Genomic DNA, 288,358 nt, shown 5'->3' on the forward strand with positions numbered 1-288,358 from the left:
TAACACCTCATGTATTTCTTTCATGCACAGTACTCCCTGTACTTGAGTATCCTGCGATCATTTGCAACAAACACTACTGATCTGTAATACACTTAGACTGCAGTGGCTTTTGTCCCTTGAAAAACTACAAAATTTTACAATGTAAGCATATTTCAAGTGATTCTGAATATTATAGCCTGTGAGACAGATGTTTCTCATTACTAATAGTAACAGAATAATAATAATGAGCATCATGGAACAGGCAAGATTCTCTTAGTGACTTTATGGTTGTAGCCTGAACAATAATTCTAAGTTTTAATCACTGTCATTTTTAAGTTTCCGATTTATTTGTTTCACTTTATTTGATAGGGACAAAAGGAGACCAAGCCCCTGACTCATTCCCTGAATGTCCAGGAACAGTCGAGGTTAAGCTAGGCTGACACTGGGAGCCAAGAATTCAGGCTGACACCAAAATATGTGAGCCAACAACTGTGGCCTGTTAGGGTATGCCATTGTCACTCTGGTGACAGGATGCTAGCATCCCAAGCAGCATCTTAACCAGTGTAGCAGATGCCTGCCCTTCACCACTACAAGATTTGTCCAACTTACAGATCAGAAAAATAAAATTAAGATGAAGATGGGGGGGGGGGATGGGTGATGAGCCTTGCACAAATAGCTCAGTGGCCTTGCACCAGGATCCCATATGGGCACTGGTTCATGTGCCGGCTGCTCCACTTCTCATCCAGCTCCCTGCTTGTGGACTAGGAAAGCAGTTGAGGATGACCCAAAGTCTTGGGACCTAGAAGAAACTCCTGGCTCTTGGTTTCAGATTAGCTCAGCTCTGGCTGTTGTGGCCAGTTAGGGCATTAACCAGCAGACAGAAGATCTTTTTCTCTCCTTCTCTTTGTAAATCTAACCTGCTTTTCCAATAAAATATGTAAAAAAATGACCACATCTCCCACCAGAGTGTATGGGTTCAATTTTTATAAGATGATGGGGAAGGAGAGGGAGACAGGGCAGTGTGGTTTTCTTCAAACTGCACATAAGGGATGCATGAAAGCTGTTTTCTTTCTGTTAATACAATTTAAAGATGACAAAACCTGGAAAGTCACTGCACTTATAACCAGTGCCTCCCATCTTTAAGAAGGAATTCCTCTTCACGTGGTTACTTCCTGTGCTTCTCAGCCCACTTCTTAGCATCCCTAGCAGAGTTTTAAATGTGTCTTAGAAGACACATCTCGGTGTCTTGAATCCAAACAAAACAAACCAAAACAAGAGAGTTGGAAGCTGGTTCGTGGCTAGGAATTGAGCTGACCTCAATTTCCTTGTATGTAAGAGGGCAGGTTCCTTGAACTGCATAAAAGAAGTCCACTGAAGCATGGTGGGGATGTATAGGGCCCTAATGTCATTGTTGCTGATAAAGGCAGAAAATAAATTGAGATGTAAGGCTGGGCATTTAGTTATTCCAGAAATTTTTTTAAGACGTATTTTTTGGAAAGCAAAATTCAGAGCAAAGGAGATATAGAAACATCTTCCATCCACTAGTTCACTCAAGTGGCTGCAACAGCCAGAGCTGAGGCAATCTTAAGCCAGGAGTTTCTTGTGGGTCTCCCACACAGGCACGGAGTCTCAAAGCTTTGGGACATTTCCTACTGCTTTCCCAGACCATAAGCTGTGAGCTGGGTGGAAAGTGGAGCACCCAGGACACAAGCAAGCACCCATAAGGGATCCCAGCACATGCAAGATAAGGATTTAGCCGCAGAGCCTTCGAACCAGGTCCCAGAAATATTTAGTGAGTCACTAATGTCCTTAAGGCTGATTACATTAGTATTACATCATGTAATGTAGCCTCACTTTGCAGAACTAATTATTGCAACCAGTGACTTCAGGTTTCAAAAGGGAAGACAAGAATAAATGGTAATTTCTTGAGGGAACATGAGAAAATGCAGAGTAGTAGAATATCAAGAGAATTTGTTACACTGAGTTTAAATCCCTTCACTGCCATTTAAGTAGCTGGTGATCTCTTCATCTGTGTATCTGAACTTGTGTCCACATGATGAATAGATGGCATTAGATAACCTGTAACCCCAAAGGCTTCAATAACAGATATCTAATCTCTACCCCTGCCTCCTGAAGTGGCTCTTTTATTCCTTTCCAGAAAGTCACCTTCCATAACTATTGTCAGTTTCTGTTGACTAACCTCATTCAAAAGAATCGGTGACAGAGCAATTCTAGATACCTTGCTACACTCCTTTTAGTTTCCCTGTTGTCTGAAGAGAGACTACTTGTCTCAAAACCATGGACTTTGGTTTTTACTACAACACTGTAAAGCTGTAGGTTTTAACAGAGGACAATAAACTAAGCCACACACTTCTCAGCAGTTATTTGATAGAGAATTTAGACTTAGACTACTCGCAATGAGTCCCCAATCCTGTGTGTACTTAACAGTGTCTTCCTTGTAGTGTCATGAAACGGCCTTCGTCATGTCATTACGTATTTAACAAAATGTGTACTACCCTGGCTGACTCATTAGAGTAATGCTGTGGGCCAAGGTGATGACCAAATCTTCCTGAGCATCGACCTTGTGTTAGAGAACCCCTGGTATCCACCGGCAGGCCTAGGATTCAGCAGTTACTTTTTTCTTCCATAATGAGATTGACTCCAGCCATACACACAAATCATTCAATCCCCAAATTAGCACATTCCAGGGCAGTGATAACTTGCCATTTAGCAATGTTGGAAATGTCTCATCATTAGTATCCAACAGAACAGTGTTCCTGTGCTTAGTCCCAAGGCCACCGGAGCTCAAGGGCACACAGATCTTTCGTTTTACTAATGCCTGTCTTACATGCTGTTCAAATCCAGAAGTGGATTTGGTCACTGACTCACATGAGCTCATGTTAAGGATCATCATCATGCAGAATTTCAATTTTCAGACTTGATGTTTGTGTTAGCTATCTATTGCTGAATAAAAATACTGCAAAACTAAGGTGCCAGCACACGCATGTGGGGTGGGAATTTAGGACAAGGCTGCCATCAGGGTGATACCAGGAAATCATACTCACCTGGCAGCTCAAGTGGGGACAGGCCCCGTTCAAGCTCCTTAATTGGGACAGAATTTTATTTTTTAGAATTTACTACTTTGAAATGTGAGAGACAAAGGTCAAGATAAGTCTCCCATCCACTGGTTTACTTCCCCTAAATGGCTTTGGCAGCCCAGGACTGGGCTAATCCAAAGCCAAGAGCTAGAACTTTATCTACGTCTGCCACCTGGGTGCAAGGCCCCAAGCTCCCAGCCCATCTTCCTCTCTTTCCCAGGTTCATTAGCAGAGAAGCTGGAAGTGGAGCAAGCGAGACTCGAGCCAGTACCCACATGGGATGCCGATACTGCAGACAGAGGTTTAATGCACTATTCCACAATGCCAGACACCTCTCCCTCAACCCAATTCTTTATTTTACGTCGGTAAAACTCAACAATTGCTTTGAAGCCAGTAATTCTGCGATTTTGAAGCTCTGACTTGACGGAAAACCTAGGCTCTCTGACCAGGCCTATGATGCCTAGTCTGGGAAATTCAGTCAACTGAGGAGAGACCACCTGCAAAAATTTCACCTTTGCCAATTTCTGTTGTTTGGATGCAGATCACCAGTCTTGCCCACTTGAGAAAGGAACTACATAGAGGCATAGACATCAGGAGGAAGGAATCCCAGGGTTCCCCTAAATCTGCAATATTTATATGATTGGATTAACTCCATTCCACTACCACTCATCCTGTCTCCCCCATCTCAGGATCATGGGTTAACTGCTTCAGTAGACCTCAATGGTTTTTATTTGCTAATTAAACATTTTAGAGGTGCTAGCGCAGTGGTGTAGCACATTACCCATCAGCCTGCAAGCGCCAACATCCCATGGAGGCATTGGTTCACAGGCCAGCTGCTCCACTGACATGCAGCTGCCTGCTTATTGCCTGAGAGAGCAGCAGAAGACGGCCCAAATTCTTGGGAACCTGCACCCAGGTGGGAGACCAGGAAGGAAGCCAGTTTCCACTTTCGGAGTAAATTAGCTCTGGCCATGGTGGCCATGTTGGGGGAGAATGAACGAGTGCGTGGAAGGCCCCTTCAAGCTCATCTCTCTGAAGAAAAACAATGTGCCTTTCAAGAAATAAATCTTTTAAAAAATGTTCCTGAATCTACTAAACTTTACCTCATCATAACCTCCTAGTTTCATCTGTCCTATATCCAAATCTATGGTTACCTTAAAACACACACACACACACAGACATGCACAATTTAGAGAACTCTAATGCAAACATTCTGCTGTTGTGAATGGTAGGCAGGATGCCTGGTCAGGACTGAAGAACGAATGACAGCAGCAGTCCCAAAACTTCTGTGGCTGCTGGGATGGATGAAATCTGGAGAAGGGGGATGGGACTGGGGGAAGGAACAGCAAACAGAAGAGCCTTGGCATCTTGCTGGGGCTGGGGTTGGGGATGGCATCTGTCGCCAGGTGGGAGGGGCGGGTCCCGTGGGGTGCTCGCTGCCTTCAGAGGAGTCACATGAGGTCCAGGCAGGTATCTTGTCAGGAGACATGGTGCTGAGAGCTTAGCAGTAACCAGGTAAAAGGCAGAGCGTGGAGGACAGCAGCAGGAACAGTGAAGGACCTACCCTGCCCAGGACCATCAGGACCACCAAGAACTACAGACGGGATCAGGATCTCCAGAGGTGAGTCAGGTGCCTAGTACTTGGACTTTTTGTTTGTTCTTTGGTTTGCTGGGGTCACTGGTCTTTGTTTGCTGTATGCTCACTAGGTGAAGATTGCCCTAGAGGTTGGAAATGACACCGGGCTGCACGATGTGACTGCGAACCCATGGCTTGACTGAACAGTTCAGAATTGACTTCCTCACCCATCAAGTAAATCATTTCCCCAGTGTCGTTCGCTGCAGGAAAATACCAAGAATGCTTCTCACTATGAAGGCTCCGGGACCGCTAGAACCCAGCACCAATTATGAAGAACTTGTAGCAAAGGTTGTTCCCTGCCATTTCCACATGGTTGAGACTGTGCACTTTAAAAACAGTAGTTCTGGAGCCCCAACCATGGAGAGAATTGCAGGTTCCATGGTCTGACCATGGAGTGTGTGTGTCAGAGCTGGGCCTCCTCAGTGGCTAGGACAGAGCAGTGGACAGCATATCCGGGTGCACATGAAGGATGTGGCAGTACACTCGAGTCTGCAGAGGACACCTGGTACCACAACAGGACAGAGGACAGAACAAATTGATCAACTACCCCCGCCAGGTGTTGGCAGTAAATAACTGGGCAAACGGAGACTCTAAGGTAAACTATGTCAATCACTGGACTCTGGAGAGATTTAATTGTGTTGGAGTGCCAGTAATTTGAAACTGTTGAACTCTCGAAGCCTCATGAGCAGGACCCTCAGAGCATGCCCCACACTGGGGACCCTGGGGTGGTATCAGGTGGTTGTCCTCCGTCCCAGGGTGCAGAGGCGTTTGGGAGGCTGAGTGTGGCTTCTCTCCGTGTCTCTCCCTTCCCCCAGATACAGGAAGGGAAAAAAAATGGAAATGGTGATCTTACCCACCTTCCTGTAGCCTTTGACCCTAATCACCCTAAACAACTGTGTAAGAATTATCAAATATAAGCATAATCAATAATTTAAAAATAAACAGTTCCATCTTGGCAGTTCCTTGCAGATTAAAAGTGTGTCACTTGTTTCATTTATCTGCAGCAATTCCTAAGTGTACCTCTGCAGTTTCCGTTTCAAGCCTTCAAATCTCCCAAATGATCTTTAGACACATCATCCTAAGAGTCCTCACTCTGTGCTTGTCTGAGAGCCACTTTTCATGAGCACTTTGCCAGTGCTTGAGGTTTCCAACTCTACACTGGGAGGCAGGACAACATTCCAGGTCTCCCATGCAGGTGGCTGTAGTATTGTATGAGCCATCACCACTGCCCTGCAGGGTGCGCATGAGCAGAAAGCTGCAATCAGGAATCAGGGGCCAGGCATTTAACTCGGGCTCCGATGCAGGATGAGGTCTTCTTAATCAACACCTTAGCCACCAAGCCAAAAACTTACCCCAAACATTCTTTTCATAGACATTCCCCAATATCCTGAATCCCTTCATTCTCCTCCTTCTTAGGATAATGGTCACCACCTTGTCCACACCATTGCCCTCTCCACTGCAGCAGTTCACAACACTTCTCACCACTGCTATTCTCTTCCATTTCAAATCAATTTCCATGGTAGCAAATGTGATCTTTAACAATCAGAGTTATCTGTTAGCGTCTAGAAACCCTTCCCACTCCCCACCTCTTGCTTCCTGTTACACTTAAAATCAAAATCTAAATTCCTCTTTGACAAAGATCCGCCATGATCTTGCCCTGCCTTCCTTTCCTGACCACATTTTGTCATACGGCTTCTTCTCCCCACCCTACTTCCGACACTCAAGCCTCACTGGTGTTATCTGGCTCCTGACATGAGCAAACTACTGTGGTTTGAGTAGGATGTGGCTCTTATAGTCACATCCTGCAGTCATAAGGTGATGCTACCATAAGATGGTTCAATGATGGTGTCTGGCAGAGAGGCGTGCTAGTATGTCCTCGGGTCCCTGGGAGCAGGTCCTTGGAAGGTAGCTACATCTTAACTAGTTGTTCTAGGTATGTCACTGCAATCATGGGAAAAGTTGACCAACACACCACTCACTGCCTCAGTGCCTTGGAATAAGGACCTTCGTTCTGCCTAGAGCACTCCTCTTTTTGCTTTCTTTTTTTTTTTTTAAGATTTATTTTTATTATTTATTTATTGGAAAGGTGGATATACAGAAAGGAGAGACAGAGAGGAAGATCTTCCGTCCGATGATTCACTCCCCAAGTGAGCACAACGGCCCATGCTATGCTGATCCGAAGCCAGGAGCCTCTTCCGGGTCTCCCGCGCGGGTGCAGGGTCCCAAAGCTTTGGGCCGTCCTTGACTGCTTTCCCGGACCACAGGCAGGGAGCTGTGTGGGAAGCGGGGCTGCTGGGATTAGAACCGGCGCCCATATGGGATCCTGGGCATGCAAGGCGAGGACCTTAACCACTTGCGCCACCGCGCCGGGCCCCTCTTTTTGCTTTCTTGCCTCTTGGGCCAGAGGGTCCTCCTTTAAAGAGCTGTCCCTGCCCCTCTTCCCCTGATGGATGGTGTAGTTATCTCTGCCAAGGCTCATCTGTGAAGGAAACAGTGATGGCCTTTGTACGTTTACCGCCCTCCATCTGCCCCCTGTACCTCACCATGAAAGGAACTTCTGTACTGTATCCACCAGACAGAGCCTGGCACCTGGAAATGTTTTAAACATTGACTACAAGATTCCCTTGATTTTCATTTTTTTTTTCAGCATTTTAAAATTGGTGACCACCAAAGGCATCAGTTGAACAGGTTTGAAATCTATAATACTTGCTATTTGGGGCTGGCATTGTGGTGCAACAAGTTTAGCTGCTGCTGACAACAGCAACATCCCATATTCAAGCACCAATTTGAATCCCATCTGTTCAACTTTTGATCCAACTCCCTGCTGATGCACTTAAGGAGGCAGCAGAAGTTGTCCACCCACCTGGGAGATCTGAATGTAGTTCCTGGAGCCTGGCTTACTCCCCATCTGTGACAGCCATTCGGGGAATGAACCAACAGTTGAAAAATTCTCTCTCTGTGACTGTACATTTCAACTAACTCAATAACAAAGCTTTAAAAAGTTACTTTGGGGCCCGGCGCGGTGGCGCATTGGTCAAGGTCCTCGCCTTGCACGCCCCGGGTCTCATATGGGCGCCGGTTCTAATCCCAGCAGCCCCGCTTCCCATCCAGCTCCCTGCCTGTGGTCCGGGAAAGCAGTCAAGGACGGCCCAAAGCTTTGGGACCCTGCACCCACGTGGGAGACCCGGAAGAGGCTCCTGGCTTTGGGATCATCATAGCATGGGCCGTTGTGCTCACTTGGGGAGTGAATCATCGGACGGAAGATCTTCCTCTCTGTATATCCGCCTTTCCAATAAAAATAAAATAAATCTTAAAAAAAAAGTTACTTTGAAAATGCCTGACCTCTAGTTTTACAAAACCCTTTCTTTGTGAGGCTTCCTTGTGTGATTTCCATCAATTCCACATGGCTTACAGCCATCATCTGGCAGATGGATGTGGGTGGACAGTGGCAGAAAATAGGCTTTAAGATTCCCAAATGCTATTTTTCTGCTCATCTTTTTATGGAATTAGCCATTGTACTTGAACGTAAGAAAAAGCAGGTTGGCGTGCAGCTGGTTTTGTCACGGGGTCTGTGAGCTGGAGATGCGTCATCCTTGATGGTGGCTGTAGCTATGCGTTGTGCTTGTTGTCAGAGTGTGTTTTTGTCCTGAGTCAATGCATTCATCTGGAATTTAATGGCTTATGAAAGCCTCCCAATTAAGCCATTTCTGAAGGGAGGATGCTTTGCTCACACCAAAATTATACCAGATAATCATACCAGATAATTTGCCAAAAAATGTATATAATATTGGTCCCTGGCTGTTGAGCTAGACTCCATTTCTTTTCCAGATCTGGCCAAGCCAGAGTGGATTTTCCTTCAACAAGCTCAGTAATATCCCGAATGCTTTTAAGGGGTGCTGTTCTCCCCCATTCCATCGCTGCAACTGAAATCTGTTTCCGTGATTACGAATGAGGAATGGTTCTCTTCAGGCTTTTGCCTGTCTCTGTTTTGTCTGCGGGAACAGATGCCATAAGCTTTTCATAACTAAGAAGAACTCTACCAATGAAGTAGAGAGGTGAGCCTACATTACTCATTATTGCTGCTAACTAACATTTAAATGGTTTATGAGACACACTATGTGGGTTAGGAACCGTTCTTGAATGTCGCCTTCATGACGCTAGTATTTTTTTAAGAAAATATAATTACTTATTTTGAGAAACCGAAGTACAGAGCCCTCCCATTTGCCAGTTAATCACCAAATGCCCACAACAACGGAGACTAGGCCAATCCAATGCTGGGAGCTGCAAATTGAATCTAGACACTTGCCACCCCACGCCCTATTGTGCAGAGCAGGAGCCCAATGCCTTGAGCCATCTTCACTGCTTCCCAGGGTTTGTTAGAAATTCCATCCTTGTCTCACGCATGAGTGGTGGGGGCCCAAGGGCTTGAGCCATCTTTTGCTGCCCTCCCAGGTGCTTTAACAAGAAACTGGATTGGAACTAGAGCAGCTGGAACTAGAACCAGCACTGTGATCTGTGATGCTGATGTTTCAAGCTGAGGCTTAGTCAGTTGAACCACAACACCCTCTCCTGAAATTGTTTTAATTTCTTTTATGGATCGTTCTTTGTACAACTGGGTTTTTTTTTTTTTGTATGTTGATCTTGTTTCCTGTAATGTTGCTGAATTTATTAGGTCTAACAGTTATTTTTGTGAATCCTTTGCAGCTTTCCATGTGTGGTCCTATCATTTGTAAAATGACAAAGTTTTTACTTCTGCCTTTCTAATTGAAAGAACTTTTTCTTGCCTGTTTTTTCTAGAATGGTAAAAAATAAAATTTTGTTGCAAAAGTCAGGGTCATGTTCTTGATCTTAGGGAGATAATTCTACTAGTACTGTCCCACCATGCCTTGGGTTCCCTGGTTGTCTACTGCCTGCTAACGATGAGCTCAGCACTGAACTTGCCCATGAACACTGTGTGGAACTGTGTTTGCTGTCTCTAGAGTAGGTCAGGATGTTAAAAGCATACACTAAACAAATGTGACACGAATATGGTTAATAAATCTGCACATTATTATTACGAACTATGTTGGCTTCATGGTGAGCCAGCTATGTTGTTTTTTGTTGTGTTTTTTGTTGGCTTTTTAAGATGCATTTATTTATTTGAAAGGCAGAATGACAGACAGGGAGAGATGGGAAAAAAAGAGAGATCTTCCATTTGTTTGTTCATGCCTCAGTTGCCCACATTAGCTGGGATTGGGCCAGGCTGAGTCTAGGAGTTTTGGGAATTCATCAGGGTCTTCCATGTTGCTGGCAGGGACTTAAATGCAGAAGCCATTCCCTGCTGCCTCCCAATTAGCAGGAAGTTGGATGGGAAGCAGAGCAGGCAGGACGTGAATTGACACTCTGATATGGGATGTAGATGTTTTCAGCAGTGATTTTATCGACTACACCTCCATGCTCTCCCTCCAGGCACTGGCTGGCTCTTTGTACACCAACTACCAACCATCACCACCACACCACACCACCCCGTAAGCTAGAAACACTGGCCTCTGCCCTCGGCCACCTCTTGGTTGCTAACATCTCTTTTCAAGGTAGCTGCATTCTCTTTGCTTGCCTTTCTCAACACTCATGCTTCAGTTCGTTACACAGTGATCTTGTAGGCCTCTAAGCAACTTGAGGGTAGAAAGAAAAAACCTTAGGTGCCTGGCGCACCAGTGCCTGACACAAAGTATAATCTGCTGGACAGAACAAGTGAGACTGCCTTGGCCAAGAGGATGGAGAGTGTTGTTGTCTTTTTTATCTAGATGGTTCCTCTTTCGGCTCTGAAATAGGTTCTCTTTCCCATCCTGAGTCCCTCTGCTGCAAACTGACCCAAGCTAACAGATCCTCTCTGCTCACAGTCCAGTGCTGCCCTCACCCCTACCACAGGCCCTAGGCACCTCACCCTCTGCTGCTCTCTGCCTGGTCACTCCTTCTGCCTTGGAGCCCTGCCTCAGCCCAGCCCAGCCTCAGAGCTTCCATTGGTGAGCCTGGCGACAACTTTGCATCTGTCCTTCATGCAACAGCCTTGCTTCCCCCGCACTCTCTGCCTCCACCTCTGCCTCCATTAGCTGAGAAGCTTTCTCGCACTGACACCGGGCCAGGGTTCCTGAATCCCATGCCAAGAACCCTCTTGTCCTCATTTAGAACTACAAGGGCCAAAAAGTCTAACCTTGAGGATGTCTGTGAGTCATGCACATTTTGCAGCCTGGCAGGCACACTGGAACACGCAGCACAGGGACTAAGCAATGGGAACAGGCACTTAGCTCAGGCGCACTGGGCCAGGAGAAAGCCTCAGGTGCTGCCTGCACTAGGCTGGGCTTTGTCTCCACAGGCAGAGGTCCTCCACAAGCCTTTGAGAAGCATCCAGGATGTACCAGCAACAACATGGCTTCAATGGTCTCATAACCATTGCTGGGTTGTAATAATTAAGCTTCATTTCTCTCATAGAAAATTGTGAGAATACAAATTTGCTTTTCAACTTTGCCAGCTTCATCTGCCCATTCCATCACTCGTGCCAACCCTCAGTAGAAGGAATGTCAGCCTGCACCACAAAGTAAGCATGGACGCTGCTCTGCTTTGTTAGCACTCAAATCTTGCAGTAGATTTTAAAGAACTGCTCCACGGAAAACGTGTTTCCGCAATGATTGATTGAATTCAAAAGGAAGAGAGAGAAAGACAATGCCTAATGCCTACTGGTTCACTCCTCTGATGCCTGAGATCATTGCGGTTGGGTCAGGCCAAAGCCAGAACTAAAATTGAATCCAGGACTCCCAAGTGGGTAGCAGGAAATTTAATTATTTCAGGCACCACTGGCTGGCTCCCCGAGTGCCCTCAAGGAGAGAACTAGGTCAGGTGCAGAACCAGGACGTAGACTCAGAAATTTTTCTTAACTGCAAGGCCAGATACCCACCCTATCATCTCTTTGCTTTATTGTCAGGTTAAGTGCCTATGCCCTGGGCAGGGCCACCAGATACAATTTGCAGGTTGTGGGCAACAGTCAGGAAGGTTAAAATCTACCTGCACTGGGCTGGGCAGGGAGGCACCACATCTATGAGTGGGAAGCTGCTTCCCGAGATGCTCCTCCTCACTGTCCCATTCCCACGTGGCCCTTCGAGAAGTGTGTGTAACCTGGTGCCTTCCACACAGAAAGTAGAGTCTCTTGCTGGGGCTGTTTATTATTGTTTTTGTTGTTTGTTTGTTCATTCTTTTGTCTTTCTAATTAAGATTTTAATTGGAAAGGCAGATCTAAAAAGAGAAGGTGAGGGCCCGGCGTGATGGCCTAGCAGCTGAAGTCCTCATCTTGCATGTGCCAGGATCCCATAGGGGTGCCTGTTCTTTTTTTTTTTTTTTTTTATTGTTGCTTACATTGTATTATGTAGTACAGTTTTATAGGTGCTGGGGATTCCCCCCACCCCTCCTGTTCTAACCCCAGTGGTCCCACTTTCCATCCAGCTCCCTGCTTGCGGACTGGGAAAGCAATCAAGGACGGCCCAACACCTTGGGACTCTGCACCTGTGTGGGAGACCTGGAAGAAGTTCCTGGATCCTAGCTTCGAATTGGCACAGCACCAGCCATTGTGGTCACTTGGGGAGTGAATCAACAGATGGAAGATCTTCCTCTCTGTCTCTCCTCCTCTCTGTGTATCTAACTTTGCAATAAAAAATAAAATAAACCTGTCCACTGGTTCACTTCCCAAGTGGCAGTAATGGCCAGAGTTGAGCCGATCTGAAGCCAGGAGCTTCTTCTGAGTCTTGCACACAGGTGCAGGGTCCCAAGGTTTTGGGCCATCCTCTACTGCTTTCCCAAGCCACCAGCAGGGAGCTGGATAGGAAGTGGAACAGCCAGGACATGAACCAGTACCACACGGATCTTGGCAGATGCAAGGCAAGGATTGGTACCGTGCCAGGCCTGATGTGGCTGTTTTGTAACTGTGCCAGAATATATCTTTCCTCTGCAGGAGGAAGCAAAAGGAAAACAGCCTGGAAGACGTGCTCCTCAGCCTCTCTGCTTCTAGATGAAGTTCCCCCTTGGCGTCATCTAATCGCACTCCTAACCCCACTTACACTAGGGAGGAAGTAATTGAAAATAGCTTGACTCTGACCCTTCTTACCTGTAGTTCAGTACACAACTCAGCTTCTCCTGGAGTGATTCCAGAACTTAGGTACCATCCATGAACCCCAGATCTTAAGGTACGTGATGATTATGTGGAGGGCATGTAGGTCTGGGTTAGGGCCTGTAAATCTATGTGTCTGCTGTGGCCCATTGATACTGACCTGCTGGCCCAGGGACCACACTTTGAGAAGCACCACTCCAGATGCAGTGCTGTAGCCCTAAGCCGCTCTCTGAGGCTCCCCAACCCCCATCTCTATTCCTTGTCCTGCAAAGTAAAGCACCTGAGCTTTCTGGAGAGAGATGCTCTCCCCTGATGTAGGCCATTTTGCTTTTCTTATATTGCTCTGCGAAAGCTTGCTGGCCAAGAAAGGATACCCAGTGTTGTTTTGCACATTCTGTGTGTTTTTGACACTCAGGTGATGATGATTATTTTCAGATCACTGCAGAGGCTTTTATTAAGTTCCTCTTCTCCTCTGCCCTCCACTGAGTGAGGCCAGGGTTCTGATTCCAGAACAAACAAGGCTCTTCTGGCCTTGCAGCTACAAGCTTTAGGTGTTACAGGGAAGAGAATCAAGGAAGGTCTCTCTGCAGAGAAAGCAGCCTCTGCCTGCCTTTCTCCATCCCCACCTGATAGAGATGCTGCTAGCTTTTCAGGAACCCCGACTCAGCTTCAGCCAGTCAGGGTAATGTCTGTGGAAATGGGGAAAGAAAAAAAAAAAAAGACTGCAAGCCCTCCCCCACCCAGTACCAGCATTCCTGGGAGAGCAAGAACGCCTCATTAAACCACAGCGAGTCAAAAATTGCCAGCCAAAGAGGCAATTTGCATGCACCATTGAAACCCCTGTGCAGTCGTCAGCTCCGAGTTGTGACTGCCTGTCTGCAAGGACACCTTGGATGGTTCCCCAGGCTGCTGCCGCCTCCAAAATTGGACCTGGTTGCGTGAGCTGACGTCTGGGTAGGCTGCCTCCTGGGAAGAAGGGGGTGTAGGAGAGAGCAGATTTAGCTGAAAACCCAAAAGCGTCTGGGTACAGTGAGAAGTGCGTCAGTCCGAGGCTTTCTTTGCGCTTTGCCTAGAAGTACTGCCTAGAGCAAGCCTCTGGGATGGCCTGTCCTTTAACTCTTTGGGCACCGGCAGCCAGGGCTCTCAGGGCCATCCATTGCCAGGAGCTGACCCATGAGCACTGCAGTGGGAGGCCCAGAGCACCTTTAGAAACTAACATATGGATCATTACAATCAGCGAAGGATCTTGTTAAAAATACCCCTGCTTCGTCGGGTGACTATGGAGAATGACAATTAATTACATGTTTCAAAGCAATTGGAAGAGAGGATTTTGAGAGCTCCCAGCACAAAGAAACCCCAAACGTTGCAAGAGCTGGCTGTCAGTAAGTCTGATCTGCTCATTACACACTGTGTATCTAGGAGGGCTCTTCAAACAGCTTGTGGAAAATGGAATTAACAGATACATTTAATTTGGTGCACATTTTGAAATCCAGGCACAGGGTTTTTTTTTTTTGTTTTTGTTTTGGAGGGGGATTTGTATACAGATTTTTCATGAACCTTCCTAAGATCCCCATACATGTCAAAATATTACAGTGAACCCAACCAACATGCACAATCATCATGTCCCAACAGCGCATGCGTCTTAAGACATGCTCCCAGACAGGTTAATCAGGATCCCTGAGATGAAGGCCTTGGTATCAGTAATTTGTTATCCCACCTGCCCTCTGGGTAGCTCAAATGTCAGGCCAGTGATGCTAGGAAAGCTGTTTAGCTTCTGTTTCGTCATTGGTTTCTTATGGTGGAGGTTGTTTGCCTCTCAGGACTGTGCTGAGTATCAGGGGAGGCCCGTGAGTATAGAGAGCTTAGGGCTGACCAAGAGCGAATGCTCAATAAATGGTGCATTCTATTTGAGCTTCAGTTAACGATTGACAGAGGACCCCGGAATGTAGATATGGAGAAGGGGCTGGTGCTGTGGCACATAATAGGTAAGATACCACCTATGGTACCAGCACACACATAAGTCTTGGTTTGGGGTTTCAGCTCTCCCACTTCTAAGCCAGTTCCCTGCTAATGTACCCAAGAAAACAATGAAGGATGGTCCAAATCTTTGGGACCCTGCACCCATGTGGGAATAGCTTCTTGTTCCCAGTTCCAGACCAGCCCAGCTCTGGCCATTGTAGTCATTTAGGGAGTGAACCAGAAGATGGAACACTGCTGCCTCTGCTTCTCTCTGTAAACTCTGCCTTTCAAATAAAAATAAATAAATCTTTAAAAGCACTCCTTGGGCCAGCATTGTGATGCAGAGGGTTAGGCTTCCACAGGAATACCAACATCCCCTAAGCGGCTGCGATGATCAAAGCTAAGCTGAATCAAAGCCTCAGGAGCCAGGAGCTTCTTCCTGGTCCCCTCAAGGGTGCAGGGTCCCAAGGACTTGGCATGTCCTTTTCTGTTTTCTGAGTCCACAAGCAGTGAGATAGAGGGGGAAGTGGGGCAGCTAGGACTTGAACTGGCACTCTTATGGGATCCCAGCTCTTGAAGGTGGAGGATTAGCTTGTCGAGTCACAGTGGTAGCCCCAATTTGGGCAGTTTTGTATGGTGTTTAGAACACTTGTAATAATTAAGTTGAACTTCATCAGTGGTAACTCATATTAACAACTTCATAGCCTCAATTTGATGTGAGTTCATCTCTGTGAAGTCAACTTCTCAAAAGTCCACAATCCCACAAAATTAACCATCATAAAGTTTCATGAACTTATTTTGAGAAAATATAGAATCGGTCATCTAAGGGGTCTGAGCCTCAAATTCCAAATTAGAGAAATCATCAAAGTTTCCATGATCTTTTTTCCTCCATAGCAAATCTCTGTATTCTGTAAATTTAATTAAAAGTTTAATAATTAATCAATGAATTTTGAGGCATGAAGAGACAGAGAATTTCCATTTACTGGTTCACTCCCCTACTTGCTTGCAGCACCCAGGACTAGACCCTGCCAAATCTGGGTTGGAACTCTATCCAGGTATCACACTCGGGGGACAGGAACTCAATTACGTGGGCCAGCATCTGCTGCCTCTCAATGTCTTTGACAGTAAGTTGGAGTTATGAGCTAGTGCTGGGACTCAAATGCAAGTACTCAGATATAAAATGCAAGGATTTTAGTTCCTGGGCCAAAACCTCTCCCTTGGCCTGTAATATTAATAAATTCAAGGATTGAAAGAATGATGCAGAGTCAGAAATTTGGTTTTGTCCCACTGAGCTTTAGAGACTGATGATGAAGGGTAGAATGAGGGGAGCCATGTCTTTTTCTGAACTGTTGGTTACACCTCAACATATAACCAGCGTCTGCCATTCCCTCAATACGCCAGAGGGATGTTCCTTCACAGCAAGTGTCTTGGGCTGGGAATGGGATGACCTACTCCTTGCTGGGGCCTGTGGTTTGCAGACTCTGTCTTGAGGCTTTATTTAAAATGACTCATCCGGGCCCTGCACGATAGTGTAGTGGTTAAAGTCCTTGCCTTGCACACACTGGGATCCCGTATGGGTGCCAGTTCTAATCCCGGCAGCTCCACTTCCCATTCAGCTCCCTGCTTGTGGCCTGGGAAATCAGCTGAGGACAGCCCAAAGCCTTGGGACCCTGCACCCATGTGGGAGAGCTGGAAGAAGTTCCTGGATCCTGGCTTCAGATTGGCACAGCACCAGCCGTTGTGGTCACTTAGGGAGTGGATCATCAGATGAAAGATCTTCTTCTCTGTCTCTCCTCTCTGTATATCTGACTGTGCAATAAAAGTAAATAAATCTTTTTAATAAGTTGCTTTTTAAAAAATAAAATGACTCATTCTGGGTCTGGTGCAATGGCTCAATGGCTAAATTCTGTTCTTGCAGGCTCTGGGATCCCATATGGGTGCCAGTTTGTGTCCCAGCTGCTCCTCTTCTCTTGCAGCTCCCTGATTGTAGGTTGTTAAAGCAGTGGAGGATGGCCTAAGAGCTTGGGATCATGTACTGAATGGAAGACCTGGAAGAGACTCCTGACTCCTGGCTTTGGGTTGGCTCAGTTCTGGTCATTGTGGCCACTCAGGGAGTGAGCCATCAATGAAAGATGCTTCTCTCTGTCTCTCTTTAACTCTGTAAATCTGATCTGCCTTTCCAATAAAACTGAGTAAATCCCCCTTCCCACCTTTTTAAAGCCTCATCTTTGGCTGTTCTCATTCATCTCCACTACTTCTTGATCAAATGCCACCATCTTGTACGTGTTCTGAGGACCCAGGCAGTTGGTTTAGCATCTACTGATAACACAAACAATTGTGCTAAGTCTAACAATAGAGACAATGTGACTAAAACAGATATTGTGCATTAACCACATGACTGAGTATAAATGAATGTGTAAGATGGATGTTTTCCTCATCAAACCCACAGTGTGGTCCTAGCTTCACTTTACACAGCAGGAAGTATTTGTGATAGTGTTCATGTCCCCTCCAGTTTCCACAACACATCAACCTGTTCTGTTTGAGTACTTTCACCTGTGCTCAGCGGCTCCCTCTCATCCTTTTGTTTTTTTTAAAGATTTATTTTTTAATTTATTAATTTTTCTTGGAAAGGCACATATAAAGAGAAAAGGAGAGATGGAGAGATACATCTTTCATCCAGTGGTTCACTCTCCAAGTGGCCACAATGGCCAGAACTAAGTCAATCTGAAGCCAGGAGTCAGGAGCATCTTCTGGGACTCCCATATGAGTTTAGGACCCCAAGACTTTGGGCCATCCTCTACTGCTTTCCCAGGCTACAACCAGGAAACTGGATGGAAAATGGAGCATCTGGGACACAAACCAGTGCCCATATGGAAACCTGGTGCATGCAAGGTGAGAATTTAACAATTGAGCCAGCTCCCCACCCCTCATCCTTATTCTGGAACTTTTCTGCTAACATTTACTCCAATTCCCCCCATTTGCTCAAGTATTAACTTGCTCATTCATTCATATAGCCAAAAGGTGACTGGTCTGGTTCTGTCTAAAAATTTTACTTGTACAAACTTCTGATAATGGAAAGCTGTCACGCCTGCCAGAAGGACTCCATGAGAGAGAGCACTTATTCTCCTTGTCAGAGGCACTGTCTTGATTCACTTTACCCATACGTAGGTGTTTTGCCTCCCGTCAGGCACAGACATGTCCAGAGCTATGGTGAACTGGGCATCCAAGCAGCCACCCATCTTCTGGTCCACATTTTATGTATCCAACCACTGAGACTGCTGTGTGAGATTCTCTTTCCTTCCCTCAAACACTGCTTTCATTTGTGTATCATTTACACACATCAGCTGATTGGGCAAGAGGCTGAATGATAAATGAATATTCCCTTTTGTTCACCAAAAAGAGACATCATCTTTTCTAAGATTTATTTTTATCTGAGTGAGAGATCTTCCATCCACCAGTTCCCTCTCCAAATGGTTGAACAGATCAGAAGCCAGGAGCTTCTTCCAGCTCTCCCATGTGGATATAGGAACTCAAGGGCTTGAGCCATCATCCACTGCTGCAAGGCAGGGAGCTGGATCAAAAGTAGAGCAGCCAGGACTTGAATCAGCATCCATATGGGATGCCAGAGCTGTAAGTAAGGATTAGCCTGCTTTGCCAGGGCACTGGCACCAAGAAACAGAATATCTTACATTGTTCATAAGGAGTGAACAGCAGATGAAAGATATTTCTCTTTCTCTGTCTTTCTCTCTGTAAGTCTGCTTTTCAATAAATAAATAATTTTTTTTAAAGAATGAAGTAGCTAAAACTTAAAAACTTCCCAGATCATATGAGGGTCTGCAAAGGCTTCGCAGAGTCGGGGATATAATACAGTGGGTTAAGCCGCTACATGTGACACTTGTATCCCATAGTGAAGTGCCTGGGATTCTGGCTCACCTATGCTTCCAAGACCTTCCTGCCATCCTGGCAGGCGGCAGGTAATGGCTCAAGTAATTAAGCCCTTTGCAACCACATGGGAAACTCCAAAAGAATGTTAGGCTTCTGGCTTTGGTCTAGCCTAGTCCTGCTTGTTGCAAGCATTTGAAGAGTAATCTAAGGCTAAAAGACCTGTCTCTCTCTCTCTCTCTCTCTCTCTCTCTCTCTCTCTCTCTCTCTCTCTTTCTCTCTCTCTCTGTTTTTCAAGGAGATGAACATAAAGAACCATTTTTTAAAGCTCATGGAAAATCTGCACTATTTTTTCAACAGAAATATTCCTTTATTTGAAAGGCAGAATAACAGAGGTGGGTGATGGAGAGACAGAATAATGTTCCATCTTCTGATTCGCTCTCCAAAATGGCTGCAATGGCCAGGGCCTGGATAGACCCAATCCAAGAGCTGGGAACTCCATCCGAGTCTCTCACATGGGTTAGAGTGGCCCAAGTTCTTAGGCCACCATCTCCTTTTCCCAGGCACATTGATAGGGAGCTGAATCAGAAGTGGAGCAGCCAGTTCTCAAGCTCCCCTCCAATGTTGGATGCTGGTGATGCCAGCTTACACTTAACTCAATGCAGTGCAGCACTAGCAAACACCTGCATTATGTTTAAATTCCAATATTTCCATTGCTCTTTTGAAACCCCCTCATGATTCCAGCAGAGAAGCTTAAATATATTTGCCAATAGTGTATAGTGTCTTTCTTTAAAACCACATCGCAAAGATGAACAAGAAACTTTCCACTGAGTATGATGTAGTTACAGATGTTTTGTGGCTTAGCAAAAACAGGTAGGAGGTGTACGCCTTATTCCACACAAATCAAACCCACTATTTCTTTGGGTTTTTTTTAAGATTTATTTTATTTTTATTGCGAAGTCAGATATACAGAGGAGGAAAAAGAGAGAGGAAGATCTTCCTTCCAATGATTCACTCCCCAAGTGACCACAACGGCCGGTGCTGCACTGATCCGAAGTCAGGAGCCAGAACTTCCTCCAGGTCTCCCATGTGAGTGCAGGATCCCAAGGATGGGAAGCAGAGCTGCTGGGATTAGAACCGGCGCCCATATGGGATCCCTGTGCGTTCAAGGTGAGGACTTCAACTGCTAGGTCATCGTGCCGAAGCCCAGCTATTTGTTAACTGTTGTTTTTCCTGATAGGTCAAAAATCCTCCAGGAAGCAATTCTATCTCGCCATCCATAATCTTGTTGCCTCTAAGCACCAAACCTAGGCTTCTTAGAAATCTGCACATGATGGGCGCTCAATGTATACATGTTAAATAACCAAACAGGGGCTTAGCTAATAATCTGGAACACAGGAGGGCCTGTCCCTTGGGCTGTCTTCTCTGGGCTGTCAGGTACATCTCTGCTGGCAGGGGCCTTTTGGATAGAATGGAGAGCAGACTGGAGTAATGTGGAGGCTTTGGTTTTGTCATTCCAGCCAGGACAAGGCTGTGGCACTGTGCTGTAGACTGAGTGTTTCAGGAAGTGAAGCAGTTCTATGCCTGAGATCTCCCAATCTTTTCCATGGAACAGAGGCTAATGTTGCAATTGGGAAAAAATCTCGCAAGAGCAAGCTATTGCTCTGGTAGATTACACCTTGCACAGGAACTGGTCTTTGCCTCTCTGTCTTGGTCTCAGAGGGACCCAATTTGATTCTGGCGCCCTGTGAGGTTATTGATATGCAAGGGGAGACCAACACAGCCCAGCTGTGACAGAGAAGGGCTGTTGGGAGCTGCCTCTTTGCCTTTCAGTCACTTGCTTTCTTTCTCTCCCAAGAGATCTCATTTAGTCCTTTCAACCACTGGATAAGAAAGGCATTTGACTTCCTTTGGGCTTCCTGGAGTGGACAGCCTGCAACAAATGTGTGCTTGGGGTTTTTCTATGGACAGCTGGGCCCAGGCAGCAGAGTGGGGAGCACCAAGACAGAGAAGGAAGGAGAGTCAATCCAGAGAGCGTCATGGAGGGTTCAACTGTAGGCGAGGGAGGCCTGAGCCCCTGGGCAGCCTAAGGCAAACATCAAACAGCTCAGATCTCCCGCCCAAGCTAAGGAGGTCACTATCCCCCACAGCGACCCACAGCTCCCATTCCCTGGTGGACAGAGTTGCCAATGGGCAATCATGTCCCAGCATTTCCTTAGCAGTCGGTCCTCTTTTCTCAGGAGCATCAGGCCTGAGGCTCAGGGGCAGAGGGTCAGCTGGTGTGGGAGCCTAGCTACAACTGTCCAACACTAAAGGCAGGCTGCAGGCTGTGAGCAAGCATGCATAGCCTCCAGGACAGTCAGCAGCAATTCCTAGATGACACACATAAGGCTCAGAGTGATGTGATAATGTGTCCAAGGTTGCCCCGCTAGTCAGGTGTACCACCAAGATCCACCACTCAGGCAGTGTGCTTAAGTCAGACCATATCTGATAGCAATTTCATTCCTCTGCATGCTCTCTGGGCTATACTCGGGAGCAATGTTGTGTCTTGCTCCTCTTGATTGGTTGCATTCCATACCTTCCTCTTGATGAACTTTCTCCTGGTCCTTACTCCTTGTTGTTTGCTTGACATCAGCCCTCTTGCTTCCCAGGTCTACCTTTCCAGTTTCCCATGGAGTCTTCTGAAGATGGTGTCATATGACTGAAGGACCCCTTGTCCGTATTCTGCCTTAGCCAGGCTGTATCATCTCCAGGAAACAATTTCCAATATTCCACCTGGGGTATGCAATTTGCTATTGAGCTTCAAATAAAAAGAGGGGTTGGCAGCTTCCTTTCCCCTAAGTCAGGCTGCACACAAAGCTCCCACAGCCTCCTCTGTCAACAGTCTGGAGACTGGTTCACACTGCCCCTCCCTCCCCTGCCGTCCAAGGAGTCAAATCTCACTAGCCAAGGATGTTGGTCTGATGGCTCTTAGTCAACTGGCCTTTGCTCACCTAACTGTTTTGGGACTCACATCCTTAGAGATTAGAGCCTTTTCTACGCATCCATCAGGAAGGTCATAGGAAGGAATCTTGATGATGGTCCTTGTCCAGGTTGGTCAATGAGTGGACAGAGGTGAAGTCCAGAAGGGCTGTTTTTTTTTAAAGATTTATTTTTTAATTTTTATTAGAAAGGTGGATATACAGAGAGGAGAGACAGAGAGGAAGATCTTCTGTCCGATGATTCACTCCCAAGTGAGCGCAGTGGCCCATGCTATGCCGATCCGAAGCCAGGATCCAGGAACTTCTTCCGGGTCTCCCATGCAGGTTCAGGGTCCCAAAGCTTTGGGGCCATTCTCGACTACCTTCCCAGGCCACAGGCAGGGAGCTGGATGGGAAGTGGGGCTGTGGGGATTAGAACCGGTGCCCATATGGGATCCTAGGCGTGCAAGGCAAGGAACTTAACCACTGCACCATTGCGCTGGGCCCAAGAAGGGCTGTTTTTATGCAACAAAGAATTTGTGGTATGAGATGGACCACTCATAACTATGTCTTGCTTAGTTTTTCAAGACGTGACTATTTAGCAGCTTCAGGTGAATCAGCAAATGTGTGTATGTGTATGTGATGATAGCCTGCATCATGGCCAATGGGCAAAAAGATGAACGGGTATGAATGCTTCTGTCTATTGATCTTGGACAGCTTGGACAGATGGGTGCTTAGGTGGCTAAGCAATATGGAATTGCTGTGAGAAAGTCCAGAAGCTTGGAGAACCAATGTACAGTGGTTCTCATCATTTAGTGTCTCCAGAGGATTGGTTCCAGGCTTTGTCTTGCTTAGAATACCAAAATCCATGGATGCTGGAGTCCTTCACATGAAATGATTCAGTATCTGCCTATAATCTGTACACATCCTCCTTATACCTTGAATCATTTCTAGACTATTTACAATACTAGTACAATGTGTATCCTACATAAGGAGTTGGTATACTATATGGCCTAGGAAATAAAGATAAGTCTGTATACATTGAGGACAAGTGCAACTTTTTCAGACTATTTTCAGCCTGTGATTGGCTGAATCCAGGCATACAGAACCTGTGATTGTGAGTTGACTATACAAAGTTTTATAAGTCCTGGAGGCTGAATTCAGAGTCTGGGACCAAAATGGAGACAACAAAAGACCCCAAGGGTTGCAGCCAGCGTTGAATTCACAATCTGGACCCACCCTAGAGAGAGGCAAGCACAAACAGATGAACAATAGGCTGAACACACCAGGCCTGGGGAAGGGACCCCTTCCCTCCTTTATGGGAGCAGGGAGGACGGTTAGGCTCGTGCCTGCAGCCACAGGTTGAACTTGGGGGACATTCTTGACGCAGCTGAAGGAGAGAGGGCTGGGCATGAGGCTGTTTGGTCTGCCTGGCTCTTTATGCTCAGTCACCTTGGCTTGACCGTTACTCTGTGAGACCTCACGAGGATGGAGCAGCTTCCAGGTGACTCATGGTCTTCTGGCCACAGTTCTCTCTGGGGGAGGGCAAGGCTTTACAGGAAGGCAGCTGGCAGGTGCATGCAGCAGGTGGAAGCCAGGCCCAGGGGGAAGGCAGAGGGTAGTGAGGGCTGGATGCCAAGGCCGACTGTGCTCCAGAGAGTGTTTTTGCTGATGCTTTGCCACTCCGCTGCCCAGCGTCCATTAGCACCCAGAATCAAGGGGCCTTGGCGGCTTCCTCCACAATCATGGTATTGAAGAGATGGGTCAATGCAACAAAGTGAAGTGCTGGCAGACTGTCTACAGCACTCCAGAGAGAGAATTTGGAAAAGCCCAAGAGCTGCCGAAGCAGTTTGAGCCTTGGTAATAAGTTTTAAAGGGAAATGAATCAAAGTGTTATGGCCCCAGGCAAATGTCGACATTTTGTTTTCTGTTTAGCCCTTTGGTTTTATTTAAAGATTTATTTTTAATTTTTGTTGGAAAGTCAGATATACGGAGAGGAGGAGAGACAGAGAGGAAGATCTTCCATCTGTTGATTCACTCCGCAAGTGGCCAGAGAAGCTAGAGCTGACCTGATCAGAAGCCAGGAGCCAGGAGCTTGTTCTAGGTTTCCCACACAGGTACAGAGTCCCAAGGCTTTGGGCTGTCCTTGTCTGCTTTCCCAGGATACAAGCAGGGAGCTGGATGAGAAGTAGAGCCACCAGGATATGAACCGGTACATATATGGGATTCTGACATGTTCAGGGTGAGGATTTTAGCCACTAGGCTACTATGCCAGGCTCTAGCCCTTCAGTTTTAGTTTTATTCATCGGATTTCATGCAAGGGTCCATGGCTTTCAAATGCTAATCCTGGGTTTGAAGTCCTGGGCTGCTACTGCATGATCTTGTACAGGTTCTTTTCACTTCATGGTGTCTTAGTTTCCTTGTCTACTGTCCTTGGTGAGGGATCAATTTGATGAGGTTTGTATAACAGCTGGAGTAGTGTTAACCTGCAGCAACTACTCAGCAACCAACCAGCTCTGCCTGCTCCAACTTACAGAATACTCTCTACACCTACACAATTGCTTTCATAATTTAAAGAGTCTCCATTAAGATCTTGGGTATCCTGGGGAAAGTTACTTTGGCTGGGTACCCAAGCAGAGGTTTTGCATCCTGGGGGCTGCTGTAGATGAGCAGAATCTGCCCTAAGCACCTTTGGATCCAACGTCCCCACTGTAGCAGTGACTGAGGCATGACTGCCACGACACCCATGCAGGATTACAGTTCTCTCCTGCACTGCTGGCCTTCTTCCCCCCGCATTCCCTCCCCCTCCCCCTGGCCTTCTTCTAAAGATCTCATGAGGCAGGAACATCTCATGCAGTGAAGGACCAGGGGCTAAATTGTCAGTTGGCTGGAACACACGCTAGCCTGCCCAGTGTCTTAATGTTGCTCCCACAGACACAGAGGCAGAATGTTGGAGACCTTAGTCATGCAGCCTTGTTTACTCCTGAGTGTATGCTCCAGTTCTCCATAACTCCACTGCTGGATCTCTTCCCTTTGCTACGAGAAATGCACAGCCTTCTTTGCCGTTGTGGTGTCCCTCACAGAGTGTTCTCAAGCATGTCCCTAGCTAGCTGATTCCTGTTTTGCATTTGCCTGTAAGACTCAACAAATCAACAGCCTTGTTCAGTTTGGGAATCAGATCTTAGTTTTTTTTTTCCCCCAAGATTTATTTGATTTCTTTGAAAGGAAGATATATAGAGAGACGAGAGACAGAGAAAATGAGAAAGATGTTTAATCTTATTTCGCTTCCCCAAGTGACTGCAATGGCTAGGGTTGAGCTAGACCAAAGCAGGAGCTGGGAGCTTCCTCCTAGTCTCCAACATAGGTACAGAGGTTGAAACACTTGGGTCATCTTCCACTGCCTCCCCAGGCACATTAACGTGAGAGCTGGTCAGAAGTGGAGCAGCCAAGCATGGCTGGGGGTGGTTTCAATTATTAATGCCACCACACCAGTTCCATCAGATGTGTCTTGCTGCCTCCCTGTCTACTTCTCTAGGACTCTGCAAGAGGAAGCTACCGGGTTGCCCGAGCCTTGGTTTCCATGGGCTGCCCTAGCACAGCACCACCAACTGAATGCCTTCAACACTGCAAGTTGTCTGTCACAGCTCAAGATGAAGGTGTCAACAGACTGCTACTTCTGACAGCAGTTGGGGCAGGAGTCTTCCTTGCCTCTTCCAGATTCAGGCAGGCCCAGCCTACTTTTGGATGGAAGCAGCATATCTGCCTCCCTCTCCACATGGCCAACATGACCAACTTCCATCTATGTCTTATCTGTGTATCCATCTCCGGATGCACTTCCCTCTTCTTACAAGGACGCAAATCAAGTTGGAAGAGAGTTGACTTTTGTGGCCTCCTTTGAATTTGGTCAAAGCTACAAAGAACTGCTTCCAAACACAGTCTGCCTCCCATCTTCCCCCAGCTTTCCTAGAACCGCCTCATTTTCTCCCCATCTTTTTCTAAAACAGGCTTCCTGTGCTTCAAAGATCATCTTGCCAGTCTTGTTATCTTTCAAGCTCTTGGGCTATCTGTGTAGGATGCTGTCACCGCACAATCACAGTGAGCACCATTCACAAGGAACACCCTTGGCATGGGGGAAGTCCCTCTGTGTCCCTCTGTGTCCCTCTGTGTATGCGATCCCTCTGGTCCAGTTTCATATCTGGCCTTCTTTTCTCCACAGTACTTGCCACTACGGGATGCTGTACTGCATCTCTGTGCATCTGTTTGTTGTCTTCTCCCACTAGCTGTGAGGCTCACTGAAGGTGGCTCTCCAGTGGCTATATTCAGAATGCGAATGCATCCAGATGCTCAGAACATGGTGAATGAATTAACAAATACTCCCTCTCACCTGTTCAAATGTCATGTTTTCCTCACCACAGCCGTATTACTATCCCTTGTGATTCACCACCTCTTTCTATTTTAGCCTAGCACCAATTAGCCAAGTAATAAATGACTATAAATGTAGGATGTGTGTGTGTGTGTGTGTGTGTGTGTGTGTGTGTGTGTGCACTTCAATAGATGTTTTCTTGTACTTTCAAAAAGGTGTTTTTTTAAAGCAGTTTTCAATCAAGTTTGTTGACCTTCAAGAATTCTACAAGAGGTCAATTTTTAAATTCTGTGATCATTATTACTTACTCATCTGTTACCTACCCAGAGTTAACGTCTGTCTCCTCCTGTTGATTTTTGTCAGCACTTCAGTCTCTGGACCACTGCAGCAACTCCACCACTCAGATTCCTCTGACTGAAGAACCTTGGACATGAGGTCATATTTTTTAAATTGTATTTATTTGAAAGGCAGAATTACATACATAAAGAGAGAGAGAGAGATGAATTTTCCATCCATTAGGTCACTCCCCAAATTGCCGTTATGGCTTAAATTAAAGATCAAAGTCAGGAGCCAGAAACTTGATCCTGGCAGGGATCCGGGTACATGGGCCATTTTCCAGGTTTTTCCAGGTATATTAGCAGGAGGTCAGATTGAAAGCAGAACAGCTGGATCTTAAACCAGTACTTTGACATAGATTGCTAGCCTACTTTGCAAGTGACAGCTTAACCCACTCTACCATAGAGTTGGCCTCAAAGCCAAGCTCTTCCCTTAAGAGAAATAAATATTTCTCTGTTCTCCTAATAATTTTTCTTCATGCTCTAAAGCACCTCATATACATAGTACCATATTATATTTGGGTTTAAAAACATTTATTAGAAAACCAGAGTGACAAAGAGAGGAAGAGTAATCTTTGGTTTATTCTCCCAATGACCACAGGTATGGGCCATGCCAAAGCCAGGAGCCATGCCATCTGTGCCTCCCACTTGGGCAATAGGGGCATGGGTGCTTGAACAATCTTCTGCTTTCCCAGCCACAGTAGCAAAGAATTTAAGTGGAGCAGCTGGGATATGAAGAGGTGCTGTTATATGGACGCTGTTATTATAGGCAGTGGCTTAGCCTGATGTGCCACAATGCCAGCCCCATATGCTGCCACATATACTGGCCTGGTACAATGGTTCAGCGGCTAACTCCTTGCCTTGCAAGCACTGGGATCTCATACAGGTGCCAGTTCATGTCCCGGCTGCTCCACTTCCCTTCTAGATCCCTGCTTGTGGCCTGGAAAGGATGAAGACGACCCAAAGCCTTGTGACCCTGCACCCACGTGGGAGATCTAGAAAAGCTCCTTGCTCTTAGCTTTGAATCAGCTCAGCTCTAGCCATTGTGGCTACTGGGGGCATGAATCAGTGGATGGAAGATCTTTCTGTCTCTCCTTTTCTCTGTAATTCTCATCTGCCTTTCCAATAAAAACAAATAAATCCTTTAAAAAAGGCAGATATGCTGGCAATACTCTCTTATTATTTGCTTGTCTGGAATTTATTTTGCCTGTGTTTTTGAAAGGAAGTTTTATTCTTGTACAGTCTTCACTGATAGATTTTTCCCCCTCAATATGTTGAAAAATATCATCCCACTGCCATCTGGCCTTCTTGTTTCTGTGGGAGAGCCAAGTTGTTAATTTCACTGGGGTCCTGGGCATGCGAGTTGTTTGTCTCTTGTTGCCCTCAATCTTTTGTCTTTATCTTTGACTTTCTAGACTATTTAAATATCGTGTTTGGATGTGGATCTCCGCGTAGAGTTCTTTGGGCTTATTGGGTGTGTGGATTTGTATTTTCCTGTAACCTTGGAAAGTTTCTTGAGTACTTTATGTGCTTCTGTCTCTTTCTTCTCTTCCTCTGTACTGCGATTATACATATCAGTATGCTTGCAGACGAGGCCTCTGATTTCCCTGAGGCATTCCTCAGTGTTTTCTTCATTGTATGTTCACTTTTTTCTTTGCATTGTGTAATCTCTTTGCATTGCGTAATCAGGTGACTTCAAGTCCACTGATTGTTTCTGCCACAGCTCCAACTTTTCTGCTGTGACCTTTGAAAGAATTTTTGTGTGTGTTGATTGTTGCACAGTGCAACTCCAGGACTTTCACCTTTTAAAAAATAATTTTTGTCTTTCTATTGATGTTCTGTATTATAAGGCAATGTCTTAGAACCTGGCACAAAGGTCTGATTGCTAAATCCTTGCCTTGCATTCACTGGGATCCCATATGGGCACCAGTTGGTGTCCCAGCTACTCTGCTTCTCATCCAGCTCCCCACTTGTGGCCCAGGAAGGCAGTAGAGAATGGCCCAAAGCCTTGGGACCCCGCACCTGTGTGGGAGACCCAGAAGAAGTTCCTGGCTTCAGATCGGCTCAGCTCTGGCTGTTGTGGCCACTTGGGAAATGAACCAATGGATGGAAGATCTTTCTCTCTGCCGCTCCTTTCTGTAAATATAACCTTCCAATAAAAATAAATATATCTTTTTTTTTAAAAATGAAGCTTTTTTGGTATGTGTGACCTTGTATGCTGCTACTTTGTTGAATTAATTTATTGAGTATAAAAGCTCTCATGTAGACTCTTCGGTAGGTTTTAGTGCATTTAAATTCATCTTATCTGTAAATGAAGATAATTTTCCTTTACAATTTTGATGATCTTTGTTTCTTTTTCTTTCCTAATTTTTCTGCAAAGAACTTCCAGTAGCATGTCAAATAGAGGTAACAAAAGTGAACATCATTGCCTTGTTTCTGCTCTTAGAGTAAAATCATTTAGTCCTTCACCGTTAAACATGATCTTTGCTCCTTGACAATGCAGGTGTTTTTTATATGTGGCTTTTATAATGTGATGTAGTTTTCATCTTTCATAATTGCTGGAACTTTCTTTATCCTAAGATCACATTGAATTTTGTCAAATACTTATGCATCATTGGAATGATATGATTTTTGCCCATCATTCTTTTATTATAGTGTACTTCATTGAAGAATTTTCTTATACTAGGTCGATGTTAATCATGTGGTGAGATAAACAACCTCCTGTGACGTCAGTAGCCTAAGTGAGCACCAGTTTGAGTACATGCTGCTCCACTTCCTATGCAGCTCCCTTCTAATGTGCCTAGACAGGCAGCAAAGGCTGGCCCTTGCACTCACATAGGAGATCCAGAATAAGCTCCTGACCTGGCCACACCGCCATCTTTTTGGTTATTTGGGGAGTAAATCAGTAGATGAAAGATTTCTCAGGCCCGGATATACAGAGAGGAGGAAAGACAGAGAGGAAGATCTTCCATCTGCTGATTCACTTCCCAAGTGGCCTCAATGGCTAGAGCTGAGCCGATCTGAAGCCAGGAGCCAGGAATTTCCTCAGGGTCTCCCATGCGGTGCAGGGTCCCAAGGCTTTGGACCGTCCTCTACTATTTTCCCCAGCCACAAGCAGGGAGCTGGCTGCTAGGACGTGAACCAGTGCCCATATGGGATTCCAGCACATTGCAAGGCAAGGACTTTAGCCACTAGGCTACTGTGCCGGCCCCCAAATAATCTTAAACACACACACACACATACACACACTCTCTCTCTCCATTCCCCAGCTTCCTATAACTCTGACTTTCAAATACATAAATACATATATTTTTAACAAATGGCTATTTAATAATGCATTGTTTAGTTTCCACAGATCCAGAAATTTCTAATTTCCTTCTGTTATTTATTTCTAGCTTCACCTTCCTCTTATCAGATATTCTATTTGATACCTTTTAAATCTATGGTGAATAAATTTGAAGCCTAGCATATGGTTAGTTCTGGAAAACATGCCATGTGCCTTCACCACAATGGGCATGCTGCTGGTGGATGGACTGCCCCATGTCTGTCAGACTCAGTTGTTTCATTGTGCCTGTCAAATTTATCATCTGGAGTTAGCTGTTGATGTCTCCAATTATTATTGTCAAACTATCCATTCATCCAAAGCTAGCTAATTTTTTTCCTTGATGATTGGTAATAATAGATACATATTTATATTTGTTATATTTTTATTATGATAAAATGACTCATAACCTTCCTTCTTTAAGCCCTATTCTGTCTGACATTACTATAGCCACTCCTGCTCTGCTTTGGTTATTGGTAGCATGGAAAGTCCTCTTCCATCATTTCCCTTTAAAATAAAAAGATATGGGCCTGGCATAGCAACCTAGTAGCTAAAGTCCTCATGTTGCATGCACCAGGATCCCATGCTGGCACCAGTTCTTGCCCTATTGGCCCCATCCAACTCCCTGCTTGTGGCCTGGGAAAGCAGTTGAGAACAACCCAGAGCCTTGCAACCCTGCAACTATATGGGGGATTTGGAGGAAGCTCTTGGCTCCTAGCTTCAGATCAGCTTGGTTCTGGCAGGTGCAGCCATTTGGGGAGTGAACCAGCAGATGGAGGATCTTTCTCTCTGTCTTTTCTTCTCTCTGTAAATCTAACTTCCCAAATAAATAAATAAATAATCTTAAAAAAATAAAATTATTGGGCCCAGAGGCATGGCCTAGTGACTAAAGTCCTTGCCTTGCACGCCCCGGGATCCCATATGGGCACCGGTTCTAATCCCAGCAGCCACACTTCCCATCCAGCTCCCTGCTTGTAGCCTGGGAAAGCAGTCGAGGACAGCTCAAAGCCTTGGGACCCTGCACCCATGTGGGAAACCTGGAAGAAGTTCCTGGATCCTGGCTTCGGATCAGCACAGCACCAGCTGTTGCAGTCACTTGGGGAGTGAATCATCAGCCGGAAGATCTTCCTCTCTGTCTCTCCTCCACTCTGTATATCTGACTTTCCAATAAATAAATCTTTAAAATATATATTAAAAAATAAAATTATTTACTAATTTATTTGAAGGACAGATTAACAGAGAGAAGAAGAGTCAGAAAGAGAGAGAGAAGGAGAGGGAAAGGGAGGGAGGTATCTTCTATCTTCTGGCTCATTCCCCAAATAGCCACAATGGTTGGAAGTGAACTGATCCAAATTCAGGAGCTTCTTTTAAGTCTTCTCCCATAGGTGTGGGGGTCCAAGAACTTGAGCCATCTTCTATTGCTTTCCCAGGCCATAAGCAGGGAGCTGGATGGGAAGTGGAGCAGCCAGAGGACATGAACTGGTGCCATATGGTTACCGGCACTACAGGTAAAGGATTAGCTTCCTATGCCATCATGCCAGTCCCGTCCCACCTTTTCACATTAAACTTGTATGTGTTTAGGCATTTAGGCATTTGATACAGCGATTAAAATACTATATGATGTACCTGCACTCCATATCCAAGCTCCTTGGTGAAGAGTTGGTTCTTCTGCTTCTGCTCCAGCTTCTTGTGAATGTGTCCCCTGGAAGGCAGTAGCAGGTAAGTCAAGTGCTTGAGTCATGCTACATATTTGGGAAGCAGAATGGTGTGGGAGAGAGAGAGCTCCCATTCTTTTGTTTACACCAAAAATGCCCAAAATGGCTGGGTTCAGGTCAGGGCCAAGCTGGGAAGTCAGGTCCTGTAAGCAGGTAGGCCATCCCCATTGCCTCCCCGGGTCTGCAGCAGTGGGACTCTAGAGTCAGGAACTGGAATTGGGGTTGAAGCTGGAGATTAAATTCGAATACCCCAGGATGGAATGTGGGCATCTTCACTGATCTTTTAACCACTAGGTTAACTATCCACTTGTAAATCATTTTTTTTTAAAATGTAGTGCAGTCTAACATAATGATAATCCTCAAAATAATTACAATAGCATGTACTTATAGTAACAGGTTTTAGCATCTGTGTCTATATCTTTGTTGATATCTTTCTTACAATTAAAGTGTTTTTTAAAATTTACTTTCACTTATTTAATGGACATGGAAAATGAGAAAAAATCTTCTGTTTGCTTGTTTACTCCCCCTAAACACCCAAAACTGTGATGGTTGTGCCAGGCCAAAGCCAAGAGCCCAGAATTCACCCTGGAGCCATCATCACTGACGCCTCTTAGGGTGTCCGCTAGCAGGAAGCTGGCATTTCAAGTGACCCAGACATCTACCCAGGCGCTCTGATACAGGTTGTGTGTGTTCCAAGTGGCATCTTTGTCCCTGTGCCCATGGTCATGCTAAAGTGCACACATAAAAATCTGCTTGAGTGTTTTCTGTGTCACACCTTCCCCTGGACATGCATAACTTAAATGTTTTCCATTTTGTGCAGCTGATTTTGGATGTTCTAATCTTTGCTGTACGGAAAACGAATAAATGCAGTGTGGGAGAAATCACCCTGTACATCTCTTGGAAGTCACTTGGACCAGAGGAAGAGAGACTTACCACCCTGGAGGAAGAAGAAGTTGTGACAAGTAAGGCCACTGCTTCTTGGCATCCCTGGGATCAGTGGCAGTGATCATTTGGACTGCTCCAGATCCTCTGAGCTCCGGGAAAACTTCCAGGAACCGGGATTGAACAGCCTGCCTCAGGGCTGAATGCTGGCTGGGTCTCTCAAAGTGCTAACAGCTGAAATGGACCAAAATCAGCTGCAGTTTCCATTCTAAGCCTTCCTTTGGGAGTTGTAAGCCTTCAGTAGACTCTACACTTCCATACAAAACCTCAGCCAGTTCTATGAATGTGATGTTATCAGGCATGGAGTAAGGTTACGATGCTCCCTACTGTGTCAAGGTGAGTTCTAGAAGCCGTTTTTTATGGTTTGTTTTGACCCAAGAGAATTCTTCAAGCTTCATCCTTTAGTTCTCTCCCGTGAATCAGCTAACCCTATGGTTTGTTGCTTATTGCTCTTACTTAAAATGGAACATTCTATTCTAGAGCATTCTTAGGCTTAATCTACACCATCATGTAACTCAAGTGAGAGCTTTGAAGATTTCTTTTCTTATGGATTCCCTCTTCCCCTGGGTAAATTCTCGGAGCCACAGCTGAGTGGTGGGTGACACAGCCACCTTTATTTCTCTTGGTTTGTCTCTACCGAATCAATGAGCTAGTTCACTGATGGCAGGAGAGGGTTGCTGAGGGACTGGTGTTCCCAGATTGCCATGCCTGGGATAGACCATTCCTCTTGTGGTTTAAGACCAAGGGAGAGGAGAGTTTGGCCTCCTTAGCTTAGAGAAAATGGGAAATGCAGGTAGTCAGACTTTCCCAGGGAGATGGTGTAACTGTTGCTTGGGAGGTAAGGGAGAGGCAGACCTATTTTTTGATCACATCTTATTGGAGCAGAACTTCCTTCCTTCAACTGAAATGGAGAAAGAGGGAAGTGGATTATGGCTCAAATGCCAAATGCTTGGTGTTCTTACCAAGTTTCACAGGTTGCTTGCTTTTTTCTTTCTTTCTTTCTTTCTTTCTTTCTTTCTTTCTTTCTTTCTTTCTTTCTTTCTTTCTTTCTTTCTTTCTTTCTTTCTTTCTTTCTTTCTTTCTTTCTTTCTTCAGATGTTTTTATTTGTTTTGTTGAATAGCCTTCACCAGCTTTGCTTGTTCTGTTGTAGAATGGGACTACAGAGCACCTCATCCTTCCAAACTGAAAGTGGAATTCCTGGCCAATCTTGTTTTCTCCCTTAATGACAAGGTGGCTTTCTTTAGGAGAAGGGCATTTTAATTAATATTATTGCTCAGAAACTATAAGAATTCCTGTGCTAGCGATCCTGCTTTGAGATTTGCCATTCAGTTCAACCCTCCTCTGTAAGCAGTGAATGTCAGTGTCATTGGGAGCTGAAGAACTGCAGGAGCTGGCTGTGCCTATGTGAGCCACTTCTGATTGGAGAGCTCTAAGTGGAAGTGTTTCTGGCATTTTGGAGGGAGGTGGCTTAAATGAAGCTGTTCAGACAGGATTGTGACACTATGCCTTTCTTGTAGCCCACAGTGTGGTTTGATGACTAGCAGTCATCTTAGACCACAAAACAACTTCTTTTTGAGAGATTTATTTATTTTTATTGGAAAGGCAGATTTACAGAGAGAAGGAAAAAGAGAGAAAGATCTTCCATCCACTGATTTACTCACCAACTGGCCTCAACGGTCAAAGCTGAGCTGATCTGAAGCCAGGAATCAGGAGCTTCTTCCAGGTTTCCCACACAGGTATAGCGTCCCAAGGCTCTGGGTCGTCCGTGCCTGCTTTTCCAGGCTACCAGAAGGGAGCTGGATGAGAAGTAGAGCAGACAGGACATGAACCAGCACCTATGTGGGATCCCAGCACATGAAAGGGAAGGATTTAGCCACTGGAGCATCACATGGATCCCAGACCAAGCAACAACTTCCACAGAGTGGAAGTCACCAGTCATCATGCTGAGTGAATAACAGTACAGACATAGCAAGCTTTTTTGCCCCCAGCTGCAGGTAGTTGCCTAGGTCGCCTTGTACCTAAGCAATATTATGCTGCTGCAAGAAAAGCAGCCAATAGCTGGCGGGTATTCAAGGCCTGGTTAATGTCAACTCTGTGTTAACTATACCAGTGTGCCAGTATAGTTAGTTACCTATTCTATTTTTTTTAAGATCTAAGAGAAACAGGACAGAGTACCCACTATGCCACCGTGGGCATATACCAGCTGGGTCCCCCCACCGTCATCGCAGCCACCATGGGCACATGGCAAGTGTGTGAGGCATGCATATCTACAAAGCCTCTTTGTTTTATTACTAGGTCCTATGTAACCTCCTGAAGCTACCACATCAGTTCTGGATTGCCTTCTAAAGAACATAAATCCTTGTTTGCATAAGCCATGATTTCTTCCTCAAATGTCACCTTCACCAGACTGTCTTGCCTCATCCCTTGACAGCTAGAAATGGCTTCTGTTTCCTGTGAATTTTCATAACCCTCACCTTTAACTCCCCCATGCTACTGATTCATAGCATAACATTATCCCTTTTATTAATGCTATTTGGGTTTATGCTGTAAGGAAGCCAGATGGCTGACCTAATAAACAATCTAGCCCAGATGCTCTAACACTGGCTGTGGGGAGGAATCACCAAGTAGGGAGTGCTAGCTGAACCTCAAAGGCTCCGACTCCTGCCCTGAAATTCACTTTCCTTCCGGGGCTGCTCCACTAATTGCTCTTCCACCTGCAGGCTGCCCTCGGGGACCTCTGCTGAGCTTTGGAGGATTCTGCTTCAATATTTAAGGGCATACATTGCTTTGCTTGATTCTACAGTTGAGAACAGCCTAGAAGAATTTTGAAGAGGTTGTCCAATGGAAGCTCAGGGCCACAGAGGGGTCATAAACACAAATTATAGAATAACATTAGGTAATCTGTCCTACGAGGCAGGCATCCTTTGGGGTTTTTGCTGAATATTTTTTTTGTTCCAGATTTCAGGCACTTTCAGACCTTTGTCATCTTTCTATTCCAGTGGAAAACCTGCCCAGATGTACTACATTACGTTGTCTAAAAGTCTTTGGAATATGAAGATAGTGGATGACTGGCATGCCCAAGCTGAAATTTGGGTCCTTGTGTTTCTGCAAGATTTACAGTTAAGAACATAATTTAAAAAAAAAAAAATGCCGGGTCATTTGAAGTCTCTCCTGTAAAGGTTATTCTTTTGGTCCTGATATGACTCTCAGGTGAAAAATCTTAGTTGCACACATACAAGGATTCCCTTCTAAATTAAAATGTTAGAGACCATATTTTTGGAGCAAATCCTTCACAGAATTTAAGCTTGTAAAATGTTTTCCTTGCTGGATGCTGACTTGCCTTCTTGTAGGCCTAGACTGTTTATGGAGAAAAAGCCCTTAACAAGGAGTGGACAGGGCCCGGCAGCATGGCCTAGTGGCTAAGGTCCTTGCCTTGAATGCGCCAGGATCCCAAATGGGCACCGGTTCTAATCCTGGCAGCTGTACTTCCCATCCAGCTCCCTGCGTGTGGCCTGGGAAAGCAATAGAGGATGGCCCAGAGTCTTGGGACCTTGCACCCATGTGGGAGACCCGGAAGAGTTTCCTGGTTCCCAGCTTCGGATCGGCGCAGCACTGGCCATTGCACTCACTTGGGGAGTGAATCATCGGCCAGAAGATCTTCCTCTCTGTCTCTCCTCCTCTCGGTATATCTGACTTTGTAATAAAATAAATCTTAAAAAAAAAAAAAAAACAAGGAGTGGACAATAATGACAGAAGAGCCAGCACAATGCCCAAAACTTGGACCTTCATGAGCTCCTATAGCATTCTAAGGGATCCAAGTTAGGAGGTCATGGGACGGCATTCCTGGAAGAACTTGAGGCTTGGACCTTGAGGCTAAGCCTCAGGGCAGGTGCCAGAGACGGCTGAGAGTCTCTAACATTGTTCTGTCACCTCACTTATCTCGGCAGAGAGAACAATTAGGATCTCCATTTTATTACTGAGGAAAGTGAATCATCAGAGAGGTTAGGTCCCTGGGCTAGGCCTGCTCAGCTGTGCGGTGGAGCTGACTCAAAGAGTCTGCAGTCTAGTTCCCTCCATGGAGCCTTGCCTCTTCTCACTGCCAAGATGAGGAAAATGACCATTCCTCCCCACCTCTGTCCGAGACCCTGAGGGGCTTAGATTGGAACCCTAAGACAAAATATTATCAACCAATTAGCTTATAAACACCAGGCATTTATTTCTCACAGTGCCAGAAGCTGGGTAGTTCAAGATCAAGGTATCATCAAATTTGGTGTCTGGAGAGGGTCCACTTATATGCATAATCTGTCTGTGAACTTTAAAAAAAATTTTATGTATTTTATTTATTTGAAAGACAGAGTACAGAAAGAGAAGGGGACACACACACACACAGAGGGATGGAGAGACATCTTCCGTCTTGTTGCTCACTCCCCAGAAGGCTACAACAGCCAGGACTGGGCCAGACTGATGCTAAGAGCATGCACCTCTCTCAGGGTCTCCCATATGGGTGGCAAGGGACCAAGCACTTGAACCACCTTCTGCTGACTTCCCATGTATTTTAGAAGGGCTTTGGAATGGAAGCAGAAGAGTTGCAATTTAAACTGATGCTCTAACATGGGATGCCAGCATTGCAGGCAGCTGCCTCACGTGTTGCAGCACAATGCCAGCCCCTGTCTACATCCTCACATGGTGAGAGGACAAAAGAGTGCTCTTGGACTTATTCATAAGCACAGGAATTGCATTCATGTCTTAATTACCATCTAATAACTCCATCTCCTGATATAGTCACTTGGGTGGTGAAGCTTTGAATATGCATTTTTTTTATTATTATTATTATTTTTTAAAGATTTATTTTTATTATTTTTTTATTGGAAAGGCGGATATACAGAGAGGAGAGACAGAGAGGAAGATCTTCCGTCCGATGATTCACTCCCCAAGTGAGCGCAACGGGCCGATACTATGCCGATCCGAAGCCAGGAGCCTCTTCTGGGTCTCCCGCGCGGGTGCAGGTTCCCAAAGCTTTGGGCTGTCCTCGACTGCTTTCCCAGGCCACACGCAGGGAGCTGGAAGGGAAGCGGGGCTGCCGGGATTAGAACCGGCGCCCATATGGGATCCCGGGCGTGCAAGGCGAGGACCTTTAACCACTTGCGCCACCGCGCCGGGCCCTGAATATGCATTTTGGGGGGCACGGGCATGCCAACAGTAGTATGAAGGGCTGACAGCTCTTATCAGTGGCCATTCATCTCCCTTGTGCGACTGAGCATTCCTGAAAATCGGAAAAGTGAATGACTGTCATTTATTTTCCATGTGTCACGTTACTGACCTCTCATTAGCTCTATTCTTGTTTTTAGCTAAAGGTCTTATCTTCTCAAATGGTTATGGAGGAAATCATCTTTCCTGCTATTATGTATAATCTTGCTCCTACTCTTTTCTAAAGCTTGCCCTCCCATTTCTGCCAGTTGCCTCCTAATATCAGCTGTAATTTATGGGGTAACAAGAATTAAATTGAGTTGTCAAGTAGTTATTGGAAGGGTAAACTTGAGACCAGAAAGACAAGGGGGCAAAATAAGGCAGTTAAGGAGTTGTGGCAGTAAGATAGGTGTGATGTCATCAAGACTTATCTAGGATGATGGCCAAGGTCATAAAAATGAATGGGAATATGAGCAAAATGTCTCCATTTTTAAATGTAATTTATTTATTTGAAAAGCAGAATTATAGACAGGGAGAGAGAGAGAGGAATTTTCCACCTGCCAGTTCATTCCAAAATGGCTGCAATGACCAAGTCAGGACCAGGCCAAAGCCAGGTGTTCCAAGTAGGTGCAGGGATCCAAGGACTAGGAGCATCATCCACTGCTTTCCCAGGCATATTAGCAGGAAGCTGGAGGGAAAGAGGAGCAGCTGGGACAGGAACCAATGCTCTCATAAAATGCTTGCACTGTAGGCAGTTGCTTTACTCGCTGTGCAATTGTGCCAGCACTTGTGTCTGCTCGGGTCCACCTTCTGGAATGTACGAAGAAAAGTCCCCAATGTACCTCCAATGCATACATTCAGGTATTTCTTTGTTCTTATACTTCATAGGAATGCTGGAACTGCATCCTGCTTATCCTAGTGGGTTCCCATGGTACCAAGAAATAATTTGTTTGTTTTTCTGTTAGATTAGTCTTTAGAGATCCAGGCACAATTTTCTGGGATACATGCATTTTTATCAAGTGAGTGAATGAAAATTTTCTTTTGAATGGGATCTTACAATAACTGAAACTAAAATCTACTAAGGTGTGTTTGCTTATTGGAGTCCATTTAGGTTTGCATTACAGGGCAGGGGGTGGGGCTTACAGATGACCTCACACTCGGTTGAAGAGGCAGGTCTCTTTACAATGTCTCAAGTCTCTTCCTTAGGCTGTCCTGACATTTTGAGATAGGAAGACAGTAGGTTATAATGAGCCTTCTCCAGGCTGACCCAGAGCCTTCCACATGGCTTGGTTTATGCCATGCATGGAAAATCTCCACATCACTTCTATTGGCTTTTAGCCTAAAGTGAGCCAGTCCCAGGCACGTGCTTTCTCCCTCACCCCAGTGTCCTGCTTCTGGCTGCCTCTCGTCACAGATGGAGGCTGCAGGTAAGTCACACAGCACATGGCCTACTTTCAGATAAAACCAGGTGGAATTTACTCATCTCTTTAACTAGTCACCTTTTAAAAATCAATTCAACTCTCCCCTTACCCCAGTCCTTGCTTCTCTCCCTTTCTTCCTTGTTTCCCTCCTCCTTCCCCCATTCCCTTCCTCAGTCCTCTTTCCTTTGTGTGGTGACAGTGACACAAATGCCTCCAGCCATGGGCTTCATGTGTCCACTCCTGTCCCAGGCTGCTCAATTTGCCATAACAAAATGCTTCTGATTCTGTGGGTTTCGACAGCACAAATCTATTTTCTGCCTGTTCTGGAAGCTGCGAGTCCAAGATCAAGGCGTCAGTACAGTTTCTGAGGGGAGCTCTCTTACGTTCATGAATGGCCATCTTCTCATGTAGTGACAGTGGTGGGATATCGTTCATCTTTTCATAAAGTCACAATCCTAGCGAATTAGGGCTTCACCTTATGAATGCATTTAGCCCGAGTTATCTCCAAGAGACTCAATCTCCACATTCACACATAATGAGGATGAGAGCTTCCAGACTGTAAACTGGGGCTGGTTGTTGAGTGGGGGCTAGGCCATCTTCAGAGCTGCACTCAGCCATAGCCAGACTCTCCAGTTCCCACTGACTGCACTCAGCCATACTAGTTTATTTGGTCAGGGTTAGACTCAAGGTGAGCAGAACTGTGAAGGGCATACATACATTTCCACTTGGTCTCTGACCACTGGGCTTGCTCACTCTCGTACCTCTGCTTCACTGTGAGTACGTGCCTGGGCTAGACTCACAGAGTGATGAGGTTACGACATGGGGAGAAGGGCCATGACCAGCCAGAAGTAGTGTGAGCAGTCAACGTCAGCTAGACTTGGCCTCTTAGCAGGACTGCTCAGCTGAGCCATGAACTGGTAAGAAATAATATGTACCAATTGTTTGAGACCACTGAGTTTTAGATTATTTATTATACTCCTAAAATCCTTTCTCCTTTTCTGTTTTCTTTTTATTTATTTATTTATTAGTGTATGTATGTGTATATTTTATCTTAAATTTCTTCTGCCCAAGTTTAAGGACTGAAGCATTCTCTAAATTCGTTTTAATTCTTGATCTCTTGAATAGAACTGGACCCCCTCATCCTTCTCAAACTTTTTAGATTTTTTTTCCTTTTTTTTCATGGCACTTATTGCTGCTTGGCATTTTATGGTATATACATATTTGCTTATTGTTCACCTCTCAAGAGGAATGCAAGCCCCATGAGGGCTTGGATAGACCACATCTGTCTTATTGTGGCATTCCTAGCACCTAGGAGAGTGTCCAGCACCTAGTAGACATTTTATAGACACATACGGAACAAATGAATAATCACCTAAAGGCATTTTTTGAAACTGGAATAATGCTATCTAGTTAATATAATTTCTTTTTTAAAGACTTATTTATTTTTACTGTAAAGTCAGATATACAGAGAGGAGGACAGAGAGGAAGATCTTCTGTCCATTGATTCACTCCCTAAGTGACTACAATGGCCGATGCTGTGCCAATCTGAAGCCAGGAGCCAGGAGCTTCTTCCAGGTCTCCCACGCGGATGCAGAGTCCCAAGACTTTGGGCTGTCCTCAACTGCTTTCCCTGGCCACAAGCAGGGAGCCGGATGGGAACTGTGGCTGCTGGGATTAGAACTGGCTCCCATATGGGATCCCGGTGCATTCAAGGTGAGGACTTTAGCTGCTAGGCCACCTTGCTGGGCACTAATTAATATATTTGCTACATAGCTATGTGTATCCATTTATAATCAGATATATATGTGTATATATATGTATATCTATAGAGAGAAGATCTCTTTCTGTATTTCTCCCTCTCTCTTTTGTGTCTCCCCACCTCCCCCTTATAACTCAGTATTTCAAATAAAAATAAAAAAAGTCTTAAAAAGATCTAAGTGTTTATAGTACAGATTAATGAGAGTAAAGCAGAACCTAGGATTTATGTTTGGAGGCTACTGCTAGCATTCATTTTGTTAAGGTAGCCAAATAAGTGCCAGTAAAAGTAGACAAAGAAACAGCACAACTGTTAGCTTTCATTAATCAGAATTAGGAAGGCAAACGTTGCCAATGTGTGTTTTGTAGGAGTAAGAAGTTCTTCAGATTGGGCTGGGGAATCATTCACCAAATGGGCTCAAGCTGTCACCCTGCCCACAACTATGTGCTTAGGCCAGCAGAGTCTGGAAGCTTCAGTCCTGATGACAGGGTTAGCTTTTTGTAAGTATCAGCCCAAATCTATCTCTTCTGGGTCAGAGTGTCTTATCCAGTTAATGGCATGGTGATTCAATTGTTCTGTCTCCTCCAAAGAAAACAGGCAATATAAGGAAACAACAGAGCCACACTCAGAGTCCTGAGCTGTGCACAGAGTGGCTGGCCTCTGCAGCAGAAGCTTCTGCTGGTGGCAGGCTGGCTGGGTCTGAACATTAAATAATTTGTGTGTGGGGTAGAGGGAGGAGGGGTGGGAAAGTTGGCAGGGTGGAACAGAAAGTGAAGGCACTTGACTCAAAAGGGAACTGAATCTGAAGTAGTGAATATTGCTGTCCTGGCAGTTCCACAGAGGGAAGGATCAGGGCCCCTCAGGGCCTGCACAACTCCCCAAGTTTCACCAAGAGTAGTGCAGTGGTTTTCCCAGGGCTTCCTCCATCCTTTCCTGGGACTTTTCCTGGGACCTGGCCATCCCCTTCCTCATCCACTTAGTTAAGGGGAATACTTTTGACAACTGTGATTGGTGAGCACAATTTCTTACAGACACAGTTTCTGCAAGACAAGGAAACAGAGACAGGCAGGGTACCTGGGTTTGGACTAGGTCAGCCCTGAGATGGACAGGGGTCCCAGTCACATTTGCTTTTTTCTTCTCAGCTCCTCAGCAGGCCTGATGCCATGACTGCCACGGCTTAGTTGCAGGTTTCCCTTGTGCTCCCCCAGCACGCAGAGCCTGGCTTTCCTCTCTCCTTTCCCTTACTGCTTAAGCTTCAGCAGTTCGTTGTTTTCCTCATCCAGAGCTATGAATGATTTTCCTGCAGGTTTTGTTCGGGGTTTTATCTAATCAAATGACTCTCAGTCAATACTAAAGCTGTCCTGGAAGAGAGGGACTTTCTCCTGCTAGCTGCTAATACCACTCTGAAGAGACTTTGCTGCATCCCCACTGCGTTGCTTCCCTGTACATCTTGAACCATGCGACAAATTCTCAAAGACACACAGACGCTCTATGCCATGGCAACCGGTTATTTTTTTTTCCACATCTTTGAAATAATTTCATCTGTTCATTTGGTTTTTAATCTTTACTGGGGTCAGTTTCTCTCTCTCTCTCTCTCTCTCTCTCTCTTTCTTTGTTTCTTTCGTGTGTGTGTGTGTGTGTGTGTGTGTGTGTGTGTGTGCGCGCGCCCATAAGGATGGAGCTGAGCCTGGGCAATCAGGAATGATTAGACCTGCACCAGTAACCTGCAGACCCCAGGATTCGAGTTAAATGGCTACCCCCAGTGACTGCTGAAGAGAGAAGAGATGGGGAGCTGATGTGAAAATTGGAGCAATTACCTAGATCACTCAGGCAGAAGAATTTCTGAGGCTTTTTTCCTTGAACAATCCAGATAATTGCTTCAATTTACACTTCTTACCAGTGGTAGAGACTGAAACCGCTCTCTAGGAGTGGGCTGAATAAAGGGACACAGAGTGCTGGGAAAATGATTCTGATGAAAAAAAATTCCTGGGCTTTGGTCTTGATTTCTACCAGGCTCAAGTAGGTCCAAATGAGACTTGATTGTCACCAGAGTGGGCCCCGCTCTCCTTTTTCAGTTTCATTTCCACAGTGGAGGCCAGAGCCACCTGAGAGTAGCTGGTAGGAGGACCCTGTGACCAGCAACTCCAGTCTGTCACAGGCCGCCACCCAGCACTAGTTGCTGAGGTCCTTGGCATCTAGATCTTCACCAGGGTCGGTGATGAACCACTCTCAATGACCTGCAAGCCCTTGAGGCACAGAGGCCTTGTTGGGTCAGGAAGGAGAGGTGTAGGAAGGCATTGGGAGGCAGAGCAAACGTCAGAATAGAGGGACTTTTTCAATGACATGAAAATCCATGTTCATTGGAAGAAAAGGACGATGAATGCAAGCATGAAAGGCATTTATTGAGGTGTGATGTTGTGCTTGGCATTATAGTAACCATGAAATAATAATGCAACTTGTATGAACAACAGGTCTTTTCTTCTCTGCATAATTTTTGGGGCGATTTCCCTAATCACTGCTCTGCCTCTTCTTGACTTTATTTCCAAAGAAGTTTCTCAAATGTTTCTCTTACATTTCCCATAGATCCAGACCAGATACTGTTTTTGGCCTCATTTCAACAGATGAGGCAAAATAATATTGAGAGAAGTTGAATACACTTCCCAAAGCTGCAGAGTTTGTTAACAGCAGCTCTGGAATGCAAAACAAAGGATCCTAAACCCAGTGTTCTTTCCACCCATGAAGAATGCCAACTTACTCCTTTCAGTTTAAAGCATTCATTAATCTGTCCTTGATAGTGATGGGCATGGATGAAATAGGTCAGAAAATATTTATTAGACACACAAGTGATACATGTTTCTATGACATAGAAAAAGGGACATGACATCCTCAGAAAATATTTAGCATAAAGAAAAATACTGTCAAGTGAGAACTAGAAACTAATAGAAACAACAATATGAACGCTACTTTAAGCTGCACAAGATTTTGTACCAAATTGGAGGGACCTACAACTGGAGAAGGGAGAGAATGCCACGGGGTAGGCTGTTTAGGAAGACTTTTATAAAAACTCTATTTTGCTTTGAGAGGCAGAAAGGCACATACAGAGATAGACAGAGAGCTTCCATTCACTGATGTGTCTGCTTGTAATGGCCAGGACTGCGCCAGGATGAAGCTACGAGCTGGAAACTCAGTCCATGGCTTCCATATGTATAGCAGAGGCCCAAGTACTTGAAGATCACCTGCTGTCTCCTAGGCTTTGCATTAGCAGGGAACAGACTTGGGAGCTAGCGACTGGACTCGAACTTAGGGACTCCCATATGGGACCTGGATAGTTGCTTAACCATTAAGTGAAATGCCTGCTTCTCTACTGTTTTTATAGTGGTAAAATGCACATTAACATAGAGTTTCCTGTTCTAGCCATTTCTATTAATTTTATTTGAAATGCAGAGAGAAGGAGAGAAAGCGAACCCATCATCCACTGATGAATTCCTCAAATGCCTGCAATAACTGCGACCAGCCCGTGTCAAGGTCATAGGCTTAGCACTCCATCCAGTTCTCCCACTTGTGACATCACTTGCCATTTCTTATATCACACAATAGCAGAGGGTTGGAACAGAAAGTGAAACTCAGACTTGAACCCAGGCACTCCCATTAGAGGATGTGAGCATCCCAAGCGGTGTCTTCCCCACCGTGCCAGACACCTGCCCTTCCTAGTGGCCTTTTCATGCAATCTCTAACTTTGCTATGCTCACTTAGATTTCCTTACTGTCCTTGGACATAAAAAATTCATCTGCGACTCCATTCTATGGCTCTTGCTGTCCTGCTTTGTAAATATCCTCTTGCCACAATTAGGACTCCCCAGGTAGAAGGGACAGAAAGTCAGAATAGCTCATTGTTGGCTCCTGGAAAAGAAGCCCAGAAGAAGGCAGGCTTTGAATTTGCTGGATCCCAGGGCTCCATCATGTAAGGCCCCAGGTTTCCAGGCTCTGGGCTTTGTGGCCCTCAGCTTCAAGTTCAGCCTAAAATTTGTATCTCCATCAAAAGTTGACTGTCATCTCTAAGTCAGGGAGGGAGAAGATGGGTGATAATATTTCATTTTATAATTTTTATTTACTTTTTAAAGATCTATCTATTTATTTACTTTAAGAAAAACATTTATTTTTATTGGAAAGGGAGATATACAGAGAGGAGGACAGACAGAGAGGAAGATCTTCCGTCCAATGATTCACTCCCCAAGCAGCTGCAATGGCTGGAACTGCACCAATCCAAAGCCAGGAATCTGGAGCCTCTTCTGGGTCTTTCACACATGTGCAGAGTCCCAAGGATTTGGGCTGTCCTTGACTGCTTTCCCAGGCCACAAGCAGGGAGCTGGATGGAAACTGGGACTGCCGGAATTAGAACCCATGCCCTTATGGGATCCCACTGCATTCAAGGCGAGGACTTTAGCCACTGGGTCACCGTGCAGGCCCAAAAAGCAATTTCTTTTCATTGGAAAGGCATATTTACAGAGAGGAGGAGCAACAGAGAGGACAATCTTCTACTCACAGGCTCACTGTCCTAATGACCTCAACAGCCAGAGCTGAGCTGATCTAAAGCCAGGATCCAGAAGGCCCTGTAGGTCTCCCAAACAGGTACAGGGTCCCAAGGACCCTGGCCATCTTCTACTACTTTCTCAGATCACAAGCAGGAAGCTGGATGGGAAGTGGAGCAGCTGGATGTGAACTGGTCCCCATACAGGTCCGTGGCAACCACTGTTCTACTCCCCATGTCTATGAACTTGAGTACTCTAGGTACCCTGTTGTATTAAACTATTTTGCATATTATAGAGAAAATGTTGAAGCCTGGATAATGTATATAGAAAAGAAGTTAAGCACACAGCTTTGGAGGGTAAAAGCGTATCCTTGGCTCTCATGAGGGCCATGGCCACACCATACTGCAATGGATTCATCAGAGAGGGAGTGAATGCGGTAGGGAGCAGTCACATGGCACAACAGAAATCAGAGGGAGCAGAGGAGTCAGTCTCATCACTTCTTCTGTAACATCCCTCTTTTTATTGGAAAAGCAGATTTACAGAGACAAAAATCTTACATCTTCTGGTTCACTTGCCAAATAGCTACAATGGCCGATGTTGAACCCATCTGAAACTAGGAGTCAGGAGGTTTTTCCATGTCTCCCATGTAGGTTTCAAGGCTTTGGATCATCGTTTGCATCCTTTGCTGTGTTCCCACACCACAAACAGAGAGCTTGATGGGAAGTGGAGCAGCCGGGGTCATGACAGTGCCCTTACATGATGCTGATGCTTACAGGCGGAGGATTGGCCAATTGAGTAATTTTGCTGACCCCTCTTCCCCGCAATCAGCTCTTAACATCATCACACTGAGAACCAAGCTTTCAATGCACGAATTGCTGGGGAACATAATCCATATCCCAACAATGGTATCCATATCAGTGGGAACTCGTGGTGTTTGTCATTTGTTGACTTATTTCACAGTGCATAATGTCCTCAAGCTTGATCCATGTGTTAATATGTCAAAATCACTTTTCTTTTTAAAGCGAAGTAAAACTTCATTGTCTGTACATTGTACTTTTTTTTTAATAGAAAGATTTACTTATTTTCATTGGAAAGATAGATTTACAGAGAGAAGGAGAGACAGAGAGAAAGATTTTCTATCCACTGCTTTCCCAGGCCACAGTCAGGGAGCTGGATGGGGAGTGGAGCAACTGGGGCACAAGCTGCCACTCAAATGGGATCCTGGCACTTGGAGGTGGCAGATTATCCAGTTAGGCCAATGTACCAGGCCCCTACTGTGCATGTGTGTATCAGCTGATGGGCATTTGAGTTACTGCTGTCAACACTGGGTGCAAGTTTGTTTGAGTACCTGACCTTAGTTCTTGGGGGTGTACAACTAGATGTGGAACTGCTAGGTTGTATGGCATTTAAAAAAACATTTTTTTTTAAGAACTCATACATTTTTCCCATGTAGCTACATCACCTTTAAGTTCCCATAAATGGTTCACAATTGTTTCAATTTTTCAAATTCTTTTTCACACTCGTTATCTCATGTATGTTGTCTGTTTATTTTTGCTTTTTTTCTCCTTCATAGTGGCCATCCAATGGTATTTCTCTCTAATTTTGACTCACATTTCCTTAAAGGTTAGGGATTTTGGCAATCTTGTCATGTGCTTATTGGCCATTTTTTGTTTGTTTGTTTGTTTATCTTCTTTGGAAAGACATCTATTCAAATTCTTCACCCATTTTTTAAAAATAAGGTTGCTTTTTTTGGTGGTGTTATGAATTGCAGGAGTTCTTTGTATATTTTCTGTATACCAATGCCTGATGAGAAATATAATTGAGAAATTTTTTCTCCCATTCTTTCTACTTCTTAACAGCATCCTTTAATAAAGAGAAGTTGTACGTCTTTTTTTTTTTTTTAAGATTTTATTTATTTATTGGAAAGTCAAATATACAGAGAGGAGGAGAGACAGAGAGGAAGATCTTCCAGCCGATGATTCACTCCCCAAGTGAGTGCAACGGCCGATGCTATGCTGATCCAAAGCCGGGAACCAGGAACTTCTGGGTATCCCACTCAGGTGCAGGGTCCCAAAAGCTTTGGGCTGTCCTCCACTGCTTTCCCGGGCCACAGGCAGGGAGCTGGATGGGCAGTGGAGCTGGCAGGATTAGAACCGGTGCCCATATGGGATCCCGGGGCGTTCAAGGCAAGGACTTTAGCCACTAGGCCACCATGCCAGGCCCGAAGTTATACATCTTAATGCAGTTAGGTTGATCTGCTTTTTCTTTTGTTGCCTATCTTAGGTGTCCCTTTAAAGCTTTTTTTGAACCCTGAGCACTTACTGTACTCTGGCTTGTTTCTAAGTCATTTGAAAGTAGCAAGTAATTCTGCACATTTGCCTGAATGTAGGGAGGAGGGTATGGTCAGCCTCCAGAAAAAGGTTCACCCAATCTAAATTCGTAGAGTGAGAGCAAATGTCATCTGCTTAGTCAGTGGTTGACGGACAGACGGAACAATGAAGATCATTGATCCATAGGGAGTTCTCTGCACATGGTGATTGTCCATGGCTCTGAACTCTTCAGATACGCTGCTGATGTGTGTGAGGTTCTAGGCCTGTCCTATAGCAGTGACTCCAGGCACTGCGAAGCAGAGGCTGCCCTTGTCCTTTTCAGTATTATGAGAATGATCATGATGGCCAGAGGGAAATAGGTGTATTTAATGTAAAAACAGATATGAAAATGGTACTTTGGCCTCCCTTCCCATGCTTTCCTTGTATCTCAGGAGAGGACATCAAACTGACAATGCTGTCAGTGGCTCACAAAAGTGAATTTTGAAAGGTCTATATTCTCACCTGGGCAGGGAAATTGCATCTCCAGTTATGCCTAGATTTAGGCAACACATATGTTCCTCATATTAACAAAAGTTGTGTATGATCATTTGTTTAGCATTTAGTAATGCTACCTACCACTGAAGAACTTAGGCCATGTATATGCAGAGCATCATGTGTAGTGTTTTCAAAGCATTATTTATTTTGATTGCCTCAAAACCTCTGAAATGAGAGTGTTATTTCAATGACAGAAAAAGGAAAATGGAATCTTAAGGAAATTATAAACCTTGCTACAGATCATGTATTTAGTAAGTGGCAAAACTTGCATTCATCTACAGGTCCAGCTTCTGCCTGGGGTGGAACTCATAGCCAGTCAGTATGCTAGCTAGGATGTATTACATGCTGGCAGCATAAAAGATAGGCATATATCACTGCCCACATGCAGTGACAGAGACAGGCACAGTGCATTCTGGGCACTTCAAGGAGGGCCAGTGGCCTTGGGTGTATAAATGAGTCGGGAGAGCCCGGCATGGTGGCCTAGCAACTAAAGTCCTTGCCTTGAACACGCCAGGATCCCATATGGGTGCCGTTTCTAATCCTGGCAGCCCCACTTCCCATCCAGCACCCTGCTTGTGGCATGGGAAAGCAGCGGAGGACGGCCCAAAACCTTGGGACCCTGCACCCATATGGGAGACCTGGAGGAGGTTCCTGGCTCCTGGCTTCGGATTGGCACAGCACCAGCTGTTGCAGTCACTTGGAGAGTGAATCATTTGGATGGAAGATCTTCTCTGTCTTCCTCTCTGTATATCTTTCTTTCCAATAAAAAATAAATAAATCTTTGAGTTGGGAAAGTCTTCCTGAGGTAGAAGACTTTGGTTAGTTGAACTAAGCCTTCGAGGAAAAGGGGACTCTAACTGCTCTGCCAGCACAGCCCAGTCACCTTCTTTTGGAAATAGCATTCGTTCCTCTTCATTAGGGAATTTTTCCAACAAGGAATGCCTCCTTGGTCCTACAGTCTCTGGGTGTGGGTGATTAGTGTAGGGGTAGACACTAACCTGCCCCAGGCCAACCATGGACTTTCCCTAGGGTTCATCAAACCAACACCTGTGAGCATTTATCCTTATCAGTTGGTAGACATTGGAGAATGGCACCTAGGGGTTGTTGGCAAGCTGGGAGTCTTGATGGGTGGAGGAATGGCCTAGGGAAAAAATGTGGCCAAAATGCAAAGAGGCTTCCAGGGAGAGTGAACGGTGTCTTGGTAGCCAGCCATTTCCCTGGCTCAGTCATTCCATCACTTTTCGAATAAGCAAGATCAATCTGAATTCCCCTCATAGATTCTTTGTCCCAGTGGCTCCCGTTGGCCTTCTATCACTTCTTACTCTAACAGCCCTGATACTTATCTATTAGACAAGGGTGATGGTGAGTCCAGGAGAGCAAATAGGCTCCATGGAGTAGAAAGTGATGGGTCAAGAGGTGGACCAGGGCCCGGCGCAGTAGCCTGTTGCCTAAAATCCTCACCTTGAACGCACCAGGATCCCATATGGACAGCAGTTCTAATCTGGGCAGCCCCGCTTCCTATCTAGCTCCCTGCTTGTGGCATGGGAAAGCAGATGAGGATGGCCCAAAGCCTTGGGATCTTGTACCCACATGGGAGACCTGGAGGAAGCTCCTGGCTCCTGGCTTCGGATTGGCCCAGCTCTGGCCGTTGCAGTCACTTGGGGCATGAGTCATCGGATGGAAGATCTTCCTCTCTGTCTGTCCTCCTCTCTATATATTTTCCTTTACAATAGAAATAAATAAATCTTAAAAAAAAAAAAGAGGTGGACATGGAAGCTACATGTCCCTGCAAGTTGGTATTTCTCAGATTGTAAAGAGGTCCTTGACCCAAAAGATGCTACAAACTGTTACCTATGCATAGGCATTTAATCCTGTGGATTTTACCTTCCCTAACCTTGACTTTCCTCGCAACTCTTACACACTGGGAAAAACACCCAGAATCTATAATAAGATGCAATTCTCCTTTGGGATCAGGAAAACATATCAGGAGATGGTCCAAATCTAGAGATTTGGACCCGAAATACTGGATATGATTTCCATCCTTTTTCGGCTTAGGAACCCCAAGCAGGCTTGTAGGCTGTTGGAAGTTCTTCCCAGTGACCCGAGGAAAGCCAAGTTCCAAGCATCTTGGGTCTTTCCACCTGCAGCTGAAGTGACTACAAGTCCCGGCACGCACTGCCTCCCACCCTGACGTCACGGCCCCGGGGCGGGCCGCGGGGCGGAGAGGAGGGGCGGCCGGGGCGGCGGAGCGCGCTGGTGCTGATGCAGGATGGCTGGGCGCGCAGGAGCCGGGCAGCTCTGAGCCGGGCGAGGCTCGCTCCTCGCGCTTCGCCTCTGTGGCCCGCCGCGTTCGTGGGCAGGTGGGCCGGGGGTGCAGGGCCTGGCAGAGCGCGGTCTGCAGCCGGCGGGGCCGGAGGCCGGGTGGGGGGCTGCCCACCTTCCCGGGCTCGGAGCGGCTGGAGCTGGCCGGCCGGCCGAGTTCGCGATGACCTGCTGAGAGGCGCCGTGCGAGGCTGCAGGAGGCGGCCGAGCTGCGGGCGGTGCGGTCGCGGCCTCCTCCCACCCAGCAGCGCCCAGCCGGCCCCCCACCCATCCCCGTGTCCCCTCCCTGCAGTCGGCCGCGATGGCGGATCCAGCCGAATGCAGCATCAAAGTGATGTGCCGGTTCCGGCCCCTCAACGAGGCAGAGATCCTCCGCGGGGACAAATTCATCCCCAAATTCAAAGGCGACGAGACCGTGGTGATAGGGGTAAGTAGCAGAGCGTCTGGCCCCCCACTCCTGCTTCTCGCTGGCTTGCCTGGCACCCCGACAGTTTGGACAAGGCCGAGGGGTTCAGCCGCCGCTGGGTCCGTCCTCCCGGTGGGCAGGATGGGGACCCCTCACCCCGCGCCCTGGCGTTACCCCTCGGGTGGTGGGGCGGGCCTCGGCCAGCGGGGGTGGAGGTGGGAGCGAGACAGAGCTCGGCGTCGCCATTGTTCGTGGGGTGGGGGCCCAGGTGGGCTTATTGTTTCCTACACTCTCCATGCCGCGTGAATAGGTGTTCAGGGTTCCCCTTCCTTCTCCAAAGCTGTGAGCCCTGCGGAGGCGTTTAGGCTGCAGTACAATTCGTGGGGCACTTGGCCTCTTCTCTCGCCCTCAGGCGAGGGGGAAAAATGCTTCGGAAGATACATCCCTGGTTCGGCCTCTCCCTCCGTGGGTTTCACCTTGCTCCTCACTCATCCGCTGGAGTTGGGGACCGGGGCGGGGGTGGGAGGGTGGCACTGGTGGCTGAGGTGTTCCCTGGAGGAGGCCTGGTACGTCTCCACCTTGCTGTCACCCAGGCTGTCCCGCTTGTGGAGCCGGGATTGGCCCCCCTGACCCCTGGGACATGTCCCCCACCTGGTAACCTCAGACCCTGGGATGTGCTTCACGGGGCTTGGGGAGGAAACTGCGGCCGCATCCATGGGGCACGCGCGGGGGGGGGGGGGGGGGGGCTTCAGATTACGGCCAAGAAGCCCCTCTGTGCGCAGAGCAGAAGTTACTTTTTTGTGGCTTGGGGCTCCCTCCTTCTGGATCCCCCATCCCCACTTTCTCCTCTCCCCTCTCTGCTCCCTCTCAGCTGCAGTGGGTGGGGGAGGGAGCTCCAGTGGGTTTCAGTTCTTAAAGGGCTCTGTCCGTGAAATCGGCCAGCCCTGCCCCCAGTCCGCTGGCGAGTGGGGCTGATGGTGCCCTTTGTATGCAGGCGGCGTAGGGAGGGACCCATTAATGGAAGCCTCCGTCCCGCTGACACGTTCTTGGCAGCCAGCTCTAGGCTGCTCCTGCAGCCTTCCCTCCTCAGCATTGATTAAGTGATGTCATCCCAATCACTGAGCATGCTCCGACCAGCCCCCTTCCCCCCCATTCTCCCAGTGGCTGGTGTATTTAGGTCAAGTGATTGACAGGTGACTTTTCCGAAGGTATCTCCAGGGTCCTCCCAGTGTTTCTCCAATCCAGCTTCAGAAGCCAACGCCCAGCATCTGTGTCAAGGTTGTCCCTGATGCAATCCCTGAGCAGGGTCTTTGGGGAATGGCAGGTGCAAGGGGTAGCCAGTATCTCAGTATAAAGGTAGCTCCCGTTAGGACACATTCTCTGGATTTTCACATTTATCAGGAGACAGTGACCTCCAAAGGCTGGGTTCCTTCTGACAGCCGACCTGTGAAGGTTTTGTTCTGCTCCTGTTGACTTGCGCAGGCGATGTGTGGTACAGTTGTTGATGAGAAGGGAGACCATACAGTCAGAGGCAGCGTGGACTGATGGCATGTCTGTGTGCAGTCCCAGTGTGGCTTGCTTGGGGTCCAGCTCTCTGCCAGGACCTCCCTGCAGCCTTATCTGTTGTTCTTAAGCTAGCCTGTGGGCTAGATAGTGGGAGTTCCTGGGGACAGCTAGTCCCTGCCCCCCTGGCTTGTAACAATTTTCTAACAAATGTCTGTGTAGCACTAGAATAAATTCTGGTGACCCTGTTTTCCCCCCCTAGATGTTTCAAAGCAGAACTTGAAGTTCTTTTTCTACTTCCTCTCCCAAACCCCTTTCCTCTTCTGGTTATTCCTTTTTCCCTTTAGCAACTCTCTCCCCGCACCATCCCCAGGACCAACAAAGTGAAATAATATGTCATCTTTAATCTGTGTACAAAACAGAGATTCTAATTTCTAGTTCTCTTTCTCAAGTGCTGTAGTACTACAAATATGATTTCTCCATCTAAATGTATATGCTATTGATAAAACCAAGACAACATATAAAATACATGCGTTACTCTCCAACTGTGAAGTGGTCTTTCTCATCCCTGCTATGCTGTTTGAATACAACAGGCAGATCTCAGGATTTTTTTAAGGTCAACTTTTCATTGAAATTAAGTATTCATATGGAAGAAAGTTACAAAATATATGGTGTTAGGACTTCCCAAAGTGGCTGCTCCTTGTAACATTTTCAGCACTTCAGAAGTCCCACTAGTGTTCCTTCCGCTCGCTAACCACCTCCCATCAAGGGTAACTATTATTTTGACTTTGCTTGTTTTTTTTGTTTGTTTAACTTTCTATGTATGAACATATACAGCATGCTCTCTTTTGTGTGTTTCTTGTGATGCACAAGCTGTATGTGTGGGGGTCAGCCCCATTGTTGCACCATGTTGCATTATTAGACTGTATTACAATTCATGTGTCTGTTAACTGTTGCTGGATATTTGGAGAGTTTCCAGCTTGGGACTAATAGGAATAGTGTGGCTATGGACATGCTGTTGCGCATCTTTTGGTGAGTGTGTGCACAGAGCAGAAGACTGAGATGTGAAAAGGTAATGGAACTTGGATTGTCAAGTACTAGGGCAAATGCAGAACTGTTGCCTGGTAACCCAGGTCAGGTTTTATTCATGGTTCACAGACTGGAGAAGCTCAGAACTATCCAGAAATGCCAGTCACCTTCACTCACAGCCAAGACCAGTCAAGAATGAATTTCATGGATGTAGTACTACAGTGCAAGGGTTATGCAGGCACTGCATACTGAGTTGCTGATTGGAGTTCAGCTTCTGTGCTTCTGATCCAGCTCCCTGCTGATGCACCTGGGAAAGCAGCAGCAGATGGTCCACGGGCATATGGGGGATCTGGATGGAGTTCCTGATTACTGGCTTTTGCCTGGTCCCAGACCTGGCTGTTGTGGACATTTGGGGAGTGAGCCAGATGGAAGGAAGATCTCTCTTTTCCTCTTTTTCTTTCCCTTTCACTTTGCCTTTCAAATAAATAAATAAATAAGCAAATAGTAATAAGAGTGTATTGCAGTAGAGTTGCTAGTCCAAATTCAGAAATTGTGTGTTTGGAGTGAAGGTCCTATTTTCTTTAAAGTATAGTTTAATTCTTACGAAGTCTAGGTTGAGAGAGATTTTATAGGGAAGCTTCTCTTTTAAAGGAATGTCTGTGAGGCATCATCTTCACCATTCCGGAACTTTTGAAAAGCATGTATTTCTTTGAAAAGCAGGAGTAACTGAGACACAGGGAGAGGCTGAGAGAAAGAGATCTTTCATCCACTATTTCATTCCCCAAATGACCACAACTGCCAGGTCTGAGCCAGGCCAAAGCCAGGAGTCAAGAACTGTGTGATCGTCTGCCTTGTGAATTGCAGAGGCCCGAGAACTCCATCTTCCACTGCTTTAGCAGGATGTTTGATCTGTTGCAGGGTAGCTGGGGCTTGAACGGTGCTTCAGTAGGGCTGCCACTATTACAAATGGCAAATTAACCTGCCGTGCTACTACAAGGACCCCTTCTGGTTTTTTTGTTTGTTTTGTTTTGTTTTTGTTTGTTTTTTTTCCCCTCAGCTCCCATGCCTTCTTTCCCTGACTACCCTAGCAACTGCTTAACATTTGTCCTGTATGTGATCTTGTAATTGTTTGGCCTTACACTGTCATTGGTTTGGGTTTTGTACTTAATGCCATTGCCATCCAGGTATAGAGACAAGGAGCACCCATTGTTTACTCCTTTGTACATTCTAGGACCTTGTCTGTGGAAGGCACTTAGAAAGAACTGATTTGATCTCTTTGTTAATTCGTGACCTTTTTACTTGCCGTATTTAACCTATTACTTGGCTTATGTGGGGGGGGTAGTTAATTTTTTTCTTTTTTTTTTTTTTAGAGAGGAGCACTATTCTTTTGAGAACAGGCCTGGAAATCTATCATGCACTGTGCTTAGCATGGCATAGGAGAATTGGGAAAGATCTGCATTCAGCTGAGCTAACGTTACTGGTGCTGAGCTAGAAGTGAGAGGGGGATGAGCTCGTGAGTCCAAGATGGGCTGCCTCCTGCTGCACATTGGTTCTTCAGAGATAACAACTGGATTTATGACATTTCCTGGAGATTATTCCATTAGCTGCTGGAATCCTGGCGAGTCATCCATTACCGTGGGCCCTGCAGTTGGTGTTGAAGCATCTGTATGGATGGAAACTGCCTGACTTGGCCGGTTCCCAACAAAGTTCTTTGAGGGAAACTTTCACACTTCACTTTCCCTTTGTTGAGCTTTTCTCTGGTTTGCAGTGCTAGGAAGGCAGGTATTGTAAAGACTTGTGCTTCCTGCCAATACAGTGATAGTTCAGACCTGTCAGAGCCAGAGATAAAACTTCAGCCATAGATTCTGAGCATCTCAGGTGCTGGAAAGTATCCTTGGCTTGGATTGTACTAGGGGTCTACAGAAGATGGCAAGGAAGGCAGGGACTGGGATGGAGACCAAATGTAAGTTTGCCTTGATGTTTTTGAGGTTGAGGTCTGAAGAAGTGAGAATGTAGAGCTACATCCTGGAATTTCCTTTTTGTCCCCAGTAGTTACAGCCTTTCAAAGGAAGAACACTTAAAAACTTGTTTAAAATTGATAGACAGTAATCGCATCTTTTTGCTGTGTAGGCCATCGTTTTGGCAAATGTGGAGTTTTCTGACTATGCTTGGTTAGTTTTCTGTTGCTGTCATAACAAATTTCCATGAAGGGTAAGACTTACAAAAGCTCAAATTTGTGATCTCACAGATCCTATAGGCCGGAAAGAAGCCCTGCAGGATGGTTGGTTTTTCTGTTCAAAGGGCCACAAGGCCAAAAATGAGAGTGTTGGTCAGCTTGTGTTCTTTTCTGGAGAGAACTTCATTCTGGAAGCATGGGGAAGTCCATTTTTCTTTTTTTCATTCAGATTGGAGACAGAACTCAGTTCCTGGCACTGAAGTCCTTGTTCTGTGCTGTCATTGGCGATTGTCCTCTAATTTTAAAGGCTGCTCTTGGGTCCCCAACAGCTGGAGCCCTTCATCTTCAAAACCAGCAAGGGTGGCTCAAGGCCCATTCGTGCTTCCAACCTTTCTGCCTGTAACACTTAGAAAGGTATCTGTGGTTCTGCTGAGCCTCCCTGGATAATCTGGAATAGTCTCTCTATATTAAGATGAGCCGATTAGCAACTATTCCATCTGCCAAGTCACTCTTGCATATTCACAGATTCTAGATGTTAGGCTGTGGCCATCTTTTGGGGCCATGCTCTGCCTGACACATAGTTGCTAATCAAGGTACTCCAAGAAATTACCAAAGTTCTCTTGTCACCCCTCTGGCAACCACTTCTCTGTTCTTTCTATTATTTAGCTTTTTTCTCCCAACATTGTCATGAAATAAAATAATCTGTTAAGCACCTTCTTTGAATCCAGGTTCTTTGACTTAATTCTTTCAGATTAAATATGTTGTATATATCCCATAGTGTATTTTTGTTTTGTTTTGTTTTTTGCTTAACAGTATTCCATTGTTTGCATGCCCTAGTTTTTTTTTTTTTTTATTTTGTCTTTTGTCTTTTCCCTTGGTGAAGGACATTTGGGTTGTTTCCTACTTGAGGTTATTATGAATAAGGTTGTCTGAACCTTTGCATGTAGGATTTTGAAAAGTTTTTCTTTCTCTTGAGTAAACCTCCTGAAATAGGTTGGCTGGATTATATAGTAACAATAGGTTTAATTCCAGAAGAAAGTGCCAAATTGTTTTCCAAACTGTAGTTTCAATCCTACATAAAAGCAGTAGCATTTTAAAGATTTATATGCTTTTTTTTGAAAGGCATATTTACAGAGAGAGGAGAGACAGAGAGAGAAACAATCTTCCATTCTGTGGTTTACTCCCCAAATGGCCACAATAGCCAGAACCAAGTCAATTTGAAGCCAGGAGCCAGGAACTTCTTCCAGGTCTTCCAAAGGTTTGAGCTATCCTACACTGCTTTCTCAGGCCGTAAGCAGGGAGCTAGATTGGAAGTGGAGCAGCCAGGACATAACCCAGTGCCCATATAGGATGCTGGTGCTGCAGACAGAGGATTAGCCTGATATGCCATTGTACTGGCTCCCCAGAGCAGCAACGTTTTAAACTTGGGTTTTGAATAGTTCAATTGAGGCCCAGCACAATGGCTCAGTGGCTAAATCCTTGCCTTGCATGCACCTGGATTCCATATGGGCACTGGTTTGTGTCCTGGATTCACTTCCCATCTAGCTCCCTGCTTGTGGCTCGAGAAAGCAGTCAAGGACGGCCCAAAGCCTTGGGACCCTGCACCCGTGTGGGAGACAGGGCCGAAGTTCCTGCCTCTTGGCTTTGGATTGGCTTAGATCTGACCATTGTGGCTAGTTGGGGAATGAACTAACAGATGCAAGATCTTTGTGTCTCTCCTCTCTGTATATCTGCCTTTCCATTAAAAATAAATCTTAAAGAAAGTGTTTATTTTTATTGTAAAGGCAGATTTACAGAGAGACAAAAAGATTGTCAGTCCACTTGTTCATTCCCCAAGTGGCTGCAATGGCTGGAGCTGAGCCAACCCAAAGCCAGGAGCCAGGAGCTTCCTCCAAGTCTCCACATGGGTGCAGAATCCCAAGGCGTTGGGCCGTCCTCAACTGCTTTCCCAGGCCACAAACAGGGAACTGGATGGGAAGTGGAGCAGCTGAGACACAAACTGATGCCCATATGGGATCCTTGTGCATGCAAGGCAAGGATTTAGCCACTTAGACATTGTGCTGGGCCCAAATATATCAATCTTAAGAAAAAAAGTTCAGTTGGTTACTTTGTCTAAGTGCATTCTAATCTAGATATGCTGAGATGCAACAATCTTTCACTCCTGTGTACTCTGAATTCAGAGATGTTTATCCCTGAAATTGGATTAATGGTTTCTCTAAGTACATGTTTTCTTTTTTTCAGATTACATATTTATTTGAAGGGACGGGGAGAGCATGATCTTTTTGCTTGTTCACTTCCCAAATGGTCACAGCAGCCATATGTGGGCCAGACTAAAATCAGCAGCAAGGAACTTCAGCCTGGTCTCCTATATAACTGGCAAGGGCCCTAGCGCTTCGGCCTTTGATGCCTTCCCAGGTAGCAGTAGTAGGAAGCCTGATGGGAAGCAGAGCAGCTGGGGCTTGAGCAACTGCACTCTGATATGGAATGTTGGCATTGCAAGCAGTGGCTTAGCATGCTCCATCACAATGCTGGCACCATACCCATACTGCTTGAAATCCTGGAATGATTGGGAGTAATAGTGTCACTAGTATCTTTGGGGGCCACTGTCTATCCACAGTGAACACACAGTTAGTGCTCAGGGTAGGTGGATGCAGCTGGAAGAGGCAGACCAAACTGATTGTGGTTTTGCTAGGCAGCAGTGAGTGAGCCTCTTTGGGGTGTCTGGACCTCAGTTTGCTCACATTTCAAACTGGCAGTAAGGGTGGACTCATTAGGCTGAAGTGGAATGAAGTGGTTGGATAGTGTCTAGAAGAGAGAAGATGCTCAATGGATGTGAATTATCTCCCGAGGTCGCCTAACCGCCTTACAATGTCCTTCATTTTCAAAACCCTCTACCTTTTCCTGGCTAACCCCCTTGAAACCTTTCCCATTTCTGAGCCATTTGTTTATCCCTTCTCCTGCTGGGAGAAGAAACTCTTTTTACCTGGTGTGTGGCACTGAAGGCAGAGCTGGCCTTCTCTTTAGTTGTAGAGTATGTTAGTTGTTCCTGCTCTGTGGAAGATTGTGTGTGTGTGTTTGTGTGCTCCCCATATAAATGACGGGCTTCTTGGTCGGCTGCCTTTTCTGCTTGTCTCCTTACTGTTGTTGTATGGTTGCTTGCAGTGGTTGAGCATTCCTGTTTCCCCTGCTTGGCATTCAGTCTGTCCCTGAATGCAAAATCTCCTTTCTTTCACAGACTTGAGTTTCACTGTGGATTTCCTCTGCCTCCTTGTGCTGGCCTGGTCCACCTGCCCAGCTTCATGGTGCTGCTTTCCATCCTCAGCTCTTCTCTGTTTAGAGCTGATAATCTGCCCCCACCTCTGGTCACTCTTTGATCCCTTTAGATTTCTTACCTGCATCTACCTATTAAAAAAGCAAACAACAAAACCACCTGTTCCCTAGTGGTTTCTCTTGAGTTAAAATATAGTCCCTAGACAGATCCAATTTCACCCTATTTCTCCCAGATTATTTTTCATTAAACCTTGTTTTTATAGCTGAGAAATCTCCCCTCTCCCTGAAAAGCCACACGTCCTCAAGTTCCTTGTAGTAGGGTTTGAGTTGCTTGAGTTTGTAATGATTTGGAAATATCATAGAGTGTTTAGAAGAAAAGGGTGTTTCAAGACCATCATGGCTTGGCTCCAGCACCAGGTCTCGGTGTGAGTTTCGCAGCCCAAGGTGCACTGCTGGCTCTGCTGCTTGCTAGCTGTGTGAGCCCAGGGCAAGTTGCTGCACGGCGCTCCGTCCCAGACTCCTCACTGGTGAAACTGGGCCAGCACTGCTCTCCACTGCCTAACCTTGTGAGGTTTACCTGGCTAATGCAGGTAATGCAGGTAGAGTGCTGAGCACAGGGGTTGGTTCCCTCCAACTGCCCTCCACCCACCCCACCCCTTCACAAAGTGCACTTGAACATCCACTTGCAGGTGTTGCCCTGCATTGTTGTCTGGAGGACCCCATCACAGGGAAATCCCAGACCCTTCAGAAGTCCCAGTGGCCTCAGGGAGGACCCTGAGTGCTTCAGTCGGGCACTTGGGCCCTCCATCCTCTGCCCTCATTCACCTGCCTCACCAGATCCATTACTCCATGTTACACCTGTATTTCCTTTCCCCAAAAGTGTAAGTTACTCAGTCCACCTCTGCCCCCAACTACCTGCATCTGTTCATGTGCTGGGGTGACCATTCTCAAAGCTCCTCTGCATGACCCATATGGGTTCACCCTAAGGTTTTTCTGACCAGCTCTTCTCTTCCCCTTCTGCCAGCCAGATAGAGTCTGTCTTTTCCCTGTGCTCAGGCTACACTTTGCCCTTCTACTACCCTCCCAGAGTGCTTTCCATTGACTTGGATAAATATGTTCTCCCCTTCCATTAGGCAAAAACCCCTTGAGGGCAGGCAGTTGTGTCCCAGTCATTTCATCTGGAAGGGCTGGAACTGTGTGGGGAACAGAGAACTGTTCAGTACAAGATGTCCCTTGAAAGTAATGAATGAGCTGACCCACCATGGCTGTCTGGGATTATGTGCTTAGAGTGTCACCTCTCTCCAGCTCTGAAACTTGTCTCCTGACTGTGGGCATACTCAGAGTATTGTTGTTGTCTTCTTAAAAGAAAGAACCTCGTTCCGTGCTCCCCTTGCACCCCTCCCTGGGGAGAGTTGCAGGGTATTGTTTGCTACTGAAAGTGGTTCCAGCCAAGCAGAAAATCATTCAAAGAGGGCCAGAACCACTTTTAATTTTACTAAGCAGAAAACACCACAGTTTGTATTTTATTAATGCAGTCCAGCTCATCTTCAGTCTTTTTTCAAAGATTTATTTTATTTTTATTGGAAAGTCAGATATACAGAGAGGAGAACAGACAGAAATATCTCTTAAGATGATTCACTCCCCAAGCAGCCACAATGGCTGAAGGGGCGCCGATCCAAAGCCAGGAGCTTGGAGCCTCCTTTGGGTATCCCATACAAATGCAGAGTCCTAAGGGTTTGGGCCATCCTTGACTGCTTTCCCAGGCCACAAGCAGGGAGCTGGATGGGAAGTGGGGCTGCCGGGATTAGGACCAGAGGCCATATAAGATCCTGGCACATGTAAGGTGAGGACGTTAGCCACTAGGCTACCGTGCTGGACCTTCATTTTCATTTTTGCATCACATGCTTTGCTTTAAAACAAAAATATGATTTTGGGTTCAGTGTAGCAGCTCAATGGCTGACTCCTCACTGTGCAAACACTGGAGTCACATATGAACACCAGTTTGAGTCCTGGCTGCTCCACTTCTCATCTAGCTCCCTACTTGTGGCCTGGGAAAGCACTATCGGGTGGCCCAAGACTTTGGGATCCTGTACCTGCATTGGAGACCCAAAAGAAGTTCTTGGCTTCTGGCTTTGGACTGGCTCCACTGTGACTATTGCAACCATTTGGGGAGTAAACCAGTGAATGGAAGATCCTTCTGTCTCTCTGTCTCTCAGTAAATTTGATCTGCCTTTCCAATAAAAATTGTCAAAATATGGCTGTATAAGATTTGTTTTAAAGTTTGGTGTAAATGGTTCAGTTTTAGCTTGGCGCAATGGCTCAATGGCTTTATCCTTGTCTTCCCTGCACCGGGATCCCATATGGACACCAGTTCCTGCCCCAGATGTTCCAATTTCCATCTAGCTCCTTACTTGTTGCCTGAGAAAGCAGTAAAGGATGACCCAAAGTCTTGGGACCCTGCACCTGCATTGGAGACCCAGAAGAAGCTCTTGGCTCCTGACTTTGAATTGGCTCACCTCTGGTCATTGTAGCTACTTGGGGAGTGAACCAGCAGATGGAAGATCTTTCTGTCTGTTTCTCCTCCTGTCTGCAAATCTGCATTTTCAATAAAAATAAAAGTCCAGAAATTTGAAAAACCCACTGTTTTATTTAAAGTGTATTTCAGGCATCAGCATTTTGAGGTTGTATATGTTTTCACTATATGTCCAATCAGTAGTTTAACTGTTTTCTAGTGATGGACATTTGGTGTTTTGTCTTTTTTTGCTTCAAAAGTTATTTGAGAGAGAGAAGGAAAGAATATGCTCCTGTTTATTGAGTTGCTCCTCAAATCCCTGCCGTGCTTGGTGTTGGGATAGGTTCTGCAGGAAGCTGGATGGCAGAGACCCAACCACTTAAGGCATCAGCTGCTGCCTCCCAGTGTGAGCCTGAGTGGGAAGCTGGACTGGGAGCAAACCTGGGACTTGACCCCATGTCCTCCAGTATGGGATGTGGCACCTTAACTGCTGTGGCAAAGCGCCAACCCCCTGCCGCCTCAGTCCTTTTAGTATAAATGATAAAGGGGTGGCTAGCATCATTGTACATACCTCTTTGGGCACTTAGCTAATTATGTTGTTAGAATACTGAGATCATCCAAACCTGCTAAAATCTTGGCCACAGCTTCAAGTGGGTGGTACAGGGATTGTTCAGCCATTTCTAGCTGTTAAGAAACCAATGGAGAACGTCTTCCCCACAGGTTCCTGCGCAAAGAGTTGGGGAAGCTTTAAATTCCCAAAACCCTTTCTCAACCTTTGGTGTCTCTCCCTCTCTCCTTTCAGAATACACCCCATCTCCCAGCTCTGCCAGGAGGTGCTTTCCCCTTCCTTGTTTCCACATTCACCCGATCACTTCCCAAATATAACTTTTCTGTGTGCAACTGATCCCTTGGATTTTTATTTCTATAACAAGCTGAGGAAAGAACCCACTGAGCTTTGCTGGTAGCAAACACATTCCTAGAATTGGTGCTGAGTAAAAAGATACACAGTGGATATTTTTCAGATGCCTGCAGTTTTGTCTTGTTTTATGCTGTCACTTCTCTGCTTACCCCATGGCATAACTGCTGATTTGTCTTAAAAGGCATCCTTTCATACCTGAGCTAAATTAAATTCTTCCTGAGTTTGCCCTTCGTCATGCACCGTTAACTCCCTGATCCAGAACATGGCAGTGCCTTCAGACTTCTAATGTAAACCGTGGGATTTTGTCGGTTGTCTCTTGTCACTTTCAATATGCTAAAGGATGTTGTTTCTTGGAGGTGATCAGAAACTGAATCTCTCTCTTGAGACTGCAGTTATAGCTGCCAAGATTGCAGTATTAAGGCAAAATAGGACAGTTGCAGCCTCTCTTCTTGGTGTTCAGTGGCCTGTGATGTCTGCCAGGCAGTGGTGAGCTGGGGAGAGATACAACCAATTTCTCAGTGAATTCTTTTTTCTTCCCTATATATAGGGTCCTTCCCTGTATATCTATCTATATATTTACATGTACATGGCTGTATATAATGTCAACATATATGTGCAACTTCAAATATTACAAACTATAAAGAATATACCATTGTATGTTCATCAACCATTTTCTTTTAAAGATTTATCTGAAAGGCAGAGTCAAATATATATACATAGTTTATATCCCAGGTGGCCAAAACAGTCAAGACTGGACCAGGCCAAAGCCAGGAGTCAGAAGCTTCTTTCAGGGTGCATTAGCAGGGAGCTGGGTTGGCAATGGAGCAGCAAGGTCTTGAACCTGAGCTTATATTGGGTGCTGATGTTGCAGGTGCCTAACCCACTAAGTAACAGTGTCAATCCCCATCAACCATGATTTTCTTTTTTTTTTTAAGATTTAGTTTTATTTATTTGAAAGACACAGTTACAGTGAGAGGCTGAGACATGAGAGAGAGAACTTCTATCTCCTGCTTCGCTCACCAGATGGCTGCTACAGCTGGCGTGGGCCAGGCCGAAGCCAGGAGCCAGCAACTAGGGGTCTCCTATGTGGATACAGGGGCTGCAAGCACTTGGGCATCGTCTCCTACTTTTCCAGGAGCATTAATGGAGAGTTGGATTAGGAGTGGGACAACTGGGACGCCAACAGACAGCAGCTTAATCTGATATACCACAGTGCCAGCACCCATCAACCAGTTTTAACCATCATCGTCAAATGGCTATTCTTGATTTCTCTAGACTCTCTTCTTAAATTCTTTCACAAACATTACCAGGTTATTAAACAGCAAAATTTCACATCTTTATTTGATCCCAGAGCTTCAGTATGTGTTTCTAAAGTGCCAAAACTCTCAAGAAAACCATAACATTATTACAACTAAAATATAAGCAGTAATTCTTTCCTGTCAAATGTCTAGATATATTCCACCCATTGCTTGCCAGTTCTAATTAGGTTGGATTGTTCACATCGAGATGCCAGGCACTCCAGTGAGGAGGAACCACTGCACTGCAGTGCCGACCTTGATGCAGGGAGAGGAGGTCCTCGCTGTGAGAGGCTTGCTGTCTCAGAGAGCGGGGTGGCCCTGGAGACATGCACTGAGGAATCAAAGCAAATCCAGGTTCCTGGACCAGCTACCTTACCACTGGTCACATCCTAGTTGCCCTTGCCAATCAGCCAAAGCCAGGCCTGCAAGGCCTGGAAAACTGTTGAAAGGGCTCCTCACTCTTGACTGTCCTAGATACCTCTTTTCCTTGCTTTAATCAACTCTGTGAGTGTCAGAGTAATGGGCACATGGGGAAAATGGAGTTTGAAGATTTGTTTATTTTGAAATGTATGCACCTAAGTGTTTTTCAAAATGCTCATGGAAGATACATGTTATGAAAAAGCTGTGCATGGTTTATGAGGTATTTTTGCACCAAATTGACCTTACCCTTCAAGTCCACTTTTCCATACACGTTTTGGTGTATCTTCATGTCTCATTTGTCTTCCTGCTTTTGTTCCCCACTTCTTAGATGGGTGCCAAATATACTTGGAGTAAATCTGTCAGCCCTATCGAAGTGTGTTTCACATTTTCTTTCCAGTCCTTTAATTCTATGACTCGATTCCCAGAAGGCACATCCACAGAGCCAAAGCGAAAGCCTGTATGTGAGAGGAGAGTTCATTACCACGTAACACTTTAGGGAAAAAATTTGGTGGTTCTCTCTCTCTCATATTCATTTTCTTATTTTAAGAAGAACTTAATTTTTAAAAATTCATTTATGTATTCATTCATTCATATGAGAGAATCCCATTCACCAGTTCACTCCCCACTTGCAGCAGCCAGCTGGGACTGGGCCAAGCCCAAACTGAGAACTGGGGACTCAATTCAGGTCTCCCAGATGAGGAACAGGAACCTGACTAGTTGAACCGTCATCCTTGCTGCATCCCAGGGAGCTAGAGTCAGGAACCAGACCTGGGAATCAAACCCTGGCACAGAGAGGTGGGGTGCAAGTGCATTAACGACCCCTAAGTAACATTTCAAGGGCACATAGCTGGGAAAAAAAATCTCAAAAAGAAAGCAAATCCTAATAATTTTGGCTTCCTTGGTGGCAGGGTATGTTCTTATGAACAGTCGACCAGTGCTATTATTTGAGAGGTGTTTTAATTCAAGGTCTTGGCCACACACTTGTGCCAAATCTCAGGAGCTCTTCCCTCCTCTGCTGTCTCCTGCTGATCACTCCCATTTCCAGCTCTCATTTTGCCTTCTGAGGGAACACAGAGCAGTTGGTTTCTGTCTCTGGGGAGGTGCTGTCGTTGCCCTCCCCTGGATGACCTGTCTGCCACCTGGCTCCTCTGAGCTTACTGATTTGCACCTGGGAGGCTGGGGCAATAACAACGCTGTCTGGCATCAGAAACTTGGGGCAGCCTTGGGTGAGGGGACTTCTGCTCACAAAGGGATGAATGCCAGTGGGATTGGTTAGAATGGTGGTTTGCTGTGGGCAGGGTCCTGGGTGAAGCTACCAGGGCCTTCCTCCTGAAAAATGTGGCTCTGGTCTTGGGCTGGCTCCCAAGAGCTGTGTTTTCTGCCTGTTGTGGAATGGAGAAGCCCAGGCATGCCTGAGCTGGCCTCTCGGCTCTCGGCAGGTTGGGCTGCAGAGTGGTGGTGGGGAGGAGCCTTCTCACCTGACTTTGGCTAGACTGGGCATTGGTGTGATGGGTATCTACTATCCTGGTATGTCACTGTTCCCATGGAGAACTGACCTGTCCATCCAGTTGGAAGAGAAACGACTGACTGCCAGAGGAGGCTTATGACACTCCTGGGTCCCTACTATTAATATCAATCGTGGCAGCAACACCTACTTGTTTCTTTTTTTTTAAAAGATTTATTTATTTTTATTGCAAAGTCAGATATACAGAGAGGAGGAGACACAGTTAGGAAGATCTTCCATCCAATGATCCACTCCCCAAGTGACCACAATGGCTGGAGCTGAGCCTATCCCAAACCAGGAGCTCTTCCAGGTCTCCCACGTGGGTGCAGGGTCTCAAAGCTTTGGGCTGTCCCCCACTGCTTTCCCAGGCCACAGGCAGGGAGCTGGAAGGGAAGCAGAGCCACCGGGATCAGAACCAGTGACCATATGGGATCCTGGCGCATGCAAGGTGAAGACTGTAGCTGCTAGGCCACTGCACCAGGCCTGCAACACTTACTTCTAACTACTAATAGTTTGTTTATATAATGTTTGTGAAAAGTAGACTTTAGAAGGGAAGTGTTTAGCTCTTGAGTAATAATTACTCCATGAAACAACACAGCCTACTAATTATCTGTTCAACCAAGTGGGGAAAAAATACTCCAAGTACACATCCCAGTTACAAAATTTGCTTGTTCAATTTGTTGTTAAGTTTTCCGTAATAAATATGGCTCTTGGTAAAGACTTATTTGAGGATCTGTTTTTTTTTTTTAATGAATTAAAAAACTGTATTTGAAAGGCACAGGGAGAGAGGATGGAGAGGGAGAGAGAGAGGGAGGGAAAAGAGAAGAGACAAAGAGAGGTAGAGAGTAAGATGACAGAGGGCCAGGCTAAAACCAGAGGCCGGAATTCTTGGGGGCTCCCACATAGGTGGCAGGGCCAACACCTGCTGCCTCCTAGGAGCTGTATTAGTAGGAAGCTGGAAGCAGAAGCATATTTGGAACTGCAACCCAGACACTTGGATATAGAATGTCTATATCTGAGTGCCTGAATCTTTTCTTTTCTTCTTCTTTTTTCTTTTGTATAAAGATTTATTCACTGATTTGAAAGAGCTACAGAAGGAAAGGGAGAGATAGATCTTCCATTCATTGGTTCATTCTCCAGATGGCTTTATAGCAAGGCTGAAGTCAGGAGCTACATCCTGGTCTCCCACATGGGTGAGTGGCCCAAACACTTGTGCCACCTTCTGCTGCTCCACTGCTTTCCCAGGCACAGTAGCAAGGAGCTGTATTAAAAGTGGAACAGCTGGGACTTCAACTGGGACCCGTATGGGATGCCAGCATAACACAGCGCAGGTCCACATCTCACGCTTGGACAGTGCTGCTTTAACTTTAGATGTAACATTCTGATTTTTTGTACTGTTTAATTCCCTTCCTCTTTGGTGTATTGAAGGCCTACTGTGTGCTAAGAACTGTGTATTGTGGATTTGCTGTGGTAACACACAACCCCTCCCATTGACCACCATGAGATCTAGCTGGGATGGCAAATTAAAAAAAGAAAAAGAAATCAAATTATCACCCAGTCTCCCAAGAGTACAAACCTTGTTGGGATTAGATACATGAAAGCACTGTGACCAGGTCCGTTTTGAGAGACCTCAGGCATCCCTACCCTGAAGCTTCGGTAGGAATCTGCTTTGTAAATGTGAAATTTGCTTTTTGCCTTCATCCTCTTTGTGGTTCTGTGGAGCTGCTTTCCATATTTCAGTTTGGAATACTGCTAACAAAAGAGTTGATAAAGGACAGCAGCAGTGCCTGGCCTCCTTCCAGCAAGCCGTACCACCCATTGTAGCCTTTGTATGGGCTGGTGGATATTGTGGCCTAGCGGGCCCCATACCCTGTTTGAGGGTACCCTTGTGGATGCTGCAGCCTGGACCTGTCCAGCCTGTTCCCAGCCCCAGTACCCATGAGTGTCGGCTGGTTCCACAGTCATGCCTAGCTCAGTCACCCCAACTCTTAAGCTAACCAGTGGGAATTGTAATTCCACATATTCCCCCCCAAGAATCTACCCCTGGACCTGGTCAACCTAACCTTTTTGTTACCAAGAGTTGTAAGTCAAGCCTAGACTCATTGGCTTAGCATCTGTTGGTAACCTTCTCACTGCAGAATCCCAAAGCAGTGCAAAGCACCGTATGGCAGGAGGACATGTACTGTATATGTCTCTCCTGATAAAGACATTGTGATTGGATCAGGAGTATCCCACCCTAGTAATTCCACTTGACTGAGTCACTCAGATGGATCCCAAACACTGTAAGTGGATGAACTTTTCCCCCTCTTAGTACCATTTATATGAAACTTTGGGGGTCATGCTTTTACCTTGTGAGCTTTGAATGAACATCCAAACTAGTATCCTAACTGTGGGAGAGATAGTGTACTGCAAGCACACACACACACACACACACACACACACACACACACACACACACACACACTGTTTATTGTGTATCCAACTCCTTTAAGCATGAGGCATGCTTTGCAGCATACATTGATTTTTCCAGATAATAAAAAATGTTTTGTATGAAATATCCAAACTCTGCTTTGTTCTATTTAGTGATTCAGCTTGCAGAGCCAAAAAGAAAGAAATTACAGATTTATTATGTTCAGAAAATGATTGCTTTGAAATGATTTTTTCTTCTACCAAAATGTAGAGGCCACACACAAAACACCCTTCTCTTGATTTGCTGCTAACTAGTCTTAAAAAATTATTTTAATTTGAATGGAAAGCTGGCATCATAAAGAAAGGTCTGGGAAGTTCTGGATTGAAGACATTAATATAAATGAACTACACTTAAAATTCTATTGATAGTTCTCAGTCCTGAAAAGGAAATGTCTATAATTCCCCTAAATTGACTTGAGATGAAAAGAAATAAGCAACTTCCTTCTTTGTATGTCTGTTCCCTAGTGTTTTCTTAATAACCGGGCTATAGAGCAATTGAATTAACTCCAAGCTATTATTTTCATTTCAAAAGAGTATGGGCTGATTTCAGCCAAGGCTTACATTTCAAGCTAGGTCGTGTGTAACCTATATAATAAACCAATACTGAGTGATAGAATTGTTGGTTGAAATAATTTTAGTTCAACCAATGCGCTTTTAGAAAAGGGTAGTCAGTTGTTCATCCTAGCTTATTATTCAGAAGATGGAAGTGAGGTTGGGAGCAGGACGATTAAAGAAGGTATGCAAGTAATCGCAGTGTTCAGTAACTTCTCTTAACTTTATTTTTGTTCACTTTTCATTCTAAGCATAAATCTTACCTATATGTTTTGAGATGATTAAAAACATTAAGAATGTAGAATTTTGAAAGTAAAAATGTTACATAACCCCTCCTCATTAGACTAGTATATATGTGTTATTCCTATCCCTTTAATTTTTATAAAATCAATGTTAAAAATATTTAACATATGAGGACCCAGTATGACAACCTAGCAATTAAAGTCCTTGCCTTGCATGTAGCAGGTTCCTATATGGGTGCCAGTTCTAATCCCGGCAGCCCCTCTTCCCATGCAACTCCCTGCTTGTGGCCTGGGAAGGCAGTTGAGAACGGCCCAAAGCCTTGAGACCCTGCACCCATTGGGAGACCTGGAAGAAGCTTCTGGCTCCTGGCTTAGGATTGGCTCAGCCTTGACCATTATGGTCATTTGGGGAGTGAATCAGCAGACTGAAGATCTTTTTCTCTGTCTTTCCTTCTCTCTGTATATCTGATTTTCTAATAAAAATAAATAAATAAAATCTTTTTAAAAAGGAAGACTATTTAACATATGAGATGATATATAATAAAACAGTGTAAGAAGACATTCCAATGAAATTAGCACCTGAGAGGCCACCATCCACTTCGCAGCACTTTATCAGTGTCCGACCTCCTGTCCCAGGAGTTTTATTGTGCCACAAACCAACATTCTTCAGGAGTGTGCTTTCCTTGGATGTCCTATGCAATTTTCCCACAATATCTTTTTAAGCTGTAAGTTATGTATTGCTTAATTTTTCTTAGTCTTGAATCTATAAAACATTTATAAAAGATATTATTATCCTGTGCTCTTTTTAAATTTAGATGTGTTTATTTCTATTAGAAAGACAAATTTACAGGGAGAAAGAGAGACAGAGAGAAAGATCTCTCATCTGCTGGTTGCCTCTCCAAATGGTCAAAATAGCCAGAAGAGCTTCTTCTGGGTCTCCCACGTGGCTGCAGGGTCGTCCTCAACTGCTTTCCAGGCCAAAAGCAGGAGGCTGGATGGGAAGTGGAGCAGCCAGGATATGAGTTGGCACCCATATGGGATCTTAGTGTATGCAAAGATTTAGACAGTAGGCTGTTGCGCCAGGTGCACTCTTCTTTCTTAACATCGAGATTTTAATATAGCTGTTGAAAGTTACTATGAATTCTGATGTCAAAATCATAGCCAACTCCAATCTAGTTCAGTAGATTTGTGTTTCAGTGTGTTTGGGCTGCCAAACCGAAATACCACACATTAGGGAGTCCATACGCCAAAATTACATTTCATTCTAGTTCTAGAAGCTGGAAGCCCAAGGTAAGGGGGCCACAATTCGTTTTTGATGAATCTGGCAGCCAAACGTCCATTCAACTTCTATTTTGTGTAACAGAGAAGGAAATCTCTGGTGTCTCTTCCTCATCTTTAAAAGAACAAGGTTAAAAAAAGGTGAGAGTGAGCGAGCCAGCTGAGACAGGTGAATGCATCATGCTTCACCGATTCAGTCCCTAAATTCAATGTCTGAACCCGTGGCAGGACCACAGCCAGGAACCAGGAACATAATTGCGATCCCCTACGTGGGCAGTCGGAACTCATTTTGTTGTCATTGTAATGGATTCCTTGGGTCTGAATTGGCGAGAAGCTGGAGCCAGGAATCCAAGCTGGGCATCCAACCTAGACACCCTGGCGTGGAATGTAGGCATGTTACAGGTGAGGTGATTCCAGGTCCCTTCTTCTCCAAAGGGCACATACATCCTGTGCAGTTAGGGCCTCACCCTCATTCACATCACCCTCATTGACCAATTACTGTGAAGGCCGTGTCTCCAAATGTAGTCACTCTAGGGGCTTCAGCATAGGAAATTTGGGGGCAGACACAGCTCAGTTCCTAGCAGGTAGTATGACCTAAGGTCCTTATAAGCTGCTATGAGATTTTAACACTCAGACCCTACAGTTTCCAGCTCATCTTGGCTTCCCGACTTATTCCTAACAACAAGACCAAGATTCCCCAGAGAGCAGCTGTCTGTGAGCACAACCCCCTTCCCACCCCTGGGGTGCCTTGTGTGAGTAGTGAAAGCCAGCCCTAGAGCTGAACCTGCCAACCAGGGGGCGAAGGGGCCACATAAGCCACCCTTCAGCCTTCTCCAGTGGGGTGGTTGTCACTGGACTTGGAATCTTGGGGAATGGAAAGATGGGGTAGATGGCTGCCTAAAAAGGACTTGTGGCAGTCAGAGCATTTTTTACAGACTCCCTCCTTTTTTGGAACATGGTGATGCTGACATCTCTCATTTTATTCAGTGACAAAAGAGAATTGCAGATAAATGTTTGGTAAGGGATTCAGAGTGCCCTGGAGGGAGAACAATAGAAAAGCAGTTCTTTCTTTGCATCGTTCTGTAGCTTGCCTTGTGGGAGCTGTCTGGGACAGATGATAATAGCTAAAAATTAGGAGCCACTGGGAGTGAACTGTTGTTAACCATCATCCTAGGAAAGTCTGACCTATACCAGCATTCTGCCATGAAAACATTTTGTTCTTTTGGCTGAAGCAGCATGTTTTAGTCTTTTTGAACATGATGCCATGACCCATTTTACCAGGCCATCCAAGAAATCTGTTTTACACCCCAATTTAGCACACAGACACAAAGGGCATCCATCTGAAATAGTGATTTTATTAAAATCGGGCCCTATTTATGCACAAATTTTAAAGCTCTCAGCTCTGGGCTACACAAAAGCAACATGCATTATCCACATATGTGGCTTGTTTGTTAGGAGCACATAGACTACAGCTGAAAGTTGGCAGTTAATTTTTAAAAATTATTTACTTTGAGCATTTATTTGATGGCATGAGGGACACACAGAGAGAGAATTCTCATCTATTGCCCCTGCTCCCTTGCAAATACCTACAATATTTGGGTTGGTCCAGGGGCTGAATCTGGAAAGCAGGTCTCCTGAGTCCAGGTCTCCTATGGAGGTGCGGAAGCCCAATTTACTTAATCCATTGCTTCTACCCCCTAGGGTCTGCATTAGCAGGAAGCTGGAGTCAGGAGCTGGATCAGACTCAGAGCCATATGCTTGAACTTGGGATGGGGGCACCCAAAACACTAGGCCAAGTGCTTACCCTGCCATGCTGATTTATAAAAAATTATTTATTTGTGAGTTAGAATCAGAGAGAGTGAGCTCCTGTCTGATGATTTTTTCTCCCCAGATGCTCACAATAGCTGAATCTGGGCACTGGGAAGCCAAGCCAGGCCTTCCAGGTGGGAGGCAGTGCTGTTACTTGAGCTTTTACTGCCTCTAGTGTCTGCATTCGTAGGAAGCCAGAATCAGGAAAAGGCCAGGAATTACATCGGGGTATTCTGATGTGGGATGTACAAGCGTCTTAACTGCCAATCAAAAACACATACTCCAAAAATCATCATTTTTTAACTGAAATCTGACATACTTCAAAAGAGTATAGGACCCTCCCTGTCCCTCCCCACCTGTGCCCCAGTACTAGGCATGCAGACTGAGGTGAAGTCCTGTCTGTCTTATAGCTCTGTCTTCCTGCCACATGTCCTGTCCAGTTCACACAGGATTCAAAACCTCCAAGGCATCTAGGATAAGGAAGGTGCTCAACTGAGCAGCTCTTTTCTGGGCTGAAAACACTAAGTTATGCCAGTTCCCCTGTGGTTGAACAGGCAGGTTGACCTTGAACATGTGGCACCAAAGCGTTGAGCAGATGTGTGAGGTCCCAAGTCACTGAATGGAGTATCTGCTGAGATGGTTCTCTTCCCCACCTGGTGCAGGAAGAATAACATCCCCCACAAGTGTCTGCTTCCTAACCCCAGGTCCTGCACATGCTGTGTTACAGGACTAGCAGGAGTTAGGCTGCAGATTGGACTAAGATTGCTAGTTAGTGGACTTCAAGCAAGATGACAGCATCCTGGCTTACTAGGTGGGCCTCATGCAATCTTGGGAATTCTTAAATAGGAAAGGGGAAGGACACTGTGGGAAAGAAGATTCCACTCAGTCACCAGATGAGGACAAAAGGGGCTCTGTGAGCCCAGCTTATGGGTGGCCTCCAGGAGGTGGTGAACATCACCTTGATGTTGGCCCGGTGAGATCCAGGGAGGGCTTCTGACCTGCAGAGCTATATGACCATGTCTTCATGGAATTTAAGCCACTTCATTTGTGCTTTGTTATAGCAACAGTAGGAAACCCATACACCACTCTGCAACTTTGTACAATTATTGGAAAGGCAGAGTTACAACAGAGAAAGGTGATATAGAGAGATCTTCCATCCGCTGGTTTACTCTCCAAATGACCACAATAGCCTGAGCTGGGCTGCTTCAAACCTAAGAGCCAGGAGCCTCTTCCAGGTCTCTCGCATGGGTCCAGGGGCCCTTGCAAACACTTGGGCCCTCTTCTGATGCTTTCAGCCATTATCATGGAGCTGGGTTGGAAGTGATTGGAAGTGGAGCAGCAGGGATTCAAATTAGTGCCTATGTGGGATGCCAGCTCTGCAGGCAAAGGGTTATCCTGTTATGCCAGGGCACTGGCTCAATGTTTAAATTTTTACGAAGTACAGATCTATGTGTCTACCAGAAATGGATGCGAGAAAAACCATCCTGTTTTGAATGGCCTATTTTTCACATTTACAAATATATATCCAACATTCAGAAGGAATCTTTGTTATGATAGGGAGTCATTATACATGTATATAGTCTGTTTTTGAAATAAAAGGAGTGTATCAGATGCTAGTTATGTGAAATATTAATTGGATGGTGTTTTTTAAAATTCAGAATCATTGACCTTTATACTTCTTTTGCTAGGCAAGATCATCTAATCTATTGTTTAAAACGATTCAAAACACAAAGCCATATCCCACTGCTGCTTTTAATTTCATTTGTGTTTCAAGACTAGTTGCTGTTTTATTGTTAAATTCTCTTGGTAATTTCAACTCTAGTATAAAATGGAAACCATGTGCACTGAAACAAATTAAAGGGATGTAGCTTGTTCTCTTCTGTGAGGCCATCCTCAACTTGCATGTGCTTGGCATAAGGAAAGAAGTTGGAGAGTTTATCCTCCCACTTACCTATAGGCTCATTACTCATTAAAATCTGGTCTACCAGGTTTCTTACTAAGTCATGGCACTTCTTCCCCCTGATTTCTGTGAGGCTGGGCCTCTGTTCTCCAGTTCCCTTGGTACTTGGAGCCCTTGCTTTGATGACTGTGGGATGTTCCTGGCTCAGCAAGGTAGCACGATGATCCTGGATCCTATGGAAAACTGTGGAAGTCACAGCCACTCCATCCTATCCTGCTTTAGGTCTAGTCCCAACCGGTATAGAGACAATGATGGCTGGGAGCTGCTCTGGAGCCTTACTGCTCCGTCTGCTTTATTGAACCATTTTTCTCCTTTTCAGGTACAATGTTGCCTCCTTGGAAATCTGTTCTGCTAATTCTGGACCTTTCTCCTCCCACTCCATTTGCTTCCTTTACGGTTCAGATTTCAGTGTTCCCCAAAGATGTTTTGATTTCACCAGTGCCTTCTGCTTCTCAGACCTCAAAGCAGATGGTTTTTCTGATCACTGATTTCCCTTCGTGCTTCATTTTTTAAATCATTATTGTTTGAAAAGTGCCGGGAGATAGGGAGAGGGAGATCTCCCATCTGATATTCGACTTCCCAAACACAACAGCCAAAGTTGGACCAGGCTGAAGCCAGGAACTAGGGACTCGATACAGAGCTTGTGGGTGGATGGCAGGGACCCAAATACTTGGGCCATCATTAATCATCTTCCCGGGCAAGCTAGCAAAGAGCTGGATGGAAGCAGATGAGCTGGAACTTGAACTGTGCTGATACAGTGGGGCTGAATGCTCGATGTGTTGTTCCGCGGTGCCTCCCCACTCTGTGTCTTCTTAACCTCCAAGCCAAATGCCTGTTCGTTTAAACTTTAGTTATTGGAAGGGGAGAGAGATAGCAAGAGAGTGGGAGTCCCCTCATTCTTAAACCCAAATCATGGTAGACGTCTTTGTCACATACCCACCTAGCCTGGCCATCTTCTGTTGAAAGCTTGTAGCCCAGTGGTGTGGTCATACAGGAATAGCCTTATCTCTGACAGCTTCGTATCAGGCCCAAGGATGTCCTCAGTTCCTTGTCTTTCCCTTCTGCCAGCAAAGGCAGACAGCAGACACTACCCACCCTACAAGCTTTTTGTCTCCTCCCTGACAGGTTCATTGTGAAAGGGAAGTTTGCTTTTAGTCACTTCCATAACAATGTGAGACAGGGAATTTACCCCTTTTCTGTTCGATTATAAATTGCCTTTTAAAAAGGGCTTTGCAAATGTGTAGGTGGTGTTTTCTCTGGTACTAGAAATACATGGATAACAAGTGGAGTTTGAGCTTCTAGGCAGGGGGAGATAACACCAGAGGGGCAGGCAGTTTTATTGAGTGTTGGAGGACTGGACAGAAGTAGAGCCACAGGGAGGGTCAGGAAGGGCCACATGTGGATGGAGGGCAGGAGACAGCTGTGGAGAGGGGACACAGCTCATGAATATTTTTTGCTGGTATCTAGTGGGAACAGAATGGCTTGACATCATTATGAAATGCGAAGGACGCACGCTGCAATGCCATGACAGAAAATAGAAACGGCGTTGCTGAGACGGGGCTTTCTGCAAGGAGCACCATACAAATGTGGCTATTTAGGGCCCCGTGCGGTAGCCGAGTGCCTAGATCTCCTTGGAAGTGCTGGGGTGCTATATCAGTGCTGGTTTGTGTGCCAGCTGCTCCACTTCCCTTCCAGCTCCCTGCTTGTGGCCTGGGAAAGTGGCAGAGGACAGCCCCAAAGCCTTGAAACCCTGCACCCATGTGGGAGACCCAAAAGAAGTTCCTGGCTCCTGGCTTCAGGTGGGCTCAGCTCTGGCCGTTGCAGCCGCTTGGGGAGTGTACCAGTGGAAGGAAGATCTGTCCTTCTTTCTGTAAATCTGCCTTTTCAATAAAAAATAAATAAATCTTTTTTTTTTTAACATGGTATTTAGTCTCTCAGGTTCTTGGTGACACGTGAGTCTATGATGGTCACACCATCATTTAAAAAAAGTGGAAAACTTCAGGTCTTTGCATTTATTTGACACAAATGCAAGTGATATAGAAAAGCTTTTGTGGGCACTAACACAGCTGTCTCTGGGTGTGTGTGAGATATGTGCCCCCAGAACAACCCCAAGGACACCCGAATCTGAGGACATTTAAGTCCCTTATAAAAAGTTGTGCCGCACTTGCATGTACATTATGCACACCCCATTGAGGGCCTTAAATCATTTCTCAATGACTTACATTACTCAGTGCAGTGTAATGCTCTGTACATAATTGTTACGCTGCATTGTTTAAGGAACAAAGACAAAAAGGTGTGCTTATATACATGATTCTTCTCGAAATGTATATTTTTTCAGTTTTACTATGTTTTTATTTTGAATTTTGAATTGCGTGGTACAATTTCATATGGGCTGGGATTCCCCCCAAACTCCCACGCCCCATCAGATTATTTCCATTTTGTAACAATAATGTAGTCCTTCATAAGGAATCATAATTCTATCAGTCGCTTATTTAAGTGTACCCCTCAAATATATATATATATTTATTTATTTTAAAGATTTTATTTATTTTTATTACAAAGTCAGATATACAGAGAGAAGGAGGAGAGACAGAGAGGAAGATCTTCCGGCCGATGATTCATTCCCCAAGTGAGCGCAATGGCTGATGCTATGCTGATCTGAAGCCAGGAGCCAGGAACTTCTTCCGGGTCTCCCACACCGGTGCAGGGTCTCAAAGCTTTGGGCCGTCCTCAACTGCTTCCCCAGGCCACAAGCAGGGAGCTGGATAGGAAGTGGAGCTGCTGGGATTAGAACCGGCAGCCCATATGGGCTCCCGGTGTGTTCAAGGCGAAGAATTTAGCTGCTAGGCCATGCCGCCAGGCCCCCTCAAATATATTTTCTTAAAAATCTGTTTTTTATTAGAGAGAACGATTTACAGAGAAGAGAGACAGAGGAAGATCTTCCATCCACTGGTTCACTCCTCAAATGGCTGCAAAGGCCAGAGCTGAACCCATCTGAAGCCAGGAGCCAGGAGCTTCTTCAGGGTCTTCCACATGGGTGCAGGGTCCCAAGGCCTTGGGCTGTCCTCTGCCACTTTCCCAGGCCATAAGCAGGGAGCTGGAAGGGAAGTGGAGCAGCCGGGACACAAATCAGCGCTTGCAAGGTGAGAATTTAGCCACTGAGCCACATGTCAGGCTCTTTTTGAATCTTTTTGAGCCATGGATAGTTGAATCCATAGCAGTACCTCAAAGAATCTTCCAGATACACTATGTCCAAGTGAAGACAGGTGTGTGTAACAGGTCCCCTTGATGACAAGTAGGGGTTGATTGTGAGCCTGTGCGTGACTGCTTTCTGTACAAGTGGAGCCCCCATCCTGCGGCCACACACATGGGAAAGACCAGTGGGGAGTGTGGGCAGCGGATGGTGTGGCAGGTGGCAAGCAGCTGAGGGAAGGGGCATAAGGGAGATTTCTTACTTTCATGCTTTGTATCTTTTTAGCAGTACTTTTTTATTTTTTCATGTTTGAATACTGCAAACCCATTTTTCTTTCAAATAATAATAATTTAAAAAACCCTCCTGAAACAGAACTCTGGCTGTATGCTGACATAGATAGTGGTCTCGGTGGTTGTTTGGGAGTGACTATTTACAGATGGCATGTTTTGAAGCTGCTTCTCTCAGCAGTGCTCCGGCAACCCTGCTGGGTGCCCTCATGGCAGCTGGCATCACTCTGGTGGCCTCCAGCTGCCCAGCCTGCTCTTCGCCTCACTCCTGGAAGCGCCCAGTCAATCTCTGGCGCTGCAGAGAAACCATGATGTGCTGGAGGAATCTGCACGCAGGCCTTTGTATCCACTCAGCTGCAGACCTTTCCTGAATTATTTTAATACCAAAATAGTTCACTTGTTTTCAGTTATCTCACTTATTGTTTTTATTTACCTGAAAGGTGAAGAGAGCCAGAGAGACAGGTTTGCCATGTGTTGATTAACTCCCCAAATGCACACAGAAGTTGGAGTTGGGGCTGCCAGAGCCAGAACTCTGAAACTTCATCCACATCTCCCACTTGAGTGGCGAAGACCCAAAAGCTTAAGCCAGCACCTTCTGCCTCTCAGGTGTACATCAGCAGTAACCTGGATTGGAAGTGGAGCGGCCAGGATTTGCACTGGGCCTTGGAAATGGAATGCAGGTGTCCCAAGGCTTAACGTGCTGCACCACAGTGTGAACCACCTCTACCCCCTAGGAGTTTCTAGAAGCAATGAAGCAAAGAAGTGGGCAGAATATCTGCCAGAATCCAGATTTCCCATGTGGCTAGGAGGAACCCAACTTGCGCCACTACTGTTGTCTGCCAGAGTCTCCATTAGCGGGAAGCTGGAGTCAGAAACTGGAGGCACGAATTGAGCCCAGGCCCATCCGTGGGGGAGGTGGGTGTCTTGGCTGCCAGGCAGAATACTTGCTCCTGGACATAGCCTTTTCTTCTCTCCCCTCCCCTCCCCTGTCCTCCCCTGCCCTCCCCTTCACCTCCTCTCCCCTTCTTTTTCTCTCCTTTTCAAGAGTGATAGAGGGAGGAAAGGTGGGGGTGCAAGAGAGATCTATCTTCCATCTGCAGGCCCCCTCCCCAGATAGCTGAAACACTCTAGGTAAGGTTGAAACCAGGAACCTGGAACTCTGTTTTGATCTCCCCCATGGATGTTAGGGACCATTACTGCTACTTTCCCAGGTGCACTGGCAGGGAAGCAGACCAGAAGTGGTGCCAGTGTTGCGATGCCAGCGTTGCAGGTCACAGACAGCCTGACTCACTGTACCTTGGGACTGCTTTATAGCCTCTTCTTAAAAGATCAGTTAGCTAGCCAGAAGCCAAGCTACCTGAAACACATGAAAGACATCTAAACTTTTAAAACAAGAGTTTAAATTGGTTTAAAATAGAATCTGTTACTTCTGCCTCTCCTGAAGAGGGGTGGGGCATGGACTTCTCTGCTGAGCTCATCAGCGTTTTCTTGCCAGGCCAATAACAGAACTGAAATCCTGCTTTGCTTTAACCTCATTTTAATGCAGTGGCTGAGCAATGCTGTTGGTGTCCTCATCTGCCAGCAATGCCACCAAATACCCTGGACTGTCCTGCTGTTGTGTTTCATTTTTCCAAGTCCTGGGATCCTCCTGAGGGGTCCTGTAGGGGCCTAGGTCAAGAGAGTGTCTGTGCGCCAGAAACACCTGTAATTAATGCTTGCCTTTCCCATTCCTTCACATTTCTTTCACAGGAAGGTGTTGCTGGTTCCTGGGGATCCTGAGGATGTTCTGTTGTGCTGGTGTAGTCTAGAAAGAGCCTTGCACATCTGTTATGTATATTATCCCTCTACCTTTGGACCCTCCCCCTACAACACAGGCAAGATATCCTACGTATTGTATTCTTAGCTGCTTGCAATTCTATTGTCTGAGCCAAAGACCTAGGGGTTAGTTTCATGCCCGCTTCTGCCTTCAGTCCCTAAGTTGTGATACCTGGGGGCTGGCAGTGGCTTCCTGAAGCTTTGAAGTCTGTCCTTGACCTGTCCTTGGGCTCTGTGGGCAGGGGAGCTGTGCCTGATGACTGATGTCTGCCACAGGTTCAAGGGCTCTATTTGCTTACACGGTCCTACCCTACTCTTTTTTATCAGGGCTTTTTGCTAAGTGCATGCTCATTAACTCTCTTGTACCCATGTGGCTTCTTCTGAGTTTGCTCTTCTGCGAGCAGGTTTATCCATATAAAGAAGTGTGACTACTGACACCAGAGGTGTCTCCGGCAAAGTGTGAGGAGCAATGTGAGACACCACTGATTTCCATGCCTTTGTCCCTCCACGAGGGAGCCTCGTGCCATAGTTTTGAGCTCTACACAGTGGATGGATACGGGGGCTGTTCTCCAGCTGCTCCTGGGCAGATCGTGGCACACCCTAGTCATGGTCTTTCACAGCCTCCGTGAGAACCAAAGGCTAACATCCAGGTGTGGCTCACCATTTCATCATCCAGTGGGATTGCTGGCTTGTAGTGATGTCAGATGCCATATACCCAGCTACTAGAACTAGACCAGCTGCTTTATGGGCATCAAGATTTGATCCTTACAGAAGCATGTATGATAGGGTAGTTGTTCTTGTTGTCCTGACATGGTCTCAGAGAGGTTAGGGAACTTGCCCCAAGGTCCTACGACTGCTGAATTGGGGAGGCCAGGTTTTCAGTTGCTGGTAAGTGGAACAGTCTGTGTCTAGTCTACAGGCTGCCCTGAGCACTTGACCAAGAGATAGAACCGTACATGATTTTGAGAAGTTAGCATTCCATCCCCCCCCTCCGCCATTTCCCTAGCTATAAGATGAAGGATTGGGCAGAATGTCTTAATTCTCCCCAAGTCTTAACTTACTTTTTAAAAATTAGTAGCAAAATAAAGTAGTCAGACAAGTTTATCTAGCATTTAATTTGGTGTTTTTAAATGAAAAATTAGGAAAAAACAGAGACATGTCACATTGCTGATTCACTCCCCAAAAAGGCAGCAAAGGCTAGAGCTGGGCCAGGCTGCTGCCAGGAGCCTGGAACTCCATCTGAGTTGTGCATATGGGTGCAGGAACCCAAGCATTTGGGCCCTCTTCTGCTGCTTCCCCAGGCTCGTTAGCAGGGAACTGGATAGGAAATGGAGTAGCTGAGACTTGAGCTGAAACTCGTATCGGATGCCAGCATCTCTGGCAGTGACTTAACCCTTTTCACAACAGCTTAACTCAAAGTTGCAAACTGAAGATACCTTTGGATTCCCCAGCGCTTTCCATGAAATCTGATTCCTAATGTATGTCTGTATTGGAGATGCATAAGTCGAGGTAAAGCCTTGAGCCTTCTCAGCACACACCAGAATTACAGCTTGTCAACAGCAAGAGACTTATTTCCCCCAAACAATTAGAGGACACCAGTAATTATGCTTAATTACATATTGAATGGTTTTCCTGTTGTGTCAAGCCATTGTCTTAATTGTACTTCAGAGCAGCAGGCTATTATTTTGAGGTTTGTGAAATTTAAAATTGCTTTGTAGGCCCGGTGTAGTAGCCTAGTGGCTAAAGTTTTTGCTTTGGATGCACTGGGATCCCGTATGGCTGCCAGGTCGTGTCCTAGCTGCTCCACTTCCCATCCAGCTCCCTGTTTATGGCCTGGAAGACAGTAGAAGATGGCCCAAAGCCTTGGGACCCTGCACCCATTTGGGGGATCTGGAAGAAGCTCCTAGCTCTTGGCTTTGGATGGGTTCAGTGCTGGCTGTTGTAGCCACTTGGGGAGTGAACCAGAGGATGGAAGATCTTTCTCTCTGTATCTCCTTCTCTCTGTAAATCTGACTTCCCAATAAAAAGAAACAATCTTTAAAAAAAAAAAAAATTGCTCTGTGTCCTGGCATTGGGGAAGGCAGAAGTGTTAGGAGCACATGTTCTGGAATCAAGCTGACTTGGCATCTTGGGTATAAATCCTGAATCTGCCCCTGTGAGGACTCCTTGGCCAGCTCCTAGGTTTTTCTCCGGGTTGGTCCGTCACCGTGGGTGTGATAATGGCCTCAGCCCCAGGGGACCCCTGGAAGTCTGAAGGCTCCGTTGGAGGTAACGCTTGGCATGTAGACCTTGCAGGCCTTCATGGTGTTTCTCGTTAATGTTCGTGATGACAGCCGCTGGACCCTTTCAAGGCTGCAGTCCTGCTGTAGAGTCCCTTGGCCTGGGTGCAATGCTGCTCTCCAGTCCTAACTCAGACGCCCAGGGCCTTTACATTCTGTCCTGTTTCTGTTTTCTGTCTATAATCTCATTTTCTGTCAGCATGCACGACAGAGCTAAGACTATGACCAACCGTTGAAGAAGTTACTTGTTTTCTGAAGCCAGCCACAGGGGAATGGAAGCTAGTCCTTCCCATTATTTGACGGGAAATAATCTTGGTAGTGGATCACTTGAGGCAGTACACAGATGTACTTGGGCAACACTGAGTCATATAGTGAAAAAATTGCCTTCTTTTCATTCCTGCCAAAGTCCTTATTCTATCCAAGAGAAAGCTCCAGTTTGATGCTAGTTGTCAATCTCCAATACTTTGGAATTTTCCTCTTAACAAAAGGAAAGAACAGGTCTTAGGCTTAGAGTCCTAGGTGGACAATGGTATCTAGCTAGCATTCATTGCATCCATTTTTTATTGCTGTTTATTTAAAGCACAATGTGGTAATTTTCCATTTGTCATTTTAATATAAACATTGAAAATATATTTAAGAAAAAATACAGTGACGTGGAGAAAAATACTCAATTGAGCAATATATGTCAAACCCAAAACTCCTTTTGGTGCCACACACATTCCTGGGTGACCAAACACTGGCTTAGAAAGAAGAAAAGATGAAAAGACTTAATGCAAGGGAAGGCCAGTGTATAAAGAGAAGAGACATCACAAAAGTTAAAGGAGTGCCTAGAGAATGCAGGGCCACAGGGGAAATCATTGCAGAAGGGGGAGGAGAGGCCACAGGGGCAGATACTCTGGGGAGGATGATAAAACGATGACAGAGGAGAGGCCATTGGGTATGCTGATGGGACAGCTCCAGAGGCCATCACTGGTGCCAGTGTCCCCAAAGCTGCAGCCTCGTGAGGGCTTGGTCAGTGGAAAGGTGCAGAAGTATGTTAGCTTCTTACCAAGAAGCTTGGTATTGAAGAAGGCACAATGTGTCAAGGTAGCATGATGGGAGGTATTCAGCTTTTCTAGGACAGTAATGAGGTGGGCTATTTGCTTTTCACTCCTGGAGAAGGAGACAGCCACAGTGCATGTGGGAGGGGCCAGCTGGAGCAAGGTCAAGGGTGCAGGAGGATGCATTTACTTTGGGTGGAAGGGAGAGGGTGCAAGTCTTCCCTGGGGACAGAGGAGAAGGAAAGCAGAAGGAGGGACGTTGCATCTTCTGCCAGCACATTCTGACATTCTGCGAGTCATTTAGTCAATTCTTTTTTTTAAAGATTTATTTTTTTATTATTTTTTTCATTGGAAAGGCTGATATACAGAGAGGAGAGACAGAGAGGAAGATCTTCCGTCCATTGATTCACTCCCCAAGTGAGCACAACGGGCCGATGCTATGCCAGTCCGAAGCCAGGAGCCTCTTCCGGGTCTCCCACGCGGGTGCAGGTTCCCAAAGCTTTGGGTGATCCTCGACTGCTTTCCCGGGCCACAGGCAGGGAGCTGGAAGGGAAGCGGGGCTGCTGGGATAGAACCGGCGCCCATATGGGATCCCGGGCGTGCAAGGCGAGGACCTTAACCACTTGCGCCACCGCGCTGGACCCGTCAATTCTTTTTTTTAAAGATTTATTTATTTTTATTGAAAGGCAGATATACAGAGAGGAGGAGATACAGAAAAGATTTTCCGTCCGATGGGTCACTCCCCAAGTGACCACAATGGCTGGAGCTGAGCCTATCCAAAGCCAGGAGCCAGGAGCAGGTGCAGGGTCCCAAAGTGTTGGGCCGTCCTTGACTGCTTTCCCAGGCCACAAGCAGGGAGCTGGATGGGAAGCGGGGCTGCCAGAATTAGAACCGGCGCCCATATGGGATCCTGGTGCGTTCAAGGTGAGGACCTTAAGCACTACGCCATCGTGCAGGGCCCCATTCTTGATACTTAAATAATTTAGTGGAAAAGGAGTGTATGGAGCAAGTATGAATGCCTAGAGGGAAACAAATGGCTGTCAGGTTGGAAACTGAGGAATCTAGGCAGAGATGGACTTTCTCAAGGAGAGGGTGCTCGTTGTTGACACACTCAGGTACAACACTACTGGGAAACTGAGAGGAACCCTGGTAGTGGTGGCTGCTTTTCAGACATTCAGTGGGGAGTGGGGCAAAGCCACATTCTGTGGGACTTCAGCTGCTGTCCTGTGTGACTTCTTTTAGGAAATGCAGTGGAGAAAGCTGTTAAGCCCTCCAGAGGGGAGTGGGGTCACCTCCACCTGTGTCACAGAGACCACCCTTTTTTCAAAGACATGGCTGGTGAAAAGCTGCCTGCCATTGCTTCAGCAGAGGCATCCTCCCACTCTGGTGAAGGTCGGGGGCTTTAGACATACCACAACGCAGCCAGGTGTGGAGTTAGCCCAGGGAAAAGGAACCACTCGCTGCATGAGGAACCCTGGGCTTTGTCCATTAATCCAGGAGGTTGAGGTCTTTGCGTGTCTAGCTCGTTGTTCCCACATATTCCTTGTCTCTCTTTATGGGTGAGCTGGGTCATGGAGCACATGGCAGCACAGTTGCTGGGAACTAATCTAATCTGGCAAGCAAAGCAAAGTCATTTTCTATGGATAGCTCTGAACCCAGTGTTTATCAAATTCGTATCCACCAGCAGAAGGGTGAGGAGAAGGTGGTGAGGAGAGAGCTGTCTGGAGGAGTTGGCTCTTGGGGGTCCTGAAGGAGGAAGGTACTTGGGTATTCCCCTACCTCATGTCCTCTGGGGCTCAGGGACAGTCAAAGTGATTAACAGCCCTGAAGGGCACCCTCTGTGGACTGCTCAGCAGTCTGTTCTGAGGCTAAGAGCCACTCCCCATCACTTGCTTGTCTGAAGATCTGTCCTACAGTCTCCTAGCTGGGTATCCCTGTGAAGTCACCTGGCTGTTGCCATGGCAAGTCTTCTCAGGTGTGGTTGTCACCATTTGCATGAAGAGTCTCTGCTAATTGTCTTTTCCTTTATTTCAGTAGCACCCCCAGTTGCAGATGTGGAACTAATGAAAACAAAGCTATTGGAGGAAAATAGGCTTTGCCAAGCTGCTCATACGGTTACTCCCCACCTCCCTTGCAGGATTTATTTATTTGAAAAGCAGGGAGTGAGAGCGAGAAGGGAACCCAACTTCTCCAAATCCATTGGTTCACTCCTCAGTTGGCTGTAACAACTAGGACTGAGCCAGGCTTAAGCCAAGACTCAGGGATTCCATTCTGGGTGGCTGCGGTCAAGTGTAGGGGCTATTTTCTGCTTCCTTCTCGGTGTATTAAGGGACTAGAAGGGAATTAGCTGAAACTTGGATGGTACTCTTATATGGGGTGCTGGTGCCGCAAGCAGTGCTTTAACCTGCTGCATCCCAGTGCTAACCTGATTGCATTTGGGAGCACTGTGCATATGCACGCTCCAAAGAACTGCATCAGAGGCACACCTGGTAGGTCCTGGCTCCTTCCCTCCAGCGAGCTGTCGTTCAGCTGGGGATCAGATATGAGCTCTTGGACAAACAAAAAGAACCATAAAAAGGACTCTGCAGTGGGTGGGCTTTGAAGTTGTCCTTGAAGGAAGCACAGGTTTTTGAGGTTTGACATGCAGAGATGTTGCAGCTCCCATTATGCCTGCAGGGACCCTGCTGTGTGGACATTTCTTCATTTGCCTTCATGTGCAGGCCGAAAGTGAAGGCCTTTTCTCCCACTGTCTGGGACAAAGAAGTGCAGCTGTCTATTTTTTTAAATTAATTGTGAAATGCTTTAATTCTTTTCCAGATGAGCAAAGCCAGGGCCGTTGATCCTGAGTTGTATTTCTGGTCCCTTAGCCATCTTCATGGCCCATCTTGGCCTTAGCAGGAGTAGAAAAGAGGTTAAACACAGGGGCTCTTGTGTCATCCCACATGTGAACTGGATGAGCTTGTACAAGTCCATTAACTATGCCTTGTCTCAGTTTTCCAGCTGTAAAATGGGCTGTTTCATATTACCTACTCCCTGGAGTCACCTGCAGCTCCGGCCCTCCCTGCCTGGTTCCAGCTGCCAGTGTTCTGTGAGATTCGCCTTCCCGCTTTGTGCTGGACTTGGCCCTGACCACTTTGTGAGGCACTGATGAGCACTACTGTCCTTTGGAGTTTTGGTTTAAAATAGGAGTCGGTTTGCATGAGACTTGGCATTTTTGAAGCTGACGGTACTTTCTATTAGACCGTATTCTTACAGAACAATACAGCAGAGTGAACCTGTGAAGTTATCTACATAATGAGGCCACTGTACATAAAAGCAGTGAAGTTACCGAATATGCCAGCCAGACTGTCACCTGAGTGTGTATAAGGCTTTTAAGTACCTTAGAAAGAAAAGCCACCTTCTTTTCTCTCTTTTGGCTCTCCTGTTAGACCCTGGACCCTTGATACTTGGGGACTGTTTCCTCACTGCTGGCTGCCTAGAATCAAACAGGGTGCCTGACCCAGGGAGCCTCAGTACCTATACATTACACAAACAAAGACATTTTTAGTGGTAGAGACTGCACTGCAGTGATGGAAGCCAGGGTGGTTCAGTGAATGTTGTGATCAAGTCAGGGTCATTTTAGCTCTGTGAGCTTAACTCTCCCGACAGTGAAGTCTCTTTACGCTTTGCACATCCTGTGGTTGAAGGAACATGACCGTGGCAGTCTGCAGAGTGCAGCTCCATTGTGGATCTGCTGCCTGCCAGTTGAGTGATATTGGGGAATCCAAGTGTTTTCCTTCTTGTTTGAGGTGATGGCAGTGATTGTGCAGTTGTGTTGTGGGAATGAAAAGTTTTGACGTGAGGCACTTATGGGTTCTCTGTGATGATTCGACGGAGCTTGAGGAGGACAGGCCATCTCTAAAATGTGTTAGGAGAATAAGGATGAACTGGCTCTTCCTGGCCTGGTTGACTTTGTTGGGCTGTCTTTGGTCAATGATGCGTTGCCTGGGGCTCACATTCTCAAGACATTCTTGGACATTTTCTGGGATGATTGTGGGGGCTCTGTTCTTCTGTTTGTGCCAGGAGCCTACTTTTAGTCCCGGATCCCCAGACCTGTTTCAAGTCTCCGTTGCTCCCCTCCGTAATCTGGACTGCTTCATTTCTATCTTGGCTTCTACAGTGGCCTCCTCATTGGTCTCCATGTTTTATCTGCATCACAATCCCCTCAGGAAACACCTGTCTGCACAGCAGCCAGAATCAGGCCATTCCTTGCAAATGGACTGACCAAAGTCTTTCCAGCCCAGGCCTCTGCCAGTTCTGCCATCTTCTTGCACAGTGCTGTCTCTTGTTCTCTAAGCATAATGGTCACTTCTTTCCAATGCACTGAATGCTCAGAGCTATACTTTTCTGGTTGTTCCTCTGGAGAGTTCTGCCCCTCACCTCCTGTGGTCAACAAGTGTCTGGACCGCCGCTATGAGGTCCTAGCGAGCCATCCCCTCTGACTCTTGCATCAAATCATCATGGAAATGGTTGTGATGTGGTTGTATGTTGCCTGTCTCCTCCCACTCCATTAGAACCAAAGGGACCACGAAACTCTCCTGTGTCACCTCTGATGCTTTTCCAGCTCCTAGGACAGTCCGTGGCACAGGGAAGGTTTACAATCAATACTGGTTGAATGAAACAGCATAAAGAGGAACTGCAGCCTATAAGTTTCCCTGCATGTGCAGGAGGCTGCCCGCCTGGTGGTTTGGGAAGCTGCAGTGACATCGAGTGGGGTTTGAGGGGGGCTCTCAGTGCTCTGGCTCAAAGAAGGGAAATACATGTTACCCTGTTCACCAGTGATTATTGCAGTTACCTGTGATGTGAAAATGTTGTGTTGAGATGGGGGCTGGTACATTGTATCATTATAGATGGAAGGGTCTGGAAGGTTGGAGATATGAGCCTCCTGCCTTACTACTTACTTCCGCATGACTATTAAGCATTCTCTGTGAACTCTGACTTCTCCATTTGTAAAATGGGGATTATAGTACCAGCTACGAAACATCACGGTGGAGCCTCCAGATAGTCTATGCCTGGCAAATGGACCTGCTGAACAACTACATTCATGGAGTGATTTTTTTTTTAGAGGTTTTATTGTAAAGACAGATTTACAGAGAGAAGGAGAGACAGACAGAAAGATCTATTTGCTGGTTCACTCCCCAAGTGGCTGTAATGTTTGGAGTCAGGTGTCAGGATCTGGTGCATTAGCCTAGTAGCTAAAGTCCTTGGCTTGCATGCACTGGGATCCCAGATGCGGACTGGTTCATATCTCAGCTGCTGCATTTCCCATCCAGCTCCCTGCTTGTGGCCTGGGAAAGCAGTGGAGGATGGCCCAAAGCCTTGGGACCCTGCACCCATGTGTGTGGCATCCAGGAATGCAGCAAAGCAGCAGTTCAGGAAGCCTAGGCTGGGGCACAATCTCAAATGGCCTCCATTTTAAGGCTATTCCAGAAGCTATCAATGGGGCTCAGAATAGTGGATCAGGAGGCCTTGAAGTCTTTTAAGAAAGCTGCTAAGTGAGAGCGAAAAATTGGAAGGCAGAATGTGAAGCGGAGGCAAGAGAAGGCTGCCTTTCCAGATTGACAATGGAGAAACAGAGTGCGTTGGAGAGAGCACAGAGAAGCAATTAATAGAAAAGAATAAAAAGCACATTTTAGGCTAAAAGAAAAGCACACGGGAAGAGGAAGATACTGAACGAAATGTGAAGGGGAGTACAAGGTTCCTTCCCAAGGGAGAAGATGCCAGGAAGCTGGCCTGGGGCAACTCATCAGGGTGTATGTTAAACAGTTATTACCCTAGGCAGTTGAGCCAAAGCTGCTTGAAAAACATGTGGAACAGTTACGTGCTGGCTCATTCTTGGGCACTTGTGAAGCGGGTGGCATTGCCCTTCAGTGCCATCACCTGAATTGGACCCATTTTCCATGCTTGGCTTTGGACACTCTCCCATCCTTACCTCACTGCTCAGAAATGGACAACTGACCTATCTTGGTTCTGTTAAATAGTGAATCTGATAAACTAGTTGCTGTTCTTAGGTGAAGACTAAATAGCTGTTTTTGAGAAGAGCTTTTTGGAACTTTTTTTTCGAATTTTGTTGTCTAATCCATTAGTGATTCATTTGTTGGAACTTTGAGTTAGGCAGGATGGGGAGCAGCAGGCAGGCAGAGGAAAGTGTTGGGGAGTCTGGTCTTCCAGCTCTACCCAGCCCTTTCAGTACCTTAAAAAGATGGTGTCCGATTCTCCAAGTGAAATTTAAAACATAGTTTATGAGATACAAAGCTTATGTGTCAGTTACTCTTGTTCTGAATTTTCTGAGTATGAAATTGTGAGTCAACTCAGATAGTGACTTGCATATTTTGTCCAGTTGGGTGATCCACCGTTGCCTCTGTAGGTCACATTTCTCTCCCTCTGGGTGAGGACCGAGTCTTACTGGCTTGGACCGCATCATGAGCCACTTGCAGTGCCAGTTCTAGCTCATCCCATTCTAGGAGCAATGAGTAGTTGAAGCTAACTTCCTTTTGAGAGTGGCAGTCAAAGCACTATAATTGAATAGGATTATATGTTAGATACGGATTGAATAGCCACCTGATCTTAATGACTATTGCTAGTTTTGGTTAATGTGATTATTCTCTTCAATGGGATTCTTTTCTGTCATTTATAGGTATCATTTTTTAAAAAAAAGATTTATTTATTTTTTATTCGAAAGGTAAATTTACAGAGCGAAGGGGAGACGGAGATAAAGATCTTCCATTCACTCGTTCACTCCCAGGTAGCTGCAATGGCGAGAGCTCAGCTCTTCCAAAACCAGGAGCCAGGGGCTTCTTTTGGGTCTCCCACATGGGTGTAGGATCCCAGGGCTTTGGGCCATCCTCTACTGCTTTCCCGTGCCATACACTGGGAGCTGGATGGGAAGTGGAACAACTGGGACATGAAGTGGCACCCATATGGGATCCTGGCTCATGCAGGCAAGGATGTTAGCCACTGAGCCATTACATTGGGCCCTATAGGTATCATTTTATTGGTAGCAATAGATGTAAGCTTTATGCTTACAATTATAATATATCATGTCCTAAACATGGCCTGTGGTATTACAATAGGGCTTCATAAAGTTTATGGAAAATTCACATTATCTTTTTGTGCTATTTTCCATGAAATTTTTGAAGCCCCTTCATATTATAGCATGTTAGAGTCAGAAAGACTATCTTTTAATTTATAGAGGAAAAGACCTAGAAAAGATAGGTGTGTTGTTTAGTCAAAGGCATTCAAACGTGGAATTCTTAGAAAATCTGTATGCTAATATTTTCTTGGAGGAGCAAATATGAGATGTGACATGCCATTATAGCAAGAAGGTGTGGCTAGGAGCTAAAAGTCCTGGACCTTAGTCTGGACTCAGATTATTGGCTTCCTCATGGCCATGGAAAAATACTCTCCATTGCCAGACAGGGAAGGTAACACTCGTGTTGGTCCCCTGCCAAACCGTAAGGCAGCAAGGGAGATAAGGAAGCTGAACACAACGTAAAAGCCAAACTTCCATCCAGTACGTAGGGTAGTTACAGTTGCATAAGCTGTTACTGAAAAGTGAATGGCAGTTAATAGACTCTAAGTCTGTCTGCCCTAAATTCTTGAAGGTGTATTTATCAGATGCCTCAGTGTGCACCAGGCCTAGCCAGGTCAAGGTTTGGGCAAACGCTCTCACCGCTTATTTGTCTGCTGAAAAAAAGAGATCGTTGCTTGGGTCACCGTGTGGCTTCCGTGCCAGCAGTGTCATCATGAACTGGCAGCGTTTCTTACATGACAGCTTGACCAGATGACACAGAGCTGCAATGGGGAAGCTGCCACCAGGGCAGCCTGGCCCCTGGAGGAGGCTCTGTGCTGTCCTTGTTATCTTGTCTTTGATAACACAAATTCTCATTCTACCTGCAGCGAAGTTGAGCTTTTCACCTCTTTTCAGTGAGAGAAGACAGATTTTTTTTCCCCCTAGCCTAACCTGGCAGAAAACCAGGTCTGCTGAAATAATCATTTGTATTTCTTTCTGTGAGGTATAGTATCTGGGGCTTCAAGTTTATGGGCTGTCAGCTATCAGTAGTCAAAACAGCAGCTATCTTGTAGGAAAGTCCCAGAATCCCTCTGCTGCTCCTAGCCATTGTGGCATATGAGAGCTGAAGAGAATCTGTCAGCCACTTTACAGAGGGAGCAAGACACCCAGAACATTGCTGAAGGTTCCAGATCCATGAGGTCCTGGGAAGAAAAGCCATCGGTCTGACTTTTCCCACTAAACCCTGTGGGGACTGGGTGATTCAGATGCGGACCAGCCAGGGGCAGGACTCTGTTGTACTGGCAGGAGGAAGGAACTCATTTAATCTTGATGTAAAATGTCAGTTACATCCAAATTAAAACCTGCTTTTTGAGATACAGGTTCCATTGTTCTGTTTCACAGAAGTGATGCTTCTGTCTTTATTATGTCCATTAGCCAGGCAGCGGTTCTGAATTTCTTCATTATCGCCTGGGCATCCTGCCTTACCAGAAGGTTTCTCCAACAGCCGTCTGCAATCTTGACAGTGCCTGTGTATCCACACAGTGGGAATTCTGGCAGAAAGGAAAGAATTCTAGCCTGGTTTCCTGCAGGAAGAAGGCTTGCAAGGCTCAGTTCTTGTGTTTGCTGCTTTTGTTCATTGGCAGTGCACGAAGCAGTTGGCATTGCCTTGGCAACTCCATCAGAAGCTGGTTGCTGCTTTGGGGATGTCTGCCTCAATGCAGACTCTCCAGGGAGCAGCCTTGGCTTTGACCGGAGCTGGCACCAGCCGCCTTCTTTCTTGGGCACAGAGCTAGTGGGGAGGGAGAGGGAAGACCTGGGACTCATTCTGGCTTTGTGTTTAGATCTTCAGTCAGGGCATCGTCCCAGTGTGAAAGGACATGGGCGGTGAGGTACTGGAGTGAGCTGAGCATGGCTTTGGGCCTCCTTGTAGAGCTGCTTTTGCAGATTGCTGGACTTGACAGAGGGTGTGACACTGATGAAAAAGAGCTGATGGCCACAGGCAGGTGTGGGATGGTTTGCATCAACATGCACAGTGCAGATTGTTTTTTCTGCCATGGGACTTGGAAAGTCAGATCTGGATAATGGAAAGAGAGGTGATGGGGTGAAGGCCTGCAGAGACAGAGCGATCCAGGGCTGTTGATGCTGGTCTTGGGGTGAGAATGAGAAGCAGCAAGCCAAGTTTCTCACAGGTGGGGGAGAGACAGTGCATATCTCCCAGCCCTGCATTGTCTGGCCATGCTCTGTTCCCCTGCCTCGCTCCTCCCGGTAGCAGGCTTGAGTCATCATTGTCACCAGCAGCAGCTGGCTGAGCACCTGCCCTGGGCCATTACACACAGGATGCTTGGTGAGCAGTCCTTCATGAGCCTGCAGTGCTTCTTAGTGTAGATTGGGAATTGCTAATCAACTCTGTAGAGAAGACGTAGTGGATCAGACTTTGTCAGTAACCAGCACCCATTTAGGAAGGTAGAGGTATCTCCCTTTTCAGCATAATGTCCCAAGGCCACAGCATGTGAAATTTAAAAAAAAAAAAAAGTATTTATTTTAATTGAAAAAGTCAAGTTTACAGAGAGGAGAGACAGAAAGATCTTCCATCCACTGGCTCACTCCCCAAGTGGCCGTAATGGCCAGAGCTGAGCCAATCTGAAGCCAGGAACCCAGAGCCTCTTCTGGGTCTCTCCCATGCAGTGCAGGGTCCCAAGGCTTTGGGTAATCCTCTACTGCTTTCCCAGGCCACAAGCAAGATGCTGGAAGGGAAGTGGAGAGGCAGGGACACAAACTAGCACTCATATGGGATCCCGGCACATGCAAGGCGAGGACTTTAGTCACTAGGCTACCATGCTTGACCCAGCCTGTGAGGTTGACAAGTGACTGCTAAGGAGTATAGGGTCTCTGTTTGGGATGATGACTGTTCTGGAACTACAGAGTGGTATTGGTAATGGTATATTCTTATTAAAGGATGTATTTTATGATATGTCAGTCATGTTTTTAAAAATATTTTTTATGAAAGATAGAGTTACAGAGCAGGAGGGAAATGAGGCAGCTGGGAATTGGACTTGGGGTCCATATGAGATTCAGGCACTGCAGGTGGCAGCTTACCCTGAAATGCCACTCCTATCAGTTATATTTTAATAAATAAAACTTCTGGTAGGATGTTTGTGTTAATAAAAATGAGTTTTATCAGTCACCTAAGACTTCTGATTTTTAGTGAATGCTTTAGAAATGTTCTTTCAGGCTATTCTGAAAGCCCTGCACTGATGGTGAGTGTGTCACTAATGTAATGCTTTTCTAACCTTGAGCATCTTTAGAGTCCTTCAAGTCTGAATGCATCCCTGCAGCTGTTAGGGAGAGAGTCCTTCTGAAAGCATTTGGGTGGCCAACACAGCGCTTCCAAGATGATGCAAAGCTGCGACCTGGGCAGGACTTCTGCCTTGTCTGCCATGTGCTGTCTTCCTCATATTAAATCCGTATAAGGTCATGACTTGGCAACCATTAGAGCTGGTTGAGTTGCGAGCAGGTTCATGGTACCTGCTGTAGGCTCATAAAGCTGGGTGTTGTGCATTAAGAGGTGATTGAGCGGAATGACTCTCAGGTGCATATTGCCTCTAAGAGGCTGTGGTTTCCACTTTGCTGGTGTGCTGTACAACTCTCAAAGCAGCAGCTTCTTGTTAACTAATTTATTATGCCTGTGGAAATAACTTAGCGAAGATTGGGAAGAAAGCAAGGAAAGAAGAAAGGAGGAAGGGCTCATGCTAACTATTTCCTTGTTGTTTGGAGTCGTTGGGTGTGTTCAGAACAGCATTCCTGCACCAAAAGGAAGGGCGCCAAGGTCCGAAGGCCGGGACACAGCTGCTTCCTCCCTCACTGGCTGCCAGTCAGCTGCCATGTTTTGACTTCACTCTGTGAAACGTGGGTTGGGTAGGAGTGGCATGAAAGGACCTTTGAGCTCTGAGACTTTCTAGAGTTTTTCTTAATAACTTGAACTTTTCACGGCAAGCTTTACATCTGTCTTTTCTTGGTCTCTGAACAGCCTTCGCATGTTTTTGGGCCTTCTGTTGAAAAGAATGCTTGCCATCTGCACCCCTCCATTTGTGTCACCAATACTGCCCTTCTTCCCAGATCCTAAGCCCTTTTTCATTGTCTCCATGCCAGTCCCACCTTCAGGGTTAACACTGTCTTGACTGATACAGACTGTAGTGGGGGTGGGGTATCTCTGTCTGTCTTGACTGGCTCATTGCTTTGTTTTAATCTTCCTTATCTCAGCATTTCACAAGCTGTTTTGTATAACTCCCACTTTTCCAGTAAGTCGCAACTTTTCTGGGAAAATGGCACTGTGTAAAGGAAGAACACTTGAAATCAGGGCCTTCGAGTAGCGTTTCCCAAAGTCAGAGAGCTGCCTATGTGACTCAGCCTTGTTCTCATTTGTGAAATGGAAGGATGATAATGCCCGATGCGAAGAGTGAATGAGAGTGTTTAATGAGATGGAATTGAAAAGGCATGAGTCGTAATGGTTGATGACAGTGTTGGGGAACAGTGCAAGTGGATGGGTAGTTTAGGCTAAAAAAGAACTTGTGTTCTCTGCACTTTCAAGAATGATGTCACAGAAATGCCTGGCAGGGTTAATGGCTGTCATTAGTCATCAGTTGCTCTCCACGAACTTTCTGTGAGTACCACCACCCTCCTCCTCCCCCCATACTCCCTCTGCTACCCCAGCCCCCACCCCCGATAATTCCCCAGAGGGAGTTTACATTTCTCTCTGGAAATCTAGCCCCTCCCTCACCCCATTTCATTTTTAGTAAAGATGGAATAAATATTCCAATCATTGACAAACTGTGATCACAACTCTTGACCTGCCTTGGAGGTCAAGTCAACTCTTGACTGTCTCCCTTTGGGATAATTAATATTCTTTTGCTTAACGTACTCCTAGTGCTCATCCTCTGTTTAGGAGAGTCTCCTGCCTTCCTTCATCTCCAGGGTGCTATCCTTTCAGGTGGGGAACAGCTGTTGGGTACCAGGTCAAATGTATTAATAGGTAGGCCATATGGTTCATAGGCATTTTGCTCTCAACAACTTGATAGGACTTCTGGTGTTATTATTTCTGTTTTTTAAAAACGATTTTTTAAACTACTGAAGTGTAAGAACCATCTGCTATATATTTTTTTTTCGTATGTGGTCCTGTTATTTTAGTGTCACTGCTCCTGTGTAGTGAGCAGTGTTCTGTGTGTGGAGGCTTCATGACAAAGCTGGTGTACCTGTACCTCATCTTCAGGAAGAATACCTATGCAGTATGTGCACACACATACTACTTATAAATTGCAGCAGGTTTGCCTGCATGTAGTTATGTCTTAGGATTTATGCATGGTTTCTGTTACAGTCCATTAGATGGGTTCATTGTACTAGTTATTAGTATGCTGAAAATAGGTCACATGCTAATTGTCATGGAGCGGAGCAAAGAGGGCAGTGTGGCAGAGAGTGATGCCAGGGTGGGGTTGGAGCCCTCGGAGGAGGAGAAATTTGAGTTTAGATCTGAAGGGTGGTAAGAAGAGAGCCGAAAGATCTGAAGTGAGAGACTGCTCAGGGGAAGGAAGGGTTAGGAGCCAAGATTCCAAGCAGGACCATAAACGCTGGTCCTGGAGTAAGTCCAGGGAGCTGAGGGAAAAGACGGTTGAGTCTAAGCGTAACTGGAGGGGTTTAAGTGAGAGATGTTTCCATGTGATGGCCCTTTTAGGAAGCTCAGACTGGCCAGCAAATGCAAACTGTATTATTTCAAGCAAGAATAGACCCAGGTAGAATAGTCAGGAGGCTGTTGTATAGAAAAGGTGGCTGGAGGAATGGTGGATTGAGGTAGTGTGGTGTAGCAGGTAGAAATGCTGGATTTGGGGGCATGTTTTAAATATAGAATATAGGACAATTAGCGAATTCCTCTTGGATGGTTAGTCTGAGCAACTATGTAATTGGAGGCACAGTTATCAGGTTTGGTGGGTTTTTGGTGCTTCCCTTCTGGTCAGCTGATTTTGAGATGGCCTGTAGTCACCCAAGAGGAGCCATCTAGTGAGCTTGTGAATCTGGAGGCCTGGTGAAGATGAAGGCTGGAAATAATCATGTAAATTACCTGGAGCTCAAGAGTGTCAACAGAGAAAAGTTTTGTCTTGAAGCCTGCACACACACACAACACTGCTAAATGCACACATATTCTGAACCCTGAATCAGTGTCATTGAGGCGTCTCAGAGGACACTGGTGGAGTCAGCTAGAGATGTTGGGGCGAACCGTGTGCTGGATGCAGAAAGTATCTCCAGGCGGAGTAAACAATGATCTTGTTGTTCAGTTCCAACTGTTGGTAACTAGCACCCATAGTAAAATGTAATTTGAAAAGTCTACTCCTTAAGCTGTGAACCCAGGGTCACCCAATGGGTGCCTACAGAACCCCTGGGCCACCATGAAACAGGATCTAGGGAAGTGCTTATCTTCTTGGAAACTGCAGGGGAGCTGGGAGAGGGAGTGGTCTTTGTTCAAGTCTCAGCAAGGGCTTGTGAAATTTTCATCCTATTACTAAAGTAGCAAAGAGTGATTTGTATTGATGTTTTGAAAAGTGGCAGTTGTATATTCAGCTGTACCAGCTACATTATGTCAGTTTGAAAATGTTTCATAACTAAATTTTAATCAGACTTTTTCTAAGATGTTAAGCTTCATCTAAAATAAAAGTCTGCAACTAATTCAGTGCATTAAAAGACACGTAAAATATTTACTTTAAACAAACAAACAAGCAAACAAACGATTTACAGGGCTTGGCACGGTAGCCTAGTGGTTAAAGTCTTTGTCTTGTATGCACCGGGATCCCATATGGGTGCTGGTTCTAATCCTGGCAGCCTTACTTCCTATCCAGCACCCTGCTTGTGGCCTGGGAAGGCAGTAGAGGACAGCCCAAGGCCTTGGGACCCTGCACCCGCATGGGAGACCTGGAAGAGGCTCCTGGCTCCTGGCTTTGGATTGGCTCAGCTCTGGCCATTGTGGTTGCTTGGGCAGGGGAGCGGGTGAATCATTGCATGGAAGATCTTCCTCTCTGTCTCTCCTCCTTTCTGTATATACGATTTTCTAATAAAAATAAATATTTTAAAAAAGGATTTACATACTTATTTTGAAATGTAGAGTGATGTAGATTTAGAGAGGTGTGTGTGTGTGTGTGTGTGTGCAGAGAGGAGGGTATGGGGTGGAGAGAGGTCTTTCATCATCTAGTACACTCCCCAAATTCCTCTAACAGTAAAGGCTGAACCAGACCAAAGCCAGGGGGCAGGAATTCCATCCTTGTCCCCTACTTGGGAGGCAGGAACTCCGTTGCTTGGACCATCACCTACTGCATCCTGGGTGCAAGAGCAGGCAGCTGGATTGGAAGCAGTGTCCAGGACCCAGGCTGGCACTCTGATGTAGGCTGAGCGAGTCCAAGTAGTGGGTTAACACCTCTTTCCTCAGTGTCTGCCCAGTTTACATTTTTAACTACTTAATGTGTTTATCCTGCCAAGGCAGCTCTCATAACAAACCATTCTTCCAGTGGGTTTGGGAGTTAACTTGTAGTTAGGAAAGTTATTGTTATTTGTCACTTGATGCAAACAGTATTTTGCTCTATGATTTCTTGCTCTATGCTTTTCTTAAATTGAAGTATAATCTATGCCAATGGACATTGAAGAAGAGCAGTGAGCATTTATTCTGCTAGGTAGGAAGCCACTTGGTACACCTGCCCCCAGAGTCCTGGGTCTGTCTTGGTTCCCCTCTGATTCCACTGCTTGCAGGTGTGTACTCTGAGGCAGCTGGGAGGCTCCAGTAATTGGATTCTGGACAGCCATGTGGGACACCTGGATTGAGTTCCTGGCTCCTGACGTTGGCTCTGCCTGATCCTAGGGAGTGAAGCAGCAGATGAGAGTACTCTGTGTCTCTCTCTGCCTCTCAAAACAAAGCAAAACTTATTTTTAAAAAATTTAAAATAAATTGAAATGCAAAGTTGGAGAATCCAATTATTTGTACCATACATTACAATTTAATAGGTCATTTTTTGTTAAGTATATTTTGCTGATTCTAATTAAGTTTTGAGAGATAGAAATAAAATTAAGCGAAGCTGCATTATCTTTCCAGAAGATTCAAAGGATGCTACACAAACTCTAAAAACATTTGTTCTTATCATTGACAAACTGACATGGAGTTGAATTTTACCAATGGGCAAAGCTAGTAAGAACATAGAGCCAATAGATTGGGATGAAGAATATTCCTTGGTTTGCTAGAGGAGATTTGCTGAGAACAAAACATCAGAAAAATTCTCATAATTTTCTGTAATTTTAGCAAAATGACTCTGGTTTCACTGTTTTTGCATAAAAACAAAATGTCACGGCACAGGAAAATTGTCATATTTTTCTGAGATTAACTGGAAAGTAGCTCATTTACCTAGCTGGCTCAAATGTATTTTCAAAGAGGAGAGCCCAAGTGTGAGGCCTAAAGCACAGGATGCCACCTGCAGTCCGGCTCTGCTCAGGTCACAAGCCAAGAGATGGTTACCCAATGGGACGGATTGCAGGATTTACCCAGCCCTTTCATGGAGTCCTCTGGAGTGGTTATCTTGCGGAGGAGTCAGGCTGTCCTTGAGTGCTTCTTGCGTCCCCAGCCAGCTGCAGGACGTCCAGGGTGGGAGGGAAGTTGTGTCTCTCTTTCCTTTTTGCCTCCTGTCTCACTGTTCACACTGTGAACACAGAAGAACTCAGCAGCTCCTTGTGGAGCACTGAGCAGTTGGGTCCCTGAGATCATGAAATGGGCTGCTACAACATTTCCCCTTTTATTATGCCGGTTGTTTCCTGGAGTCATACATAGCACAGGGCCAAGCCAAATCCCAAGACATGGAATAATGTCCTGATTTCTCCTGCAGGTGGCCCTTTTTGTCCTGAGAGCCTCAACCTAGTTAAGACACTACTTAGGCTAAGAGCAACCACTGAGCTCTGGTTCTGACCCCTTTCCACCAAATAGAATCCAAGCACAGTACTTTGGCAAACAGAGTTTTCCAAGAACTGTCCCTGATTTTCTTGCATTGCTCGCCTTGCACCCCACACCAGTTGCTTGAACTCCAGGCCTTCAGTGAGCTGCTGGACCCTCAGCCTGCAATGTTCTTCCACGACGATCATTGGAATCCTTTAGAGATTCACCTCTTCAGCAAAGCCATTCTTGCTCTCCGTATCATCCTTTCTGTCCCATCTTTTTATGCCTATTGATTTTTCATTAACCAAAAAATGTCTTATTTTTTATTTGAAAAGCAGAGCTACAGAGAGGAGAGACAGAGATTTTCTACCCACTTGTTCAGTCCCCAAATGGCCACGATGGCTAGAGCTGAGCTGATCCAAAGCCAAGAGGCAGGAGCTTCTACCAGGTCTCTCACATGGGTGAAGGATCCCAAAGCTTTGGGCCATCCTCTACTGCTTTCCTAGGCCACAAGCAGGTAGCTGGATGGGAAGCAGGGTTGCCAGGATTAGAACCAGCACCCATATGGGATGCCTGTGCTACAGAAGGAGGTGTATCCTACTATACCATGACATCGGCTCATCATTTTGCATTTTTATATATGTTTAGTTTCTTGCCTATCTACCATCTGTTTCACTCATTTAGGTGATTCCCAAGAACTGTTTTATGATTTGCTCAGTACACAGTTCATGCCTGACTCTGTGTAAGCTCCCAATAAATATTTATTTATTCAGCCTACTTTTCATTTGAAGAGTGTTTCACATTGGCTCACAGACTCTACATACAATGACATTTGCATAATGCATGTGTGATTGACGCTTATAAACCTCCCACCTAGTCTTGGTAAGGAACAACATTAAAGAATAGAGCTGAAGATTCAGTAGCTGTGGTCTAACTACTAATACTGGTGCTTTTGATGCCTAAGCTTCTAATGTGTTTTCCTCACTTTTTTTCTTTCTTTTGTCTGTCTTTTTCAGCAAGGAAAGCCGTATGTCTTTGACAGGGTGCTGCCGCCCAATACGACCCAGGAGCAGGTTTACAATGCTTGTGCGAAGCAAATTGTCAAAGGTAAGTGTTTTTTCTTTCTTTCCTCCTGAGCCTTTCAGAGTAATTGAAAACATTAAGTGATATTTGCAGCCTAGGAACCAGTTGCCCTGACTGTAAGCTGAGGCTCGCTAATTGGAAACACTGAATTACATACAGCTTTGGCTCTGGCCTTGATTTGCTATGTTGTCAGGAGAGGCACTTAGTCTCCTTTTAGCTCCTTTCCAAGGAGAATTCTTTATTTCTTTTACCACCTTTTGTGACAGAGCTATTTTGTCATCTAAAAGCTTAACAGGGAGGAGGTAAGCTTTGGTCATACTGTTTCTGTAATAGTTTTACAAACACAGACTCGCTTCCTTAGAAGAAGAAAATATGTATCCTTACGCTCCCATTGTACATGTTTGGTTGATTAAATGCATGCACCTGTCTGCTTTTTTTTGGCTTCTGTCTCTCAGAAAGAAGCCTTAAATGTGGATCATTGTTGCCATCCAGTCATGTCACATTACCCTTTGAGTTAGTGCTGTTCCTCCTCCGTGCTCCTAAATTATGTTTTTATGTAACCCACTTTGAACCATCCCATCCAGACCGTGACATACCTTCCTCCAAACAGGCAGCCTCAAGCCTGTATTTGTGTCATAGAGATGAGTCTTTTTCTCTGCCACTGGCCTGGGCCCTAGAGGATTCGTGTCAGGATAACAGCAGGGAGATGAAAGCAATTTACACGTTATTCTGCCTTGCCCTTTCAAAGCAGGGGCAGGTTGGAGCTTGGCTCGGCGAGGCTGCCATCTGGGCAGGGCTGGGGGCATCTCCTGCTACTTTGACTTTCATCTTGAAATGCTTGCTTTCACACCCTGGTGCTGTGGCAATTGTGCTCTCTCGTGGCTGGATGCTTGCCACCTGCCTAGGTAGTTCTGGGTTTGAAAAAGCATAAAGTTAAAAACAAAACTAAAAAGATACCTTGTCATTGTAGAGCTGCTTGTTTTCAGAAGCTGAGCTGACTAACCTCACTATTTGAAATTCATGAAAATCAGTCTTGGGTACATTAGATGAATTCTCACCCCGGACACCTGCGTGGGAGGCTCGCCTCAGTATGCAGTGTTTCTTGCGAATATGGTTATTCACATTCTCGCACAGACATCAATTAATTTTGAAGGTCTTCAGAGTGAGGTCATTATAGAAAATTGAAGAGGAAAAAAAATATGCCTGAATTTGAGCTTGTTTTGAGTTAAAATGTGGGCCTTTATGAGGTAGTGATTTTTGTCTTCTCTGCATTTATTTCTGTGCTTCTCTTCTATCTAAATGTGTGTCTCGCTCTTTCTCTCTATTTTGGTTTGTTCCTACTCATCCATGATTCCCTGTATCATTAGCCTATTTGTGTTTTTATTAAAGTGGGATTGATCACATTTGCATTAGCATCTCCTTTTTGCTCCCTTTTCACCATCAGAAGCAAATAGTATTTAACACCTGCTGTGCTAAGCACAAGCTGTCCCACTCTCAAAGCTGGTGCAATTAGAAGTGGATGTAGTCCCTTTAAAGATCCTGCAGTTAACAAATAGCACTAAAAGCCCTTGCACTGTCATTTTTCTAGAGAAGATGGGACATATTTCAATGTTTGAAATTGTTTGGCCATGTGAAGTGTCAATAGGCACTCTCCGAGGAGGGCTTGGCCAGAGATGATCTGACCTAGGACAACTTGAGACCCAGTGTATGGTGAGCCATACAGGAAACCGCATGGACCAAGTCAGGTTCTAAAATGATGAACAGACATCGCCAGGACACTGTAATAAACTATGAGCATATTCACTCGATAGCAGCAAAGAGTGCCTGATCCTCCCTTGATGAGAGATTGTGAGAGGAGTGAGGATAGCCTGATTGACCCTTTGAAAATACCCACTGCTGCTTGAAGGAGGGTGGCTCCTTATTTCTGCAGTGAAGGGGGAACTCCTGGGAATGGATTGCCAAGTCTACGCAAGGGGTCTCTTGCTCTGAGGAGACAGATTGAAATCAGGACCGGGAGGTGCTGTTGGGGGAGTCTTGTCTTCTGTAAAGCAAGGAGTTGAATCAGAAGACTTCTGAAGGTCACCAGTCATGGGGAGACTGCCGTGCTTTCCTTTCAAGTCTGTCTAAACCCTCACTGGTTCGGGGGAGTTGTGTGACACTGACCAGATGTCTTTATTCTTTCTGCTTTGTCATTTCTGACCACTTCATTGGGCTTAAAAAAAAAAAAAAGATTCTCACAGTCTCAGCCTCACCCAAGATCCCATTTTTGTCTGGTGTGTTTGTTCAGAATGTCTAATTCTCCATGTCTTGGAGAAGAGGTGTAGGGCCCATGACTGCCAGTACAGTCAGCAGAAGAAAGGCTCCCATGGGTGTCTAGGAATTGAGAGCCACCATTACTGAGTGCTATTCTTGAAGTACCAGTAACTTTGTTCCAGCTGACAGCAGCCACTTGGGGCCATTGGCTATTTATATTAGCTGTGGATCATTCATCCTTGTCTTTGCATTGTGGCATCTTCAAGTTTCATGCACTGATTTACATAAGAGCTCTTAAGTATTTATCAAGTGATAAGCTGCCCTGGGGAACAGGAGTCACCAAGAGATTTAAGACCATCTGCAGGAAGCTTTGAATATAGGGTGGGTGATAGCCACGTGCTTAATTATTGCACACCTAGGCATCATGTGCTTCAAGTGGGCATGTGTGAGCTGCTGTGGGAACATGGAGGGGTGTCACTTTACTCTGGTGAGTGGGAGAGTGGGGGAATGAAGGCTTCTTGGGAGAATTGGATGCTGAAGACTTTAGAAGACAGCAGAACTGTGCAAGCTGCAGGGATCACAAAAACATGGAGACATAGAATACAGGGTACCTTTGGGCAGCTTGGGATTCAGAATGGGTTGATGGCCATGAGGCTGTAAGTTAGGCTAGGAGCTGGCATATAACATAGCAGGTAAGCTGCTGCCTGTATTGCCAGCATCCTATATGGATGATGGTTCAATTTCTAGTATAGTGTCCTCCTAATGCACTTGGGAAAGCAGTGGAAAATGGCCCAACTTCTTGGGTCCCTGCACCCGTGTGGGAGATCCAGAGGAAGTTGCTGGTTGCTGGTTTTGGATCTGCTCAGCTCCAGCCATTGTGGCTATTTGGGAAATAAACCAAGGAAAGAAGACACCTCTCTCTCTCTTTCTCTCTCTCTCTCTGTCTGTCGTTCCCTGTCCCTGTCTACCTTTTCTCTCTTTGCCATTTCTCCCTTTTTCTCTCTCTGTAGCTCTGCCGTTCAAACATATAAACCTTAAATATAAAAAAATAATTAGGCTGGATCTGAGTGTTTTGTAAATGAATGAACTTTGTTCTGTAGGCAGAATGAGCCCATTCAAGAGTTTTGAGCTCAGGATGATATTATCAGACTGTTCTACTAACGAGCAGCTAGAGGCAGAGGGAGATGAAGTAGCTTGGGCTAGTCAGTTAGGGGCAGTGGTGCTGGGACTTGAGCTGGCACATCTCTGGCTGATCTTGTTTTATGCCAACCCTCTCCACTCTTCTGTAGTCCGATGATGAACATTTAAGGCGTTACAGTTTTTGAGTCGTTCATTTTTCCCTTGTGGCTGTGTGGATTATTCACCAAGTATTATAAAAAAAGAAAAAAAGACAGGGCAAGGAGCAGGTGTGGGAAAAGAGGAGGGGAGAGAGAGTAGAGGTTCCAAAGCATGGTAGAAACCCTAAAGGTCTGCTGTGAGAGTCTAGGCACAGTGAATGCCCTGCAGGCTGGGCAGTTTGATTGTCTCACTGGCCAGCCACAGTCAGTGGCACTGCTTCTACCTTTTATGGTCTTGGCATACTTGAATAGCTTGGCTGGCTGGCAAGAGTCACAGTAGTCAGAGAAGAGGGTGGCCTTTCTGCATCATTGCCAGAAGCCCTGGTGGCTCCGATGACACCAGTTTGTCTAATGGGTTGGTGGCATCACTAATGTGTAGATTTGTGTAGATCAGGTTCTTGCCTGATAACGGAACTAACACTTCTTCTGCAAGACTTGGGTTCAGAACTGAGTAGAAGCAAGGAGGTGGCTTTGGCTTTGGAAGCTGCAGCAGGGCAGCAATGCAAGCTTCCAAGTTGTTCCTCCTCTGCCCTCTTCTCTAGGAAGTTGAGAGGGCACTTGGCACCGTAGTGGAGGCTGTGACTGAGGCTTGCTGGGCTGGGTATGGACCTGTGCTGTGTTTGTGGGGTGGTGCGAGTTGAGATCACATCACGCCAGACCCTATCACAAAGAAAGGTTCTGTCGGGCTGAGTGTGGCTAGCGGGTGGAAGACAATCACCATTTCAGTGTAAAACAGACACATTCCCTGGGCCCAGGAACTGTCACTCAGTGATAAAAGTGGCTGTTGTGAGCCATTATGGTTTGTGAGGGCTGGAGGAGGGTGAAGTAGTTTCCTTATGCTCCTCCCATAGCCAGCTCTGCAGCTCCCACTCCTCTTGCCCATACCCGCACGCCTTTGTGCTAAACTTCCTCTCCCTGCCTCGCCTCCCTGCCGAAAAGAATACATGCACTGAGATAGCACACAAACAGAAAACCTCCCCAAGCTGCCGTTTGGAAGAATAGAAAGAACCGTGGGTTCACAGAGCCTCATCTTTCTTTGTAAACTACCTCCTCCTGGCTTAGCCTTGAGTCTGCAGAGAGCAACCTCAGCTCTGTCTAACCTTGAACTTGGCAGAGGTTCTCCCAAGATTATTTCATGGTTATGTTATTGTAGATACTTTAAAGGCCACATGCAATTTGTGCATGGGGTTTTAGGTATTCTCTTTTTGTTTCAAAGAGAAAGTAGAGAAGACATTGTGCTTAGCGTTGAAGAACCACTGAAAAGCAGCATGCTACAAGTTGATCCTATGTACTTCTCAGTGTCTTTACCCCAAAGTAATGCCATGTGAGCCAGTCCTCAACCTACAGGACACTGATTGCCTTACGTTTTACTTCTTTCTATTACCAGGAAAACATTTCTGGAACTTCTCTGTTTCATTCTCTCATAAAGCTTAATGTAAATTCTTTTAAAAATTCTTCCTAGGGCTGGGCATTCTGTGCAGTAGTTACCTTGCTCCTTGGGGCAGCCACATCCCATATCTGAGTGCATGGGATTAAGTCCCACCTTATGTTGCTGCACACCCTGGGTAGCAGTAGGCAATGGTTCAGTTACTTGGGTCCCTACCACTCATGTGGTAAAGCTGGGTTGAGTTCAGGCTCCCAGTTTTGGCCTTACCCAGCCTCGGCTCTTGGGAACATTTGGAAAATGAAATAGTAGGTGAGGGATCTCTTTTTGTTTGTCTCTGTCTCTTTTGTTCTGCTCCTGTCTTTCAAATAGTTAAAACTTAGGGTAAAAATAAAGAGCCTTTTTTTTTTAAAAGTGCTTATTTACAGGAGAGAGAGAGAGAGAGAGGGAAAAAGAAAAGAGGCTGAAATGTCTGGGGTCGAGCTGGGGACTGGGTGCTAGGGCCTGGCGACTCAATCCAGGTCTCCCATATGGGTGGCAGGAACCAGTCACTTGAGCCAGCACTATTGTGTCTCTGGGTACACATCGGTGGGATCCAGAAGTCAGAGTCAGCTATCCTGGATGAGGAACACAGACGCCCGAACTACCATTGCCCGTAGGCTAAATGCCCGCCTGTGATGCAAATTCTTCAGGGTTAGTAAGATGTTAACAAAACAAAATCTTATCATTAAATTTTTCTTTTTCTTTTTTTAAAGCTTTCTGAAGAAAAACACCACTTTTTTCTCTTATGCTAGTTCTGCGCTCTAGGAACCTTCTATCTGTAAAGTGCATGGTTAAAATTTTGTAAAGAAAATTCAATAAAGCAAAACAGAAACAAAGCAGCATCCTAGAATTCAAGGTCCTGCCCCTTCTACCCCCACTGCAGGGTTTCAGGGCCTGCAAGACACAGAGAGTCCCGCCAGTCTGTTTCTCCAGGCCCTGAAGGGCCTTGGCAGGAGGCCCTCCTCCTTGCCCTGCCGTCCACAGTCCTTGTGCACGGGAAGGCTCCCTGCCCTCACACACTGCAGAAGAGCAGGTCAACGATATTAATTATGCATTGTTCTCCTTCCAGTGATGTTTATGTGGATGAAGGAGGAAGGCAGGAGGGACTATATTTTAATCACCTCTGCTGCCTTGAAAGAATTCCCACAGATAATCTTCAACCTCCTCCATGTCTTCCCCCGTGGGAAATGTAGGTCCATCTGCCTCGGTGGTGGAGGGCTCACATAGTGTGTTTATTGTGTCCTTAAGAGGCCCATGCCACTCCTAGCACAGCCACCGAAAACACAGATGCATTAGAATTCTCAGTCAGGGCCGGGCGAATCTCTGGCTGCTTAGATGGTTACCGTGGGGCTCAGTTTACAAAGCGGAGACCTTGCTCCTGCCCCAGCTGGGGGCTAGTGTGTTCTGGCCTCTGTAGGGGGTCTTCATGAGATACCTCCCCAAGGAGCTGGCTCAGATCAAATCCTCAGGCAAGAATTTCTGTTTGCGACCTCACTGCTGACACTTCAGGTACAGATAATATGTCTGGCCCTCCCTGACCAATCTCAAGAGATCTGCTTAAAGAATAAAACTCAGTTGTCCTTCTGCCAAATCCAAGTTTGCTGCCCATGTCTCCGTCTGAATTTTGAAGTTGTTGGAAGAGAGTCTGCCCCCTCCTTCCACCACACATCCCGTAGAAATGTGAGTCTGTTTTTTATTTGTGGAACAGTGGAAGCCTTCGTTTCTGCTCTTATCTCACAGTTTTATTTAAAAATGCACATGCAGTAAAAATACATCATTTGTCTGAAACATGAGACAGGCCGTTTGGAAAATGTAATTTTCAAACATCTCGCAACCAACTCCAATGTCTAGGGTCGTGAGTTCATTAAACACATATATATATGTATATATATATATATATATTTTCTTGTTCACAGATGTCCTTGAAGGATACAATGGGACAATTTTTGCATATGGGCAGACTTCATCAGGAAAAACCCACACGATGGAGGTAAGACTGCAGCATGCTGCGTCAGTCTCAGGTGACTCCACAAAGCTGGTGTTTCCACTGAAACTGCAGGTGCATGTGATAGTTTTTACAGGGCACCAAAGGTGGTCACGTTTGGTCAGTTAGTTACCTCCTTGAGGAGTTTTAATAATTGCAGTGAGTAATCAAGTCCCAGGAGGTCGATGTTTCTAAACCACTGTTGATGACCCCATCAAGATAGTGATAATAAATTCCATTCCCAATAGCCATCACTAAGCTGAAGAGTGATGGGAGTGTCCTTGTAGATTACAGCCCCAACCTGCTGAGAGACTCTGCTGTGATGGACACCTACCCTGCCAAGGGCCGCTAGGATGGACGCCTTCCTAGGATTAAACAAAACAAAACAAAGAACCTGTGTGAGTGATGTCAAGAACTTGGCTTGTGGACCTGATTCAGCTCACAGACACATTTTCTGTTCAACTTGCACAGCGGTTTTTTTTAGAAGTTGCTGTCAAGTGTTTAAAATGGGATGATTTCACTCAGTTCTAATTTTCCATTTTGGATTGAGCATTCCAGAGATCTGGCAACACTGACTGAAGCTCACCATAATAGGAGGGTACTTTGAAAAGCTTGCAGAAAATGAAATTAAAAAGCAAGCTTATGTTGTAACAACTGCATAGGTTTTTTTTTTAATGATATGCATTATCCATGCACATTTTGAAGACTTTTTCAAAACTTTTTCACACCAAAATAAAACATAACCTTTAATTCTGTTTCCACAAGCTTTCCCAATTCCCCTTGCGAACAAAATGAGATTTTCCAGAGCAGGAACCTTTATTTTTTATTTTCTCATTTGCTTTATTAACATTCTTATGCATGGGATCATGGCTGTCTTGCAGGGTGCTTAGTTAGTGAAACTAAACAAAGTGTTTAGTTTCAATCTTGAAAAATATTTTTTCAAAGGCAGAGAGACAAGGAGAGCTTGCCCAACCCCTGGTTACTTCCCTAGTGCCCAGCAGCCAGCTCTGGACCAGGCTGACATCAGGAGTCAGAGTTTCAGTCACCTATTGCCTTCCAGGTGTGCATTAGCAAGAAGCTGGAATGGGAACAGAGAGAGGAGGGAGGAACGGAATCCCGGTGCTGATAGGGGACGTGGATGTCCCCAAGGGAGGAACTGTATCGCTGCACCAAAGGCCTGCCTCAAGCAGGGGTTCATGTTCAAATGTTACTGGTGTGGTGGCCCACCAGCCTGTGTTTCTGTGGCTAGCTCTCTATGGACCCAGTCCATGCATGGATGTGAACTTGTACTCAGCATCCTTGTTGTCAGGTGGGTCCCTTGAGGCACTGGCAGGTGTGAGCCCAGCTCCCACAGTGGGTAGCAGAGCTGTGTGGCTTTGGGCTGTACTCCTAATCAGGCTACTATGCAGGCAGGTTGGCACCCTTGGTCTTCTCCCCAGGGATCTTCCTGAAGGCTGCTAGGGCTAGCTGCTGCTTCTGAAGGCTCGACCCATCTGATGGGTGAGGGAGAAGGAGAGAGGATGTTGAGAAATGGCCCATGCATATAGGGTCAGAGGACGCCTCCCTCCTGTGGCCCACAGCTCACAAGCATGGGGGTCTCCCTTCTCCAAGTGAGATTTGTTCATTCAGCATCCCTGTGGGGAGCGTCACAGAGCCGCAGCTGTAGAGTCGGGCCAGCTGGTGCATCATGCCTGTGGGAGGGGGGAGATTTCAAAGGCCAGGCGCTTGGTCCTCTGCACATTGAGCACATTGGGGGAGTTTGGGTGGGGATGCTCATTTTGACGTGTTTCCAGAGACAGAGTTGCTTACAGATGGCACAGATGAAGGAAGCGTGGAGTTCCTCTGCCACCTCTTCTTGACACCTGAGAGACCTCCGCCTCTCACACCCCAAGGCAGGACATGAGGAAGGACTTCTCAGAAACACGGGCACTTCTGCCTCCCTCCTCGCTCCTGTCCCGACCCCTCACCTGCGTCTCACCCTGGGCCCCAGGCCCTGGGCTCTTTAGGTGCTAGAAAAGCTGTAGCTGCACATGTCTTGAATCACACCTGCTTCCATCCCAAGGGCCCTAATCTCCTTATAAGTCAGAAAGGCATGGGAGGGCAAGGAGTGTGACGTCTCTTGAGGGAATGATTCAGTTTTTGGGTTTTTGAAAAAGTCTCAGAATATATGCAGGACAAAAGAAAAAAAAACTCCATGTTTAAAATCCTCAGACACTTGGGGAATGCACACAGGGATGACCCTCTAAGCTTAAGGATTAATGTGTCTTCAGGAATTACAAGGTATTTGCTGGTGCCAGCAGTTTAACCTGTGAGACATCAAGACAGTTGCAATTGTCCGAGTCCATTCCTGTTTTGGGGCAGAATAGATGATGACAAAGAATAATGCCAGCGTTTTAGTTTTTTTTTTTTTTAAAAAGATTTCTTTGTGGTTGTATATTTGAAAGATAGAATGGGGTGGGAGGTGGCAGATATCTTGCATCTGCTGGTTCCCTTCCTGAATGACTGCCACAGCTGGGACTGGGCTAGGCTGAAGACAGGAATCAGAAACTTCTGCAGGCTTCCCCTGTGGATGGCGCAGCCCAAGCTCTTGGGTCTTCTGTTGCTACCTTCCAAGGTGCATTAGCAGTTAGCTGGATGCAGAACAGAGTAGTTGGGACTCAAACCATTACTCTAATAAAGGATGCTGGCATCCTAGGCAGCTTAACCTACTGCACCCTAATGCCCAACACAATGCCAGCTCTTTAAAGCTATGTGGAAGGTGTTTGGCTAAATTTGAGGCTCTGTGTCCCATCGTTTGCCCCAGAATACTCATGAAGACCTGCAGGGACCTGGATTCTGTACTGGTCTCATCTTCAGGCTCCTAAATTTTCTCTTGTCTTCATGTCTGCCACTTGATGTGAGGAGTTGCTGTCCTCTGTGGTACATCAGGAGATCGCATGCTGCTGCTCCTGGTTAGGAGGGAAGGGGTTGATGGGAATGGGATTCCTTCCCTACACCCACCACCCTCTGTGCTGCACTTGCTTATTTCTGCTAGTGATTGTAGACTGGAGAGAAGACGGGAGATATTGTAAGAAAACAGCAAGAAAAGGAGGAGTCCCCAGCTACTGCCAGGGAGATTGTAGGAGGCCAAGGAATCCAGGGCACAGGAATGCAATGACATCAGAAAAGCCCCATGGGTGTGCATTGTTTGCAAGAGGATTTGGGGCATGCAGAATGATGCATTTCAGTGGCTGTCAGAAGGGCACAGTAACTCCTCGGTGGACAAGGCTGTCACATTTTAAAGCTGGTTTTCCTTTTAATTCCTCATTTTGGGTCTGACATCGGTGGCAATTGCATAATCTACTCTTAAGAGAAACAAGAGCATTAGGGTGAGGGTAGCTTCTCACAGTGGAGCACTGCAGGTGGCATTGGTGCTCAGCTTGATGGGGACCATGATGCACAGAGCTCTGGGCTTGCAGTCCTTGCCCAGGATTGGTACTGGGGAGAACGATGGGGTTCTGGCTGCAGCCAGGAAGTGGGAGGCCTGTCCCTGCAGTGGGTGTGGCATGCTGAGAAGGACTTCTGTTAGCCCTTGGCCTTGCTTTGTGCGCCCTCTGGACAGACATCGGTGTTTGGAAACCACCTGTGCTTTTCCTTATGCCTGGAGGGACAGTGAGAGGCCATGTGAACACAGCAGGCTTCCTGACATGAGCCTCTCTGCTGAGGGATTTGGAATAAGCTTGTGTGAGTGCAGACACACACATGCTGAGGGCTGCAGTGTTTCTGGAGGCTAGCTTTTATGGGATGGCCAGGATGCAGCTGTGACTGGAACAAAGGGTCTTGCTTCTTCTTTGTACCTGCTCCTAGGTCCTTGCAGTAGGAATAGGTTTTGAAAGGAGCACACAGGATGCAATTGTAAGATATATACTTTCCAGAATACAAGACACTGAGCAACAATTGTAGGATATATACAAGACACTGAGTACATTCCTCAGTTCCATGGGTTCTGCCCATCCTCCATGCATGAGCAGCTCCTCCCCATTTCCTGCGCTCCCTCTGTCCCAGCTCACCTTCTCTGCTCTCAGTTTGGGATTGGGTCACCCTCTCGGAAGCCAACTCTATTTACCCTAGTTGGAAGGGACTTTCCTGCTCTCCAAATTTCTGTAGCTTTTGGCTTCTTTTTCACTTTTCATTCCCTGAGCAGAAGGTGTATTGTCTGTGCATCTAATTTACAAAACAATTGACAGAAGAGTTGTGAAGACCCTTAGGACTCAGGGCTCTCTGTTTGTTTCTCTCAACACACAAATACACATTTCACACAACCCTCGCACACACACACCACACTGTACATACTACATAGACCCACACGTACATGCCACATAGACCCACACATACCACATGCAGACATCATGTGCACAGTAAATACACACCAACATAGCACACACATGCCGCAGACACTCATGCTTCCAGTTGCAGATGATTGTAGCAGGTTCAGGCTACTGGCCATAAAGGCTGCACTTTTCTCAGGTATCTGTGTCAGATCAAGCACCACAGCCCTGCAACCTGTGGTAGATTTGGGTGTCATTTCCATCACCATGGAGATGGCAGTATTATTATGAGAGCATTCCCTACTCTTGTCCTGTGATTTGAGGATGAGGGCTTTAGGGGAATGTAGTAGGGGGTGCCCAGGTTCTTCCATGCTTCTGCCTGGTTTCTGAGCCTGACAGATGCAAACTAGAGGCTGTCAGTGCTTGGAAAAGCCAGGGATTATTTGGATGAGAGGAGCAGATTTGAGTCAATGGAGGAGGAGTTAGGTGTTACCAACCGTTGCTCTGTGACCATGGGCCAGGAGAAGAAGCTAAAGAGTTATGGTTATAGGAGAATGGTTGAAGAGCCCTGCCCTGTTTGGGCATTGTCTGATTGGCTCCATGTTTATGACAGCCTGTGTGTTTTAAAGTTTACTAGGGTTTGATACTATTAGTCCCAGTCACTGAATGCTGTTTTCTGCACTACATACTGATGGTCTGGGGTAGAAATGTATTTCAGGCTCTTCAGGTCCAATAAGCTCCCAACTCTTGCTTAAAGGGGGCCAACCATGGACTGAGGATACAACATTAGCATTTGAGCCCTTCTAAGGTCACTGAACACCTTGTATATTCCATTTGATTTCAAGTTGACAATAATTCTGTGAATGAGTACTGTATTTAAGACTCCTAAGTGGGGAAGAATTACGTAGGTACTGACCACATTGTGTCTGGGGAGTACGCAATCAAACAAAAAAGCAACAGGAACTCACCAAATAGTTCAGAATTCTCCATAGATGACAGGGAGGGCTCCCAGGTAAGAGCTTTGCCAGGGATCAGTTGTGTCTGAATTCACTTTGTCTTTTGCTTTTAGCAGAGTTGGAAGTCCAGATCAGGTATGCACTGGAAGATTTGTAATGCCAGGTGTCTTAAGGCTTGTATGTAGTGCTGAGGTTCAAGGGAGTTCTTGCTTTGCTGACTTAAATGTTAGCTTGCAGGTTACTTACAGAGAGGTACTGTGTGCTGCAGCCACATTGAAAAACAAGCAAAGCTCATCTTCCAGGTGCTGGGCAGACTTGGGACAAGGGTTTGGGACAGGATTGTAGAAGGTTATTGTGTGGTTTTGGAAGGCTAAACAGTTCAGTTTCAATTATTCCTGAAGTTTTATAACATCTTAGAGGTCTAGACAATTCTCTGGGTGTACAGTTGTCACTTGAGACCTGCAGATGTGTGTGCACGAAGGGGTTGTTTAGCACCAGAAGAGAACCCAAGTGTTCATGTAACTGTGAGATTAGAAGGCTCTGGAAGCTCTGGCCTTAGAACCGTGGTAAGGCAGCCATTCTCAATAGACCTAGGGCTTTTCTAAAGGGCCTCTTTTTTGCGGGGGGTGGTCACAGGGACATCTGGTTCTGTCCTTCAAGCTGGGTTTAGTAACAGTTGAATTTAGTCATGCTTTTACTCTTTAGGTAAAAGAAATAGATGTGTACCAAAAGCAGGGGGAAGTAATATGAGCCTAGCTTTTTCCATATTAGAAGCAGTCACAAAATTACCCAGAACATTTCAGATGACAGTGACAGATTTTCAGAAGAAGCAAATATAAAAGATTTTCTTGATTCATCTATGAGATGATGCTGAAGGTGTTCAAAATAAAATTCTTAGAAATTCCTGAGGAGGGATGACATTCATGAAGTTATATCTGTCTGTTTTCAAGGTGATTTCATTAGAGGAGGCAGTTTGTGTGTACTTCCTGCCAATCCATAACTTGCCCCACAAGGTCTCATTTTTAATGCACAACCTCCCGAACACATTGATTTGCTGCTCTGAGAGGCAGTGAGAGGAAGAACTGTGGGACCTCAGAATAAGACAGGACTAGGATTCCCCTTGTGGATAAAATAAAAAAGGCAAGGAGCGTGGTTAGTCTGGCCAACTTGTAGTCTCTTGGCGCCACAGATAGGCCCCCAAGGGAGTTGGCAGCCCATGCCTAAGCATGACCCTGACCTCTTCTCTCTCTCACCCATGGCCCCTGTCTGTGTTTGTATTGTCCACTTACTAGGGAAAGCTGCATGACCCTCAGCTCATGGGAATCATCCCCAGGATTGCGCATGACATCTTCGACCATATCTATTCCATGGATGAGAACCTGGAGTTTCACATCAAGGTAAGTGCCCTTGGCCAAGCCACAAGGGAATGTATTAGACTACCAACCCTAGCCCCCTCCGCCCCCCAACCATATTTCTCAGGCTTATCCTAGTTAAATGATATTCCTGGGCTAGCAGAGTGCTCTTTATAGTTTAGTGACTTGGGCTAGTATTTAGCTATCTGAATAAATTATTGTATCTGTCAAGATAATGAAAATCAAGACCCTCTTTAGGAACCATCTCAATGGTTGCTGGAGTCCTACCCCTTACTCTATGGCTCTCTGATGGCAGTGTGTCTGACTTTGGGCTAGGACAGCAGTCCTCACTGTATGTTCCCTCATACACAGTGTCTTGTAGGTCAACCACCAGAGGAAGGGGTTCTGTGGTCATATGAGCTAGGATAAAGCTTTGTTGAGCTGTGTTGGGTTTCTCACAGGTGTGTGTCTGCTCTGTGTAAGGGACATGCACTGGAGTGCATTTCCCTGGGGATAGAACAGTAAGGAAGAACATTTTCTACAGAACAGTAAGGAAGAACATTTTCCTCTTCATTTTTCTCGACTTGCTTGTTTTGTTTTATGCCAAAACCTCAATGCTGGCTTAAATTTGAAATGAGACATTTTTACTCTTACTGTAGCTATTATATCATAGAATTTGGTACTAGGAGAATATTTCCAAAAATTCCTTGGGAGTGACTGAAAGCCATGGTTGCAGCCGTGGAGGAAGTGTTGTGAGCTGGAGAATCAAGAGGGCAGGTAGAGAGCGAAAAGCCAAGCCCTGCTTTTCTTTTTCTTCTTTAAAACATTTTTTAAATAACAAGCTGAGATGTTATTCACATACCATAAAATTCATCTGTTTAAAATGTACAGTTTGGTGGTTTTTAGTATATTCCCCACATTTCACAGTTACAATCATGAGCTAATTCCAGAATAGTCTCATCACCTGCAAAAGAAGCTCGGTGCTGCCTGCAGGCCCTGCTGCCCTGTCCTCTTGCTTTGCTTCGTCCTCTCTTTTCCCATCTCTCTCTCTCTCTCTTTTAGTCGGGGGATAGATGGACAAAACAGGGGCTCCTGCTCCATGTTCTCTTGTTGCCCATCCCACACTCCGTGTCAAGGAACTCACTGGCACAATTGGTACCCCTGCCCCAGTTAGCTATGTCTGTGTGTGGTCCAGGACCCAGGCACTGTGAAGTTGGAGGGGATTGACAGTATGGGGAAGAAAAGGGGGACAGTTCTGTTGTTGTTTTTTTTAATTTAAAGATTTATTTTAATTTGAAAGGCAGATATACAGAGGATAGAAAGATCATCCATCTGCTGATTCGTTCCCTAAGTAACCTCAATGGCCAGAGCTGAACTGACCTGAAGCCAGAAGCGCCAGGAGTTTCTTCTGGGTCTCCCACATGGGTGCAGAGTCCCAAGGCTTTGGGCCATCCTGACTGCTTTCCCAGGCCACAAGCAGGGAGCTGGATGGGAAATGGAACAGAGGGATATGAACTGGCACTTGCAATGTGAGGATTTAGCCACTAGGCTGTTGCACCAGGCCCATGGGGAGCAGTTCTAAGACTCAGGGTAGAGGTTTAATAAAGTGATTTCCCATCAGTTTTAAAATGAGGAAGATAAAGTTCAAAGACACTGAGTTAGATGATTCAAATTCTGTGCCAGAAGGTTTGCAGACAAACCCTAGTTCTGGCCAGCCCCAGGTCCAGAATCTTTCATTGCATTAAACTTCTTTCCTTATTTATTTCTGCTGTATACCTTTGCCAAATTACAGAAAAAAAGGGGGGAAGGTAATGACTGTTTGCCTCATTATAAATTACATCCTACAAACCACTCTGCCTTTTAGTTCCCTTTGTTAGTGAAAGCCTGCTTCTCCTTCTTGCCGCGGCTTTTTATATCCAAGGATACAGAAGCTTGTTGCTTTGATGGGATCAAGATTTAGCAGCTTAGTGCTTCTTTAAGACTGCTTGCATTGAAATACCTTCAACTACTGCAGGGTTCTTATGTGATAATCCTGGAATAAGATGTTAAACCAATTACTGCCCTCAAAATAAAGTCTTGTGCTAGAATCTTATTAAGTTAAAAACAGCCCTAGCAGGAAGCAGGGGAGGGGGAGGAGCAACACTCTGTAAGTCTCCCAGGCTGAATTTTACCGTCCAGGCTCTGTTTTGCCTTGTAGTTATGCTTACTTGTTTCATAAATAATGTTGAGAGGAAAAGTTAGCAGTTGAGAATTTCATATTTGAACTGAGCGCTGACGGACTGACTCAAGAAAAAAGGTCTGATTAAGGCAGTAGTGAACATCTTCTTAAAATGAGCCCCATGGAGATTTGAAACATTATTTCTGAAAGTTCTCTTGTTTAATGTGAACAGGACTCTAATGGTCAGATTGGCCAGTATGTAGACCCTGACAGCTTTTTAGACATAATTAATTTTCTCTGTAATCTATACAAATAAGACTAGGTATTTAAGAGCTCAGATAACATAAATCTTGAGACAATTCTGAGAGAAATAAAATGGGTTGGGCGCAGTGTTGAGTTGGCCCCAGAAGGGCTGGATCTGAGGTGGTCAGGATGGGACTGTGGCCGCAGGAAGGATGGAGAGGGCTGCAGGCAGTGAGCCTTTTGGATGTCACCAGGATATGTCCATGAGTAACAGGGCTCATGATGGGGAAGTTTGACAGATGTTCAAATAGGCACATGTTATTAGGGTGGCAACCAACCAGATGAAGCTACAAGGACGCCCACTATAGATTCCAGGGTTTAAAACCAAGACCCTAAGTCTTAGGTGGGTCAAGAACAAAGCACATGAAAGGTAATGAACCAGGGCTGAGTCCAGGATAGGCAGTTGTCTTTTTTTTTCCCCCCTAATTGGAGGCAGGACTGATGCAGAGATGGGGTATGGGCTTAGGTTTCACCAGTATAGTCACAGTCCACTCTCACAACTTTATAAGTCATGTATTGCTGAAGTATAGGACATGATCTGAGAGATGCATTTGTAGGTGAATTTTTGTCTTGTGGACTTCAAGGAGTGTCCGTACACCAACTAAGACAGCTTCAATAGCCCTAGGTGTATCAGACTATTGAAGTATATGTGGTCTATCATTGAAATGTCATATAATGTGTGACTTTATTTTGCTTTTGATTCCTTCCCCAGTTTAGATTTTAAAAACACTCATGAACATTAGGGAAGAAAAGTTTATCTGGAAACAGATGGCAGATATAAAGGGAGTACAGAGTCCTATAAGCAATTTTTGACATCATAAAGTCTAATGCTTCCTTTGACATATGGGAAAATTGAGAACTAAGGTTTTGGCTAATGTGTGAATGAAATCCCAAAGACCACTGTGTAGTTAAAGCTGTTCCCAGACATCAGTCAGCATTAAGAGTCATCTGGGGAATTTCAAACTGACCCTGAGGTCCCATTCTCTGAGATTCAGAGGGGCTATCAGGGCACTAACAATTTAAGCCAGTTCTGTAGGTGATGCTGATGAAGCAGGTGCTGGTTCAGAGACTTGATAATAAATCATTGGAAGGTTTCCCCTTCACTCACAGATGAGTTGTCTCTTATTCCCTGACATTTTGTTAAAATCCTCGCTGGACTCCTCCAGCCTCGCCTCCACCACCAGCTGTGTCCTGGCTACCCTTCTGAGCTTGTATGGGTTCAAGCACACTGCCTTTAGTCCTCCCTGCTCCCGTTGGGTGAACATTTGGGCACATGTTTGGATTGTACCTGTCCTTGGGTATGCAGAGGCCATTAGTATCATCCAAGGTCTACTGATTGCAGAGGATGTTTTCTGTTCTGTTGTCATATGTAGAAATTGTCTTGGTGTCCATTTAAAGCAAACCCTGGAATTTTCCTGTAAGTGGCTAGTCTGGCACATGGTGGGAATGGAGTTATGTATGGGGGCTTGGGAAGTGGTTAACACTTGGTGGGAACAGGAAGGGCAAGCAGAGGATTTGGGTAGCAGGAAGGAAATGGAGAGCTGTCTGGAGCCCTGTCCTCAAGACACGCGATCTTCACCTTGTGTCCTTTATTTTCCTCTTCCTAGCCATGCACAACCAAAGCTTCTATAGACTCTAATAATGATATTTTTGAAATTCAGTTGGCATTTCTGTTCTAAATTCAATTTGTTTTTTAACCAGGTTTCCTATTTTGAGATCTACTTGGACAAAATAAGGGACTTACTTGATGGTGAGTGGCCGTAGTGCTTGTCCTTCCTTTGCTCTGTAACTGAAGTCTAGGAAAGTTGAAATGATTCACAGAACTTTTGCTTAAGAAGCTATTCAAAGTCTAGAGAAGTGTTCTCTCACCTCCAGGCTCCCTGCTCATCCTATGCTAAGGCCCAGGCTTGCGTATTACAAAGAGAGTAGGTTTACCAAGCTTCTTAATTTCTGTTTTTCCTCTCCATATAGATAGGATCTTTAACTTTTATCTCTTCATCATCTCTCTAGTGTCTAAGACCAACTTGGCTGTTCATGAAGATAAAAACAGAGTCCCATATGTAAAGGTATGAGAAATATTCGATTGGTTATGTGTCTGGTTTCTCCCTGGTTCAAACTGTTGCAGTAATGATTACACAAGGGGACCAGAAAATTATCTATAAAGGGCATAGAGACTTTACTCATGCTCATTATATTTAATATTCATCTGCTTAAAAATGACAGTCGGATTTCTCCAATGGTATCATTCCTTTATGTAAACTGTTATGATGTAAGTATTATTTGATATATTCACATTGAAAGAAGTGTTGGTATTGAATAAATAGTTGATACGTTGCAGTTAAGGAGTGTCTCAGAGCATTTTGTCTAAAACTTCAGAGTTTCACATCTTGGTGACAAAAATAGCAAAGAAAGATGGAATGCAAAATGAAAGTTCATGTCATTTTCCCATTAATTTTTTTTATGGTCTGTCTCCTTGAAATGTTGTTATTAAGTATGAATCTGTACTCAGGGATCTAAGAAAATTCTGTGTTTATTGTACGGTTTACTTTCAGGAAACAGAACTCAAAACACTAGGCCAGGAGAGAAAGTTGTTGGCTCAACATTAAAGGCCTTTCCAATGATCTACATTTATAGAAAAGATGAGGAAAAATATTGAGCTATTTCAAAAATATTGTTGCTTTACAACTTTCTAATGGTGCCCTGACCTGACTCTTCCAGGGGTGCACTGAGAGGTTTGTGTCAAGTCCTGAGGAAGTCATGGACGTGATAGATGAAGGCAAAGCCAACCGGCACGTGGCTGTAACAAGTAAGCACACTAGGACTGTCTCTTGTCAGGTGTCTTAGGATACCGTGTCTGCCTCCCATCCAGCACTGGTGGATGGTGAGGTAGAAATGAAGCAATACCTGAGGGTGGGTGGTGAGTGGGCATCTACACCTAGACATCAGGGTGCGTACAGTCCCAGTGTGTCCAAGAAGGTTCTATTGGCTGTCCACAGTGCTCTGAGGTTATGGAAATATGGGATGAGACAATGAGACTGTGGACCTTAGTAACAGTATGAGGTTGAACATGGTTATTTTAATCATGTTCTTGTTTAGGTTAAAAGAAATAATTCAAGCCAACAAATTCTACATACCATTCATATAAGAGAAAAGATGCCAGGTTGGATTTCTGCCCTACGTGTCACAGGAAAAGAAAGGAAAGGAGATCAGAAAGTAGAGCTGGGAATTTTGTGATAACATTCCCATGCAGTGTTATCGGTAGTTGCATTCAGATCCACTCACTTGCTGCACAGTTCTTTTTCAGGCATGGGTATCTTAGGGAAGTGGCACATATGGTACTCGAGCTAGGGTATCAGAGGTTCCAGGGAAAGGCTGGGCAGGCTTAGAGAGGTGTGGCCGAATGAAAGTGAGTTTACAGGAGGAAGGGGTTGGAGGAGAAAGGCAAATCTGAGGAGGATGTGTGAGCAATCCATCTTAACACACACTTTGCCTGTGCTGACACTGAGAAAGAGTCTGCTTGCTGTGTTTGGTCTCAGTGGGCAGAATACCAGGATTGCTGTGGCTCTTGGGAAGCATAGCTTCTAAAAAGCAACTAATTAGTTTTATTGATTTATTTGAGAGAGGTACAGTCAGACAGGGACAGGCAAAGAACTCCCATCTTCTGGCTCATTGCATAAATGCTCCTAGTAGCCCAGATTAGACCGTGCTGAAGCTTGACTCAGCTGGACATGCAGTCCAGGTGTGCTGTGTGGGTGACGGGATTCTAGGTACTTGAACCATCACCTGCTTCTTTGGGGTGTGTACATTAGCATGAAGCAATGTCTTAGCCAGTTAGGGAGGCAGATTTTCATTTGTCATAAGAATTCTAGTTCTTATAACTGTACCAAGTGAAGCCTGCTCCTTAAAGTGAATTCCCCGCCCTGTTATAAAAGAGACTCATCTCAGCTCTTTGATTTTTCCACCTGGGGTTCTTTGATTCTGTAATCTAGCCTTTTCTCTACCCAACACCTGATGATATTTGTGTGTGGCAAATGTCATACGTGAGCTTGGGCTTGTGTAACTGTCTTTGGATTAAAACGCATACACAGGAGAGAGCGTAAGACTGATGCTCTTTTTTTTAAAATCTTTATTTTACTTACCAGAAAGGTAGAGAAGTAGACAGGGCACTCTCACATCTTCTAGTTCATTCACTAAATGCCTGCAATAGTCAGGGCTGAGTCAGGCCAGAGTTGGGAGCTGAGAACCCAGTCCAAACTTCCCACAGGAATGGAGGAGACCCAATTACTGAAACCATTACCTGTTGTTTTATGGGTTCGTATCAGCTAGAAGTTGGAATTGGGAGCAGAGTCTGGGACTCCAATGTAGGCACTCAACTAAGGGGTGTGGTTGTCCCAAACCCTGCTAACCATTTGTGCCACATGGCCACCCAAGACTGATATGCTTACAGTGGTAGCATCTCTGTTTTATTAAAGAAGAGGTTCATTCTGTCTCACAAGCTGTTGTTAGTGACAAATTTTTCTTGACTGCTTAGTATTTATAGTGTAACATTTGGTAACTTGGTTTACAACTGCTCCTTCAGAACATTACTGTTATCATTCTAATAAAGTGGTCATTTTCTATTATAGTAAAATATACCTGATAAATGTACCTTATTGACCAATTTGGATGAATAGCCCTGTGGCATTGAGTAATTCTACACTGCGTGTTAACATTGTTTTCATCCATGTAGTGTGAGATCCTTCTCATCTTCCCAACTAAAACTATACTTCTGTTATTTATTTAGTGTCATATCCAAGAAATCATTGACAAATCCAACACATGATTTCCTTAAAGAATCTTCGATTTTCTTTTTTGAATTAATTTTTAAGAGTTTATTTATTTATTTTTAAAGATTTATTTATTTTTATTGGAAAGGTAGATGTACATAGAGATGGATAGACAGAGAGGAACATCTTCCATCTGATGGTTCACTCCCCAAGTGACCACAGTGGCTGGAGCTGAGCCAATCTGAAGCTTGAAGCCTGGAGCCTCTTCCGGGTCTCCCACGTGGGTGCAGGGTCCCAAGGCTTTGGGCTGTCCTCAACTGCTTTCCCAGGCCACAAGCAGGGAGCTGGATGGGAAGTGGGGCTGCTGGGATTAGAGCTGGCGCCCATATGAGATCCCAACGTGTGCAAGGCAAGAACTTTAGCCGCTGCGCTATCATGCCATGCCCAAGATTTTATTTACTTATTTATTTTTAATTGGAAAAGCAGATATACAGAGAAAAGGAGAAGCAGAGAGGAAGATCTTACATCCATTTAGTCACTCCCCAAGCGGCTGCAACAGCCGGAGCTGTGCCAATCTGAAGCCAGGAGCCTGTAGCCTCTTCCAGGTCTACCACATGGGTGCTGAGTCCCAAGTCTTTGGATTGTGCTCAACTGCTTTCCCAGGCCACAAGAAGGGAGCTGGATGGAAAGTGGGACTGCTGGGATTAGAACCGGTATCCATATGGGATCCTGGCTCATACAATGCGAGGACTTTAGCCGCTAGTCTGCCATGCCGAGCCCTGGATTTTTATGTATCACTTAAAACTTTTACATGTTAATATTAAGGTTTTGGTGGAAAGGCCAGTCTTTTCTCTGTTGAACCTTCTTGTTACTCATATCAAAGGTTATTTGGTACCCCAGAGTTTATTGTAGGGCCCTTCATTCTAGCTCATTCCTCTATGTTGGCCTTTTGCCACTGCCACACTGTTCTGACCACTGTTGCTTTGTAGTAGCATTTGAAATCAGTAACTGAAGTTTCTAATGTTGTTCTAACTCTTCAAAAATTCTTTTGGCTGTTCAGGGTCTCCTGAGACCCTGCATTAATCTTAGGATTTTGTTTCTGTGAAAACTGTCAATGAGATTGTGCTAGGATATGCACTGAATCTGTAGGCTATTTGGGGTGGTGGTAACATTTTAAAGCTTTATTTATGTATTTGAAAAGCAGAGTTAGAGAGAGAGGAAAAGACAGAGACAGAGAGTGAGGAAGATCTTCATGGTCTGATTGACCACAACAGCCAGAGCTGGGTCAGGCTCAAGTCAGGAACCAGGTGCTTCTGGGTTTCCCATGAGAGTGGCAGAGGCTCTAATACTTGGGCCACCTTCAGCTGCTTTTCCAGGCATATTTGTAGGGAGCTGGATTGCAAATAGAGCAACTGAAACACAAACTGGAAGTTATATGGAAAGCTGGCCTTGTGACCAGCTGCTAATGTGCTAATGTGCTGTGCCACAATGTGGGCTTTTAGTATTGACATTTTAGCAGGATAGGTCTTCCAGTATGCAAGAAATGGCTTTCCATTTATTTGCTTTTTCTATAAAGATTTATTTATTTTTATTGGAAAGTCAGATATACATAGAGAAGGAGAGACAGAGAGGAAGATCTCTGTCCGTTTATTCACTCCCCAAGCAGCTGCAATGGCTGGAGCTCTGCCAATCCTAAGCCAGGAACCTGGAGCCTCTTCTTGGTTTCCCACGTGGGTGCAGAGTCCCAAGGCTTTGGGCTGTCCTTGACTGCTTTCCCAGGACACAAGCAGGGAGCTGGATGGGAAGCAGGGCTGCCGGGATTAGAACTGGCACCCATCGGAGATCCCCATGCGTGCAAGGTGTACAAGTCTTCTTTGACTTCCCTGGTTAACTTTATTCCAAAAATGTTTCATTCTTTTTGTTCCTATTATCAATGGATTTTTCTTGATTTTCTTTTTGTTATTGTGTAAAACTTGGGTAATTTATATATATTGATTTTGTACAGTGCAACTTTGTTGATTACTCATAGCAATTTATTAAGGGCAATTTCTTTAGGACTCCTTAGGTAAAATGTGGTAAGGTGGTTTTGAGCAGTAAAGGCTGATGAGTGTGGAGTCACGGGTCTCTGTGTCTCCTTGGTTGGCAGACCAGGGTATGCATGAAACTTTATTCCCAGCACTCCATCTTAATGAGGTATATTTCATCTCTGAGACCTTCCATGCACTCGATATGTGTTGTAGAAGAAGTATAGCTCTTAATCTTTCCTTAAGAAAATCTTAATCCTTCCTTAAGGAAATTTGCTATTCCTGATAAGACCAGGCTTTCCTAGATGCCTGTGCTAGAATATATCAGGTATGTTAATCAAAATGAAAACTTTGCAGAGATTTAAGGTGGGGCAGGGGAAACAGCTGTAAGCTCATGGAGAGCCAGGCTGGGGTAGGATATGAGCTTTGGGCAGTGCCTAGAAAATCTCCAAGTGTTGACTAAGATTTTCATATTAATTTCTCTGCTACCTGAAGACCTGTTAAGTTTTTCCTAAGTGTTGTTGTTTTTAAGAAGAACCATTTTTGGTGGAAAAGCATGATTTGGCTGGAAAAGCATGATTTGCTGTGCTTTTTAGATGAATGGTTTGCAATCTAAATTTATGTGCTCTTGGTGAGCAGTAAACTATCCTGCTTTTCAGACATGAATGAACACAGCTCCAGAAGTCACAGTATCTTCCTGATTAATATTAAACAAGAGAATGTAGAGACTGAAAAAAAACTCAGTGGGAAGCTTTATTTGGTTGATTTGGCTGGAAGTGAAAAGGTAATTGGTTCTTTGTTTGTATTATCTATAATTTCCCCCTGTTATTTGCTTCAGTGTGCACTGGTATAATTTTTATGCCTTTCCATTCCCTGATTAAAAAAAAAAAAGCTTTTTAAAAAGTTTCTGAAGTTATGCCAAGGTGTTATTACATTTAGCCTTTGTTTCTGGGCTCTCTTGTTCCTGGTGGTGAAGTGCCCTGTTGGCATCACAGGCAGAATGCTTTGAGTACTGATGGTGACAGCACTGGCCAAGTGTTTGTCTGAACATGTGGGAACAAAGGGAAGACGCCCGTATGTGCAAGGAATGGGCTCTGGCACGGGAAGACAGCAGCCATGCTTCCACAGCTACTGTATTCTGCTGATAACATCTCTGTAACATGGGCCTGCTCCTGGTTTGCCTGGTCCTGGGTGCGGATTGATGCTATCTTCCATGGGTGGCCTTGGTACCTTGGATTCTGAGTTCCACGTTCATTCTTTTAGCTGAAAATCCTGACTGGTCTCTGATTTTGTCAGGACTCTGTTTTCACGTGTCTGCCAAGGGCCACGCCTTCCAAGTTAGGATTTCTAGAATTTCCCACCTGCCCCCCTGCCAGCCTCATTTCTGTCCCCCAGTGGAGGCTCCCAGCACCACACCCTGTCTGGGAAAAGCCTAATCCTTGTTGCCAAGCAACAACCCAGAGCAAGTGCACCTGCTCAGTGCCCCTTCCCTCCTTTGTCACTGCTGTCACACCTGTTTCCTCATCAGAACAAGCCTTGAGTCTTGGTCAGACTCTCTTAACTGTGCCACTGCTGCCCACTTGCTGTGCCACAACACTGCATTCCCATTTTCCCAGTTATGGTCTCTAGTGTTTGCGTAAGTCATGGTTCCCTGAGTTGCCCTCTCCTGTGCATTTGTGGAGCTGGGAGCAGGAAATCTGGCTACTCCTAGTCTGTTGTGCTGGTATGGGCTTATAACTTGGAAATAATGGGGCAGTGGCATTATGTTCCAGACTGACCGACTGACCATTGACAACTGGATAGCTGCTCCTCACTATGCCATCTGGGGGTCTATGTAGAGAGCCTACATGGCATCTCCATTCTTGCCAAGCACAGAGATGAGTACACAGGGTTGAAGCACACCTGAAAACTGCCTCACGCTGGCAGACCGTACCGACCGGTCTGCACAGTGTTTGGTTAGTGCTAATGATATGAACTCAGAAATTCATAGACGAGTGGATGAAAGAGGTTAAGTTTTATTTTCATGTAAAATATATTTTTCCCATGGCATGCATTTTTCTAGGAACTTTCTGTAGACCCTTCTTCATGTGTATGTGGCAGCCCTTATGTGATTTTTTTTTTGCTTATGTCTTGTCCTTTGCCCAGCTGTGTCCACACAGCTGTGCAATCTTGCCATAGAAAACATGGGGTTATGGTCCCACCCCCGCACCAGGGTTTCTTTCTCTAGGGCTGCCAACTTGATGTTGCTACAGCTTTTTTTTTTTCCTTTCCTGTAAATAGAAGATGCTGGATAGGACCTTACAGGGTTAAGATGCTCAACTATGAAAGCTTTTGAAAAAAAAGCTCAATTTGCATGTGATGTTATTATTTGTGACCCATCAGCCGCATGCTGTCTGTCAGTGTGTGGAGGTACACACACACACATTCCCCCTGAGCGAGCTTTCATCTGAACCCTTTCTCCTTTATGTGTCGTTGGAATCCATCTTGGTATAGTTTCCAATTGTTTCTCTCCTGGCTTGCTTTGGAGAGCAGTTGCTCACCTGTGTCATTAGTTCTGTCAGCAGAGACATGAATCCCGCTAAGTTTCTTCCCCCACCCTGCTCCCGGCATCTGTGAACTGCTTTCCAGCTAGAGCTGGTACTATAAACAGGGCATTAGCAGGCATAACATGACAGAAGAACCTTGCACACTCCTCTGGCTTCAGCGGGCAAAGAGACAAATCTGCAGCCTAACATGCACCCCTGTGATTTTTTCCTGCCTCTCAAAGATATTTGCCTCTTTTGGTTGCTCGTGCCACTTTGCTGCAGGGGAGTCGTTATGGAGGGAGAAGAGCTTGGATGAGTGTCCCTAGCAGCTGCCATCCTTTGTCGGAGTCTGAAGCTTGCAATCGACAGGCTCCTTGCCATGTCCATTCGTTATGCCCCGGGACAGGGATTGCTCCAGCCCCCCTCCAGCATGTCTTTGGTGGATTGGTCTGAAGACCTGAGCCTGCCTGTGGTGACAGCACGCCTGGAGCCTTGTTTCGCTGGATGGATGCCCCTCTGGGAAGCATCTGCAGCTCCAGCACTCAAGGCATTTCCGCCATCACACTAAAACCTAATTGAGAGGAAAATGACAAGCAGGAGAAACCAAATCCCCAGCCTGGGGCGTGAGAGATAGTTTCATCAAAGTGGTTCTTATTTACTTTTGCTTTTTGCTCGCTGTCCAGAAGCTGTCCTCCTGTAAATGAATGTGAGTTTTCTCCTTCACACTTTTTACCATGCTGAGCGGCCTCATTGCTTTCTCTTCTCCCCCGTAGGTCAGCAAAACTGGTGCCGAGGGAGCTGTTCTGGATGAAGCTAAAAATATTAACAAATCTTTGTCTGCTCTTGGAAACGTGATCTCTGCCTTGGCAGAAGGGACAGTAAGTGATCCTGCCCCTGTTGATGTACTGGGAGATGGTGCCTTTGGGTACCCCTGAGTCGTCAGTTCCCCTGACTGGAAGGTAACCAGGGAATCCTGGCTGTAACCACCTGCCTGCTGGGGTAATACAGACCATCAGAAAAGTATGAATGCTGACACTTACTTCCTATGCCCCTGGCCTCAGAATCAGCATTCATTCATCATTAAAGATGAGATGCAAGCCAAAGGTACAACAGCAAATTCTGATTTCCCATGGGTTTCTGAGATCCTGCATGACTTGCTTGCCTGTGGGTTTATTTCTTTGAATGGGTCGTCAAAACCATTATTTTTCTTTTCCAACACAGAAGACACATGTGCCGTACCGAGATAGCAAGATGACGCGGATTCTCCAGGACTCACTGGGTGGCAACTGTAGGACCACCATCGTCATTTGTTGTTCTCCTTCTGTCTTCAATGAGGCCGAGACCAAGTCCACGCTGATGTTTGGACAGAGGTGTGTGGGGTCCCCAGAGACTCATACTCTGTGCTGAGCCTCAGGTCTGAGCAGTGAGTTAAGGAGTAACAAAGCTAGGTGGCAAGGAACCAGTCACCACTGCTTCCAGCTAGGGGTCAAGCTCTTGAGACGTAATTTATTCAGGCCAAAGGGGTGGTCTATCAGAGGTCTGATGTTTAAAAAAAAAGAGCTTATACACTGCAGCTTGTTATAGATGGGATTGTTGGTAAGGCAGTGGACCTGTGACTTTTGTGCTTTGTGGAAGTAAAGTCTTAGTTTGTAGGTTATTGTGAGTTCAAGTGTGTGCCTCTTAAGATGGCTAACCACCTTGAACTCCATTATTTGAGCGCCATTGCAGAACTGCTGATAAAACAACTGGGAACTTCAGTGTATGCACCGTCGTGAATCCACAGCAACCCCTTGGGTAGGAGTCACACTATACAGTGAGGAAAGAGGTAGGTGGAAGCTGTCTTTCCACTCATGTCCCAGTGAGACTCCCGAGGTCTAGGGCAGTGGGAGTAGGTGGCAAGACTGACCACTTAATAATCCTAACGTCACTTGGACGTGTGTGGGTTGGTTCATACCTTCCTTTCCTCTCTTGCCTATTTCCTTTTCTTCTTCCTATTGCCCAAGGCCTAGCCACCTGCCATTGTGTTTCTCCCAGACACAACGATGTTGATGTCAGTTCCTGAGTGCTTGGGAGGCTGTGGATTTGTATGATTCCAGTATCTTCAGTGCTCAGTGGGCCAAGCCAAGAGATGTTGGAAGACATGGATTCTGTTGTGGAGAATCCTGTGATTTCCAGACAAGTTCCCTGTTCTCTGTGGGCCTACTAGTAGGTGGAGTCCCACAGTGCTGGGTTGCCTTCTGTTGGATGGTGGTGCTGATGGCACAGTGGGGAGAGATGTCATGTGCACTGTGGTCAGGCCTGAGAAATAGTTTCAGGCATCTGAGTGAAAGGACAGGTGGGGGTGGGCACAGTGTATGGGAGATTATTATGGCTTATTTAAACTGCATTAAAACCTAGTTATTTCCTGAGCCCTTAGCAGAACATAAAATTATGTACTTGTGGCACCTGTGGGATATCTAAATAAATAATAATTACATTGAATTGTAGAAGTAATGTATCTGTTCAACTGGATTTGAAGCCTTTCCTTCCTCACAAATGACTTCCTTGATTAGAGAGACAGGTCAGTGGGATGGTGGTAGGAAAGCTCCGGCTCCAGGGACGTGCTAAGCAGCCTCTGCTTCTGGGAGAGAGAGCCAATATCCTGCCTCCCTCAGCATTGCCCCATCACCTTACACTGAGCTTTAGTGGTTTCATCTGAAGGCATGTTTGAGTAAACCGGCTCCCAAGGCACCGATAACACAACCGTGTCTTTCAAAATGAGTTTCACCTGTAAAGTGAGTTTATTCTGCATCTTGGGAGAGGACGGCTCCCCATCTGCAGGTGGCATTTGTTCCAGGGTGTTTGTGGCTGTCCACAGGGATTGTTTTAGGCATCAGTTATTGGTAACTCTGCTGACCCAAGCCACCATCAGCATCATTTACTTTTTTTGTGTGTGTGTGCCTAACATGTGTCTGTTTTCTCAAAAATCCCCCTAGCAACTCTAACAGGTAGGCATTATCTCACTTTGAATGGAGGAGGAAATTGAAGCTTAGGCTCAAAGCCATCAGGCATCTATTGGAGACCACACTGCCAGGAAATGACTAACCGCTCAGGATGTCTAAGGTTGCAGCCTACACTGTTTGCCTACAGCAGTTCTCAAGGGGCTACTCCATCAGGAACCTGGAGGAGGGTGGCACATGGATTAGCAGGACCCTCTTAGTTAACTCTGTCCCTCTACTGACCCACTTTCTCATTTTCTCCTCTCTGAGCCTTCATCTTTCCACTGTAGGAACTATCATAAGGCCTGCCCATGGGCAAGCCTGGGAAGATTTCCATGATTTATCCCAGTTTTGAGTTAGTACAGGGATGGCATGGTGTAGACTCTCATTGCGAATGCAAACTCCTTCTTTCCACTACTCTGATGGTATTAAGACCTGTCCACCTGATGGTATTAAGACCTATCCACCTGATGGTATTGAGGCCCATGTAGGTCGTGGTCATGGATGGGAAGAATTGCGGGTGAGGGGCCGTATGGGGCAACACCATAATGAAACGGTCACGATTGGATGAAATATAATTGAAATTGCTTTTCTAGACTGAACAAATAAGGAAATACTGCTGATAACTTGGGATTCCAGGAAATAAAAAGTAATATCAGGATGTTTTCAAATGAAACAGGTTGAGCCACATTCTTGTATTAGAGTCCTCAAGCTTCTGAGCTTCATGTCCGCGAGGACTGATTTCTCATAAGGATCAATGTACCATGAAGTACTCAGCAAAAGTAGTGCACAGTAGGTGGGCAGTAAATAAATGCACCTAGGTGAGTGAACAGCTGGACGTAGAGCTTGTGTAGAAGTTCTGGGGACGCCGCTGAACCATGATACCAATTACCACCAGAAGTTTGGTTCTGATTGGCTTTCCAAACTGTAATGAGAAATGGAGGAGGTTTTAATCCTTACCCCTCTATCCTAAGTTACTTAACAGATTCTTCAAGGACAGAGAACTTCTCTATGGGGCCGGTACCTGCTTGATTGTCAAATATGCTCGTTGAACCTAATTATACAGCAGACATAAGTCTGCTCATCGGATTAGACATGCTATCTGATAGCTAATGAGATTAAGCACTTTGAACTCAGGAAAGTCTGCAGGGCACATCCCAAATGCAGTGTAACGAATGTTCATTATGTTCTTGTTGCAGGGGTGACCAAACTGTAGGACAGCATCAGGCTCTTTAATTATTTCCATGTGGTTCTTTCAAGGACGTGAAAAAATTAGGTTTGTTGATAGGCTTGCACGTGCTTTCCCTCCAAGAAGACAACACAATGTGCTTTGAAGCAGTGTAACCTTGAGAGACTAGCTGCCTGAAGGCTCCGGCCCGGAATCCTGCCAGGACCCTTCAGGATTCTGGATTTTAAGAGTCCTGGGTTTTAAGAGTCCTGGAATTTAAGAGTAAGGGGGAAGTTACCAAGTCTGTGCCATGATTTCACTGATAAATGTTGACTCTTTCATTCCTTCAGGCTCTGGCTTTCATGTGCTCTGAGAGCTTTAGTTGAGGAGATGGCACTTGTATTCCCCAGCAGTACAGACTCAAAAAGCTGGAGTCAAATTAGGAGCATGTTTGTTGATTTGTTTTGTAACTCCCAGCATTTTTTAGCTTTAATTAAATTACTTCCATAGTTCTATTTGAAAAAAGATATTTCCAAATTTTAGAAATGTAAGCTCAAATAACCTAGTTATCCTGGAAACTTATTTAATGCACCTTGATGTGCAGAGATAACGAAGGAAGAGGGAGCCTCAAGGGGCTGGACCGGCTTAGGAAGTCCTGAGTCAGCACATCTTTGACATCAAGAGTCTGATTGATCCAGCATGAATAATTCAGAGATTTTATTTATATATTGAATGTGGAAGGAGGATTGATAACTTAGAGAAAGTACTATTTTTTCTTCTTTTCTTTATATGCATTTTTTCTTAAATTATGCCATCATCTAATTGTGCCAGTGGTATCTGGATCAGGTGCTGGAGAGTTCAAACAGTGTCCATATAAAATTCGTGTCACCACAGAGTGAGAACCAATTACCTACATGTTAGAGTGAGCACTTAGAACAAGATAGACAACTGGTTTACACTTTTGACATAGAAGCCAAAAAGACTCGTCCCTACTGGAGGGTTGGGTGGGTGGTGAAAATAGAGTTACTGTTTGCTCTTGGAGGGAGATCTATCTAAGGGTGACATACATTTAACTGGGGGCAAGTCCTCTTTCAAGTTACTTCTGGAATGTTTCTCAAGAGATCTGAGTCCTTCAAAAAATGTCCACACCCCTTCTGTCTCCTAAGCGAGGGAAATGGCCTGCCCAGAAACTGACCAGCTATTATCAGGCAGGGAAGTCTACTGGAGAATGATACAGTGTTTGAGAGGGGAACTAGGATTGAGGGCTGGTTAGAAGTATGATGTCTGGTGCCATGTGTTAGCCTGGCCAGGCTAGGATGCACAGTTACATGATGAAGATGATGCTGTGAAGGTACTTTGTAGATGTTGGTGGCACCTGCAGGCAGTTGACTGTAAGAAAAGCAGATGGTTCTTGGCAATGAAAGAGGGCCTTACCTATAGTTGCAAACCTTAAGTGCAAAAACCAGGGTTTCCCAGAGAGCAAGAGATTCAAGGCTGTGGCAGCAGCTGCTGTCTTGAGTTTCCAGTCCTGACACAATGCTGTGGGGCAAATTCTTCCCCCATCCCCCCAAAACACACATAAATAAATAAACAAACAAACAAACAAATAAAGCAAGCAAGCCTATTTTATGTATATAGTAGGGTCATATATCAATATAGGTATGGATAGCTGAGCAGTAGGTTATCTGTCACTCTGTGTATCTGTTTGTATTGTTCTGTTGATCTGGAGCCCTTGGCTAAGATTGCCCTTGGAGCTGGATTTGACTGTTATTTGTGGAACAGGTGTTTATATCTGAATATACAATACAGGGTCTTGTTAAAACCCTAGGAGTTTTAGAAAAGAAGTCCCAAGACCCTTTTTGCTCCTTGGGAAATGATTAGGTCGCTTTGGATTATCAAAGGAGCACAGTCAGTTTGGCCTTTAAAGATGATAAATGAGCAGGTGGTGGCTAAGAGAGGACCCCTATGGATCACTGGCTTGTTTTCCTATAGCAAGGAACATTATGTTCCAAAGCAGCAGGGCTGCATGGCATTGATGTTAATGTGTATCTTCAGCTTGACAAAATTAGAAAACCTGCCTTTTGAGCATTTATTTTCTGCTCTGTTGTTGATTTTGTATTCTCTCAGAAACTGCCCGAAAGTCTTCTGGAAAACAGGCCAAACAGTAAATGCACACATGTGGGTGTGAGCACAAGCACCCGCATTACCTTCGTGTGCAGCCTTCTGCCCAGGATCCATGTGGATTTGCCATGTTTGACAGTCAGAATATGACGGGGTTTAGTGTGATAACATAGGTGGGAAATACCCACACAAAAAGGCTAAGAGCATGGAAGCTTTTTGATAGGTGGATAGGATGAAGAGCAAAGCAAAACAGCATCCCCTCTAACCATGTAGCCTCTCCTGGAAACAACCACCTGGATATTCACAAAGGAGGAAAGTACATTTAAAAAAAAAAAAGGTTTTAAAGGGCAGAGTTACAGAGAGAGGGAGAGACAGGCAGGAGAAGGAGCTTCCATTTTGATCAGCTCTCAGAATGGCCATAATGGCCAAGGAGGTCAGAAGCCTGGAACTGCATCTGGGTCTGCTAAATGGAGGCACCTAAGCCTCATTTCACTGCTTTCCCAGATGTGTGAGCAGAGAAATGGAGCAGCCAGGACTCGAACCAGTACTCATATGGAATGATGGAGTCTCATGCAATTGCTTAACTTGTTCTGCCATGGTGTGGGCCCTTGTAGCTTTAATTTGGAAATTCTTGTGTCTGACTGAATTGGTTTCTTTCCACATAAATTTGCTTTTCTTATTTTTATTGATTATACCATACGCATAGTGAAATATATAAACTTAGGTCTCCAACCCATAAATTTTGCAAGTGTTTCCACATCTAGAGCCACTGCACACCATCTTGGAAGCCACTCTTAATCAGTACTCTCAAGAATAATTACCATCCTGACTTCTATTAGTGCGGATTAATGTTGCCTATCTGTGAACTTGATATATAAATGAATTCACATAGTACTGTTTGCCATCTGGCTTCTTCTAAAATGTTATCTGTGAAATTCATCAACATTGTAGTAGTTGATTTTTCATAGTCTTGTGGTATTCTATTCTATGACTGTAGCACATACTCAGATCGTTCTAGTACTGACTAATTAGTATTTGGATAGTTTTCATTGTGGTGCAGTGCTCATAAATTACTGTGACAGGTTGTCATGCCGTTGGGTGAACACATGGTCCCATTTCTAGTGGGTGGGAGTAGAATTACTGGGTCATGGGGTTTGAAATACTCAGCTGTGGAGATACTGGCAAGCACTTTTCTGATGTGATAGCAATAATTCATACCTTCTCCAGTCACAATGAAGTATTATAGTCACCCCTTAATCTCACCAACAGTTGCCATTATGAACATTAGAATTCTCTGTGATTCTATGGAATGTGTAAAGCTATCTCAATATGGTCTTAATTTGCAATTCCCTGATGGCTAACGATGTTAAGCATCTATTTTTCCGAAGTGTTTTATTGGCATTAGATCCTTGCCAAGTTTTTTCTTCTTGATTTATAGTAGGAATCATTCTAGGTTAGCACTTTGTCATGGATTTACATTTCCTGTATCTTCCTGTACTTTTATGATTACCTTTTTCATCTCCTAGGGTGCCTTTTAATGAAGAGAGGGTTTTTTTTGTTTGTTTGTTTTTAAAGATTTGTTTGTTTTTACTGCAAAGTCAGATATATAGAGAGGAGGAAAGACAGAGGGAAATATCATCCATCCAATGATTCACTCCCCAAGTGACCGCAATGACCGCTGCTGTGCTGATCCAAAGCCAGGAGCCCAGATCCTCTTCCGGATCTCCCACATAGCTGCAGGGTCCCAAGGTTTAGGGCTGTCTTCAACTGCTTTCCCAGGCCACAAGCAGGGAGCTGGACAGGAAGTGGAGCTTCTGAGATTAGAACTGGCACCCATATGGGATCCCGGCATGTTCAAGGTGAGGACTTTAGCCTTTAGGCCCCGGCGTTGGCCCAAAGAGAGGTTTTTGATTTCAATGAAGCTGAACATTTCTTTCCTTTTATCTTGATGAAATGTTTGCCTACCCAAAGTCTTGAAAACAATGTCTAGTGTTTTCTTCTAGAAAGCTTTGTTGTTTTACTTTTCTCACTTAAGCCTATGATCTAGCAGGAGTAGAATTAGTGATATACTGTGGAGGATCAAGTCCCACTTCACCCCAATGCCATAGGTTGAGAAGACTCTCCTTCCTGCCCCTATTGGGGGAACACCTTTGTCATGAACCAGGTGACTATTTCTGGCCAGCACATTATGTTTCTATTCCAGTCTGGTTCATCAATTTTAATTATGGTTACTTCAGGAGTATTGATATAAGTATTTGGAAAGATCCTTAGGAATGAGGACCAGTGGCAGCAGTGACAACCCTGCTGCTCTGCTCCCATCGTGTGCCTATGGCTAAACCTGCCTCAGTAGAGCATAGAGGCTTGAACCTTCTCTTTCTCACATCGTTTGAGGTCATCCAGGAACTCTTTGTGATCTACGATGAAAGATTAAAAGCCTCAAGGTGTCTCCTGAAATGTCCCATGAGCATATTTGCCAAGAGTTCTTTTTCACGTTTTGCCTTGCTGAGTTGATACCGGATGTCGCACTGCTTGTGCTTGTGTATGAGAAACATCTGTAGTGCCACCTGAGGCTGTTGGAAGGTGAGGTTGGGAGTGTCAGACTGGAGCAGACTTCAAGAAGTAATGAAATTGCCGCTGGTTGGAAAATTAGACTTGAAACACGTGTGGGAACAGCAGCCTCAAGCTACAGCAAATGAGAGAGCTTCATACTAAATCTTTAGCAGTCTCACATTGAAGTCATTTAATTTCTGTCTGGGTAGTTGGGTTATTTTGTTGCATGCTTTAGCAATTAATTTTTGCGATGACATTTGTAGTGCTGGTGAGCTCTACTGCTGAGTTTCTCACAGTGAAATGGAAACCATGTCCAGATTGTCATTTGGTGACAGCAATAATTAACCTGGATCACATGTCGGGTTGTGCCGACAAGCATGGCAGTGTAAGAACTGTTGGTGGTTTAAATAATAAAGTAAATAGCAAATGAAATAAGACAATATACATGGAAAAGCTTCCAAAAGCTTATGGAAAAGTGGAATGAGTAGGTACATTTATTTTGGTGCAAAAATGGTTTTAGAATTCTTGTGTACATTTTTAGTGTACATTTACATCATCTTCTTAAAAAAGATTTTTTAAAAGGCAGAGCAATATATATGTAAATGTAATATATAGCATATGATGTGTATATATAACACACATTCTATGATATATGCATTATATATAACATGTGTTATGCACATTATATAATATATATTTATATATAGATATGTGTATAATGTATATTTCACACACACGTGTGGGGCAGGTAGAGACAGAGATCTTCCGTAATCTGGCTCATTCCCTAAATGGAAACAATGGCTGGGGCTGGGCCAAACTGCAGCTAGGAGCCCCTGATTTCCTAAGGGTCTTCCGTGTGGTTGGCAGAGGCCAAGGCACTTAGGTCATCTTCCGTTGTTCTCCCAGGCACATCAGTAGGGAGCTAGATTGAAAGTGAGGCAGCCAAGACTTGAACTGGCACTCGTCTGGAATGTTGCAGAAGTGACTTCACCTGCTTCATCGCATCACCAGCTCCCCCCCCCCGCCCTATACATGTTTATTGAATTGAAATTATACTGTCCTTAGGATAAAGAATCTGATAGTGGTATATAGGCCATAAACCTCAAGCCAGGGCTGAGAACAGAAACAAGATTGTGACGTAGGGACTAGAGAAAGAAGTGATCATGTAACAATTAGAATAAAAGTCCATTAGATTTGGAGATGAGTGAAACGTGAAGGAGAAAAGGAAAGGAAAAGTTTTGAGCCTCAAGAAATAACGATACCATTAATCCAGCCTGGAGTGTGGACAGCGGATAGACAGGGTCCCTCTTGCTTCCCCAGACCCTCTCTTGGATAGAACATGATCTGAGACTCCTTTATATCAATGCAGCAAATGCTGGCAGCTGCACTCAGAATCTGTGTTTTTAATTGCAGAGCTAAGACCATCAAGAATACAGTCTCTGTGAACTTGGAACTGACAGCAGAAGAATGGAAGAAGAAGTATGAGAAAGAGAAAGAGAAGAATAAGACTTTGAAGAATGTCATCCAACACCTGGAGATGGAGCTCCACAGGTGGCGGAATGGTAAGCAGACTGGAGAGATGGCCGGAGGGTCCATTCGCTGCTTTCTCTCTCCTATGGTGAACAGCCTAGGTGAACAGGTGATGCTTTCTTGTTGCATAGAGTAGTGTCCCACCACTGCGCCATCTTTTGTCTGGCAATGCTGTTGGTGTGAGTGGGCAAGCAGCTGCTTCCCATGAGCTATCCCCTGTCACTGTCGTCCACTTTCTCAGTGCCCGATTTGGGATTTAGAGGGCACTGCTGGGGCCTTTGTGGGTCAGATTGTTTCTGACTGAATTGAAGGATGTCATTCTCCTGCAAGTTGTTGTTGTTGTTGTTGTTTGTTTTCTGCCTGACTAATCACCAGGCTCTGTTTCTTTAGAGCAGAACTAGAGGGTTCCTAAAAGAAACCCAGTCCCAGTGATAAAATGGAGTGTTAAAGGCTCATTTCGTGACCAATTTTCCTCCTTCCCCAAAATATTCTTCTTTAGTTTGTTCTGCGAGGAAAAAATATCTCAGAGAGTTGACGTGCACAGGGTGGGTGGATGGTGGGTGAGGTGAAAAGAGGGGTTTCCAGGCTCAAGCACAGGCAAATTATTCTGGTGATTTTAGCGCTAGAATGGAGGTGGGGAGGGAGAAGTCATGGCTTTGTGTCTATGCAGCTGACGTAACACCAGTTGTGGTGTGTGTAGGGAGCTGACAGCTGGCAGCTGGGCTGCCTGCTCCATGTGGATTTGGGGTGCAGAGCAGTAGGAGTCTGGGGCTGCTGGCACAGTTGGGAAGGCTCCTGCCTGTTTGTAACTGCAGTGTGAGCAGCAGGCTGTCCCGTGGTGACATACTTGCCACCTCTGTTTGCTAGGAAGGGTGGGGTGTCAACACATTTGTGTTTAATTGCAAAACAATTATGTGGCAAATGAAGATTCCAGAGATTCACAAAATGACCCAGTAGCCTAAATAACAGGATTTTGAACAGGATTTCTAGCGGCACATACACGCTGAAAGCTGCTGGAATAATTGAATAATTCAGCACCTCGGGCTGGTGGACAAGTCATTGAGGTTTGCCAGGAATGGGAGAGTGGTGAGGGATGGAAGACAAGGTGCGGAGTGGCCCTGTGAAGTTTTGCTCTTTTTCTGAGCCATTTAGTAAGGCCTTCTGGTGAAGGGACAGAGGACTGGCCTTGAGAACACTGCAGAGCGGACAGGGAGCCTTGCTCTTTTTTGTATTCATTCCCATCTCTTAGCCAAACCTCCAATTATCCACCCTCACCCCCAGATGCTGTCCCCAAGGGAACCACCTCTGGCCATGTTTGCCCAAACTCTGCCCTCTAGCTGGCCTCTTGGGCTGTTTGTTCCATTTCACTCCCCCTTCGAAATCTACTCAGAAGCTGTTTCTGGACCCTCCTGTATGAGCTGCTACATAAGCCATCCAGTTCCATCTTTTGGGAAAAGCAAATCTTGGTTTCTGACACCCCAATAAGTGTAGTTAGTCAAGCAAATGCTGGGGGTGAATGAGCAAGCAGGAAGTGGGGAGGTGGGCTCATGTTACCATTGGAACAGGAGTAATGGCAGTCCGTGCTACACACTAAGAAGGGTAGCTGCCAGGCCCCTTTGGTCACCACAGAAGGGACTCTGGCTGTGACCAAGAAGCCAGTGAGGACTGTATCAGTGAAGCAGCCTGGAGAGTCCAATCTGAGTAGAACAGCAGCTGTCCAGGGAAGTAGAAGGCAGGAGGTGAGGGTTGCAGGTGGAGGGTTGCCTGTGTGATGACCCTGGGAGGCGGAAGATTGGGGAGGACTGCACTGGCCTACATGAGCTGGAAGGGGAGGTGCGGTGGTCCCAGACAGGGCTGTCCTTTTGCAGGATTTTGGTTTGTACCGTGAAAGCAAGGGAATATATAATATGCACTTTTTGTATTAGAACTCTCCAGCAAGACAGAAACAAGAGGCTATGTGAGAAGTGAAATATGAGGGGAATTGGTTTAAGCAATTGTGGAGGCCAGAAAAAGTCCCACAATGGGTTATCCGAAGCCTGAGATATCAGTGGGATGACTCTGCCCAAGTCTGAAAGCCTCAGAATTGATAGTATGTGCCCCAGGTCAAGAACCTGGAGACTGCTGGAGTAAGTCCTGGAGTCCAGAGGCTGAGTGTCTGGAGTTTCATTGTCCCAGGTCAGAAGTTGGAACGCCATCTCAGCAACCAGTACAGGCTGATTCACCTTCTGTGTTTGTTCTCCATGAGCCCCTGCCCATGAGACAGTACTGCTCATGTGGAGGGGGAAGCATCCCATGGAGTCCATTGAGCCCTCTGGTAGTTCTTTAATCCAGGCAACTTGACACTTAAAATAAACCATGGTGCCATGCAAGAGAATTAAGCTGCAGGTCGCACAATGAGAACTCCATTTTTGTGGAGCTGATGGTTGTGTTGGGGAATGTACTGAAAAAGTGGAGGAGGAAGACTAGGATGGGACAGTCTTCTAGGGTTGGGAAGGTGGCAGTGGAATTAAGAGGAATGCTCATGGAGGGGGAGAATTTGATAGGGCTAGGGAGCATTTAGATGATATTAATGGTGTTCACTAAAGAGCTGGCTGTGGGCAGAGGAGAATGCCAAGGAGGGCTCCAGATTTTCTGGAGTTGCTGAGCAGGCTGGAGAGAGGACATCCTCTGAGATCAGAAATGCTGATCCAGAGCCAGGTGCCATGGAGGGGAGGAGAAGGAGGGAGAAAGAAGGGGATGGGAAGGGAGTTGAGGATGCCAGTGGAGCATCCAGGGAAAGATTTCAAAGGAGTTAGTTCTGAATGTGGAGCTCAGAGAAGCAGTCTGAACTAGGGGCAGGGGAATTTGAGGGCCCTCAGTACTCAGGTGGATATAGTTAGGGGTGAGGGTATAGACAAGGTGATGCCCTGTTTGGACTTTGGGGACGGAAGAAGACAAGAGGTTGAGAAGGACAGGAAGACTACTCCTGTCTTTCCTACTCCCCCCGTCCCACAGCTGACATTTGTAGATTAAAGCTGATTTTTTTTTTTCTTCTGGAGGCCTAGTTGTTAAATGTAGAAGACTAATTCAAGTGATGGAAATTGCAGGTGGGAGGAGGGAGGGGTGGAGATGTGAGGAGTCCAGAGCTGTCTCATGGATTAGCCACAAATGCCATCGTGTGTCACGGTGCAGAAAGCTGAGCCAGGCTTTCCATTTCCTCGCCCAAGTTGTGTGTTTCATCCTCAAGTAGCCCTTGTCTACAGGCTAGAAGAGTCCCCGCAAGGGGACCACCACTGGGAGATTTGGGATCTGAGCCAAGGGTGCCTGGCTCCACCATATGTTTTTTTCTTTTTCTGTTGTTTGTATGGCTGGACACGGGGCTGGCACTAGTGATTTGTGTACTGGCAGTTAGGAGGGCATGGGACATACTTCCCTCTGGGGGAAGGGTCTGGAAGCACTGAGAGGGAGTTCTAATTCCCTGAGGTTCAAGGCATGAGGGTATGGCTGGTGGGCATAAGCTATGGAGTTGAGGTTTGGAAAGGGGAGCAGGGATAAGGTGGAGTGGCGGGATATTGCTGGCTTTCTTCTGAAGCTAGACACACACACGGTGAGTGTGTTTGTGTGTGTGCTTGCAAGCGCGCGCGCATTGGTTCTATTCTTGTAGGAAGTGGATTCTTAAGTGCCCTCAGTATTCCCTGATACTGATTTTTCATGCTGTGGTCAGAGTGAATTAGCAAAGCCTTGTTGTTTGTGTACACTGTCCCTGGAGGAAGGAGTTCTGCCTTGCAGTGTGTGCTTATAACATGATCATTTGGCCGTTAGATTGCAGCTGTGGCAGAGCGAGGAAGGGGTGCCCCAGAGAAGTGTCAGTGTGAGTGTGAGTGTGTGTGCTGTTCTATAGAATAGGACTGGGAAGTCACTTGCAAGTCACCTGCTGGCAGATAAAATACGTAAGTGAAGGGGGGGGGAAGCAACAGGACTGATCCAGTTCACAGTGATGGGACTGTGTTGCAGGAGGGGGCATGACTGTCCTAAATCATTCAAAATTAATGAAGTACTGCTTATCACATGCATGGACGCTAGGCCCTCCCTTCCCCACGAAATACACCCCCCCCCCCGCACACACACACACCCTTGGAGGCTCATCCCGCCCCTCCCCACAAGCAGCATGCACACAGATACACACATCCTCCACATGCACCTACTTCAACCCCTTACAGAGTGGATGACTTAATCTCGCAGAGTTCATATGCCAAAGTCTTCCTTGTGTGAAGATGTTTATGGGTCCTTGGGAGGTGATTAGGTCTTGAGCCTGGCGCCTTCAGGATCAGGGATGGGGTCTGTGTGAAGGCTTGTTTCTATTTGCCGTTTGCTCTGCAAAGATGCCCTCTGCAAGGATTCAAGAGAGCCCTCACCACACCCTGGCCATGCTGGCATCCTGCTGTGGGGCTTGCCTGTCTCCAGAGCTATTAGAAATATGACCAAGTGGTCAGCAGTCCACAGTCTTCAGTGCCTAAACTGCAGTGACTAAACAGCGGATCGTTCCCCAGTACATGCCAGGCTGGTGCAATGCAGCCTGCGTCCATTTCTGACACCACCCTTGGGGCAGAATAGCTCTGGGCATGTGCATGGTGTCTGAAGGAGAGGCCACACCTTGTTCTTACAAAGGAAAGGAGAGCCACACACTGTCCTGGTTCAATCTCCCACCCGAGTTGAGACCTGGGAGTGGGGGGCGGTGGGAAGAGAATGGGGGAATGCTGCAGGTTGCAGATGACCGGAGTTGGCCCCAGCCAGCTTCAACAACAACAACAAAAAGATATATGGAAAAGATCCAAGAGATTTACGGATCTGAAGAAGAGCTGGTGACACAGGCTCCCAAGGCCAGTAGCTGGGCTTACCCCAGGACGGATGTGGGCAATTGGAACAAATTGCCTCAGCTCCAAGGATCATACCTTGGAACTCCTCCGCAGCTGGTCTTCCCATCCCTGCCTGGCTTTGTTGGAGATTCAAGGACCCAGGGTAAAACTGGGGGCACAGTGCTTGGTGATATGCCATGGCTGGGGATGAGGGAGGTACCTCCCTACCTGGCCTGAGGAAGACAATACAGTTGAGGAGTGAAATTCCTCAAAAGGAGGGCAAAATGTTGCCATCTGAATGGATGTCAAGTGACTGAACCAACTGTCAACCTTTCTTCTCTCTCATGACAATGTACTCACCTGCTTGGTTAAGGAATAGAGAGGGGCACTTGTCCAAAAATGGCTTTCTGGTTGACCCTGTGTATGTGTGGAAGGGACTAGCACCACCATGGAGATGGATGTAGACAGCTGGGTTGGGAGTGAGTTGTGACGCCCACCTCTCTTGGCCCACCCAGAAAACTCGTGATAGAACAACCGAGAGAGCTGAAGGCTAGGGTCAGAATGTCTGACTCGACAGGAGCTCTACCCAGGTTCTTGGGTTTAGCTTAAGAAAATAATTATTTGTGTATATGTAAATGAGAAAAGAGAAGACCTGGCAATCTGGTGGTACCCATAGAATCTCTTTTCTTCAGTGATTAGACGCAAGATTAAAAGTGGATGTGTATAGACCACATCTGCTAAAGCCATGCAAGGGAAGATCTGGTTCTGCAGATAAAAAGAGCTGCCAGTTCTCTAGCCTCTATGTCATCTGGGGCTTGGTGGCGCGGGGCTTGGAGTGCAATTTGCTTTTTTGGCTTGAAATGTGTCGATGCCAGCCCCCTCTCAGGATCTTGATTATAGTGGACTCTCAGAAATTAGCGCTTTCTTTGGGAAATCTGATTTGCATGGCCATCTTCCATTTTCTCCGAGCACAGCCAAACCATAGCAGAAATACTGACAGCCAGGAGAATGAGGAGGCCTCCTCAGCTGGGCCAGGAGCATACGGCGGAGGCAGGGTCCTGTGTGATGAGCTTATTAGAATATTATTCTCCAAGGGATTAAAGAACTTTTTTTTTTTTTTTTAAAGATTTATTTTTATTATTTTTCATTGGAAAGGCGGATATACAGAGAGGAGAGACAGAGAGGAAGATCTTCCGTCCGATGATTCACTCCCCAAGTGAGCGCAACGGGCCGATACTATGCCGATCCGAAGCCAGGAGCCTCTTCCGGGTCTCCCACGCGGGTGCAGGGTCCCAAAGCTTTGGGCCGTCCTCGACTGCCTTCCCGGGCCACAGGCAGGGAGCTGGAAGGGAAGCAGGGCTGCCGGGATTAGAACCGGCGCCCATATGGGATCCCGGGCGTGCAAGGTGAGGACTTAACCACTTGCGCCACTGCGCCGGGCCCCTAAAGAACTTTTTTTTAAAAGCTGCTTACAGTATTTTTAGGAACTAGGCAAAAGCTGGTATTTGCATGCAAAATAATCTCATAAAAGATTATTTTTGTGACTTTCCATTTATATAATGACATCTTGTAGCCAGCTGCTCTTACCCATCTGGTAATTTAAAGATTTCCTTTTGGTTTCTTTGACAGAGAAATTGACTGCCTTTAGGTCTGCCACCGGGCCTGTTTAATTGGTATTAAGAGCAGGCCCCTCGTTTGGCAGATCGGCTGTGGTTCCTGGTGGATGCTGTGAGTGACCAGCGAGTGTGTGCCCCGCAGCGTCTGGGAGAATGCAATTACCTTTCTGTGTTCTCCCGAGCCTGCGGGGACTCAGCTTAGGAACAGGATAACTAGCTTGTTGCTATTTCATGTGTGAAATTTTAATGAATTACTGGCAGTCTAATGGTTTTCTTTCTTTCTTAAAAAAAAAAAACCAAAAAACTCCTTATTTTAGAATTTTTAACTAATAGACCTAATGAGAATTTTTGATCGTCTGTCATTGCTGTCTGCTGCAGTGGATGGATTTCTGGTTTTGATAGAAATGGCATTTCTGCTCTCTGGGGGGTTTGCCTTTTATAATTACAACGTTCTACAAGGGGCTATGTAGGAGCTGAGTGAATGTGCCCATGTAAACACAAATCTTTTTAGTCCTTAAAGGTAATTACATCTGACAATGGTAAATGCCAGGATGCTTTTTTAAAGAAGGTGGAAGTTGGCTGGCTAGGGGAGAGCCTCCCAGTCTGGAAAATCAATGCTTTGCATGTTACAGGCACTCTCCCTGTTGGCGCAGGTGTGAGCCTCAAGGGCTGAAGGGCTAAGCTAGGAGCAGTCTGCCTTTAAAGCAGAAAGGAATGAAAACAGGTGCAAACTCTCAGCCTGCAGTCCTCCTCCTCCTCCTGTGCGCATGACACTCTCAGGGTGGTCTACAACTGGGGTTCCTTTTTCCGGCTGTCCTCCCTGTCTCCATTTTCCTATCTTCAACTGGTGGAAGCTTCTCCAGGGACCCAGACCACCTCTGTGCCTGAAATATCCCAGGAGGGGAAAGTGGGAAAATTGCCATGGAGACAGATTGTCTGGTGTCAGGTCTTGCACGGTGTTGGGCATTTATAGTCCCCACCTGGCTCTCGGAAGCGGCCGGGGTAGGTCCGAGAGCACTTCTGGAAGTCATTTTCTCTTCCCTTTGAGAGCAGCGGGCTCTCAGCTCCTGCCTGGGCAGCAGCCGCGGGGCTTTGTTCGTGCACGTTCTGCATTGTGGCCCTCCCTCTGAACGGCTGCTGCAGGGAATAGTCTTTACAATACAAACTGGGGAGCTCTTGCTGTGTAGATGTCGCCTAGTGGGGTCCATGTTGGTGCTCCGCTTCAGGGAATTGTTGCAGAAAAATCAGAAAGTCTGCTCTAGGTGGCAAATATTGTTTTAATAATAATAATAAACTGAAAGGGACTTATATAGCTACATTGTGTCATATTATGGGAATTGAGCTCCAACCACAAAGGTTATTTTTTTCAAAAAGATTTATTTTTATTGGAAAATTAGATATACAGAGAGGAGCAGACACAGAGAGGAAGATCTTCTATCTGCTGATTTACTCCTCAAGTGGCCGCAAAGGCTGGAGCTGAGCCGATCCGAAGCCAGGAGCCTGGAGCCTCTTTTGGGTCTGCCACACAGGTGCAGGGTCCCAAGGCTTTGGGCCGTCCTCGACTGCTTTCCCAGGCCACAAGCAGGGAGCTGGATGGGAAGTGGGGCCGCCAGAATTAGAACCGGCGCCCATATGGGATCCTGGCGTGTTCAAAGCAAGGACTTTAGCTGTTATAAGGCTACTGTGCCAGGCCCCACAAAGGTTATTTTAAAACCCTCAAAAATATGACTATCAGAAGTTAAAAAAAATATCTGACCAGCCTAAAAATGTGTGAGTTTTGTCAGGAAAAGTATGGAATAGCTGGTGGACTTTGAAGAATAACACCTCCTGTGCATTTTCCTGCGATGCATGTGTGTTTCTGTCCTGAGTTTTTACACGAGACAGACCAAGAAGGGAGCAGGAAAAGTGCTTGTCTGAAGGAGTCCTGTCACAGAAGGTGGATGTGGCGTTAGCTCTTGCTGAAGCACCGGGGTGCCAGTGAGTCAGCTGAGGGTGCTAGCTGGTTGGACCTCTGGAATCTGGGCCAGCTCCTCTTCTGGGCAATGCTTTCCTCCTGCATGGGGAGAAGGGGACAGCCTAGAGGAGTCAGACCTGTGACTTTGATTGGCACAGCCACTTGCTTGCTAAGGTTATAGGCTCTTGCCTCTGACTCCTCCCACCCAGGTGGATTAAAAACACACACTGGGCAGCCCCTCCCCTCGCCCCAGCCTCATGGCATCCTGGTCTCTCTGGCCATTTGGAATCAAAGAATACAGAGTTTCTTCTACATTTTTTAGTGTCTTCCCTCTTTCATAATGATCGGTGTATATGACAGACATATTCTGGCTGGTTTTTGGTCTGTTCAGTTTAGAATTTCACCTTCGTCGTATGATGGCATTTCACAACATTCATGGAGAAGTAAAATGTAAGTTTAGGGGAAGGTGTTTGGCCTGAAGATTGTGATACCATATGGGACTTGCGCAACTCATGTCAGAGTCCTGGTATTGGGTACTGGCTCCACTTCCTAGGTGACGGCTCAGTACTGGGGTCTCTACTACCTGTGTGGGAGACCTGGGCTGAGTTCTGGACCTGGCCCACTTGGCTGTTGTGGAAATGTGAGGAGTGAGCCAGTGGATGCGTGACGGTCTTTCTCTCTCTCTGGCTGCCTTTCAAGTGCATGTTGATTTTCAAACAAACATTTAATTTTCATGTAAAAATACTGAAGTTGGCTTATAGGGCAATCTTCAAAGACTATGAAAAAGTGGGTATTATGAAAAAAAATGTGTGGGTTTCCATTTGAGGGAGGTACCAACATGAGCTTATGTTTGGATCCCATTTTTCCATGAGTCATGTCACATCAGACTGCCCTGCTCGCAAACACAGGAGCTGGAGTGGGAAGTCAGAGCAGCGGTCATGAGCCCAGGGGAGGGGGGATGCTTACCAAAGCCTCAGTGGACTTCTCTCAGGCGAGAATAGAGTTAGGAGGGAGGGGGGATGTGAAAGTCTCAGGGGAATGATGAAGGTTGGTTGAGTTGAGAGTATGTCCTGAATTATTTGTGTGGTCAGAACATCTCTGTAACTTTCACTCTGTAATCTTTTTATGAGGACAGCAAAAACAGGAGCATGGCACTACCTCCAGAGTGCCTGGATTTAGCAGGCTGCAGAGACCTGGATGAAATCCAGCCCTCACGCTAACATTGTTGATGGATGCTTGAAGCCAGGAGTTGGAACTGAATGAAATATTGATTTGGCTCAGGTTCCGTTCAAAAGCTACTCTGAAATTCTGGTTTTGTTTCAGGTCAGTCGTTTTAGAAAAAGGCCGAGGTGTGATGCGGTCTGGTTAGAGGAGGAGAAAGGGCTACCCAGTTTTGTATTCCACAAAGGAACAGTTCGTTCTAAAGTTTTGCCTCAGGTTGCTGCTTCACACAGAACTGTGATGTAAATGCGAAACCTTTGGGTGTTAACTTTTACATGACATGGAGGCTGGCCATGCCATGTTTTGATTCTTAAGCGAAGAAATGGAGTCAAAAGCGGCAAAGCTAGGCCGTCCCAGAGCGCCAGGTTTGTTATGTAGAGTGCTTACAGGGGTCCTTGAGGTGTGATTTGCATATACCATTGGCTCAGGGTAGCATTCCTGGGAAGCGTTCACAAAGTGCATCTGACAGGCTGAGAACTGAACGTGGCAAGCACTAAGTGCCTAGAGGAAGGAATGTGAAAGTGACAGTAAACATTGTGATGGGGAAGTGTGTTTGGTTTTAGTTTGCTTTCCAAGAAGCTATTTGAGAGACTCAAAAAACTTTTTTTTCAGATTTATTTTCTTTTTATTGGAAAGTCAGATATATAGAGAGAAGATCACTCCCCAAGTGGCTGCAACCGCCAGAGCTGAGCCCATCTGCAGCTGAGAGCCAGGAACCTCTTCTGGGTCTCTCCCATGCAGGTGCAGGGTCCCAAGGCTTTGGGCCATCCTCAACTGCTTTCCCAGGCCACAAGCAGGGAGCTGGATGGGAAGCAGGGCTGCTGGGATTAGCACCAGGAGCCCATATGGGATCCTGGTGCGTGCAAGGCGAGGACTTCAGCCACTAGGCTATCACACCGGGCCCGGGAGACTCAAATATTGAGCCCTACGATTTTTGTGGACTCCTTTCTATGTGCTCTGTTTTTGTAAGGTGGTTTTTGTGTTGGGATAGTGATTGGTCAGCGTGGCTTGGAGTTTGTCCCTGGGTCCTTTATTTACATGGTCATGTTTGGTAGTTCCTCCTTTGGAAACCATAGCAAATTTTTACTGTGTGGACTGAGAACCGGAGTGTCACACGTCGGGATGAAATTCTGGCTTAGCTGCTGCTGCTTTTCCCGGGAACTAGCTGACATCACAGGAAATTATTCTATTTGAACTTCCCAGCAGAGCCAATTAATTCTGACTACCTAGGGGAGAGAGTGGTAGTGCTGTGTGTGTGTGTGTGTGTGTGTGTGTGTGTGTGTGCGCGCGCGCGCGCGCGCAGTGCTAGTCTGTCTCTGGGTCCAGTCCTAGCCTGACTTTTTCTCTCAGATGCAGAACCCCCTGGGCTTCAAGGGTTAGAACTCTAGTGTTTTTATTGTATTTTAAACATTGCTTACCTAGTTTAGAGGGATGAATACAGTGTTGTTCTAAATAATGGTTCGCGTGCCCCTTGACTCAACATCCTAGTGAGGAAACAGTAGCATAATTAATTGGTAATTAGGAAGCTTCAGAGATCAAACACTGGAGAGAAGAAGGTGATTTTAATAACGCCCCAGCACATTCCTCCACAAAAGCCAAGTGTGAGTGCTAAACGGGGGGCCTTGATGCGGGCTGCATTAGTGAGAAGCCGCTGCACTTGGTGGTGGATCGCTAGGGAGGAGGTGATGTAAATTTGGCTAGCACTGATTTATCTGCTGTGGGTCAGTTAACTGCATCCTTCCTTGCCAATGAAAGAACGCCAGCTGCAACTGCAGACAGCAGAGCTCGCTGTGCCCTCTGTGCTTTGCAGCGGGAGTGGCCGTTGTTTAGAAGTCTTTGGGGTCCGGGCCATGTCCCCAGCTCAATTCCTATTTAATCTCCAGACGTCCCTGGGCTGTGTTTTGCAGGCGAAGCTGTGCCTGAGGACGAACAGATCAGTGCTAAGGACCAGAAGAACCTGGAGCCGTGTGACAACACCCCCATCCTGGACAACATCACTCCCGTGGTCGCCGGCATCTCTATGGAAGAGAAGGAGAAATACGACGAGGAGATCTCCAGTCTCTACCGGCAGCTGGACGATAAGGTCCGCAGCCGGAGATGGGGGAGTTCTCACCTTGATCCACAGTCTAATGATGGTTGCAGCCTGGCAGCAGTGGCCACAGCCCCGACTCTGTGCCTGTCTGCCTCCTGAACACCAGCCCTTGCTCTTGATTGTGCAAACTCAGTGGGCTTGAATGCTGCAGATTGGAAACCGTAATGTGAAACTTGGGGGCTAGCCTAGAGAGACAGGCAGGTCTTGTTTGGAATCTTGTTGGAACCAGACTGAGCTGGTTCATGTATGCACCTAGGCATGAGTGAGTGATGGGACCTTCGTGCAACTCTCCCTTCACTGCTTCTCTGGTCTCAGCCTTCTTCACCTCTTAGACCAGCTCTAATAGTTACCCCCAGATGGGGAGCAAGTGTGGCGACTCCCAGCATTCGTGTGTATACAGAAACTCTTTGATGTATGTTGGGGTTCAGTACAGATATTCCCATCATGTGCTGAAAATATTGCAAGTTGGAAATGCATGTAATGTGTGTCACCTCCCAGCAACACCGCCCACTGTGGACTGTCCTCAGTTATGTCCCCTGGTAATCATATGGCTGACTGGGGGCCGAGCTAGCTGCTGTGGCCCAGCATCAGCAGCAAGCATTGCATTGTTTATCACTGGGTCAGGAAAAATCAGAATTCAAAGCATGGTTCCTACAAAACACGAATTGCTATTGCATCATTGTAAAGTCACTGTTTGGTCCGACGATCCTAGGTCAGGGAACATCTGTACTTTAATCATGTAGCTCTAAGAGCCTGACACAAGGAACCATAGAAATGTGGCCTTAAGACTTCCCTTTATCAGTGAAGCTCCATTCAAGGGTAGACCCTCAAGTGCAGTGAAGTGCAACATGCTAATTCACCTGTCCAATTTTATGACTGACTTTGGGACTCCCGTTGTCATGCAAATGCATAAGTTGGACGGAGGAGAAGAGACTTTGGAGAACACGGTGCCATTTATCCCCTCTAAGCTCAGGTTAGGGATCCCAGAGGCAGAGGAAATTTAAATTGCTGTTTCTCGTGATCTTGGCATATTGCCCTTGGAATATTCTAAATCCATTCAGATCATTTCATCAGGGTTGCTGTTATTCTTAGTCCGGTCTGATCCCTTTCGCTGTGGCTCAGCTCGGAGTGCTTAGGATCACCTCTAGGGTGAATGAAATAGCTTGGTGATGCTAACACCGTCTTGTAGGCTTAACTCTTTAGTTAAAGCTCCACCTGCTGTTGCCTTCACCAGCTGTTTCTGATTTTGGGGTAGGATGTGGTATCACTAACACCTTTGAAGATAGATTTAATAAGATCTTTCCTTCCATATCTACCTGAGTATCTTACATTTTATCCTAAACAAATGAAGAATAAAAGCTCATAGCATATGCAATTGTTTGATTGCTCCAAAGAACCATAGTTGTTTAGATAGTAAAGAATGTTACTGTGCAATCTAGCAAAGCACAGAGCATCTCAAGTGTACGTGGAGATCCTGATTCTGTGCTCCATCCCTGTGCACAAAAGCCTGCCATGATCTCCATCTCCAAACCATCTCTAAATGTAGCAATGAGGCTGGAGCTCCAGGAGGGCCTGGCTCTGCAGCCTGTCTCCTGCTCGTCAACCCGGGACACTTTTTCTTCCTTGATTTTCGTATGCCACAGACCTCAGAAACGCCAGGAAGTTGGCAGTTGGCATTTGTGGTCCTTCACAGATGCAGGAAATAAGGTGAAGAGCTGGTGCCCCAAGCCCCAGGCTCAGGAGGCACCAGAGGTGGTGCCTTGTCTCAGTTTAACTCTACCTGTGGGCTGCCTGAGACTTCTTCTCTGCTTTCATTCTTCTGTGTCTTCCTCTTGGGTTCTGGAAAGCATTTGCAGCCTTCTGAGGATGGAGTGGTCTGACACTCGAGAATGCACCCATTGCAGTGACAGGTCTGCATAGGCTATTGAGAGGTAGGATGGTGGGTGTCTGGGTGTGGCTGAGGCATTAGCCCCTGGGGAGGTTTTGTAAATTTATCCACTTGTGGTGATGGAGCTGGAATGAACTCCTGTATCTTTGGAGAGTTTGTCCTGTGCTCATTCTCTTTGTACTTAGCCCTTTAAATCAGGAACTGGTTATCTCCAGTGAATCTGCTTAAGGTGTGATGGGAAGAATACTATAGTTTCCTTCTGCCTGACCCTGTCCCTCGGCGCTGCCTCTGCTGTGATGTACAGACAGGTGGTCGCCCAAGGCAGAGCCAATAGATAGAGAAGCATAAATCCCAGAATCGGAGCTGCAGCTTGATTCTGCCCTGGCCTGCAGAAGGTGCTTAGGAAAGGGCTGTGTGGTCTGGGTAGTGCCTCTCCAACCGTGGTTCATGTCCCATGTGGGGCCAGCCCTGGTTTTTCCTGCGTGCATCCCACCCTTGCATCTTTTGGATCTGAAATGAGCATGGAGTAGTACAACGAACTCACTGCTCTGCTTCTTCTCTCATTTCCTTCACTCAGAGCAGTTGTTTATTTGTCCCAGGGCAGGGTGGCTCCCTGGTGGTCAACACTCGGGTATTTTAGGTTAACTTGTTTAATATGTATGTGACAAAAAGCATAAACACCGAATTGTTCCTGGTAGCTGGCATGCTAAGTAGTCTCCAAGCTACACAAGTGTCACTTTTCGGAAGTTTCATGCTGATGTAGTTTCCCTGATTCTCATGCCAGAAATCTAGTTTGGGAAAGGTGTGTGTGTGTGGGTGTGTGTGTGTGTGTGTGTGTGTGATGAAACACTGGTGACAGAAGGCTGCAGGGCAAGCTCCACGGGAAGCCCTGGCTTGTGACCCTGAGTTAACCTCAATCAAGTGTCTGTATGCATCCTCCAATAGGCTCTTGGGAGTCCTGCCACCCCCATGTATGAGTTAACCCTTTTAAGTCACCCCTTGGGAAGGTAAAAATCAGGCCTGATTTTTGTTCATCTGATGTTTGTGTTTAATGGGCTGCTACTTAAAGGAGAAAGACACACACATACACACACACACACACACACCCCTAGCTAGGACCAGATGCATGACTCAAACTGAATCTCACTTTGGTGTTAGACCCCAGCTGTGTCATCAAATAGGACTTTCTTCCCTTTCCAAGCGACAGGTTAACTTGAGCCTCAGGCTGCCAGATTGTTTAAAAAAGTGTGTTTAAAAAAACGTCTCCCTTGAAAGCAGGATAAGGTTGCAGTGAAAGTTGACGTTCTCCGGCCCCTCAGGCCTTCCTGTCTGCTGCTTCCCCTGCCCTGGGGGTGGCTGCGTCTCCACACAGGCCGCCAGGCTCCCCTTGCTTTTGTGGCAGCGACACCTACAGGCAGAAAAATGCCAGCGAAGCGCTGTTCTTCTGCCTTTCCCTGTTTGACAGCTGATAAATTAGGCTGGGTGTGTAAACCAGAACTGCTGCTGCTCCCTTCCTGCCCAGCTGCCTAGAGGCTTGAAAAAAATCTGATAAGAAAATTAACTTCCAGTTAAGAGGTCTTCCCATGCTAAAGATTAATTCTCTAGTAAATGTTTTCCTAGTCCAAGTAGAAGTGGTGATACTGGTCTTTCCCACCTATTGCTGGGTCACATTCCTGATCACTGATGTGTTTGATATGATTTGAGATGTAAATCTATCATAAGGTACACAGTTACAAACTCAGAAATTTTTTTTTAAATTGTTACCTTCTTTGAATGGAGGCTGGGGTGCGGGGAGGGAGGGAGGGCGGTGGGCAGAGCGGGAAGTGTAGCACCAAGTTTCTTTCAAGTCCTCAAGCCTAAGGACGCCTCGTTACCAGATGAGCAGGAATCGGGCTGAGTGAGCAGGATGCTGTGATTCTCAGAGGGTGATGTTGCACCTGATGTACAAAGTCAATGAAGAGTGACGATAGAACACGAGGCCCCAGCCCATCGTGATTCTCTCTGCTTAACCAGCAGGTGGTGTCTGTATCCTTGAGTCTGACCACCAGTCAGGAGACCAGAGTATCAGAGAAGACACAACTGGCCCCAGATTAAACACGGTGTTTCTTTTCAGGATGATGAGATCAACCAGCAGAGCCAGCTGGCTGAAAAGCTGAAGCAGCAGATGCTGGACCAGGACGAGGTAAAGAATGCCATCTCTCTCTCTGTCTCTCTCTCTCTCTCAATTTTTTAAACCAAGTTCCTTTATTATTCTTTGTTGTTGATGTTTGTTGCAGAAATTTAATTTTTAAAAGTTTTTTTTAGAATCCACCATGGGGGGGTTGGTTTTGGGGAGGGGAGGGGGAATCCCAGTGCCTATAAAACTGTCACATAACGCAATGTAATGAATAAAAAAAAAAAGATTTTTTCATAAATCACTGAATCGTGTGCGTCAATTCCTTGGTAGATTTCCTTAAAGTTATGAATGCTTGTTCAGGATGTAATGTTCACAGAATTTAGAAATGAGGGGTCTGCCTTTTGCGTGAGAACTAGATTGTAATGCTGAGTTCTGGGAGAGCAGCCACCTTGTTCGGGTCCCCTCCATTCCAGGCACTGCTGGGTCCTGCTGCGCCAGTCTGTTTCAGCTTTGCAAATGAGCTGCCTCCTGTCTGGGCTACAGACCATGTCCTCCTGCTGTCCTGCAGGGGAAAAATAACAGAAGTGCTGGGGAGAGGAAAGCAAGGAGGAAAGGGGCCCCCTGCGGCACCAGCAGAGGTTGGAGACACTAAAAAGGAGGCAAAGTGGCCTTGTCTTCTTGGTGGTGTTCAACTCGCCAGTAAATGGCTTTATTGCCTGTTTTGCCAGAGGTTTTACCAACAAGAGTCTAAGCAACGGATAGGCAGGACTCCATCAGACACACATGATGAATAATCCCCTTGCTGAGAAACGTGCACGTATTTTCCTCTATTGTACTTTGAAGTGTTTTCTGCTTCCTTGGTAAAATGCTATGGGTTGTATCCCATGGTGAGGTGACACAGTAGGTAGCTTGGGCTCGTGTCCCCAGCCCCCACAGACACAACTGCCTCAGGAGCCACTTCCTTCCTCTTCCTCTTTGCAGGACCGTGACTTGATCCTCTGCCGCAGTCCTCTCCCCAAATGGAGGTCATCCATGGCTCTGTAATGCAATGAACTGCAGTCGTGTAATTAGCTTCTGCCATTTCTCTAATTGAGGCCTTCCATTTGCTTAGTGTTGCTGGCCCTCCACCCCCTACTCTCTCTCCCAATATTGGTCCAGCTGCCTGGAAGCTACTTTTCCTTTTTGTTAGAATTAAAACTCTCATATTATTTTTCTGTTGCTATGCTACACAGGTGATGCCTAATCATTATAGGAAAGCTAGAAAATGCAATGGGAAGCAAGAGAATGAAACTTACCCATAAGCCTAGGCATCATTTTGAATACTGTTCGCAGTACATCCTTCAATACATTCCCGATGGATGTGCTGAAGAAAATGTGACTAACTGTGCTTGTGTATGACATTTTGGTTGACTCTGCAATCAGCCATTCACAATACATAATCATGATAATATTTTTAAAAAGCGAAGCATTACTACAGTTCTTAGAGTTCCTTGTTCGTTGTTTAAGCATGTGGAATAGCCAGCCAACTACAAAGTGTGATCATTTTTGATGTATAATTTATCCTTTGAATTGAATCTGTCTAGCATAAAAAGAAATAAGAAGCAGATTTCTGAAATAATTACATGTTATATTTTTCTTTAGTGTCTGGACCATACAGGGTTATTTCCTGTCATCCCATGCGTTTCCAGCTTTTAATCTTGTGTCTGGTTTTCAAATGACTTTAGTTTGGATAGCACACCTGGCATTGCACAGTAGATCCACCAGTTCTGTGCCTTCTTTTCTCCCTAGCTTTTGGCTTCCACAAGACGAGACTATGAGAAGATCCAGGAGGAGCTGACACGTCTGCAGATTGAAAATGAGGCAGCCAAAGATGAAGTGAAGGAAGTTCTGCAGGCCCTGGAGGAGCTGGCCGTCAACTACGACCAGAAGTCCCAGGAAGTGGAGGACAAGACCAGGGCGAATGAGCAGCTGACGGATGAGCTGGCCCAGAAAACGGTGGGAGCTTTTATACTTAGGGGGGTGGGACTTCCTTGCCTGCCATGTCATTTGTTGATCCTCACTGCTTACAAAGCACATGGTCGAATGGTTATTTGATATTTCCACTCAGGTGTGCTCCCTGAATTCTTCCAACAATTGAAATAATTTTGTGGAAGTGACATTTGTCCATGCATCTTGGAGCTGGGAGACACACTTTTCTGTCCAGGGAACTGGTAATTTGCAGAACTAGTGAAGACAGGGAAGAGTGGAAGCCAGAAACACCATTGTGAAAAGCTTCACTTCACAACTCTTGGGTTTTAGAAAAGACATTTCAAGCAAAGCATTCATTCCCTTAACTGGAAAATGGCCATAATGATGTATTCCTGGCATGGAATGGGGACTGATTTACATAAAGCACTCAGTGCATACATGATAAGTTGCAACAATGTCAGTCCGTGGATTTCAGAGTCCTTATTAACCAACAAACATGGCAGAGCCCTGGAAGATGTAAACTCTCTCTTCTTGTTTACACCCTGCCTACAGCATCTAAGCCTTCCCCTCGGCTTGCTGTCCAGGCAGTTGCCGTCAGGAGCTCAGGATGATGCTGTCCTTTTTGGTGCCAGTGCTTCAGTCTGCCCATGTTCTTATTTTTAGATTGTTCCAGGTACAGGGAGTGAGCGGCAGCAGAGCCAGCAAACATTTGGCCAGGGAGCTGGTGATGCTGGGCTGTGTCCTTTTCTACTTGGGGCAGGGGAATGAGTTGGTGGAGAAGCTGAGTGGCTGTAATCTGCTGCCCTTGGCACCTCTGCCCAATGGCCTGGTACCAAGGGATTGTGCCCAGTCTGCTTTGTGGAAAACATCCAGTTCTCCCAGGCAAGGAGAGGCAGCAGATGGTGTGGGGAAGCGCTGATCCGCCAACTGTGGAGCTGCTAGAAAATGCTCCTCACTTCATGCATTCAGCTGTATGGAGGACGCTTTCTGTATAATGGCTTCCCAAGACAGGGACTGCTGCTTCTGGGGACGCTAAACACATGATGACATAAGCAGGTGGCAGTGCCAGACGAAACATGGCAAAACAAACCCATCCGGAAGTGCTTAGGACAGGAGACTTAGTTCTTCTCTTCTTAGTGTTTTCTCCAGGGTTTTTTTTAACCAGTCCTTGTTGTTATTGATCTGTTTTTCAAAAATAATGAGATGTTTTCCATAATATGGTAAATGGTTTAGAGGATTTTTTAAAAAAAAGATTGATTTATTTTATGTGGAAAGTCAGGGGGAGAGCGAGAGAGAGAGAGAAAGAGAACAGAATTTTCCATGCACTGGTTCACTCCTCAAAAGGCCAAAATGGGCAGAGATGGGCTGGCCCAAAGCCTGAAGCCAAGAGCTTTTTCTGGGTCTCTGTTGTGGTGCAAGGTCCCAAGACTTTGGACCATTCTCTGTTGCTTTGCCAGTCCTAAGCAGGGAACTGGATTGAGAAGTAGAGCAACTAGGACATGAATTGGCACCTATATGGGGTATCAGCAGCAGCAGATGGAAGATTAGTCTATTACATCACCACACTGGCTCCTAGAGAACTGTTTTTTTAAATGGCTGGGACTGGGCTACACTGAAGCCAGGAGCCTGGCCCTCAGTCTGGGTCTCCTACATGGGATATAGAGGTCCAATCCCTTGAGCCATCAGCTGCTCTCCTCCATGACATGCCTAAGTGGGAAGCTGGATTGGAAGGCAAACCAGGACTCAGACCAAAGGACCTTGGAAAAGGATGTGGGTGTGCCCAGCATCATCTTAACCACTGCACCAAATGCCCACTCCTGGATACAGCTAGCAGATCACTAAAGCAAATGTCAGTGAGTAAGCTGCAAAAAGGATTCTGTAAGATCAAAAGCTTTAGCAGCAAAGGAGCTGTTTCCTTTGTGGGCTGAGTTAGTACCGAGACACTCAAAGGTGATTCATCTATTGATGTTGAGTTAGTTAAGAATGTTTACTTTTGGGTAACATGTATGAAGGATGGGAAAGAGATGAGTTTGCTGCGTTTGGCTGTGCCACAACACCAGCCCTGGATTAGTTTCTTTTCTAAACTCATTAATATTCTCTTGAGCTATGTAATCCATTTCCATTTCCTGTTGGGAAGTTAGGTGGGAGTTTGGAAGTGGCTCAGGGAATAGGTTTGTTGGCAGTGGAGGTCCGGGGAGATGTGTCTGGACCCTGAGCTGAAACTGAGTGCACTGAAGCAAAACATGTGTTAGGTAGAAAGATGTGACTAAGTGTGATGAACCTGCTGGTTCCATCTCTGGCTTGTCTTTTTTTTTTTTTTGCCTTTGCCATGTCTGGCTTGTCTCTGATGGACTCATTTCATGGTCCCGGGCTTGCTATATGATGATAGCGGTGCATATACTAAAGCATAACTTTGCATCAGAATTGTTGTGCTACAACATTTGTCAGAAAAGGACTTTCATGTTGAGATCATGAGGAATGATCAAAGAACTGCATCCTACATGAAACTGTTATTCTTTTATTTCTTTGAGAGGCAGAAAGAGAGAGGGACGGTTTGAGACATAAAGAGGCAGAGAGCTCCTGTCCACTGACTCACCCCTTAACTGTCCACGACAGCCAGGGTTGGGCCAAGCACTTAATTCAGGTGTTCCAGAGGTGTGGCAGGGACCTAGGCACTTTAGCCATCATCTGCTGCCTCTCGGTGCACGTTAGCAGGAAGCTAGACTCTGGGACACCAACCAAGGGACTCTAGGATGGGGTATGGGTAGGCCAAGCGGCAACTTAGCCTCTGCACCCTGTGCCTGTCTTTGGCGCTATGGTTCTTGGTCATGCTATGTGTGAGAAATGGACGGGCAACCCTTATAATGTGTTGGTGAAATTTGTTTTTCAGACTACATTAACAACGACACAGCGAGAGCTGAGCCAGCTACAGGAGCTTAGCAACCACCAGAAAAAGAGGGCGACAGAAATCCTGAATTTGCTATTGAAGGATCTGGGGGAAATTGGTGGAATTATCGGCACGAACGATGTGAAGACTGTAAGCCAGCCCTTCCTCTACCCTCTCTTCTTGCCATGATCATCATAAGATTGTGAGGTGGTCGGGTCTGCAGTTTGGCCCTCTTGGTGCTCAGTGCTTAGTGTCTTCCGAGTGCTGGGGAATGCAGGAATCAATAGGGAAGAACTGACAGAGTAGCTAAGTGAATTATCATTAGATGGAGGAGGAGGAGGAAAAATAATTACCTTTCAAATCAGGGGAATGTCTTCAGATCTTGGCTTGTTTTATGGAAATTGATTTAGTCCTCAAACTCAGTGTCACTGATGTTTGAGATTGGATAGCAAGTTTGAACATTGTGTTTCTTTTCTGTTAGAACTCAAAGGAGTAAAAAGTTTTGTGTGTGGATTTCATCTTCTCACCAATTGTTTAGAACTCACCAATGAGTTTGGAAAAGCTTTCAGCAGAAGGTGACAGCCTTCTAACCAGGGCCGACAAAGTGAAAGCACGTTTACTTGTTCACAGAATGAGAAATCTTTACGTCTTGTTGTCCGGGCATGCTTTCTATTGTCTAGTAGCGTTCTGGAGCAACAGAATGTCAGGGTCTATCTCAGACCTACTGAGACAACTGAATTTTAACAAGATTCTCCAAGGGGGTTATTAATGTTTTGTAACTCTGAAAAGCGAATTTGGTTTAGCACAGTGGCTTGAAAATATCAGGGACCCAAGCTTTTTCAGTACCTCCTTTCTGCCATCCTTAGTTTGTTTCCTTTTAATGTTCTTAGAATTTTGCCAAACAGTAACAACATAGCTGCCGCAGCCCTAACTATCATATTGTCATCCAGCCTCAACCAAGTTAGATGGGTAGCAAAGCCCTGCTCTTTTTATTTGGGAGTGAAATGTATTCCCAAAGCCCCCGGAAGACATGCCCTTGTACTGATTGGCCAGAATTGGGTCACATGAGCACCTTGAACTGCAAGAGAAGCTGGGAAGTAAATGGGTTTGAACCAATCATGACAAGTCCCCTAGTTCTGTGCACACTCGTACTCTTGACTGCAAGGAAGCGAGAGAGCTGGAGAGAACTGGGATGCTGTAAAATTGCCTTGCATGCCAGGAATAGAGGACGAAAGAGTAAATCAAAAAAGAGTGAGAAAATGGAGGCTATTGTTATGAACCAGCAAAAAATTGTCTTGGTGAGGTCTAGTTTATGTAACATCAGCTACGTAGATTTTAAAGTAAACTGTTAGAGAAATGTTGACTTTGTCCATTTGTGGAGCCAGAACCACTATTGTGGTCACACACAGATACGTCACACATACCCCGGATAGTGCAGGGGTCTGCTCTGGGTCCCTTGTGCTGTTTCCTTACCGTATTGTGTTATCATGTCTGTCTGTTTTTGATTATCCTAACTTTACAGTAGGACAGTATCTCGCGCAGAGCACTCCTTGATAAATGCACGTTGGTTCATCCAGCCGGTGTCACCTTGCTGAATTTCCATATCCCAAGTCCCTAACCTGACTTTTTCTTTTAACTCCTTTGCCTCTGGAAGCTGCATCTAGCAGCTCCGTGTTAGACTCGGTGGCAGTCCAGGTTGCTGAATCCCTGGAAGGCAGCAGGGGTTGGGTTTCCATTTTTGGCCTTTTAAAGAAAACTTAAGAATCCCTTTTGGGTGGTGTGACAGGTGCTGGCTTAGAGATGAGGGCCTCTGGGTGTTCTGGATTCTCTGACGGGAGACAGTATTTCACAGATCCTTGTGAATGAAACCAATTACAGTATGGAGTGCTCAGGTTCGATGGGGTTAATTCAGTAAGCTGCTGCTTGGTGATTGTATATTTGAGGATTTAATTTTCTGAGCCACACGTTGGCGCTGAGCAATGCAATTCTGAGGCTGGGTTGATGAAATGGCCCTCGCGATAGGAAGGCGAGGTTGATTTATGGGAGGTTGGCGCCTGCTGCTGCTAACTCTAAAGGGAGGTATTTTTATGCTAAGTTCTAAAATAGAGCTGATGAAAATGCAAATGAAATCAAGTAGTGTCTGGGTGCTTCACATGAAAAAAGAGTCCTCACCTTTGGGACTCTGAAGTATGATTGAGATTATTTTTAAATACTCAATTGGTTGTTTTCGAGATTATTTTTGGATTCCTGGCATTGGAAACCTTATTTCATTGATAGCATTCATTTATAGATCGTTAGGTTCTTAATCATTCTGTTTCCCACCCCCCTTGCTCATGACTGAGGTTTAATTGGTAGGGCAATGAGAGCTAAGGGAGGGGGTTTTGCCTCCATCCTTCATCTTCCTAATTTGTGAAATGAGAAGGAACCCGGGTCATCTCAAAGGTTGTTGGCTCAGAAATAGCAGGAGTTCTGCATCTGCTTCTTGGATCTGGCATAAAGGGAACAGGTGCCTTTCCTATCAGTTGTGGCCATGTGGTTGATAGATTCTTTTGCCATGAGAAGGTGAGTGTAGCAGGAATCTCTAATTCGGTGATCTTATGTTTGTGTCCTGAAAGCCATTTCTGTTCCCACACAATTTGGCCTGATAGGACTCTTCTAGTAGGAGGGGAAAAAAGTGTGGCCTTTTCAATTTGACTGCTTCAGTCCTCAGCTCCTGAATAGTCAGAAGTCACCAGCCAGAGGCAGAGAAATATATCTTTTCCCCAGGCCAGTTAAATATTTCCAGAGTGCTGGTCCTGTTTGGTTCAGCCAAAGTGAGGCCAGCCTGTGACAAGAGCCTGGGCTAGCTGTCTGCAGAGCTATTGGTGAGTGTCCCTATCTTCTCCCCTGTCCCCGTGTCGCTGGACTTCCCTAAAAGCAAAGATTTCCAGGAATCCAGCCACGAGCTGAGTCAGCGTTGAAGTAGAGTAAATAATTAGAGTGGATTGAATCAGCTGCCTTGTTTTCTTTTGGGTCACACCACCTTCTTTGACTCCCATTCTGACTTCCAGGCCTTAGCACGGGAGCATTCACCTTGTTTTGCTTTTCCTTGCCCTAGAAATGACAGTAGCTCGCTTTGCACAGGCACTCCATGTCCAATAGCCATGGGTGATACGGAGGGAGGACTTCTACGGAGACAGGTAAAGAGCAGGTGCATCTGCCAGTATGATTTTATCGTTGGTGACGGGTGTTGGGGGCCAGACTCTTCTCCCAGACAACTCACTGGCGCTGAGTCACCTAGTCTAGTTGGTACTGTTGAAGACATTGTCACACAGCCTGGGGGAGTTGTAAATAATACTTTATGGCAGGAGATTCTGATCTTCTTTTTTTAAAGAAGAGTTATAGGGATTATTGGGAAACTTTTAAACTGAGATCACCAGAGATAAATTCTGCAGTGGTATGAAACCTCACAGTTATAAGGCGTTTATTTTGGGTATTATTTTTTTGTCCCATTTGGTATAGACTCAAACTCTTCCAGGAGGGGAGGAGAGTTTACAAGTCAGTATCTGGCTTGAGGGAAGAAATGAACAGGCATCCCTGGGGAGGAAGCCCAGGAAGCCATGATTACATCTGTGTTTTCACTTTCCCCAACCTCGAGAGCCCTGGGCCCTGGAGGCAAGGCGGCCAGCTTGTCCTTCCTGCAGGAGAAGCAGCGTTTCTGTACCAGGCATGGGTTCCACATGGAAAAGATGGACCTTGCTGTCTTCCTCTATGTGGGCTTTTCCTCTGTATTCCACACTGAGCCACAGCAGTGGCCCACAGAAACTTGACTCTTGCAGGGTACTTACCCCTCCTCCAAGTCACCGTGCTGTTGGGTTCTGACAGCCGTGTGATGCCTGAGGAGTGGTATAGGCAGGCACATCCTTGGCAGGTCCAGAGTTGTCATTGGGTTAGAGGCAGCAGTTGATCCTTGTAGCCTTTCTTGCTGATCACACAGGGCCTGCATTGGGGTGAGTGCTGTTGGAGTCAAGTAACAGGTATGGTTGTTGAGTTCTTAGAGGAAGGCGGTGCCGAATATGGGCGCTCAGCACTGTCTGCTGGCCTGAGTATTTGCTGCTTGTCATCAGGGCTCATCTGGTCTGATGTCCTCAATTCATGAATGCTATGGAGAAGCATAGTTTATGTAAGGAGTTAATGACTCCAGTAAGGACACAAGCAAGCAACTAGAGTGTACTGAGGGATGTTCAAAAAACATCCTTGGAATCACCGTTTTAGAACCGGTTGAAGCTTGTAGGGACTGTATTCCGTTTTCTCTGAAAGTGCTAGGCTGCCCTCTGGTGGTTAAATAATTCACTTACAGTTACTGGCTCCTTTGGTCCATCGCCCTTCCAAACTGTATTTACATCTCAGGAGATGTTTGTGTTGCAAATAATTTGCTTCAAATGTTATTTATGGTGGAGTTCTGAACTTCAAGAACCAAGTATAGATCATGCAGGAATGTTAGCTGTCAGAATCCTGTCTTCTAAAGGTGAATTTAGGCTGTTGTTTCCATGTGATATTAAACAGTGAGCTGGGTCACTGCTTGGAAGGACAGCTTTGAAAAGGCAAGGAGAGATTGATGATAATGAAAAGTCATGCAGGGAGAGTCGAGAGGGGCTTTGTATCCTGAACAATATGTTCTTAGGCTTTGCATTTTTTTTTAATTGAGGAATTTGTAGAAAGTCCTTTGCTCTTTCTATTATTGCTTGTATAGAATTCGACTACTTCTCAATATGATTAAGCAGGATATTGAGAACATAATGGAAGTTTTAATTGAGTTTTTAAAATGGGATTTGCTGGTCATATTTAGGTATATTGGACCTCAATGCTGTGAAGGAGACATATGGCACCAAACAATGAATGGAGTGTATCTTTGGGGTTAGCAACTTGTAACATTGTCTGTATTTTTTTCTTCTAATCTCATCTGTTATATCCTAAAAATGAATCACAATGAAAAAATCTGATTATTTGAGGATTATATGGAATGCATTTAAAGTTCTCTGTGAGGTGTCAGAGGACTTGAGGTTGTGTGTACAACACTTTTCAGAGATTGTGTCCAGCTTGCTGTAAGGTTAGGAGTGCTTCTCCAGAAACCCAGGACCCGCTGAGGGTCCCTGGTCATTGCCCCAGCCCCGCGCCTCTGATAGTCACAGGCAGCATTCGAGCCCCTTCCCTCCTGTGCTCAGTTGGCAGATGTGAATGGAGTCATTGAGGAGGAGTTCACCATGGCTCGTCTGTACATCAGCAAGATGAAGTCCGAGGTCAAGTCCCTGGTGAACCGCAGCAAACAGCTCGAGAGCGCCCAGATGGACTCCAACAGGAAGATGAACGCCAGCGAGCGGGAGCTGGCCGCCTGCCAGCTGCTCATCTCGCAGGTGAGCGGGCACTCTCCTCAGTTCCTCCTGAGAGCTGCCCCCTCCATGCCTTTACTGGCACTGATGGCGCCCAATGGGGTAGTTGGGGTCTTTTGCTTTATGTAAGCTCGGCTTCCCTTGGCAAGGACAGCTCAGGTTTATTCTTCAGGTGAGATTTTTGTTGTGTAAACTGCGCAGATTCCCCCAAGTCCCTTTTCTCTTTTAAGGATGTATCTGTGCATCTGGATGGATGGATGGATGGATGGATGGATGGATGGATGGATGGATGGAGGGAAGGAGGAATGAGGGATGGGGTGCCCATGTAGAAAGGTAGAAATTAGATAATAAATGAACAAGATTAGACAGAATCTCTAAAGCTCCTATTAACTAAGGCATCATCCTTTCATTTGTAAATCTCTCGCAGGTCTAACGTGATAGTAAAACAGAAGGAACTCCTACTCCTCTTCACAGCAGGTAGCAGTTTAGGCAGTGTTTACTGTGTGTCATGCCCTGGGATAAGTATTTGACATGCGTTTTCTCACTTGAGCTTAAAAATCCTGGTGAGCAGCACTCAGGTGTGGAAACTCAACAAGATGATGTGTGTGTGTTGCCCACACACCTACAGCCAGTGCATGGTACAGCTGAATTCAAACTCAGCTGGGTATGAGCCCACCACCAGTGTGTTTGATGCCAGGTTTTACTTGCTCCCTGAGGAATGCTACGCTTCTTCCCACGGTAGTGAGTGTTTTGATTTTAGCCAGGTCGTTCCAGCAAGCAGCGCCCAGGTTCCAGCCTCTCTCTAGTAGCCGAGCAGTGTTTGGGTTTGAGGTTTCTGTGTGTGGTCCAGTTGTGTGTTGTCACTGCTTTATGCCAGGTGTTCAAACAGCCAGGGTTGCTTGGGGGAAAGAGACACCAACATGGGTCATTGCGTCAAATAAGAGGGAAAGACGAAAGCATGCTTCGTGCTGGTTAACATGTGATGGTGGAAGCAATGACAATCTCCATGTCTAACAGGGACTGCAAGGCTGTGTTTTGTAACTACCATAACAAGCAAAGGTGTCTTGAAAAGCTTTTTTCAGGGCTAGTATGTGAAAGTGATACTGACACGTACGGTTGGTCGGTCCTCAGTCCTTTTGCAAAGTAATTTGGAAATCCAAAAAGCTGTCTAAATATAAGCATAGTTTGGTCCAGTAATTTCACTTATTCTCTTTTTCACTAGTAATAAAGTGAAAAATTTTTATTTCATGTGGTATTATCTTTCCCTACTTAAAAATGTTAACACAAACTTGGAGTACAGTGCTACTTTACATTTTGATAAATTGCCCAGATATCTAATGATTAACCAGTAACAAAGATACATGAAAGAATATCATGCTGCTCTTAGAATCTCTGGGACCTGGTCTTTGGGTAAACACAATCATATGAATTGAAGTGAAAAGGAAAATGCTATCCTACAACTAGACTGTGCTTTATAATTTGTCAGAGATTTACCCTGTAGATGAGACCTGGAGGATGCTAAGGGAATAGTTCCTAGCTTAGTGTGAGTTACAGGTGAAGTTTGCACTTTTCCCATAGTTGCTTTATTACTTCAAATCTTTATAATTATATGCATTACTATTTATATAAAAACTTGTATGTAACGTATAAAAATCAAGAAAAAATGACAAGCATGAGGGAACAGTGTATCTTAACTCTGGTTTCTAGATCATCTGTGATGCCAACAGCGTAAGCTTTGGGTACCTGTGCCCCTCATGTTTGGGACCAAGGTATTGGGGCCCTGGAGCCTTTCACCCTGTTTTACCTTTCTAACTGGACAGACTGGCTCTGTGTTCCAGTCCCTTCTGCTGCCTTCAGGTACTGATGGAGCCAAGTCAGCTGCCTTATGTAAATGGGTGAGGATGAGGCAGGGCTGGCTTGGGGACTAACCCAGAGTTGTTGCAGTGGGGAGTTTCCGGGCCCTCACTGCTTGGGGAATGGTCCAGAAGGAGACATGGATTCAAGTGGGCACACTGCCTTCACTGATGAACTCTGCTCAGTAGATTGGGGTGCAGCCAAAGGAGGGTCTTAGTAGGGTGCTGTGAAGTGTGGGAACGGGATGCAAGTTGCCCCAGCTCTCAGCATGACAGTGGTTGTGATGTATGAAGTTAGAATGAAGACTATTAGGATGTCTTGGGTAAGAAGCTCCTGTGTTAGAAGTCCTTTCTACATTAGCATCAAGCATGGTTTTCTGTTAGGGTTGTTTTATGCTAGGCAACAATTCCCAGAAAGCCAAAGATTTAATCATTGTGTTATGGATCTCAAAATAACAAATCTTGGCTCCCTAGTTTTTGAGGTGATCTATACAACATGACAAAAATAGTTCAAGCCAAAAACTAACCTTGTTTATAATCAACTTCTTCACTGAAGGCAATGTTTGCAAAATGGTAACTCCAGTGATGGGTGTTTTGGGAAGATGTAAATCCATTAGACTGAAGATCAGTATCTAGGATCTTCCTGCCTAAACTCGGACTCACCCAGATCTGGGTGTGGGGGTGTTCTACATACTGCCATCTTCCTAGAATTCATAGCTGTCCTTGTTCTGCCAGTGAACAGCCATTCATTCATTCTGCTAGCATTTAATAAGCACCTGCCTTACACCCTCAGCATGAAATAGAATAGATCAGTTATGTACAAGATGGTGCTGCAAGAAAATACTGGGGCTTGGGCAACCAGGAGCCAGGCAGGACGGTGTGGTACAGGTGATTGGAAGACAGTGGGGGTGAATCTGAGGGACAGAAAAACAGTCTGTTAAGTCCCCAAAATATGAGAGGCTGTGCTTGATGGACAGAAGGTGGGAAGAACTAATATTTGAGTTACTATGGTGGAGTTGTGGGGCCATGGTTCAAGAGTGAAACCTTCAGCCTTGCAATCCTAGCACCCTTTCCTATGCTTGGGCTTATCTCCTGTGAAGTGGATGGCAAGGAGGGACAGGGCCACAAGCAGCACCTGAATGAAGAAGAGAAGGACCTGGAAGAAATAGAGGCCCACTCCAGTCAGTGATCCTGAGTCCCAGGCCCAGGGCAGACTGCAGCATCAGGGCTGACACTCAAGAAAGGGACCAGGAACCTGTCCTCTGGTTTGTTTCTCCAGTGGGGGTAGCCCCAGGCAAGCTTGATGATCCCTTGCTAGTCCTTTGCTCACTGCTGTTCTTAATGGGGTTCTCATTTGAAGCATGAAGCCAAGATCAAATCTCTGACAGACTACATGCAGAACATGGAACAGAAGAGGCGGCAGCTGGAAGAGTCCCAAGACTCGCTCAGTGAAGAGCTGGCCAAGCTCCGAGCCCAAGGTAAATATTTGCCCATTCTGCAGGTGTCAGACTCCTGGCTTAAATCAACCAGTCTGTAGTTGGCTGCAGTCATGATGTTTAATTTTGCTCCAATAATGCATTTCTAGGTCTGCTGAAAACTGTAGCATCACTGAGGGGAGAAAAGAAAGGGGACTGCACTGGAAGATGGCTCCCACCTTGAGTCTGCGTGTCTTCCCATCTGCCTCTTGGCCCCACCAAAGTTGTCCAATGAAAGAATAGTTGAGGGTTAGGGCTACAGCTATCCAGGGAGGTATTCTATCTGCAGTCTATGCAGGGCCAGAAATTGTACTGTGGGCCACAGGATGACTTTTCAATTCCCGTTCTAGCTTGCACCTGACCTTTGCACCTGCCTCCTCCATGGCAACCTATTGCACTTCATGTAAAGTCTGTGCTCCTACCTGGCTTACCTTGGATGCTTCCACCTGAAGTGAGCGCTTGCCTTTGCCAGGCAGCCTCTCCATTCCCCTTGCTGAGGGGGAAGTGCCCGATGCACAAGAAGCATTTAATAGATACGGATAAACAAAAGGAGAAAGCCCAGAGACTACAGCGGCTGTGTATTATGCTATGTGGGACCCGACAACACACATGTTGCTGATAGCAAGGGAAGTTGAATCTGTTGGGAAAGCAATCTGAAGATGCATATCAATAATTGTAACTTTTTTTTCTTCTGTTTGGTCTTTAGATTGCAGATATTCGTCGAAACTTAAATCAGCAAAAAGGAGTAAAAAGGAAGTCACCTGTCACACAGTTAAATTAACTAGGATATGTTGCTTAATATGATTGTTTTTGCAATGGCGAATATTTTTTCATGTTTTCTTTAATGTGGTCATTATTAAAAACAGATGGAAATTATTTTCCCCCAAATTAATATTTAATATGTAGTTTTGATAGCAAGATAGGATTGGTATTGGTGTTATCCCTTTTTAAAAGTTATTTGCTTGCTCAGTAACTACATTTTGATTCAAATGCCAACGTAAATTTAACAAGGAAAAATGACCTCCTACACTTTTACTTTGTAGGAGTGAATAGTTAGGAACAGGTGTACCTGCAAAAATTGGAGATGAGAAAGACTTTTCCTGTATTAACATGGTTTCTACATGGTGCCTGAGTGGAAGCCAGACAGGGGAGAGAAGATGTGAAATAAAGGGGAACAGATTAGGGAGAAACCATGAGCTGAAGGCCACTGCTTTCCCCCATTCCTCTCCTGGGTTCTGCCCCTTTCCAGCTGCCCGGGGTGCTGTGTGCTCAGGGAGCGCAGTGACCAAGAATCCACTGAGTCAGAGTGAGGTACAGCCCTGCGCCCAGCAGGGTCCCTGCCTTTTGAATCTTGCGTGTTGTGTCTGTTTCCACGGTTCTCCTTTGATTGTGTTTTCCCCCCGCTCCAGATTCTTGGAGAATAAGCAGCTTCCCCCAGGGAGGTAAATGAGCTCTCTCTGGAACACTCCCAGTGGCAGGAATCCAGCTGCTACCACAGTCACAGAGCACTTTATCATGTAAAGAGTGTGTGTGTGTGTGTGTGTGTGTGTGTGACCTCAGGGGTAGTTTGCAGCGGCTGGCTAGGAAGCCAGGGTGCAGCTGGGGGCAGCCTGTGCCCAGGAAGCACCCTTCCCCGTGTAGTGGCTCCGTCCCCTGAGGGTTGTGGTCCAGATGACTTTCGCAGCCAAAGTAGTCAGGCTTGGCGCCAGCCAGCAACAGGCCAGTGGTTGAGACAGGCGCTCCATGCAGGTGTTTGACTCTGTTGCCCTTTTGCTCCATTTCCCATTTTTATTTTTGTCTCTGCACTTGGGTCCCACTCATCGAATCTTCTTGTTATTTAAATTCAAAACAGAAAAGATGCATGAAGTCAGCTTCCAGGACAAGGAGAAGGAACACCTGACGCGGCTGCAGGATGCTGAGGAAATGAAGGTGTGTCCAGCCACCCCTCTGCCAGGCCCCACATGTATTTGCTACACTTGGCACTAGATGTTCCTGCTCTGACACCAGGGTGGAGGAGGGACAGCTGCTGGGCATTCGGAGCCATTTGCTCAGAGTGTGGCTCTGTTAGAAAGGAGCTGACGGACATCCCAGAACCCGGGATGTGTGTGGACGGAGAGGATAGTGTTCCAGCCAACACTCTCCCTCCTTTGAATGGGAGAAAATTTCTCTCTTCAACCTCTGCGTAGAAATACCCCAGGCTTGTGCTCCTGCCTGGTGCATCGAGATCTTGTGTTTGCATTGTAGACCTTAAGGTGATTAAAATGAGATACAAGGAGAAGTTGAATTTTTGTGAGATTAGGCAAACTCTGGGCCTCACGGAGAGGATGTAGTTAAAGCAATGCCCATGATGTGGCTGTGCTGCAAGCAGTAGAACAGAATCAGGCCTCACCCCCGTGAGTCCCCGTTCTATTACAGAGACTGTTGGGGGAAAGCTGTGCTGTGGCTGGAGCCTGTTGTCCACTTATGCAGGTGAAGGAGGGCCAGGCCCCACAGGTGGACTGGCTTAGCTGGGGTCACCTGCGTAGTCCAAGTCTGTGCCCTCTAATTGCCTTGGTGAGAGAGAAGGGGAAAGTTTTCTGTTTCATTAGAGACCTACTGTGCTCCTAAGGCCCACTCTGCTTTATAATGGCTCTATGGGCTTGTTATCCCAATAAAGCACAACCAGGTACTGAGAATACGAGAACCAGGAATGTCCCTAGTTTTGGGCTCTGACATGCAAGGGACTCAGGGTGCGAGGCAGATCTAGGACTTGTCACAGCATGGGCTGTGTGCCAAGGGGTGCATAACCCATTGCTCTGGCCTGCGTTGCAGAAGGCCCTGGAGCAGCAGATGGAGAGCCATCGGGAAGCTCACCAGAAGCAGCTGTCCAGACTGCGAGATGAAATCGAAGAGAAGCAGAAAATCATTGATGAGATTCGGGAGTGAGTTGGCCCGGGGACTGTGGGGTGTGAAGAGTCCAGGGCTGGGTTGGGCAGGGCTCTGTTCTCTCGGGCCAGCTGGGGAGGACGTGGATTTTCATTGAGGGCCAGCTGTCCTCATGCTGTGGGCTCTGTGCTCTGCCCTGGTAATGTCCCAGGCTGTGTTGCTGCTACTGCCAAGGTCTTGTTTTCCCATCTGGAGCTGAACTGCCCAGGACTCTAGCATGGCAGGTGGTAGGCGAGCCCAGCTGCGCTTTCTCATCCTGGGAGGTAGGTCACTTTGGTGATTTAGCTGGGCACGCGCAAGCCCCAGGAGTTGGGATGATGTCTGTATGAAAGTCTCAAACTCCTGGTCCTGACCTTGGAGTTCTGCCAGGGCCATAAATACCCCAGGAAGGACAGCCACTGCCCCTGCTTAGCACACTACCAAAGTGAGCGTGTGGTGAGCTGGGTGCACACAGCCCTCTCAAAGAGGTCACCTAGCATCTCTTTTCCCTTCTCCTGTGCACTCTGGTGCTGTCACTCATGATGGGTTTTTATCATGAAAGGGGTGGGGATGGGGCAAGGAAATTGAGGAAAAGAGGGAGGATTGGTGAGCAAGCTGGCAGGTGGGGAAGCTTCCTTAGGCGTTGATTTTTTTTAAACGGACTCTAAACTTCCTTCACGTGGTAGATACTGGCATGTATGTGTAAATGTCAAAGAGAAAGAGATCATCCATCTACTGCTTCACTCCTCAGATGGTACAGCAGCCAGGGCTGGGCCAGGCCAAAGCCAGGGGCCGGGAACTGCACTGGGACTCCAATTAGCCGCTCCACCAGGGAATGAGGGCATCCCAAGTGGTGGCCTCATCCACAGTGCTATCATGCCCACCTCTCCCATCTTGTCCCTTTACGGTCGCCCACAAGCAGCCATATGAAAGGTTTCACAACACTGGGCTGGTATGAGTTTGATCAGACGCCCCCACTGGAGGCCAAGGTAACAGGCTGGACTCCGCCCTTGGTCATAGCTTCTTGAATGCTTTTTTGGGGGGCACGCCAAACAGGGGCTGTCCATGTGTCAGCATCTGACCATGCAGGGATGGGGAGAGTTGGAAACAGTCTAGAGAAGCAGCCTGGGTGGGCGACTGCCGGTGGTGTTGGTGCTTCACTGCTCTCTGAACATAGCAGCCCTGTGCCTAGCTCATTACTCTCCCCTGAAGCGCTTGCACGCAGGCAGACTATAAATACCTCCCCAAAGCCCTTGTTTCATGCCTCTGCAAAGCTTCCCAGAAATTAGTTTTCTCGTGGGCAGGGAAGAAACTGTGAGGTTGCTCTCTGATCCCTCTAAATCCTCCAGCATCGTGTTTATTGCACAGAGCTAATGGGCTTGGATCTGAACCATGGTTCTAGCCGGATGACTCAGAGGTTCAGCCTGATGCAGAAATCCATTGCGTTTTCCTCTCCATTTCAGTTTGAATCAGAAACTGCAACTGGAACAGGAACAGCTCAGCTCTGATTATAACAAGCTGAAAATAGAAGACCAAGAGAGAGAGATGAAACTGGAAAAGCTCCTGTGAGTGCACTTCAGACATTTCCCAGGTTTTTTAAAACCTCAGCTTTGACAATTCCGATCCCCACATAGTTGGAGTAGATTGGACTGATTTACTGTTTGTGTTTTTGCATTTTTATTTGAGAGACGGGAAGACTAAGCTCTCATCTGCTGGTTTCCTTTCCCAAAGCCTGCTGCAGCCAGGGCTGAGTGAAGGCTAGAGCCTGGAGCCTGGAGCCTGGAGCTGGGAACTCAACCCAGGTCTCAGCTGGGGCAGGGGAGGAGGGGCAGGATCCCAGACATTGGAGTCATCAGCAATGCCCCGCAGACTCTGCAGTCTCTAGCAAGTATGAGTGAGGAGCCAGAGATGGGAATGGAACCCAAGCTTTCCAGTGTGGAATGTAGGTGTCTTGATGCTGCAGCTAACTGCTGGGTCCACAGTAAGCTACTTTTATAGTAGACCATGACTGGTTGTGGGTTGTGTGCTCACTGGCTGTTTTTGCTGGTTTAGGTGTAGTGAGAGCTAACATCTGCTTAGTTCTCTGATCCCCTCTCCAGTGGTTTATGAGTCCCTTTTTTTTCCAGGTTGCTTAATGATAAAAGGGAACAAGCCCGGGAAGACCTGAAAGGGCTGGAGGAGACGGTGGTAGGTCCAAATGTCCCCTGACTCCTTCTCTCTCAGAGATCAGATCCATCCACGAATTGTTTATCTGCAACTCTTATCTGTGCACCATGTTCCTTTCCATCATTTTAGATATAAAATATCCTAGTGATACGTGGGGTTTGTAGAATGATTCTGCAACTCCTGGAAGAATCAGTCAGCCAGTCCTTTAGGGCTATGGCCACAGAGCCCCAGAATAAGTCTCAGGCTAAGCTGCAAATCTTGAGTTCTCCATTCTTTACACTTGGTGATTTCACCTGCACAGAAGCAGCCAGCAGACATCTACTGAACACCTGCTACGATCTGGCAGTGAACACCAGATCTCAGGTCCCTGCCCTCGTGCAGCTTCCCTTTGGCTGGGGCCGACCCAGGGAAGCACAAGGAGGCAAGTGCTTGTTTTGCAAGCTGAACTCCCTTGCTGTAGCATCACCTTCCACAGTCACGGTTACCCATAGGTGATCACCAAGGCCATTACCAGATGATGAAGGATTCAGATATTTTGAAATGATACGTGACAGAGAATGTACATTTACATAACTTACTGTACAATATTGTTCTTTTATTATTCAGTTTTTAAGTTCCTCTATTACTATGCCTAATTTGTCCATTTAATTTGATCCAAGGTAGGAGTCTATAGAAAACCTAAACCAAGAATACATGGGATTCAGTCCTGTCCCAGGATTCGGGCACTCTTTGAGGGCTTGGAATATACCCACTGTGGGTGTGGAGTTGGAGTAGGCACTGTGTTCCGTTAGATGCTTCTGTCTGTTGGGCACATGAAGGAGGTGAGTATAGCTGTGTATGAGAGAGGGGAGAGGAGACCTGCAGAGTTCGAGGCAGAGGCATGAGCAACCAACTTGTTTTCACAAGGGTTTGGTCTTTGCTTTTTCTCTGAGCCACATCTGGAACTGCTAGCTCAGCCCACACTTAGCTTCCATTTCGGCTGCTGTGCAGGATGGCCGCCTGGTTCTGAGTCCCACAAGGGCAAGCACTGGCCAGGCCACACAGTCTTTGGTCAAAGACAGACCTTTCTAATGGCCCCAGCCCTGTGTGTGGAGAAGCACGTTCAGATGTTGACAATGGCAAGAGCAGCACCAGACACACTCATGTGCACCCCTATGGGGCTGCCTTGCCACCTAGAACTTGGGGAGCTTGTGTAGACAGAGGAATCCTCATATCTGCACCTGAGGCTACGTTTGTACCCTGGCCAGGGACTGTTGCTCCTCAAAGCCAGATGGAGGGGATGCTCATGCAGCCATTCAGGGCAGCAAAATCAGCTAGCTTTGCATGTATAGAGAAGGGAGCTACCAAGTTGCCCTATCTGCATTCGTCTCACCAGAGAAGTGGCATCCACTGTAATGGGTGATTACAGATATTCAGGCCAGTGTTGACATTAGACCCTCACTCTTTCCCCTGCAGACAGGGATGTATAATTTCAGGGCAATTTCTTCCTCTCTCCATATAAACTCTGGGTACCCCCTTACCTGCCGGCCCTGCCCTTTCATGCCATCTCTCTGTGTTACTTGCACCACAACTCCTTCATGTGGTTGAGCACGTGCTCAACATGCTGATCCCTCACCGTTCCCATCTGTCACCCGTGCTCATGTACTCACACTGCTGTACTCCCACCTGCACCTGGGTACTCACTGTGCAAACCTCTAATTCACACCTGGGTATTTACTGTGCACACACTCCCACATGCACCTGGGTGCTTATTGTGCACACACTCCTATCTACATATGGGTCCTTACTGTTTACACACTCCCATCCACACCTGGGTACTTACTGTGCACACAATCCCATCCACATATGGGTGCTTACTGTGTACATACTTCCATCCATGCCTGGTACTTATTGTGCACACACTTCCACATACGCCTGGGTACTTACTATGCACACACTCCTACATGCACCTGGGTACTTACTGTGCACATACTCCTATCCACATATGGATGCTTACTGTGCACACACTCCCATCCTCACCTGGGTACATACTGTACACACGCTCCCACCTGCACCTTGGTACTTACTGTGCGCACGCTCCCACCTGCACCTTGGTACTTACTGTGCACATGCTCCTACCTGCACCTGGGTGCTTACAACACATGCAGTTCACGCGCCTGCATATGTCATTAGCAGGTATCTGTCCATATTCATATGTGTGCACAGCCACATGCTTACTAGTGCGCACCTGCACTTTCTGCATGTACACTCACTCCTGCTACATAACACACAGTCACAATGCACCTACTCACTCTCACGCTCATCTTCACCTGCTGCTGCTCCATGGTCACTCATAGACCCTGCTGCAAATGTCCTCACTGAGCATATGTTTCCAGTGCAAGCACACAGGCATGCTCACATACTTTTAAAAAGTTTAGATACATATTTATTTGATAGGCAGAGTGACACAGAAAGAGGGAGAGACACAGAGGAAAAAAAGTTCTCCTGTCTGTTGGTTCGATCCCCAAATGGCTCTGGGGCTAAGCCAAGCCAGGAGTCAGGAACTCTTTGCTGGTTTCCCATATTGTTGCGGGGGCCCAAGGACTTGGACCATCATCCAGTACCTTTCCAGGAACATTAACAGGAAAATGGATCAGAAACAGAGCAGTCAGGACTTGAACTGGCACTCTGGTATGGGACGCTGCTTCAGCAAGCAGAGACTTAGGTCACTGCACCACAACTCTAGCCCTGGCATTCACACACACTGTTAATTCACTCATCCACAAATCATGCACCCCCCACATACCTGCTGGTTCCCGCTCACTCTCTCCTACTCCTGAGTGTGTTATTAAAGGATGTCTAAGCAGTTTTCCTGCCTGCTTTGATGTCAGAATGGCTTTTCAGTGACGCAGCCTTCCCACCAGCCACCTCATGAGTATCTGCCCACTTGCCCTTATTCCAGTTCTGTGCTCCCTGGCCAGGCACGCACAGCCTGTTCTGTACACATGCATGCATGTACATGCACACGTGTGCATGTGGGCACACACACACACACACACACACACACACACACACACACACACACACTTTAAATCCAGATCTTGAGCCCTACAGAATGAGCTGTTTCAGATTCTCAGTTTGCCTCTTCCATAACAGCCACTCGATGGCATCCCTCTTGAGCCCCCTCTAGTGTAAGGCCCTTGAGTGTTTGGCTTGGGTGGACCAGGAGGAGTGCAATCTGCCTGCAATGATGTCTGGGGAGCCTACCGCAGGGGAGGGCTGACCAGCTGGTGGGCATCTTGGGCTCTGGGGATGGACCCTTCCTCCAGCTATGTTGATAGGCCTAGAATTTTTGCCCCTCTGGTCCTACCCTGTTTCTGGGGTTGGTAAGCCTTGTCTTGGGTTTTTACTTGGAGGGCAGGAACCTGTGATAGGAAGAGATTTGAGAGCAGCCGGGAGGTTAGGGAAAGACTGCATGTGATGCCCCAGAAGCCACACGATAGTTTCCTGAACATAAATGTGCTCAGTAAATGCAACTTACTCCAGTTGTCTGAATCGCTCCTCCAAACCATTCATTCTTCCTGCTTGTTGGTGAGTCCACTGAAAAACAGCCAAAAATGAGAGCAAGTTGCCAGACCCGGGAGTCTGTCATAAGAGCTGACATCCCAAGGAGCTGCTTGGGCCTGATAAGATGCCAGGTCTTTTCTTCCCATGATGCCTGGATGTGGTGATGGTTTTCATGGAAAATATGACCAGGTGATATAGTCGGTAAAGCTGAGAGAATTCCTACAGGGCCCTTGTTGGCACTCTGGGAGCAGAGCACGGATCTCAGCTCCATCTGACAGGGCCAGGGGACGGTGTGTCTGTAATTCAGTGCCATACTGCTCCCTGGTCCGGGTGGCTCTGCCTTGAACAGATACTGTGCACACGTTATCCACACTAAGTGATCTATTTGACTTCCTGCAGAAAATAATTTATCTGCTTCAAGGACACAGTTGACTTTAGGTGCTCCTTAAGTCACCACAGCATTGGCCCCAGTAGTAAGACCTTAAATCAGCAGAGAGCCTTTCTTCCCAGACACTCAGTGGCTTTGTTGCGTGTTTCTTCCTTTTGGGAACGTATGTGAGCAGCATCTATTGGCAGTCTATGTCAGAGTGGGTCACTTCAGATTCATGGAAACATTTACACTGAAAAGCTGCTCTTCTTTTATGGGAAACTTATAAGAAACAAATCACATCTTCTGTAGTAAATGCAAGGAAACTTCGATCAGAAGGAAATATACCTTCCGATCTTACTGAAAATATATTCTGTTCTTTTTAACCATAATCACCGGATCTGGCTCAGGCCTTTGTCTAAGCAGCTTGGGAGTTCATTTGTAGGAAATAACCTAGAGTGCAAGTTGGAAGTGTCCCCAAGAGTTAACTACAATAAAAATTATACCAACAACACAGTAAAAATCTAATGAAGAAATGATTGTTATGATGTGAAAGATGACACATTGATAAATTAATACCAGTCCTGTTTATTGGCTACTTGCTATGAGTATCATCTTGTTTAATCCCGACAGCAACTGTGAGGCATCATTATCTTTATCCTCATGTCACAAATCAGACAACTGAAGCCTGGAAAGGCTGAGGAGTTGCCCAGGGCCGCCCAGCCAGAAAGCCTGTGAGATGCCCACCCGCAGGCTTGTGTCGTGAAGCCAGCCACCCCAGGGATTTGGCCAAAGGAGGTGAAGCAACGTGGGAAATCTCCATCAGTGAGGAGAGGGGAATGGTGGTCAGCTTTAATCCAAACTTGTTGGTATCATACAAAGGATCTTCAAAAAGTCTATCAAAAATGGAATTACAAAATATAGGTGTGTTTTGGTGCAAAAATTTTGAAATCAAGGCATTTATTTCCATAATACACATTTCCCAATGAACATTTGGAAGATCCCTGCCGACCATGTGCAAAGTGCTTTCATGATAGAATAGAACAAATGCAGTCAGATAAGAACACGTAGCCCTCTAGGAAGCTTTGCAAGAATTTCCATGATTAGAAAGAAAATGTTTCTATTGAGAATATAACAAACAGGTGGGCTATGTTTCTTCAGAAAGATTCCGGTGAGGGTTCCCAATCCCTTCCCTTTGAGACGCTGGTGATAATGAGGCACCTGATCCAGGGGTGACCATGACAGGGGTGACCATGACATGATAGAAGGAGTGTGATGGCAGCATGGCGTTGATGGTGGGCTTGCTGAAGGATTGATGATCTGGCATCACGTGTGTCAACAGCCACTCAAGTGGTCTCTCTGTCTTCCAGTCTCGAGAACTGCAGACTCTTCACAATCTCCGGAAGCTCTTTGTCCAGGATCTGACCACCCGCGTGAAAAAAGTAAGTCCTCTCTTGTCTGAATGTGGGGCTGAGAAGCAACCAAAAGATGGCTAAAGAGAATCATTTTCAGTTGAAGTATCACCAGCTTAACTCTGGGGCTTGTTCTGCTTAAATTTAATTACTTCATGCCAAGAATGTTATTAAAAGAAATGTGCTGTAGGCAAAGAAAATAAAACAACAACAACAAAAAACTTGAGGAACATTTTCCCGTCTGAGTTTCCCTTCTTAACAACAGGGCATTCTAACATTTTTTTCTCTGGCCTTCATTTCCCATGCACATTTATTTTCTGGCCCCTCATGGGTGACAATTCGAGCTGTGGATGCAGCCAGGGCAGTCTGGTCAGACAGCATCATTCTCACAGGTACAGAAGTCGGGCTGTGGCAAGCCAGGAGGGACTCAGTGAGGGCAATCGGCGAGAGATCAGGAAGCCTGTGTGTTCTGTGCTCTGTCCAGCACACATGGAAGTGTGCAGCTCAGAAGTTCTGTTATTCAGAGCTATGCAAAATATGCTCAGAGGTTCCATGAGCCACTCAGCATGGCAGCACTTAGAAGATCCAGAAGTAGGATTGAAGGATAGCAGCATGGCAGGCTAACATGAGTCGATGTGGGTGTTCCTTCTGATGCCTTGGAGTGTCTCAATTGTCTCAGTTACGGTGGAGGCTCTAATGACCATGGACCCTAGGGAGCGAGGCCAAAGCAGTGGTAATGGACCAGAAGACTGGGGATGGGAATACCTGACAAGAGTGTGATAAGGACTGAGGGGGAGGTGGCTGTGGCCCAGTTAAGAGCTTATGGTCAGACTTTCTTGATTTAACTAGTGAAAACTCTCTAGGAAGGACCAAACTTGTGGCCAGGGGCTCTGGACACATGCTTTGGGTCAGTAGCAATGCCAGCAGCAGCTGGGAGCTGGTTCAGATATGCACTGAACATCTGCTCCATCAGAGGGTGAGGTGGGGCCCTACTGTCTTTGAGATTTAACCAAACCTCCTCGAGGATATTTGGAGGCAGGCTCAAGTGTGAGGATGCTGCTTTAGGAAGGAAGGGATGCGGTGTGAGATGTTTGCATGGCCGTTGCTTCTCAGGAAGCCGATTGGCCTCTTCTCTGATCAGGCGAAGGAAGCCTGCACAGTCATTTCCAAACTGCTGATGTGCCTGCGCCCCTTGTAACTCCTTAACCTGTGCACCTTGGCTGGGTAGGAATGTGTGTTTCTGCCAATTTCAAGATCTGATCCACTTTGGGAGGTTTTTTTTTCTCCCAATGCTCGGACTGGCTGGAAACTGAGAGGTGAAGCAATTTTGTAGAATTGGCAGCTGGTGGGAGAAAGCTGAGGTCCCTGTGACTTCCCGGTGGGGACCTAGATCCTTGTTCACAAGCTTGGTGACTTGTTATCGGGATGGTTGAAATCAGATCTGGGGCTTGCGTGGATGTTTGCATCCTGGTTCTTCTTGAAGAGTTTTGGATGCTGTCTTTTGAAAAGCCTCATCCTGCAACCACAGAGAGATATTTGACTAAAGACAGGTAACCTGCAATATTCAAAGCAGGGGTGAAGTTAGTCCCCATGCCCAGCCCTCCAAAATGTGAGAAATAGCACTTCTGACCCCAATCAGAAGTTCACTGGGATTTGGTTGAGTCTAAACTTTTAGCCTTTCTTTTTGTTTTTGCATTGAAAATAGTAGTATTGGGGGATTTTTCCCCCCTCAAAGCAGGTTTAAATCCATCATCCGCATTGTCCTGGGACTGAGGGTGGGCGGTGTGATGAGCTGACCACTGACTGCTGGGGTTTGGACACAGAGTGTGGAGCTGGACAGCGACGATGGAGGGGGCAGTGCTGCCCAGAAGCAGAAAATTTCCTTTCTGGAGAACAACCTGGAGCAGCTCACCAAGGTGCACAAGCAGGTAGGCGAGTCCGGCCAGCTCCCCTCTGCTTCGCTTCCGCTCAGGAAAGGAAACGCTGCTCGGTCTGGCTGCAGTGCAGAGAGGAGGCTCTGATACTATGGGCCAGAAGACTGGGTGGGCTTGGTATTGGGAGAGTAAGTGCTGGAGGGCCGTGTCAAAATCCTGGAGTCCTCAGTGACTTCCCTTATCTAGAAAAGCCCAGGGTTTTGATCAAAGCCAAGTGCAGAGTCAAGTTTGAGTTCTCTGTTGGAGAGAGGGGTTTTCAGAATGGCATGTTTTCATCCTGCCCCCACCATCTGACCTTGGACCCCGCTTGGTCTTTATATCTCCCATGACACCACAGGCTCCACAGACTGCAGGTCCCTGAGCTGATTCGGGTCTCTGATTTTCCAGAGGAGGATAGAGATTGGGAGAAGATGTGGCTTGCCTTGTTCCATGGTGGCTGAAAAGGGACTGGAGCAGGCACTCCCTGCTCTGTCACCCTATTTCCGGTGATCTTGAGTATTCTCTTGGATTCCTGCGTGTGTCCAGAGTGGACAGCTGATAACTGTGTCCAGTCCAGCAGGTGCTGTAGGCAAGCCATTTTTCTTGCACCCCCTCTGTAGGCTGCCATGACCTTGATGCTTGGCCCATGTTAGAATTTAAGATGGAAAGGAAACGGGCCACCTGTTTGGCTCAGTGGCTGAGGGGATGCCATTTCTCTCTGGCTAGTTAGATCTTCAGCAACACTGACTGTGGCATCTTCCCCAGAGGGAGGATGACAGCTTCAGCCTGGCTGAAGTCATTCAGGGAAATAATGGATGAGAAATAAGCAAGTGGGAACTGACAGGCAACTTGATATGGGGCTGTGCAACCTAGCATTCTATTCATGAATTCAGTGACTGCTTGTCAAGAGGCCACCGTCCGCCACACAGTGAAGTTGGCACTGGAATAACAGAGCAGGTGCGGCCAGCCAGTAGTCGCTTACTGCTGGCCCTCCCGTACCTTCTGATTCTGAAAACTAGTTGAGCCACTTGGCTGCCCACAATGGCCCTATTATGCAGGAGCCATGTGTAATAGATGAGAAACAGAGCCTCACGGTGGTCAAATGGTCAGGGAGTGAACAGGGCTGCCCTGTAAGCCCACTCTTCATTCCAGGCTAGCCTGCTGTTCCTTACTTGTGTTGCTCAGCATATGTAGCCAGCTTGGGTCCAGATCAGGTGTCAGGATGGACAATGAAGCCTGTAAGCAAGGAGGCCCTCCGAGCTCCAGAAGCACTCTGAGGCAGTGAAAATCTCTCAGCTTGCTCATTCTCACCTCCTAGTAGTAAATTGTCCCACCCTAGCTTAGCCCCTCATCCCCAACACATACCTGAACAAAAGAGGGAGTAAATCCTGCCCCAAGTTGAAAGTTTTCTCTCCCTGGAATTGGCTTCCTTGCACCTGGAACTGATGTGTTTGGCACACTGGGGGTCCGGAGGCAGGAGTGGTTTTTTTATGAGCACTGCTTCTGGAGCCATGGCCCTGTGGCCTGCCAGAGTGCCCGTTGGGGGTGGGAGTTGAGCTGCCCCCTGCCTCCTTGCTAACTCCCCATCTCTGCACCTGCAGCTGGTTCGTGACAATGCAGATCTGCGCTGTGAGCTGCCCAAGCTGGAGAAGCGGCTGCGTGCTACTGCTGAGCGCGTCAAGGCCCTGGAGAGCGCGCTGAAGGAGGCCAAGGAGAATGCCATGCGTGACCGCAAGCGCTACCAACAGGAGGTGGACCGCATCAAGGAGGCCGTGCGTGCCAAGAACATGGCCCGGCGAGCCCATTCGGCCCAGATTGGTGCGTGAGCATGCACATGCATAGGAGCCCCTTAGGATTCCCTGGGGTCCGTGCCACCCACGCCAGCTCTATCAAAAACGTTGAAATCCCGTGCCCAGTGCATCACCAGAAACGTGTGCCAGCACCCTAATATGGCATTTCTGCTCAGCTTGAAACTTTGAGCACTCCAGGATGTTGTGGGGTATCTCAGAGTAGGGCCATGTTCTCCCAGGAGCAGTCAGAGTTTTGGCAGTAAACAGAGGTAGACACTAGAATTCTAGAATAAACAGATGTGGTGTACAGTGAGGCCTCTTGTATAGGTACCAGGTGGGTCCACAAAGGAGTCTGCGTGTAGCCAGGAGCCTCAGAGAGGGCCATGTGCAAGTGCAGGTTTGGAAATACCCTGGAAAGGGCCCGGCTGGCACCAGAGAGCAGGGTGTGGTGGTTACAGTCTGGCCCCCCGGGCTTGGAGGGGCCCAATGCTGCAGAGCCTCCCAGCCCTGTCAGGATCTGGGCGTTTTGCCCAGGCTGGAGATGAGGGTGTAGCTACTGAGTTGCAGTTCCCAGGGGATGAAGCTTTAGGCCTTAAAGGAGTTTTTGGAGATGTTCTGTGAAGAGTCTTGTTGCCTTTCGTGGAAACGTCTTCGATAATATTACTTCCCATCAGATGTTGCTGTGCAGATCAGTTGCAACTGGAGACCTCAGGTTTCTAGCCTTAAAAGCTAATCTTAGATGAATGGCTCATTGCATTCCTTGGATTTCATCTCCTTGAGTATCTGCTGGAAGTTGGGAACCCAGAGAGAATGTTGTGTCCAGAGGGACCGGCCTCAGAAAAAGCACACAGTGTTGGGTTTGTCGTCATTCTCAGCCACATTAGAAATGAGCAGTTGATTTGTAGGTGCTCGGCCTCCTATACGCTTGGACGCCTGGAGTCTCTCACCACGCTGAGGGACAGGAGGACTCACGACCCATTTCCAAAAATGTCTGGTTGATGAGAACTGTGATAGTGGTGATAGTTGTGACCTGCAGGCCTCCAATGGCTGTGGAAGTCCTTCCTGAATGTTCTGTCTCTTTCTCTTGCCTGATACAGCCAAACCCATCCGCCCTGGACACTACCCAGCTTCATCTCCAACGGCTGTCCATGCCATCCGAGGGGGAGGCGGCGGCTCTTCAGGCTCTGCTCATTATCACAAATAAACACAGAGTGAGTCCCTGGTGTCTGGGCTGTTTGCTCGGTGTGGGAGGCCTGGGGTGTGTGGTGTTTGTGCAGGCTGAACTTTGCGCCTTTCCAAAACCCCTTCCTCCTTCCCCCAGCAGTGGGGACCTCCTGTAGCAAGGAGTCCAGCTCTACTTCAGCAATGGCCTTGGGAGTTCCAGGTGATCAGGCCTGGACCCGCGCCCACCCCAATGTCAGAGCCCTGGGGTCTTCTCACCGAGGCCACCTGGTGAGGGTGAGAAGGAGGCTGCCAGGGCTCTGCAGGAGCTGTGATGGATGAGTCACCTAGGTTTTCTTTTGTTAGTAAGGACCCCTGTGGGAGATGGCAGCCCCGAGATAACATCTGTTTGCCAACCGCATCTACCCAAAACAGACAGACAGACATGGCGGGGAGCGGGGCTGATTTAAATCTCAGGAACTAGAATGTAGCCAGTGAGGATGCCAGATAGGACAAAGCCATGGTTTTGTTAACTGTTTGAACTCAGTCCCTGGGCTTGAAAGCACTGTGATCGCCAGCCTCCCTTTTCTTCCGAGATGATGGTCTCCGTGCAGCTCTGCCTATAACCCACATGCCTCAGCCAGCAAAAAGAGAAAGAAAAGAGTTTGCTTTGGAAAGAGAGAGGAAGACAGAGCAAAAGCCTGTCCTTTGTGACTCAAAAAAGGGGTCACAGCTGGGCAGGCAGACCAATGATCGGTGGCCAGAGAGAGGACTTTGAATATGCGGCTGGGAGAAGGAGTGCTTTGGGCTCCTAGCCCTTCTGGGACAATCGGACAGGTGGGCTTGCCTGCTGGGAAGCGTGCCCATGGGTAGGTGGGCAGTGTGTCCACCTGTGTCTGCTGCAGCTTACGGGGCTGCGTGTGTGGAGGGGCATTGGCAATCACTGCTCAGATCCCACCTCTGCTGCCAATCTGAGATGAAATAAAATTGGGTGCTAGGAAATGGCTGTGACTGCCTAATGTCAGTCTTTGAGTTGATATCTGCAGGGAACTCTAAGATGTCATTGGGCAGCTTGGAACAGAAATACTTGAAGCAGTGGATGTCAAATGTTGGCAATGGCAGTATCCCTGGTGCCTAAGGGTCCGGGTTCCTTCAGACAGAAGTGGCTTGTCTTTTTGCCAAGTGCCCCGGTGATCTTGATGTCTATGTGGTTTGGGCAGCTGGAAAGGTTATTTCTGTCATATAAAGGAATCTGAGGGCTCAGTGGTTTGTGAGAGAGTGGTGTGTTCCTCCTTCCCTGAGACTCACTGCCCTCAGCAAGTACCTGTCTTCATCAGTTACCACAAGGAAATCTGCAGTTTTAGCCATCCTGCCAAGGGTAGCAGCAGCCAAAGAGGAAGCAAGAGAAATACAACATCAGCCACACCCGAGGATGAGCCAGCTTTCCCTGTGTAGCATTCCCAGAAGCCCCATGTGATGCTGATGCCTGCACCTGTTTGGCCTCACCTAGCTGCAAGGGATCCTGGGAAAGATCGGCTTTCTATGCAGCACATCATTGTCCCGCAAGAAAGAAGTGTTCATTTTTCCTGAAGAAAAAGGGGTTTGTGTGTTGGGGTGGCCCAGCGTCCCTATGCGCTTAGTGAGCACCCGCCACACAGCTGACTGGGTCAGACATGCCATACTTGTGTCGCCTCCACTGATGGAAGTGCCCAGGAACTGTATTCTGGGCTCCTAGCAGATCCTTAACAGGGATGCTGGGGTTCATAAATGGTGTAGCAGACAGCCGTCATCCTCATGGGATCCAATGAAGGCCTGCCGGGCCCTGAAGCTGACACATGCCGGGAGCTTTGTCCAGGCCTCCCTCATATGTGACAGGGACCCAGCTAGTTACCTTGTAAAGTGCTGTAACTGTTTCTCAAGTCAGTGTTAGCAGGTAGCTGGAGTCAGGATCCAGAGCTGAGTATTGAGCCCAAACACTCCAGTGTGGGACATGGGCTTTTTAACCCAGCTAGGCCAAATTCTGACCCCTTTCTTTTCTTTCCCTTCCCATTCTCCTTCTTTTTAATGTTTATTTCTTTATTTGAAAGACACAGACAGATATATCTTCTGGTTCATTTCCCACATGCCTGCATAAGCTGGGGCTAGGTCTGGAGTCCAAGCAGCAGCCTGAAACTCAGTCTGGGTCTCCCTTGTGGGTGATGGGGCACTCAAGTATTTAAGCCATCATCTGTTGCTTTCAGGATGCACATTAACAAAAAACTGGATGGAAAGCAGAGTAGTTGGGACTGTAGTGTGGATGTGCATTTCCCAGGAAGTGGCTTAGCCTACGGTTTTGCTACAATGTTAAGAGTGATGTTGATTGTTTTCACCTAAAATTTAAGGGCCTCGACATACTTCATTATTCTGTGTAGCTCCTACAGGAGCTAGGTGCTTCTCTTTCTCTCTCTCTTTCTCTTTTTCTTTTTAAAGATATGTTTGTTTTTATTGGAAAGCCAGATTGACAGAGAGAATGAGATACAAAAAGTTTTCCATCCACTGGTTCATTCCTCAAGTGGCTGCCATGGCCAGAGCTAAGCCGATCTGAAGCTGGGAACCAGGAGCCAGGAGCCAGGAGCTTCTTCTGGGTCTCCCATGTGATTTCAGGGTCCCAAGGCTTGCTTGATTGCTTTCCCAGGGCACAAGCAGGGAGCTGGATGTGAAGTAGAACAGCTGGGATACTAACTGGCACCCATATGGGATCCTCATGCATGTGAGGTGAGGACTTTAGCCACGAGGTCCAGTAGGTGCTTTTCTTAGAATATTACAAGGTTCTTAGAATTCTATTTCTTAGAATATTACAGGGTTCTGGTGCCGTATTTTCCTCTTTCTTCAAGTTGATTTTCCTCAAGAAAGAGGAAAAAGAGCCTTTAGAGTCTCTTATCTGAGAAATGGGAGAATGTTTTGCTGAGCCACAGGCATCCATTTGAGGCTTCTAAGCTGCCTGGCATGTAACCTGGGCTCGATGAATGTGTTAGCAGCTAATGATGTATAGAGCAGAACTTGGCTCCTCATGGGTAGTATTCTCATATTGGTTTATATTCTCATTAATTAGAAATAGGAACGATGAAAGTGTTCTTCCTACTTTCATATAGCACTCAACATTTTTTGTTCGAAGATGTATTTATTTGGCGGAGGGAAAGAGATCAGTTTTCTGTCCACTTCTATTCCCAAATGACTGCAATGGCTGAGGCTGGACCAGGCCAAAGCCTGGGGCCTCTCCCATGGGTGGCAGGGGCCCAAGCACTCAGGCAGTCCTTCACTGCTTTCCAAGGTGTCTTAGCTGGGACTGGGGTTAGAGGTGGACTCTTCGGGACTTGAACTGGTGCTCTGAAATGGGATGCTGGTGCCTGCACTTGTAGCAATAGATTTTTCAGATTCACCGGCTGTGTGTCCTGTGATTTATTCCATATGGATGCTGTCTACCTAGTGTAGATCCCACAGGGGAAGACCTCTGCCCTCCACCGTGGTCCCAGGAAGCCTGTCACTCAGATCCAGTGGCTGTACATTGCTGTGTCCATGATTCCCTCTTCAAGTTCCATTCATCTGCTGCACTGGCTCGTGAAACTCGGGCAAACACTTTGTTTATATGTATGCAATTGTTTTAAAGGCTGTTAGAAAGGATAGAGATGAACAGCTGGGTGGCAGGTGCATAGAGGTGGCAGGTGTAAAGCGCAGGGCACTGGGAGTTTCTAGTCCTTCCACAGGTTGTTCCTGTGTGTTCAGTTGGCCAGCAGCTCCCTTTTCATTCCAGTGAGCTGTCTTCACATGGTGGTGGGTGATCACCTCACTGGTCCTTAGTGACCTCAGCCTTCAGCCCCCAGAAGTGGGAAGAACAGAACTGAGAATTCTAATCACATGGTACATCCAGCCAGTCTTTATGCTGAGGCTACGAGTGGGAGAGATAGCCATCAGCTATCTCATTAGCAAACAGACTCTGCCCCTTCAGAGAGTCCAAGGTTGTGAGAGGCTATGTTCCAGGAACCTGCGACAGAGACCAAACATGCTTTCCTTATTACATCACAATGTCATATTTTATTAATTAATTTATTAAAGGTTTATTGATTTTTGTTGGAAAGGTAGATTTACAGAAAGAAAGATCCTCTATCCACTGGTTCACTCCCAAGTGGCTGCAACAGCCACGGTTAAGCCAATCCCAAACCAGAAGCCAGGAGCTTTTTCTGTGTCTTGCACATAGGTGTAGAGTCCCAAGGCATTGGGCCATTCTCGACTTCAGGCCACAGCAGGGAGCTAGATGGGAAGTGAAACAGCTGGGATAGGAACCAGTGCCCAGATGGAATCCTGGAATGTACAAGGCAAAGATTTAGCTACTTGAGGCATCATGCCAGGTCCTAGTTGTTTGTTTGTTTATATTGGAAAGTCTGATATACAAAGAGGAAGAGAAACAGGGGAAGATCTTCCGTCCATTGATTTATCCCTGCAAGCGGCCACAATGGCTGAAGCCAAGATCCTGAAGCCTCTTCTGGGTCTCCCACGTGGGTGCAGGGCATTCATCAGTGGAAGTTAAGTCAAAGGATAGGTCAGGTGTTTGGGGAAGCATCCTTATTTCCTCTTGGGATGCCTCCATCTCAAATCAGAGTCCCACCTGCATTCCAGTCCAGCTTCCTGCTCTTGCACACTCCAGAAGGCAGCCGATGAGGATACAAGTACTTGGGAATCTGCCCCCTAGATTGGAATTGTGGTTTCCAGCTTCAGCCTGGCCCAGTGCTGGCTGTTATGGGTATTTTGGGAGCGAACCAGGGAATAGGAGTCTTTTTGTTTTTTTTTCCAACAGTCCCTGTTTTTCAAATAAAATGAAGGTAAATACATTTTTTTTTAAAGAAAGGAATACTAAATGGTAGAATGAGGAAATATAATTGAAAGTGAGGCAGTGCTAAGTCTTGAATAAGTTTGGAAATATAAAATCTGTTGCTTAGATGAGCACAGAATCTTTTTGGGGTCATCATTGCTGGATCTGGGGACCCTCATGCTAGATTGTCTTCCCTGCGTTGGCATATTCTAAACCCTGCCTTTTCGCAGCCTGTGTGTGAGTGTGTGGTCCATCCTGCTGCCCTAGCCAGGGTGTCCTGGGTTCCTCAATGTCTGGGTGCCATTTCAACCTCAGGGTCATGATTTTCCCAGGAAGTGGAGACTCTATCACCATATAGTCAGATGCTAAGTCAAATGACACCAAGATAAATTCCCAAATTAATCAGTTTATTGCAATGTACACAAAAGCAGAATAAGCAAAAATAAGTGAAAGGGATATGTGAAACTGTAGGCAAAGATAAAGTAAATTACTCAAGCTTAGATTGCTATGAATGAACCCAAAACTCTTGAAGCCCAAGGTACCTGCGATTTCCGAATGGTGCTGGGAATTCGCAGCCACTTTAGTGTGATTTTCTGTGGTTCTGGATGCGGTCAGGTCAGCAACAGAAAAGGTCAAAGGACTGACAGCGAGGCGAACCCTAGCTGAGAGAGGAGTCACAGTGCAGTGTGTCTCAGACGGCCTTTTGTGAGGGCGTTGGTGTCTGTTGCCCTAGAGGAGATGCATTTGCTTAGCTTCCAGGTGTCCGTCTTCAAAGGGAAATGCCAGACCCCAACTCTCTCATTAGCATGTAGATGCACATTGGCTGATTCACAGCAGATACTAGAAAACTCTACAGTCAGGGTTAAGCGGGGAGGGAAGCACGGCCTTATTCATTAGAATTACAGTGGCAGATGCACTTAGAGTCACAAGAACCCGGACACGACCCACGTGTATCCTAATGCCCAGAGCAGCACATTCTGACCTGGGTGGCATGTGAATGCCTGTGAGATTTCCCTCTACGCTACTTTAGGGTCTAAGGAATATGGTCATGGTGAGTGTGTTGGCTCCAGAGTCACTGAAGATGCCAAAATATTGAAATAGGAAGAACCCAGGATACTGTGGCTTTTCATCTCACCCAGCTCAAATCCAGGAGGGTGGCCCAAGGGAGATTTAGGATTATCTTTTTCAAGCTCTAGGACTGGGCATGGGGCATTCAATATAGCGAGCTGAAAACATGGGATTTGGAACTGGTCAGACCTGGGTTCCAACCCTGGCCTTGGTTCTTGACTTCTGCTCAATATTGAACAAGCAGTTTGTTTTCTTTCAGCCTCAGTTCCTCCATCTCCACAGTGAGCTGTAGCATCAACAGCCTGTTCTGAACTTGGTATTAAAACAAGCCAACAAGGCTAGAATATGTTCCTTGTGCTGTGTGTGACATGCTTTTTGAGGACAGACACAAAATAAACAAGGTAATTTCAAGTAGTGGTGAATGCTCTGAAAAACAGTCAGTGGGACGGAGACAGGGAGTGCTATGTTAGAAGAGGGGATGACATTTGAGTTGAGAACTAAATGATGAAAAATACCAGTCATGTGACAACCGCCTGGGGGTGAAGAGGGCCGTGATGCTGGCTGCAGGTGGGGAATGAAAAAGTGTTCCCGGAAGGGTGGGAAGGCTGAAAAGGCTGGCTGACAGTGAGCAGGGAGGGAGACCTCTTGGTTTCTCCTATTGGTGAGAGGGCTGGGCCCAAATCAGGAAGCCCCTGAGACTGAGGGGAACAGATGGGATGGTAATTTAAGTGTGAGAGGTGGCTCGAGATTGGAAATAATTTAATTGTGGGGGGTACAAGATGGGAGGGTGGAACTAGTCCATGATTGGACAAGGCTACTCCAGGGTGGAGTCTGGGGACAGGAAGGGCTGGGAGCCAGGTGTCTGTCTGGGAGGATGTGATACTGAGCAAGATGGAGCAGCAAAGGGGTGAGAAGCAGTCAGAATCCGCCCTTGACTTAGAGCTGGATTCAGCTCTCGGGGCTTACCTGTGAGGGAAGAGAGGAAGACGACGGGAAGGAAGGGAATCCAGAGTAGGTCCCAGCTTCAGACTAACAACAGGATAAATACTGGTCCCCTTTTCAACCTTGATGGAAGGTGGGCAATGAGCAGGTCTGGTGGAAAAATGTTGGACTCGCATGGGGTTGTGGGATGCCTCTAGGCACCGAATGGAGCTCTCCTGCCACGTGAGTGGTTGAAGAGGCAGCTGGATCCTTGTGCCTGGAGCCAGGAGAGGGACCAAGGCAAGAGGATTTTGAAAGCAAGTATCTGAAGTGTGTGTTCAAGCCCATGGTCTGGAGTGGGGAACCTGGAGACGGGTGGGCAGAAGGGAGGGAGAGACAGGCCGAGTGGTGACTGAGAAGGTCAGAGAATGGAGGTGGAACCTGGGTCTTGGGAGTGAGGACAAACCCTTGGTTCTGGGACGTAGGAATATAGGTGGTAGAAGTGCAAACAAAGGCTTTGTGGACAGGGACAGCAAGAGTGTGAGTCTCACACAGCAAGTCTAAGTGGGTGGCAGGGTGTAAGAGGAGGGCCTAGCGTTGTGCTACAGTGGGTTAAGCTGCTGCCTGTGGCACTGCCACCTCATATCAGAGCATCCTTTGAAGTCCTGGCTGCTCTGCTTTCAGTCCAGCTTCCTGCTAACGCGTCTGGGAAAGCTGCTGAAGATGGTCCAAATGTTTGCGTCTTTGCCATCCATGTGGGAGAGCTATGTGGCATTCTTGGCTCCTAGCTTTGGCTTGGTGCAGTGCTGGCTGTTGGAGTCATCTGGGGAGAGAAACAATGGATGACTCTTAACTGTATTGAGAGGTGAGCATGTAGTGTGTAACTGTACACACTTTGGAGAGCCGAGAAATGGAGGCCATGTAGTTAACACAGGGTTGCTTTCCACTCGTGGGAGAGGGGTTGTGATGCTTGCGGGCTGGTGGCATACAGAGAGTGGTAGGGAGGGCAGGCTGGCCTCTGCCATGTATCCGCTGACAGGAAAAGAGGAAGGTGTGGTCACAGGTTCACAACAGGAGGTGCAAAGAAGCTCAGGCAGTGCGCAGAGTTTTTTCACCTGAAACCTCACAGTCGGTGTGGACACCACTTAAATATTGGTGCCCTTTTCTTGCAGGGCTTTGGCAAGTCCCTGGGGACATGTTCAATTGCTTCCACCAGATGGCGCCAGTGAGGCGTTGTGAAAACCTCTGCTTCAAGAAACTGAGGGTTGTAAGGCAATGTTCCTCCTATATTTAGACCCTTCTGTCTTGAACTGAAGTGGTAAATAGAGTAGTTTTAAAGGAATATGATTTTTATAGATCACCCAGAGTTTATTTAAATTATTCCATTACAATACTCAAGTTTGCAAATGTTAAATCTACCATCATAAAGCCAGAATATGTATTCAGGAATGAGATTAAAATAAAACCACAAACCCACAAAAACCCAAAGCACTGAGTTTAACATAACTTAGTGAAAGATGCTCTTTAGTGCAGTGGGTCTCCTGTAGATGGCATTTTTCAAGGGAAAGTTTGACCCTGAATTTCCTGAGTCAAGGCAGGACTTCATGCCGTCATTCGCTTTCTGTGTCACTGCCGACTCCCAACATGCCTTGCTGTCATTTTGTCTCTGCCTGGCCAGAGTGTATCATTTTGTGACAAAGCCCAAAGCTGTTCCTCTTGCTTGTGATGATCATTAGAGTCATGACAAGTTGTATGCATGGTCATAGCCCCGGTGAGTGTGGAGCTGATGGTGTGGGGAGCATCAGTGACCAGGGCGCTTGCTGGAAGGGCTAGTGTGTGCGCAGGGGAGAGAGGAGCGCGCTCAGATGGGGCAGCAAGGCGTGGATTACCCTTGCTCTGTCTATGGCAATGAAGACTTTGATATTTTAGCTACTGTAGTTTATCCAAATGTAAATGTGCTGGTTCTTTCAAAGGTTTGTGAAGAATTAGAATGAGAAGTTTATTTGGATGTAAATTTTTTTATATCCCTGCATGAGTCTGGTCATAGTGTGAATTTTCTATGAACTTTAAAAATAATATATTTATAACAAAGGTAGATATACAGAGAAAAGAGACAGAGAGGAAGATCTTGTGTCCGATGAGTCACTCCCCAAGTGAGCGCAACGGCCAGTGCTGTTCTGGTCTGAAGCCAGGAGCCAGGAACTTCCTCCATTTCTCCCACGTGGGTGCAGGGTCCCAAGGCTTTGGGCCATCCTTGACTGCTTTCCCTGGCCACAAGCAGGAGCTGCCAGAATTAGAACCAGCGCCCATATGGGATCCCAGTGTGTGCAAGGCGAGGATTTTAGCCGCTAGGCCACGCCGCTGGGCCAATTTTCTATGAACTTTTTAAAGACCTCTAATATATGAATCCTGGAAATCTTGTATTTCATAGAGATTTGGTTAAAAAAAAAAAAACCCAAATCACAGTGGAAACGCTGGAAGAGACTATTTTAGAGCCCTTAAAATACACTAAAAAAAAAAAAAACACTTTATTGCTTTTCCAGTTTCACTTCATGTTTTTATTTATTTGTTTGAAGGAAGGAAAGAAAAAAACAAAACCAGACACCCACATAGACACACGCTGCGTTCACCCACCACAGCCGTCGGCTGGGCCAGGCTGAAGCCGGGAACTTGGACCTCAGTCTGGGTCTCCCACATGGGAGACGGGCCTAAGCCCTTGAGCTGTGACCTGCTGCCCTGCAGTGTATGCATTAGCAGGAAGCTGGAATTGGAAATGAAGCTGGGATCCAACCCAGACAGCCCACGTGTGAAGCTGGTGTCTTAAATGGTTACACCAAATGCCTGCCTCTTCCACATTTCCAGGCACTTCATGGTGGGCTCTCCTGGGTGAACGTGGCTCCTCGGGGCCTTCCAAGGCGCTCAGGTGTTGAGTGGTGACTGTGCATCTCTGGTCTGTGTGACACTCCCTAGATCAGGGACTACTCCCCTATGAACCAACTCTTGTCTTCTTCAGAGCATTTCTTGTGAAAATGTTTGTTGTTATTAAAAGCCATATGGGTAACTTCCTGAGTGGTAGGATGAGGACGGACACAGAATGAAGGCCTACCCGCTCTGGCCAGGGTTTCTTTGTGCTGCCTCCACGGCACCTGCGACCTGGGGCTTGGAACCCTGGGCCCAGTGGCTGTCACAGGGTCAGAGCTTCCCCACGGTCAGAGCTGTTGGCCTGGCCCATGAGGCTGATCTGGGAAGCATCATCCACACAGGTGGTGTGCCTTGGAGATGGAAATCAGCATTTTCTCACCTGATTGTTCCACTCTGAATGTCCACGGCCATTTCCCCACATACACTACCCTCTGCGGAATCCCTAAACTTTTGGTCCGCTTAGACCGTTGCCTCCTCTTTTCTTTTTCTTTCTTTTCTTAGGCTGTTGCCTCTTCATTTGTTTTCTTTCCTTCCTTCTTTCCTCTTCCTCCTTCTACTTTCTTCTTTCTTCTTCTCCTTCTCCTCCTCCTCCTCCTCCTTCTTTTTCTTCTTCATTTATTTACTTACTAGAAAGGCAGAGTTGCAGAGAAAAAGTATTTGCTGGCTAACTCCCTAGATGGCTACATTAGCCATAGCTGGGCAAGGTAGGTAGGTTTCTCCAAGTCTCCCACATGGGTGCAAGGGCCCAAGCACTGGAGCCATCTTTTGCTGCTTTCCCAGGTACACTAGTAGGTTGCTGGACAGAAGTACAGGAATAAGACTTGAACCGGCACCCATAGGAGTTGCCAGCACTTGCACTTCGCACTGTACCACAGCACCAGCTCCATCTCCTCTTTCTGGCCCCCTGGAACTTCTGCCCCACCCTCTCCCTCCATTGCCTCCCTCATTGAACCCCAGCAGAGTATTGGATCTTGCTGTGTCCTGGCAGGAGGTGAGGGGCAGGCTTGAGCCTCCTGAGCCAGCATTCACTTATTCCCACTCCTGTCCTTCCCACCTCTTCCTTCCTGTTACTGTTAGCTCTGAACTCATTACCTGGCTCTTGTCCCGCCCCGTTGCTGCGTATGCCCAGCCCTCTTGCCTGGCCTTGACACCCAGTCACAAACGAATGTTCTTACACACACTCAGAGGCCCGTGTCAGCTTCTCTCCACAGGGAGGATGACTTTTCGGGTGAAACCGGGAAGCTAACGGGAAGCCCAGGGTACAGCAGCACCTATCAGCCATGCCCTCTGTCTGCGTCTGAATCATGGGATCACTGAACTTGCTACTCCTGTTGGAAAGCCTGAGTGGATCCTGACTGAGTCACAAGGATGTGCCTTCAGCCTGCTGCTGGCGGGGTACAGGGGTGATGGTGAGCCCAGGGGTGCTGGAAGCCAATCGCCATGGTTTGTATCCTGGATGCCACTGGGCTGGTTTGCCTCAGGGAGCCTCCTCAGGGACACAGGTCCAGGGAGAGTCCCTTCAGGGGCAATATTCACCTACAGGTTAACCGTGAGGATGGCGCACAGTTACGTGTGCATAAGGCTCAGGCTTTTGCCCGACACTGAATGAGTGCCCCTCACTCCACGTCTCCTCATTTAATCTCCCGTGCTGGGCGGAGCCCTCGGGGCCTGCTGCTGCTAAGTGGTGGGTCCCAGGTGAGGAACACCAATCTCCCACGAGGTAGTTCTCAGAGTTCTTGGCCTTAGGGCCAAGGATCCATGTCACAGGAGCTTTCCTGTTTGTGGATTATCCTCATTGACAGGCATAATATTGTAAATTAAAAGACTTCCAGACTCATTAAAGAATAAAAATCCTATTCATGTTACCATCAATGCCACTTCTAAATGGAAAACAGCTTTCAAAGTATGTGTGTGTGTATATATGTGTGTGTGTATATATATGTGTGTGTGTGTATAAATAAATAAAACCCTGGCACAATGGCAGTGTTTTGAGTTTTGCACATCTCTTTGATGTCAGGCTTAACACACTCCAGCCTTGTCCTTCCCCATGATTCTTGGCCTGGTGAAGTGAGGCCGATGGAGCTTGAGTCACAGACCTGTCTGGAAACGTGATGAGATGAGAAGGCTGCTGGCAAGACCAAGCAGCCATCGCCAAGACCAGCTGATTGGCTCTGGTCATGAGGACAGGCCGCCAAAGGATACTTCTAGTGTCTTTAAAAATTGTTTACGGAAAATTCATGTTGGGAACAATGTGCATTTTCTTTTTTTTTTTTTATCAGCTTAACAATCTTTTAGTTCATTTTGCCATGAGCTTTGTGAAGTCCTCATACACAAAGCAGGACTGCAGGGAGTGAGGGAAGGAATGCTAGCTGGAAGGCACCTGCAGGGCTTGGGGATCTGCATCCTGCCTTCGCAGTTCAGAGTGCAGGCTGACAGTGACTGGGTAAGCAGGAGTTGGTGGTTTGGGGCATCTGTGCCACAGGCTGCTGTGTTTCCAGGCTACAGAGCCTCCCATGGCCCTGTGCTGCCACGGTGCTCCTCCACGCAGTTCGCACTGACACGCCAGCAAGGCAAGTCCTCCTCCAGGCAGCAGCAATAAGGAAGGCACGATTGGTAATTCTTAGAACGTACGGATTCAGTTGTAAAAAGGGGGAAGAAAAGATAGAACTATGTACTGTTTGGATTAAGTGTAAATCCTCTGCAAGCAACTGCAAAAGCCAAAGTTGGGAAGGACAAAAAAAAGAAAAAGAATCTCTAAATACTTTTTGCAAAACCCTCCTATAATTAGCTTCTTTTCTTGAGCCTTCTCCACCCCTTCTTAAGAAAGATGATTGTATTTCCTTCTCAGTCTGGTCACACATTGCCACTTTGAATTACCATCTCCAGCTTGGCAGAGCCCCATGGGCAGTCCATTGCAGGTCCCTTGGCCCAGTCCCCTGCCTTGAGGCGAACGAGTGACTGGAGCATCAAATAGAGGGTGGTGCAGTGGCATAGCAACCTAAGCCTCCACATGTAACACCAGCATTCCCATATGGATAACAGTTCTAGTCCTGACTATTCCACTTCCAGTCCATGACTTGGGAGAGCATTGGGCAGTGGCACAAATCCTTGGGCCCCTGCATCTAAACGGGAGATCCGGAAGAAGCTCTAGGCTCTTAGCTTCAAATCAGCTTAGCTCCAGCTGTTGTGGCCATTTGGGGAGTGAAACAGTGGATGGAAGATCTCTCTTTTCTCTCTCTGTCTCTCTTTCTCTCTATAAATCTGCCTTTCTAGTAAAACTACATTTTTTTTTAAGAGGGTCAACAAAACTGGCTTTCAAATATTCTTTACCTCCAACCTCTTGGGATCAGAAAGTTAGAAAATTTTCTTGGAGTTTAACCATTTACTTGCATTGTTTATATCCATATTTTCTTCTGTATTTACAGCAGGAAATGTTAAATAAGAGTAGGGGAGTATCCTATTTAAGCTTAGTTTTTTTTTTCTAGGGTTTGCTGGGAAGATTTCTGTGGCCTAGAGGCCCGTGAAGAAGTAGAGCTTGTTTGGGGTAAAGCATCCTTGCTGGTATCCTTTCTCAGCTTTTCCTCACAACAGCGTGGCACAAACTCCCTTCTTCTGACCCTCCGTGAGATGTCAAGTGCGCAGGCTGGGTATCCTTCGTGGCCCCCTGTTTTTTTGCAAAACCATTAGTGCAGGCGTGCTGGATCTTGCACCTGGGGCTGATGGGGGGATATGAATGAAAAACCTTCTGGTGGAAATCATGTCACTTCATGGTCTGCGGGCGTGACGCAGGCCACCCGTTGAGTTTGTGTGTCTAGCGCTTGCTGTGTCAACACAGGTCAGCTGCAGCGAGTGCAGCCTGATAAGGTGAGGTATGAGCCCAGCAGCTCCCTGCCCCCAGGCATGCAGGAAGATTGTCCCCTAAGACCCTTGCGGGATCCTGTATGGGCAAGAGGGACCCTGTAAGACAGTGAAATGGGTATCACAGTGGCATTGCTGTTGCTTTGTCAGTTCAAACCATGCTTTTTTTTGGTTCGTGCCTTTGGTCCTAGCAATAAACACACAGTCTCATCAGAGAGGCTGGGTGGGATCCTGCTCTTTTCACAGACAGATCTTTCTCTGTGTGACTTCTGAATGGGTAACACTATTGCCATGTCTGGTGATTGAAACACTGTTGATTTTAGTGACTTTTTGAAAGTGCAGGAGATGATTTATTCTTTCTATCAGAAAGGAAGTGGCATTCTGAAAAAGGAATGTCACACTTTTTTTCTGTTTTCTATTTCTCCTCTCTTGGTCTTTTGCACCCAATTTGCTCTGATGTGTCTTTGTAACTCCTTCCCGTACCCTGTGTTCTTGTACCGACATGGTAGTGTCCATCCTGTGTACTCATACGAAATATGCAAAGGCAGTGCTGTAACGTTGTGATCAGGACAGCAGAGAGTAAAGCAGAGAGGTGGCCTGCAGGAATCTGTGGAATTCACCCTCGTTCCATCTCAGGATGCAGACCTGTAGAGGTACGGCAGCTGGAAGCACCATGTGCCAAGCTGTGGGTTGCTTCTTTACACAGAAGAACACCTGGGCACTTCTCAATGTCCTCTGTTCTGTTCAAGCTTCCCCAAGGTGAAGGTCTCTCTGCCTCTGTGGTCTTTGTAGCACCTTATTCTCTGCACAGAGTCCAAGGCAAGAATATAGACAGAAGCAGAGCCCCCTGCTCAGAGAAGTGAAACATCGCACCATCTGCTTGTCAGAGGGGGCTGAGGCTCGCAGTGCTCAGGCCCCAGGACTGGGCTAGACCTCGTGTCCTGGAGACCTGCCAGTGAATTCAAAGGGGAGGCCACTCTGTTGAGAATCTGCATCACCTCCCTGCAGGTGAAACACACCTCTTAGACAGGGGAACACTGTTCAGGAAGAGCCTGGGTTGTGGGCCGTGCCTGCCCTGCCTTGGCCATGTCAAGTGCTGCTAAGTGAGCAGTGCTCAGTGGCCCTCACGTCAAAGGCATGCGTGGTCAGGCGGATTGTCCCCAGCCTCACCAGGTGCTTTCTCTTTGGGAAGAGACCACTGAGGTAGTTTCACCCACAGAAAGCAAAGCCAGGAAGTAAAAGCCCAGTGCTGTCTAGTGTGGGAAGCACTGGTTACCTGGGCCCACCAAGCCCTTAGAGTGCGGCCGAGTCCTGCTTGCCATGTGCAGGAAGTGTCAAATGCTGGAGAATAAACTATCTCTGCAGTAATATTGTGAAATAGCTCAACATGTGTACTATTGATGGCATGTTGAAATGATAATATTATGAATACCTTGGGCTACGTAAAATATTATTTGAACTAATTTTATGGTTTTCACTGTTTAATCATGGCCTCGGAAAATGTTAAAGCAAAGGATGTGGCTCACGTTACATTGTGTTGGGTAACTGTGATGGTGCTGCTGTCTGGGACTTAAATGATAGTGCCGAGGGGCGAATGTCATTTATGTTCTCTAACGCCTGTGTTCTCTTTGGTTCTCTTTCCACAGATCTGATGCCACGTAGCATGTCAAGGACTACCTTAATCATCGATTCCTTTATGTTCCCCCTTGTCCTCCAAATTTTCCATTTGCCCCGACTTGCTCACCCCAGCCATCTGCAGTGCACCTGATCCAGGTATCTCAAGCCATGTAGAATTTCTCTGTGTGCAGATGTGTGCTTGGCCTGGTTCTCTTTCCCGAGACATCAGGAGGAGATGATTACAGGAAATCCACTTCCTGCTCAGAGCCATTGTCACTGACTCAGTCCCCAAGCCCCAGGTGGTCCCTGGGCCGCCTGTGAGCGCAGCGTCTGCCGGGGATACCCCAACCTGCCATTCCCTGGAGGGGACCAACCAAGTGCCGTGAAGACGGAAGTCATGCTCTGCCTCAACTGTTTGTCTGGTTTCCTGTAAAATAAACATATGACTTTATATTTTTAGGGAACAACAACAACAACAACAATGTGCTGCTAAAGGGTTCAGAATTTTCCTTCCAAACACTTATCCGAACAAAGCAAATTAACCCCAAAGAACCATCTTGAATATCCCAGCTGCATCTTGGGTTTCTGTAAAAGGGCACTTTTAAGTATGCCACCAGTTTAAACACAGAGCAAAACATTTTCAAGTCAGAAAAACAATCTGACAGTAGCAATGGAGAATTTGTTCACTCAAACACATCCATGTAGATGCAGAAAGTCAGATAATTCACCTGCAAACTGCTTGCTACTGAACCTGCAGAGGCGAGTCTCAGCCGGCCCGGGTTGATCAGTGTGCTTTCAGTGTTGAAAGCGCGGCCAAGTTTGATGGGTGGAAATGGGGCTGCTGCCTCCCTTGCCTCTTCTACCCTAATCCAACTGAAGCTTGCAGCTAGAGAGGGCTTCTTCCTCCAAACCCATCCACCCCACCCCATCCTGGAGGAAGGTACCACTGAGGAAACCCAGCATTGGTCCAGCAACCAAGAAAGGAAGCAGGGAGGAAAGTAATTGACAAAATGCTCTCCCTGACTGTGAATCAGTTGTTTAAACCCACAATCGCAGACTGTTTATTTGAATTCTCCCTTTGGTACCAAGTAGGTTTTATCTTCCTAGATACAGATTAGATACAGATGGAATTTTTTTTTTTTTGCCGTTTGGCTACCTGCTTTATTCCAATACTGGATCTAAAGTTGAAATCATTTTTACTCTGGACGTGCATAATAGAAGGGTTGGTTTCCAAGTAGCAAAGTTTTCTGTGGAACCAAGGATTCAGAGAAGTTGGTCTTTTGTGCTGCTCCTTGTTGGGACAAATTTGAGGTTAATGACAACCCAACCCGATTCAGTGAGAGCCACCCCATCCTGGCATCATGCATGCCAGGGTCACGTGATTTGGCAATGTCCTCCTATAGCTGTCCCCACTGGAATGAAGTATATGCCAGGGAGATGATGGGGCTCTCTTGTGGCTGTGTGGGTCAAAGAAGTTCAAGTGTGTGTGTGTGTGTGTTAAGGGCTGTGTCCCATGTTCCAAACTCTTACATAAAGTCTCCCTAACAAAACGCAGCTACTTTGACCTAATTTATTTGCAGCGTGTTATACTTTGCCTCTCTCTGTGTTTTGTGTTCTTTTGGGAGGGGGAGAGTGGAGCACAAGAAAGGAGTGCATGCTGCAGATTTTATTTCACAAACTTGCCAATTTTACATTCAGGTCTTGTTTTTTAATTCCAATTTTGTTGCCAGTGCCTGCCCCAATAGGACTGCTTGCTCACTGGTCATGGTCTGATGGAAGGGTCCTCAGAGACTGGCTTTCACAAACCTGCTCAGGCAGTCACATATGCCACAATTGTAACCTTGCTGTTCATTAGTTGGCCTCTGATGGCTAAAGCTAAAACCTTAGTCTTTGAGAGGGTACTGGTGAATAATTGCTACCCCGCTGCTCGTCCACCATGCCGCTGCATCACTTCTGTGTTTGGAAGGTGAAGATAGGTCAGTCTTTTTTTCTCTTCATTCTGGGCTTTGCTAATATCTATAGATTATTTGAGATTCCAAAGTGGTTTTTCCCCGGGCGCCCCTTTTTCTACTTCTGACTTTCCCTGGCTGTTTCATGTTTCAAGAAGAAACACTCACTTTTAGTTCCTCATTACTTGGTCTGTACAAGGGACTGACAAAATGCCCTTCACTTTTGTTCGCAGAGAAAGTTGGCTTTGATGTCTTGTAAAGATCATCCTGCTAGCTGCTGATCAGCCAGTCAGTTCACCTAGCTCCCTTTATAGGACTTCTCATCCAACTTCCTCCGCTGTGACTAAAGGTGGCCGCATGCTTGCCTTGGATGATGCCACATGCTCACATGGCTCCATGAAGGTTGCTTACCGTAGTAAGCCCATTTCTCTTGCCAGACCCTACCTTCTGCACCCCGCCTTTTAAAAAATGCATTTTGCCTTTTTACATTTTGCCATTTTCACTTCCTTCTGTTCTATAAAGGCCTGAACAGTGCAGGCCGTCGTCGTGTTTTCGGTTGTTTGCTGCTTTTTGCCAGTGTGTCTGTGTGGGTGTGTCTTATTGCCATGTGGATTCTGTGGTGTTTGATGTTGCTTCTTGAGAGTTGATCCTTGGCTGCTGTAAGGGAGGAGCCAGGGGATTTCCACAAATGATCTCTGCCTGCAAAATGGTGGTGCCAACTTAGAGGAATGCTGCTTGAGGGGGCAAGATTTTACGGTTGGGATATATGATTGATACCGAGTGTGTTTAGGTCCATTGCTAGTGAAGTCTGTAGACACGTGGCATCTCTTGAAAGGTGGGACAGCTGTGTTTTGTTGAGCAGCACGTAGTAGGCAGAACATTAGAGGTAGATTAAAGATTGTGAAGGAAATAGAATGGCATAATGAAGTCAGGATTTATAGGGCAACATGAAGAATAAAAGTATTTGTTTAGAATGTAGCACTTAAAGACCCTGAAGTCCCAAAGTTCCCATGAGGAAGTGATCTTCCTATTCAAGGCATCACTAGGAAGGGCATAGTCCTGCTGTCCTAACAGAACAGTGGGAAGCAAACTCGAGCTCCGAACAATCTCCTTTGGAATTGTGTGTTTTGACTAGGGCAGGAGATAGCTGAACTCCAGCCAGAGGGTACATCAGGAAGGTTTTTATTGGCAGGGGCAAGTGGAAGATGCACTTCATAGTCTCATCCAGAATATCACAGCAAGCTAAAGGACCCATCGTAGTCTAAATTGCTTCATTCAACACTAATAACTTAGACTTTAAAAAAAAAGTATTGAATGAGGGCCAGGTAACTGCCTAAGAAGCTCTGCTCCATGAAGTCTGCTTACTAATTTAAAAACTGTTGATCCACATTGAACACTTCTCATTGTGTACAGACACAAGGGGATGAGGGCGTTCTGTAGAATTATCCGTATCTAGTTTGTCCACTCTGTTGTGTGTACTGCGGGTATGTGTTCTCTAGGATTTATGTATCTGTACAGTAGCTTTCATGAAGATGTGTGGACAAACGTGGTGGTTTTGGGGGAACAGCAGTTTGTATTGCGTAATGGTGCTGTGCTGTTGGATGTGTCACAGAAGAGCTGGAAGCAACCCTCCCCTGGCCCCTGCAAAATTCTGGTTATCTTCTAGGTTCTCAAATGAAGATGTATGGACACTCTGGCAGACTGCATGTTGTATAATTTTAAAAATACTAAAAGTGGAAAATAAAACTGAATTAAACTTTGACTAGTCTGTTTTTCCTCATTTGAGCCATCCTTAGGCACTCTCCGTTAAGCTGCCAATGCCCATTTAAGGATAAGCCATTTCCTGGCCCCAAAAGAATGCACTTTTTTTTTTCATTTTTAAAGCATATATTTGCATCAGCACAAATTTTTTAAAGTTTGTCATTTTTTGTTTATTTATAAAGCGGCATGAGGATGAGAATGCAAAATTTTCCATCTCCTAGTTCACTGCCTAAGTACCCACAATGGCTTGGGTTGGATCTGATTCAAACCAGGAGCCAGGAGCTCCATCCTGGTCCCCTAGGTGTTGGCAGGGACCCACGTGCCTGAGCTAGCTCCTGCTACCTCCCCAGATGCGCATCAGCAGGAATGTAGCTCAGAAGCAGACCTGGTGCCCAGGCACTAGGGTATGCAGTGTAGGGGTTCCAAGAAGTGACTTATATGCTGTGCCACTGCACCCAACCAGGGATGTACTTCAGGTGAAGCTTTGCTTCAGCATGCAGCATAAGCAAAGAAAACCTTCACCTTTGATCCCATTACATTACTTGAATATCTGCAATCTTGACATTGTTCCCTCCAGCTCTGAAAGAAGAGCAACTAATTTTTTAAAAATGATTTATTTTTATTGGAAAGACAGATTTACGGAGAGGAGACAGAAAGATATTCATCCGCTGGTTCACTGCCCAAGTAGCCACAGTGGCTGGAGCTGAACCAATCTGAAGCCAGGAACTTCTTCTGGATCTCCCACACAGGGGCAGGGTTCAAGGGTTTAGGCTGTCTTCTACTGCTTTCCTATGCCACAAGCAGGGAGCTGGAAGGGAAGTGGAGCAGCAAAGACATGAACTGGCTTCCGTATGGGATCCTGGCACATGCAAAGCAAGGATTTAGCCACTGAGCCATTGTGCCGGGCCTGAGAGTAATTAATTTTAAAATGCATCTTATTTTATTAAAACTCAAGAGATCAGTATGCTCACTCAACTTATGAATTTCTTCTTGCCCAAGAAAGGCACTTACTCTAATCCTGTGCTTTAGGGACTTGGCGTCCTGTCTATGAATGGGAGCTCTGCATGTGTTGAAAGATTTATTGGCACCTTTTGAGAGGGATTGGAGTGGTGGTTCTCCTGTTTCATTTCCTGATTCCTTCTGCCAGTGAGTATATCGGAGACCTTGTGGGAGGACACCAGAGCACAAAACCTTTGGGGAATAGCTAGCAGCAAGACACACAGTCCTTCCACCTGCCCTCTGAACAAGGAATTGGAATGAGGTGACACGCATGGTGTTGTGTGTGTGAGACATGGTTCTCCTTGGTTTGATTCATGCTGCATGAGCACCCAGTAGGAGACCTTGGCTTCCATCAGTGGCACATGCCTAAGAATGGATGCTAAATGAATAGTTAAGAAGTGTAGTGTACGGGCACTGTGAACTACATGCCTTCATTATGTCTTCTCCACCTCCGTCCACACTGTTATTCCCCCAAAGGACTTGGAAGAGGCAGTTTCCAGGGAGGAAGCTGTTAAAGGTGTCTTACGTAGGACACCTGGAACACGGTAGGTGATTATTCAGACTGAAGCTTGGTTGTTTGTGATGGGAAAGCTGTCCTCTGTACTGGATTACCAAGCGTATTTGGATATCCATGAAACTCCCATGGGCCCCAGCGCTGGATCCTAGCCAGTCGCAGCCAGGGATTGACAGAAGCAGTTGCTGCTGCTGTGTGTTGGCAGATCTAATTCTAGCACTTGTGACAGGTTGCATCTTGTGTGCATAATACATGAAACAGAAGGGGGAGGCACCACTGGGGTGACACATCAAATGAAAATGACAAAAGGACAATCTGAACCTGGGATTTTTACTTTCACTTTGGCACTTGGTGGTTCTCCATTCAATCTGCAAGGAAAACACCAATCCCTGGGTGGCTACTTGTGCTAAATGTAAGAAAACCACTCGCAGGTCACCTGGATGGGAGACCTGTTCACTTGACAGTGCTTTCAATGGCAAAAGCAGAAATTCCCCCACCAGGAATTTTTGTCTGAGAATCCCTGGGGACTGCCACATTTCTTTTAGCACTTTCCAAACCCTCATCCTTTCCTGTGAACAGGCTGTAAATGCTTCCCACAGCACAGCATTTCAGAAAGATTGACCTACAACAAGATTTTATTCCTTCAGAATGTGTAAATGAATTTGAGATTAACACACTGGATAACAAGTGGTCTGTTAATGTGGGAGATGATTCTGGCTGTGTGTCAAACACTGCTTTAAGTGCTTTGCATGAATCAATCCAACCAATCCTTGTAGCCCCATGAGATGGACAGCCACTATCTACCTTTGAGAGTAAGGAAGCAGGCACAGGAAAGTTACATGGTTTGCCCAAAGTCTCACAGCCACCAAGAGTAGGAGCCAGGATGGAAACCCAAGTGGTTTGGTTTTAAGGTTTGTGTTCTCAATAGCTAGAAATACCACTCAGTGATTGAGATCTTCCTTTCTTTTTGATTTGCTTATTTGGAAAATCAGAATTACAAGAGAATGAGAGAGAGAGAGAATCTTCCCTGATGCCCACAATAGTCAGGGCTGAACCAGGCTGAAGCCAGAAGCCCGTAGCTTCATCCAGCTCTCCCACCTGAGTGGCAGGGCCCCAAGCATTTGAGTCATCTTCTGCTGCTTTCCCAAGTCATAATCGGGGAGCTTGATTGGAAGTGGAGCTGCCAGGACACAAACCAGTGCCCATCTGGTGTGTCAACATGGCAAGTGGCAACTTTACTTGTTATACCACAGTGCCAGCCCCGATCCTCTATATCTATGCATAGAATCTATTATCTTTATATAAGCCAGCCTCAAAAATCCTTTTATAAAGAATTTATGTCAACCTGTTTACTAGTACTGTTATTTCCTCCTTTTATAGGAATATGAGACCTCATTATTTGAATTACTCTAAGCCGTTGAATGCATCTAAGAAACGAAATAAAAATAGTGATGCAGAACAATTCCTCACAGCAAAGATGCCTGGTAATGTGGAGCTCAGGGGCTTCTGTGCTGCCCTTGAACTACACCCTTGCCCTTTTCTGAATCTTGGTGTGCACAATGGCCACTAACAAGAGCAGTTCGCTAAATGTGTGACCTAAGCAGTTAACTGATGGTTCCTATTGATTTGTTTCCTCTTCCAGACACACTCTGCAACATTTTACGATGCTCAGCCTGTCTTCCTGTGATGCTTAAGACACAGTCCTGTGCCCCTATAGGGCAGATGTGATGTCTTGGGCAGGGGGCCCTCTGCGGAACAGCTGTCCCTGATCTCACCTCCCACCTTGTCGCAATAATTAATAGGATCTCAATTTAGGGCTTTGGATTTTAGGAAAAGTAAACATATCAATCATACCACACATGCATATGCAAGTCCAAACTATAGGAGCGGGTAGAACAGAAGTAGGGCTTCCTTATAAGCTCCCACTCTCCCATAAGCTTCCATTGCCCATCTGACGGTGTTTGTTTTTGAAGAATTACCTGTTAGAAAAGCAGAGTGGCAGTGAAAGAGGAAGTGAGAGATAGCGTCTACCTGCTGAAGAACTGAGGCTGCTGAACCAAAGCAGTAGCCAAGAACTCCGTCAAGGTGGCAGTGCCTTCAGGGCACATTAGCAAGAAGCTGAATTGGAAAATTGGGATAGTGGGGACTCAGACTGTCTGATAATGGACGTGGGTGTCACACGTGACAGCCTAACCCACCAGGCCTGCTCCTGAGTGTGTTTTTGATGGGATCTGGAGAGCAGGGAAGCACTGGCTGACAGCAAATGTTGCCTTGCCCACTTATTTAGCCTACTCCATTCTTGCTGCCCAGCAGCGACCCCTTCTGGACACACACACGACAGCAATGCATCTCTGGAGCACAGGCCATCAGCAACAGCATCACCCAGCGGTGCACAGACTGCTGGACTCTGGAATTTCACCTTCCATTAGCCTGCTTGGGGTTCATAGACAAGTGGTCTAAACATGTTGAATCTCAATCAACTATTTTGATCCTGGAATTACAGAGATGTACCCCACCGCCCTTTATTTATCACAAAGTGTCATGGGAACCAGACGAGAAATTGTAGGAAAGCATTCTGTAATAGCACTACTAAAAGAGGAGTAATTGTTATTTAAACATGTAAGGCCCAGCACGGTGGCCTAGGACCAGATATTCTCAGTGGCTTAGAAATGACATAGGTTTATTTTTCTCAATTCTGGAGAGCAGAAGTTTTAAGTTCTAGGTGTCCATATGTGTTTGGGTTCTCATGAGGGCCTCCTTGTGGGTTATAGACTCCTGACTTCCTGAAGTGTCCTCACTTAGTGCAAGGGAAGCGAGAGATTCCTGGAGTTCTGTCAATCTCTCATTCTCTTTCTCTCCCTCTGTTTCTTTCCCCCAGGCACACAGTTGCAGTTCACTGGTTCACCACTCCTCCTCAGTTGACCACAACAGCTGGGGCTTGGCAAGGGGGAAGCCAGGAACTGACAACTCAACCAGACCTCCTACCTGGTTGACAGGGACCCAGTTACCTGAGCCGTTACCTCCTCCCTCACATGGTGTACATTAGCAAGAAGCTAGAGTCAGGAACTGGTATTGAACTCGGATGATCTAATGTGGGATGCAGGTGTCCTAGTGGACATTTTAACCACCAAACCAAATGACCACTCCTCTAATCCCATCCTTGGGGTCCCACCCTCATGACCTAATTACCATCCCAATTGCAAGATGTGCCATCATCATCACGAGGAGACTGGGATTTCAGCTTATGCAGTTAAGTGGGACATAAGCATTCAGTCCACTGTATCCCTTCTCCACTCTCTGTTCCTCTGGGAGTGGTGAGGGATAGGAGGTAGATTCATAAGTCACAGTAGTTCACACGTAGAGAATATGCCATATCCCCTAAATAGGAGCTCCAGGCTGGCTTCCACTCTCTGTACCTTGTGGCTCTTCACACTAAAGGGCATGTCAGGACTCAAAGTCCTGACTCTGGATCTTGAATTAATTCCATTCGGTTTCCCATCCATCAGGCACAAGCCCAGTAATCACAGTTAATGCTGAGACTAAATCCCAACAGGATCTTGGTAGGAGCTTAACAAATTCCTCAAAAGGAGATTAAAGATGTGCAAAGAACCATTTATCCAAGCCAGACCACAGTAGGAAACCCAGCTTCTGCCAGGATTTGGAAACAAGGTTGTGTTTCAACAACTGCTGCAGGTATTCAAAAGTTACTCCCTGTCCTCTGCCCATGAGGCTCACACTTGTAAGCAAGAGATGACTGTGATCATGGCCTCTGGCTTTTAGGCATACTTTTCAGACCATAAATCATGAGAAAACAGAAATCCCAAGAGGCTAAGTGACTTATCCATTGTCACATTAGAGTTTTGAATCTAGAACTCAAATTCCTTCAATTACAGATCTCTGCCTTTCTACCCCAAGTGTATAGGTTGGGAGCTACTGTCAAAAACTGCTTACTGTGGAACACCCTGGAAGTCTCTGCTTGTGGGCCTGGTACCTGGGAAAGCGTGTCCAGAACATTTTGGGAAGGTTATGTCAACTTTTTACTTTATTTATGATTATGAATATAAAAGCCAAGGACACACCTCCTTGTTTGTCTTTGGTAAGCAAGAGAATGGCCCTGATCAGTAAGAGGTGACTATGTTTGTCATCACATTCTTTTTTTTTTTTTTTACAGACTTATTTTATTTTTATTGGAAAGTAGAGGAAGATATTCCATGTGTTGATCATTCCCCAAGTAACTGCATCGGCCAGAGCTGAACTGATCCGAAGCCAGGAGCCAGGAGCCTCTTCGGGTCTCCAACACAGGTGCAGGGTCCCAAGGTTTTGGGCCATCCTTGACTGCTTTCCCAGTCCACAATTAGGGATCTGGATGAGAAGTGGAGCTGCTGGGATTAGAACTGGTGCCCATATGGGATCCTGGCACGTGCAAGGTGAGGATTTTAGCCACCAGGCTACCATGCTGAGCCCTGTCACCCCATTCTGAAGCTGATATTTGTGACTATCCCTGAAGCTTTACTTTGATGACCACCAGCCTCAGTGGCTGTCTACCCTACTTTTGGTTGCAGACCCAGCTCCTGAAGTGATCTGCGTAGAAAGAAGTGGTTCCCAGTGTGGGCAGACACAACTAGCTGGCAGCCAGCTCTGTGTTAGCGCTTAATTAGCCTGTGGCTTTAAGAAGTGGGAAGAATGTCTACATGATCCTGGCATGTCACTTAAATGTGTTAGCTGAGTGGACACAGTTGTGGAAACAGCAGCAATAGGTGCCATGACAGTGAATGTGTGCAGGAGTTCCTTTGCCCCACACGAAAGTGAAACATCAGCCATCTCACCAAAGTTGAGCCCTCTTTAAAATTTTATGGGTGGGGTGGGCAGTTGTCCCAGCAGATAGAACAACAGTTGGGATACCAGCATCCCATATCAGTGTGCCAGGGTTCATGTCTGGCTCTGCTCTGCTTTTAGTTCCAGCCTCCTACTAACGTATGTGCCAGGAGGCAGCAGGTGATAACTCAAGGATTGGTCCCTGCCCTTCACCTGGGGACGTGGGTTGGGTTCCAGGTTCCTGGCTTGGGTCTGACCCAGCGCTGGCTGGCTGTTGTGGGCATTTGGGGGAGGGGCTAGTAAATTTGTTTCTCTTTCTCTTTCAAATAAAATAAAACTAAATAAATAAAGATTGATTTAAGAAATTTTAGAGTGAACATAGAGTTGGCTGTGCCTTTAATTTTCTTCAACGAGGCCTGCTTGTGTTGGAAACCCATGCCTGTGTGCAGGGGGGTTACAGGATGACGGAGTGTCATTCCTTTACTCTTGTTCCCGTGGAGTAAAGACTTAGCTGAGAGGGAAGGAAGTTGCCTTGGTAGAGGTAGGGTGGAGCTGTTCCAAGCTGCCCTGAGCTACAAGTCTGTTTCCTCACCTGTATACTGGGAAAGTTGGACGCACCCAGTTTCTCAGGCTTGCCTATACATGAGCAGCATGGGGAGGGAGGTTGTGTGCCCACTCACATGCCACTCATTTTCCTGGTCAGAATTCTCAGAAGTGATCTGTACCAGGAACGGGCACCTTGGATATTCCTTCTCTTCAAGGATGCTGGGGGACAGTGACTGGGTTGTTCTCACACAAATCCTCCAGCTTCAAAACTTCTGACTGGGCTTGGAAGGCAGGCATTTCCAACTATTCTTGGGACTTAAACCTCTTTGCAAATCTGAGGATGATGAGGGAAAATGTCTTTAGGGAAAATGTCTGTCGACACTGAATATTGAATCCAGCTGTAGGATCTGGGGCTCTTGATGGAGAATTCCTACTCCGGAGCAGGTTAAGATGCTGCAGTGGATGGTTGCATTCCATATTGGAATTCCCTGCTTGGAGTCCCAGGTCTGTTCTCCATGCTACATGCTGGGGAAGACCTGGAAAGGCAGTGGTAATGGCTGAAGGCATTAGGTTCCCGCCACCCGCATGTTCCACCTGGGCTGTGTTCTTGACACTGGCTTGATCTGGTATAATCATAATTATTGTGGGTATTTGGGAAGTGAACCACTGAAGTGAACGTGAGATTGTGTGTGTGTGTGTGTATGCCTCTCAAGCAAATACAGAAGTTTGGGGGCAGAAAAAAAGAGATCCCCTCCTAAGGTCAACTCTGAAAAGACAATTTAAGCATGTGAACCATCTTTGGAACAAAGATGTCACTTAACAAAGGTTAGTTATAATTCTATTCATGTCTCTGCAGTTTATCAGCATTTTAAAATATTGATTTTTTTTATTGGAAAGGCAGATTTACAGAAGAAAGAAATTCTGTTCATTGATTCACTCCCCAAGTCGCCGTGATGGCCAGCGCTGAGCTGATGCAAAGCCAGGAGCCAGGAGCCCGGAGCTTCCTCCAGGTCTCCCATGCAGGTGCAGGATCCCAAGGCTTTGTGGCCATATTCTACTGCTTTCCCAGGCCACAAGTTGGGAGCTGGATAGGGAATGGAACTACTGAGACGTGAACCGGTGCCCCTATGGGATCCTAACACATGCAAGGCAAGGACTCTTAGCCACTAGACTACTGTGCCGGGCCCAATTTATCAGTATTAGCTCAGTTTGTAGATAAGGAAACAAGCATAGAGAGATTAATGTATCTTCTTTTAGAAAAAGACTTACTTATTTTGAAACACAGAGTCACAAAGAGAGAAAAGGGGAAAGAGAAAGAGTTTTCAACTACTGGTCCACTTCCTCGAATTGTTCATAATGGTCAAGGCTTAACTAGAGTGAAACCAGGAGCAAAGAACTCCATCCCGGTCTTCCATGTGGGTGGCAGTGGCTCTGGGGCCTGGCCGATCTTTTGCTGCTTTCCTAGGTGCATTAGCAGGGAGTTGAATTGGAAGCATAGCAGCTTGAATTTGAACTGATGTGCTGATAAAGGATGCCATAGCAGGCACCAAACCAAGGCAATGCTTATATTCTCCTGGGGATTCTCTGTTTTTTTCTGGGTGGCATCATTCAGCAGGTTGGCCCAGCCAAGGTCATATACACAGCAAGAGGATCCTAAATCATGGGGGCTCACATAATCCACAGGCTGTAACCAATGGAAAAACAAGGCTGGGCCCATTTTATATGGGTGAGATCCAGGCGGTACAGGGCTCCCTTGCTTAGCTCCAAGTGGCGCTGTGCTAAAGGGCAGGGCCCAGCACAGCACCACTTGGAGGCGCCAGCCTCCCCACCTGTCACAGAGGAAGTAGCAGCTAGTTGTGGCTGGGCACACCTAGGTATAACATTCCCTGCATCTTTCGCCCTTGCCCAGTGTGACATGGACAACTGGGGAGCACCAGCGTTTTTGTTTGTTTGTTTGTTTCTAAGGACACTTTTAAAAGATTTATTTCAAAAGCATAGAGGAAGAGAAAGGGGGAGACACACACACACACACACACATATCTTCCATTTGCTAGTTCATTACCCAAATGCCTGCAATGACCAAGGCTGGGTCAGGCCAAAGTCAGGAACCAGGAACACTTCCAGGTATGTCATGTGGATGGTAGAAGCAGTGGTTTAACCCACTGGATTCTGAAACACCAGATTCAATATATATAAATACTTATTATTTGCCATGATAGTTCTTTTTAAAAAAAAAAGCTTTATTTATTTATTTATTGGTAAACCAGATGTACAGAGAGAAGGAGACACAGGAAGATCTTCCTTTCACCTTGTGGTTTGCTCCCAAAGTGACTGCAATGGCTGGAGCTGAGCCAATCCAAAGCGAGCAGCTAGGAGCCTCCTCCATGTCTCCCACAGGGGTGCAGGGTCCCAAGGCTTTGGGCCATCCTTGAGTGCTCTCCCAGGCCACAAGCAGGGGACTGGATGAGAAGTGGAGCAGCTGGTACATGAACCAGCACCTACCTGGGATCCTGGAGATGCAGGGCAAGGACCCCAGCCATGAGGCTACTGAGCCAGGCCCCATGATACAGTTTTGTAGGTATAGGGGATTTTCCCTCCTCATCCTCTTCCTCCCTTCCCATTCTCCCTTCCCCTGGTTATTATTCCCTGAATGATTACACTAGTATTGTCCCTTAGTAACAGTTGCAAGATTAGCTCTCTGCTGTTTAGCTGTATCATGACAGGCTAGGTTTGAGTAGAAGTAGACTATCTAGTATCATGCTGTACTGGTATGTTTACATGTTTCATAATGGGAGTCCTAGTATATTCAGGACAGATGTATACGGTGACAACTTTACTTCTCAGTATGCTAGTCTCCATTACACCATTCATCTGTGAGAATATATGTATATACTTGGTTACCTACACCTATTTATTTTGCAATTTGCCTAAATACTGAGAACATTTGATATTTGACCTTTTTGGACTGAATTATTTCACTAAGCAAGACATTCTTCAGTTGTGACCATTATGTTACATTCTTTTTAATGGCTGTGTAGTATCCCATGGAGTAGATGTACCACAGTTTCTTTGACATCTGGGCTGTTTCCATGTCTTTGCTATTGTGAATAGCACTGCTATAAACACAGGGCTGCAGGTCGTTCTCTTATATGCAGATTTCATTTCCTTTGGATATATTCCTAGGAGTGGAATGGCTGAGAGACATGGTGGAGCAGTTTTTAGTTGTCTAAGTGGTCTCCATACTGACTTCCATAGTGGTTGTACTAGTCTCTCATTAGCAGTGGATTAAGGTAACCTTCTCCCCACACCCACACCAGCAGGTGTTGTCAATAGATTTGTGAATTTGGGCCTTCTCACTGGCATTAGGTAGAATCTCAATGTGGTTTTGATTTGTATTTCCCTGAAAGCTAGGGAATCTGAGCATTTTTTCATATGTCTATCAGCCATTTGAATTTGTTCTTTTGAAAATTGCCTGCTCATTTGCTTCACCCATTTCTTCACAGTGGTGTTTGCTCGGCTGTCCCTGGATATTAGTCTCCTCTTTGTTGTATAATGTGCAAAGATTTTCTCCCATTTTGTTGATTATGTCTTCATTTTGTTGATTATTTCCTTTGCTATATAGAAGCTTCTTGGTTTGATATATTTCCATTTGTTTATTTTGGCTTTTTTTAGTGTCTTTTCCAAGAAGCTTTTGCCGACACACGTGTCTCAGAGTGTGAAACACTGGATTGTAGACATGCATCTGGGCAGGACCCTCTGAGGCGTGGGAAGAACAGAAGGTCTATTGGGGTGGAGCAGACCACCTGGCCCTGACCTCACCTTAACAGAAAGCCTTCATTTTGCCCTTGGAATTTTAATATAAAGACAGAGAAGTGTATTGACAAAACGAGAAAAAGGAATGTTCGTGCATCATTAACATTGGTCTGTTTTTTTTTGTTGTGCATTTGGGGTACATTTCTTGAATGACTCCTGAAATCAACACGTGAGTGGCAGCATCAGAGTGCCGTGTGTGTGTGTGTGTGTGTGTGTGTGGCCATCTGCTTGCTCAATGAATTGGAGAAAACTGCTATGCCATACTCCACGTATCTTATTTCAACACATCCTTACTTCTACAACTGTCAGGTGTCTCCGTAAACTCACGTGGCCCAGATCACACTGGGCTTGAGGGGCCTGGCAGGGACTATGGGCTGGTTTTGGACAAGGGATGGATGCAAGCCCCCAACCTGCACTAGTTCTCTACCTGGCCAAGGTTTTCCAGTTGCAGACTCCAATAACACCTCAGGGACTCCAGGCCTGTCCATTCCCTCAAACTGCAGAACAGCATCACAGGCTCAACTTGGAGATCAATGTTGGGACTTCATGTCAGCTGCCAAACTCTGACGCAGGAAGCAGACCTGACATCTTCTACTCGTGCCATGTTGGCAGTGTGGGTGGGCAGGTGAATAGGACACAGCAGGAGGTTGTTCAGAAGCCAGGCAGCTTGGCTCTGAGCTCTCAGCTGATTAGAGAGGAGCGATTCTGAAGCAACTCTGGGCTGGACCCGAAAGAGTGGGCAGCAGCAGAAGTGTGCACCTGCTGTGCCCTTGGTGTGTTCAAGGCTCTGGTGATTCAACAGCGGAGAGACAAGGTTCCTGTTCGCAGGCTGACAATCCAAAAGCAGGAAGGAAACTCAGTGGTAGTTTCTGCCATTATTTGATTTGCACACTGGGTGAGGTGTGAATGGGAGTAGTATTTAACAGTCCAAAAAGACCTGGATTCTTCTAAACGAAGTCACCTTCCATTCCTGGCTCAAATTATTCCCACCTGTTTCTCCATTTCTACAATCCCATAATGACACTGGCTGGACTGCCTGTCCTTGCGTTGGGTCAGGTCCACTCACAGGCTCTCTCTTGTGCATCCCCGTTTCAGAGCGGGCCTAGCTGGCTCGGAGCAGTTTCCAAGCACTCACCGTCCCGGGTTATCACCTAACTCGGGCTGCTCAGACTACCGCCGTGATTCCCGGGGCTGCAGCAGCTCGGACGGGACTCACCCACGGGGGCCCGGCCCCCTCCGCGGCGCCGCAGGTTGCTCGGGGCGGGGAGGAGCCGCGCCCGCCCCGCCCCGGCCCGCCCCGGCCCGCCCCGGCCCGCCCCGCGCGGCTGCAGCCGACGCCGGCCCGGGCGGCCGCTCTCGGAGCTGAGGCCGGCAGCCGGGCGAGGGCGCCGAGAGACCAAGGGGCGCGGGCGGCGCAGGTGAGCCGGGCCGACGCGGCGGGCTGAGGGGGGCACTCGGTGAGGGGAGCGCGCGGCTGGCGGCGCCTCGGGGACCCCTGCGGGGCAGCCCTGCGGCGGGCACTGAGCTGCGCGCCCTGCACGGAGCGCGGCGGCGGCGACGAGCGTGAGGGACAGCGGCGCAGTGCAGCGCAGTGCAGGGGAAGGGGACCCGGGCCGCCTCGGGGCGCGCGGCTGCCAACAGCGGAACGGGGAAGGAGGTGGCGGCCGGGGGTCGGGCTGCGGGGAGCGGTGAGCAGGCGGGGACGGGGAGTGCGCTCTCAGTGCCCGGAACGCTGCGGGACCGGCGACTTCTGCGGCGTTGGAGGACACAGGAGGCTGGGGTCCGGCTGCTGGGGCGAGCGCGGCGCGCTGAGGGCGGGCGGTCAAGGCCGGGGGGTGCGGCCCGGAGCCGGCGAGCTCCCGCCTTCGCTCTGCGGCGCTTCCCACCGCCCGGGTGCGGCTCTTCTCCTCTACCTGGCCTCTACTTCTGAAATTGAGTAGCCGGCTTCCCCGTCGGGTTACTTACCCGCAACTTGCGAAAAGCTTGGGGCTCCGAGTCTGCCCTGACTCCAGGGCGCTTTGGCTGTGAGGCTGCCCGGACTCCAGCGTTCTTAGGCTGTGAGGCTGCAGGTCCGTGCGCCTGGACCCTTGGTGGGAAGGGGGAGGGGATTGGAGAGAGGGGCTGCACACCTTCCAGAACGTGGCTCGCAGAGAGGGGATAAAGTGGGAAAGTCACAATTCAGTTACTAGCTGTGTGACCTAGAGTAAGCGACTTCCCATCTCTGGGTTTCAGGTTCTTCAAAGGTAAAAAAGCATTGTGATCATTACAGCGGAGTTATGTTCTTGAAATGCACAGCACCATGCTTGCTGAGGGGTCCCTCCAGGTGTTGTGCTAGGATGGGTCCCCACACTTCTCTGCAGGGCAGACTGACAGGTGTAGGGCCTCAGGTTACCAGCAGGCAAGTTGTGGGAAGAGGTGAGCATTCCTTACCTTGCAACTAGCTCATGCAGAGGCCTCTTCCAGGTGCTAAGATTGAGAGGTGCCAGGGCACAGGGCATGCACGTAGAAGCCACATTGTCAGCCTGTGCTCATCCATACTGATTCTATTTATGGCCAGAATTCTTTCTTTTGGGTTGGAGTTTGGTCATTTAAAAATTGTGTTACTCAGTGTAGGGTTGAATGGATCTGCTCAAGGCGTTAGCTTCAGGCATAGCTGGATCCAGGGTGTTCATAGAAGGTTCCTGGACTGGTTCTTCATACATGTATCCGCTTTTATCCCCTGTGTGTTGACTGGTCCTCAGTCTGGAGAGGTCAGTAGCATGGACATATTAGAGAGAGGAGAATATTTGTTCTTTGTTATTCTCATAGCAAATGTTATGGACCAAAGCAGGGCCGAACCATCACAGCACACAGGGAGTGGGTTCCTGTGACACGAGTGGGCACATTATGCAGGGGCTACAGTAGTGGGAGGATTAACTCATCCTGGGGGCTAGCGACCATCCCACCTGTGCTGCTGGGAAGTGGGTGTAGGAATATGTTTCCAGTAAGTTCTGGGCAGGCAGAAACAGGACAGTCTTGTCTTCTCCGCTTCTGCTCACCAGCACTGTAAAGGAGGACCCCCTAGAGTGTGGCTGCCTGGGAAGTGCTTGTTCTGTCAGGCAAGTCCTTAGCCACGGTGTGGAACACATCCTGCATGTATCTGTCCTCTGCTTGATTGGTCTTTCATTCACCTTAAGGGTTGCCCAGCCTTGTACCAAGGCCTCTTCTGTGCATGACAGTGCTTGCTTTGGAGGCGCACACAGTCTATTGGAGAGGCCCGTGTGCAGGTAGCAGAGTCTAGGTCTGTGTGTCTTGTCTGGGGGTGCAGCAAAGACACCACAGGGCAGCAGGAATCGAACTCGTGGCAGGACATGACTGCGGAGAAGAAGGGAAGGACTTTACAGAGCCTGCAGTAGGCTAGCAGTCAGGGTGCTGAGGACAACGGGGCGGTACTGTGCTTACTCTAACGTTTCCATGAATGCATCTGTACAAGTCAGTGGTTCAAAGTGGTCCCAACTCTTAACTGACTTCTAGAAAGTTTTCCTGATTCTCCCTGTCTTCCACAGGGTGACTTAAACTCTATTGTGCTTTCATAGGACAACAGAAGAGAAAGAGAGGGAAGGACTAGACTTGCTTCTCAGTTTGTTTTTTCTTTTTCTCCAGACTGCAAAGGCTACATGCCATTGGCCAGGTGGCCAGAATGCTCACCACAACCAGGCCCTTGTGGCAAAGCCAAGGAGAAGAGTGTGTCTGTGGCGGTTGGGGCACGCAGTCTGCTGAAGCTGAGGGTGGCACTCAGTGTCCTTGAGAGGATCCATAGTCTATATCAGAACACAGTTCTGTTAACAGGGAGAGATTGAGCCTGCCTGAGGTGAGGATCTGCTAGGTGGGCAACCTGCCATGTCTTCCACAGTGATGACAGTCATGTCATATCTGAGAAACCAGGAGAAGTTCAGTAAAGCAGGCAAAGTACAGGATGTGGGTATGGGGGGAGTGGAGTTGAGGTTGGCAGTCACTGGGGTTAGACTCCATGTGGGGATGGCTAACAAGCGAAAATCTTAGTATGTTATTCAAAGAACTTTACTTGGCAGCTGGAAAGGCTGATCTGAGTTTTCATATCCTTTTATTGACAGAAACGGTCCTTCTTTGTCTTCCTTGGGGTGGGTTACCTTCTTGAGGGATAGGGTGGGTGGAGGGATTTCAGGTAGAGTCATGGACCCATTGGAGAAGTCTCATGGTTTGTTGGTCTGTCCTGCTGTTCTCCCATTGCCCAGCCTTCTTCCCGCCCCTCCGTGGAGCCCTCCCTTGAGAGCGCTCACTTGTTCTCACTCATGTGTTTGCTTCGGTATTGTTATCCTGGTCTTCAGACTAACAGGCTGAGACTTGATGAGCATGCAGTTAGTGTTAGATCCCGGACCGGAGCTCTGAGCTGTTGACATGAAGTCCAAAGAGTGACTGCTCTAGTAGTTATGGGCTTCTACAGCCATCCTTTAGTAATCTCCTGGTATTGAGTCCAGGACTCCCAGGGATACCAAAATCCAGGGTTACTCTAGCTCCTTGTTTAAATGGTGGTGTGGTGGGCATTTAATGAAACAGTGACGACAACATTTGAGTGCCTACATGCTCCATTAGAATGCCTGGGTTCACTTCCTAGCTCTGCTCCCAGTTCTAGCTTCCTACTGACTGACACTTTGGGAAGTAGCAGATATAGTTCTAGTACATGGGTCCATGGCACCCTGTGGCATACCTGTACTGAGTTCCTGGCTCCCAGATGTTTATGCAGTGAACCTGCTGATGCAAATTCTTTGTCTTTCTATTTTTCCTGCCCCCTCACAATCCTCTGAAACAAAATGAAACAGAATAGAATAAAACAATGCAGTATTTACATATAACCTATACACCTCCTCATATATTTTAGGTAATCTCTAAATGATTTATGATACCCTGCATAATGCTGGTACTATATAGATATTTGTTAGGCTGGGTTGTTTGGATAATAATGACAAGAAAAGAAAGCTGTGGGTATTCAGTTCATTTCTCTGGTATAGTGCAGGTCAGCTGCAGTGTAGCTCAGTCTGCAGTTGCTGGCAGCATGCATGTGGAAGTCATGGATGTGGAGGGCTGACTCTGCTACTTTTTCCACCATGCAGCCTGTTTTCATGTGAAGTGTGAAGTGAGTGCTGCTCTGTTTCCATTGGATGCAGTGGGCACTTGGATTGGGTGCCCACTGCAATGTTGCTTCTCGTGGGCCTCTCTCCTCAAAATCCAGCCAGCACTGAAGTTTTGCAAGAAGGCTTGGTCAGTCATATTGGAAGAAAGGAGTGGGTGGAGGATGGCATGGTTGTTGTGTTCATGGGTGGTGCTCTTCTGGGCCAGCAGGGATCACTGGATGAATGAAGGGAATGGGGCAGGGAAAGATGCTTTGGGCAGACATTGAGGCCCCACAGGTGTACTGAGCACCTACTGTGTGTCAGCCCCTATTCTAGGTGCTGGGGATACAGGGATCCTGAACATCTTCTGTTCCCATGGAGGTTAAGATCTGGAAAGAAACACTTATGGTTTGTCTAAAAGGTCAGGTGGCAGCAAGTAGTGTAATGAAAAACAAGAATAGGTCCTGAGAAGAGTAAGATGGTTGGAAACAAACCGGGCTTTGTGCTGAAATATTCAAGGTTTGTTTCTCTTTTTTGTTTCCAGCAGAAGATAGTGGCCTGGACAGGTACAATTTGGTTAAAAAACAAAGCAGCAGGTGTTCACTTGGAAGGAGAATGCTTGATATTGACTCACTTGATCTTACTAAATTTCTTTCATGCAGCAACTTTTTGTTTGCTAGCCTTCATGTTGTTCCTAAACACGATTTACAGTGACCTACAAGAACATGTACCAGGTGATGAGAAATAAGCAAAGAAATATGAGCAAAGGGAGAAAAAGGGTCACTGCTTTCATCACCGTGTTCCAAAATGGTTTAGTTTGAGCAGCAGGGGAAGGAGGAAATAGAGTGATCCAACTGCAATGACTCATACTTGGAGATTTTAGTTAAAAGGTGACTACGTGGATTGTGTTGCCTCAGAAAAGCTATACTATTTTGTGTATTTAGGCAGGCCTTTTCTGTATCAATGGACTTTCTGTACTTGTCTATACCTACAATGTCATGATATACTTAAATAGCAGAATGGTGAACTTGTGACTGCTCCTGAAGGACTATCCTCTTGTAATAATATAGGGAAAACAGTAGAGGAGAGGAATGTTGGGGAGCGGGGATGGGAAATCCTTGAGCCCATGGACCTATACCATGAAAAAATAAAGATTAAAAAAAAAAGAAGAAAAAAAACCCACAAAAAATTGAAATGGAATTTATCTCCTGAGCTTAGCAAAAAACCAGAAGATTTATTTTTCTTTGAAAGGCAGATTTACAGAGGAAAGGAGAGATGGGCTTGAGGCTCTTCAGTGTTTCCCCTGTGGGTGCAGGGGCCCAAGACCTTAGCCCATCCTCTGCTGGTTTCCCAGACCGTAAGCAGGAAGTGGATTGGAAGTGGAGCAGCGGGAACTCAAACTGGTGCCTTGTAGGATGCTGGTGCTACACTATTAGACTGCTGTGCTACCACATGGATCCCAAAAGCTAATTAAAAAAAATAAATGTAGGGTGAATCAAGTGTTAACAGACCAAAAGTCTTATTCCAGGATCAAAAGTATGGTACAAATAAAAATTGGTGAAAGATTATATTTGGATCCATACCTGACTCTACATAACGAATGAATTCAAATAAGGATGACAGCACAGAAGTGCTGTGCAGAGCTGATTTCCAAATCTTTTAAAGTATGTATGTGTGTGTATATATATGTAGAAAACAAAGTAGTAGAGAAGAGTTTGGAGGAGAGAGTGAGAGAGAGGAAGAGAGATCTTTCGTGTGTTGATGGTTTATTCCTCAAATGACTGATACAGCCAGGGTTGGACCTAACCAGTAGGAGCCTGGAACTCCATCTGATTGTTCCAGGTGGGTAGTAGGACCTCAAATACTTGAACCATCTTCTGCTGCATTCCCAGATGCATTATCAGGAAGCTCGGTTGGAAGAAGAGCAGTTGAAACTTGCACCAGCACTCTGAAATAGGATGTGGATGCTACAACTGGCAGCTTAATCTACTGTACCACAACACCAACCCCAGAGTTGATTTTGACTGTATATATATATATATATATATATTCACAGAAGGAGAGACAGAAAGAAAGATCTTCCATTCGATGTTTCACTCTCCAAGTGGCCCCAACGGCCGAAGCTGAGTTGATCCAAAGCTGCAAGCCAGGAGCTTCTTCTGGGTCTTGCATGTAGATGTAGAGTTCCAAGGCTTTAGGCCTTCCTTGACTGCTTTCCCAGGCCATAAGCAAGGAGATAGATGGGAAGTAGAGCAGCTGGAACATGAACTGGTCCACTCATGGGATCCTGTTGATTGCAAGCCAAGGATTTAGCCAGTAGGCTGTTATACCAGGCCCAGGCTATATATTTTTATAGGGTTGTTTTCCTACTGTTGAATTTTTAGAGTTCCTTACATAATCTGTATAAAAGATCTGACAGGATTTTAAAAATATGATTTGTGGATGATATCCCCTATTCTGCATCTTTCTGTTTCTTCAGGACTGTTTTTTATTTTTGGTTTTGGTAGATCAGACCTCTGTTGTTGCATGTAAGAATTCTTTCCTTAACTAAAATTCTTAAACAGTTCTATGTTTTTTTCCCAAGAAGGTTTGTAGTTTTGTGTTTTACAGATTATGTTCATGATCCATTTTGGGTTAATTTTTGTTTAAGATCTAAAGCATAGGCCAAAATATTATTTTCTCCTCCTTCTTCTTCAGTTGTACCAACATTTCATGTAAAAACTCCTTTTTTCATTGAATTAATTTCCTGGCATTTTTCTCAAAAACCAATAGCTGTAATTGTCGAGGTTTATTTTGGACTCTTAACTCTATTCCATTGACTGATATGACTACTGTCCTCTACATTATAGCGTTTTTATTGCTTTGCCCTTTAGTAAGTTTTGAAAGCAGGTAGTATATAGTATTTGGTTCTTTCAGTTGCTTGTCAATATCTACTAACACTTCTGTGGTTTTGAGTGGAAGTACATTTAAAATGTGGATTGATTTAGGCAAAATTGGCATATTTGTCATGCTGAGTCTTCCCATCAGTGAACATGGTATATCCATCCATTGATTTAAATCATCTTTAGTTTCATTCATCAGCAGTTTGTAGTTTTCAAGATTAATATTATAGTACATATTTTGCTAGTTTATACTTAAGTATTTAATTTTTAAGATTGATTTTATTGTTTTTATACAGAAATGCAATTAATTTTTATATTGATGTTGTATTTTGTGCACTTATTAAAATCACTTGCTTGTACTAGGAAGTTTGTACATTATTTGGAAGTTTTCTACACAGAGCAGTACATTGTGTATGAATAGAAAAAATTTCTGTTTCTTCCTTTTTAAGTGAAATACCTGCATTAGTCAGCAGTTTCCTACCATAATAAAGTACCCAGGCAGGAAACTTTGGCAGAGGCTTATTTCTTGGTTCTGAAGGTTTGAGGACATGCTCCCTGTATTGATCCAGTTCTGCTCAGGTCCCTCTTGGCTGGATCCCAGTGAGGGAGCATGTGCAGGGCCAAGCAATCCCATCACCAGGCAGGAAGTCAGAGACTGAGGGTTCAGAGGCAGGTTGCTATAACAATCCCTCCTGAGAACCAACCAGACGTGCATGAGAGATGCCTTAATCACTTCTGAGGACCCACACCCCATTGGCCTAAGGACCTCCAGTTAGGCCCTACCTCTTAAAGGTTTCATAGCATCTCTCGATATCACCAGGCTGCGGACCAAGTCTCCAACATAGGAACTTTTGAGGAAACATTTAAGCCATATCCTAACTACAACAGTGCCTTTTATTTATTTATTGTTTATTTAGTTTTAGCATTGGCTAAGAATTCTAGAATATTGTTGAATAGGAATGGGTGATGAGAGAGAACATCCTTGCCTTGTTTCTCATCATGTGGGGAACCAATCTGTTGTTTACTATTAAGCATGTTGCTGGCTGGCTTTTTTTTTTTTTTTTTTTTTGTAGATGCCAAGAACTTTTCTGTAGTTCTGATCTTGGGTCCTTTGCATGTAATGTTTTATTTTTCTTTCCCTGTGTTCACATTTTCTTGTCTTTGTCTTTGAACTGGTTGAATGTGACACGGTTAAGTGTGTGTGTGTGTGTTTATGCATGCTTAATATTTGGTGTTCTAGTTCTCCTTGGCTCTGTCATTTGTACCTGTTCTTTTTTTTTTTTTTTTTTTTTTTATTTTTATCGGTAAGTCAGGTATACAGAAAGGAGGAGAGACAGAGAGGAAGATCTTCCATCTGATGACTCACTCCCCAAGTGGCTGCGCCTATCTGAAGCCAGGAGACTGGAGTCTCTTCTGGGTCTCCCATTGCAGGTGTAGGGTCCCAAGGTTTTGGGCCATCCTTGACTGCTTTCCAAGGCACAAACAGGGAGCTGGATGGTAAGTGAGGCTGCTAGGATTAGAACCAGCACCCGTATTGATCTCAGCACGTGCAAGGCGAGGACTTTAGTTGCTGGGCTACCACACTGGGCCCTATATTTGTTATTAATCATGGGAAAATCTCACTAAAAATTAAAAAAAAAATTTGTCCTTTTTTTTTTTTTCTTTTTAACTTTTCTTAACATCTAGGTTAGGAATTTTGGTGTGGTCTGAAACCTTTTGTATTTGCTTCAATTTTCTTCTTCTCTTCTTTTTTACTTTGGGTGATTTTTGTAGAACTGTTTTCAGGATCATTGATTCTTTTTAGATATTTTAAATGTACTGAAGGATAATTTTTGAAATTAGCCTTCCTCTGTTTTACTGCAGATAGCTTTTCCTATCGTTTCTGTCTCTTTGCCGACATTACCAGTTTGACCTGTCATGTTGTCTCCTCTTCCAGTAGCGTCTTCTACAATGGGTTGTTATTGTTATTGGCTTTGATATCATGACCACGTCTGGTTTTGTTAGTTGCTTTGTTTCCTGGCAGTGCTGTTTTTCTTGTTTTTTTTTATGTGCTTTGTGATTTTTTTTTCACAAGAACTATGTATCTTGTGTAGGCCATTAGGGACTGAGATAGTTTTTATGCCTGGAAATGGGTTAGTTTTCTGTTTTTGCTGGGCCTGTAAGTGTAAAGATTGACCAGTGAAGTCAGAAGTTGAGGTGGATTTGAAGTTTGTTGTTGCCATGGTTACCTCCAATGCCTCTCCAGCTTTAGTACTTCAGTGAAGTCTTCTTGTGTTTAAGGTTGGGCTGGTTGGCATAGGGCTCTTCTCAATGCCTGTGCTGCTGTCGGCCTTAGATATGCCTGTTGCTCTGGGCCTCGGAGTAGTCCTTGTGCTTTTCATCTCTCCCAGTAGTCATTGGTTGTCTGTTGTTTGATGCTTATTAAACAGGTATCCAAATGCGTCTGCCTTAGGTAAATAAGTGTCTTACCTCTCCTTGTGAGTGTTGAATCTCTTTATATTTTGGGCTAGTTTGTTCCCCTGTGGCTTCAATAGTTTGTAATAAAAGTTATGAAAGCTTTGAAAGATTGTTCAGGGGAAGATTGACAGGAAAAGTATTTTTTAAAAAATGCTACAGGATTCATTGATGGATCATGAAATCAATTTACTGACAGGGTATGAAGCTTACAATAAGATTAGTATTGTCTTCAAAAAAGGCACGTCATAGGTGGGAATATGGGTGTGTATGTGGGTGCATGCAAACAGGTGCACACAGAGGCACGAGCACTGGGTCACAGCACATCACATCTTGATTTCAAAATAATTTGCTAGGTTAGACAAATTATTTGGTAGATTGCAGAAAAGCACATCTTGATGAAATGGAAGGAAAACACGTGGAGCAGGTAAAACTGTCCCGCAGTGGGGTGTGCTTTGGTGAATGGCAGAATTTACCACCCCTGAAAAGTTTCAAGTAGCACCTGAGCCATGGATTGTCATGGAGAGTGTTCATGCAAGTACCAAAGTGTTGAATGAAAAGAACTTAAAGTTTCATTTTCATTTCATGAAACAGTCTGGTTCCTAGACAGTTCTCTACCACTGAAGAATAGTTAAGAGAGAAGATTCTGCAGGGTCCGTATATGAAGTCTGGAATTTCACTTGGCCATTTATATTGGAGCAGAGCCTCTGAATGGAAACAGCATAAGTGATGCTTTCATCATTCAGGTGGACAGAAGACTCACCAAGAGACCTTATGTGAGATACCCATGCCTGCATCTTGATCAATGCCAGCTGAAGTACAAGGGCACTAGATTCATATTTTGTTTTAAAACTCCTCAAATAAGGGCTGAGAACCACTGACTTATGTGTATGAAATATGTAAATGGACATTTTATAAAGCACAGAGGAATACAACACAGGATTTTATGTGAGGATCATGAAGTAAAGGGGCTTACAAGTGTGAACCGGGTTTTGATTTTTGCTCAGAAGGCAGAGAATTAATAAAACTTACACCAACCACAAGGTCCTAATTTTCTTGCATGTATTAGATAAATGAGGCCACAGGCTGACTTACTACCTTCTCCCATCCCCAATTTCCCCCTCCCTCTCTCCTCCCCTCCGTTCCTTCCAGCTATCTTCTCTCATCCTCCCTCCACCCCCATTCCTTTCCTTTTTTCTTGCTGTTTCCCTCCACTGTATAGCACTTTTCTCTTTCCTTATTTCATGTATTAAAGATGCAGAAGGAGAGAGACAGAGACAAAGAGCTCCCATATGCTGGACCACTCCTCAAATGCTCCCAGTAGCAAGGGTTGAGCCAGAACCTTGTCCAAGGCCAGGTTCCTGGGACTCAATCTGCATCTCCATGCTGATGGTGGGGACCCAGCTACCTGAATCATCGCTGCTGCCTCCAGGGGGCACGTGAGTAGGAAGCTGGAATCAGAAGCAGAGGCAGGACTTGAACCTTGGGAAGTGGGCATCCAGTCAATTGCTTCCCCGCTTTGAATGTTCTTGTGTGTGGTGTGATGTGAGGAAGCAGTATCTTCTGCTTCCTCACTCTTCTGGCCAGTTGTATGCACTGGGCACTGAGGCAGACACTGAATGAGCAACCCAGGATTTCATTGCCTTGGCCTGTTTGGGGATAATGCCAGGCTTAATGAGTGTCGGTGAGTCATGTGCTGGATTCTTAGGAGTGACAGGTCACCCAAGTGGTCAGGAAAGACTTGATTTGGGCTTTGAAGGTATACATCAAATGTAAGGAGTGGAAGGTATTTGTAGGTGATAGGATTTGGAAGAATCCTGTTCAGGGTCAAATAGCATTGCTATCAAAATATTGCGTAAAAGCCAGATATTACATCATCAGGGCTGTATCAAAAATAGGTCATTCATTTAGCGACCATTTTACAATGGTAGAGGAGAAGAAGGGAAGTATATTATGCAGGAAAACAGGCACCGTGGGTGTGTTATTTGATCCTTAGCAAGGACCATCCTTCTTAAGCAGCTATAGGAATTTAGAACAAAGTTGAGGGCTGGAAGTAACCCACTGTGCCTACACAACAGGGTAGATATTACTAAGAAATATACATTATGAATTTCTTTTAGAATGTAGTAGTTTATCTCCTGGGAAGAACCTATAAATCAAACGTGGAATCTTACATAATTTCTTTATGTTTCTCTATATGCATTGATAGCCAAAAGCCTAGAGCTAAGTATAAAAAATTAAATTTCAGAAATAAATTTTATTTTATGTCCCGAGTATGAAAATTATCTGTCTTAATATGATTTCACTCCCTTTAGAAACAACTTTTATTTTTCCCTACCATCATGGTTGTATGTATTCATTGTAGGAAGTATGGAAAGTAATAGCTTTCTTACCACAAAAATTTTTCTCTATGCAGACATAGCCTCTGCATACCTATTAATTTAGTCATCATCATTCTCTTAAGCATATATGTGTGTATACGTGCATATATACACTTCACAGAGATGAAATGATATGTTTCACACTGAATTAAAACACTTCTAAAGCTTAGCATTTATAAAACTTTCCATGCCAGTAAATACAGCTGTACAGCCTTATTTTTAATGGAAACTACATTTCATCGTGAAGATACATTTTATGGCAGAACTTTTGGTTTGAATTCACCCCTTTGTTCTTTTTTTAAAGATGTATTTATTTTTATTGGAAAGTTAAACCAGCTTCATGGAGAGAGGAGAGACAGAAAGAAAGATCTTCCATCTGATGGTTCACTACCCAAGTGGCTGCCATGGCCAGAGCTGAGCTGATCTGAAGCCTTGAGCTTGGATCCTCTTCTGGGTCCCCCATGTGGGTGTAGGGTCCCAAGGCTTTCCACCGTGCTCTACTACTTTCCCAGGCCACAAACAGGGAGCTGGATAGGTAGTGGAGCAGCCAGGATATGAACCGATGTCCATGTAGGATTCTTGTACATGCAAAGTGAGGGTTTAGCCATCCGTGTTGGGCTCACCCTTTTATTATTGTAAAAAACTGTCATGGACATTCTGATAGTGATATCTCTGAGCACATGCATGATGTTACTTTTTAAGAGTAAGTTGCTAGAAGTGACTTAATTGGGGAAAGGAGTCTAACAGTTTCAAGACTTTAGGGATATATTTCCTCATCACCTTCCAGAAAGCAAGAAGTGCTGGACATTATCACCTGCAGTTTGAGAGGCTCCCCTCCCTGATACCTTCTCCAGGAGCACAAGTATCATTATGCTCTTAAAACGAAGTACCTGAAATTTATTCCCTTTATAAAAATTTTTTAAAACATAATAAAAAGTCTCTATTAGAACGCAGGACTTCTGGCTGTGATCATGTGAAGAGGTCGGCCAACTCTGTCTCCTGGAAGGCTGCTGTAAATCTGGGCAAGGTGAACAGAAGCAGCCTGGCAATCCATCAAAGGCATGTAACAATCTGAGATGCGTTGATGCTTGAAAAGCTGTTGAACTTCCTGTGAGGACAGTGGAAGCTTGTGTCTCCTTGCCTGGGGCTACTCCCATCTCCCCACTGTCCCCAGTCTGGTGGGTGCAGAGCTGTGGCCTGGTGGAGGAGATCCTGAGCACCAGCCCCTTGACTTCCCAGACCAAACAGGTTCACTGGTGTGCAGTGGGAATGGGGGTGAGGGAGAGGTGACGCCAACACAGTTCCCTTCCCTCCTGTTTTAGTTTACCTTGAATCTTTGGAAAATAAAATCAAACTGTTCCTGAATTATAAATGTTTGTTTACCATATAGAGAAAGTGAGAAATAAACATAAAGAGTAGAAATTATAAGGCTTGAAAGCTCTCTTAGTGTTTATTCTTCTGTGATGGCTTGTTTCATTAGCACTTCCCACAGCTCAGTTCTGCCCAGCACGGGAGTCGCAGTAACCTTGTATGACACTGAGTACTTGACATCTAGCCAGTGTAATTAGAAGCTGAATAATAAATTTTGAATAATCCAAATTAATTTAAATTTAAATATCCACTGTGACTAGTGACTGCCTCGTCACTGGTTCTGTTATTTCTACAATTTAGAAACATGGATGTGTGTATACCTACGGTAAAAACAAAAAAAAAAATGGATCACACTGCATATTGTATGGTGCATACTTCCTTTTCTGGTTAGCAGTATATCATAAACATGCCCTTCAGGCCAGATTGCATCAATTAGGTTGATGTATCATAAATAGTTTAACAGAGTCACTGCTGTACCTTCAGAATGTATTTCCCAAATTTTGATGTTACAAATAATCTTGCATAGACAACCTTTACAGGTAAAGCTGGGATTTTCGTCATTATTTAGAGAATAAATTCAGAGAATTGGAACTAGTTGGGAAAAGGCATTGGCACACAGTTAAGATATCACTTGAGATTCCCATGGCAGTATCATGTGCCAGGGCTTGAGTCCCAGGTCTGTTTCTGATGCCAGCTTCTATTTCATGCACACCCTGGGAGATAACACGTGGTAGTTCAAGAGTTTGGGCCCTGCTTTACAGTGTAAGACATCTAGATTGAATCCTCTTCTCTTGACTTCGGCCTGATGTAGCCCTGACTGCTGCAGGCATTTGGGGAGTGAATCAATGAATCATTTCTCTGTCACCATCTCTTTGTCATTGTTTGTTTCTTTTAAATAAGTAAAAAATAAGTTTCAAAAAATAATTTTTAAAAGTTTAAGCCATTTGGTTAAATTTGATGATCATTTCTACATCTCTCAACCAAAAAGTTCTACCAGAGGCCATTTTTACCAGGGTTATATGAACGTATCTCATATTTATTATTACTATTAAAGATTTATTTTACTTTAAAGGCAGTTACGGGTCTGGTGTGATAACCTAGTGGTTAAATCCTCACCTTGCAACCGCTGGGATCCCTTATGGGTGCTGGTTTGTTTCTTGGCTGCTCCACTTCCCATCAGCTCCCTGCTTGGCCTGGGAAAGCAGTAGAGGGTGGCTCACGGAGCCTTGGGACCCTGCACCAGCATGGGTGAACTGAAGAAACTCCTCACTTCTGGCTTCGGAGCAGCTCAGCTCTGGCCGTTGTGGCTACTTGGGAAATGAACCAGTAGACAGAAGATCTGTTTCTTCTTCTCTCTGTATATCTGCCTTCCCAATAAAAAAAAAATCTTTAAGAAAAAAAAAAGAGGCAGAATTATAGAGAAAAACAGGGAGAGACAGACAACTTCCATCTGATGGGTTACCCTCCAAGTGGTTGCAATGGCCAGAGCTGGGCTGGTCCATAGTTGGGAGCCAGGAGCTTCTTCTGGTTCTCCTACATGAGTGTAGGGGCCCATAGACTTGAACCATTCTCTCCTTCCTTCCTAGACTATAAGCAAGGAACTGGATCAGAAATGGGGCAGCCAGTACTTGAACTGGCACCCATATGGTATGGCAGTGCAGTGGGCCGAAGGTTATTCTGTTACACCACAGTGCCGGCCTCCTCACCATTAGTGTTTAACTGAGATGCAGTATACATACAATGCAGTTTACCAGAGTTGTACAATCATTGTCACTTCTCTATTCTAGGATAGTTTTGTCATTCACCAGAGAAATCCCTAACCCATTAATAATCAGTCCCCTCTCCCACTTTCCCCCTGAATTCCTTAAGTATTAATCTACTTTGTTGTGTTGATGATTTGCCTGTTTTGGGCATACATGGAACCTACAATTTGTGAGTTTCTGCTTGATTTCTTTTAGTTGAGAACGTAATGTTCGCAAGACTTACAGGCTGTAGTGGTTTCTAAGCTGTAGCATAAGTGGCTGAGTAATATTCTAGTAATATTCTGAGTAATATTTTTGTGCCTGAGGGACATGTCACATTTTGTTGATCTGTTCATCAGTTAATGAAATTTGGGTTGTTTCCACCCTTTGACTATTTTAAATTGTTCCTCTATCAATGTACTAGCTTTTTGTGGACATATGTTTTTATTTGTCTCGGATATGTAACTAGGAGTGGAATTGCTGGATCATGTGATAAATCTATTTAACCTTTTGAGGAACTGGCGTACAGTTTCTCAGCATTCCTACCAGCAGTATGTGAGAGTTTAAATATCTGTTTATCTTGTTTTAACTCTTTTTGTTTATCTTTTTGTTGGAAGTTCGTTCTCTGTTTTTGTTTGTGTTTTTGCTTATGGTCATTCCAGTTGGAGTGCTATTTCTATAGTTTCAATGAGCATTTTCCTCATAGCAAGTGAGGCTGAGCATCTTCTCATGTTAATCAGCTGTTAAAATTGAGTTGTTTGTCAATTTGTTGAAGAGTTGAAAGATTTTTTTTTTTATATATTCTGTGTAATGGGCCCGTCAGAGGTAAGACTTACAAATGTATTCTTGCATTCTGTAGGTGTTTAGTCTTTTTATTCACTGATAATATTGTTTGAAGCAGAAAAGTTTTAAATTTTGATGGAGTCCAGTCTACGTTTTTCTTGTTTACTTTTGTTTTTGGGGTCAGATCTAAAAAGGAAAAATTATTTAAGCCAAGGTGCATTCCAACCCAAGGGAGCTGGGTTGGAAGTGGAGCAACTGGGATTCAAAGAGATGCCCATATTGGATGCTGGCATCACAGGTTTTTCCCACTGTACCACAGCACTGGCCCCAAGAATTTTATTATATTAGCTCTTCTTTTTAGATATTCAGTCTGGTTTGAGTTAATTCTTGTAGATGGTGTGAGTTAGAGGTCCATGATTATTCTTGTATTTGCCATTATCTTGGTACTCTAGTACCATTTTTTGAAAAAAAATTATTTCTGCTATTGACTTGTATTGGCATTGCTGTCAAAAGTCAGTTGGTCACAAACATACGGGTTTCTTTCTAAACATTCAGTCCTACTCCATTGATCTCTTTATGTCTATTCTTACACCAAATTCCAAATACTCCTGATTATTGCATTATAGTACTTTTGAAACTGGGAAGTGTTAGTCTTCTGCTTGTGTTCCTATGATTGCTTTAGCTCTTCTGGGTTCTTCATTTTCATTGCATTTAGTTTTATGATTTAAAAATAACTGTTATTTGTTTATTGGTGGGGAGGCAAAGGAGGGGAGAGTGAATGAGCTAGTGAGAGAGAAGCATGTGGCATCCAGTGTCTGTTTTCTGACTCACTCCCCAAATGCCCACAATGGCTTGTTGGAGTTGGGCCACCCAGAAGGGACCTAGAAACTTTTGAAGCAGGGATCCAGTTACCTGAGCCATCACCACTGCTTCCTAGCTCTGCTTGGTAGAAGCTGGAGACAGGAACGGCAGCTAGAAAATGAATGGCTCTCTGCGATGTGGACATCTTGGCCACGTGACTAAAGACCCCTTCCTATCACCATTTTTATACTTGAAGAATCTAGGTGACGGAGAAAATTTCCTTAATCTTGAGCATTGGACATCTTGGTGTAGTGGCTGCTAGAAAGAAGGGCTTTAACTGAAGGATCAATTAATATTAATTAATATAAATATATAGGAGCTTAACATTTAATATTTGAGCTTTCAGCATTTAGAATTAAAACTGAAATATTCGTGCTTTTTCTCCTCTACTTCTTTGCATGTCCCCTATGAGTCCAGGTACTGTGCTGGTATCATAGAGGTGAGCTAAACACAATTTACATCCTCAGCACATCACAGGGAAGTCTTTTGAAGGAGACACACAGGAATTAGAAATTAGAAGCCAGCAGTTCCCATTACAGGGTAATCTGTCTGAAGGAAATAGATACTTTTTTTTTTAATTTAAACAAATGGAAGTTCATTCAGAGATTTCTTCTAACACATGATTACTGTGGACATTTCAAAAATCCTCATCTGAGTGAATTTCTTTTTTTTTTTTTAAAGATTTGTTTTTATTATTTTTTCATTGGAAAGGCGGATATACAGAGAGGAGAGACAGAGAGGAAGATCTTCCGTCCGATGATTCACTCCCCAAGTGAGCGCAACGGGCCGATACTATGCCGATCCGAAGCCAGGAGCCTCTTCCGGGTCTCCCACGCGGGTGCAGGTTCCCAAAGCTTTGGGCTGTCCTCGACTGCTTTCCCGGGCCACAGGCAGGGAGCTGGAAGGGAAGCGGGGCTGCCGGGATTAGAACCGGCGCCCATATGGGATCCCGGGCGTGCAAGGCGAGGACCTTTAACCACTTGCGCCACCGCGCCAGGCCCAATCTGAGTGAATTTCAAAAATTTTTGCACTAGGGACTAGTGTGACATGGTAGGTTAAACTGCTACTTGAGGGCCCAGCACAGTGGCCTAGCAGCTAAAGTACTCACCTTGAAAGTGCCAGGATCCCATATGGATGCCAGTTCTAATCCTGGCAGCCCCACTTCCCATCCAGCTCCCTTTTGTGGCCTGGGAAAGCAGTAGAAGATGGCCCAAAGCCTTGGGACCCTGCACCCGCATGGGAAACATGGAGGAAGCTCCTGGTTCCTGGCTTTGGATTGGTGCAGCACCGGCTGTTGTGGTCACTTGGGAAGTAAATCAACGAATGGAAGATGTTCCTCTCTGTCCTTGTCTCTGTATATCTGACTTTGTGATAAAAATAAAATAAATCTTTAAAAAAATAAACTGCTGCTTGTGATGCTAGGATCTCAGATGAGCCTGAGGTTGTTTCAGCTGCTCTGCTTCCAATCCAGTACCCTGCTAATGTGCTTGGGAAATTAGTGGAAGATGGCTCAAGTGCTTGAGCTCTGGCTTTCCATGTGGGAGATCCAGATGAAACTCCTGGCTTTTATGGCCATTTGGGAAGTGAGCTAGTATATAGAGGCTCTCTCTCCCCATACCCTTCCTGCACTCTCTCACTCTCTGTCTGTGTCCCTCCCTCTTACTCTGACATTCAAGTAAATAAAATACATCTTTAAAAATAAGTATTGTAGCAACATAAACTGATCTTTTAATTCTGTTTCCCATGAGCCTTTTTCATTTTCTCAGGGCGTTGGCTTTCTGTGGGAACATGCACTGTATATCCCGTTAATATGAAGGAAGTTTTGAATGGGAGCCTTGGGAATTATTTCAAATTTATATCTGTTTAGTTTTGCTATTTGAAAAGAAGAGAGAGACACAGATCTCTTATCTACTAGTTTCCTCCCCCAATGCAACAGCAGCTGGGTCTGGACCAGGCTTAATCTGGGAGCCCAGACCTCAAGGCAGAGCTCCCACGTGGGGGTAAGGCTCCATCCAGAGTCCTCATCTGCTGCCTTCTGGGGTGCATGTTAGCAGACAGCCTCATTGGAAGCTGAATATCCAGGACTTGAACCAGGTGCAATCATCATTGGAAGTTGTTTCATCCAAACTCCATATTTTTAATAGGCAGAGCCTTTCACTTTATTCAAGAATTCTCTGAGATGTCTGAATACAAACAATCACCACCCCCATCCCCAACTCATGCACACATATCACAGTCTCCGAAGGCAGGCACTCCAGCTACAGCCCACTCCTGGCTCCATTTGTTGTGTCTGGTTTAGGTAATCTAACACCAGCTACCACATTCATGTTCCATGTGACCTATCAAGATTCGTGCTTTGCCTTGCCTGTGAAGGCTACTCAGCATTGTCCTTCTCATAGATGCTGATGATGTGGTCATGACAGGAAAGGGGACAATATCTGACTTCAATCTGAGTTACCCAGAAAGCTGCTGGGGAGGCTTCCTTGCTGTTTAATTGTGTACTCAACTTTCCTTGGAAAGAGAATCCTCCCTCTGTTTTAAACCCATCAATGTAGAGGACTTGCTAAGATGCATGCGAAATCATACCCATGTGCTTATTGTAAAGTTGTCTTTCCATAAAGGAGAAGTACTTTTAACAGAAGCAATTAAGAAGACCAATCACACATTAAAAAGCTTACATAGATTTTTTTTATAAGTCAAATCAAAACTGATTGGTACATGTGTTTCCATTTTACTTTTTTATTTAAAAAAGAAAAATGCTCTTTGTTCCAGCATTTTATATATTATTTATGATTAAGGTGAAATACTAACAGGTTACTTTTATCGTTCCACTGGTAAAATGGAATTCAAACCCTATGGTCTTAGGGTACAAAAGAAAATGAGTTGTCTCCACAAACCTTTCAAGTTTAATTAACTTTTCAACAAATATGTAGTTCTGGTTCTACATTTTTTTTTCCTCCTTATGGTAGTGCCCTTTTCCTTTCGATTATGTGAGAGAGTGAGATAAAGATGTAGAATCCTTTCTGGTTCACATTGTTTACTGCATATGATACAGCAGCCAATTCAATCAAAAAGAAAATAGGAACAGAACTCTTACTTGTGCCTTGTAAGCGATTTGTAAAGCCCCTCCCATCGCTATGATTAAACGTTGGCTTTACTCCTTGCAGCCTTCTAAAATGAAATTAAAAAGTAGAGCAAACAGTACTTTAAAAGCAAACAGCAATCCAATGCAGGGGTGAACTCAGCTGACTGAAGAATTATGGTGTTGCAGGCAGTCAATCATTTCCTTTGAGGCTGCCCCAGAAGAGGGAAGGGGGGGGGGTCCCGAGAAAATTCCGGGTCATCACAAGCTCCTGATGACTTGAGCATGTTGGGAGGCATGGGGCAGTCGAGGAGGGAAATGGTTTGGTGGTTATAGCTGAGCTTCCCCTGTTATGTGCGATAAATGCATTACTAAAACATACTGTCACTTGGTTGCTATTGAAGTCAGCCCAAGCCCTAGTGGGCTCTGACACTGAAGGGGAAGGAGGCAAGGCATGTTTGACGGATTCTTCCTGGAAAAGGGGCTGGCACTGGGCAGAGGAAAGAGCTGGTAGGCTGGAAGCTGGGAACCAGTGTTCTGTTCTTGGTCCACCTTGGGTAAATCATTCATGCCTTCTGAACCACAGTTTCAAGAACTGTAAAATATAGGTTTGGATTATGTATGTGATTTCCAAACCAAATTCCCAAATTTTGTGAGCTATCTCCTGGGTTGTTTCTGAGCCAATAACTGGGGTCCTTTGTCTTGGCCCCCCAAAGGAGGCAATCTCAGTTCTTCCATATGTATGCTTCTGTAAGCTTTTGTTGAAAGTGTTTGTAGCCTCCTAGGCAGTCCCCCAGGTTCTGCCATTGCAGGTGTCATGCTGACATCTGCTCCAAGTGGAATGTGAAAGGGATCGGAAGTACCCATTACTCTGGGACTCCCCCTCTGCCTCAGTGAGCACTAACTACAGGTTAGTATGTGGAGTCTGTCTACAGGCTCCCCTTCTCTGACTCCAGGACAGCCCCTTCCTCTCTGACTGGATAGTTTCTGTGCTGCTGCAAGGCTGGGGCCTGGCTGTTGGAAACAAGCCTGGGAGACGTGCTATTTTGAAGGCAGCGTTGGCGCCCTTCACCATGGACCTCTCTGGGAGCTGTTGGCTGCCAAGCTCTGACCCGGTAATGGGGATCTGCGAGGTGAAAACAGTAATAACCACCTGCCAGCCGTGTGTTGGGATGGAGAGGTCCAGGCCTCCCCGAGTTGCTTTGCAGCTCCTGTTAAGTAAGCCTGGGCTGCCCTGTGTCAGGTTTTTATCTGCTCCCTGTCATGGAACAGCTCTTCCTTTCACTCCTTAGAAATGCGCCTTTCCGTGCTGCCAGTGGTCCTCCGTTCCCTTTGGAAGTGCAGTACATGTACTTTACTGTTGTCAGAAGTGAACTCTGAGGGAGGGGACCCTGAGTTTCCTGCTATTTCAAGCAAACACAGTGACTTTTGTTATTTGTCCCAGGACACCCTGGTGACCCTGCAAGCCTTGAGGAGAGGCACTGTGCAGGAAATGGTCATAACAAAACTGTTCTAATTGAAGAATCTGTAGCTGGAGACCCGAGGGTGTTGAGCACTTTAATTAAGGTTGATTAGAAGTGAAGACATGCCTATTTAAAAATGGAATTTTAAGTCTCCTGCTCTGTATCTTTTTCCTTATCCTCTTGGCCTTCCTCTCCCTTGCTTTTTAATTTGGACAATTTTTATTGCATTCCTGTGATGAGATGAGGCTCCCTGCTAACCAGTGAGCTAACAAAAAAGGATATAGCCTTGCCTTCAAGGCCCCTGTGGCTGAGGGAAGAATGAAGTAGACAGTGACAGCTGAGAGTGGGCAGTGCTGTCTTCAGGAAGGCCAGGACACTGTGTGGAGACTTAGGGCAGCTATGTACACTTGGCAGTGGACAGGAAGCACTTGCTGCAGCAGGCATGCCTGGGCCTGTGTCCCACACAGTGACCCAGGGTGTACCCAGTCCTCACTAGAATCTGGTGTGCCTCCTGGAAATCAGCAGTGATGCCTGTAGACATTGAATGTCTGTCACCTACATGGGAGACATACTTGAATTCCTAACTCCTGACTTTGGCCCTTGGCTCTTGTAGGCAATTGTGAGGTGCACCAGTGGGCACAAGGTTTGTTCTCTCTCTTCCTCCATCTCTCATTCTTCATGTATCTCTGCCTCTCAAATAAATAAAAATAATAAACTAAGGATAAAATTTATCAGCCTTATAAGGTGGCTGTGAGGAATAATAAGTAAATTAGTTCACCCAAACTTCTTATAATAATGAGCACTTGTTAAAATTTAGTTTTTTTTGGGGGGGAAACAGGAAAATTTGTGTATTTTCTATGAGCAGTTACACTGGACTGTATATCATTTAACTGTTGGCATCCTATGCCACATAAAAGATTCTGAAATGTAGGGGCTTCCAATGCAGATGATTTATTATTGCTTCTGCTGCAGCAGGGAGCCTGGGGCTCGGCTGAGACGTGGCTGGGCATGCAGCTTGAGCTCACATCTGCTCCCCAGAGGACCCACCCTGAGGGCAGCAGGCATGGGACAGATCTTCCCAAGGGAATGGTGGAATTGTCAGGGGTGGGAGGAACCCTCAAGGTTGCCTAAGGCCTTGGGTCCACCAGTCAAAGCCCAGAATCAAAGGACAGGAGAGAGGTTTCCCTGCTTTCCTGTAGTGGGAGGAGCTGCAAAAACTCACTTGGCAAAAGGCATGAGTGCAGGGAGGAGCAGAAGCCTGGGGCCAACAATGTGGTCACAGGCTGCATCTGTCTCTATCTGCTGCTTTGTAGCTTCCAAGAGGGAGCTTCCAGCAGGGGCCAAGTCAGCACTCACCTAAGCAAAGCCTGGAACTCTGGGGCTTGGCTTGGAATTGTCACCTTTCTACACTTGCCTTAACACTAAGCTGTGGGCCAAGCACATGCATGTTTGCTGGTGCTTTTCAGTGTCTTTGGAAGAGAGTGCATTTTAGAGGATAAATACAGCAGACGTAGGTTTGAATGTAGACTCTGTGGAATAAGAGGGGGATGATAATACCTGGCAGTAATGTCTAACAGAAGCTTGAAGAGGAACAGAGAGGGGTTTGGGCAGGAATGCTGTGCAGCCTTGCTCTCAGACTTGCCGGGAGGCAAAGCGTCATGCATGGTTTGTAGTGGGTAATAAAGTGCATTTCTGTTTGTATGTTGCTATGATTTGGATATCGTTCGTCCCTTCAAGGTAGCAGTATTGACAGGTGGTGGGCTCTGTAAGAAGCAAGTCCTGAAGAAGGTAATTCAAGGTCATGGTGTACCACCCTCCTTGGAAGGTGTTAATGTAGTTTTCTTAGAGCTAGGTTAGCTCTTGAAAATGAGGGTGGTTTTACAGGGAGTACCCCATGTGTTTGGTTCCTCTGTGTGCATCCATTTTCCTTTCTGCTTGTTTGCCATGTTGTGATGCAACCAGGGGCCATTACCAGGTGCCAGCTGTTGGACTGCCCAGCCAGCAGGACCACCTTGGCTTTATAGGTTCCTCCCCCTTGTGTTTGTGATAGCAACGCAACATGGATGGAGACCTAGACATTTGGAAATGCCTCTGTCCCACTGTGGCAAAAGGAACTGCACTGATTTTCTGGACTTCTTGCCATTTGCTTTTTCTACCTTATATTGTGAGCCTGCTCTCCAGCTGAAACCCCTAGGCAAATGGCTGGGTGAGAGCAACAGGGAGAGGCAGCCTGCTCAGCATTTATGAATGTGTAACTCTACCTCTCCATTCTCTTAGACTCCTTGGGGCTTGGGAGTGGGATGGGGACAGTGATGGGAGGAGTCAGATGTAATTCCTTTGCCAGCAGGTAAGATAATCTCCTCCTCTTATCCCAGCCTTCTCATGCTACCTGACAAATGGAGGCATTCTTCTCCAACAGAAAAGAGAGATGCAGGGATAGGCAGGACATTTTTATAGGTAGGGTTTTCTGTTTCATGTATGAGAATATAAGTATGTTATGATGTCGACATCAGATTTTGTATAATGTTAGACACTTAGATGAAAAAATTGAATATCTAAGATTATACTTAATAAATATAACATTAAATTGAACAACTCTTTTTCAAGAATAGGAAGGAAATATCTTCCAGAATCTTCTTAGTGACAAAAACAATGATGGAAATAGCATGTGAAATGTTTAGCAGTTTAATTGTGTGGCAGGTGTTACATGACAATACCTCAAAAAGTTTGTGGAAAATGGAATTGAGAGATAAGTTTGTTTGGCACAAAGACATCTTAAATCTATGCATAGGTTTTCCATAACAGGCATTTTCCATGAGCTTTTTGAAAGCCTTGTGGCATTAGTGATGATGAGGATGATAATGGTTTTTCTAGTCAACTTCTTGGGGAGGTTATTAAAAGCAGGACTCTGAGGTTGAGGATTCATGCACTGCATTGCTGCTGAGTGATCTCCGTCATTCCATCCCTACAGGAAAAAGCAGGAGGAAAATGAACTCAGAAAAGCTTAGATTCTGAAACTAAGAAAAGTGTATATCTTAGAAGTGATTTTTCCCCCTTAAAGTGGTTGCTTCTAAAAGGCACCATTCCAGAGAGTTGTTGCAAGAATAGACATGCTGAAATCTTAATGGTGCAATGCTATTTTGTTGAGCAAAAAATAGGGTTGGATAATGACGAATAGTAGCTATGCAAATGAAAAGAAAGATCATCATGTCTTGTGCTTCAGGGTGTGTGAATTGATGGCAAAAATCTGTCCATATTACTCAGTAAGGGAGATGAATTCAGAGGAAAGCTTTCTGTGATATATGTCCTTTTCCCCTCTCTCTTAAGAATCGTTTATGGCTGAAATGCTAGCATAATTTTTCCATGGGCAGTCTTTCTTAAATACCCATTCTAGGCAAGCCCCAACAAAGAGGTGGCCTCAAGTTCATGGTGAATCCATCTGTCTCTCCGTCCTTGATCCCTGCTTCTCTTCCTTCATTCTTGAAATCACAGCCTTTGCTTTCCAGGAACTTATATTTTAATGGGAATGGCAAGATCTTGATATTTAAACCTAAAAACAAGTGCAAATTTATATAGTACATATTGTATATGGCAGGTTTCTAATATATCTGCAGGAAAAAATCAATGCAGGAAAAATGATGGTTCTAAATCTTGACCACATTAAGCAATGGATTCTTCAGCTTCTTTGCGTTTATTTTGCTCAGACCAAGGGGTGTAATTTCCAGTTGTTCCAGACTTAGAATAACATTGCCACCCACAAAGCAGCACCTCCCATGAAATAAGCAGAAAACTCAAACACTGCTGGTGACTCAGGTGCTGAATGCTTGCATACCCCACAATTACATTCCCAGAGTCTTTCCTGGAATGGGAAGAACTGATTTTGAACAGGGATTATTGCTTTGCTCACTGAAACCTCACTGAAGCTGAAATGACTTGATGGTGATTTCCATTTGTTCATAATCTCTTTTTTAAAAGCCAAATTTTTTTGTTTGTTTATTTGAGAGGCAGAGTTACAGAGAGAAAAAAAAGAGAAAAAGAGAGAGAGACGTGGAGAGAGAGCATGCATTTGCTTGTTCACTCCCTCAAAATGACAGCAGTGGCTAGGACTGGGCCAGGCTGGAGCCAGGGACCTGGCAATCCATCAGATCTTTCATGTGAGTGGCAGGGGTCCAAGCACTTGAGTCATTTTTCGTTGCCTTCCCAGGCATGTTAGCCGGGAATTGGATAGGAAGCAGAGCATCAGGGACTTGAATAGACACTTGTATGGGACGCTGGTGTTACAAGCAATGGCTTAACTCGCTGTACTATAATACTGGTCATTTGTCCCAGATTTCTTAAAAAATGTCTATGTATGTTAGGGCTTTACTTTGAAGTTTTTATATATATTTACATTAAAATGTGAATTAGGTTCATTTCTCAACTTTGTATTTTTCAAATTTGCTAACGTTTTAAAAGAAGATGAAAAGTTCTGTAACAGATTATTTAATAAATGGTTTGGACATGGTAAAACTTCGATGTAGAATCCATCATGTGATGCATACTGTGTCTCAAATTTCAGAGAGATGAATATTACAAATCAAATTATTAAAAGACCATCAGAAAACAGGTCTGTGGAAAAGACAGTTGTCATGGTTTAAAGCAAGAGAAATAACTTGTGAGAAGATGAACAAAAAAAATATTTAAAATTTAAAACATATACAAATGATGAGACAAGGGCTGGGGAAATGTGCATTAAATTTGTGATACATAAATGATTAATGTGTGTTGTAATTTGGATATATTACTCAAATGTCTAAGATGGGCTAGGGTGCTTTCAAATAAATGTGTAATATAGCTGCCATTTCTTGCATATTTTTCTGTGCCTGTGTAGATTTATAAAATCATATTATACTGATTGATATGTATACATTACATTTAGTAACTCACTTTCCTCACAGAACAGCACAGCTCCATCACTATTCCTCTAAAACAGTTTTCTGTGATTTTGAAGTATTTGCTTGAAAGGTAGGGAGAAATAAAGACAGTGATCTTTCATCAACTGATTCACTCCCCAAGTAACCCCAGCAGCCAGGACTAGGACCTAAGCTAGGAGCTGGGCATTTAATTCAAGTCTCCCACATAGGTGGCAGGGACCCAAGTCCTTGATCCATCACCTGCTGCCTCCTGCTGTGTGCATTAGCAGAAAGCTGACATTGGGACAGGTGCCAGGGATTGAACCCAAGCACTCCCAAGCAGAGTTTTAGCCCTAAGCCAAATGTTTTCCCCCTTAACTAGGTTTTCAACGCTGGATGTTGAAATCTAACTTAGTTGTCCCTGGAAATCTGATTTAGTGTGATTTTTGTCTAAGGTCTCTTCTACTTAGGAAGTCACTGTGGGTTGTTGGAGGTGTGGTTATGGATATCCTGTTGAGTGAAATAGAGTAATTTACAAAGAAACACTCTTGATTCTGCTTTTATCAACAATTTCATAGGCAGTATTTGCCACTGAAACCTGTTTTCGGAAAAGAGGAAGTGTCACTTGGGGATCCCACGCTTTTCATAACATGTCATCAGTTATCTTTAAAGGCTTTAGTGAAAGAGACACATTAATTACCATCCCGTGAGCATCTCTAGGATGCCAATGACTGTAATGTTCTATTAGGGCATTTTGTCAAGCGTGTCATTCCCTTATCTTGCTTTTATAGCAGAGGCAATGGAGGCACTGGAGATGTATCTTTGAGGTCACACAACAAGTTAACAGCAGATAAACATTAGAACTGGCAGTTCCAGAATTCCCACTGTGTGTAATTAGTTCACTACGGGCAGGAAATGACAGTACAGGGAATAAATGGCAGATGTGGTATTTAGGGAGCTGGGGCTGGTGGGAATTTGTGCTCTTCTGAATGGTTAATTAGGTGGCTTACCCTCTGACTTTCTCTCTGCCAGATATAGATAAAAGGAAACAACATGGTTATTCTCAGGTGCTTTGATGGGCTTGCCTGGTGGAGCACCTCGGGTGTAAACCTGAGTCATTTCTTAGGCCTTTATGAGGTTTCTGAGTGTGATTTTTGTTGTTAGCTCCTAGAGAACTGTGCTATATTTTGGAATGGTGAGGTTGGGAATGAAAGGGCAAGGATGGCCTCAACTATTTAGTAAATTCACCTTCATTGTCTCTGTTCTGGTGTTCTTAGTGGTCTCTGGGAAATATTGACTCAGCCCACGGAGTGCACGTTTGTCTTCTTTCATCTCTTTAGGTGCTAGATTCAGTGGGCCGCCTCCTATCTTAGGCGTCTAACAAAATTGTTGTAGGAAATGATGCATTTGAAAACGACTGTCAAGAGATTTGGTATGTTTGTAGAGAATTCTAGGGAGGATGGAGGCAGCCTGCCAAGTTGGAGCCAAAGGCTGCTTCCATTGGATGCTCTAACAAGCTCATTAGTCTTGGACTCATGATTATCTTAATTTCATTGACCCCCCCCTTGTAAGGACATGACTAAGTATTTAATCACCAAGAACTGACTGGAGAGAAATAAACCTGCTTTTCTGCTTTGGAGCTTTGAAAGAAGATGGAATTGACTCCACTTTCTTTTCTGCACAGTCTAGAAGAGGCCTGGCATGCTTTCTGGGAGAGGCCAAGGTCACCTTGAATCACTTCCTGTTGTTAAACCTGGCTACCTGAAGTGAGGTCTGTTGATTGGCAGCATGTGTTATCATCTGAGAGCTTGCTCAAAATGCAGGTGTTTCCAGTCAAGAGAATTTTTATTTAGTACATCCTTATAGCCACAGACCACATGCTTTCCCAGGTTCAGGCATTTCAAGAGAATTGGATGTAATTTTTCCTGCAGGGGAACACAGGTGAAAAACCAAAGTAACTACCCAGCATTTTGTATCTTTCAGTGGGCATTAAAAAGGAGTCACTGTATTTTTGCAGGATGTCCAGGTGGGGGAGTGGAATACTAACAAAGTAGGTATCTTTTTTTTTTTTTTTTAAGATTTATTTTTTTATTGGAAAGGCGGATAGACAGAGAGGAGAGACAGAGAGGAAGATCTTCCGTCTGATGATTCACTCCCTAAGTGAGCGCGACGGCCAATGCTATGCCGATCCGAAGCCAGGAGCCTCTTCCGGGTCTCCCACGCGGGTGCAGGTTCCCAAAGCTTTGGGCCGTCCTCCACTGCTTTCCCGGGCCACAGGCAGGGAGCCGGAAGGGAAGCGGGGCTGCCGGGATAGAACCGGCGCCCATATGGGATCCCGGGCATGCAAGGTGAGGACCTTAACCATTGCGCCACCGCGCCGGGCCCCAAAGTAGGTATTTTTTAAGATTTTACTTATTTATTTAGTCTTTACAGTCTTCAAATTCATTTTAAACATATTCACTATGGTTTGTAGGTACAATTCCAGGAACACAATGATATTCCTTTCTTTTCTCCCACCCTCCTTTCTTCCTCTCATCCTCTTTTCTATCATTTGTTAATTTTTGAGATAACACATTTTAAACTTATATTACAGTAAAACAACCTAATAATTAGCCAATTAAAAAGTTTAACAAGCAAAAACCAGAAATATTCCATTTTAGTGGAGTATAGACAATCACCATAAACAATAATTGAATGAAAAAAATGACAGTTTCATTTATGTGCAGTACATTTTAAAGTGATTGAAGATTATTAAAAGTATGTAAGTGTAACGTTCTTAGCCATTGGTTTGACAAAAGCATGAGACAGTTTATAATACTATATTTGCAGTTATACTGATTCAGCATTTCTTTTTCAAATATTTTAGGTTACACATAGAAGGGAGGTTGTGCTTTATTTGTATTTCAGTGCCTAATTTGTTTCATTCAACATACTCTCCTCCAGTTGTGTCCATTTTGCTGCAAATTTCATCATTTTTAATTGCTGAGTAATATTCCACTGTCTGTTTCTATGGTACATTTTCTTTTTCTTTTCATCTGATGATGGATGCATTGGTTGATTCTACATCTTGGCACATTTTACAATATTGCTGTAAAGTATGTTGGTGCAGGCATTTCTTTGATGGAATATGTTCATGTCTTTTGGGTATATAGCTAGTTGTGGGATCCTGGGCCATATGGCAAGTTTATTTCTACTTTTTAAAGGAATCTCCACAGTGCTTTCCACAGTGGCTGCACTAATTTATATTCCTGCCAGCGGTGTAGAAGTGTTCCCTTTTCTCCACTTCCTTGTTAACATTTGCTTCTCTCTGTTTTCAGTTTTAGCCATTCTGACAGGGTGAGGTGACATCTCATTGTGCTTTAAAAATTTTTTTTAAACATTTTCTTCTTATTATTATCATTTTATGATACAGTTCCATAGTCCCCTGGCATTTCCCTTATCCCCACCCCAACTCCCCCCCACCTAGTTCCTTTATATCATTACTAAAATCTAGTTCTTCATACACAGTCATATGTCCATCATTGCGGGCATGGACAATGGCAGAGAGTCCAGCATCCTATTGTCAAGATATAGTGAACAGTTTTATTATAAGTACATCTTTGGAAGTAGAAATTCATACTACATTGTATCCTCACATCTGGATGTTAGTCTCCATTTCACAGCTACTGTACATCCCCTTAAATGAAAAGTCATAATACAAAATCAATAATAGAAAGAAAAATAGAAATTTACAATGCCATGAAGTTAAATGACATATTACTGGATATGACAGTCACCATTATACAGCTGCTATACATCCCCTTAAATGAAAAGCCACAAAACAAAATCAATATCAGGGAACACCGTGAAGTTAAATAACATGGTACTAAATGACTAATGTGTAGCTGAAGAAATGAAAATCAAGAACCTTCTTGAAGAAAATGATGCTACTGTATGATCTACGAGTCATTGAATGATTTAATCAGAAGAAAGTGTTTTGAAGAGATGAAACTAACAGAAAACAACAACATCCATGCGATATAGTTCCCACTGATTTTTGTTGGTGAAGTGTGTCTCTTCTAGACAATAAATAGACAGGTTTTATTTTCTAATCCAGTCTACTAATCTATGACGTTTGATTGCGCTTAAGCCATTTACATTCAGAGTTTAATATGTATGGGTGGTACTTTGGTCCTGTCATTTTAGGAATGGGTTTTTCATTGGTTTATTCTTTTGTTGTCATTTTACTGGGATGTTCTTCCCGTTTGCCTTTGGTTTTGGTAGGTGCTATTCCTCTTCTCTGTCAAGAGAACATCTTGAAGTATCCTTTGTAGGGCAGGTTTGAAAGAGGCAAATTCTTTTAACTGTTCTTTACTGTGGAAGACTTTTATTTCATTTTCAAAGACAAAAGAAAGCTTTGCTGGATATGTTATCCTAGGCCTACAATTTTTTTTCTTTTAGAATCTGGAATATGTCACTCCATTCTCTTCTTGCTTGTGAGAGATCTCCTGTGAGTTTAATTGGCATTCCTTTATATGTCAATTGATGTTTTTCACGTGCACATTTAAGGATCTTTTCCTTATGTTCAATTGAAGAGAGCTTGATTATCATGGGTCATGGTGAAGATCATTTTTGGTCAATCCTACTGGGAGTTCTGTGCCCCTCCTGGACATTGTTTCCCAATTCTTTCTCTAGATGAGGGAAATTTTCCTTGATTATTTCATTAAATACATTTGCAAACTCAGCTTCTCTTTCTGTACCTATGCCAATCTCAGAGTTAACTGAGGAAGACATTGAGAAAATGGGGCATACAGAATTCATAAAAATCATTTTAAAGCTTCTGATCAAAAACGAGAAATACATGCAAGAGTTCAAAGAATTTAGGGAAGCAATAAAGCAAATCAAGGCTGATATATCAGAAATTAAGAACACAGTAGAGCAAATTAAAAGTACAATGGAGAGTCTCCAAAATAGAATGAAGCAAGCAGAAGAAAGAATCGCAGAATTGGAAGATATTTCCTGTCATCAAGGGGAAGCAAACAAAAAGCTGGAAGCAGAGCTGAATCAGGCCAAAAAAAGTATTCAAGAATTGAAAGACACTATTAAGAGGCCAAATATAAGAGTTATGGGAGTCATTGTGGTTTTGATTTGCATTTCCTTGATGACAAGTGATGTTAAGCAATTTGTTGGCCATTTTAATTTATTCTTGAGAACAGTCTGTTCAAGTCCTTTGTACAATTCTTTACTGAATTAGTTGCTTTTCCTTTTTTTTAATGGCAATCCTTGAAAGGGCAGCTTTCCTGCAGATATTTTTTCCCCTTTCTGTTGGATGTCTTTTCCCTCTGTTGACTTTTGCTCTACAGAAGCTTCTGATTTGATACAGGCTCATTTGTTTATTTTCACTTTTGTTGTCTGTGCTTTGAGGTCTTGGTCAAGAAGTTGCCACCTACACCAATGTTTTGGAATATTTTCTTCTAGCACCTTCATAGTTACATTTCTTAAATTTAGATGTTTGATCTATCTTGAGGTGATTTTGTATATGGTGAGAGGTATGGATCTAATTTCATCCTTCTATGTTTATTTATATGTATAAATGTATGTGTTTATTATATACATGTATGTATATCCAGTTTTTGATGAGATTATCTTTAGCCGATTGCATGATCTGAACAATAATCAGTTGGGTATATGTATGTGTATTAATTTCTGGGATCTCTATTCTTCTCGATTGACCTGTCAGTTTTTATGTCAATACCAAGCTGTTTTAATTACTGGTCTCATTTATTTTTATGAAAATTTAAATAACATCTCTAAAAACTTCCTTCCTTCTTTCTTTAAATCTATTATTCTCTGAATTTCTTTAAGTTTATTCTTATTCCTCAGTCCACACCTTGCTTAAATTCTTCATTATATCTGTTGTAACACTCTCTCAGACGTCCTTTAGTTGTTGTTTTCCTTACTACTTCCAAAAACAATAGCCTAGCACAACTGAGGGAAGAATCCAGTAAGAGAAATGTGTCCATTTAGTGGGTGGGGTGGTGAAAGTGGCCTTAGGAGAACTTGGTGGAGAAGGCTTGTGACAACTTAGTCATTATTACTATTATTCTTTGTTACACAAGCTATAGGACGGTAACAAGTATAGCCTGACTTGTTACCGTCATGACACAGACTGTGTATCTAGCAACAGTGGAGTTGCTAGAAAAGCACTGTTTATGGATGCTTGTCTAGTTGAAAATTGTTTATGTGGTGTTATCTAACTGAGTTGATCAGGAGTGAATAAAAATGAGCTGAAAGATAGCAGATCTTAAGGTGCCGGCCTCAACCCTTCTCTGTCACTGATCTGGGCTGATAGCATCTTGTTTAAGTAGAGCAGCTGGTTGGGCAGGAAGGATGTGTGGTGTGGATAATGCATGAGCCACCTTGGCACTGACATTTGTCAGACTTTGAGACGTTGTCACGTTGAAAATACAATGCCTGTGTGGTTAATTCCAGTGCTATAAAGTCCTGTAATTCTTGTGTGATTCTTTTTTGTTAGAATCACATCTTCTTAAAATTATTTATGTATTATTTTTATTTTATGAGAAAGGGATAGAGCAAAAGAGAAAGAGAGAAGAGGAACAGAAGTCCCATCCACTAATTCATTCCCTAAATGCCCATGATAACCAGGGCTGATCTATAGTGAAGTCAGAATTTGGGAACTCCATGTAGGTCACATGGGTGGTAAGGACCCAGTTCTTTGAGTCATCTACTTTGCCTCCCAAGGTCTTTACCAGCAGAAGCTTAAATGGAGAGAAGAGCCAGAATTCAAAGCCAGGTCTTCCAATGTGGCATGTAGGTGTCGCAACCATCAGAGCCATTGTCATCCACCCCCCAGGGTGTGCGTTAGGCAGAAATTAGGTGTGGGGCTGGAACTCAAACCTAAGCAGTCCATTGTGGAATGCGAGCATCCTATGTGCTGTGTTAACCTCTGTGCCCACCCTAGCATGACGTCTTTCTGTTGCATTGTTGGGTGTTCTGTTGCTTTTTGTGACTCTTGGTCTTCTCCTGTAGACTTTTTACTCAAAGTCATGATGCTTTTCATGCCTAGTAGCAGAGGCTTAGGATTTCCTCCCAAATATCTTGACTTGATGTATGTAACATTTGGTTTTGTTTTGGGCAGTTTTTTTTCAGCTTGCTCCCTTGAAATATGATTGTAAACATGTGGAAAGATAACTGGCAGAGCTTTGAGTAAGTGAAAATGTGGTCAGTGGGTGACTTTTCCAGGACTGATAATAATGAGTCTGTTTTAGGAGTAAGGCTCTATGCACTGTCTCTTCCTATTCCTCTTGGGTCTTATTTCCTACAGTTCTCCCTGTAAACCTTGGCCTCACTCAGGTTGACCTAATGTTCCATCACACCACAGGACCTTTGTATTGGAGGCTTCTCTGGCTGGGATCCTCTGCCCCTCTTACTTGCAGGTCTGGCTTCTCACTTCCTTCAGACTCAGATTGGCTTCTCATTGAGAATATCATTGGCTACCATCTATAACTTTTCCCTGCTTGTGACTGCTGAATATTTGTCTATTCTGCTTTCCTCGTTTTCCCTTCTTCTGCTTAACGTTTGCCACTATCAAACAGTGGGAATTATGCATTTATCTTGTTGATCTTTTTCTCCCCTCTTTTCCCCCAGAATATAACTCTCTTGAGGAAAGAGGCAAGGCAGAGGGGCTGGGGCAACTCCTGTTGGCTTCTCTCTCTGATGACTGACTTCCTCTGTGAGACAGTCAGGTATCTGCCACCAGGAAGCCCACTCATGGCATAAAAGTCTGTGCTTTTGAGGTGCATTTGGAAGCTTCTGTGTTCTGGCTGGTTCGGTGATTAGTAACCCTAGGAAGTAAATTCTCGCTAAGATGTGCTATAGTGAGGCATATTCCAGTGACTGCTTCTCTGCGTCCGTCTGCTGCTTCATGCATCTGCAGGAAGTCAGCAGATAGTAACAGATGCAGCCTGATGGGTATTGGGGAGGGTGATGACAGAGTGTATTTGCTCTGGGATAGGTAAAATGGAATCGTAGGCACTGAGATTCCATTATCTTTTGTCCAAGGATAAAAGGTGTATGACTGACTTATCATTTAATCCCACACCTGGCATTAGCACTCCCAAAAGGTGAGGGGCTGGGAGGAGAAGGGCTTGTGCATGGCTTTGTAAATAGTGATAAGGCAGTGGGGTTGGAAAGCTCTGCTTAGCAGGGTCTGCCCGGGGTTGTGCTGAGTCCATGGCAATACTTCATTAGCCGTGTAAACATTCTCTTCAAGATAAGACTATAACAGTTGCTGTGGGGGAAAATTCTTTGAGTCAATATTTGTTTGATCTTTCATAAAGTATTTTGGTTTTGCTATTCCTGCTCTAGTGAAGTTCCCATTATAAATGCCATTTTTGGGGGATTTGCTGTATTTGCACACTAGGGCAGTCCTGGAAGAGCCAAAGGATTGGAGTCACTATTTAAATAGAGTCTCTGTAGGTTTTCTAAATGAATCTTTAAAATTGAAATCTGTTGTTTCAGTTGACAGATAATTATGAAAAATCTATATTAACTGCTCTGGGAGATTCTAAAATATATACTAAGATCGTAGCTCTTAATTTTGCTCGTCATCTACCTGTTTTATAAATAAAATGGGAATCAGGATATGTGATATAAGGGACCTATACTAAATAAAATTAACAAGTATTACCTAATAGTTACTTAAAAAGGGTTGAGCATACCCCGGTGCTTTTCTAAGCATGAATTCACTCTTTTAATTCTCCAAATGAGGCAGGTGTTACTGGTTAACTGGTGAAGTTTTATGTGAAGTACAAAATTGTGGGAGCTTGGGAAAAGGAGAATCATGAAATAAAACTTTCAGAAGGGGGTCTGATGGTTTGGGGATTCAAGACTTTGGGAAACCAATGGCTGTGCAGTGGGAGGAGGGAAAAGGGTACCTGCGATATCATTTTTCACTCTTGAAAGCGGTTTACCTTTTCTAACTTGTTAGCCCATGTGCTTCTTGTGAAAGGGGATAGTAAACAAGTAAAGAAAGCATATAGAAGGAGTGTGTGATAAATGAGAAGAATACAGGACAAGAACAAGGAGATGGTTGGTGTGGTGGGGGAGGGCCTTGCCATTTTAAATAGGGTTGTCAGGAAAGGCAAGTTGAAACAACTGAGGGCAGCTTGAAGGAGCAGAGGGTATGCTGTCAAGGGGTCTGTAGACAGAACCTTCAGGGCAGAGGGAACAGCAGGTGTAGACTTTGGGGTGACAGCTTACCTCATTTGTTCAGAGAACATCAGAAAGGCCAGAGTGACTGGGGAAAAGTGAGCAGGGAGAATGATCAGAGAAGGGGATCTCTTCAGGGGTCTGTATCCTACCCCATCACTAATCACTTTAATGATGATGATAATGGGGGAGATAGGAGGAAGGCCTGAGGCTTTTTAAGAAGGTAGAATGGCAGGCAGCAGCTGTTGCTCCTTGCTCTGGCCCTGTTAGTAGAATGCTCTTCAGGCTCTTTACTGGGCTCAGGACCTCTCAAGCTTCATGGCTGATATGGGCAGAGAACCTTGGTAGCCTCACGCCCATTCCCTGGCAGCTTGGGAACCAGTTCAAACCTTGGGTGAGAGCAGACATATGCTGGGAATGATAACCCCCTTCTCTCCCCAACCCCTCTACCTATACCCTTGCAGTGTGGTCTTGGGCTGGCTTTCCAGTTTTCTCTTGATTTTTCTGCGTGGTACTGACAGTCCTGTGTTTGAACTGCAGCCCTTTTGGCTGGGCTCATGCCTTCTTGCCATCCCTTTGTCCAAGTCTACTCCTGTGTTGCTGGAAGTCAGTGTGGGTTCTGTGCTGTGTCGTGTAGCTGTTTGGGCTGTGTACTGAGTGCAGAGGTAAGGGGATTCCCTGTGCTGTCAAGGCCTCCTCTCTGCTCTCTGAGGCTTTGGTTATTACCCCACCACTCCTCTGTCTCCTTGTGTAACAGCCTCAAAGAATGAAGTAGGCAGTGTTGACTGCACTTCTGTGAGCACATGTGCTGGACCATTGTCAAAAGTCCTCTGGCAGGGCAAGGACATTTGCCTTTCCTTCAGTCTGGATTTGACTGTGCCTGATCCTGCGCCTTCAGCCTGTAATGCCAGTGCTCCGAGTCATGAGTACAGGCTGTGTGAGAAAGGGAGAGATCTTGAATGCAGGTTAGGACTTGAAGAACTGAACCAGGGCAGTGTCAGTGTGAAGGGAGAATGGGGAAAGAGGGAAGGGGTCTGGGGAAGGAAACCTCAGCAGACATGGTTCACTTGACCTTGTGGTGACTCAATACAGGTTCAGAACCCAGACAAGCATTTTGGAATTTGAGGATCACTGTTAATTCAGCAGTTGCAAATGCGATGAGGACTTTCAGGGAGTTGTCTAACCAAGTCATGGCCAAGTTATGCAAAGAAGAATGTGTCTGCTGTGGAGGTCTATGAATGTGCAGGTGGGGTTGGGTCAATATGGGTTCAGGTCACATGGTTGAGCTAATGTTTACTTGCAAGGGTCAGCCATGGGGTCACCTCTGTGATTCTTAGTCCCTGCTTTGGCTTTTGATTTTAATTGCATTGACTTCTGTCGAGATCTAAAGCACCAATGCCATTAATAGGAACAAATAGTGCGCAGACCTGCTCGATTTTTCAACCTCTCAGAGCACAGGTGGAGGCGTCTCTGTTCTCCCTGCTCCCAGCAAAGGAAGCCTGACTTGTTAGCTGGCACACGTGGAGGTTTTTTCCAATATCCTGTGAATCTAGGGATGCTGTTGGGCCCTTCCAGGCACAGGGACGAGTCATTCAGCTGAAAATGTTATTATGATAATAACAGATGAAAGGCATGACGCTGGAAGGTGGCTACATGAAGGGATAGTCCCTCTTGGAAAAAAAATGCTAATTTGTTTAAGGTAAGTGGTCTCCCTGGGCCTACTAAGTACTTTCCAGGGAAACATTAATTTGTGTTAACATTTATGAAACTTCCCGAATATTGTGCAAAATGCTTTAAAATTTTAAAACGCAATTTATTTTCTGAACAGGACATTCTTTCATGTGACCAAACCTTTAAAACCTGTGGAAGAATTTGTAGCGAGCCTTCCCTCTGCCATCCCTCCTCATAGGAACGTGTCATTCCAGTGTTATCTATTTAGTTAAGCTACAGTTTTCTCTGCTGGATCAGTGGTAATAATTGTTAAGGAAAAACAGGCTGTCTTTTCTCCTTTTAAGGACCATAAACTGTTAGCCTTCTATATCTGCAGTTTCCACATCTACAGATTCATTCAGCCCTGGCTGGAAAATATTTGAAAAAAAAAAAGTGCCTCTGTACTGAACATGCACAAACACTTTTTATCTTGCCATAATTCTGAAGTAATATGCAAAGCAACTATTTGCATAGCATTTCATTATATTAGGTATAAGTAATCAGGAGGCGACTTTGAAGTATGCGGGAGGATTGCCTAGCTTGTATGTAAGTGCGTCACCATTTTACATAAAGGATTTAAACATCATGGGTTTTGTTATCTAATAATTGGGGGGACAGGGTGGGGTCCTGATGTATGGTCTCTTAGAAGTCAAGGAATGACTGGATTTTATAAAACAAAGTAGGCAAACCAATCATTTAAAGTTACAAGTGAGACACTTTAAAAAAAAAATAAATCCACTGAGTACAGATTTCTAAATGTTGCAGTGTATGTGTTGGCTACTCAGAGTCCGGGCCTCAGGCTCGCAGACCCGCATGGCTAGTAGCACTTGTCAGAACATAGAATGTCAGACCTGCCCAGGCGTTGCGCATCAGCATCAGCTTATGTGTGCTGGCAGGTTATTTAGAGGCATAGGAAGCACATGGAGAAGCTGCCTTCTTGTCTGTGTGGCATTGGCCTCAGGTGTGGGAGGTCTGTGAGGTCGGCCTGGAGAGAAGAAAAGGGAGAGACAGGCTGGGAAGTTGAGTCCCCCTTCTCCATGTTGGTTATTCTGACGGATTTGCTGCCTAAAATGGTACCCCTGTGGGATGCTGGCACTGCAGGTGGTAGCTTTACTTGCTGTGCCACAGCACTGACCCCTTGGAAAGCTTTAATATAATCTGTGCTTCTGAGAAATTTCTTACATCTAGAGTGATTCTAATTCTAGAAATATATTATCAAGGGTGTTCTTTGCTTACAGAAAAAGATTTGATATAAGGATTTATTTAAGTCTAATTTATAATGAAAGTTGAAAGCAAGTTCATTGTCTGACAAAAGTAAACTGGTGAGTAGATTGTACATCAGCCAAATGGACTGTTTTGCAGCTAAAATGATGTAATATTTAGGTTATATTTTAAATTACAAAGTTGAATAAAAATTGTATGAAAAAGGGAAATGTTAGGGGTTGCTTTGTGAGATTTTAGAAAAAGCATTCTAGGTCCAATAAATGAACTACAATGAAGATTTGTTACTGTAGAACATGGAGGAGGAAGTTTTCAAAGAGCACAGAAAAGACCCACAATTGAAAATGGATAGAACACGTGATTGCCCTTATTCAGTGGAGGATATTATTACAAATGGTTTAAATGTGGCCTGTTCAAGGCATTTTGGTAAATTTCTTTATTGTGTAGTGTTGGGGTTCAGCTGTGTGGGGGTTGGCACTGATCATTAGCGGTTGGGGAGAGGAGAAGGAAATTTTCAGTGGAAATATTCCTAGCTTAGGATGTGCGGAACAGGCAGTCCACGCCCGCCCTCTGGCATGTGCTCCTGGACTTGGTAGCTAGTGCTGATGAGAAATCATGCCTCCGGCTAGAGCTGTGTGCTACCTTGCTGGAATGCACGGCCATGGATGAGTTAGCAACCGGTGTCCTGTAAAAAGCCAGGGAACATGCTCACTTTGAATTTCTAGGAAGCCTTTTGCAACTCTGAAAAGATAAGGCAAAAGGCCAGACGTGGGTGTGCCCAAAGCCCAGACGGCACCACTCCCACATTTGTGTCTTTGGAGAGAGCTTGCGAGGGCAGTGACACTTGTTTCTGGCGAAGGGGTGCTTTGGTGTCTGCCAAGGCTCACATAGCTACTTACACTTAATATAGTAAAGTCATAGTTTAATACAATTTGATTTTTTATGAGAACATGGTGGGTAGTCAAGAGTGGCAACTATAGCTCGCCGTGATAGCATAGAGGTTAAAAATCCTTGCCTTGCACGCACTGGGATCCCATACTAATACCAGTTGTAATCCCCGCGGCCCTACTTCCCATCCAGCTCTCTGCTTGTGGCCTGGGAAAGCAGTTGAGGACGGCCCAAAGCCTTGGGACCCTGCATCCTTGTGGGAGACCTGGAAGAAGTTCCTGGCTCCTGGTTTTGGATCAGATGGAAGATCTTCTTCCTCTCGGTATATCTGACTTTGCAATTGAAATAAAATAAATCCTTAAAAAAATTTTCCCTAGGGTGAGGTGCAGTGATATAGCAGGTTAATCCTCCTCTTGTAGTGCCAGCATCCGAAAGGATGCTGGTTCGTATCCTGACTCTTTCACTTTAGATCCAGAAGCCTCTTTATGACCTGGGAAGGCAGCAGCGGATGGCTTGAGTCCTTGGGATTTTATTCCTATATGGGATAACAAGAGAGAGGCTCCTGGCTTCAAATCAGCTCAGCTCTGACCATTGTGGCCATTTGGGGAGTGTATCGGTGGATGGAAGACCTGTTCATAAAAATATGCATTTCAAATTAAACTAAATCTTTAAAAAAAAAGTTCCCTAGGACTGTGCTAGGGCAGCAATTTGATGTGTGTTTTCAGCCTTCAGACCTGAAGGGAGTGACTTTGAAAGTTTCCATCCTTTTTCATTGTTCCTATTAACATGAACATGTGTGAGGGTGTTCACCTTAGCCACAGTGACAAATCAATTCCAAGAGCTTTGTGACAGTTCTTATCCTGTGAGATGGTAGCATCTTTTTAAGGGACAAATTGTAAAGTTAATGTCAAACCTAGTGCTCATCATGCTGGCAGGTATTCTAATTTGTTGCTTGACAGGTGGTGTGATGTTGATTCGGAAGGCGAGTTGGATGTCATTAAGTCCTAATGTGCAGCTTTGGGTTAAACTTGAGTTCCTGCTGCTAGAAACAACTGCGGCCACTTCCCAAAGAGCAGGCTTAGTTAAGGAAGCTGTTTGCGAACTGCTTGGTCCTCAGTTGCAAAGTGAAGCCCTGGGGTTCCTGCAAGGACTGTGACAGTCAACAGCATAGACTGACCATGTCAGGTCACAAGGCTGCAGTGTCACTACAAGGAGAGGCTTGAGACATCCTGTAGTACTGAGGTTCATCTTGCAGGCACCTTGTACTCCTGCCTCTTTCTGGGATTGGCTAGTGTCACCTGCTACAGAGGGTGTTCTCTTGTTCCTGTTGGCTTTTGCTCCCCTCCCTGTGTGAAATGCCTAGCAGTTGAAACCTCTTCATATTTTGGAAGGCTCATTTCTTTTGTTTGAGACAATGACTTGGACTAGATAGTAAAGCACAGTCAGGATAATGAGTACCCAGTTCATTTCAGATTAAATCAGTGGCTTTGGCCTTGTCAGCTGAAACTCATTTTGCTTTTGCAGTTGCTACCCAATTCTTGGTGGACACTCTTTCCATATGACATATTTAAGAGATGCTCAAAGCCCCATCTCTGGTACTCAATTCAAAGGCAGTTTTGGAAGTCTGGCTAACCCTTACACTTGGAGGGAATTTCTAAGATTATTGTCACTAAGTTTTCACTTTTGGAAACCATAAAATATGACCATGATGGGAATTGCCTCTGTGTTGCAGTCTGTGAACTCAACTTGGCTTACCAAGGCCAAGGTTTCTTTTGTTCATTACTGGATCTGGGTTTCAGTGCTTGGACTGGTATCCAGCATGTGACAGGTGCTCAACTAGTATTTCTTATGTGAGTGGATTTCTATTTCATAGGTTTTAACTCTGGCCATAGGGTTTTAGCTAATATCAAATTTAATCTTGGTGTTATTGATGTTTAATGTAATTTAGATTTTAGTTCTGGCTCATGTTGATTGCTTTCACAGATTCATTTTTATTTGCTGTGGCTGCATTTGCATTGGACACCATTGTGCACAATTTTTGCTGGCTTGACGTTTTTTGAAGACAATGTAAATTAGTTCTATATTAAAGTTCACAAGTTATTCTGAATGCTAGCCACCCTTGCAGTCTGATTACTTATTAAAATGCCATTTCCATTCATATTCTTTCTCTTTCATCATTTTTTTTCTTTGCTTCTTCAGTTCCTACATTTTAATTTTCAGCAGATTCAGGCTTTTGAAAAGCAGTTGCTTCCTGCACTGGAAAGTCAGTCCAAGCCTAGAGGGTAAAGTGAGGCAGTGTTGGCGTGGAACTATAGGGGTTAGCAGACACCTTCAAGGATGAGCTGTGTTCTCAGACTGCCCTTTCCGCAGAAGCATCATCAGCCACCCAGACAGAGGAGTTAGCCGGCATGCAGAGGACAGGAATTTGCTCTTTTCTTTTTTTAATTTTAAAAAAATTTGTAATTGTATTTTTGACAATCTTTCTATAGTTAATTAGGGTAAGAAGGTTCAAGGGCTGAACAAAAGTGGTAAGACTACTATTTCCATATTGATTGTTTCCTTCATGTATCTGAGGTAAAGGGGGTTTTAAGGGAGAAGCCCCACCCAGTTTCCCACCCACCCCGGGTCCTGGATGTGGAGCATGCTCTGAGATACTTGCTTAAGTGTTGTGACATTTCACCGATTATGAATCGCTTCCAGTCTCGCCACTCCAAGCACGATGAGGTTGTTGAAGAATCCATTGGTTGACATAGTCCATCCTGGAGTCTGCATTTACCCAGTATTTTGCTGCCAACATAAAGCTGAGGTGGTTGATTGACTTGTTCTGTCTTCTGTCTTTTCTTGGTTAAGGTTCAGAGTCCGGAATTTCGATTGGGGAAATCTCAAAAGCAACTTTGAGGTGTTCCCAGTCCAGATTCTTTTATGCACTAGCAAGTACAGGGCCCAGCACAGTCCATCACCCCGATCAGCTGGTGTTTGCAATTGCTGGATTGGTTCTGTTTTCAGCCCCGACTTCCACTGGAAGCAATGGGTATTGCAGGCCAGCCTGGTTCTGCCCAGCACATACTTGGCCCTTGCATTAACAAGTGGAAGCTGCAGCCTGGTGAGAGTGACCCACAATAACCCTGACCGTGCCTGCCACCTGCCCTTGTTTGCCAGTATGTGTAGCAGACTAGTCCAGTCTGTTCCACATCCCATTTGGCTCTTGTACATGTCGATGGGTATTGAAGCTTAGTTCCATCTAACCAGCTCAACTATCCAGCCCTCATGGATGTTGTTAGGTGCCTCTCTGTCTAGCCACCCCAGCCCTCTTCTAGTTTTTGTGCCCTCCCATGGCAGTGGTAACCCAAGAGGGAGGAGCCTGCTATTTCCCTCCCAGGTCTCTCCCACTCCTGGATTATGCTCTGTTCAGGTGTTTCTGTGGTTTGACTTGACAGAATTAGCCCCAGTGCCAGCTTCTGCCAGCTGATGCTGAGGCTAAGCCCAAACAACCCTCACCCACTCTAATTTTGTTTGCACCAGTAGGAATAATCAGTCCAGCCTGGCTTTTCCCTGATCTAGGCCACATGAGGCACACAGGTATTGTAGCCCTGCTTAGTCTGGTCTGCCCCCTTCCCAGCTCATGCTCTCCAGTGAGAGTAGCCGTCCAGCAAGGGAACCGCCCCCACCCCCTTATTCCCCCTGCCGTCTCTGCCCTCTCCCTTCCTGGTTCTCACGTGTGCTGGTTGGGCGTTGCATTCACATCTGGTACAGGCAACCTCACCTTGACATTCTGTATGGTGGATTGGTTTTTGTCGGACCGAACCTGGCTCAACCCACACCCTGTTCTGGTACTCAGATTTGCTAGTGGATGACGTGAACTGATTCAGCCTGGTCTGCCCTCGATCCATGCCTAATGCATGCCAGTGGGAAACTTTCCATGGCCTGTTTTGGGCTGTTTGCTATCATGCTTCTTGCGTTTACCTGCCGAGTCTGTGTCCTGCCAGAGGAGTTGCCCAGCTCCTCCATCAGAACCTCTCCCAGTGCCAGATTTCGCACATACCAGGGGGTCCGTGAGCCAGCCCTACTCAGTTCACCTCCTGTCCTTGCAGGAACAGTGGCTTTTCCTGACTGACCTTCAACCCAAACTGGTTCTTGCTGTTGGATGTTTCAGCCCAGCCATGGCTTGTTCATACCCACATATGGCTCACACATGGTTCAGTAGGGCTTGAGACCTAGCCTAGTCCATCCCACATCTACCCCAGTCCTCCAGAGCACAAGACGGTGTTGGAGTCTGGCCTGGCTTGGTGCATCCAGTCCCAGTCCAACACTTGTGTCAAGGGAGACTATAACCATATCCTGATCGGAATGCAGCCCCCATTCCAACCCACGCGCCCCCTGGTGGGAACCTCAACCCAGTTAGGGTGTCCCCTTAACCCCGCAACTGGGCCTGTTCCCAGTCATAGATCATGTGCATGCCAGTGGTTGCTCTGACTCAGCTTGGCTCAGCCCCTCACTTGTACCGGCCTCTGCCTTAGACACTGTGGCTTAGTGTCCCTTGCTCATGCAGACCAGTAGGTGCAAGAGCCTAGCTTGGCTTGACCTGAGCTCCATCCTGGTTTCTAGTTTTGCTTGTGGGCTAAGGTTTGCTCAGTCCTGCCCGGTACAGCCTCTCCTGTTACCAATTCACACATTGGCCAGCAGTTACTTTTCCCAGCTTTTCCGACCCCCAGGTCTGGACCACATGTTCACCAGTGGGAACTATGGCTCGCCACGGGAGTTTCCCTAGTTCCTCAATTTGATCTACTCCCAGACCCAGTTCTCATACATGCCTTGGGTTTTAGGCCAGTGCCCAGTGCAGTCTTGCCTTCCATTTGGCCATGTATGAGCTGGTGAATGTTGTAGCCCGGCCCACCCCACACCCCATTCAGGATGGACATATGGGTGCTGCTGCCTTGAGCAGTCCAAACTGTTGTGGGTTCCTTTACCTGTGAGTGATGGCAGGCTCCTGGGTCACATCTAGGTTAGACTATCACCATCCTAGCTCTTGAGCTAACCAGTGGGGCTAGAATTTCCACAGGGTTTGGCCCAAATATTCCTCACAGAATCTACCCCCGGATATGGTTCTCTCAAGTGCTAGTTAATGTTATGGCCCTGCCTAATGTGACCTGTTTCTTGATCCATCATCATGTCAGGCAATAGGATATGATCTTGCTGGAAAAGCCCCGAGCCTTAGCTTTTGCATGGGCTGGTGTTTGGTTGTAAGCATTGTCATTGGGAATCTTTAGGATTGATTCATATTCGAGAAGCACCTAAGCAGCAATTCAAAGAACCAAAACCCCAGAGGTCAAGGCCAGGTGGCCAGCAGGCAGAGCCATGCGCTAAATGGTGCGCTGGTCGTCAGGGGACAGCTCATCACGTGCACGTGGTAGCTGGAGTCTTGGACCCAGGCATGAGATGCCCCGGCCTGAGACCTGACTCCCCCCCGCCCAGCAGCCTCAAGTTTAAACCCCCAAGCCCAAGGTCGTGCCCCTCCCCCATCCCATCCACTGCTCAATGAGGGCAGTGGGTGGGCCCCTGACCTCAGAGACCTCTCCCTCAATGTACTTACCCAGAAGGGAGCAGCAGCCCCCGGAGCCCAGGCAGGCCCCAGGAGAGCTCACTACATGCACGTGGTAGCTGGCGTCTGGGACCCGGGCATGAGATACCCCGGCCTGAGACCCCCCCACTGCTGTTTTCTTTCATGCTTTACTTCTCACAATATTTTTACTGCAGACTTTGTCTGGACCTTTGAATTTTTTGTGATTTTAATTAATCTGTATGACCTCTTTGTACTTGTTTCTTCATCTCCAAGATAAGGATCACACTGCTGTGTGTTCCAACATGGCAAAGCAGATTGCAAGCTGGTGTGTTATACTTCAGGAGTTTGTGGTCTCATGATTCTGGAGGTGAGACTGTAATCGTGGTGTTGGCAGAGCCATGTCTTAGAAGCCTCTAAGGAAGGAATTGTTTCAGGCCTCTGGTGGGGGTGGGGGATTTTGGTCTTTCCTTGGGTTGTGGCAGCAGAATTCCAGACTTTTACATGATGTCGTGTGTGTGTGTGTGTGTGTGTGTGTCTGTTCAAGGTTAACATTCTTAGAAGTATACGAGTCATTTTGGATTAGTACCCACTCTATTCCAGGATAACCTCATTTTTATCTAACTATATCTGCAATGTACCTATTCCCAAATAAGGTCACATCTTGAAGAATTAGGAATTAGTGCTGCAGTCTGAATTTTGGTGTGTGTGTGTATGTGTGGGGGAAAGTTACAGATTCAAAATAGTAGGCAGGAAGATTGCATAGAATTTCCCTTAGCAGTAACCTGTGCCACTTTCTCTTTTCTTTTTTGATTTGAAGAATCCAAAATATTAGGAGATGTCAACATGGGGCACATAGATTTACTCTCTCATTGGGATACTTCATATGTAGAGCATGCAGTACATGTGTGAGATTGTGGTTTCGGTTATGTTTTTGTATCATACTGTCAGGACCTTCTTGGTCCTTCTGCACACTCAGCAGAGGTGGCTGGATGTGAGCCTGGTGCTGTAAACAGAAGAGGAGGCAGGTGGCTCTGTCAGAGGACTGCTGTGCTGGGTTTGTTTACTGGTTACTTTGCAATCCCAGAGAGCAGGTACAACAGAGGATCAAAGGCCTTTGTAATTACTCTCCCCCTAGCAATTCTTGCTAATGCCTGCAGAGTTATTTGTACTGCTGTTGCAGGGACTGTGTCTCCTTTCACGTTATAGATGTGTGACGTAGATGTTGGCTCCTAAATAGCCTTGAGCACTTCACTGTCTGTAAGTTGATGATTTTATGTAATAAAACTGTTGATGAGGTTGTTTGTTTCTTAGAAATTTTTATTTATTTTCATTTTACTGAAGTAGATGGAGGAGGGATGGTGAGAAAGGAGCAGGAGCAGAGGGGAAGACAGAGAGAGAGAGACAACTTGAATGCAAATGACCTGACATAAAGAGCCTTCTACCCAGCATGATAAAAAGGAGAGGGGAGAGGGAGATTTGCTGTTCACTCTCCAAATGCCTACAATGGGTGGGGCTGGGTTGTGCTGAAGCCTGGAGCCCCTGACTCAATCTGGGTCTTCCATATGGATGGGGGATAGGAACACTGGAGCTTAAGCTATCATCGGCTACCTCCCAGTGTGCACATTCGCTGCCTCATAGGTGAAATAGCTGGGACTTGAGAACCAGAGACTGGTAGGAGATGCAGGTGACCCAACTGGTGCTTAATTGTTACACCAAATACCTGCTGCATAGCATTGCTTCAGAAGTGGAATTTATAAGGTTTTTGGTGTTGAAATATTATATCCTATTAATTTGGCAAAGAAGAGTGACAGGAGAAACACAGAAAAATCTTTCCTCTGTAGGTTAACTCCTTAAATGGAAGGCAGATTTGGTTTAAGTGATATGTCTTTGATTCTCTTGCTTTGATTACTGTGTAGACAGGAGGAAACCTGTGATTTTGATTGCCTTACATTGCTTTCCTGATAGATGGTTATGGTTGCCTACACATGAGGAGAGGTCTGAGTGGAAATTTGCATGAATGGTGTGTAGGAGAGAACTAATGTACTTCTTCCGAGCCCAGAACTGATTTTGCTTTTTCAAGCAAGGACGTAGCTTTCTGAGTATTTTTTTTTTTTTTGTCTTTCAGTCCAAATAAGTGTCTTATCCAATACCTAAGAGTAATACTTAATGAAAATATGAAATTCAGAAAATTCACAAGCTTAGGATCCATGTAAGGCACTTAGAATGCTGTGTGGCTCACAGTGTGTGCTCATGAGCTGGGTTGTCATTGTTATTACTTGAAATTATGTGTACCTTTTCTAGTCGCAGTGGAATGTCCAAGCTGGGTGGATTCCCATTGTGTGGTTTAGTAATCACCATCTAGTATGGCAGCCGGAAAAACTTGTTATCTGAGCCTGGCTGGGTAAGGCTATAATTCAAGCCTCCCTTTCTACCCCATTGCCTGTAGGAAATAAGGAATTCAGAGTGTGGAACAGTGTTCTCATTGGCTGCCTGGCTCCACTAGGTTGGCCTCTGTGAAGGAAACCCAATGGGATTGCTGGAAGCAGACATACCTGCTGTTAGCTAAAGAAGCAGGTGCAGAGACCCATGTGGCTGAGCTACAGTCTGGAGATGCTAGACAGAGGACCCGTAAGTGGAAATAAAGCAGTGCAGTAAGGCATAACTTCTGAGCAGTTACTTAAAGGAGCACGGAGCTTCCGGCATACAATGACTGCAGCACCTTGGCTAACTACATCCTGATGTATTTTCCTCTCTATCTTTCCCTTGCTCCTTCAGGTTTCAGATGTGACAGCTTTCCACCCCCAAATACATCAGCATTACATCTCCTAAGGAGTAAGGACTCCCCTTCACCCATTAGCATAATTTAGTATTAACCTAAGAAGATTAGTAGTGATTCTGTCTTACTCTCTAATACTTAGTGCATTTTTCAACTTCTCTGCTTATTTAAAAAACATGTGACAACTCTTAACTCTAGGATGCAATCAGGGCTTATGGATTGCATAAGAGGATTGTCATGTGCCTTTGATTTCGGTTAACCTGTAACAGCCTCCCTAACTTTTTAAAGCTGTTTTTGGATAAAGGCTGGTTGTCTCAGTGATATCACTTATTATGGGTTTCTTCATGGGTTCCTCATGTTCTTTACTGCTTCTACTCTGTGTGTCTTCTGTAACTGCAGTTAGTTTTAGAGGTGTGAGTAGCTTTAGACTCTGCCCTGGCTGCCTCATAGGTGATACTGTCAGCTTGGTATTACATAATGTCCTCCTGTCGTGTTAAGGCTGATATTGAAGTGATGATTGCTGGGTCGTTTTCCTGTAGTAATACAAGAGCACTTCAAAAAGTATACAGAAAATGGAATTAAAAGTTTATTCTGCTGCAAAAATGTTTGCATTCATGAATATGAAGGGTATGCAGAAAGTTTGTGGAAAGTGTATATTTTTCTAAAGATTTCTTTTAATTTTTATTGGAAAGAATTAAAAAATTTTTTTGATGCTTTTTACATAGTTGGTCAGGGTGATAAGGGTTAAGGGCTACAGGAAGATGGGTGAGATCACCATTTCCACATTCTCTTTTTTTCGTTCCTGCATCTGGGGAAAAGGGGAAGATAAGGAGAAGCCATACCCAGCCTCCCAAACGGCTCTGCACCCTGAATCTAGCCACCTAACACCAGCCCAGGGTCCCTGATCTGAGGCATGCTCTGAGGACACTGCTCAAGAGGTTTCAGTAGTTCAGCAGTTCTGAATTACTGCCAATCTTGCCATTCCAAGCGCAATGAAATCTCTCCAGAATCCACTAGTTAATACAGTCTACCTTAGTGTCTCCATTTGCCCGAATATTCACTGCCAACACTTGGCTGGGGTAGTTGATCAATTTCCAGTCTTCCATATTCTGTTATGATACCAGGTATACTCTACAGATGCTAGTGTACTGCCATATCCTCCATGTGCACCTGTATATGGTGTCCACCGCTCCACCTAAGCTGCTGAGGAAGCCTGGCTCTGACACATGTACTCCACAGTCAGACCATGAAACCTGCAATTCCCCTCCATGATTGGGGTTCTGAGTCCAGTGATTTAATTGAGGGCATCTTCAAAGAAACGTCATCTGAGGTGATCCCAGACCTGATTGTTGTGCGTGCTTGCCAGTACAGGGTCCAGCACAGTCCATCATCCTGATCAGCTTATGCATATGCTGGTGGTTGCAATTGCTGGGTCAGTTCTGTTTCCAGCCTTGTCTTCCACATGAACCAATGGGTGTTGCAGTTCAGCCTGATTCTGCCCACCACTCATTTGGCCCTCAGGCAAACCAGTGGGAGTTGCAGCCTAGTCAGAGCAACCCACAATAACCCACACCAGGCCCGCCCCTTTCCCAAGTTCCTGTGCTTGCCAGTATGTACATTAGACTGGTCTAGTGTGTTCCATATCCCATTCAACTCTCATACATGTCAATGGGCATTGAATCTAGTTCAACCCAGTCAGCCCCACTCTCCAGCCCACACATATATTGGTTGGTGGGTGCAGTTCTGCCAAGCCACACCTGCCCCAGTCCTGGTTTTCATGCTTGCCAGTGGGAGTGGTAACCTGAGCTGTAGATCCCCACTATTTCCCTATTGGGCCCACTTTCACTCCTGGATCATGTACTCTCCAAGTGGTTCTGCCATTTAACTTGACATAATTAACCCCCAGTGCCAGCAACTGCAGCTGATGCTGCGTCAAAGCCCAACCAACCCTCACTCACTCTGACTTTTGCTTGCAGCAGTAGGAACAGTCAGTCCAGCCTGGCTTTTTCCTGATCTAGCTCACTCGAGACCCGCCGGTGTTGTAGCCCTGCCTGTTCTGGTGTGACCCCATCCCAACTCATGCTTTAGTGGGAATGGTGGTTCAGCAGGGGAACCTTCCACTTTACCCTATCTGCTTTGTTCTCCCTCCTACCACCCCTGGTTCTCACGTGTGCTGGTTGGGTGCTGTGTTCCAGTCTGGCATGGCCCCCCTTGCCTTGGCATTTGCCAGTGGATAGTGTAACCTGTTTGGGCCTGGCCCACCCCCAATTCCAGCTCACACTGGTGGGAGTTATAGCCTAGTCCAGCCTAGCTGACACCCAGTCCTAGCCATAATGTGTACTGGTATGTTTTGCGACTGAACCCTGCAGGACCCATACTCTGTTCTGGTGCTCAGATTCACCAGTGGGTGATGTGAACTGGTTCAGCCTGGTCTGCCCCTGTGCCAAATGTATGCCACTGGGTAACGTTCCCTGGCCTGGTCTGGGCTGTTCCCTATTGTGATTCTTGGGCTCACCTGCAGGAACTGTGTCCCAACTGAGGTGTTTCCCAAGCTCCTCCACCAGAACCTCCCCCAATGTCAGATCTCACACACATGGGTAGGTTCATGGGCCAGCCCTACTTACTCTATCTCCTGTCCTGGCAGGAACATGGGCCTTTTCTGACAGGCCTTCAGTCCATTTTGGTTCTTACTGTTGGAGGTTTCAGCCCAGCCAATGCTGGTCCACACCCAGACACAATTTACACCTGGCTCATTAGGGGCAGAGATCTAGCCTAGCCCGTCCTCTACCTACCCTGGTCCTCCAGAGCACCAGTTGGTGTGCCCAGCCTCAGTCCACATTTGTGCCGAGGTACACTGCAGCCATATCCAGACCAGAATGGAGCTCCTACTCTGACCCCCGCTCTCACCAGTAGGAACCCCAACCCAACCAGGGTGTCCCCTTAGCTCCCCAACCAGGTCTGTTCCCAGCCATAGGTTGTGTGTGTGCCAGTGATTGCTCTGATCTGGCTTGGCATGGTCTCTCACCTGTCTCAGCCATTACCTTAGATGTTGTAGCCTGGCATCCCTGCCTAATACAAACCAGTAGGTGTAAGAGCCTAACTTGGCATGACCTGTGCTCCAGCCTGATTTCTATTCTTGCTGGTAAGCTAAGATTTGCTTGGCTCTGCCCAGTCTGTCTCCTCCTATAACCAGCCCACACATTAGCCAATAATTGGAGATACTTTGCCCAGCTTGCCTGACTCCCAGGCCTGGACCATGTGATCATCAGTGAGAGTTATGACCCTCTAGGAGAGTTTTCCTCCACTTGACCAACTCCCAGACCCAGATTTCATAGATGCTAGCAGGTGTTAGGTCAGTGTCTGGCATAGGCTGTCCTTCCATCTTGGTCTTATATGAGCTGGCGAATGTTGCAGCCTGGCCTGCTCCACGCCCTGTTTTAGAATGCACATGTGGGTGGACCTGCCCAGATGTTTCTCAGTCCCTGTACTAGTGAGTGATAGCAGGTTCCATAGTCATACCTAGTTCAGCCAGTCACCACCCCAACTCTTGAGATAACCAGTGGGACTTGTATTTCCATGGGGTTGCACACACGTCTTGCACAGAATCTACCCCCAGACCTGGTTCTCTTGTGTATTGCTTAGTGTCATGGCCCTGCCTGATGTGACCCGTCCCTTGTTCCGACATTCTGTCAGGTACTAGGATCGAGCCCTGCTAGACAGGGCCCCAGCCTTAGCTTTCACATGGACTGGCGTGTGGTGGTCAGCATTGTTCAGTGGTAGCAAGTCCTATACAGGATTCACATGTAGGCTGGTGTATCAATTTGACCCATACAGATTGTCTGGCCTCTCCCCTCTAAACTACCAGGTCTCAGTACCCTCGCTTACCTTCAGGTAAAGTGACCCTGCTGTTGGGAGTCCCTCATTGACTGCTCACTAACACACACAGTGGCCTCATTCATGAATGTGCCTAGGTAGCAATTCCATACCCTAAGGACCCCAGAGTTCACCACCAGGCAGACAGTGGATGGAGCCCAGCTCTAATAGGCGTGCTGGCCACCCAAAGCCCAGGACTCTCTCACCATGTGGCAGAGGTGGCTGTGGCCAGGGCCCCAAGCATGAGTCCGGCCTGGCTTGGAGTTCTCTCCACCCAGGCCTGAAGTCAAACTCTTCCCCATATACTTTTAAAAAGCATATTTATTGAGTTGCATGGGACCAGAGGATGGGAGGAAGGAGGGAGAAAGGCAGAGAGAAAGATGGAGGGAGGGAGGGAGGGAGGGAGAGAGATTCCTGGTTTCAGCATCAGCAGCTGGGACTGGACCAGGTTGAATTCAGGATCTTGGAACTCAATCTGTATCACACATACCGATCTAAGAACTTGAGCTATTACTTGCTGACTCCCAAGGAGGGCATTAGTGTGAACCTGGAGTAGAAATGGAACTGAGACTTGAAGCCAGGCACTTGAACAGATGCTCCAGGTGGCCACCTAACTGTTGAGCCAAATGTGTGCCCTACCTCTCCTTCACCTTTTTTTTTTGTGTGCAATTAGGAATTTATAGGTTCTATTTGACAAAGTGTAAATATGCTGTTTCCCAACCGCTTTTCAGTCTAGTTTTTCTTTTAAAAAATTGTTTGAAAGGCAGAGTGGCAAAAGAGTGTGAGAGCTGCTTAAGTCCCACAAATGACCACAGCAGCTGGGTCTGCCCCAGATCAGAAGCAATGTACGTAGGTCTAGAACTAGGTAATGCAATATGGAATTTGGGTGTCTCAAGCAGCAACTTCACTTCCTGCCCCGCAATGCCCATTTCAAGTTTCTTGTTATTGGAAGCATTGTCCTTTCTCTAATATTTCTGTCACTAGTGTGGAGGAGAATGCTGAAAGGCTAGTGAGAGTGGATGGGAAAGTTATCTGCACAGAAAGCTAATCAGTAAGACTGGGATTCTCTGTAGGACAAAGTCAGGCCATCATTGCCTCTTGGCTAGTGCAAACAGCAGGAGAAAGGCCCATTGAAAGTAACTTTCATCAAAGTCTAGGATGCTGCCAGAATCTGTTCTTGGGTGCAGAGCTTCTGTTTTCTTAATGTGTGGCTACCCCCGGGGTGATGTGGTTTGGCCATGGTAAAACGTGGCCCATATTCTTCTTCAAAAATTGAATGTTTGCAGAATGTACTTATTATTCACATAAATTCCTCTCTGATGTGAAGCTGGCCCTGCCAAAAGCAGCCGGCCGCTGACCCATATTCACACACATGTTGTAATGAGGAAGCAGATATCACTGGGCAATAGAAAGCAGTCCTCTATCCTTTCCCTGATGAGAAAGGCAAGAACAGTGAGTTGGCTTTCTGCTTTGTGAATGTTGGACATCTTTCACTGCAGCCCTACAAGAAGGGAATCATAGGCTGTCCTAAGAGAGGTCTGACTGTTATGGGATCGCTTGTCTTTATATAGGGAGATGTGTGAATATTAGTTTGCTAGGGCTGCCATAAAATAATACCACAGCAAAAAGACTCAACAACAGAGTTTGATGTTCTCACAGTTGTAAAGGCCGGAAGTCAAGGTGTAGGTAGGGTTGGCTGTTTTTGAAGGCTGTGAGGGAAGGGTCTGTTCTAGTCTTCTCTGCCTGCCTGTCTTCTCCCTGCATTTTTACGTTTTCTTGTCTCTAAACATCTGTGTTCAAATTACCTTTTCTTATAAAGATTACCTCAATGACTTCATTTTAACTGAAATCCAGTTAAACATTCTAGTTTCATATACAATCCTATACTGAGTGTTTGAGTGCTAGGAATTCAACAGAATTTGGCGGGAGGGATGGGTAGGGGGCATACAACTAAGAATATAGCAGGAGATCAAGAAACACTGTTTTCACTATTAAAAATCATTGGTATACTTGTAACTTAGATTATTAGTAGGAAGCTTCCTAAAATCTCTGCTGTGCTTTACATTACATGTAAAATCTGTAGTATAGTGGTGGGTATATTGTAAGTGTATCAGTGTACATGCTTTAAATTGGGTGAATATTATTTTTAAGTACTGAGAGCCATTTGGCATGGAGTGTAACAGACATGGGTAGAGAACATTTGAGGCAGTTACCTGTTGTATAGGCATCTGTGAGTTCAATTCAGGGTGGTGTAATATACTTTATTTCCAGTTGGAATAGGCTGATTGGCATACTGGACATGTTGGTGAGATTGTATGTAGATGTGGCAGAAACAACTGAGATTAAGTGTGTGTGCTAGGCTGTAAACACTTGTAAGATGGATGCCACATATTTGCCAGTCTTTTTAACTCATGACTGAATTCTTTGATCTAGTATTGTTGTCTTTCATTCCTTTCTATACTTGATGTGGCCAATTGTCTTGTGAAATACATGCATCATTCTTATCTTTGTATTTTCCTGGACAATCACACTTTATGTATTCACAATTTGGAAACACGCCTCAATAGATATGGTGGAAAAGTAAAGGAAAAGTATTCATTTTGAGTCAATAGAGGAAGTAGGTTCCTGACAGCTGCTTTTGTCTCTTAACTACTCCCATTTTTCTGTTTGTGGGTTAGTTTTGATTGTTGTGCAGTGTTGTCCATCCTGTAGCTATCAGCTTTTAATATTTCAAAGTATTAAGCAATTCAATTTAAAAAGCATTAAGAAAATTTATTGAAGACCAAGTCACTTATTGTGCAAAAGCTGAGTGGGTGAGGTTTGGGACATTGTTGTTGCAGTCAAAATGTCTATTTTTCTTAGCTGGGGTAGAAATCTTGATCCTTGTATTCCTATCTGATCTGATTTTCTTCCTGTATGAAATTGTGGCAATGGAAACAACTTGGTTTGGGATCCTTGAGTCTGTGGCTTTGCACTGATTTGTAGAATGGAGAGGTCAGGAAATGTTATAGTTCCCTGTGTTATATTCTATCGCATTGTTGTGATGAGGGTTTTGTGCCTTTGTAAGATGTTGAGTTAATAATAATAGCGATGGCCTTTAAAACAGCCTTCATTTTTTGAAAGATTTGTTTTAATTGGAATGTTAGATGTACAGACAGCAGGAGAGACAGAAGAAGATCTCCTGTCTGATTTACTCCTCAAGTGGCTGCAATGGCCAGAGTTGTGTTGAGTCGAAACCAGGAGCCCGCAGCCTTTTCCGGGTCTCCCATGTGGATGCAGGGTCCCAAGGCTTTGGGCCATCCTTGACTGCTTTCCCAGCCACAATCAGGGAGCTGGATGCGAAGTGGTGCTGCCAGGATTAGAACAGGCACTCATATGGGATCCTGGCACATGCAAAGCAAGGACTTTAGCTGCTAGGCCATAGCGCCGGGCCCAAATAAGCTTAGTTTTTAAAAAACATGAATTCATCCTTTGAAGAGCATAAATGCATCCATTAATAAATAGATTTATATGCATTCTTCTTGGTTTTTGGGCACATAGATGAATTTTTCAAAAAATAGTTCAGATTTAATTTTCAACTGAGCAGGCAGTCATAATGATGTACTGAACAGAGTGAAATCAATGTGCACTTAAACAATATGATTTAATAAGCTTTTCTGGATCACTCCCTCCCAATTTAGACTCTATTCTTTTGTCTTAAGGGAGAGAGATTAGAGGTGTTCATACAATGTTAAGAGGGCAAGCCATCTTTGTTAACACTTTCAATACTCCTAGCTTCTTTGTGTAATTTTGTTCCTGTTAAACCAAACTTAGCAAAATTCTGCTTGTAGAAATACATAAATGGAGTACTTCTGTATTTCCTATGTATTTGGAAGGAAAATCTCATTTCTTCAAAAAGCAATCTATGACTATTAGGGGAGATAGCTCAAACCGGGAGCTCAAAGATACTGGTTACAAATCTAAGTTCTTAAATCTTTAAAAATTTGATGCAAAAACAATGAATTTTGTCTTTGCTCATCTATTTTTTTTTAACATTTCTACTAAGTGCCTGTCTGCTGTGGATGCATATGTTTATGTATGTGATGTAGATATATAGACATTTATGTCACGTTTCTTTAGTCATCAGTTGATGGGAGCTTAGGTCAGTTTTGTTCTTGACTGTTTGAGTAATGCTACAGTAACATCGGAATGCAGGTGTTTCTTAGATTGGTTTCATTTTCTTTGGATACATAGACCCAGTAGCTGGGTCACAGAGTAGTTTTAGTTTTTGGTCTTTTGGATGAATCCCAACAATGTTTTCCATATGGCTATATGAATTTATACTTCTGGCAAGAGTCTATATATGGGTTTCATTTTCTCCACATTCTTGTCAAAACTTACGTTGTTTTGCTGATACCACCTATTCTAACTGTAGGTGAATTAATTAAATTAATGTAACTAATTTTTGTTTCTAATATTGATGTCTTTTATTGCTAGTTACAGGTTGAACCGAAGTTGTGGAAGTGGGCCTTCTTGTTTGGGGTCTTCAAGGGATGTTTTTAACTTATCTGTGCTCAGTGTGAGGTTAGTTTTGGGTTTGTCATGTATGGCCTTTACTGTGTTACATTTTTATAGCTTATTTTTTGGGGTATTTTTAAAAGGGAATGTTGGATTTTTCTCAATTGCCTTTCTACTTCTACTGGAGTGATTATATGGTTTTGTTTTTATGTGATATGTTTATTGGTTTAGGTATATTGAGTCATCTTTGCATATTTGGAATAAATCTTATTTGATCATTATGAAGTATCTTTTAAATGTGTCATTGAATTAGATTTTGGTTATTTTACAGAAAATGTTTATATCAATGTTCATTAGAAATATTAGCTTGTGGGGTTGTGTGTCCCTGAATAGTTTTGGTATCACAATAATTGCCGTAGGGGATAAGTTTGGAAGAACTTCCTTTTCTGATTTTTGGAATCTTTCTGTGATGGGAGACTTTCTATTGCTGTCTCTAGTGCTTTTGTTTTCTTCAGATTTCCTATTCCTTCATAGTTCAGGCTTGATAAGTTGTATGAGTTGAGGAATTCACATGAGATTTTTTTACATGTTACTTTGGTTTGGATTCACTCAAATCACTTTCTAAATGTGTGGGTGGCCTGCTTAGAGTGCTAGTCCACGTGCTTATAAGTGGCATAGAGCAAGTGTCAGTTCTTGATGCCTTATATATATATTATAACAGTGTAAAGTGGTTTGGGGGAACTTGATTTTTACTGAGACTGGCAATAAAATAAAACCTTTAGCTTTTTTCTTGTGTGCGAGTTCATTTATTCTGTTTTGTTCTTGCATTTGTGAAGTTTGGCTTTTGTAGATACATAATGCACATAAACGAAATGAAGAACTTTCCCCCTTATTTAAATATGCATAGTCACCATCTGTACAACAAATATGTAAGTATTATATAAAATATTGAAAAGATTACATACAAAGATTGAACAATTATGCCCAGGAGAGAGAGGAAAAAGAGCGTTCAGAAACATGTAGTCAGCAATTTACATTTTTTGCAGAGATCAAAGTGCAAGATGAGAGGCGTTTTAGAAGTTGTTAACAGAGATCCAAGACATTTGAGTCTGTATCAGGATGCAACTTGATTAGTTTACACGTGGAAATATGGTGTGTCAGTGGTGAAGCTGGTGGTACTAATAGTTCCTTGTCTAAAGGGATATTAAGGTAGACTGTCAGATATCTGATCAGAATTTATATGAATAAGCTGGAGCAATATTCATAAAGGAAATGTTGTCCATTGCTTTGGGACAACACATGGGGTTGGTGATAATTTTGTGGGCCTGTTCTTGTAGATCACCTTCAGGGCTTTCCTCTTGGGTTTGGTGTTTTCAGCTGTCCATGGCTCACTGCTGGTTATCTGCACAGGTCTGGTTTTCCTTCTTCTGTCTTTGTACTGGCACATCCTTTCATTACATTTTCCTCGTGAATCCGAGCTATTACTCATCTTCGTTTCTTCTGGGAATTTTCTGTTTCCTGCATATGTTAAGAATCTACATTTTGTTTCATTCCTTCCACTTCTGTCAATTTGTTTTTAAGACTGATTTTATTTTTATTGGAAAGACAGATTTACAGAGGGAAGGTGAGGCAGAGAAAGATATTCCATCCGCTGCTTCATTGCCCAAGTGAACACAACGGCCGAGCTGAGGTGATTTGAAGCGAGGAGGTTTCTGGAGTCTTCCACATGGGTGCAGGGTCCCAAGGCTTTGGTCAGCTGTTTTCTCAAGCCATAAGCATGGACCTGAATTGGAAGTGGAGCAACTGGGATAGAATCTGCACCCTTATGAGATGCTGGTGCTGGCAGATGGATTTGCCTGTTGAGCCACTGCACTAACCACTGTAATTTGATTTTTTGAGTTCATCATTATTACTTTATATTATTTACTTTAAGCCACTTCACTAATTTAGTGATATATTTTTCTTTTTTGGAATCTTTTAAAAGTATTTTTTATTGGAATGTCAGATCTACAGAGAGAAGGAGAGACAGAAAGATCTTCCATCCACTGTTTCACTTCCCAAGTGGCCACAATGGCTGGAGCAGAGGAACTCCGAAGCCAAGAGCCAGGAGCTTCCTCTGGGTCTCCTAAACCCGTGCAGGATCCCATGGCTTTGGGCAGTTCTCTGCTGCTTTTCCAGGCCACAAGCAGGAAGATGGAAGGGAAGTAGAGCAGCTGGGACATGAACTGGCACCCATATGGGACCCTGGTGCGTGTAAGGCAAGGATTTAGCCATTCGGCTATTGCTCTGGGCCCTTTTAGTGAGTCTATCAGCCAACTTTGATTTTCAGATTATAAAGCAAAAAAGAATGTTCTTTACTTTGTTTGTTTCTGAGATATTTAAATAGAACATTATTTTAATATTATTGAGCTGATATAAAGTAGAAAAATAATTAAATACATAAAGTGAATGAGAAGGTTTCAACCACCAAGTAAAATAATCAGCTACTTAATTTTTCATACTTACTTGTTTTGGGGTACTGTGTGTAAATAAGTAGGCAGAATGAATAACGCATTAAATAGAAAGTTCCTGGTTTTTTTTTTCTTTTCAAGTTTTCAAGAAATGGTTTGAATATCTGCATGCAATTTTACTGATTACATGTGAAGTTTGACACAGGAAATATTGGACTCTGGCTCCCTTAAGGAAAAATTGAGTCAAACTTATAACTTAACTACTGGAATGTCAGGGACATGAAATAATCTTGGCAAACATTTTGCACATAAAGATCATAATTAGATTTCTTAAACCAAATATCTAAGGATTGTCTGGGAAATACTCCTGAACTTTAGGCTGGTGGAAATGAATAGTTAGTGAGGAGACTATTGCCCTGTGGTTAACCACGTGGGGATTAGATTCTAGATACGGAGCCTGTTACAGCAGTAAATTCTCATCAGACTGGTATTCTTTTTAATTTATAATTTTTTAATGTTTTTATTTTTCAACTGCTTGAAAGGCAGAGTGAGTGACAGCAAGAGCAAGAAAGAGTTTCTATTCTCTGGTTTACATCTCCGATGCTTACTGCAGCTGGGGCTGCGGCAGTTCCAGGGAGGAGCCTGCAACCCCATCCTTGTCTCCCACTGAGGTGATAGGAAACCAGCGTTTGAGTCATCCTAGGGAGCAGAACAGTCAGAACTTGAACTGGGCCTGCTGTGAGATGCAGGTGATGTAAGAGGTGGTTTAACGCACCTACCCTGAAAATGGTATTCTGAGAGCATTGTTAGCTGTCAGAAGAATAAATAAAAATAGATCGCCTTTAAAAACGGTTAAAAGGAAACTTGTAGAAACTAAACATGTACATCTTTTACATTCATTGATTTCATTTCTGATCCTGATCAATAGAATGGCCTAACTTGTTAGTTGATGGCAGTGAGTGAGCTTCAGTCTGCCTTGAAGAGGTTGTGTGGCTTGTGTGTCATTGTTTTGCCATTTGTTAAATAACTGCTAATGAAAATAACGATCCAGGACACTGTAAAAAGTAGCTGTCAAAAGAAGAGGAAATGATGGCTTGTCAAGCGTTTTTTTTTTTTTTTTAAGAATTTTTGTTTTAGAAGAGTATGGCAAGAAAATTGTAGCAGATAAAAAAGGCAAAGTTCAAAGGACATTTTCCTTTTTTGAAAAGGGTAACCTGCAAGTCCAATGTGATAGCATGTGCTCAGATAAATGTCGTTGAAGGCATTTAATTCTTGCAGTGAGAATTAGTGTGTGTGTCTATGGATAGGATGCTTTTATTCCACAAGGGAATTTGGTTAAGCACAGAAGTCCTTATGATTTGTGTGCACTTGGGTTGAACAATAAAAATTATTTACTCCTAGCTACTCTGGTTAATTACTGCCTACGCTTGGTGTTCAAGTCATTGGATTCTGTGGGGTGGGAGAGAGCAGTGAATGGGACAAATGGGAGGATGCAGGGCTGAATCAGAGTTCTCAAGTAGGTGAAAAGGAGAGAGGGCCAGGTGACAGCTCGAGGCTGAGGGGGTGATCAGTGGAGGGGATAATGAGAGGAGACAGACAACTAAGAGCTAGAGCTAGACAGGATGTTACAGAGGCACAGGGACCTAGAGGTACAGAGGGGCACACTGGTGGAAGAGAGGAGGAGACAGCAAGACACAGCTAGAAGACAGACATAGATGCCAGAGGAGACAAGTTATAGACAGATCTCCCCGCAGTAGACACATACAGGACATAGTTAAAGCCATAGGGAAGTCCAGCAAGAGAGGCAGCAATGGGAGGCAAGGAGTCAACAGCGTGAAGGCTTGTGTTTGTTCTGGCCATTCGGTCACTGCCCCGGACTGCCTCTTTCTGAGTTTTCAAGAAGCATCAGTAACTGGTTAATGCATGGAAAACCATTTTAAAGCAGGTAGCCAGTGTCCCCCCATGGGTAAAGTTTCTTTAATTTCTATTTAGTCCATGTTTTCAGATCCTAAATTCGAGTCTTGAGCTCCATTAATCATTACTTAATATTAATATGGAAATGAGCTTACCCTGTTGCAGGTCCCAGTTTCAATCAGTAAGTAATTACTTAGAGATGCTGTGAAAGGGTGCTGCTTTCCAGGCAATAATTAAACCTTTCAGGATCCCTGGGTGGTTGATTTTTTTCAAAAGATTCTTTTCCTAAGCTTATTTTCTGCAGGTGGAAGAAGATGTCATGAATGAGAGATTTGTTAGTTGAGGTAGGTCCATCAGGAGAAAGGGATGAATGCAGTGTTGTAGAGCTACAGAAGAGGAAAAAGAGAAATCAACAGCTTTGTCCTGGTACCGAGGGAGAAAGAGTTTTATTGTTGTTGTTTTTCTTTTAAAAAGACAGTGAACAGAGCCTTAAAAGCTTTAGTTGTTTTCAGGGAAATATTTTGAAGTAAGATCCCCAAATAATTATAGAGTTGTGGGGTTTTGTTTTTTGTATATGTGAACCAGGTCCAAAAATGGCAGGTAAATCTGTCTTCAAAGGGAGGCAACCCATGTGCTTGCCAAACTTGGTTGCTGGCAATTAGTAAACAGTGGCTCCAAAGAGAGAACATGTGATGATGATGAAGTTGATGAAGAAGGGCCAGGTGCATTACAGAAGTGAGTCTGAAAGACTCACAGGCTCCATGCAGGTCTTTTACCAGTTCTCCACAGTGACCTCTGCAGGCAGTGCAAAGCAGAGCCACACTGAAAGCCCTTCAAGAGGAAAGTACCCCTGGAGTGAGGCGTAGGTGTAGGCTCCTACTTTCATCAACTCCACAACAGGCTGGAAAGAGGTATCCTGTATATGATGTATGTGTGACAACACATGGAGGGGAGCTGGGTTGTCAGAAGAGTATCTTCTGGTTCAACTTGACTTGTATCTAAGTGGACAGTCGCTATCATTATGACTTGTTTACCTGAAATTCAGATGTGACAGAGATCTTGGTTTTTACTTGTTTATTCCATTTGGGGTGCCCAGGCCCGAATCATTTCACCTAGGCAATAATTGAGCCTGTAATTCCTGGGGCTGCTCTGGAATCCTTGGACCTTCTTCTTGAAACAGGGTAATTGTAATTGGGAATAACTATAAAAGAAGGCAGAATTATTAGTATGGACATAGACAGAGACTAATGTTTGCTTACTGAATATGGAATTTATAAAGTGTCTTAAATATTATTTTATCAACTTTAGGAAAAGTCGGTGGTGTTGATTTATTGGTAAGAAATAAAAGTATGCTTAAATCTAACCATTTCTAATTTTTTAAGGCTATTTGGTATCCCATTATGTATCTGAGTGATTTAATACACGGATTTATTCAATGAGGAAACAAGATAGTGTCAGTTACAAAGAGTCAGGAGATAGTGCAGGGTCATGGATTAAGGGTTAAGCCACAGCCTGGAACACCAGCATCCAGTATGGGTGTTGGTTCATGTCCTGGCAGCTCCACTTCTTATCCTGCTTTTGTGCCTGAGAAAAGCAGCAGAAGATGGGCCAAGTACTTGGGGTCCTGCAACCATATAGGAAACCCAAAAGAAGCTCCTGTCTCATGGCTTCCTCCTGGTCCAGGCAGGCTGTTTTTGCCATTTAAAGAGTGAAACGGCAGATGGAAGATCAATTCTTTCTATCTATTGCTCTTTGTAAATTGTTCAAATAAATAAAAAACATCGTTGAGTTGGATAAGTTTTTGATTACTTCAAAGTAGTATCTTTTAATGATCTTGCAAATAAAAGTTGTCAATAACCATTCACTTGTTATAGCTTTGCCTTGCTTTGCTTTTCAGATACAAAAATCCAAGGACTGAAGGGAACTGGCCCCATGCTTTCTCTGCTTTATGCCAGCACAGCTTTGTGAGTAAGTGCCAATGTTCATACCTTCTGATTTCAGTTTTGACTTTCTGAGACTTAAATCTTACATTCTCAGACCGATTTTGATCTGTAATCTACATTACCTGCATGAGTTGCAAAGGACGTGACCAAGGGGAGTCTGAAAAATGGGGTTTCTATTTCTTGCATTGCTTCTGAGTTAAGAATATGTACTGTAGTAGTCCACTGGAACTTTGTTTTGCAGACTGTGGATGGATGGGTATTTTTTCTTCGCTTTTTATCATACACTGCCTTACAGTGGCAAGTTCAAGACAAATGCAAGATGACACGACTTTGATGCATGGCACATACTGCACTTTTACAAGGCTCCCAAATGCCTCTCTTACATATTGAGCTGTCACAGCAATGATCAGTAGCTTAGAATGCCTCCTGAATTCCTGACTGGCTGCCAAAACAATTGCTTAAGTAAATGTTTCCTGATGTTCAATGGCCATTAACATTCTCCACATAAGCTGGTTATGAGCTGAGAATTTGAAGGTCTACTACCTATACTTCATAAACTCTGAACAAAAGCTTTGTTATCAGGGCCTATTGAACTGGAGGGCAGGGGATTCTCTTCAGGGAGGGACAGACACACTTCTGTTTCTTCAGAGAACTACCTAATGTTTCTTCTGTGAACTACCTAATGGCTCTTTCCCCAGGAGAACCGTATAAGGGCCAGCAGGAAACAAATCATGTTGTAAGATTTCCCCAACATGGAACCTGGTCAAACCCTAAGACTCGTAATGCTACATTCCCTGTGCAATGAAGTGAGTCCTAATAAGCAGGACATTGCTAGGCCAATCCCAGACCTCCTAGAGTTACTGAAACCTGTGTGAACCACAGGCATACTCTAGGATTTGGCTTTCTTTCACAGTGCGCTGAATCTTCATGAAGGCAGTTCTTAAACATAGAAGCAAAGTATTTTAAACCATGGTATCTCAAAGACTCAAAATGGAGTTAGCCCTTAGTGAAACTGACACAACACCTAATGGTCCAACATTATCCACTTGAAGATTCCCTCCCTCCCCCCATAACACCATGACAATAAATAAATAGGCCACCAGGGGTTTTGGTTGGAATTCCTAGAGTCACATGGACTCCTTGAGCTGTCCCGGTAGCAGAAGGGGTCGTGCCCTTGTTTCTGTGCAGTTGTTGTGAATCAACAATTTGTCCTCCTTATGTTCAGTTTCACATTTGTGTTCTAAAGAGATTCATTTACACCCATTTGTTTCTAGTTAGGAAGAGACTGACTAGGGATACTGGCTCTTGGTAAGGGATGGGTCAGGGAGCAGCATTGTAATATAAACTGAATCCTATTGTATTTTAAAGTTGCTCTCTAACATAACCCCTTTTCCTTTGGGATGACATCAGCTCAGCGCTCTAGGCAGTCACTGCCCATTAGGTGGTGTTGACTTGTAAGGACCTTTTAGAAGATTTCCCTTTAAAAGCTAACTGGCAGGCACATCTTGTTCTCAACAAATTTAATTCTTCCAAGTCAGCTCCTTAACCAATTGTCTTATTGAAATAGCTTTTTAAAGATAGTAACTTCATGGAATGCAGTAGGCTAAATTATTTCTTCTTTGAGCTTATTAACATTTTAGAATCCTCTCTAGAAACTTACCATGCAGGCTGGGCTGTGAGTTACCAAGCATTCAGACTGTGAAAGGCAAACTAATGAAAGTATGCTTTCATTTAATCAGCTCTGTGATGTTTTTCATCCACTCTCTTGTTGCTTGAACCAACTCTCATTGATGTTCTAAGGTTACAGGGCAATGTTGTCTTTAGACAGCCAAAATCTGTCTTCTCAAACAATAGATGTTCTTGTTGTCAGTTGGCTAATTTCAATAGCTTACCTTAACTTGGTGTTCATTAGTGTGTGCTGCAAACAAGAGGCATACCTGCAAATTCAGTTAATCACTCAGCTCTTCCCTGTCAGCAGGGCTGGAAGGAACCTAGCTGTCTCCTTGATGGGCTACTTCATCAGTTGGCCTTCAATGTCATGTGTGCTAGGGGCACGGTTATTGATAGAGAATCCAAATTGGAAGACATTTGCAGCTCTTGAAGAAATTGTTAATACCTTCTTTCTTCCCCAATTAAGTCATAGGAAGATGCTTCAAGAAAGTTCATGGAAAGTGGAAAAATTCTAAGTTTATCTTGGTACAAATCTATGGAATCCATGTGTAGTTTTCTTCATAATATGCATGAATTTTCTGAAGACTTCATATACATAGATTTCAACCCTTTTTTTGGTACCAAAATAAATTTATCTTTTAGCTCCATTTTCCGTAAACTGTTTGAAGTAACCACACAAATAGCTTTTCTCTAATTCACTTTTCCCCCTTGGGTGTCCCATGGAAGTGCTCTTGTGTAAATGCCAAGCTCTAAAGCTGGAATTAAAAAGGAGTTGGGGTGGAATGGCAGGGGTGCATGGTAGGTAGCCCTGAAAGGTCAGCCACTGTGTTACAAATTAGTAGCAACTAGTGGAAGTGCTGAGGCTTAGGTAATGCTTGGCAAACCATCATCCATAGTTGGGTCCATTGTTCATTGCACAGGGGCACCAAGCCAAAGGGTAAGTGGGGCCACAATCCAATTCGTGTACTGCCAGGCAGAAGGCAATGTTGGCCTGGAGAAAAGGAGGCCCCTTTCAAATATTTGCATAGACAGTGCCCTCTCTCCAAGTCATGCACACTGCAGGGCTCATCTGTTCGGAGTAGGTGCCAGGACTCCAGCTCCAGCTTAGCTCTAAAGCTTTAAGGAAAAGCTCCCAGTGGAGTCTGCTGGCGGAAATGTTGAGACACAGATGTCACATGAGAATCAATGCAGCCAGTTAATGCCTCTTTACCTAACTCTCAGTCCTACTCGGTATTCAAGAAGGAAGTGCCAGCTATAAAAAGAAAATGATCAAATGCTAGAGATGCTGTTGATGGACACAGCAGCATAAAAAAGAGAGCTGAATTTGGACCTGGAGGCTTCTGTTGATTTTGCAGGCCTTTTCTTGCAGAATTGGTGCTTATTGCATTTCTTTTCAGAATTACCTTCTGCCTTGTCAAGGGATATGGTTTTCCTTCTTAAAGCAGTGAAGGGATAGATAAAACATGGAGATATAAAAGAACTGAGTTGCTCTAGGGGCTAGCTTCATGGTGTAGTGAGTTAAGCTTCTGTCTGCCATTTAGGTGCCTTTCTTGTTCTGTTTGCTCCGCTTCTGGTCTAGTTCCTTGCTAATGCACTTGAGAAAACAGCAAAAGATGGCCCAACTTCTTGAGCCTCTGCCACCCATTTGGGAGATCCATGCTAAGTTCTTGGCTCCGGCCCTCAGCCTTGCCTAGCCCTAACCATTGTGGCCATTTGTGGAGTGAACCTGTGGATGGAGGCTCTCTCACTCGGCCTTCTCCATCTCTGTAACCATTCAAATAAGACTTAAAAAATTAAGAACTAGATAATTAATAATGATGGGCTTGCGCTGCTGTTTTAGTGATACACACATTATCACCAGCCTAGACTGAATTTCAGAAATCCTTATTTCATGTCCAGAGAACCCATGGAAGATGGCATTGTTGAGGGTCAGGGAGAGAGGCTTTCAATAGTTAAAGAGGTTTCTGGCGATTTCTGTTAGGAAGTGAATAGAAGAAGACCTTTGTGCTATTGATGGAGGGATTCGTTAGTATACATAAGTATACATGCTTCTTGCCATGTTTGTTTGCACTTGTTCCCTAGTGAAAGCTGAGAAATTGACTTGTGGACTCTGGATTCCTGAGGGTGGGAGGGGAAGGTATCAGATGAAGCTATTTTGAAGTGAAGCAATTGATTCTACATTTTTTTTTCTGTAGGGAAGAAATGCTGGATTAAAGCCAGAAAATTTCAGAAGGGGAATGCTTCTACCAATTGAAATGTGACTCAAAGTCCCTCTCTGTCAGTCAGTGTGCCTCTCCTCCACTCTGTCGTTCTGTTTCCCACATGGTGCATTCCTATAGGCACCGTCCAATCCATAATGATTCACATCTGCCATCTCCATTACACCGTTTCCTGCAGAAATAACGCTGTATAAGAATGGGTGTATCAAAGGAAACTCAGAGCATTGTTCTCAGTCCTGTTCAGGTGAAATAACACATCCAGCTCTCGGTACTATTGTGTGGTATCCAGGGGTAACACCAGCTTCTGTTTACATAAAGGAAAAAAAAATGTGTTGTCTGACGTAATCTCAGAAAACTGCTGCAGCAGGCCTTTGGAACAATTAGTTTAGACTATTTCACAGAACATTGAGCTTCACAATGTCAGTCTGTTCCTAAATGCAATTCAAGAATGTTTTTCTAATGAGGCCAGAATCTAGGTTGCCAAAAGGGCAACCTCAAATAGGCCATCTCATCTCATTAATTTTTTTTGACAGCTTTTTTGGGAAGATATAATTGACCTTTAATACACTGCACATATTTAAAGTACAATTTGCCAGTTTGGACACATGTATATATCTCTAAACCCATCACTGCAATCAAACTAATGAACATGTGCACCACCCCTAAATGTTTACTTGTGCCCTTGAAAATCTACATCCCACTCCTTTCTGTCCCCTTGTGTGGTAAATTGCTTTCTGCCACTGCATATTTGTTGGAATTTTTCTAGAATTTTACTTTTTTTGGATTTGAGTTATAAATTTATTTTAAATTATGCATTACTTGAATTTTTTATTTTAATGGAATTTATTAATACATTAGATTCTCAAGGTTATAGCAAATGCATGATGATTATTATAATTAGCATCAACTCATGTTAATGTGAGTTTCCATGTAGTAGATCCAATTATAAGAATACAATGAAACCACCACTCTCCCACCAACCTCCTTATATTTTCTTCCTTCCTTTCTTGTTTTTTGAGATAATATTTTTACATTAGGAATACAAGGTTGTGAGAGTTTGAAGAGGCAAATGTTTAAAATGTAGTTATAAGTTAATGCTGCAAAACTAGGCAGAGGTTTAATTCAACATGGTGCTTCAGAGGTGAACCTAATGGGAGGTCCTGGAGTCCTTGAGGGTGTGCCCAGACTTCTGACTGGGTCTGGCTGCTTTCCTGCCTTGTGGCTTCCATGTGGTAGTTCTTCTGCACGTGCTGTGCTGTAGCCACTCTCAGTATTGCCAGCTGTTTGCCTCAGTGGGGCCAATCTAATCTTGGACTGTGACTCTCCAAAACTGTGAGCAGCAATACCTCCTCCCTCCATAATTACCTTGCTTTAGTTGTCATAACAAGTTGATAAGAGTGTATACTCATTATCTCGCTTCTTTCAGCAAAATTATTACGAGCTTTGTGCATTATTCAGTCCACTTTATTGCTGAGTAACAGTTCATTGTATGTCATTCCCTAGTCTGTTTATCCATTTGTTTGTTGATGGGCATTATGACCATTTTTAGCTCTGGATTATTAGAAATAAAGCTGCTATGAACATTTGTGTACAAGTTTTGTATAGGTATCTGTTTTCTTGGATTGCAAATAGGAGAGTAATGGCCAGCTCAAATGGTAGCTGTGTAGTTTATAAAGAGTTATATACTGCATTGTGTTTCCATAGCAGTGTACTGATGATCCAGTTCCAGCAGCCTCTCCAACACAAGGTGTGTTTGCTGTTGTAGCTTGTAGTTCTAGTGTGCCTTCCCAAACTGGTTGTTGTTGAGCATCCTTTAAGTGCTATCTGTTATTTGTGTATTGTCTACCAGTAAAATTATTATTTGTTTTGAGTATTCTTTCATGCTTTATAGTCAAGTCCATTATTACTGATATACTTTCCAAATATTATAGTATGTGCCTTGTCTTTTGTTGTTCTCAAAGTATCTCTTAAAGAACTTGTGTTTTAAATTTGAATGAGATTCAACTTATCTTTTGATTTTTGTCTGCTTCCTCTATTGTTTTTCTGTTTCTTTAATTTCTGCTATTTCTCTCATTATTTCCTTTTGTCTGTTTATCATGGGGTAGTAAATAATTTCCTTTTCCCCCTGATTTATTAAAGAAGGAGATGAGGTAATTGGTTTGAAAATTTTCTTCTATTTCAGTTTAGGCTATTCATATTAAACCTTTCTTGCTAAATACTGCTTCAACAGCATCTGAAGAATTCTGAAGTGTCATGTTACTGTTTCCTTTCAATTTGGGTTAATTCCTAGTTGATTTTTATTTTTTTTGAGTCATGATTTATATAGAACTGCGGTTAGTTTCCAAATACTTGGCCAATTCCTAGAGATCTTTCTGTAGTTGGCTTTTAATTTAATTTAATTATAGTCAAAGAACATACTTAATGTGGCTTGAATTTTTAGAAATCATTTAGATTTGTTTTGGACCTAGCATATGATCTGTCTTAGAAACTACTCAGTGTTCCTGTGAAAAGGGTTTATATTTTGCTTTGGCTATTTGGAGGAATCTACAATTACTGATTCAATCAAATTACTTGATAATATGTTGATTTCCTGACAATTATTGAGGTATGATTACTTACATTTTCACATACATGTCTGGCCCTATATATAACTTCTTGCAGTTCAGTGGAATTTTGATATATTTGGAAGCTGTATATTGAGTTTATAAACATTTAGGTTTAATATCTTGAGGAACAACCCCATCACCTTTATGAAATGGTAATTTTTATTCATGGAAATATATTCTGCTCTCAATTATATACCATTTAATGTTAATGTGACAATATTTCAAAGAGCTCAATGGAAGTTGAAATTATAAGAGTAATTGTGTGAAATTTTTTTTTCAAAAACTTGAATATTTGTGTTGTTAACAGTCTAGTATTTTATGAGTGAAAACATGGTATAGCTTTGTTCTAGTCAAATTTATGTTCCATTTAAATGTGCTTCCTATAGGCAGAATTTAGTTAGGTCTTTAAAATTTTTTGTTGTTGTTGTTCAGAAGGCATATTTGACTGAGAAGCTCTTCCATCCTTTGGTTCACTTCCCAAATGGCACAATGGCTAGAGCTGAGTTGATTGAGGTTGGGAGCCAGGAGCTGCTTCTGGGTCTCCAACTTGGGTGTAGGGGCCCAGGGTCTTTGGACATTCCTCGGTTACCTTCCCAGACCATAATCAGAGAGCTGGATTAGTGGAGCAGCTGGGACATGGGCCCATGCCCATATAGGTTGCTGCCACCACTGTGCCAGCCTGCTTAAGTACTTTTTTTAAATTTAGCTTTGAGTTGTTAAATCATTTGTATTGAATGTGACTGTTGAAGTGTTTGATTTTCATCCTGCTATTTGTTTTCTAAGTATACTTTTTTTCTTTGTTTTCTTTGACTTCTTTTGGATTGATGCTTTAAGATGATTTCATTCTTGCTATTTTATTGGGTGATTAGCTGGAAACATTTTCTTTTAATAATTGTTTTAGTCTTTATGATATGCATTCTTATTACAGTCTACCTGAAAGTGATATATTTTACTTCTACCATATGCCAGCTTATAGTACAATATTTTTATTTCTAGTCATTTCTTCTAGCTTTTATGTTGTTTATTTTTTAAGTCCCTCCCTCCCCCGCTTTTATGTTATTTTGTTGTACTTTTATTCACATAAGAAACCCTGCAATATATTGATCAATTTTGTTTGACAAGTCAGTTGTCTATTTAATAGTTGGAAAAATAATTTTTTGTTATTTTCTCACTTGATCACCATTTCTGGTGCTTTTTCATTCCTTTCTGCAAATTTCATTTTTCCTTGGCTCAGTACAATTTTACAGAGCCTGTACAATTTTAGGTTTATTTTTTTCTTTCAGTGCTCAAATACAAAAGTTACTTGAGATGTGCACACACACATACATACACACATATTGAGAGAAAAAGAATGTGTTTGCTTCTACTGGTGAACTCCCCGAATTTCCCAAATGCCTTTAATGGGTCAAGATCAGAAGCAGTAGCTAGGCTTCAGCCCATGTTCCCTAGAAGAGTGGCAGGGACTCATCTGTCTGAGCTATCGTCTTTGTCTCCCTGGACCTGCTTTGGCAGGAAGCTAGAATCAGGAATCAAAGCCAGGCGTCAGACCCAGCATTCTGACAGGGCATGTGAGTGTCTTAACCTGTTTTCTGCTCCCTATCCTCAGTTCTTCCTCTTTTTAAAAAGATTTGTTTGTTTTTATTGGAATGTCAGATTTACAAAGAGAAGGAAAGACAGAAAGATCTTCCATCTACTTGTTCACTCCCGAAGTGACCACAACAGCCAAAGCTGAGCTGATCTGAAGCCAGGAACCAGGAGCCTCTTCCAGTTCTCCCATTTCTGGGTCTCCCATGTGGGTGCAGGGTCCCAAGGCTTTGGACCATCTGCTACTGCTTTCCCAGGCCACAATCAGGGAGCTGGGAGGAAGTAGAGCAGTGGGGACACACACTGGCAGCCATATGGGATCCTGGCACGTGCAAGGCAAAGATTTAACCATATAACCATTGTGCTGGGCCGGCTATCCTTAATTCTTGGGGCGATTCTGATTTGTGTGTATTTTAGGTTGTGTGAAGTTAGCCGTTAATTCACCTCTGCTCTTCTCATTTAAAAGTCCATTTCTTTGTTTCATTTTGAATAGTAGTTATTATAATATTGTGAAGTTGCATCATGCTTTGTTGTGTAATGTTTACTCAGGAATTGCAGTTTTATTTTGTAAGTTTGCTTGCTTCAAAATTTTTCATGTCTCTACTTAAATTTGAATAAAGTATGACTACAGTCTTAAAGTTATCGTCTGCTAACTCTATTCTAGATGGTCTTAATAGATTTTTCTCTTCATTATGGATGTTTTTCTGCTTTTTGTTACCTATTAATCTTTGATTTTATGCCAGATATTGTGAAGTTTACTTTGTTGGACACTAGGTTTTTTTTCTTCCTATATTCTTGGACTTTGTGCAATACAATTAAATCCTTGAAAACAATTTGTCACTTTTCAGGACCATAGCAGTTTATAGGGCTAAGTGTCCCCCCACAATTCAGGGTAGGTACTTCTAAGTTCTGTGCTATTTGTTGCCCATACTTTCCAGTCTGACATGTGGAAATGGCAATATTTAGAACATTTTATTCTCTTTTAATCTAAAAGCTATATATACAGATATATTTTCATCACTTTCTCCCATTCTTGCTTTTGTAATGTGAACTATGGGATAGATATCAGATACGGAATACCTGAATAATATAAAAGAAAACCTTTTCCCTTGAGAAGGTTATATTTTATAAGAATAAGTCAGTAGTTACATAATAGGTAGTAATACATCCTTTGCAGAAAAATAAGGCAGAATGGCAGGAATAGAATATGGTAGAACAGTGTGAGTGTCCAGGAAAAATGGTTGGAAAAGGTGACATTTGAGCAGGGACTTAAATTAGATGATGCAGTGTGCCAGGTGTCTGTTAGAAGAGACAGCCCAGGGTCCGGCGCGGTGGCGCAAGTGGTTAAGGTCCTCTCCTTGCACGCCCGGGATCCCATATGGACGCCGGTTCTGTCCCAGCAGCCCCGCTTCCCTTCCAGCTCCCTGCCTGTGGCCCGGGAAGGCAGTCGAGGACGGCCCAAGGCTTTGGGACCCTGCACCCGCGTGGGAGAACTGGGGGAGGCTCCTGGCTTCAGATCGGCATAGCATTGGCCGTTGCACTCACTTGGGGAGTGAATCATTGGATGGAAGATCTTCCTCTCTGTCTCTCCTCTCTGTATATCTGCCTTTCCAATAAAAACATAATAAAAAAATAAATCTTAAAAAAAAAAAGAAGAGACAGTCTAAGTGAATGTAATACTAAGTGAAATGGAAAAACAAAAGGAGAGTGGTTTTGGCATGTGTGAGGGAGAGTAAGGAGGGTAGTCATGATGGGGTACAGTAAGACATTGAGGGAAGGAACAGTAGGAAAAGCTCCAGGAAGATTGAGGACGTATAAAACTTTAATGTTTGAGATAAGAAATTAGTTTTATTGAAAGGATGGAAACCACTTGGAGGTTTTGAGGAAGGTAATAGGTGCAGTTGTCATCACCTGGGGCAGTGGGGTTGGATGTTATGAGGGCAATGGGAAAGCATTCAGATTCAGGACATGTTTAGAAGTAGGAGTCAGCAGGATTTGCTGATGTGTCAGGGTTTCAAGGCTTTAATAAGGGTGCTACTTACTGGTATGATAAAGCTTTGGAAAAGATATGCAATAGCTCCATTTTGATGCTGACGTTATGACAGTGGGAGGTAACTGAACCTATCTGTCTAGAATGTAGAGATGTCTGTCCTAGAGACTTAAATCTGAGTCATCATTAAGAGTTTTAGATAGTCATCGTTTAAGACCAGGCAGACCCACTGTTTGAGCATCTGGCCAAGGCTTTCCTGCATGGAAATGCATGGTAGAAGAAGGAATGCATGGTGTCGAGCTTCATGTAGTAAGAAGGAACACACGGTGTCTGTATCTCATGAAGTGACTATGATTCAATCATAGGGACTCACCCTAACAATCTGCTGTTGAATGCTCTGCCACTGAGCTATACCCTTCTTACCCTGACAATCTAATTACTCCTCAAAGCCACCTCCTCTAAACACTGTAATTGAATTAAGATTCCGCCCTTTGGCACCATTAGTGGGGGAGTTTGAGAACCAAACCTTTAACACAGGACACATTCAGCATCCAGACTGATACACAGTGGATCAATGAGATTAGGAAAGTCAGTGTCAATTTCTGGTTGGGATTGTTGCTCAGGGCATGACTCACATACCAACTCTTAAATTGAGAATTATGGATGGGATTTAAGGACTGAAAGAGAAAAATAGGAGCTTATGATCACTTTCAACTCTTTTTTTAAAGTATTGTAATCTTTGAAGAAAAGTCTTATCATTATAAGTAATGCTTTTATCTCAGTGCCAAGTGATATTTCATTTTGATGTAGGAATTCAGAGTTTGGATATATATATTTCTATTGAGAAATGGTTGTGCTGTTGAATTCACTAATGCAGGATAAAGAAAATCCCCCAGTGCAAGTCTTTCCTGATGTCCTAAAACTGTTTCAAGACCCCACATATCTCAGAGTAGGAAATTGTACCTACAGGCTTAACACAGAAGTCGTAAAGGCTGGTCTCCTTTAAAGCTAGGCTGTCAGCAACCTGCAAATTAGAACTGTAAGGAATGTTGAAACTTAAAGTTCATCTTTAACGTGAAGGGGGTTCACACACTACTATTCTGAGTGTTAATCTTTACTGACAGATGCAGAGACAGGAGAATCAAGTGTTATTAGGAAAACCCAAGCTTTCTTCTGTTCTAAGCCCCTTTGACTTTCTTTATAAGCGTCAGCCAGTCATTGCCAAGAATATGTCTGCAGGGACTGATCCCAGCATTTCCAAAGCTTCTTTTGCATCATGTAACTAGAGAAATTGTGCAGCTTTCTACCTTTTGGCATGTTAGACATATGCCATTATGACAACAAATAATGATGATATTAATGACTTTTCCCCCAGTCAATACTGACAAATTTAGGAGAAAGTAGCTCATGAAACTGGTAGGCAGTTCTCACTACAACATTTAAATTGGATATTAACACTGGTTAGGTAAATTGTGTAAACTTTAGATATCTCAGTTTCTACATTTCTAAATGGAGTTTCTAATACCTTTTATGCCATATTGGTATGCTTTTACAGTGAAGTGGGTGATCAGATGTCATGACTTTCAGAAAATTAGAATTCTGGTTATGTAGAGTCTTAAAATGCTTATTTCTCATCACAAAGGAAGATTTGGCTTTCTGACTCTCGTTAAAATGGGGTGGGTCATGTGACTTTCTGACCAGTGAGATGTAGTTTAACATGAGTCGTTTCTGGGCCAGACCGCTTAGGTGCTAATGTGTGAGCCGTTAGCAATATCTTTTTGCTAAGGTGATGGTAGAAATACGTTTTTATATTTTAGAACTGTCAGGGATTTTACAATAACACACAGACAATAGTTATTGGCAGTTGGGGCCTAGTGTGGGGAGCGGCCGAACCCACATGTATGATAGGTGGTTGCAAGATCGCAGCTGGCCGAGGGCCAGGAGGTGGGGTTGGTCCCGCCAGTAGGCAAACAGGAAGTCACAGGGATAGACTGATGCCCTTGTTGCGATTATGTCATTGCTACTGGCCTATCAGGTAGTGCCCAGTGGACCCATGGGGAGAAGTGATTGGTGGAGAACTGTATATAAGCAGTCCACTTTCGGCAATAAACCTTTTTGTTTGCCTTTTCGTTCGCCTTCCCCTTTTGTTCACCCTCTTTTTGGTTCGGCTTTTTGTTCACTTGCTCATTTGTGTGTGTGTTCTTCTATTCTTTCGGTTGTGTGTGCCAGTTGCGGTGGTGGTGCTGTTTTTCCAGGCCCTCGAGATTCCTCATCATTTTGGTGTCACTCCAAAGAGGCATGACAGCCTACACCCACAAAAGGCTTTGAGGAAATAAGAAATAGACCAGGCTTTCAGATCGCTTAGATCATTTAGATCCATGGTTGGCTGTAATGGCAACACAAGATCTATCTAGACTGCTCTGATACAAAGAAGTCAAAAAAAATTATGACTGTGATTATTTACAAGGTATCTCCTAGCTCTCTTCTAATATTTACCACTAATTTCCTTGCATGCTTAATGAATTTGAGTCTATCATTACTTTGACTTTTTACACATCTTCTCTTCCTCCCAAGAATCTTAAATGTAATATTGGGTGTTAACAAGAAAAGGTAAACTTTGGTAGCAGTATAATCTAATGGTAGTTAAAACATAAATTTTAGGGCCCGGCGCAGTGGTGCAAGTGGTTAAGGTCCTCGCCTTGCACACCCGGGATCCCATATGAGCGCCGGTTCTAATGCCGGCAGCTCCTATTCCCTTCCAGCTCCCTGCCTGTAGCCCAGGAAAGCAGTTGAGGACGGCCCAAGGCTTTGGGACCCTGCACCCACGTAGGAGACCCGGAAGAGGCTCCTGGCTTCAGATCGGCATAGTATTGGCCCGTTGCGCTCACTTGGGGAGTGAATCATCGGACGGAAGATCTTCCTCTCTGTCTCTCCTCTCTGTATATCTGCCTTTCCAATAAAGAAAATAAAAAATAAATCTAAAAAAAAAAACCCATACATTTTAGTAATTCTCCTTTCCCAGTGACCACTCTTTGGCCCCCTTTGCTTAAACCTCCTACTCTTGGTATTTCAATGCTAGCGTGTCCTAGAGTGCAGCCTTGGCACCTTTTCTCTTTCAGTCTCTCAGCTTTGTTGGCTTTCTATTTTGCTGTTGAGTGAATTTTTTATTGATATCTACATGTTTATGTGGAATGGTAAACCTCTGTCTAGCCTACATGATTGACCACTTTCCTCATCTACCGTTAGATTTTTTTTTGTTGTTTTATTGTATTTATTGTTTTTCACACTTCTGTGTGATCATATGCTGTCCATTTTTTTTTTGTTAGAATTCTGGTACAAGAGTGGGACTTGGGGAATTTGTCAATATGTTTGTGCTTGTTTGTGAGTTTTCTCTGTATGAAAACTGCTTTGCTTTGCATAGTAGGGCTGTGCTGTTCCTGCTTGTTTTACCATGTTCTTTCAGTTATGTAGTTGTAATGGTGAAGAGGGGGGTTATTCTGATAAATTTTCTTGCCAAATTACCCAATTTTTCTGTAACAGTTATCTACTGTTATACAGCAAAGCATTCCAAATCTTCATGGCATGAAACACCAATAATCATTTATTATCTCTCATGGTTTCTGTGGGTCTGGAATTCAGAAATGGCTTGGTGGGCAATTCTGGATCAAGCTCTTCTCTGAGTTTGTAGTTGGATGTTGCCCAGATGTAATCTTCTCAAGGCTTTTCTGGACCTTGATGCCTTTTTTTTCTTGTTGATTTAAACAAATTTTTAAGACTTATCACCATGAATTTTTTGATTAATATGAAATACTTGTGTGTTTTTAATGAGATGTACTGCAAATATTGGTGAAACTAGAGACTCAGATTTCCCATTTGCTTATCTTTTCTCTGTGTTGGCACCCCACCAGCTGTATTTCAGTTCTTTATATGGTATACCATGCATTCCTCTGAACTCTAGTTGTCCATGGTGCTGTGTAGCACTACAACTTGTTACTTCAATCTGTTTGTTAATTCCTATTACCATACTTCCTCCATCCTCCTCCTCTCACCCTTCTGAGCCACTAGTAATCACTATTTAAGTTCACATTGACTGTTACTATTTTTTAAGCTACTTCATATAAGAAAAAAAAAAAAAAGATGGAGCTTGTTTGTTACCATGCTGGTCTTCAGCTCTATTCGTTTTTCCACAAATGTTTTATGGCTTAATATCACATTGTGTGTGTGTGCATCAGGGGGCATCACATTTTTCTCTCTTCATAAAAATTTATTTACTTGAAGGGTAGAGTGACAGGAGGGAAGGAGAGAAACCTCTGTACATCTATATCTCTATCTTGGTTTGCTGGCTTTCTACCTGGCTGCTCACAGCCAGGGTGAGCCAGAAACTCTATCTGGGTCTCCTACATGGATATTAGGAGCCCAAGTGCTTGGGCCATTAGTACTGGTGCCCTGGCACATTACCAGGAAGTTGAATTAAAAGCAAAGATTTTATCCAGTTGAGGCACTCTAATATGGGACTTAGGCACCCCAAGCCATGGCTTAATTGGCTATGCCAAATACCTGCCCACATAAGACATTTCACTTGCTCTATTCATACAGCAATGGACACCTAAGTTGTTTCCATGTCTTAACTTTTGTGAATAGTACTACAATATGGAGGATTTACTTCTAATGTGACTCAGTAGGATACTGGAAAGATTGTCTCTCTTTTGGAATCTTCATAGGACTGCTTGAGTATCCTCAGACTACAGCACTTGACTTTTCCTCCATCAGCAAATCCAAGAACCTTTGCTTTAAGTGCTATACATCATTTTCGCACCTATTACTAAACCAACACTGCTTCAGTGTGTGTTGAGTTCAAGTTGGCTCCCCAAGGGGTAACTACCAAAATTAGGCTGCCACCAAATTTTAAACATTGTTTAAGAAGTATTCTTGGACTAGACATACATTTTTAATCTTAGGATATAGGAATGCCAAGTGATGAAAACTGAGACTTGCTCCACGTACCCTTGATCTTAGACTCAATGGAAAGAAATGGTGAGTTTTTGCAGGTGTCTTACTGGGTGTGCAGAGGTAGTGCCTCCAGGGATACTTTCTGGTATTAACTTTGCTGTTTTTGTGTTCTACTTTGACCATTTATCTCTGAATCCAAATTTTCTGAATAAAGCCTGTTAGGTAATGGGCAACAAAATGTTGAAAACAAGTTATAAACAGTTGCTAATTAAGTGGCAATAATTTTTCTTTTTAGATTACATTGCATTATGTGACAGTTTTATAGGCTCTGAGATTCCCCCCCCCCCGCCCCCGGTACCCGTCCCCTATGGTGGATTCCCTCACCTTGTTGCAGTATTACAGTTCAAATTCAGTCAAGATTCTTTAATTGCAAGCATATACCAGGCATAGAGTCCAATATCTTATTGTCCAGATATAATTAATGGTTTCTTGGGGACACCATCTCTGGTCTGAAGGCAGAGCTGGCAAAATATCATCCCATCCAATGAAAAGCCACAACATAACATCAACAACAATTTACAACATTATGGAATTAATTGACATGGTATTGAGTAACCAGTATGTTAAAAATGCAAGTTCTTATCCACATCCTGTGACTACTTCATTCAGATTTCAACTTTAGTTTATATACAACTGGATTCTATATACCTTAAAATGGCTATAGGGTACTATTCAGCTGTCTCGTGTCTATTTTCATTTTGGTATTTAGCAGTTTATAGTGTTGAAGCCTAATTTTGCTGAACTTGGCAGATTTTAGGATAATCTAAACTGACTTATAACTCAACTCTGTTGTCAACAGTTGAAGTGTAGAATAGTTTTAGGAGGGGTGTGCAGAAAAATCTTCAAT

General features: G+C 45.2%; 1 protein-coding gene across 1 annotated transcript; it reads left to right on the plus strand.

The window, feature by feature from the left end:
• Positions 1-50,328: 50,328 nt before the first annotated feature.
• Positions 50,329-179,771, plus strand: KIF5C (kinesin family member 5C). Its single transcript, XM_040972012.1, has 25 exons — positions 50,329-50,831; positions 99,383-99,473; positions 106,382-106,455; positions 113,005-113,109; positions 117,227-117,275; positions 117,536-117,591; positions 118,244-118,331; positions 122,975-123,099; positions 125,614-125,718; positions 126,062-126,210; positions 135,071-135,219; positions 146,721-146,896; positions 150,907-150,975; positions 152,698-152,904; positions 155,768-155,914; positions 160,969-161,157; positions 164,347-164,464; positions 166,314-166,390; positions 167,273-167,382; positions 168,829-168,930; positions 169,492-169,552; positions 174,815-174,886; positions 176,680-176,784; positions 178,371-178,587; positions 179,657-179,771. The coding sequence occupies exons 1-25, from the start codon at positions 50,706-50,708 to the stop codon at positions 179,761-179,763; spliced, it is 2,874 nt and encodes a 957-aa protein (XP_040827946.1). The 5' UTR covers positions 50,329-50,705; the 3' UTR covers positions 179,764-179,771.
• The last annotated feature ends 108,587 nt before the right edge of the window (positions 179,772-288,358 follow it).

The sequence above is a fragment of the Ochotona curzoniae genome, unplaced genomic scaffold, assembly GCF_017591425.1.
Source record: "Ochotona curzoniae isolate NIBS_2020 unplaced genomic scaffold, NIBS_Ocur_1.0 contig_2210, whole genome shotgun sequence".
Taxonomy (NCBI): Eukaryota; Metazoa; Chordata; class Mammalia; order Lagomorpha; family Ochotonidae; genus Ochotona; species Ochotona curzoniae.

Excerpts from the sequence above, each read along its gene's own strand:
- KIF5C (XM_040972012.1), top strand. The coding sequence starts at position 50,706 with ATGGCGGATCCAGCCGAATGCAGCATCAAAGTGATGTGCCGGTTCCGG. Across the intron at positions 113,110-117,226 it reads ACCTGGAGTTTCACATCAAG|GTTTCCTATTTTGAGATCTA; the intron begins GTAAGTGCCCTT and ends TTTTTTAACCAG. Across the intron at positions 174,887-176,679 it reads TGACCACCCGCGTGAAAAAA|AGTGTGGAGCTGGACAGCGA; the intron begins GTAAGTCCTCTC and ends GTTTGGACACAG.